Source organism: Pantherophis guttatus, chromosome 8 (genome assembly GCF_059756535.1).
Source record: "Pantherophis guttatus breed Tessera chromosome 8, ASM5975653v1, whole genome shotgun sequence".
Lineage (NCBI taxonomy): Eukaryota > Metazoa > Chordata > Lepidosauria > Squamata > Colubridae > Pantherophis > Pantherophis guttatus.
This window is the reverse complement of record NC_142070.1, coordinates 80621031-80846718: the sequence shown is the minus strand read 5'-3', so window position 1 is coordinate 80846718 and position 225688 is coordinate 80621031. Positions and strand designations below refer to the sequence as shown.

The window sequence follows — 225688 nt, the reverse complement described above, 5'->3', positions numbered from 1 at the left end:
GTAGCAACTCACCCACCACTGCACCCATCTCCCTGAACCCCAGAAACCTTGGCCTCAATCGGGGGTCGTAAGTCAAGGACCCCCTGTAAATAAATGAGACGTGATTTACGACGGACTTTCACAGTTAACGGCAAGAAAAACAGGGCGCACCTCACCTGAGACCAGCCATCTCCCTCAACCCCAAAAAACCTTGGCCTCAATTGGGAGTCGTAAGTCAAGGACCCCCTGTAAATAACGAGGAATGTGGCTTACGATGGACTTTCACACACTTAACGACAAGAAAAACAGGGCAGACCTCACCCGAGACCCGTGTCTTCCCTGAACCCCAGAAACTTTGGGCTCAATCGGGGAGGGGGGAAGTGTCGTAAAACAAGGACTAGCCCTGTCCACCAATGTTAAGACCCCATTGAGGCGGCTCCGCGGCAAAAACACCGAGCTCGTGCATCCAAAAGGTCGGCACTTCGGCGGTTCAAATCCCTAGTACTGAGTGAGCAGGGGGGTTGGGGTTGGACTAGATGACCTCCAAGGTCCCTTCAAACTTACACACATACCCTGGGAGTTCAAAGCCCCGAGGAGAGGATTCCCTCCAGGAAGCGAAGCTCCTTGCCAAGGAGGCTCAGTGGCTAAGACACTGAGCTTGTCGATCAGAAAGGTCGGCAGTTCGGCGGTTCGAATCCCTAGTACAGGGGAGAAGGGGGGTTGGGCTAGATGACCTCCCAAGGTCCCCCCCAACTCTGTTACAGTTCGGCGGTTCTAATCCCTAGTACAGGGGAGAAGGGGGTTGGGCTAGATGACCTCCCAAGGTCCCCCCCCAACTCTGTTACAGTTCGGCAGTTCTAATCCCTAGTACAGGGGAGCAGGGGGGTCGGACTAGGTGACCTCCCGAGGTCCCTTCCAACTCTGTTGCTGTTACAGTTCAGCAGTTCGAATCCCTAGCACAGGGGAGCAGGGGGTTGGGCTAGATGACCTCCCGAGGTCCCTTCCAACTCTGTTGCTGTTACAGTTCGGTGGTTCAAATCCCTAGTACAGGAGAGCAGCGGGGTCGGACTAGATGACCTCCCAAGGTCCCTTCCCACTCTGTTACAGTTCGGCGGTTCGAATCCCTAGTACAGGTCTCCTGCCTGAGCAGGGGGTCGGACTAGATGACCTCCGGAGGTCCCTTCCCACTCTGTTACTGTTACAGTTCGGCGGTTCGAATCCCTAGTACAGGGGAGCAGCGGGGTTGGGCTAGATGACCTCCCGAGGTCCCTTCCTACCCTTCTCTTAAAGGAGAGAAAAGGATCTGGGATCGCCGCGAGCGGCCAACGCCTCGCGGAAGTCGATCGCTGGGGCCGTTCCGCGGAGATCTCGCTCCTCGGCCGCCTCCAGTCCGGGCATCTCCGGAGAGCTTGGGACCCTCCTCTCCCAGGTCAGCCCAGCCCGGGGGTCTCCCTCTCTCTCTCTCTCTCTCTCTCGGGGTCTTTTCTAACCGGGATCCCCCCCAACAACCCAACCCAACCCAACCCAACCCAACTCAACCCAACTCAACTCAACTCAACCCAACCCAACCCAACCCAACCCAACCCAACCCAACCCAACCCAACCCAACCTCCTTCCCTCCGCTGGTCTCTTCCCGGGGCAAAGCTCCGGGGGAAGATGCGCTGCGGGGCCGCTGGGATGCTCCGAGGCTCCGGGTCCCCCTTCTGAGACTGGGCCGGAAGAGGAAGGCGCTTCCCCGGCCTTGGGAGTGGAGTGGAGGCGGGCAAGCAGGCGGGGGAAGCCGGGCTGGAGGTGGGCTGAGCCCCCGGAGGAAGGAACCGGGGCGCATCGCGGAGCTTCTCCTCCAAGCGGGGCTGGTCGGGCTCTCCGCCTGCGGGAGCGGAGGTGAGCTCTCCTGGGTGGGATATTAGAGGGGGGTGGGGGGCGTCAGCACCCCCCCCCGCCCACCCCCAGGCTCTCTTCCCGCTCCGGAGGGGGATTTCCGGGTGGTCTCCCATCCCATCCCATCCCGGCCCCTCTCAAGGGGAGGAGGCTGGGAGGGGGATTGGGGAGGGGGGAGAGAAGGGGAGGGGGCAGAGAAGGGGAGGAGGCTGGGAGGGGGATTGGGGAGGGGGGAGGAGAAGGGGAGGGGGGAGAGAAGGGGAAGAGGCTGGGAGGAGGATTGGGGAGGGGGGAGGAGAAGGGGAGGGGGGAGAGAAGGGGAGGAGGCTGGGAGGGGGATTGGGGAGGGGGGAGGAGAAGGGGAGGGGGCAGAGAAGGGGAGGAGGCTGGGAGGGGGATTGGGGAGGGGGGAGGAGAAGGGGAGGGGGCAGAGAAGGGGAGGAGGCTGGGAGGGGGATTGGGGAGGGGGGAGGAGAAGGGGAGGGGGCAGAGAAGGGGAGGAGGCTGGGAGGGGGATTGGGGAGGGGGGAGGAGAAGGGGAGGGGGCAGAGAAGGGGAGGAGGCTGGGAGGGGGATTGGGGAGGGGGGAGGAGAAGGGGAGGGGGCAGAGAAGGGGAGGAGGCTGGGAGGGGGATTGGGGAGGGGGGAGGAGAAGGGGAGGGGGCAGAGAAGGGGAGGAGGCTGGGAGGGGGATTGGGGAGGGGGCAGAGAAGGGGAGGAGGCTGGGAGGGGGATTGGGGAGGGGGCAGAGAAGGGGAGGAGGCTGGGAGGGGGATTGGGGAGGGGGCAGAGAAGGGGAGGAGGCTGGGAGGGGGGGAAGGAGAAGGGGCGGCAAGGAGAGGAGAGAGGGAGGGGGATTGGGGAGGGGGGAGGAGAAGGGGCGGCAAGAGGAGGAGGGAGGGAGCAGGGAGGAGGGAGGGAAAGAGGAGGGGGTAGGAATGAAGGACCCCATCCCCGACCCGTTTTCATCCAGCTTGCCCAGGAGCCTGGGGAGGGGTTAGGGTCTCCCAACCATCCTGATCCCTCTTGGCACGGCCTGTGTCCCCCAGGAGGAGGGAAAGGGGAGGCATCTAGCAGGGATTGGGATGAGGTAGGGTGGGACGGGGAGGGGGTGCAAAGCGAGAAGGCTTGGGGGGAAAGAGGGGCAGGAATGAAAGACCCCCGACCCAGTTTTTTTTCATCCAGTCTGCCCCTGGAGCCTCTGTGTTTGGGGGGGGGTCTCCCAGTCTCCCAGCCCTTCTAGCTCTATAGAAGGGGGAAAGGAGCAGGGATTGGGGGTGGGGTGGAAAGGGGGTGCAATTGAGATGGCTTGGGGGGGAGAGGGAGAGAGGGAGGGAGGGGTACAGGAATGAAGCCCCCACCCATTCCATTTTTCATCCAGCCAGCTCAGTAGCCCCTAGCTTCGAGGGGAGATGGAGAGGCTGCCTTGCACTTGGTAAGCAGAGTGGGGTATGTGGGGTCTCCGGGCTGGCAGAGACCCCTGGCGTGGGGTGGTGGGGCACCCAACGGTGCCCGCCACCTTATCTTTTCTTGGGGAAATTTAAAATTGCTACTCCGCTTCTGGGTACTCTCTGGAGCATGTCTTGAGTTCCTGTTTCACCTACTGTAACTGTAAGGCTGCTAAGGAGCCTTGGTGGCGCAGCAGACTAAAGCGCTGTTAAGTAGCACCAGCTGCCTGCAATTACTGCAAGTTCAAATCTCACCAGGCTCAAGGTTGACTCAGCCTTCCATCCTTTCGAGGTGGGTAAAATGAGGACCAATTGTGGGGGCAATAAGCTGACTTTGTATAAAAAAGAACACCGCTTGGGGGGGGCCGAAAGCCCTACTAAGCAGGTATATACAAAAAGTATGAAGGCTATTGCTTAAGGCATTGTAAGCCGCCTTGAGTCTCCGGAGAAGGGGCAGCATATAAATCGAACCAATAAAATATAAATAAATAAATAAATTTACACACACAGAGACACACGTAGTCCTCGATTTACAACTTGGAAAAAAGCAACTTGGGACCGTTTTTCACCCTTATGACTGCCACGGCATCCCCGTGGCCACGTCATCAAAATAATCCTGACGCTTGGCCTCAAATTCTAATTTCTCTAGTTTTTACGCCTATTTATTCTCTTATTTTTTTTTAAATCATTCATTCTTTACCCTAGTGCATTTATACGTGTTCGGGGTTGCCTTTCTTCCCTTTCATCTTTTTTTTTATTGTACAGAGAAATTAGAATTGGAGGGCGAAGGAAATAAGCGTAGAAATTTTAAGATACAATCAAAAAAATGGAAAAAGAAGATGTTGGCAAAAATTGTAACTGAGTAAAAATGTATTTGAATAAGATAAATTGTATAAGTTATGATACTCTGTTCATAAAATACGCAGGCGAATGTGGGGGGGGTGTTAAAAAATCAATAAAACTTGATTAAAAAAATAATTATCCTGACGCTTGGCAGCCGATTCACATTTATGACGGTTGCAGCGTCCCCGGGGGATCCTCCTTAGCGACCTTGTGATAAGCAAAATCAAAAACGGGGAAAAACCAGTTTCACTTAACCGTGCTACTAACTTCACAACGGCAGCACTTCACTTAATGAAGGGCAGCCAGCAAGGTCACCAAAAAAAAAAAAAAAAAGGGGCGGAATTCACTTAACGAATTGTCTCACTTAGCAACAGAAATCTGGGGCTCGGTTGCGGTCGTAAATCGAGGGCTACCTGTAAAAACTTAGCAGCTCAGGCTAAGAATCTCTGCTCAGTTCCAGCTTTGTTTCTTCCCCGCCCACTCTTGTCCGACTTGTGTGAACTGGGGGACTAAATTAATTAATTAATTAATTAGTCATATTTCTATGCTGCCCACTCGCCGAGGACTCTGGGCGGCTTATAATAATTGACAGTGTACTAAATAGCATATTGCCCCCAACAATCTGGGTCCTCATTTTACCCACCTCGGAAGGACGGAAGGCTGAGTCAACCTTGAGCCGGTGAGATTTGATCCGCTGATCTGCTGAACTAGCAGTCAGCTGAAGTAGCTGCAGTACTGCACTCTAACCACTGCGCCACCTTGGCTCGTAAATCCAGACCCCACGATGCCCCTCATTGTATTTCAGGGCTCTCCAACCTTCTCAGCGATAAGACCTGAGGACTTCAACTCCCAGAATCCCCCAGCCGGAGTGGTGATTTGGAGACCATCGTGAACGAAAGGATCTTCATCCAGAAAATGTCCCGCGAGGACCAAGGCGTCGCGAAGGCCGAGGAAAACTCCTCCCGCGTCATTTTCGCGGTGTTTCTCTCGCTGCTCATCGACCTCCTGGGCTTCACCCTGATTCTGCCTCTCCTGCCTTCCATCCTAGATCATTTCAGCCAGAATGACGTGAGTAAAACAAAAACAAAAACGAAGCCGCGTTCAAAAATCCAAACATTTTTGCCCTTGTTAAAACATGCGAGGACAAGCAGGGACGGCGTCCGTGAGAATTGAAATTACTTTACTCTGGTTTGCTTTTTCATCGTTGCACCTCGCACAACGGAATTAAGTGCCATCTAATTTCAGGGTATGATATACATGAAAAAGAAAATAAAAATAGAACAAAAACACACCTCCCTCGCGTCCTATTTATTTATTTATTTAATTTATTTATTTGTCAAGTACGTACACTGTTTCTCCCAAAATAAGACATCCCCTGATAATAAGCCCAATCGGGTTTTTGAGGGCATGGCAATAAGGCAAACAAGCGCTTATTTCAGGGTTCAAAAAAATATAAGACAGGGTCTTATTTTCGGGAAAACACGGTAGATACAGATGATAGATAAATAGTAAGACGGATAGATAGATAGATAGATAGATAGATAGATAGATAGATAGATAGATGATAGAGTTAGATATAAATAGATAAATAGATAAATAGAGAGATTAGATAGAGAAAGAAAGAAAGAAAGAAAGAAAGAAAGAAAGAAAGAAAGAAAGAAAGAGAAAGAAAGAAAGAAAGAAAAAGAAATAGATAGGGTTTTATAGATAGAAAGATAGATATAGAGATAAATAGAGATAGATTAGAGAGAGAGAGAAAGAAAGATAGATAGATAGATAGATGATAGAGATAGATATAAATAGATAAATAGAGATTAGATAGAGAAAGAAAGAAAGAAAGAAAGAAAGAAGAAAGAAAGAAAGAAAGAAAGAAAGAAAGAAAGAAAGAAAGAAAGAAATGGATAGATAGGGATGGATAGATAGATAGATATAGAGATAAATAGAGATGGATTAGATAGAGAGAGAGAGAGAGATAGATAGATAGATAGATAGATAGATAGATAGATAGATAGATAGATAGATTAGATAGATATAGATAGACATAGACAGATACCCTGTTTCCCCCAAAATAAGAATTTCCCCCAAAATTTCCCCAAAATATCCCCTGATAATCAGCCCAATCGGGCTTTTGAGAGCATGGCAATAAGGCCAAGCGCTTATTTCAGGGTTCAAAAAAATATAAGACATGATTTTATTTTCGGGGAAACACAGGTATTAGATAATATATATAAGTCTAAGCATGAATTGAATACATGAAATAGATACAAATAGAGGAAACATTAGGACAGGGACGGAAGGCACGCTGGTGCGCTTACGCACACCCCTTACAGACCTCTAAGGAATGGGGTGAGATCAACAGTAGACAGTCTAAGGTTAAAGTTTTGGGGGTTTTGGGGATGAAACCACAGAGTCAGGTAGTGCATTCCAGGCATTGACCACTCTGTTGCTGAAGTCGTATTTTCTGCAATTGAGTTTGGAGCGGTTTACCTTGAGTTTGTATCTATTGTGTGCTCATGTATTGTTGTGGTTGAAGCTGAAGTAGTCATTGACAGGTAGGACATTGTAGCAGATGATTATATGAGCTACGCTTAGGTCATACCGAAGGCGGCGTAGTTCTAAATTTTCTAAGCCCAGAATTTCAAATCTGGTGGCATAAAGTATTTTGTGTCGAGCAGAGGAGTGGAGGACTCTTCTTGTGAAATATTTCTGGACTCGCTCAATTGTATTAATGTCCGATACGCAGTGCGGGTTCCAGACAGATGAGCTGTATCCGAGAATTGGTCTAGCAAAGGTTTTGTATGCTCTGGTTAGTAGTGTGATATTACCGGAGAAGAAGCTACGCAAGATTAGGTTAACAACTCTTCATGCCTTTTTGGCAATGTTGTTACAGTGGGCTTTGGTACTTAGATCATTAGAGATGAGTACTCCAAGGTCCTTGACAGAGTGAGGGTCATCTACAAAGTCGTGTCCACTTAGCTTGTATTTTGCATTCTGGTTGTTTTTGCCAATGTGTAAGACAAGAGTATTTTTTGGTTGAGATTTGGAGTTGCCAATTCTTTGACCCTTCCAAACTGAATTGAATTGAATTGAAGTTAGTTTACTTTATTGTCATTGCACCTCGCACAATGAAGTTAGGTGCCATCTTCAGCGTACATTATACATTAAAAAGAAAATAAAAAATAAAACAAAAACACACCTCCCTCACATTCTATATCGGGGGTCAGCAACCTGCAGCTCTGGAGCCGCATGTGGCTCTTTCACCCTTCTGCTGCGGCTCCCTGTCACTCAAAATATGCATCACAACCGCCAATGTGCGACATTCGCTGGCATGTGATTTATTGAGCTTTTCAACCCCCCGGCAGGCCAACCATGGATAAATCCAAGAAAAGTTTCAGAAGAAAACAGAACGTTTAATTCAACTACATATGCTAGTTTTGTGGCCGCTGAAGAAATAGTCAGGCACGGGAAGGGATTTTGTGGCTCCCGGTGTTTTCTTTTCTGTGGGAAACAGGTCCAAATGGGTCTTTGAGTATTTAAGGTTGCAGACCCCTGTTCTATACAATTGTATTGAAAATCCCTGATATTGCATTAATATCGCACTTTATTATATAGTGGAATTCAATATAGTTACTGCTCTGCTCGAGGCTACGCAGCACCTTGTTCATCGTTTTATCATCCCAAAATATAAAATACGAAAATGCAAAGAAAGATGAAAATAAGGGCAAGATAGCAGAAGAAGGGGAAGAGGAGGAAAAATGTAAAGAGGAAACAAACCCAGTATTGCCTTCTTTCACGAGACACCTCTCCTCCCACGAGGACACTACGACCGTCACAAATATGAATCCGTTTCCAAGTGACTGAATTCCGATCACGTGACCCTGGGGAATGCTGCCATGGTCATTAAGTATGAAAAACGACCATTGCTCACTTTTTCGTCACTTGTCAACAGTCACTAAATGAACTGCCGTAAGAGGAACTGGATTCAGCCGGTTTGCAGTATTTCTGCAACCGGCTGAATGTTCTTGCCATGTTTTTTTTAACTGTGTGTGGTTTTTTGCCTTGGTCTTGTCTTGTCTTGTCTTTTCTTTTCTTTTCTTTTTTTTTTCTTTTTTTAACATTTTATTTTGCCACTTCATCTAAGCAGTGGGCAGGAGCAGGAATGATGGGCACGGGGTTTCCTAATCGTGAAACTTAAAATAAGGAAGTATCCCAACGGCTGAAACGGTGAAGCTGAACGCTGGAGTGCGATACTCTTCCCTCATCTTAGAAAGGAAGTGTCAGGACACACGCCAGACCGAAACGAGAAAGCGACACCTTGCAACATGGCTGTTGTTTGCAGACTGTGCAACGAATACCTCAAGGTTGTAAGGACACTCCAGCAACCCCTTCCTGGAAAAACACACATGGAAAGATCTTTTAAAGTTGTGAAGAATTTTGTGAGAAGGGACGAAGGAAAAAAAAGAGAGAGAGAGAGAGAGAGAAGAAATCAAGTTTAGGGCCTTTATTTCAGAAGATTAAAAGTAAATAGAATACATTTTATGCATTCAATTCATGCTTATATATATTATCTAATATGTACTCGACAAATAAATTTAAAAAAATTAGAAATAAAAGGAAATTAATAGTCATTAATAGTCAATTGGCCAAGATTTGGACACACAAGGAATTTGTCTTCGGTGCATATGCTCTCTGTACATAAAAGACAAGATATGTTCATAATGAATCATAAGACACCACACTTAGTGATAGTCACAGGATACTGAGTAGAACAGAACAGAACAGAACAGAATTTTTTTTATTGGCCAAGTGTGATTGGACACACGAGGATTTTTTCTTGGTGCATACGCTCTCAGTGTACATAAAAGAAAAGATACGTTCGTCAAGAATCATAAGGTACAACACTGAATGATAGTTATAGGGTACAAACAAGCAATCAGGAAACAATATCAATATCAATCGTAAGGATACAAGCAACAAAATTACAGTCATACAGTCATAAGTGAGAGGAGATGGGTGGTGGGAACGATGAGAAGATTAATAGTAATGCAGACTTAGTGAATAGTTTGACAGTGTTGAGGGAATTATTTGTTTAGCAGAGTGATCGGGAAAAAAATGTCCTTGTGTCTATTTGTTCTGGTGTGCAGTGCTCTATAGCATCGTTTTGAGGGTGGGAGTTGAAACAGTTGATGTCCAGGATGTGAGGGGTCTGTAGATATTTTCACAGCCCTCTCTTTGACTCGTGCAGTAGACAGGTCCTCAATGGAAGGCAGGTTGGTAGCCATTGTTTTTTCTGCCGTTCTAATTCTCCTCTGAAGTCTGTGTCTGTCTTGTTGGGTTGCAGAACCAAACTAGACAGTTATGGAGGTGCAGATGACAGACTCAATTATTCCTCTGTAGAACTGTTATCAGCAGCTCCTTGGGCAGTTTGAGCTTTCTGAGTTGGCGCAGAAAGAACATTCTTTGTTGTGCCTTTTTGATGACGTTTTTGATGTTAGCTGTCCATTTTAGATCTTGCAATACGGTAGAACCTAGAAATTTGAACGTCTCTACTGAAAGAATATAAAAAAACCAACCATTTCAGATTAAAAGTAACATAAGCGGAAGGAATGTAAAGTAGACTTATTTGATCACGGCTAAAATAGATGCGTTGTTCTCTCCGGTAACCCTTCCGGATTTTTGCTGACATCAGGGACTGAAGGATGAAGCTTTGAAGCTTTGTTCATAGATAAGAGATGAAAGATGAGAAGGTTATTTGATGTATTGGGGGAGGGAGGAGAAGACTGCGATACAGAGGATGCACTTGGCACTTGGTGGATGTTTGAAGTGATGTTTTTTAGGGGAGGAAAAGATGCTTCTGGGATCAGGAAAATGACAGAACAGCGCGTTTCCCATCTTGGCAGGATGATTCAATCGATCGATCGATCGATATCCCACCTTTTTCCAAAAACAATTCAAATATATCCAACACATCTTCCTCCTCCTATTTCCCCCCACCCCAAACAACAACCCTGTGAAGTCAGGACTAGAACTCAATTCAGAATAGAGCTGGAAGGGAACCTTGGAGGACTTCTAGTCCAACCCCCTGCCCAAGCAGGAGACCCTATACCGGTGATGGCTAACCTTTTTGCCGTTGCATGCCAAAAGCGGGAAGAACATGGGGGGGCGGGTCGCGCTCGTGCGTGCCCACACCCATAATTCAATGTGCCCCGTCCCCCCACATGCACATGCGACCCACCCTCGCTTTTGGCATGCGATGGCATGGTGGGCCCGGTAGGCCCATTTTGTGCCCTCCCCAGGCTCTAGAGGCTTTCTAGGAGCCTGGGGAGGGCTAAAACAGCCTTCCCACCCCCACAGAGGCCCTCCAGAGGCCGGAAACAGCCCATTTTCTGACTTCCGGTGGGCCCAGAAGACCCGAAAATCAGTTGGCATGCTAGTTCTAGGTTGCTTCTCTCCTTGATTAGTTTCCATCCCTTGTTTCTTGTCCTGCCTTCTGGTGCTTTGGAGAATAAATTGATCGCTTCCTCTTTGGGGCAGCCCCTCAAATGCCATAAATAGCAAAATAATCCCGGCAGAAAGAAATGGGCCTGGAGATGGCTCCTGTAACCCCCTCACCCCCTTGCCCAATCCCTTTCTTTCTTCCCCAGGATGGGCTCTACAGGAGGGTGCAAGCCGGCGTGGACTGGTTCAGTGGCAGCCTTGGCATTCCGCCAGAAAGGAAGTACAACAGCGTCTTATTTGGAGGTAGGAAATTCCCTTCATTGCCTTCGTTGGCGCCTGGTCTGAAGGTCATTCACCCTCTGCCTGAAGGGCATTTGGGGTCTCTGGCCAGGCTGGTGGTCAACCCTGGTGTCCAGAGAAATGGGGATGTTGCAAGACACAGAGGGAGGAACTCAGGGGTGAAATCCAGCAGGTTCTGGAGAACCGGGAGCGGACATTTTAAGCAGTTCAGAGAACCAACAAATACCACCTCTGGCTGGCTCCAGAGTGGGGTGGGAGTGGAGATTTTGCAGTATCCTTCCCCTGGAGTCGGGAGGGAATGGGGATTTTGCAGTATCCTTCCCCTGGAGTGGGGTGGGAATGGGAATTTTGCAGTATCCTTCCCCCAGGAGTGGGGAGGAAATGGGGATTTTGCAGTATCCTTCCCCTGAAGTGGGGTGGGAATGAGGATTTTGCAGTGTCCTTCCCCCAGGAGTGGGGAGGGAATGGGGATTTTGCAGTGTCCTTCCCCCAGGAGTGGGGAGGGAATGAGGATTTTGCAGTATCCTTCCCCCAGGAGTGGGGAGGGAATGGGGATTTTGCAGTATCCTTCCCCTGCCATGCCCACCAAGCCACGCCCACACAACCGGTAGTAAAAAAAAAATTGGATTTCACCACTGAAGGAAGCCACAGCATGGAATGGGACAATTTGCCACGACCAACTCACCACGGGAGAAATTCAACGCTTCAATTTAATTTATTTAAAAGAATTAAAACTTCATTTCGCTTTTTGTCATTCATCTTTCATCTTGGCCCTCCTTCCTTGAAGGATTCTATTCCACCGTTTCTTCGGTATTAGTGTAACTCTCGTCCCGCGGCGAGTTCTCTCGCGGTGAGCTGGCCACGGCAAGTTGGACGTGCATTCCCCTTTGACCCTTTGTTAAAAGCACGGCTTTCGAGCAGGGGCAACTTTTAAGACCGGTGGACTTCAACTCCCAGAATCCCCCCAGCAAATTCTCCCAGTGGAATTCTGGGAGTTGAAGTCCACCGTTCTTAAAGAGGTTGGACACTCCTGCTTTAAATACTTTACTTAGCGGTGGAAAACAAGGGAGGTAAACTAAGTTGAGTTCAGCGGGCGGAAGACGACTTGCAACCCACGGAACCGTCCCGCCTCCGATCTTCTCTTCCAGGTCTCATCGGCTCCCTGTTTTCTCTGCTTCAGTTTCTGGCCTCGCCACTCACCGGGGCTGCCTCAGATTCCTTCGGGAGACGACCGGCGCTGCTCGTCACTGCGGTAGGTTGGTTTCAGTCAGAGAGGAGGCAATAGCCTCTTAAGCAATAGCACTTAAGACTTATATCCCACTTCACAGTGTTTTACAGCGCTCTCTAAGTGGTGTACAGAGTCAGCCTCTTGCCCCGCCCAACAATCTGGGTCTTTATTTTACCGACCTCGGAAGGATGGAAGACGGAGTCAACCTTGAGCCGGTCAGGATCGAACTCCAGAAAGTGGGCAGAATTACCCGGCAATATTGCATGCTAAGCACTGTGCCACCAAAGAAAGAAAGGAAGGAAGGAAGGAAGGAAGGAAGGAAGGAAGGAAGGAAGGAAGGAAGGAAGGAAGGAAGGAAGGAAGATCCCACTTCACAGTGCTTTCCAGCCCTCTCTAAGAGTTTAGAGAGTCAGCCTCTGGACCCCAACAATCTGGGTCCTCATTTTACTGACTTTGGAAAGACAGAACAGCTGGGTCCAGTGACTGACGCATGGATGAACAGAAGGCAGAGAAGAGGAGAGCAATGGAAATCTATGGGCCGGTCCTCGGGACAGAAAAGCCACCAATGCTAGTGAAGCCCCACCCTAGCTCTGGAGATGAAAGGCAGGGGGCGGAGATGAATAGATATGACGGACAACTATTCATCTTCTGGCCGGATGGACTTGTTAGTTTGCGGGGAGAGAGAAACTTTTTGCTGGGACTGCTAGATCATTACTTCAACTGCAGAGGGTTTGTCGTGTTTGGGGAGCTGGGTCAGAACATGTAGTAACTTTGGTCACTAAACAAGCTGTTGTAAGTCGAGGACTCGCCGTACCTATCTGAGCCGTTCCCTCCGAGTGGAACAAACCAAGATGTCAGCGTTTCGCTGGCATAGAGAGCAGAGAGAGAGAGAGAGACTGATAAGCTCTGAACTTCTGCCTGCTAAATCCCTTTGATGTCCGATTGTCGTGGAAATGAGGAGGGGGGAGACATTCCTGGGAAATGACGGGACAAGAAGTCTGAAGAATGACTTGGAAGATAGCCAATGAAAAGCAGATATTTGGGGATCGGAAAGGGAGGGATTGGGGGGCAAAAGGTCAGTCTTGTCCGCATCGAGTCATGATCCGGTGGCTGTGCTCAATTAAAGAAAAGATTTCCTTAAAGATCGGCAGTTTGGAAATTCATTTATTTTGAGATAGCATCGAAGTCTGACGCAAGAAGCTGCCCCAACGTCAGCAAACTCTTGTCTGAGAATGCCAAAATCTCTTTTTTTTCCTCCCCCCTTCCAGCTTGGCTTGATGGCGTCCTATTCTCTGTGGGCCATTTCTAGGAGTTTTGAACTCTTCCTTTGCTCCAGAATCCTTGGCGGGATCAGCAAAGGGAACGTCAGCCTTTGCACGGCCGTCATCGCAGATCTTCAATGTCCGAAAGCTCGAAGCAAAGGCATGGTGAGTCCTTCTTATTTTTAAGAGAATAACAGAGCAGGAAGGGACCTCGGAGGTCTTCTAGTCCAACCCCCTCTTCAGGCAGGAAATATACCATTTCAGAAACAAATCATATTGGGTTAGTCCTTCTCCTTCTCGGATGCTAGCTTAGTAAGGACGAAGAATTAGCGTCTCAACAATCTAATGGTAGTCCTCGACGAACGACCGCCATGGAGCCCCAAAGTTTCTGTTGCTAAGCGAGCCATTTGTTAAAGTGAGTTTTGCCCCGTTGTACGACCACAGTCGTTAACAGAATCGCTGCCGGTTGTTAAGTGAATCTGGCTTCCCCATTGACGTCACTCATCAAAAGGTTGCAAGAGGGGATCATGTGATCCTCTCGGAAGGTTGCAACCGGCATATATATGAGTCAGTCACCGGGGCGGGGGGTGGGGGTGTCTGAATTTTGATCACATGACCCTGGGGCTGCTGCAACGGTCATAAGTCCGTTATGACTTTCCTTGCCACGGTTGTGAAGTTGAATCACTGCAGTTCTGGTTTTCTAGTCTTGGCTCTAGTTGTTTCGGCTTGCGGTGCCCTGTAGCGCCACCTTGAGGGAAGATGTTGAAACTGTTTGTGTCCAGGATCTAGTGCAGGGGTCTGCAACCTTAAACACTCAAAAGAGCCATTTGGACCCGTTTCCCACAGAAAAGAAAACACCGGGAGCCACAAAACCCTTCCCGTGCCTGACTATTTCTTGAGCGGCCACAGAACTAGCCTATGTAGTTGAATTAAACATTCTGTTTTCTTCTGAAACTTTTCTTTTCTTGGATTTATCCATGGCTGGCCTACCGGGGGTTGAAAAGCTCAATAAATCGTGTGCCGGCAGGTGTTGCACATTGGCGGTTGTGGCGCATATTTTGAGTGACAGGGAGCCGCAGCAGAGGGGTGAAAGAGCCACATGCGGCTCCAGAGCACAGGTTGCTGACCCCCTGGTCTAATGCATTATCAATAATTATTAATAATTATCATATAATTAATAAAGTATAACATTAATTATATTGTATTATATTAATGTAATTAATGCAATATGATTATAACTAATAATTATAATTAGTTATATATTGCATTAATTATATTATTAATATTATTAATTATAATTTAATAATTAATAATTATCTAGTGCAAGATTAATAATGCTGTGGATCGGTGGGGGGGGCCTTACTGTATGTGACTCAAAGAAATAAATTTCTTTGATATATAACATTATATATAACATGATGTATAACATTAATTATATTGTATTATATTAATGTAATTAATGCAATATAATTATAACTAATAATTATAATCAGTTATATATTACATTAATTATATTATTAAATAATATAATATAATATAATATAATATAATTAATATTATTAATTATTTAATAATTAATAATTATCTAGTGCAAGATTAATAATGTTGTGGATCGGTGGGGGGCCTTACTGTATGTGACTCAAAGAAATAAATTTCTTTGATATATAACATTATATATAACATGATGTATAACATTAATTATATTGTATTAATGTAATTAATGCAATATAATTATAACTAATAATTATAATTAGTTATATATCACATTAATTATATTAATATATAATATAATATAATATATTAATTATATTATTAATATTATTAATTATTTAATAATTAATAATTATCTAGTGCAAGATTAATAATGCTGTGGATTGGTGGAAGGCCTTACTGTATGTGACTCAAAGAAATAAATTTGTGCCCACATTTTTTTTAAAAAAACATTGCTTTTGTGTACCTGAAAATACTTATGAACAACGGGGCGTACCCAGGAGAAATCAGGTGACGAATCAGGGGTGGGTTCTACTTACATTTACTACCGGTTCACAACGGGGCCCCGCGAGCGCGTGCTCGCTTCGCTCGTGCATGCACGCTTCTGTGGAGAAGCTTCCCGATGATGTCGGGATCGGTGGGCGGAGCCTCCCACCAGTTTTACTACCGGTTCGCAAGAACCGGGGGCCACCTACCACCGTGAGGGATTTTGGCCAGTGTTTGTTGCTCTGGAAGCTTGTTTGAAGTAGGCATGTTAGCTAAAGGACGTTTGTTGAATCCTCCCTCCAGGCCATGATCGGGCTAGCTTTCTCGCTGGGCTTCACCCTCGGACCAATGCTAGGCGCCTTCCTCGCTCTCGAGACAGAGAAGGACCAAGTCTTCTACACGAGAGCCGCCATCTTTGCCACCATCTTCGCCGCGGCTGATTTCCTGTTTATCTTCACCTGCTTACCAGAGACGTTGCCGAAGGAAAAACGGGTAATCATACATTTTGTGAAAAGAATCGGAAAACAAAATAACGGATGTCCTTCTTTGGACGTCAACCGCTTCCAGAAGGAGCAAGCAGATGGTTGGACTTGCGTGGGACAGATCGGATGGACCGTCTACACCAGGGATCTCCAAACTTGGGAAATTTTAAGACTTGTGGACTTCAACTCCCAGATGCCATCTGGGAGTTGAAATCCCCAAGTCTTAAATCTCAAAGGTGTTTTTTTTTTCCCAAGAGGCAACTGGACTTTGTTTTTTCCTTGAAGACGTTTCGCTTCTCATCCCAAGAAGCTTCTTCAGCTCTGACTGGATGGTGGGGAATGGGAGGATTTATATTCCTTGCAGACAGCTGGCCATTTGCATTCTTAGGTTATACCAAAGGCGGCGTAGTTTCCTGCATGGGTGGGGGGGGTTGGACTAGATGACCTCCAAGGTCCCTTCCAACTCTTGTTAATCTGTTCAATCTCTCTTCTGCCTCTGGGCAGGTGTCCTCCGTGGTATCTGGCTTTCAGTCGGCCTTCAACCTGATCAGCCCCTGGGCTTTGTTCCGGTTCTCTGCAGTACGTCAGAAGAATGGAGGAGCTTCCAGAGACAGTAAGTCTTTTTTCCGTTTTCTGTCCTCGGGTTGCCTTATGACCATGGCGCTTTTTTAAAAATAGAATGGAATGGAATAAGAATAAGAATTGGAATACAATACAATACAGGAATAGAATAGAATAATGAAGAGTAGAGTGGAATGGAATGGAATGGAATAGAATAGAATAGAATAGAATAGAATAGAATAGAATGGAATGGAATGGAATGGAATGGAATGGAATAGAATGGAAATAAATGGAATGGAATGGAATAGACTAGAATAGAATAGAATAGAATATTGGAATGGAATGGAATGGAATGGAATAGAATATTGGAATGGAATAGAATAGAATAGAATAGAATAGAATAGAATAGAATAGAATAGAATAGAAATAAATGGAATGGAATGGAATGGAATGGAATGGAATGGAATGGAATGGAATAGAATAGAATAGAATAGAATAGAATAGAATAGAATAGAAATAAATGGAATGGAATGGAATGGAATGGAATGGAATAGAATAGAATAGAATAGAATAGAAAATATGGAATGGAATGGAATGGAATGGAATGGAATGGAATAGAATAGAATAGAATAGAATAGAATAGAATAGAATAGAATAGAATAGAATAGAATATTGGAATGGAATGGAATGGAATGGAATAGAATATTGGAATGGAATGGAATGGAATGGAATGGAATGGAATGGAATGGAATAGAATAGAATAGAATAGAATAGAATAGAATAGAATAGAATAGAATAGAATAGAATATGGGATGGGATGGGATGGGATGGGATGGGATGGGATGGGATGGAATACAATACAATACAATACAATACAATACAGGAATAGAATAGAATAATGAAGAGTAGAGTGGAATGGAATGGAATGGAATGGAATGGAATGGAATGGAATGGAATGGAATGGAACGGAACGGAACAGAACAGAACAGAACAGAACAGAAGAATGGAATGGAATAGAATAGAATAGAATAGAATAGAATAGAATAGAATAGAATAGAATAGAATAGAATAGAATAGAATAGGAATATGGGACGGGACGGGACGGGACGGGACGGGATGGAATACAATACAATACAATACAATACAATACAATACAATACAATACAATACAATACAATACAGTAATAGGATAGGATAGGATAGAATGAGATGGGATGGGATGGGATGGGACAGAACAAAAAATTAGGCTAGGCTAGGCTAGGACAGGACAGGACAGGACAGGACAGAATTAATAGAATAGAATAGAAAATAGAACAGACTAGAATTAATAGAATAGAATGGAATTAGAAATTAGAATAGTTACAGAATTAGAATAATAGCATAGAATAGAATTAGAATAGAATAGAGAGGAGTAGAGTAGAGTAGAATAGAAGCTGGAAGGGACCTTGGAGGTCTTCTAGTCCAGCCCCCTGCTCAAGCAGGAGAACCTATACCATCTCAGACAAGTGACTGTCCAATTTCTCTTCTTAAAAAACCTCCAGTGATGGAGCACCCATAACTTCTGGTGGCAAGTCGTTCCACTGGTTAATTGTCCTTACTGTTAGGATCCATTGGGTTCTTCTTTGGAATGATCCTGCAAACCTCTCCGGGATCTTTTCCCCTGAGCATGGCATTGGGTCCCCAACCAACGGAAGACGGATTTCGGGTATAAACGGAGATAGTGAGATGAGGTTGAGGGAATTCAGCCAATCATTGAGATAGATCAGCCAAGCCCTCTCACGACCAGATTTAAAGAAATGTGCCAGGATCGAGTCTTTTGGAGTCTCTGCGGGCACTGTAACCCCCTTTAACTTTCTCCGTCTCCCAAGGACTCTTTCCCTCTTGGCTGCCCAGCTGTCCCCCTTTCAAGGAAGGGGCAATTCACCCGATGTTCAACATTCAGATGCTTGGCAACTGACTCGTATTTATGACGGTTACAGTGTCGTGGGATGATCCCCAATTTTCCCAAAATTCTGACAAGCAAAATCCAGGGGGAAAGCAGATTCACTTCACCGCCGTGTTACTAACTTCACAACTGGAGCGATAGCTTCCCTTAGCGACGGTGGTAAGAAAGGCCGTCAAATGAGGCAGAACTCGCTTAACGAACGTCTCACTCAGCAACATAAATTTTGGGCTCAGTTGTGACGGTAAATTGTATTATGGCTGCAATTCAGGGGTGAAATTCAGCAGGTTCTGACGAACCGGTAGTGGAAATTTTGAGTAGTTCAGAAAACCGGCAAATACCACCTCTGGCTGGCCCCAGTGGGGTGGGAATGGAGATTTTGCAATATCCTTCCCCCAGGAGTGGGGAGGGAATGGGGATTTTGTGGTATCCTTCCCCCAGGAGTGGGGAGGGAATGGGGATTTTGCAATATCCTTCCCCCAGGAGTGGGGAGGGAATGGAGATTTTGCAGTATCCTTCCCCTAGGAGTGGGGTGGGAATGGAGATTTTGTAATATCCTTCCCCCAGGAGTGGGGTGGGAATGGAGATTTTACAATATCCTTCTCCCAGGAGTGGGGAGGGAATGGGGATTTTGCAGTATCCTTCCCCTGGCGTGGGATAGAAATGGAGATTTTGCAGTATCCTTCCCCTGCCACGCCCACCAAGCCACACCAGGCCCACTAAGTCACACCCACAGAACCGGTAGTAAAAAAATTTGAATTCTACCACTGCCGCTATTGTGTTTCCATGAAATCCCAGAATCGGGTTTGACGCTGGAGAATCTGTCTTGTTTGCAAAAAACAATCATTCAGTAGGACCTATTGACCACAATTGTCAGAATTCCTGACCCTGATCTCACAATTCCACAGCTGAAGCCAATTCCAACCCATCGTTTGCAAAAAAAAAAGGTTTTGTTGATGTTTACAAATCAGCCTTGGTCGTTTTATTCCTCCTGCAGGTCTTCAGATGTTGGGCTTGGTGTATTTCCTGTACCTTTTCCTTTTCTCTGGCCTGGAGTACACACTGGGATTTCTTGTCCATCAACACTTCCACTTCAGCAGGTAGTTATCTGGCCTGCAACACTCATCGCCTCAAAACCTTTCGATCAAGGGAGTTTAATTTTATAAAATCAGTCTATTCATTTGTGTTGTGCAGAATAGACTAGACTAGAGAATAAAAATAAAATAGAGACTAGACTAAGCTAGAGTAGACTAGATTAGAATCTATCTATCTATATATAAATGGCTGTGTCTGTGTGTATGTATGTTCCAGCATAACTCTGGAACGCCTCGAGCAATTTCAACCAAACTTGGTACACAGATGACTTACTCTCTGGAAAAAAATATTGTGGGGGTAAGACACCCCTCAGGGTGAATATAGCAGCCGTCCCGCCCAGCTGATTGGTCCCGGTGGCCTTCCGCAGCGGCCACGCAACATCTGCTGGGCCATTCCGGATGGAGAGGAGGACCATTGCTGCCAGATGGGTGTTGGCCCAGGTGGTTACTGCGGCGGCCAGCCATGCACAGCCCCAACGCTGCCAGCCATGATAGTGGTTACTGGTGGGCGTGGGCAGCCAGATGAACAGGGGGTGGGGCCGAAAGACTTATAGTGATTTTGTGTATGATTTTATTTTATAATGTGTATACTGTACATATACTTTTAAAAGCCTGTAACGATTGGGATACATAAATACCCGGGCAACACCAGGTTATCAGCTAGTATAAGAATAAAATAGAGGATAGGATAGGATAGGATAGGATAGGATAGACAATAAGCATAGAATAGGGAACAAAACAGAACAATAGAATAGAAAATAGAATAGAAATAGAATACAATAGAATACTCCTAGTTCCCATCGTTAAGCGATCGCATGGATCGTTAAGCCAATGGAATCCCTCTTGGAGCCTGCGGAGCTGCAGGGAGGGAGGGATTTTTGAGTTCCTGGCTTGTAGCAACCTCAGAGCTTAAAATCTTTCTCTCTCTCTCTCTCTGCCTCTTCGGGACTCACCTCCACACAGGTGAGAAGGATTTGCTTGGATTTTGGCTGCCAAGGTTGAAACAGTCCCAGAGTTTGAGGTCCTTCTTTCCCTGCCTCTGCAGAGAGCTCCATGGAAGTGGGAAGGACCCCAACTCTGTGCATGCTTCAATTTTGATTGCCGAAATCCGGGTGGGAAGAGTGGACATTGGAAGTGTCCACCCGAGGCAGGGACAGAAGGGTTTGGGGCTCCACGCCCACTTGGACTCTGGCTGGAGAGATCCAAGCAGGCATGGATTGCAGGGGGCACTTCAGCTTGTCCTCAAAGACGCGAGGGAGTCCTCTTAACAGGCAAAAGCAGTTTTTCCTGCCGGCTTCCCCAGTGACTTTCTGGGGAAGCCATCAAAGACGCTGATTCATAATTGCAACCGGTCGAGAGGCTGTTGTAACTTCAGTCGGTGATTAATCGAGGACTACCTCTGTTCACATTTGTGCTTCCCTAAGCGGGGTGACCTTTCTGGACCTCAACCAGCTGTGTCCATCGGCTGTGACCACAATTTGTGTTTCGGCTCTTTCTTTTTGTGTTTTTCTGTCTTTAGTCTGGAACAAGGGAAGATGTTTTTCTTCATCGGTGTCACCATGGCTGTGATCCAAGGAGGCTACACTCGCCGGATTCCGCCAGGAGCAGAACTGCGGATGGTTAAAATTGTGAGTTTCTTTTTAGCCCCTTCTGTTTTTTCTGCTTCGAGGATGCTCAAAATGAAATATTTTAATTCTGGCGCTAAGTTTTGCGTTCCCTGCTGAGCGTGTACACACACATGCACACCCCCCCCAAAAAGGACAAAACCATCCATTGGTGAATGAGTTTGTTTATTGAAAAGATTTGTACAGGCAGTCCTCGACTTACGGCCACAATGGAGCCCGAAATTTCTGTTGCTAAGCGAGACAGTTGCTAAGTGAATTTTGCCCCGTTTTACAACCTTTCTTGCCACCGTTGTTAAGTTAGTAACCCGTGTTGTTCAGTGAATCTGGTTTCCCATGGACTTGGTTTATGGGAAGGTCGCAAAAGGGATCACATGACTCTGGGACGCTCCAACTGTCGTAAATATGAGCCAGTTGTCAAACGTTTCAATTTAGATCATGTGACCGAAGGTTGCAACTGTGAAAAATGGTCATCAGTCACTTTCTTCGGTGTCGTTATAACTTTTGAATGGTCACTAAGTGAGCTTTTGTAAGTGGAGGACACCTATTATCTAAGTTGGGTATCTTAAAGCAGGAGTCCCCAACCTGTGGTCCGTGGCCCACCACCAGGTACTACTAACTTAAGAACTGGGGTGATTCGCTTTAACGACTGTGGCAAGAAAAGCATGACCAATGAAGATTTCTGACTCATTTTAATTTTTCCTGGACAGGCAATCATACTGTCAGCTCCTGGCTTCCTTTTAATCGGCTGGAGCACTAATATTATCATCCTCGGTGCAGGACTGTTGTTTTACTCTTTTGGTAAGTTTCTCGCACAAATCTTGTCAGCCGCCAGTGAAAATCAGGAAAAACGTGCTATGCTGAACTCATAGATTTCTTCAAGTTACGATTTCAAGACAATGAAAGGGATGACCATTTCATTGGGTACAAAATGGTCACTGACCATTTTCTTTGCGTACAAAATATAGAGGGGATTTATCCCCCCCAAAAGTGCTTTTTTTCGAGAGGCAACTGGACTTTCTGGTTTTTCTTTGAAGACGTTTCGCTTCTCATCTAAGAAGCTTCTTCGGCTTTGAGTGGTTGGCGAGGAACAGAAGGATTTATACTCCTTGCAGACAGCTGGTCATTTGCATCATTTTTAGAGAGCCGTTGAGGCCGCTTGGAGGTTTGTCTGTGTCCTCAGGGTCACCTGAGTGGTGCAAATGGGTGTGGAGCCTTTTGGAACTGCTGAAAGGATTCTGTTGTGGACTCTACACTCATCTGCACTACTACTAGATGGAACTTACTACTAACTTACTACTAACTTTCGGGATCTCACCTTCTGTTGGAGCTTTCCTATTCGTTGGGAATACCAAGAGATTATTGGGGGTTTTCAGGAATCGGTAATCCTAGGAAGGCCCGTTTTGTTAAGCACGACATTTGATCAGAGCTGTCAATAGTATTTATTTATTAAAGGAGGACCTCCCCAAAAAGGAAGAGAATTATATTGTCAGAAAATGGCCCCTTGCTAGTGTCTACGGCAGTGGTGGCAAACCTTTTAGTCACCGAGTGCTGAAAAGGTACGCACTTCGTGTGTACACGTGCTATCCGTGCTAATGCGCAGCTCTTACCCTGTGTGCTGCGCAATAGACAACGCGGTGAACTTATCTACGCATGCTCACGCTGCGCACAAATATTCTCATGTGCATGTGCAAACTCGTGCACATGCGCAGGAGAGCTCCAAAGACCAGCTAGGTCCCCTGAATTGCACGCATGCCCGCTGGAGGCCCAAACACCAGTTGGGCGTGCGTGCATGCACAGCTGCAGGTGACTTGGGCAACAGTTTGCGTGCCCGGAAAGATAGCTCTACGTTCAACCTCGGGCATGCATGCCATAGGTTCGCCATCCTGGGTCTAGAGAGATTCTCAGTCATCCAGGTTGTGGTTGTTCCAAAAGTCCTTTTTCAAAAGGCAAGTGGACTTTGTTTTTCCTCGAAGACATTTTGCTTCTCATCGAAGAACCTTCTTCAGAACTGAATGTCTTCTTCAGAACTGAAGAAGCTTCTTTGATGAGAAGTGAAATGTCTTCGAGGAAAAACGAAGTCCACTTGCCTTTTGAAAAAGCACTTTTGGGGCATCCCTTGCTGGTGAGGCGGCTGCTTCCATGCTTCAAGGGAAGGTGTCCTCTTGTAAACTCTTTGTACGGCACTAGTAAGAGAGGGAGGTTAATTAGGGAGGAGAACTGCAACTGCTCTGGCTTCAACCTTGAGGAAAAATAAGACAGCAGAGTAGAGACATGCTTAAGTGTGCTCCGGGGGCGGTGATGGGCTGCTCTGGCAGGCTTGTGGTAGAGATTGTCCCTTGCAAAGTTGTATGCTCTCCAGTCTAACGGCCTTGTTTACTTCGCTTGCAGCTGCAGCTGTAGTCGTCCCTTGCTTGTCTACGGTGGTATCCAGCTACGGTAAGCCAACGGCCTTCAGATGTCCCATTTTACGGCCTTCAGATGTCCCATTTTACGGTCTTCAGATGCCTCATTTCTGGCTCTGGAGCTGAATTGCATAGCTGCTAAACTCCGGGTCCTGCATTTACTGGAACCAACGGCCCGTGGTGTAGCCTCTATCCATCTCTTTGCATTTAGGCACTTCAGTAAGCACAAGAGAATAAGGGAGCTACTTAGAGCAGGGGGCGGGGGCAATCTCTAGGCTGCAGGTTACTGGGCCGTGGCCCATTTGGAACTGGGCCGCACAAGTGACGGGTCGGTGTGCACACACGCACACACACAGAGCTTAACTTGTGGAAGCGGTGGGCTGCTTTCCCTCTCCCTTCCCCTGCCAGGATATCAAGCTGTATAAGTTGGGGACCAGCTCAAGCTGGGAGACCAGCTAATTCATCATCTAAATATTGTTCTGCGTGCAGATTTCGAGAACCGACGTGAATCAGTTTCCTTAAAAGGTGTTTCTGGTCATTGCATTAGCAATTTCACAGCAGTTTTAGAAGCAAATTCAGAGAGCACCAAGGACTCCGACTCCTCCTCCTTTCTGCAAATCCCACCCTCTTCTAGCACTGATGATGTTACCTAGTTTGGGCCATGAAACGTCTGCAGGAAAACAAGCAAGCTCAGAGAGCAGCAAGGACTCCTCATGTCAACCCCGAGCTGCAAATATTCTCCTTTATTAAAATGGCAAAACCTAGTGAGGAAACCACCCTAAAGCTCTTCTCTTTTTCCCTCCAGGGCTGGACAGCCAAAAAGGAACCGTGATGGGCATCCTAAGAAGTCTGGGTGCCCTTGCGAGGGCTCTTGGGCCGGTGGCATCGGCAACAGGTAACTGGCATGGGAGGAAGTGCCTGTCACTCAGAAAGAGGAAGTAGTTGGTGGCGGTTTCCAGAGGTCAAACGTTATTGGCCAAACGAAGCAGTTCTCCCCATTGTCACACTCCTGATTGGGAATTCGTTGCGGAGTGGTGGTGGTGGTACACTGGTTCTCCTCCTGGGGAAATTTGCTCAAATGTCCTTAAAATTGGCTTTTCGATTGCAGTGTACTGGCTGGCCGGAGCGGAAGTTTGCTTCACCATTTGGGCCTCTTTGTTCCTGCTGCCCTTCATCCTGCTTCGGTGCATGCCAAAGCAAAACAAACAGGAATAGACTACTCGGATGGCGGTTTCCCCCAGAAACTCAAGAATTCAACTTGAATTCAAGAAATCGAGTTGATCCTGGAAGAACTAACCAGGGGCGTTGGTGTATTTTTCACAGCAGCCTTCCACCGTCTTTGCCTGTATTTGAGCAGAGGTCCTGCTTTCCAGTCTGGGTCTTTCCGTGTGTGTGTGTGCGCACGTGCGTGCGTGTGCCAGGGTCTGACCAATGATCCATGGAAAAAGGGCCTTAGGATAAAGCTGCCTTCCTACAAATAGGACGGTGAAGATACCAACTTGCTCAATCCGCGATGAACAAAGCCCCCAACAACCCAAGTCCACTTCCTTCCAGCTGGAAACACCTGGGAATTTTCTTGTTCAAAGCGGGACGTTCACACAGATTGGCCCACAAGGTCTTTGCTATGAGGCTGTGAGACCCAAACAATGTCATCTTTCGTGACCTAACTTTGGATTTGGCATCTCTAAGTTTGAGATGAACGTCGTTACTGCCTGTGTCCCATAAGGCTCTCCCCATTTGCCTTCACTTAGATTGGTGCTCTTTCTTCGTGTCCCTGTTGTGCCTCTTTCCTCTTTTCTTCAGCGTCTTTGTGCCTGTTCCCACTTTTCTTCAGTATCCTTGTGCCTGTTCTCTTTTCTTCAGCATCCTTGTGCCTGTTCCCCTTTTTTCAGTGTCCTTTTGCCTGTTCCCTCTTTTCTTCAGCGTCCTTGTGCCTCTTTCCTCTTTTCTTCAGCATCCTTGTGCCTCTTCCCTCTTTTCTTCAGCGTCCTTGTGCCTGTTCCTTTTTCTTCAGTATCCTTGTGCCTCTTTCCTCTTTTCTTCAGCATCCTTGTGCCTCTTCCCTCTTTTCTTCAGCATCCTTGTGCCTCTTCCCTCTTTTTTCAGTGTCCTTTTGCCTGTTCCCTTTTCTTCAGCGTCCTTGTGCCTTTTCCCTTTTCCTCGTATGCTTGTGCCTCTTCCCTCTTTTGATTCCTGGACCTTGTTCTTTTAATTATGTCTTCATTCCCCCCCAGGGGTGAAATGCTACTGGTTCGAACCGGTTCTCCTGAACCAGTAGTAAAAAAATGCTACCGGTTCAGGCGAACCGGTATTTCTGACAATCAGCTGGACGACGATCATCTGTGACACGCGATTTAAATTAGAATTGTCGGGTTTCCTGTTTTCTAGCTAATCTAAATCACGTGGCACAACAGATCCACCCCCTCGCTGTTCTACTTACCTTTACAGACTTGGAAGGCTTTAAAATGTTCCTTTTTTAGTGCAGGCGCACCACAGGCGTGCATGCGTGCGAAGTGCACGCTCGGTAGCAGACTCACAGAAGCGGTAGCAGACTTCAGAGGATTTCACCACTGTTCCCCCCCTTTTTTTTGCTTCCTGAGTACACAAACCAGCAAAAGCCCATTCCTACATGGATTCTGAGAAACGATAGTAATTAGATAAAATAGAAAAATCGATAGGATCTCAATCTCTTGTCCTAGAATGCAGTCCTTGTCCTACATTTCTGCAAGTTGGGGTTGCAAAATCGATGGTCCGACGCCATGCATAGGTGATAAAAGTGCTCGCATCAAAATAGTTCTCAAGGTTTTGGAGTTTTTTTTGGTTCCCGAAAGAGGCATGGATTGGAGGAAGAGACCACACCAGATACATCCTCTGGAGGCACTTCTGTCGAGTTCTACCTTGGCCCCGAGTTTGTGTATTTCACTAAGTGTCTTACCATAGCCCAGTCCCTTTTGATGGACTTCTGAGATATTTTGAATTTTAAAACGATGATGGGTATATGTCTAATTATCCTTTCTTTTGTATTGCCGAAATGTCAATGTAATATTTTCTACACTGCGTAAGGAGGTGTGTTGAGAGGAGTATTTTCCATTTTCTTTTTCCATACAATAAAACAAAATTAAGTTTTCAGTGGAGCTTCCTTTTTAAGCATGGTTACAGAATAAAATATATGGTCTCCACCAGTCATCCGATGGGTTGGTACTGAGCTTTTTAAGAGTCATCCAAGGTTGGCTTGGAACAAGGTGGAGTGATTTCTGGTCCTGTCCCTCCATTATGTCAAAGAGAAAAAAAGGGTTGGGGACATTTATGAATTTCGGAATGGCTTCGTTCTCTCGCTCGATTTCTGAAACTGGGATTTGGATGAGCACCTGGTGCTGGGATTGGCACCCACATCCGTCCCTGGCGCTATCTTGGAGGAGACGGGACCCGCATAAATGAAGGGAGCCAGTCTGTGCCTGCTAGGAATACATTTTATTTTCCAAGGACGTGAACTTATCTTTCATCGGTATAAGTGACTTGAGTACAATGCTTTGCTAGAAAACAAATTAGTAAAATAGCAGATTATTCTGTGGAAAAGGCTATTATTAAACTGAATAGAAAACAGGCAAGGGGGGATGAGCAAGAAAATGCCACAAAGTTACTTCATTCTTAAGACACAAAAATAGGCTCCAGTCTCAGCGATGTTACGACACCAAGCAAGGCAGAGCGTGGCCGGAAAGCCTCAGGGGCAAGGCGGAGGAAGCGGTCACGAGGGCCCCCCCTTCCCCTGCACAGAAATGGGCTCCGCTCCGCTGGCCAGCTGGCCGCAAAGCCACCTGCACAAGAGCAAGAGCGGACGTGGGAGTGAGCAGAGCGCGTTGCCTTCACATCGGAAGCCAGAGGAAGGGAGGGAAGGGGAAGAACTTCAACGTTTTAACAGAGGGGCTCCCACCAGGGAAAGCCTCTCCTCCTTCACATGCTCGGGATGCTCCCCAGCTCGGCTGCTTTTTTTGCACACACAGAATGAGCATCTTCTGCTTGCTAAATTCCAGTTATAAACTCAAAAAACAGTCAAGCTATAGTGTTATTTGTCCTTTTTTTTTTTTTTAAACAAGAAAAAGACCAAACAAAAAGCACAGGGAAGAATCTGATAATATTCCAGGGATTAATAAAGGGAAGATGCGTAAAGACCAGGGCCCTCTCTTTGGGGTGGGGTGGGTCTTCAGGGGTCGCTCTTCTTCTTGCTCTTCTTGAGGAAGGACGGGGTGCGGAACTTCTTCTTCTTTTTGGAGGGAGATTTCCCCGGAGACTCCTCGCTGCCGGCTTCGGCCGCTGCCCCCTCCTCGGCCAGGGGAGAAGGGGGAGGCTCTCCGCTCGAGGAGGGGCAGGGCTGGGGGCTCTCAGGAGGACCCTCCTTCTGGGGGACGGCAAGGTCGGGGTCTTCATCCTCCGTCCCAAAGACTTCTTCGGAAGGCTGGTCGGGAGCGGTGAGGTCTGGGAGGCTTGGCTGGGAGGGGGCCGCTTCGCTGCTGCTGTCGCCGCCTTCATGGCCCGTCTGGACAGGCAGCCGTTCTGGGGGAGCAAGTGACAGGAGAGACGGGTGAAGAGGGGGCTTCTTTGCACCCACTTTCTTCAATTGGCCTCTGAGGGGAAGGGGTTGCAATCCTGGGCAGCCCCATCCCACCTATGTGGCCCGAGAGAGAAGCTGGCCAGATTCTCCCTGGGGATATTTACACGTAACTTGAGCCGTCTCCTCTCAAAGGGACTCGTTTTGCAAGACAAGGTTTGCAGCATTGCGGGGCTGATGACAATTTGCCATGGCCAACTCGCTGTGGGGACAAGAGTTACATTAATATTAATAGTGGAGTAGAACAATTAAAGAAAGGATGTAAAAAGGAGGGACATAATGAAATGTGAAGGGCAAACATTAAATTTATTTAAGTAATTAAATAGAATTGGTCAATTGTCCCACAATGAGCTGGCCGTGGCGAGTTGGCCCATTCCGCCATTGCGAGACTAAAATACATGCAAAGAACCCCAAAAGGGTGGATGCTCCCAATTTGGGGGGGGGAGGGGGAGGGGCTCTTGCTTGCTTTAGGGACTTTCCTGGCTGCAGGGGGAAGGGACAAGAGAGGTGATCTTAAGCTCAAGATGTTAACTCAGTTGCCTTCTGGGTGGAAATGTGGAAAATCACATGGTGGTTTCCCCGAATCTTTCCCAGGGGATCGGCTGCCCTCAAGGTAATGGGAGGTTTTGGGGTCAGCTCTGGGGTACCTGGCATTCTGTGCCACCCTGGTTGATGGCACAAATCCTTCCCCCTCCCCCGTGGAAGAGCTGTGCTTGTGGAATGGTTAAGGGGAAGGTGATGGCACTGGTGGCCTCTAAGCTTGACGCTCTACATCCTGAAGAACTACCCGTTTCCCTGAAAATAAGACCAGGTCTTATTTTATTTTTTTTTGGCCCCAAAATAATCACTAGGACTTATTTTGGGGAGGGGGGGGGGTGTCTTATTTTTTCCCCCAGGTACAGGAGGCCCATTTCTTCTGCTTGCTCGCAGGGGAAGGTGGAGCTGGCTTACCTCAGAGCCCCCGCAGCCAGACCACCCATGCTCTGACAGCTGCCTTGCCTCGTGGCAGCAGCTCCAACAACCCCATCCAGCAGGACCCCGTGTCCACTTCTGCTTGCTTGTAGCCACAATGGAGCAGGAGGCTGAGTGATGAACCAGTGCCATGGTAACAAGGCAAGATGGGGTGGACTTGTCCCACATGCCCACCAGCTTACCTCAGGGACCCCACAGGCAGGCCACCCATGCCTTGGCACCTGCCTCGCAGCTGCGGCATCAGCACACCGCTCAGCCACCTGCTCCGTTGCGGCTGCAAACAAGGAGAAGTAGGCCGGTGGCCACATGGGCCGCACACGGTGGCTGGTGCTGCCACCACTAGGCAGGCGTCGGGGCATGGATGGTCTGGCTGTGGGGGGCCCTGAGGTAAGCCAGTGCGGAGCATGTAGGGTAGCTCCACCACCATCCTGCCTTGTGGCTACGGCACTGCGAGCAACCAGATTGAATGGGTGGGCGGGCGGCTGCGCAGACTGTTAAGTAGGGCTTATTTTGGGGTAGGGCTTATATTAGGCACACGTGTAAAAATGCTAGGGCTTATTTTCAGGATCGATCTTATTTTTGGGGAAACCGGTAGAAATACTTGCATCACTGGCAGAGCAAAAAAAAAAAAAAATTCAGGGACCTCTGCTTAAGGAGGTCCCCAGACTGTGGGGTTCACAAGCATAGGCTGACGTCGGCCTTCACCCTCACCCAGAGCTGCTTCCAGGTCTGAGGGAAGAGCTCCTGGATACAAGGCCTGGGAGGCTGCTGCAGGTGCTCCCAACCTCAATTTCTCTTGAGGAACAGGAGGGACTTTTTCCAAACGTCCGGAACAATCCTGGACAGTCACCAACTGCCATCCCCGTTTTTTGATGGATCAGGGAATGGCAAAGTTGTGGGCACGGTTTAGTTCTTTCGGGGGGGGGGGCTTAGGAAAACCCTCCCTTCCTCCCTCTGAAATCAGCAATGGTTGAAACAGGTAGGCCTTTCTCAGACAGGTGTGCACACCTCTCTCTCTCTCTCTCCTTCCGTTTTTATAAACCAGAGGTGGGCAACAATGGCCCCTTTAGCACCTGTGGACTTCCAGAGTTGGAATTCCCAAAGTACTCGGGGAGTTGGAAGTTCGCGGGTCCTAAAGGGGGTCACAGTTGCCCACCCGTGTTATAAAGGAATGCAGGGACTCCAACAGGCAGCTTGGTGGCCAGCCAAGCAAACGTCAGCTAATTTTGGTATCTGAAAGGCTAATAATGCAAAGCTGCATGCGTGGGATCAAACCCAAACCTGCGTGGGGTCCCAGAGCCCTCTGGGGGCTGAGAAGGGGAAGAACCCCCCCCCCCAGGAAGGAGAGGGGGAGAAGCATCCTTTGGGCTGGCCCTTGGAGCCAGCTCTTAATGTGCAAAGGGGGAAGAGAACACCCAACTCTGCAGGGAACCTTTGGACGTTCTGCTTAGATGAAGTAAGAAAAAAAATGAAGGGTTGGGGCGCCCCTCAGCCAGACACCTGAGCAGTTGCAAGGAAGAGCAACGGAGCAGCTCATGACCTTGTTCCATTGGATCAAAGCAACAGAACTCAGAGAGTTTATACTGTTCACTCTGTTAAAAGACATTTCCTGGTTCTCCTGCCAGGAAAAAGGCCATCTTGTGATTCTAAGAGGAAGGGCGTGTTCAGAAAGAAAGAAAAAAAAAAAGAAAAAAAAAGAAAGGCGTAGCAGATTCTGGAAAGATTCCAGGTTATGCTCATTATTAAGTATACGGCATTTAAAACACGAGTGAATCAGGAGATGGGAAGATCTAGCCAGATCATTCTCTTTATGTTTTCAAAGCAGAAGTTGGGGGTCTTAGAATCGTCATCGAATTTTTTTACCGTTCTGTGGGATGTCCTACTGTGTTCTCTCCTTTACCTTTTTAAAAAAATTTATTTGTATTCAAACAATTCTGCACATTGTGTATTTTCGTTTCAAGTTTAGAATTTGTTAGCACAGGGGTCATAATGACCTCGAACTCAGCAAACCGAACACTGTTAGGAGTTTAAAAAACAACAACAACTTTGTTAGGTAATTTAAAAGCGGAGTGAAAGGATAAAAGCCATTTGGCAAATTAAAAGCTCAATTAGCTTTGCTGGAAATACTTCACAAGTCCTCTTTTTAACTCTCCTTTCCTGCTTTCCTTTTTTTTTTTTTTTTTTAAGTGCTCTGGACAGAAAAACAGCCACTTTTATAATTAGGATATAAAACGCCTGGTGGCAAGGCTATAGAGAACATCAAAAAATTACTTCATAAACCATCATCTGGTTTATTAGACTATACCTGAAGGGATGTTCTCTTTCTAAGCGGAGAGCCTTAAGAAGAAAAACTGGGACCTAATAAATTAAGTGGCGCTAATATGCATCCTTGATAACTTACATGAAATATGTAGCCATCCCGATAGATTTAAAGGGATGGCAGGTTTCCACTTTATAGAAATTATGACGAGTTTTGCCACCGTACACATACAGATAGGACTCAAAAGTTACGACGGTCATAGGTTGAGGACCAGAGAAATGCAATTAACTGGTTTCTTTACTTGAAGCATCATTTGCGATGGACCTGATGCCCAGAAGGAAGGTTGACCTGTCCTTCTGAGCACAGGAGATGGGCCACTTGGCAAAATAGAAGCGTTGTGATGAACACAATGTGCCTATTTAGCGTGTTGGTATTTCTCTCCTAAGGGGAGGTTCCAAGGTTCAGACGATATCGTTATGTTGTAAGAAGCATCACCTCCCTAGCCAATGTCTTCCTTCCCTCTGGGGAAAGTGGGTTACAGCGCCAAGACCGAACCACAGCTACACACATCTAATCTGGGCTCCAAATTAGATGCGCCTCCGATCTGCTGAAGCTGGCCAAGCAAATGAAAGAATTAAGCAAACTCAAAAAAAAAAAGTATGCGAAGCGCCTGACGCGTCAAATCCACACCATGAGGAAGACATCGGAGCAGGGACGGAAAGGCAAACAAAATAATAATAATAAAGTAAAATAAGATCATAACAAAGGAAGCAAAGCAGAGAAAAACAAGGCAGGGCGAGCAGGAGGGAAGTCCGTGGTACTTACTATGGCAACAGGTACTCTTTAGCATATCCACCTCCTGTTTGTAAGGCAGCCACAGGAAGAAGGAAAAAAAAAAAAAGAAAGCACAAAGAGAAAAAAGTCTATGCATCCGTCACAGCCACTGAAGTCGGAGAAGAAGAATGGCTACGACCATTCTTAAGAGGTCACAGAATGAAATGGGGAGGGGGGGGGACACACGGATAATTTCATCACAGATGGCTGGCCATACCCAGGGGGCGAAGAAGACAAGGAAACACACACGGTCCACCAAGCCACAAAATGTCACTGAAAGATGTTTCGGGCCTAGGCCTCCCTGAGCAGAGACCCGACATCTTTCTAAAATAAAACACCAAAATGGGGAGACCCAATTACAGCAACACTTAGGGAAGGTGCGACCCAGATGCTGGCTCTTCCTCCTCCTCTTCCTCTCTCCTTTATCCCATCCTGCACCCTCCATTCTCTGCTGGGCTGGGTGGAAAGAAGCATCCCCGGGCTGAAGGCAAAGCCTCCGATAATGAAAGCTGCCAGGAGTGACCAGAACACGGGCCCAAGCGGCTATTGCCCGGATGGTGGTGGGCTGGTGGAAAGGAAGGAAGCGGGGCAGCTCTGGGTTGATCACATCCAGGAGAACCCAGACTGAAGAACCAGCTCAAAGGAAGGCAACACAACAACACAACAAGGAGTGTTGTTGTGGCACAGTGGTCAGAATGCAGTATTGCAGGCTGACTCTGCCGACTGCCAGCAGTTCGATCCTGACCGGCTCAAGGTCGACTCAACCTTCCGTCCTTTCAAGGTCGGTAAAACGAGGACCCAGATTGTTGGGGGGCAAGAGGCTGACTCTGTAAACCGCTTAGAGAGGGCTGTAAAGGCACTGTGAAGCGGTATGTAAGTCTAACTGCTATTGCTAGACTTTCTTTCCTTCCTTCCTTCCTTCCTTCCTTCCTTCCTTCCTTCCTTCCTTCCTTCCTTCCTTCCTTCTTCTTTCCTTCCTTCCTTCCCTCCCTCCCTCTCCTTCCCTTACTTCTGTGATGGCGCAGTGGTCAAAATGCAGTACTGCAGGCTAACTCTGCCAACTGCCAGCAGTTCAATCCTGACCGGCTCAAAGTTGACTCAGCCTTCCAACCTTCCCAGGTCAATAAAATGAGGACTCAGGTTGTTGTAGGCCAGAGGCTGACTCTAAACCGCTTAGAGAGGACTGTAAAAGCACTATGAAGCGGTATATACCATATTTTTCGGAGTATAAAATGCACCTACCTTTTTCGGTGAGGAAAAAGAAGCCCAATTTTGCCTTGTTGCAGCAAACAGCAAACAGCCTGCTTCACGTTCATTTTCGTTTTCAGCGTAGCTTGATTAGCACCAGGAGAAAAAAAAAATGTGCTCCCAGCAATTTACCTCCTTGCAGCAAGCAGCAGAGCCCTGCGCAAAACAGCTGAGAACAAATCAGCTGAGAGTCGGGAGGCCGATCCAATCAACTTGTGCTAATTAGGCTGTGCTGAAGCTGAAAGGAGCTGTTTTTTCTTGCTGTTTGCTTGCAAGGAGGTAACTGCTGCGAGGCAGAGGCCAAAGGGTGGGGGCCGGTGGGTGGGCGGGGCTACATTCGGTGTATAAGACGCACCTAAATTTTCACCCCCTTTTAGGGGGGAAAAAGGTGCGTCTTATACTCCGAAAAATATGGTAAGTGCTAGGGCTATTTCTCTGCTGTTGCCAAGAAAACGACAAGGGATGTGCCCTGGAAGTCCTCGGGATTTTAGAGCAAGGATGGGCAATTATGGCAACTTTACTACCTGTGTGGACTTCAATTCCCAGAATTCCTAAGCCAGCAAGGCTGGCTCAGGAATTCTGGGAGTTAAAATCCACAGGTGGTAAAGTTGCTATAATTTCCCACCCCTGCTTTATAGAGTTTCTTCTGATTTGGTAACTAACTTCCAAAAGCGTCAGGATTAAGCATAATGCAATGATTCATTCACCCTGTGAGCTAAACAAGAAATAAACCATCTTTAACAGCCTGGTTATTTAGTTCCATAATTTCTTAGGGACCAATTCTAATGCAATATATGTATCTTACTACCAAGAAACTTTATGCTGGAAAATTTGAGGACGGGAAGAACAGATCGGATCGGATCAGATCTCAGCCTTATTAAAAGATATTGTAAATTGAAAAACGTGGACCGAATACTCTGTATGACGCATTGTTTCATTGGCTGCGAACAGACAGAATTATGATGCAAACCCACAGAAGTGCAGATCTTCCTTTCTGAATTTAATCCCCAGAAAGGAGAGTAAAGGTCCTTCCAGATCTGGAACCTCTGTGTCAAAGGCCAAAACTTTCAATGCCCAAACTGAACATGTCCGTCCACTCATTCAGGAGGCGTGTGCTTTGTTTTACTGAGTCAGCTGGTCAAATACAGGTAGTCCTCAACTTACAACAGTTCATTTAGTGACCCTTGAAAATTCAAACGGGGCCTGGAAAAAAGTGACTTAAGGACCTTTGTTCCCATTTAATGACTGTTGTAACATCTCCGTGATCACGGGATCAAAATTCAGGCATTTGGCAACTGACTTATATTTATGACGGTCAGTGTCCGGGGTGTGTGTTTGTCTTGTGATCCCCTTTTACGACCGTCTGATAAGCAAACTCGACGGGGAAGCCGGATTCAGTTTAAAAACCGTGTGGCTACCTTAACAATTGCCACGATTCACTTAACAACAGTGGCACGAATGTAAAAAAAAAACGGGGCAAAACTCGCTCGACGAATGTTTCACTCAGCAGCATAAACGTTGGGCTCCAACGTTGTGGTCGTAAGTCGGGGACTACCTCTATCTAAGCAGGGTCCGTTTTAATCAATCAGAAAAGGGAAGGGCACTTTAGATCTTGATACGCAAATCGCACAAGAGGGAGGGAGGCCCACGGACGGCTGCACACAAAAAAGAAGACATTTCAGTACAGAGCTTTGAGGAACGGAAAAAGCAAACACACACAGAGACACACCGACACAAGGCTGGGCATTGTTAGGAATGGGCTGGGAAACCCAGTGGCTACACCTGAGGGCCATTAGCCTGGGATTCTTCCCAAACCGGTGAACTGATGAAGCTCCATCAAAGGGAGAGGGGAAAAAAAGGGGAAATGGCCTCCGAGAGAAGTTGGGTATGCTTTGAACCAATTTTATTCTCCCAGTTCAAGGACCGTGCAGGGTAACTTATGGATCGGATGTAAAAGGGGGAGCTAGTGGATTCGTCTGAGGGATTGGGGATGCTTTTGAGAAATGCTGGAAAGCTATAATTGCCCTTCCTGGCCACTGAGAGTGGAGTGAATGTTTCCACCGAGACCTTCTGGAGGGGTAATTTTCTTGGGAGCTCCCTTTAGCTCCAACTTAGTGCTGTCCTTGCGTTTTTTTGTCTCCAAGGGATGGAAACGCAACGCCTCGGGTGCAATTCACACAACACATACCTTCCTCGAGTTTGACCGGAGTGCTGGGTGGGGTGGAAGCAACAGTTTGGTCCGGAGAGCTCCTATCTCCCTGCTGTCTGGCGTCTTCACAATCTTCTGCGCAAAACAGATTACAATTGAATTCTTTTTTAAAATAAAAAATAAAAATCAATCAAGCTCCCCGTGAAACAAAATAAATGCAGGGAGTCCTCGACTTGCGGCCCACAATTGAGCCCAATGTTTTTGTTGCTAAGCGAAGCATTTGTTAAGTGGATTTTGCTTCATTTTACGACCTTTCTTGCCAAGTGAATTGCTGAAGTTGTTCAGTTAGTAACCCGGTTGTTAAGTGAATCTGGCTCCCCACTGACTTTGCTGGTCATCAGGTCGCAAAAGCGGATCACCTGACCTTGGGACACAGCCACGGTCGTAAGTGTGAACCAGTTGCCCAGCATCTGAATTTTGATCACACGATCATGGGGATGGTGGAAAGACCGTAACTGTGAAAAACGGTCTTGTCACGTTTTTTTCCGTGCCGCTGTAACTTTCAACAGTCATTTAATGAACAGTTGTAAGTCGAGGACTACCTATAAGTTAGGAAAATCCTCCTTGGAGGCCGGCTCCTAGTGCGAATAGAAATTGCAGCCCCAGGCGCCTTTTAAGCTGAAGCCCAAGTGCTTCTCCAACACCGCAAGAGGTTACGTATGCAAGGCTGTGTGGGAACTCCAGCCAGCCGAAAAATCCTGCTACTGCATATAGGTAATCCTCAACTTACAACTGTTCCTTTAGTGACCATTCAAAGTTATAACGGCACCGGAAAAAGTGACTTATGGCCGTTTATCACACTTTTACGACCGTTGCCGCATCTCCACGTAGTGATTTCACTCTGCAACCGTGGCAAGGAAAGTCGTAAAATGGACTCACTCACTCAACTCACTCAAATGTTTCACTTAGCCACAAGAAATGTTGGGCTCAATTCTGGCCAAGGACTGCCTGTAACGGCAGCTATTTCTCTCCTTTGCAAAGGTGCCGTTAACAGCATCCCTTCTCGTTCACACCGAGCAGGAAAGTAAAAAGCTTCTGGAAACAAATACAATGACGAATAAATAAAGAGTGGCAGCTCCGTGGGGTCCCCTTCTGGGCCCGTGATGGCACAGCTGGCACACAGAGCCCTCTCTGAGGGCACATGAGCCGTCCCCAGCTCAGCTCCACCGCGCATGTGTGCGTGTGCCTCCTGCCGGCCAGTTGATTTTCAGGATGCGTGGGGGGCAGGGGGCATGCAGGAGATGCGCGCACATGCATGGGGGGGGGCATAGGGAGCACAAGGGGCGTGGCATGCCCCCCACCGCACTGCCTGATTTGGGGCCCAGGAGGCTGCAGGGAGGCCTGCTAGGCCCAAAACGGGGGTGGGTGGGCGGGGGAGCGAGGGGTCGTGCTCACATGTGCAGCGGGGGAGCATTGCATGATGGGTGCCACAAGCGCGCTCTTTTAGCACACAACAAGAAAAAGGTTAACCACCACTGTTCTGGGCCATAAGTCAGAGAGAACTTTTCTGACAATGGTGTGGTCAGACAAAACGCGTGGCATGGATTCACAGGTGCCACGAGCATCGGCCCATGGGAGGCTCTGGGAGCGATGCCACGTATTCCAGCAAGGTTTGCCCCTTCAGCCAGGTGCGATGGGATCACAGGTGAAGGTGCCCAGTTGATGCCACACACAAACCTTCGGACTGCCTCTGTTTCCTTTCGACCTCTCGGCGATAGTCGTCCAGTTCTTGGTCCGTGAGTTTGTGGAAGGGGTTGGGCCCGGTGGTGCTGATAATGACGCGGGGCTGATACTCTTTCTCGATGATGGCCTTGGAGGCGGTCACCAGCTCCCCCTAAAGCAGAAGAAGAGAAAGCTCTCTCACCGTCTGGGGTACAGGACGCTGGAGGCACTGGGGTGGGGGGTGGGGGGAGAAATGGGAAGCGCTCAACGCTAATGAAGCAACGTCCCCGTAGAGTTTAATTTCGAATGGAGAGGAGAGGTTGCCCTGCTGATCTGGCACTAGGCAATTTTTAGAAACAACAAAATGGGGTTTTGTTAAATTATTACAAACTAGTAAGAGCTTTCTGATTAAGCTGCACTATAAACACGGCAAATAAATTGACCGAATCAACTGACTGGATAAATACACAAGTGCTTTTTTCCTGGCTGGCCTCTGAAGTGGGATAAGCAGCACTCTCTGGACAACAATGGAAAGAGAATTCCCGCTAGTAATCACGGCTGCCCAAAGCAGTGGTAGGTGGAAAGAAAGATAAAGAGGTTAAGGTTACAAAGCTTTGTATCTGTAAAGGTCTGGGCCTATTATTCTGTCCCATCCAATTTCTGCAAGAAAAAAAAAAAAGTCAAACTGAAAATGTAAACTGGCACCCGTTAACAACTCCCTTGCAGGTTGTACGGTAGTGGCCAAAATTGTGGAAAGCTTTTGGGAAAAGTGTATTTTCTAAAACTAGCTAATAACACCACTTTTTTTTTGGAGTAGTGCCAAAAAATGATATATCCATGGAAAGATCATTGAATCAAGAATGTAATGCAATAACTTTCATGAAGGATTTGCTATGAGAATAGCAGTTACAGTATAAAGAAGAAAAGTGAAACACGTAGAAAAAACGAGATATACAAAAATGATCCCCATGTCAGTTAATACTTGGGTAGCATGAATGACGGCTTTACAATGTCTTCCCATGGAGGGAACCAAGTCTTTTAGTTCTGCAGCCGTTCTCATGTGAAACCAAGATGGAATGATGGCTTCTATTAACTGGGTTTTATTGCTGAGTCGCTTCTGACTAACAGGTTTCTTTAATCGGCTCCATAGATTTTCCATTGAGTGAAGGTCAGGGCTATTCCCAGGCCATTCCAGCAGTGGAATAGGATTCTCTTGAAACTCCAAAAAAAAAGTGGTGTTATTAGCCATCAAACCTCAAAAATAAACTTTTCCCAAAAGGTTTCCACAATTTTGGCCACTACTGTATACAGTGTTCTAAATAGACTGTAATGGGATGTTAGAAGGACCTTGGGAGACAGGGCGAAGAGATGCTGCCTGGGTACCAGTCAGATAGAGACAGCAGAGCCCGCAGCTGCATAGTGGATGGAGGAAGAAGCTCAGGAGGGACCATGCCAAAATTCTCAAGGCTGACTATGTTAACCTTACCAGGTTAGAAACAAGAGCAGATAAACAAATTCATTGTACAGCTTTTTTAGAATCACAGTTCTCCTACTGATAACTTATAAGGAACTCTCTCTCATAATGTCCTCCGGGTTATCTCCTGATATGACAGATCTCAAACACACCACTACGATTCCATGGGTGTTTTTGGACACTGGAAAGTGTCTTGCAGGAATGACCGCATATAATTTATACGAGGCTGTTCAGATTTCAATCCAGGCGAAAGAGCTAATACCAAAGCCATTGTCAGACTTCGATGCTATCTCATAATAAATGAATTTCCAAACTGCCAATCTTTAAGGAAATCTTCTCTTTAATTGAGCACAGCAACCGGATCATGACTCGTTGCGGACAAGACTGTCCTTTTGCCCCCCAATCCCTCCCTTTCCGATCCCCAATTATCTGCTTCTCATTGGCTATCTTCCAAGTCACTCTACTGACTTATCTCGTCATTTCACAGGAATGTCTCCCCCCTCCTCATTTCCACGACGACCGGGCTTCAAAGGGATTTAGCAGGCAAAAGTTCAGGGTTTATCTCTCTCCTCTCTATGCCAGCGGTGAGACGCTGACAGCCATTTTGTATTGGGGAACATAGGCTGGTTGGAGAGAGCTGAGCACCCTGATCCCAATCGCAAAGGCCTGGCTAAGACTGACCCAAAACGAGCTGGCCTTCCCAGAGTTTTCTCCGAAGGGCTAAGATATGGAAAGGGAGCAAAAGAGAAGCAAGAGAAAAGGGTGGGGGGAATGCAGGGTTACAAATAAAGTGATGGGGCCGAATAGCAAAGGCAGAAGGAAAAATGAACCATCACGCCACTGTCAAAACTCTAATGAATCAAGATTGGTGTGGACGTTCGGCCAAGAACGGGAGAAGAAATACCCACCCACTCCTCTCGAGAAGCAGCCCTTAACCCCATCAGAGGCTCTATAACCCGATACAGTTTGGGTGACTTTGCCACGGAAGGTGAACAGAAATTCACGCAGGTCCTACTAATACATCATGGGGAATTTGAATTTTAACCACTCCAAAGCCTAGTATTTGTTACCTCGACTTCTTAACGCCACCCACAAAACGCAACGCACCCATCCGAACAACGGATTGTCCCCTCTGGCTTAGGAACGGGTTGCACCGCCTTTCGTTGCCAAAACAGCAGACGAGTATTTTGTGAAATTTTGCAAGAAACTGTACTTTACTTTCCCAGGGTGCGGAAACACTCAACTTAACTCAACTCGGGCATCTTTTGAGAGGCTTCCTAACAAAACCGCCAGAACAATTTTGTAGTTTTAGGACTGGGTCACAGATGGCCCCCAAACATTAACCGTGTTTTCTTCATTTGCTCCTGCAGTCCTACTTGGACCTCTGAGACCATCTGTTTACACCTCAGCCGATGGACAGATAGCCTGATCCTCTACTACGGGCTTCCCTGATAGGTAAAGGTAAAGGTTCTCTTCACACATATGTGCTAGTTGTTCCCGACTCTAGGGGGTGGTGCTCCTCTCCGTTTCAAACCCAAAGAGCCAGCGCTGTCCGAAGACGTCTCTGTGGTTGTGTGGCCGGCATGACTCAACGCCAAAGGCACATGGAACGCTGTTCCCTTCCCACCAAAGGTGGTCCCTATTTTTCTACTTCCATTTTTTTTTACGTGCTTTCGAACTGCTAGGTTGGCAGAAGCTGGGACAAGTCACGGGAGCTCACCCCGTTACGCGGCACTCAAACTGCTGAACTGCCGACCTTTCGATCGACAAGCTCAGCGTCTTAGTCACTGAGCCACCACGTCCCTTCTTTGATACAAAGAGGGATTTACATCTTCTCTGCTTCACTGCACAAATGCATCATGTGGTTCCCATTATGCTCAACCACAGCCCACAAATCCATTTTGCTCTGCAGATACTTTCTGGTAGAAGATACAGGTAGATCTCGACTAAACAAGAATTTTGCTAGTGACCATTCGAACGTACAACACTGAAAAAAGTGACTTATGACCATTTGTCACACTTATGGCCGTTGCAGCATCCACATGGTCACGTGATTTGCATTCGGACGCCTGGCAACCGATTCGTATTTATGACGGTCATGTGATTCCCCTTTTGCATTCTTCTGACGAGCCAAGTCTGTTAGGAAATGACTATTACCTAACTTGTTGGGTTGGCCATATATAAACCCTCAATATAGCTTTAAGACCACTGTATTGCATCATACTGTGTCCTGATTGGTTAGCTCTGTAGCCAATCTCCTTAAGAGGGAGCTAGAAACATGGTTTGTTTCTCTTTGCTGTTCTGTATCTCTGTATGCTACTGTTTGCAAATCCAGAAGAACTGTTTATTGTGAATGACTATGACGACTGGTAAGAAGACTTTGTTACTGGATTATCCCTGGACTGTCGTTTTGACTATCTCCTGCTTTATATGTGTATGACCTGGACTGTTTATTGGACTGTGCCTTACTATTTCCTGAAAATAAACACAACTCAGTGTATCTGTGTGTTGGCTGTGTTTATTCGTAACTACTCTCAATCGCTTTCATGTGCACACCCTTGTTACTGAAGGGTTACTCTGCGAATTCCTTAACAAAGTCAACGGGGAAACCCGGATTCGCCTAACAACCGTGTTACTAATTTAATAATGGGCGGTGATTCACTTAACAAACGCGGCAGGAAAAGTCGTAAAATGGGGCAAACCTCACCTAACAAATTTCTCACTTAGCAACATAAATATTGGGCTCAATTGTGTTCGAGGGCTACATGTCATGGCCATCTCTCCAAGTTCTTCTTAGCGGATGATGGTTTCTACCGTCAGTTCTTTTCTGACGGTGAAGTTAGAAACAATGACTTTAACCCAGGCAGGAGAGGTCTACGAATCCTAGACATTATCCATGAGATGTTGGTGACTTCCTGAATAATTCCATGTTGTGCCATGCAAGGATTTTGAGAGGAACCATTTCCCCATACACAAGTTTCTCAAGTTCTCAGTTGGCCAACAACGATCTCTCCCCTTTGGCTTCCTATGCTACACTTCCATTTGCGCCTCCTGTTCGTTTACCCGGGTGGTACTGCCCTTCCTTATGTGTCCTCTAAAGCAGGGGTCACCAACCTTTCGGAACTCAAGGACCACTAAATTCATAATTTTAAATCCCGTGGACCACTAATATGATCTGCCTAATGACCGGTTGGGTGGGCGTGGCCAGGTGGTCATATGACTGAGCGGGTGTGGTCAACTCGATGTCACTTGGGTCGAGGGGCGCCTTGGTGGCCGCTACTCTCCCCTCCCAGGCACTCCTCACTTGCCTGCCTGGGCTCCTTAGGGCCCCAACAGGAACTCTGCCTCTTCACCACCAGCGGCGCTTCCCTCCAGCCTTCGCCCAAACCCCAGCACCAGGAGGCCGAAGCAGACCCCAAGTTGGAATTTCTGTCCCCCTCCATCCTACACAAAAGACTCTGAAGTGGGAGACTCTCTGTAGAACCTTGCCTTTTTCACTTATGCTTATGTTAGTTGAGATGCACACGCGTGCCACTCACGCAGCCCGCTTCCGAATGGACCATGGGCTGTTTCCCGGGGATTGGGAACCCCTGTTATAAGCCTCAAACTCGCACCCGACGTGTAGGTCCCTTTGTAACCTCAAGCAAGAGAAACGATCAACCAGGGTAAAAAGGAGGTTAAAAGCGAAAGAGCATTGAGAGCGGAAGGACAGAGCGGTCAGTACCTTTCTAAGAGAGACAGATTTAGCTGGACTAAAGGCCTGCTCTGTGGGTTCGAGCCCTTCAATTGTTTCCGTACAGTCTGAGAGGGGAGCATCCTGAAACAGGAAATTGAGTAGACAGAGCAAACCAAACCCGGGCTTAGATTATCGGCTCAAAAGCATTACGACATGGCCTTAAAAAAAAGACGACATGCAGAAACATATTCAGAGTGTGTCAAACACACAAGCGGCGGCCATAGCAGCAGCATGCAAAGCAACCCCGAATTCTGCCTGAATATCCTAGCCACGTTGCCATCAAGCAAGTAGAAAGAACATTGGACGTAACCTGCATCTCTTAATGCGGGTTGATTCAAAGTTACGGGATGGATTTCACTTTTCGTTTTTTTGAGAAGGTTAACAGGGTTGTTGTTGTTGCTTTTTTTACCACCCCACTGAAAAAATGCACCCATTTCGGTGAAGGTGTCCCTGCGAGCCATCCCGGCCGCCGGCCCCTCCAGCAGCCGAATCAGATGAAGAGGTGGTGTGGGAATCAAGGTCAGCATCAAGGCAACCGGAGAGCTCCGAGGGGGAAAGGGGAATGGAGCTGGCAGAGAGAGGGAGAGGCGGAGCCTGGGCCGTCCGTCAGCCCTCAGATGGAGAGTCAACAGCCCCCAGGTCTGGAGGTGGCTGATGAGGAAGAGGAGGAACAGCTGGGTCCAGTGCCTGACGCATGGATTTACAGAAGACAGAGGAGAGGAGAGCAGTGGAAATCTATGGGCCGGTCCTTGGGACGGAAGAGCCACTGCTGCTAGCAAAGTCCCACCCTACCTCTGGGGATAAAAGGCAGGGGGCGGAGATGAATAGACGCGGCAGACAACTATTCATCTACCTGATAGACAGACTTGTTAGCCTGCAGTGAGAGAGAAACTTTTTGCCGGGGCTGCCGGCGCTCCTAATAAAAGAATCATTGATTTAAATACAGAGGGTTTGTCGTGTTTGGGGAACCGGTGCCCAGTGACCAGCACACTGCTGGAGGCCAGCCTCCCTCTGCGTGGCTGAACCTTCCGTGGGGTGGTAAAGACTGCACCTGCTTGCCCTTCGCACTTACCTGACGAAGGGTTACTCTCTGTCTACTGTTAAAGTTTTAAGTTGCACAGGGCTACGTGAGGCCACAGCAAGAAAAGAGGCCACGCGTTCATGCAGAGCAGCACCGGAAGCTGCGTTGCGTTCTCACCTGCACAAGGCTCCTCTCCATGACGACCCCTGAAAGGACTTGGGACTGTGGACCGGCCGTTTTAATGTCTTGCAAGTTCTGCTCCCTGATCTGTCAAAAGAAAGAAAGAAAAAGAGAGAGAGAGAGAGAGAGAGAGAGAGAGAGAGAGAGAGAGAGAAAGGCCTAGTGTCAAGTACAGGTAGTCCTTGACTTACAACAATTCATTTAGTGACCGTTTGAAGCTGCAACATCACTGAAAAAAAAAGAGACGGCTTTCTCTTTTTTTTCCAGTGATGTTGCAACTTATGACCATTTTTTCACACTTCTGACCATTGCAGCATCCCCAGGGACACACAATCAAAATTCAGGCGCTTGGCAACTGACTCGTATTTATGACAGTTGCAGTGTCCCATGTGTGTCGTGTGTGTGTGTGTGTGAGAGATTTGATCTCCTTTTGCAATCTTCTGACAAGAAAAGCCAGTCTCACTCAATAACCCTGTCACTGATTTAGCAACAGCAGTGACTCGCTTAACAACGGTGGCAAGAAAAATCGTAAAAATGGGGCAAACTCAAACTTAATAAAGGTTTCACTTAAGTCACAGAAATGTTGGGCTCAATTGTGGTCGTAAGTCGAGGACTACCTGTTAAGCCACAGGCAGGCCCAGCCAACAAGACGAGCTCTCCGCATGGTAGTTCTGGGTCAGGGCTTGTTCCAACCTGACGGAAGCTACAGATCCATTCGACCTGGTTAACCCTTTTTAAAAGCATGCGGAAGATCTTGGATCTTGCGCTAAACCCTGATTTGTTTCACTCCGGACGGGCAAATGAAATTCAAATCTGGATTCCCACCTCCGATACTGCCAAAGTCTAACACTCCCTTCTCTGATACAGGTCAACTTAAGACCACAATTGAGCCCAGAATTTATGTTGCTAAGTGAGAAATATGTTCAGGGAGTTTTGCCTTGTTTTACGAACTTTCTTGCCACCGTTGTTAAGTGAATCGCCGCAGTGGATAAGTTAAGTCACGCGGTTGTTGAGTGAATCTGGTTTCCCCCCGTTGACTTTGCTGGTCAGAAAGAGGATCACGTGACCTTGGGACACTGCGACCGTCGTAAATGTGAATCAGTTGCCGAGCGTCTGAATTCTTGGTCACCTGATCGCGGGGAATGCTGCAAACGGTCGTAAGTGCGAGAAACAGTTGTTAAGTAACTTTTTCCAGTGCTGTTGTAACTTCGGTCACTAAATGAACTGTTGTAAATCGAGAACTGCTTGTACCGATCCCAAACCATAATCCCCAATGGCCGGGCACCTTCCTGAGCACCCATGCCCAGTGCCAGTCAGCCTTACGCAGCCCAAACTGCAGCCTGACCTTTCTGTCCCCCTTGTCCAGAGGGGTCCCTGATGGTCCGTGAGCCGGACGGCGCATCTCCCCCACATCTCCAGATCCAAAAGCGGACCCGTGTCCCGGCCGGTACCAACCTTGTTCCGCATTTCTTGGACCTCTTTTGGGTTCGTGTTCAAGGGAACAAAGAGATTTGGGGCAGCAGATGAGGCAGTCCTGTGACCCTCTTCTTTAGTCCACTGTAAACAACAGCACGGAAAACGGGCGTGTTAAAAAAACACAAAGGCTCCTCCGAAATGCTCGGCCTGTTCAAAACAGCAACGTTATCGCACAGGAGATCATGCAAGATTTGACGAAGGAGAATTGAAGCAATGATTGGGCTTTGGGGGACCAAAGAAAAGCTGTCCTTTGTTTTGGGACAGCTGCTTGGCTGGGTGGGACGTGTCCCGCGATCAAACTGCCAAAGCCCAGGAAAAAAATGGGGCATCTGGAAGGGGTGCTAAGATGCACGAGGTCTTCTTTAGCCGTAGGCCACTAAAGGAATTTGAGGCTGTAAGCTGAAGACCCTCCCAAAAGAGGTGCCCGTGGCAATGTAAAGCAGGGGCATCCAATCTTGGACGCTTTAAAGACCTGTGGACTTCAACTCCCAGAATTCCCCAGGCAGCCAGCTGGGGAATTCTGGGAGCTGAAGTTCGCGAGTCTTAAAGCTGCCAAGGTTGGACACCCCTGATGTAAAGCTTTGAGATCTGGCTACTTTTAAGACCTGTGGACTTCCCCAGAAGGCCAGGGAGTTCTGGGAGCTGATGTCCACCAGTCTTACACCTCCGATGTAAAGCTTTGCTTCTTGGAATTAATCCCTCTTAACCCTGCACTGGGCACGATAATCCAGATGGGATTGTCCCGATTATGGAAATATAAAACCCCAGAAATGGAAATTTTGACTCGACAATTACTAGCTGCCCACATCATTGATTCACTTCCCGGATATCTTAATAACATCAAAGCGAACAGAAACCACGAGATGACAGAAATATGAAAAGCAGCATGATAATAACCAGGCTAGGTGGATTATTTTGTCCCATGAAGAAAGAGTGGGCATCACCAAAGTTTAAATTCAAAACAAAACTCAAAAGAGTAGAAAAGTCCAAAACCGTTTTTTACACAGACAGATAGATGGAGCAGCCTAACAGAAGAGTTTGGTGATGTCGTCATTTTATATAAAGCTTATGGCTTCATATATTTAAAAATAATAATAATAATAATAATAATAACACATCTCCAAAGCTGAAAAAAAAAGCAATTTACAAAAGGGATTTTTGCAGGAGGTTGCTTAATTTAACCAATAAAGTTAGTAGTTTATAGAAGGTAAGTTTGTCCTACCAATATGAATATGAGATTTATTCTTTCAAAAGGTTATGTTTGGCCCCCGTTAATAAACAACTTATTGCATGGGTAAGCTCTCAACTCTGAATCAAACCCGTTTTACACTTTTGTATAAATACTACTCCTCCCAAAAATAATTCTGAGACGAAAAGCCAGAAATAGAACTCCTTAAAAAGCAACATAATTTTAAAATGCTTTGCAAATATGAAGTAAAAAAATAGAATGAACATGGAGCTATGGATACTCACTGGTTCTTATCTTTTCACATAAAAATTACTCCAGCTTTTTACTAAAGATATTTAGCAACAATGTTAAGAACCTTAGCATACTGGATTAAAAAAAAAAACATTTTTTAAAAAATCAAATATACACACCAGAAGTTACTGGATAGGGATTGAAAGCTGTTTTATTAATATGTCAAAATCAGATTGTATTCCAGTGGTAATTTCAGTTTTCATTGGTCTTAGATCTTCAGCTCGATTTGGGTGCTTAAGAAAACACAAAACTCTTACGCACGTTTTGATTTTGCTATTTCCCGAAGAAGTGATATTTCAACGTCTTGACAGTAGTAGCATTTTTTTTTAAAAAAGGAAGAAAAATCACTCCATAATCAAAAGACTCTATCCTCTGTTCTCTCATTAAGTGTGTATAAGAGCAATTGCATTCCCCAATAATAATAATCCTGAAAGGCAGAGACCCCAAAATTAGGGAGCATTGGGCTTTGCGTCGAGAGACACAAAGGAAAACGGGAATTAAATGTAACTACATTTTCAAGGATGGCTTGAAAATGTAGTTACATTTAAAAGATGGCTCATTTATGCAGAATCCTAAACTGTGCTGTCCTTTGTGTAGCTTTGAAGGACTGCAGGTTTTTCTGCTCAACTCTAGAGTAATCCAGCATCACCCGCCAGCCACATGCACATCTGGCTTTGACATCACTATCTCCAAGCAGCTGTTAGCTATCGGCCTTGTTGGCCCTGAAGTCAAGGCCGAAAGGGCTCTTCGGAGGCAGCACCGCCAAGCCCCTTCTGGACCACACCTGAGCCGAAATTTATCATGCCGCCTCCACCCACTCCACCCTACCCCGGCTAATCCCGCAGGAAAGACTCTTCAATTACGGCCACCTATTTAACATGCAACATTTCATGCAGAAAGGGGGGGGTCAACCCTGGGAGGCTTCGGGACCAATGTGAAAAGGCAAAGAGGGCGCACGGCGGCTCAGATTCCCAGGGTTCGGCTGAGGTCTCAAACTACGACGGAGGTTGACGGGGTTGCAAAAGCAAACCCGTCAATCTGGCTTCGGGTAGAAAACTGCCTAAAGGAGGTCCGGAGCCATGGCATTTGTGGAGAAGGATGCCAAGAGGACTGAGATCCTCAGAAGGCTGGGCCACTGGAAGGCCAAGACAGCCCCGATCATTCGTTCATAAAGTAAAAGCAGGGGATTGAGCCCAGAGGAGAATACGACACCGTATCTGTCCACCTTAAAAGGAATTTAAGCGGCGGGCATAACACCTGGGGCCCGCAGAAGGACGGTTCGCCCGTGAGGAATGAACGTACTTTCCTGCTACCACCCGGGGGGGAGGAGAGATCAGAAGGTTTTTTTGAGGGTTTGGGAAACCCGCGAGGCTCGTTTTTGCGTCCAAAGCCTCCCAGCAGTTGCCGCCAACGGTCGCTCTACATCATCTAACTATGAACAGTAAGGTAGGCACAGACCAAGCAGTTGGTAATACAGCTTGGCACGCAGACACCGGACGAGAGAGACTGCAGCAAGGGTTTCACGTGATCGTGTGTAATGTTCGTCCACACCTTAGTCTTCGACTTGGGGCTGCCGCCGCCGCCACCGCCATCCTGCCCTTCTTCAGCTGGGTCATCCCCTCGGCTGGCATTTAGCCACCTTGCCTTCTCTCGCTGCTGTCTCTGAAAGCTATGCCTCAGAGGAGAGCAAGTGCCCGAGTCCCCGTCACTAGCAAGAGAGTAGCCGGTGACGGCAGCGGGAATCTCCGCCTCACTGAACTTTTTAGTCTTCTCCCTCAGAGCAGGGCATCGATACGGGTAGCCAGTCCGGTAACCCTGAAGAAACACCATAGGAGAACATTCAGTCAAGGACAATGCCCGGGACTCGTCAGGAATAGCAATAGCACTTAAGACTTATATACCGCTTCACGGTGCTTTGCAGCCCTCTCTAAGCGTTTTATAGACTCCGCCTCTTGCCCCACCCTCACCGCCCAACAATCTGGGTCCTCATTTTGCCAACCTTGGAAAAGATGGAAGGCTGAGTCAACCTTGAGCCAGTCAGGATCGAACTTCCTGGCTGTGGGCAGTCAGCCTACAGCGCTGCATTCTAACCACTGTGCACCATGGAAGGAAGGAAGGGAGGAGGGAGGGAGGAAGAGAGTAGGAAGGTAGGAAGAAAGAGGGAGGGAGGGAGGGAGGGAGGGAGGGAGGGAGGAAAGAAGGAAGGGAGGAGGGAGGGAGGGAGGAAGGAAGGAGGGAGGAAGAGAGTAGTAAGGTAGGAAAGAAGAGGGGAGGGAGGGAGGAAGAGGAAGGGAGGGAGGGAAGGAGGAAGGAAGGAAGGAAGGAAGGAAGGAAGGAAGGAAGGAAGGAAGGAAGGAAGGGACTAGCAATAGCACTTCGACAGCCCCCTCTACAGATTCAGCCTATTGCCCCCAACAATCTGGGTTCTTATTTTACCGACCTCAGGAGGACAGAAGGCTGAGACAACTTTGAGCCGGTCAGGATTGAACTGCTGGCAGTCGGCAGAGTTAGCCTGCAATACTGCATTCTAACTACTGCGCCACAACATTCCTTGTTGTGTTGCCTTCCTTTTGAGCTGGTTCTTCAGTCTTGCCTTCAGCCTGGGCTCTCCTGGGTCTGATCAGCCCAGAGCTGCCCCCCACCCTTGGGGCAACAGTTGCCTGGGCCCATGTTCTTCGTGACGTTATTGTCCTCTTAACATCCATGTGTAGCAAGAGATGTCTCTGGCCTGAAGCATGGAGAGCTGTAGAATTTTCCACCCTTTCCTGCTGATTTTGGAAGGCATAATGGACTGTATGGAGGATCTGCCCCCTTCCTCACTAACCCCTTTTGCAGTAACTATGGTTAGAATTTCAGGAGGCCACTGGACTTTGTCTTTTTCTTTGAAGACGTTTCGCTTCTCATCCAAGGAGCTTCTTCAGCTTCAACTGGATGGTGGTGAATGGGAGGATTTATATTCCTTGCAGAGAGCTGATCATTTGCATCCTTTTAGAGGATCCTTGAAGGATGCAAATGACCAGCAAGGAATATAAATCCTCCCATTCACCACCATCCAGTCAGAGCTGAAGAAGCTTCTTGGATGAGAAGCATTGTGAAATCCATCAGGTTCTGACAGGTTCTGGAGAACCGATAGCGGAAATTTTGAGCAGTTCGGAGAACCAGCAAATACCACCTCTGGCTGGCTCTAGAGTGGGGTAGGAATGGGGATTTTGCAATATCCTTCCCCTAGGAGTGGGGTGGGAATGAGATTTTGCAGTATCCTTCCCCTGCCACACCCACCAAGCCACACCATGCCCACCAAGCCACGCCCACAGAACCGGTAGTAAAAAATTAGGATTTCACCACTGATGAGAAGCAAAATTTCTTCAAAGAAAAAGACAAGATTAAGTCCAGTTGCCTCTTGAAAAAGCAACTTTTGGGACAACCATGACCTGGATGACTGAGAATCTCTAAAGGCTTTTATAATTAAGTTTGGAACTGGTCATTTCAACAAGTGGCAGCCAAGGCCTTTCCTTGTGGTCCTACTTTCCCGTCAACAAACCAAATAAATCAGGAGTGAAGGACGTTGCCCTGAAGGTGGAAGTAAACTCTGCAGATATTATTCCCAAGAAAATGAATTGTGAACTTCTTAGCGCTCTCTGGGCTTGGCTGTTTGCTCACAGCCCTTTCGTTACCCCAACTAGCCGGATAAGTTCAACCCTGAACCACAAATTCAACCCTGAGGCTACAGATAACTTATCTTCTATTGTGAGAAAAAGGAACATTAAGTGTTGCTGAAAGATTCCTCTGGCACTGCGGTGAATGATGAAGCTTTGAATCTTGTGTTTCTCAACTGCGTTCTCCTTAAGGGGCAGCGCAGTGGCTCAGCTGTTAAAATGCTGGGTTTGTTGGCTGGGGAGCCGTTCGAGACCCGATTGCCGCATGACGGAGTGAGCTTCCCGTTAACTTGCTCCGGCTCCTGCCAACGTTAGCAGTTGGAAAGGATGCAAAATGCGAGTAGATAAATAGGTATACCACTTTGGTGGGAAGGTAACAGCGCTCTGTGACTTCATGCTGACCACGTGCCACAGACATGTCTTCGGACAGGGCTGGCTCAGTGGCCTTGAAACGGAAATGAGCAGCGCCCCTTACAGTCCGCAATGACTAGCGGAGTCAAATCCACCGGGCTGGGGGAAGAGAAACTCCTCCTTAAGGAAGAACAAAACCTTGAGGGTGTCAGCCACAAGAGCTTCGTGATATTAACAGAGGTCTATCTGTCTGTCTGTCCCATCCATCCATCCATCCTCTTTTATCATATTTGTACAGCTACCCATCTCACCTAGACGGACTCTATAGAGGAGCAGCAGGCTTACCAAATTGTCAAGCATTCGCATGAGGGCTTCAAACTCTTGTTCTCCAGTTTGCCATTTGGGGTGATGCACTGTGCCCTCCCCCGCGGCAGACTCGTGGCAGTGAGGCCTGGATTTGTACTTGCTGGGATCCAACAGGACCAAATTGTCTGCCCCTCCTGCGCTGGCCAGCGTTCGTACCTGCAAAGTAAACAGCAAATAATAATTAGAAGAAATAAATCAAGCACCAACCTTCCGGTTTAATCTGGGTTGCATGCCACGTTACAAGCCCTCTAGTAGGATTTATCTCTTTAATTAAATCCACACACAAAAAAATATGGCAGGTTTTTTTTTTCCTGCCAAGCGTCAAAAGCTGCTTTTTGCTGTCGCAACTATTATCGCTTCTCAGACTGCCAACGAACTATGGGGAGAAGGAAGGGGGAGATGGAACTTAGGTTCCAGACATTGAGATGCCAGCCGTGCTTGACAACAATACCAGCAGCTCCATTGGACAATGTGAGCTGATCAAATTGGAGGGAGGGAGGGAGAACCTGAATTTTGACTATGTGGGTTTGCGCGGGAAATGTTCAGATCTGGTTTTGCCCTCATCGGTGGCGGAATGATGTACTCAATAAAGTTCTGCATTCAGAGATTGGATCATCTCGGCCGTGGTTACTTCAGTTGGGATCGTCAGTCGGGACCTTCACATGCTCGATATTAAATTCAAATTCTGCTACGCCTTTTCCACAGGCGTGATTTTGGGTTACGCGGTTTCCCAAACCAACTTGAAATAGATAAATCAAGAAATAACGTTGCTTACTTGGATCTCACACGCAACAACCAAATTGTGAATATAATAGAAAGCCTCCTCCACACTTTCTCCAACGGATACCAAGCCGTGATTTCGGAGTATGAGGACCTGGAGGAGCCGAGGACAGAGACAAAGACGCTGGGAGTCAGACAAATTCCATGTTTTCTGTCAGATCCTTGAAAATGGGATGGTGTAGATACTCACTTTACTTTTGGGGCCCAGATTCTTTTGAATCAAGACTTTCTCCTCCTCGTCCACGAGAATGCCATGGTAATCGTGGTAGGCCACTTCTCCGAGAGACAGTGCCTCTGGCGAGATGGGCAGGAGGCCACGTTTCATCGCGGATACCTGAGGATGTTATCACGGATTTTACTGACAGCAGTATATGAATCGGTTATCATCTTACCTATAAATGTCGGATCTCAAAGGAAACACAACTTTTGAGCGGGGTGGAACAATTCTCTCATCTGGAAAAGACATCTCTAAACCTCATTTCTGAGGAGGAAGCAAGTTCTCAAAAACTAACAGGAAAATAAAACCGAGGCACGTGACTGAGAGCAGCCATTTTGAAAAATCCTGATAAGATGGATAGGGATGGAGTGGAGTACAGTGGAATGGAATGGAACAGAAGAGAACAGAATGAAGAATTAGATTAGAATACTGAATATAGAGAATAGAATAGAATGGAATGGAATAGAATAATAGTGGAATGAATTAAGAACAGAACGGAATAGAATAGAAAATGGAATGGAATGGAATGGAATAGAATTAGAAATTAGAATAGTTACAGAATTAGAATAATAGCATAGAATAGAATAGAATAAAGAATTAAATTAGATTAGAATATATAATATATAGACTATAGAAATAGAATTAATAGAATAGAAATGAAATGAATGAAATAGGAATAGGAATAGGAATAGAAAAGAAAAAAAATTCTTTACTGGCCAAGTGTGATTGGACACACAAGAAATTTGTCTCTGCTGCATAAGCTCTCAGTGATAAATCACAAATAATCATAAAATACAATCATAAATCATAAGATACAACCTTCAGTGATACTCATAGGATATTAACTAAAGCAATCAACATAAATCATAAGGTACAAACAACAAAGTGATAGTCATAAGATGCTATAGGAAATAGGAAAGGGATAATAGTAATACAGCCCTACTTATTATTCTATGGTTTCAAGAAAGCATTAATACAACAAGTGATTATTTTACTGGACAGGCCAGAAGCTGTGTAGCAAAAATCCCCTTTCAACCTGTCTAGGTTGGAAATGTTTATTTCAGAGAAACAGGCTTATACGTTTTTGGCTTCCTTAATATCGAACCCATTTTAATATTTACCCAAAGTGTTAAAAAGATTATTGAAAAAAAAAGAGTAAAGTTGGGAATGCAGTATATTCTGAAAATCTGTAATCTACTGAAGTACGGAAAACTTGTGGGCTTGTGGGCTCAGTCCAGAAAATTGTTTCACTCTGCTGGGAACATCCAACTTCAAACCGTGGATGGATGGAAGGCATGGTTCATTATCATGCAGCTGATCTGGCCTTTTGGCAACTCGGCTTCTCCTAAATAAGAGGTGGAGAATTATGGCAATTTTCCAACCAGTGGACTTCAATTCCCAGAATGCCTGAGCCAGCATAGGTCTGCTGGTTCAGGCATTCTGGGATTTGAAGTTCACAGATCGTAAAATTGTCATTGCTGCCCATCCCTGTCCTATGCTGATAGCCCATCTCCTTTGTTATGACCAGTAGTCCTCAATTTACGACCGCAACCGAGTCAAGAATTTATGTTGCTAAGTGGGAAATTTGTTAAGTGAATTTTGCCCCACCTTACGACCTTTCTTGCCTCAGTTGTTAAGTGAATCACCGAAGTTGCTAAATTAGTAACCCGACTGTTACTGACTTAGTCTGACTTGGTTTGTCAGAAGGTCGCAAAAGAGGGATCGCCTGACCCCTGCAGACATTGCAACGGACATAAATGTGAGTCAGCTGTCAAGCACCCGAACGCAAATCAGGTGACCGTGGGAATGTCACGACGGTCATAAAGTGTGCAAAATGGCCGTGAGTCGTTTTTTCCCCCCCTAACGCCATTGTAACCTCAAACGGTCACTAAAACGAACTGCCGTAAGTCGAGGACTGCCTGCACTAGGTGGCTTGCGATGAACGTTTTTGCTATTTCCGAGCTAGAAGGACAAGAGAACTCTCTTACTGCTGCTCCTGCGGGAGTGTGGATGTGAACGATGCACTTGACTTCCGGGCGGGCGGCGTAGATGGCCGAGTGCAACGTGAAGCCAGCTGGGTTGATCCCCAGGTTAGTGCTTCCGCGATCAATGACGTCCCCTTGGAAGTTGACTTTGACCTGATAACAGAAGACGGGGTTAGAGGCCGAAGTTATTCTAACTCTGTGCCTGCAGGAGGGAAAGAGAATCCGGTCACCTGAAAGACAATAGGAATTGGGTGAGTGGGTGTGGTGGAATAGAAAAAAGAGTAGAGTAGGGTAGGGTAGGGTAGGGTAGGGTAGGGTAGAGGAATAGAGTAGAGGAATAGAGGAAAGTTGTTAACTTAATTAATAGAATAGAATAGAATAGAATAGAATAGAATAGAATAGAATAGAATAGAATAGAATAATGGAATAGAATGGAATGGAATAGAGAATATAATAATAGAATAGATAGAATAGAATAGAATAGAATAGAATAGAATAGAATAATGGAATGGAGAATAGAATAGAATAGAATAGAATAGAATGAATAGAATAGAATGAATAGAATAGAATAGAATAGAATAGAATAGAATAGAATAGAATAATGGAATGGAGAATAGAATAGAATAGAATAGAATAGAATAATGGAATGGAGAATAGAATAGAATAGAATAGAATAGAATAAAATAGAATAGAATAGAAGCTGGAAGGGACCTTGGTGGTCTTCTAGTCCAACCCCCTCCTCAAGCAGGAGACTCTATATCATTTTAGACAATATCTCTTCTTCAAAGCCTCCAGTGATGAAGCACCCACAACTTCTGGAGGCAACTTCTGTTCCACTGGTTAATCGTTCTCACTATTAGGAAGTTTCTCCTTAATTCCAGGTTGCTTCTCTCCTTGATGAGTTTCCATCCATTCTTTCTTGTCCTGCCTTCAGGTGCTTTAATTTGTCCCCCCTCTTCTTTGTGGCAGCCCCTCAAATATTGGAACATTGCTATCATGTCCCACCTGGTCCTTCTTTTCTCTAGACTAAGCAAACCCAATTCCTGCAACCGTTCTTCATTTGTTTTAGTCTCCAGGCCTTTGATCATCTTACTTGCTCTTCTTTGCACTTTTTCCAAAGTCTGAATATCTTTTTTGTAACGTGGTGACCAATACTGGATGCAGCATTCCAGGTGTGGCCTTAAATAAGGTTTTATCAAGCGGTGCTAATACTTAAAGTGATTTTGATTCTATGCCTGTTTATACAACCAAGAATTGTAGTAACTTTTTTTGACACCTCAGTAGTCATGCACGGCAGGGAAGGAGGGAGAGGGAGGGGGGGGAGGGAGGGAGAATGGAAGTTGAGTATTTATGATGCTGATCTGCAGAAAAAGTTTTTACAGTTAGGGATATTTTTTTCTGTTTAGATGAAACCCCGTAGAGTATCCAAGGACATTTGGATAATTTATTTTTCTCACATTCTTTCTTGGCTCTAGGGCGAGGCATCTTGGAAACAGGAATCCGGTAATGATATTATAATTCAAACCACTTTTACACAACGTGTGCAATTTGACTTGGGAAGATATCTGGACTATGAGCTCTTCACAAGGTTTGAAAGCTTAAGTCGGGACCGCCATCAAGATGGCTTATTTTTTTCATTAGCAACGATCAAGTTATCTTTTTATGAGCCGCGTCTGTTTATTTATGAGTTTATAAACCGCTTCCGTCAAGGCATAAATAAGAACAAGAGCCACAGCCCAGGGAGCAACAACAGCGGCACGTATCAACATCCAGGAGCAGAAATAAAAATACAAAATTAAGAGTAAGAATGAGAACCGGTCTCATTTGCCTGACGTTAGCAGCTCTGCAGCACTCAACCCAGAGGCCTCTTCTCACCTTCCAGAAAATTCGGAGAGGATGGTATGGTTTCTCTAGAGGAAGGGAGCCTCCCCGGTTCAGCTGCCTCCTGTCAACCCTCTAGATCAGGGCCCCCCAACCCCCCAGGCTTAAAAGAGCAGCAACGGCTCTTTGTAGGAAAGCAACATTGCTACATTTGTTTCTTGTTGGCATCTCTTGTTTCTGAACTTTGTGGGGCTTTGCCAAGAAAAGCCTTTGGCAGGATGCCAAAAGGACAAAGGTTTGTGATAAGACCAAAGGACTTTTTCTGAAGGATTTGTTTTGGAATTAATTTGGACTAAGCTGAGAATGAAGTAATTCTCAGCTGTTCTAATAAAATATGTTTGTTTAGGACTGATTTGTGTCTGGTAATAACTACTTGGGCCTAGGTGACAACAGAACCGAGCTGTACAAGCAATTGGCGAATACACAAAGCTCCATTTATGGAAGTGGCGCTATCACGCACGAAACCATCCCCTCTTCCCGCCACCGCAGTCCATGGAGTCAGAAAGGTTGGGGACCGCTGCCCTAGATATCTGGGGACATCCAGCAGATATTCCCTGCTCCCTTCAAGGACAGGCTTTTGTCCTGTGAAGGTCAACATTTTGAAAGCTTCCAGAGGCTAGCACTGGCTTCATGACCAGTTGCATCCAGTTATACATTCAGTGTGGACATTCAAACTAGACTGTGATGTTTCTTTGTATCATATTTGTGCGACATTTACTTTCTGATGCCCACGGAAGACTGACATTAACTTTAGCACGGCTCCAACTTTAGCACGGCTCATCCTTCTCAAGGTGCACCTGAGCTGGGCTCCTGGAAAGACTTAAAAGTTCCCCCATCCCATTTCTCTGAGTCACAGCTATTAAAATGGTGGCAGGAGGAAAACTGGGCGAATCATTTTTAAAGGCTCCTCGGTGAAAATAAAAAATTGCATAAAGATATCACGAAGGAGGACGAGAAGAAGAAATAGAAGAACAGGACAGGGCTTCACGAATGAGCCTGAAGGAAAATTTGAAAGGAGCTCACAAGCAACAGAGGAGTCCAGGTGAATCCAGAGGGACCCCGTGGAGTAAATAGGTCCACCAGGATGCTGTGTCCCAGATGTCTGTTGGATGTTGATGGACACACGGTCCCCAGCAATTCAGTAGGCACTTAGGTTGAGCTTATCGTTAACTCATCGTGTTAAAACTATCCCCCACAGGAAGCAAAGCAGGCCGATGGCTGTCATCATGTGTAGCGTTGCCTTGGTATTTGAGAAATGAAGGCTTAAATAAGGAGGCCCCAATCCAAGATTTAAATGTGGGGGCGGGAATGGAGCGGAAATTTTCAGCATCTGGCCTTCCCTCAGGAGGAAACTCTGAAGGAAATTCTCTGAGGGCATTTCAGCTCCCCTCAGGAGATAACTCTTTCAGTCAGTCTCCAGAGAAGAGAGAGGGTCTTCTTAGCAGGTGGCGGAAGTGTGCACACTTTTCCACACTGGCATCCCCAATGATTTCGTGCAGGAAGCCAGCAGAGAAGATTGCAAGTGGCATGCACATAATTACAGAGTACTTGACAGAGTACTTGGTGGTGGTAAGTGCGAACAGGTTAGCCGAACATCCAGATCATGTGACTGCAGGGGTGGTATTTGAGAAATGAAGGCTTAAATAAGAAGGCCCCAATCCAAGATTTGATTCCAATTGGCTCAATGAGTAAGACATTCAAGATTGTTTTTTTTAATTTTTCACTTACCAAGCTGGAAGCAGCAACTTCACTATAGAGAAGTCCAAAAGGCACAATCAGAAAATGTTCTTGCTCCATGTTTACTCTGACCTGCAAATATGAAGAAGGAAGGAAGGAAGGAGATGTAAAGCTCTGAGCCAAAATCTGAAATGCACACAACTCAGCTAGATTGAAAAAAATCAATAGATCTAAAAGAGTTCTGCTGATTTGCAAGCTCCCCAAGCTGACCTGAATTTCCCTTTTGGTTCCTCTGCAGAACGATGCTGGATACTCGCTAACCGCATCAGTAGTTGCAAGTAGGCTTTAGCAGAGAGGATCCCTATTTTGGATCTCAGCAGAAACAGCAAACTTAATACCTACCCTTAAGGACAAAGGCTAATGGAATAGGTCTGTTCCTCAAGAGGGAGGGAAGGAGGGAGGAAACGAAGAGGAAAAAGAAGGAAAAGAAGGAAACAAAAAGGGAGGGAGGGAGGGAGGAATGAATGAGACAGAAAGGGAGGGAGGGAGGAAGGAGAGAAAAGAAGGGGGAGGGAAGGAGAGAGGAAAGGGAATGAAACTAAGAGGGAGGGAGGGGGGAAGAGAAAAGGGGAGGGCAGGAGGGAGGGAGGAAAGGGAATGAAACAAAGAGGGAGGGAGGGAGGGAGGGAGGGAGAAGAGAAAAGGGGAGGGAGGGAGGCAATGATGGGTTGTCCCTGGTTAGCACCGGTTCTATAGAACCGGTAGTAAAACCGGCGGGAGAGTCCGCCCACTGACCCCCCCGTCGTCAAAATGCTTCTGTGGCCCCGTTCGAACTGGTAGTAAATGTAAGTAGAACCCACCCCTGGAGAGAGGGAGGGAGGGGAGAAAAGGGGAGGGAGGGAGGGAGGGAAGGAGAATGCTATTCTGCTGTGCTTACTAGATTCCTCACCCTGAACAGGCACCTGAAGACCAGACCTGCAATTTACACCAGGAGGTGGCAAATTCTAAGGAAAGGAAATGCCCACCCACCCCCAAAACAGTGGGGCAGGTTCTCCCAGTTCATGCTCCCAGCATGAAAAAGGCAAAAGACAAAACTATACAAAATTGTCTTTTGCCTTTAAAAAAAAGAGAGAGAGAGAGAGAGAGAGAGAGAAGCAGATGTCCCCTATCTCTGGGCAGTCGTTCTACGTGAGAATCTGTCCCACTGGGGGTGAGGGTGCGTGGGCATTCTCACGCAGAACGACTGCCCAGAGAACAGGCTAAAGACAATTTTGTATAATTTAGTTTTATGCGGGTCATAACTTTATTGCTTTGGATGTGACTGGAATCCCCCCCCCCCCCCGCCCCTGGTTTTGTTTCTCCTGGGGAACTGCAATACTCACAGTGATGTGATTGTAAATAAGCTGTGACCAGCCAAAGAGATCGGCCAGTCTGTAGAAAGCAGCCAATTTGCACCGTAGTAATTTCTCTCCTTTCTCGTAAGCGATGGAATCTGATCCCCGCAGATCGTTCACGGGGGTCACCATACCGAGGCCTGAAAGAAAAGATACCGGCAAAAACGCAGTTTAATAGGGAAGGTCTCTCTCTCTGATTTAGCAATTAAAATAATTGCTAAAATGCAAAACTACTACAGTTGGTTCTCGACTTACAACAGTCCATTTAGTGACCGTTCAAAGTTACAAGGGCATTGCGAAAATAAGTGACTTAGGACCGTTTTTCCAGAGTTACGAATTGTGCAGCATCCCCCACGAACAGGGGATCAAAATTCAGAGGCTTTGCGACCGGTTTTTATTTACGACCGTCGCTTTATTCCAAGGTCATGTTGAGCCCCCTTTGAGACCTTCTGACAAGGAAAGTCAATGGGGATTTCCTTGTGTTACTAATGTCTATCAACGGCAGTGATTCATGTAAGAACTGTGGCAAGAAAAGTCGTAAAATGGGGGCAAAACTCACTCCCCCCCTTTTCCCTTTTAAAATGCACATTTTAATCTGTTTTTAATTATTGGGGTGTTTTAAATCTGTCTTCGGCCAAATTGTTTAATTTGGTTTTATTCTGCTTTTAAATTTTGTATTTATGTGTCTTATCTTGTGGCTGTTCACCGCCCTGAGTCCTTCGGGAGTAGGGCGGTATATAAATCAAATAAAACATAAAACAAACTTAACAACAGAAACTTTGGGCTCAACTGCAGTCGTTAGTTGAGGACTACCTGTCAGCCCTTCCCCCTCTTCTCAGACTCACTCATGTTTAAGGCAGTCATGCCTCCTTGTGGAGCTGGTGGGTAGACGTTGGGAACGCTGGCCGTCATGAAGTCTGCAATCTGTTGTAGAGCCAGCAGGCCTGTAGGGTTCTTCCCTTTCTTGAACTGTTCCTGGATCATGGATTCCAACTCTTCACAGAATGCCTAATAACAGAGCAACAGTGCATGTGAAAAGGCCGCTTGAAGGAGCCGTGGACTTGACTTGGTGTCCAACTCCTTGCGTAAAAGCCGGTTCCTTCGGTGGGTGCAGGAACGGAGCGGAAATTTTCAGGATCTGGCTTGAAAATTTCAGCTCTCCTCAGCAGGCAACTCTGAGGAAAATTCTCTGAGGGAATTTCAGCTTCCCTCAGAAGCAACTCTGAGGAAAATTCTCTGAGGGAATTTCACCTCTCCTCAGCAGGCAACTCTGAAGGAAATTCTCTTGAGGGAATTTCAGCGCCCTTCAGGAAGCAACTCTTTCAGCTAGCCTCCAGAGATTGGAGGGAGTCTTCTCAGCAGGTGGCAGCAGCTTACAAACCTTCCCTACTGGTTTCCCCAATAATTTTATGGGGAAGCCAGCAGAGAAGACTGCAATTGGCAATCACATAATTACAGGGTATCTGACACACAGTGGTAAGTGCGAACATGTTGCTGATCATCCAGATCAAGTGATCTCGGGATGCGTGTGCAACGTTTGCCCGATGGCCAGAAGTTGTTTATAGGCCATAAAGCATCTTTCCTGAGACAGTTGTAATTCTGTTCCATCATTAAACAGTAGTAAATCAACGAGTATCCGTAGGACTTTTCAAGGAGGGAGGGTGTCACAGAATATTGTGTAGCTTTAATTACATTGATTTACCAATCTTTATGTAGGAAAAAATTTGCCCTGTATCACCCCTTAATTCTCTAAAGTCCATGTACTGCAGTATTAGAGTGTAATATTCTGGTATTTTATCACCGCTTTGGTTCAGTAACAACAGCAAGAAGAAAAATACATAATGCTTGCTGAATGGATTCAAGAGTTATTTAAGGCTTTTTCACCCACACAGAACCATTTCCCAAATGAAACTGCATTAGAAATCTGAACTACAAAACAAGAGACAAACAGTACTTTTCAAGGAAGCACGCACATGTGCACTTTAAGAGACTTTTCTGGCTTTGGTCACACATTAAATCTATCTTGTTTGAAATTTTCTTTTAAACACAAAGCATTTTAATTAAATTAATTAAATTTTCTCTTTTTTTTCTTGCATTGCTATGCATTCTTAGGATCTAACTTGTTATATAAATGCTTCTTCGTTTGGTCATGCATTGGGGGGGGGAAATGATTATATATTCTTACTGGACTTTGGAGGATCATGGATACTCTCTTCTTCTGTTCCATCATGTTGAAATCCTGGCGAAGATCAGGGGCCATATTCCTCTTTCGCAAGTAGTCAGGGTTATTTTCATCAACTCTGTCAAAATATCTCTCTTTATGTGGCGCTGTTGGAGGTGGTGAAGTTACCACCTCCGCTCTTGTTTCACCATTCATAGTACAGTTTCAATAGTGCTGCAAAAGTGAACAGAAAATACATTAAAAAAAAAAGATACCAAGTGGTTCCTGTTAAAGCAACTGGAAACAAATGTGACCACAGCACGACCAAAATTGAAGCCAGAATTTACGTTGCTAAGTGAGAAATTTGTTAAGTGAATTTTACCCCCTTTTACCACCTTTCTTGTCCCAGTTGTTAAGTGAATAGCAATAGCACTAAGACTTATATACCGCTTCACAGTGCTTTATAGCCCTCTCTAAGCAGTTTACAAAGTCAGCCCCCAACAATCTGGCTCCTCATTTTACCCACCTCGAAAGAATGGAAGGCTGAGTCAACCTTGAGCCGGTCAGGATTGAACTCCTAGCAGTGGGCAGAGATAGCCTGCAACATTCCATTGTAACAAGTCCACCTTCCTTCCTTCCTTCCTTCCTTCCTTCCTTCCTTCCTTCCTTCCTTCCTTTTCCCCTTTTCCTTCACAAGCACTAGCACTTAAGACTTATATCCCGCTTCACAGTGCTTTTTACAACCCTCTTTAAGCCGTTTACAGAGTCAGCCTCTTGCCCCCAACAATCTGGGCCCTCATTTTACCGACCTTGGAAGGACGGAACGCTGAGTCAACCTTGAGCCTGGTGAGATTCGAACTGCCAAATTGCAGGCACCCAGCAGTCAGCAGAAGTAGCCTGTAGTACTGCACTCTAACTACTGCGCCACCGTGGCTCATCACTGCAGGTGTTAGACACATAGCTGTTAAGTGAATCTGGCTTCCTCATTTGCTTATCAGAAAGTCACAAAAGGAGATTCACATGATCCCGGGATACAGCAATGGTCATAAATATGAACCAATTGTCAAGCATCTGAATGTAAATCACATGATCATGGGGATGGTGCAACGGTCATGAGTGTGAAAACGGTCATAAATCACTTTTTCAGTGATGCAACTTCATTTTTCACACTTACAACCATAAGTAAGCATTTACAACTGCTCTAAGTCGAAGGCTACCTATATTTAAAAAGGAGTTAAAGAAATCTGCAGAGTACCAGTTAACTTGACTACCAGTTAATTTTCATAAATCACATTTTATATTTTTTCATAGAGTCTCAAAAACCCAAAAGAAAATTCCCATAGTTTCAACGATTCCACCTTGACTTACAATAGTTTAGTGACCGCTGAAAGTTACAGCAGCATTGAAAAAAGTGACTTATGACTGTTTTTCGTATTATGACCATTACGGCATCCCCATACTCACAGGTTCAAAAATTCAGACGCTTGGCAACTGACTCATGTCGATGACGGTTGCAGTCTCCCCGGGTGGGGTGGGGGGGTCACGTGATCCCCCTTTTGTGACCTTCTTGGGAGCGAAGTCACTGGGGAAGCCAGACTCGCTTAACATAACCATACAGTGATTCACTTAACAACGGTGGCAAGAAAGGTTGTAAAATAGGGCAAAATTCACTGAAGAACTGCCGCACCGAGCAACAGAAATTTTAGGCTCAATTGTGGCCATTAAGTCGAGGACGACCTGATATAGATTTCCTGCACAGATAATCCACCTCAATTCTCATGACTTTTATCGATTTCCAGATCTTTCTGTGGGTTTGCAGTAGATATCTGTGTTTTTTGTATCGTCTCTGCCAGGAGGCCAACTCCCACCCTGTTGATGAATGGAGGCAACTGTCTATTTTCTGCAGGAAATCCTGGACCAGGTCTCCACCCTGAGGCTTCCTGCCAACCCTGGGGGCTCTCTGTTTAAAAGCAGAGGGAGGAAAGCTGCACCTCGCCGGGTCCCAGGAAAATGCAAGACCAGTCAAGCCCCCCCACCCTCCTTTCCCTCTGAATTGCCAGCAATGCAGAAAGGACTTTCGGGGGGGGGGGGGGTTGAAGATGTCTTGCTTCTCATCCAAGAAGCTTCTTCAGCTCTGACTGGATGGTGGGGAATGGAAGAATTTATACTCCTTGCAGACAGCTGGTCATTTGCAACCTTTTTTTAGAGACCACTTGAAGCTTTATCTGTGTCCTCAGGGTCACCTGAGTGGTGCAAATCGGTGTGGAGCCTTCTTGGAACTGCTGAAAGGATCCGTGTGGTAGATTGGAGCCGCCCTGAGTCTCCGGAGAAGGGCGGCATATAAATCGAACAAACAAACAAACAAACAAACAAACAAACAAATAAATGATGTCGTATTCCTCCCCCTCTTTTGAGAGAGGGCTGTTCAGTTTTGACATAGGTGGGTTTCTTTGATCCCTCTTTCAAACCAGCTGTCAAAAAGGCCATCTACGTCAAAATTGAACAGCCTCTCAAAAGAGAAGGAGGAATACAATATCATCTACCTCCAATATACAGTACAGATCCTTTCAGCAGTTCCAAACCCATTTGCACCACTCAGGGGACCCTGAGGACACAGATAAATCTCCAAGGGGCCTGAAGGACTCTCTAAAAGAATGCAAATGACCAACTGTCTGCAAGGAGTATACGTCCTTCTATTCCCCACCATCCAGTCGGAGCTGAAGAAGCTTCTTGGATGAGAAGCGAAAGGTCTTCAAAAGAAAAAAAACAAGAAAGTCCACAGTTGCCTCTTGAAAAAAAGCACCATTCGGACGATCATGGCCTGGGTGACTGAGAATCTCCATAGACAGCTATGCAGAAACTTCCTTGGGGTCTCAACCAGGAGAAGTCTAGAGGAACGTAAATGAAGATCAACAGGGCTGGGAAAAGCCAGTAAAAATGGCCAAGAAACAGCAGCACTCCAGGAGTCCAAAGTTAAGAGCACAGCAGTTTTGGCTCCCTGCCAGGGTCCTCTGCCCCTCCGTTGAACCCCGTTGCCTCAACGAAGCTGGGGATGAAGAGTGACCTCTTTTGGGTACTGGCACAGAGAAGTCCAATTTGAAGGCAAAGGCAGGAAAGAACAGCCTGGAACGCTTCTGCAGCACGTGGCCGACGCACCCAAGTGTTTAGATAGAATGAATTGTTTTGCACGGAGCACATTAGTATTCTCTTTCCGTCTCTGAAACGCTGTCAAAAAAAACCCCACCCTGAATGGAGGCCAAAAGAAGTCGTAAATTCAAGAGCTCGACAAAGGGAGAGTTCAACTGAGCAAAATGCAGATGTTTTTACACGGATCTGTGCAAAACCTACCCTCCATGCAACTCTTTAAAAGTAGGAAAGCATGCCTTTTCATGAAAGCAATAATTACAGCTTTTACCTTTGGAGGTTTGAAAGGGATGGTGGTGCCCTCTTCGCCACTAAATGGACTTTAAATAGAAAGAAGAATTCCAAGAAGGCGGGGGCAAACATCTCTATTCGGTTAATGCTCTTTGGAAAATCATACTTGATGGTCTGGATGGAGGAACAAACATGTCCCGTATTTGTAGGATATTTTTCCTGAATTAAGCAGACCGTTTACTTTAAGACTGTGTGAGTTTTTCCATTGTAAACCAAGGGGAGGGACTACCCCTGTTCCACCTGGCCTTGCATGTTTGATATTATTAACGGCTGTTATCTGGCACACCTCTTATTTAGAAACTTTTTTTTTCCCTACGCAAAGCCATTTTGGTATACCAAAATGTAAAAATGTTAAGAGACTGCACCACTGTGCTCTAAGTGAGCCACGTTCCTAGAAAGAAAACTGAAACCTGGCTGGTAAAGTTTGGCTGGAGACACCGAAGGGAGGGACCAGATATATACCCAGAGCCCAGGAACTCCCCAAATGCTTCACGTCTGCAAAGAACAGACTTAAAACGTTGGCTTTGCTCAATTTCAGCCATAAAAGCAGGAGCGCGGGAAGGCCGTTTTGAAACCTTTGACTCTAAATGAGCAGAAACGAATGAGGATTTTCTCAAAACATAAAGAGGTGGGGTGTCCCATTGAAGGTAAGCTCAGCTGCCCAGGACTGTGTGAATGAATTTTTCATGCTGTTTTCTTGGCAACTGTACATACGTTTTCCTTGCATCCTTTCAACCCCCTTCTAGCCTACAAGAGGTTTCCTGCGGGTCTCTCCTCCGAGTGGCCAGAAAGATCCTGCGAAGCGCAACACCAGATGCTGGCAAACTTATGTTCATTACATCCATCACAGGAGCAACTGCAGACCAGCAGGGAGAGAGATGACCGTGATGGGAAAAGGTAGCTTACAGGTTGTGTAGGTAAAGAGAGCTGAACACCTTCCTTAAATATTAATAATAATAATAACTTTATTGTCATTGTACATGTATACACAGTATACCTGTCAGCATTCTGATGCTGCCATAAAAAGACAAGGCCTGACTTTTCACCTACTTATTTTCTCTGTAGATAATATCCCCTAGGAGATGGGATGGGAGGAGGGAACGAAATTCACTTAACACCCAAAGACCAGGTCCAACGCACATAACAATCCCCAAACACACCCCCACCCACCACAAATCTTGGGGAACCGGATAGCATTTGGAAGCCAGCCAAGCAGGGCCCTCCCAGGCTCACTGGGCAGAAGAGGGAGAGAAGGTACAGCACCACAAGCTTTGCCCAGTTCCGCTATGCCAACTTCTTCTTCGCTCGAGAAAGGAGGGCTCTAGCTTGCCAGGGCTTTGTTTCTAAGCTGGTCTACCCTGCCTGAAGGATTGGCAGTAAAAGCTTCATCCTGCACCACAGATCCAGACAATTTTGAGAAAAAGAATTAACTCTTGAAATGCGATCGATTATTGCTTTTTAAATGCTGCAGTTGCAATCTACCGTATGTTATTATTCCAGCCTGGGTTTAAATTAATCCGTCTTAAGTAAGGTTATCATAGGGTAGAAATCTATAATATCATATCAGGGCACCAATGCTTACAGACAGACATAAGGGGTATAAATTTAATGGCCTAAAGAAGAAAGAGAAGGATGAATTTTTGTCTAGACACCATTAACATATACACGTTAAATTATAACATACAGTATACACACATATGTCTCAACACGTTATATTTAGGCCTATTAGGTATCTCCAGATACTTATTTTAAAATGTTCTTGCCTCATTCATAGCATTTGGGACTTCATACGTCTAACTTTCCTATGTCAACCCTTTTTCAATGGGATAAAGGAATCCATTTTTTTTTCTTTAAGTGAATAGAACCCACACAACTTATGTCTCTAAGGAAGGAGTAATTCAAAATACCTTCCCGCTGTAGGATTTTCAAAAAGAAAAGATGGACTATCACCTCTCACTTGGGAGGTTTGTATCCCTGTTTGAAAACACCACAATTCCTCTAGCCAGCACAGTGGTTTTTTTTAAAAAAAGGAGGAGCACAGTCACAGTCTGGCTGCAAAGAGATGATGAAGTCTGCTCAGACCTGACATGGAGACACTGCAGCAGAAGCTAACCCCAGAAGTCACCTCCTATAAATAAAAGGAACCCAAAGGAGGATGGCAACCAATTGGGTGCACTGTAGTAATTAAGCCAGTCACTGTCTCTCAGCCTTAGAAAGGAGGCAATGGCAAACCACGTCCAAAATCCTAGCAAGAAAACTGCAGGGAGTCAACGCTGACTCAGAGGCACAGACAGGAGGAACAGGCTCAATAGCCAGGGTCTTCTGCAGGTCTGCTGGTCTTCAGAAATACTTATGAGGCTCCTGGACTCATCAGCTCAGGCATGGGACCATGGGCCACAGAAGGAGCTTGAAAAAAGCCAGCGGCTGCAGGGTGCTGGAATATAACTATTGGGAAGCCAGAACTTCTGCAATCATCCTAGATTTATTAATAGCAATAGCAGTAGCATTTAGACTTATATACCGCTTCACAATGCTTTACAGCCCTCTCTAAGTGGCTTACAGAGTCATCATCTTGCCCCAACAATCTGGGTTTTCATTTTACCGACCTCAAGAGGACGGAAGGCTGAGCTGGTCAGGATCGAACTGCTGGCAGTCGGCAGAGATAGCCTGCAATACTGCATTCTAACTGCTGCGCCACCCCCTATGGTTCCTATTTATTAAATTTATATGCTGACCATCTTCCTATCCAAAGTGATTCTGCGCGGCTAGATCTTGTTTACAGGCTTTCAAATAATAATTTTTTTAAAAGTTTTAAATATGGCTATAAGTAGGATCACCAAACTCTTTTAAAATTTTAGGATTACTTGATAGCCCTTGAAGCTGATTTAACCTACATTCCATGCAGTTTAATCAATAATTTTAAAAACTGGGGGTGGATACTGATGCCACTTTGCAAAACAACGGAACTCTCGCAAAGGTGTGAGAATTAATGACTGCTGAGGTGCAACAAGAGGTGCTCCAGAACATCAGAGAAGATGATGGATGAGATCAAAGCAAGACAAGCTTCAGTCTGGAGGGCTTTGTAATGAATTTAATGAGGTTGGAGGGAAAAAAAAGACAGCCAAAGAGAACGTGAGAGGGATAGGCAGGGACAAAGATATAGTGAGTAGCAGGGATGTGTTATGTTTGTCTAACATCCACAGTACTTCTTTCAAATCATTTCTGAGATGTGCATTTTTCGAAATACTCGAAAGAAAGCAAACAGCTAGACGGAGATGGCAAAAAGCTATTAGGTAACAATGAAAAAGCAGAACTATTCAACTCCTATCTTTGCAGTGTCTTCTAGAAAAAAGGGAGCGTGCATTCCTTCTAGTCCCTGGGCAGGAAGGGATCTTGGGGATCTTCTAGACCAACCTTCTATCCATTGTGGGAATCCTCAGGCCAGGGGATCCAGTCATGACACAGTCATCATTTAGGAGTTAAGGTCCACACATCTTAAAACTTGCCAGGATTGAGAAATACTGCTCTATGCAGCAAACAGGCAGAATGTTCCCAGTCTGCCTTTTCTTCTTTCTGAGCTAGGAACAAGATGCGTTTTCTGCTTTATTTTTCACATTCAGCTGTTAATTTAATTTAAACAGCAGACCAATACAGCTTATGCTAATTCCCAGGAACGATTTACATCAAGAAGGCTGATGAGGCAATGCCAGACAGCCCCACTTGTTATGCTCAGAGCATCAACAATGTACGTTTGACAGCCGTTAAGTGCTAAGTCACCACCAGGAGATAGCCAATCACAACCCACTGATACAGACACAGCATTAATTCCCTAAATGTCAGAGGGTCTATGTCAGTTCTGCTCCGGCATCTACTCTAAGAATACCAGGGAAGATACACTGCAACTCCTTTTCCTACGTGGCAACCACTCGTTCCAGAACATTTTGTACCGAACAGGCCACAGGTAGTCCTCAATTTATGATCATAATTGAGCCCAGAATTTATGCTGCCAAGTGAGAAACTTATTAAGTGAATTTTACCCCATTTGACAACTTGTCTTGCCACATTTGTTAAGTGAATATGTCGTTGTTCAATTAGTTACACGGTTAAGTGAATCTGGCTTCCCCCTTGACTTTGCTTGTCATAAGATCACAAAATATGATGGCATGATACCGGGACACTGCAAACGTCATAATTATGAACCATTCTGTCAAGCATCCGATTGTAAATCACGTGACCATGTGAAGGTTGCAACGGTCATAAGTGTGAGAAACAGTCCTAAGTCACTTTTTTCAGTGCCGTTGTAGCTTAAAACGGTCACTAAATGAACTGTTGTAACTTGAGGACTACCTGTATTCAGTCCAGAAAAAAGATCAGCACAAGTCACACCCATCAGAAAAGGCAAGGGCAAAAAACCCAAGATAAATGTTTAGACCAATGAGTTTGCCAGAAAACAAGTAAGGTAACAGTGGTTAGAATGCAGCATTGCAGGCTAACTCTGCCCACTACTAGGAGTTCGATCCTGACTGGCTCAAGGTTGATTCAACATTCCGTCCTTCTGAGGTCAGTAAAGTGAGGACCCAGATTGTTGGGGGCAAGAGGCTGACTCTGTAAACTGGTTATAGAGGGCTGTATAGCACTGTAAAGCAGTATATAAGTCTAAGGACTATTGATATTGACTCAGCCTTCCGTCCTTCTGAGGTTGGTAAAATGAGGACCCAGATTGTTAGGGACAAGAGGCTGACTCTGTAAACAGCTTAGAGACGGGTATAAAGCATCGTGAAGCAATATATAAGTCTAAGTTCTATTGCTAATATATTACCAGAGGATAAGAATAATAGCAATAGCACTTAGACTTATATACCACTTCACAGTGCTTTTACAGCCCCCTCTAAGCTGTTTACAGAGTCTGCCTCTTGCCCCCAACAATCTGGGTTCTCATTTTACCCACCTCGGAGGATGGAAGGCTGAGCTGGTCAGGATCGATGGCAGTGGGCAGAGTTAGCCAGCAATACTGCATTCTAACCACTATGCAACCATGGCGAGGGAGGAAGGGAGGGGGGGAGGGAGGGAGGGAGGAAGCAAGCTAGCAACAACAATAGCACTTAGACTTATATACCGCTTCACAGGGCTTTACAGCCCCCTCTAAGCGGTTTACTGAGTCAGCATATGTTCCCCGACAATCTGGGTCCTCATATTACCCTTATCAGAAGGATGGAAGGCTAAGTCAACTTTGAGCCTGGTGAGATTTGAACTGCTAAATTGCAGGCAGCCAGCTGTCAGCAGAAGTAGCCTGCAGTACTGCACTCTTAACAACTTTGCCTTAGGACATCAATTGAGGATCTGGCAATTTGGAAAGCTTTCCCGGCTCATTTGAAAGACGACAATCATGCAGAAAATAACAGTCCAAGCATCAGATCAAGGTCTATACTAGTCTTCCGTTACAATGGACCCTAATCCTGCAACAGGATCCTAAAAGAGAGCAGAATCCTAATTCAGGATAAAATGGAGAAGGTCCAACTCAACTCCCTAACTAAAAAAGAAGAGAGACAAGAAGGCTGAGCTAAAATAAATAAAATAAAACAAAACACGGTTGGCCAATCCCATCCCCTCCACCCTAGTTAAAAAGTTAGACAGATGGGAGATTTCAAATCTTGTAAGGAGAAAACACACACGTACACACACACACACACGAATCAGTTATTTGGTAGAGATCTTGGTAGCCCACGCAGATTTGGAAAGAACGGGCACCTCTACTGAGCTAATTTATATATAAGACTAAAAGTCTATATAAGCTAAAAGTCTATATAAGATATTTATATATAAGACTAAAAGTCTATATAAGCTAAAAGTCTATATAAGATATTTATATATAAGGCTTACCCCCCACCCCCTAATTACTTGCATAGAGATTATTCTTTATACTATTTATGTATTTTTGTCATGGATTGCACCAGTGAGGCTAAAACCAATTTCGTTGTATACATGATGTACAATGACAATAAAGGCTATACTATACTTAAAGTCTATATAAGGCTAAAAGTCTATATAAGCTAAAAGTCTATATAAGATATTTATATATAAGACTACAAGTCTATATAAGCTAAAAGTCTATATAAGATATTTATATATAAAAGTCTATATAAATTAAAAGTCTATATAAGCTATTTATATATAAGGCTCCCCCCGCCAATTACTTGCATAGGGATTATTCTTTATACTGTTTATGTTGTTTGTATTTTTTGTCATGGATTGCACCAGTGAAGCTAAAACCAATTTCGTTGTATACATGATGTACATGTATAAGCTAAAAGTCTATATAAGATATTTATATATGTCTAAAAGTCTATATAAGATATTTATATATAAGGCTATAAGCTAAAAGTCTATAAGATATTTTATATATAAGCTAAAAGTCTATATAAGATATTCATATATAAGGCTAAAAGTCTATATAAGATATTCATATATAAGGCTAAAAGTCTATATAAGATATAAGGCTATAAGCTAAAAATCTATATAAGATATTTTATATATAAGCTAAAAGTCTATATAAGATATTTTATATATGCTAAAAGTTTATATAAGATATTTTATATATAAGCTAAAAGTCTATATAAGATATTCATATATAAGGCTAAAAGTCTATATAAGGTATTTATATATAAGGCTATAAGCTAAAAGTCTATATAAGATATTTTATATATAAGGCTAAAAGTCTACATAAGATATTCATATATAAGGCTAAAAGTCTATATAAGATATTTATGTATAAGGCTAAAAGTCTATTGAAGGTATTTATATATATAAGGCTAAAAGTATATAAGCTAAAAGTCTATAGAAGGTATTTATAGATAAGCTAAAAGTCTATAGAAGGTATTTATACATAAGCTAAAAGTCTATATAAGATATTTATATATAAGGTTATAAGCTAAAAGTCTATATGAGATATTTATACATAAGCTAAAAGTCTACAGAAGGTATTTATATATATATAAGCTAAAAGTCTACAGAAGGTATTTATATATATAAGCTAAAGGTCTATATAAGGCCTTTATATATGTAAGACTAAAAGTCCATAGAAGGTATTTATATATATAAAGCTAAAAGTATACATAAGTCTATGGGCTATTGCTATGATGTGCATTTCCAACGGATTTAACGGAGGATGAGTCGCCCCCTCCTCCAATGGGCCCGTTCCAAGCCGTTCTTTTCCCCCCCCCACTTTCCTTTCCTCCGGGCCAGCATCTCCCAACCCCAGGGAGCCTTTGGCAGAGATGCGGACTCCAACTCCCAGAATGCCCCGGGGCAGCAAAGGCTGAGGGGGGGTCTTTCCCTCCCCCTCCTCGCCTTGCCCCCCCCCCATTCTCCCTCAGGAAGACGTCCCCTGAGGTAAAAAAAAAAAACCGTCCCTCAGGAGGGGGGGAAAAAAAACAACGGGTGGGGAATCAAGGCCTCTCCATCCATCCGACGACCCCTCCCCACACAAACCGGCGAGCAACGGCTGAGGGCCTCGGAAGAGCCGCCCGCTTTCCTGACGGCCTTACCGGCGGCGGTGAGGGGAAGGAGGTAAAGGAGGAACGGGAACGGGCCTGGCCACGCAGCGGCTCACCTGGCGCGGAGAAGCGGCGGCGGCGGCGGCCGAGGCGAGTCGAGGCTGCTCCGGCGGTCCCGCCCTCCTCCGCCTCCGCGGGCGCGGCTGGCAGGTCTGCAGGCCAAAGAGCGCGGCAGCCATTGGACGGCGGCGCCCGCCAGCAAGGAGGCCGCTGATAGGACGCTTCTCTCTCTCCCTCTCAGCCAGGGCCACGCCCCCTATGTCCAGGCCACGCCCACTCTGCAAAAAAAAAAAAGCGGGACTGAGGCGCAGCCCTCACATTTAGAACTGGCTGCCAGGCCGTGAGGGTCTCTCTTTCGCGGTCTGTCAGGCGGAGCTTCTCCGGCAGGAGAGTTTCCCAGGCGCGGTCCTCCTTCCAACCGGACCGGGGAGAAGGGGAAAGAGAAGAAGGGGTGGGGTGGGATGAGGGAGAGTTTTCCCTTCGGCTTCTCAGGCTGGTTGAGGCGTCTGAGACTGAGGGAACTGAGGGATTTCCCTCCCCTCAGGAGCCTCCAAACCGGCCCTTTCGGCCATCCTGACCGGTTAAAATAAACCAAAAGTAGGCCTCGACTTAACAGGACTTCGTTTATTTATTTATTTATTATTGAATTTCTATACCGCCCTACTCCCTGAGGACTCTTCTGACCGTTCAGAAGTTACAGCGGCGGCACCGTGCAAAAGTGACATAGGGATGGTTTTTTTCCACACTTAACGACCGTCACGTGATTTACATTCAAATGTTAACAACCGAACTCGTCCTTACGATGGTCGTGTTGTCCCGGGGTCATGTGATCGCCTTTGGCGATGATCTTGACGAACAAAGCCAACGAGGAAACCAGATGCACTTAACAACTGAGTTAACTCGTTGAGCAACGGCGATGGTCACGTGATCAAAATTCAGTGGGATTTACAGTCAAATGTTGACAACTGACTGGTACTTACGACGGACGCAGAGATCCAGGATCACGTGATCGCCTTTGGTGATCTTCTGATGAGCAAAGCCAATGAGGAAACCAAATGCATTTAACAACTGAGTTACTCGTTTAACAACAGCGGTGGTCACGTGATCAAAATTCACCTGCGTGGCAACGGGTTCATATTTACGACCGTTGCAGTGCTCTGGGATTTATGCGATCCCCTTTTTGCGACCCCCTGACAAGAAAAGTTTGGGGAAGCCCGATTCGCTCCACCACCGGGTTATTGACTTATCGACTGCAGTCATTTGCTTAACAACCAGGGCAAGGAAGGTCATAAAATGGGGGCAAAACTCCCAAAACAAATCCCTCTCAACAACAAAAATGTTGTGTTCCATTGCAGTCGTAAGTTGAGGACTACCTATACATCACTTGCGTATCCCCAGTCTATTAAGAAAGCTGCCTGATCCAGATTAATTTGGTGGAGTTGCTTTTAACCAGCCCATCTTGATCTCTGGTTATTGGCCAGTTGTTGCTGAGATTGCTGTGGTGGTTGTGGTTACCATCACCGTCAATGGGCATCACACTCTTTGTATTTATTTTTAAAAGATTTTTTTAAATTGAAAAAAAAAGAAAAAAAAACCCGCACAAAATTGTAAAAGAAGAAAAACAAATGGCTGCAAAAACAAAACAAAACCCCAAAACATACAGGCAAAACACTTGTTGTTAGTTGCGAAATCGAGTCCGACCCATTGTGACCCCATGGACAACATTCCTCCAGGCCTTCCTATGCTCTATCATCCCCTGGAGTCCATTTAAACTCATACCGACTGCTTAGTGACTCTATCCAGCCATCTCGTTCTCTGCCGTCCCCTTCTTCATTTGCCCTCAATCGTTCCAGCATTAGGCTCTTCTCCAGGGAGTCCTTCCTTCTCATTAGGTGGCCAAAAGATTTGAGTTTCATCTTCAGGATCTGGCCTTCTAAAGAGCAGTCAGGGTTGATCTCCTCTAAGACCGACTTGTCTGATCGCCTTGCAATCCAAGGGACTCGCCAAACACTTATTTACAGGCAAACACTATGTCAATAAATATATTTAATCATGGCATTGATTCAGTAGTGGGATTCAAAGCCCGTTGCTACCGGTTCGCTTGTGGGCATGCGCAGAGACATCTGGGTGGGTGAGTGGAGCCTCCCACCATCGTCACTGAATTGATTGCTTTGGAATCTGATTTGGACATTTATCAGATGGGAAGGTCTGTGACTACTCTAGTTTCCAAAACCCCATTTAATGATGGGGGACATCCCCTCTCCCAGTCATCCAGAATTTAACCAATTTAGCATTAAGCAGAATTAAATATCGACAGAGTCCAATAGAGTAAAAATAATGATATAACATTAAAAGCTATAATAGATTGAGTCTAAATGAACAATCTGTTCTTGTTCTAATAACCTATAAAAGTATAAATTTGCACTTTAAAAAATGGTGGCAACAAGATACAAAGTTATTTTGGGCATCAAAAAACTTATTTATTAAATTTATATAGCCTTCCATCTCACACTTAGGTGATTCTGGGCGGCTTACAAAAATCCAAATAATCACACAAATTGGTTAACCCTTCTCCCCTAAAGAAAACAGGACATCCTTTTCAATAATAAGCATATATAATATCCTTGCAGCAATTAGCATGTACGAAGCGACAGTGGTGCTGAAACTTGCATTTTCAATATTCCTGCATAAATATATATTAAAACGTGATCTCGTCCCCACACGGCCCTAAAAGAAGATAAAGAGATCCCAATTCAGCAAACGAGTCAAAAACATCATGCTTTTTTATTTATTGAGGAAAATGTTCCAAAGCTACAGGAAAAATTTCACAGTGCAGGAAAAGGAAATGGGAGGAGATAATGGAGAGTGTGTGAAGAAGAATATTCCTTTCCTTTCTCCAGCATCTGGTAGATGTACTTTTTCAGTCCTGCTTCTTACTGTCCAGAATCCAGGATCATGAAAGCTGCTGCCTTTTCATCAATCTGGTTAGTTGGAAAAGGTGCTAACAGATTCCTGATCTTTTTCTACCCCAGACTAACACGAATCTCCTCCTATAACGTCTTCCTTAGGAACTAATGAAGAACACAGAATAGAAATGCTTTTAGCATTGTCTGGAATTACGACAGGCAGTGTAAACCTCTGGGGCCTAAATCAAAGTAAAATTTTTGAGTTTCTGTTTGCAACGGAATAAAATTGCAGTCTGGTTGTCTCTAGAGCAGAGGCCTGTATACTTCTACCATGGGTGTACAAAAGAGAGAGAGAGAGAGAGAGAGAGAGGATCCAGAACCACTGAAAAAACTTCATCATGCATACTGTTGGAAGAAATGTCCATCTGGGTTCAGTTCCAAGTGGAGAGAAAGACACTGGAAACATGGAGGCTGTTGGGAAGGATGGTTTGAAGTCCTGGGTAACTGACGACAATGAGTGGAGATATATATATATTTATACCCACTCTTGGGCCTTGCCCTAGAGTAGGGGTCTGCAACTCAAAGAGCCATTTGGACCCGTTTCCCACAAAAAGGAAAACACCGGGAGCCACAAAACCCTTCCCATGCCTGACTATTTCTTCAGCGGCCACAGAACTAGCACATGTAGTTGAATTAAACATTTTGTTTTCTTCTAAAACTTTTCTTGGATTTATCCATGGTTGGCCTACCGGGGGTTGAAAAGCTCAATAAATCGTGTGCCGGCGGTTGTGACGCATATTTTGAGTGACAGGGAGCCGCAGCAGAGGGGTGAAAGAGCCACATGAGGCTCCAGAGCCACAGGTTGCTGACCCCTGCCCTAGAGCTTCCTGTTCCTGTGGCAAGGGCATATATCCTATTGGCTGCTCTAGGGGTTATGTGCAAATCCTAGGAATTTGTCTGAGATAAGTCTGGTTGAACTGTGCTGGGTGATGTAATATTCCCAGGTGCCATGTGGTAAACTCTTCTGCTAGATAATCCTATCATGTCCTGGAAGGTCATGTCTCAATCCCATCACCCTGGAGCTGGATGCCTTTTGTTTGGTAGATAGGATGGCCCAGTCTTTCTGGGGCTATTAACAAATGTGGGGGCTGCTTTCCAAGAGCATGTTTCTCCTTTTCTCATCCAGGGAGGTATAATATTCTGCCTTTTCAATATTTCCTTAAAATATTTCATTCTTCTAGGAGAGGGGTGGGTGCTAACTTTCTACAATGCTAAAGGTATTTCCAGAATTTCAACTTTATTAATAAAGTGCCTGTAAATCTGCATTCAGACTTTCTTGAATACAGGGAAAGACTAGAAGGATTTGCTTCTAATTTCCATCTGTAGAAGGGACGGCTTGTGGGGGGGTTTACTAGGGAAAAGTAGGGGAGGCAGGAAGGCATCTGCGTCACAGGGACCTTGGGATCTTTATAAATCTGGAACACCAGCTAAGCTAAAGGCGAGAAGACCTTGGGTCAGAGAAAATGGCCAATAGGAAAGGGAGGGGGGGAGAGGACTTGGAAACAGTTCCTTCTGAAGCAGCAGAATAGCAGGGGGTGCAAATCTCACCATACCTGTCTATCTATGATGTCCTTGAAACAAACTTGGTTCCCCCTGGCAGCCAGGGCCTGTCCCCATCCCTCCAGTGAAGACCTGCCAAAGGCCCACCCTGCTTAGACTGAACATCCTCCCTCTTCAAGCAGAAGTGAGACCTTAGTGTGAGGATACTTGGAATATTGCATCCCGTCAGGGGTGAAATCCAGCAGGTTCTGACAGGTTCTGGAGAACCGGTAGCGGAAATTTTGAGTAGTTCGGAGAACTGGCAAATACCACCTCTGGCTGGCCCCAGAGTGGGGTGGGAATGGGGATTTTGCAATATCCTTCCTCCAGGAGTAGGATACGAATGGAGATTTTGCAGTATCCTTCCCCTGCCATGCCCACCAAGCCACACCAGGCCCACCAAGCCATGCCCACAGAACCGGTAGTAAAAAAATTTGGATTTCACCACTGCATCCTGTTTTGGTTGCCATGATATAAAAAAGATGTTGAGATGCTAGAAAGAGTGGCAAAGATGATTAAGGGGCTGGAGGCTAATACCTACGAAAAACGGTCGCAGGAATTGGGTATGTGTAGTCTAAGGAAGAAAAGGACGAGAGGTGACATGATAGCAGTGTTCCAATATTTGAGGGTCTGCCACAAAGAAGAAGGGGTCAACCTAACATACGAAGAACATTTGCAGGAACTGGGTACGTCTAGTCCAGGGATCTGCAACCTTAAACACTCAAAAGAGCCATTTGGACTCGTTTCCCACAGAAAAGAAAACACCGGGAGCCACAAAACCCTTCCCGTGCCTGACTATTTCTTGAGCGGCCACAGAACTAGCCTATGTAGTTGAATTAAACTTTGTTTTCTTCTGAAACTTTTCTTTTCTTGGATTTATCCATGGTTGGCCTACCGGGGGATTGAAAAGCTCAATGAATTGCGTGCTGGCAGGTGTCACACATTGGCAGTTGTGACGCATATTTTGAGTGACAGGGAGCTGCAGCAGAGGGATGAAAGAGCCACATGTGGCTTCTGAGCCGCAGGTTGCTGACCCCTAGTCTAGTCTAGTCTAGTCTAGTCTAGTCTAGTCTAGTCTAGTCTAGTCTAAAGAAAAGAAGGATTAGAGAAAACATGATAGCAGTATTCCAATATTTGAGAAGCTCCTACAAAGGCGAGAGGGTCAAACTATTTTCCAAAGCACCAAAACAAGAAACAATGGATGGAAACTAACCAAGCAGAGAAACAATCTGGAACTAAGGAGAAATTTCCTAACAGTGAGAACAATCAACCGATGGAATAGCTTGCCGTCAGAAGTTATGGGTGCTCCATCACTGGAGGCTTTCAAGAAGAGACTGGACAGCCATTTGTCTGAAATGGTATAGGTTCTCCTGCTCAAGCAGGGGGCTGGACTAGAAGACCTCCGAGGTCCCTTCCAACTCTATTCTATGATTCTATTCTCTAAAGCACCTGAAGGCAAGACAAGAAGCAATGGAGATAAACTAATCAAGGAAAGCAGCAACCAAATCTAAGGAGAAATTTCCTGACGGTGAGAACTGTGGAACAGAAGTTGCCTTCAGAATTTGTGGGTACTTCATCGCTGGAGGTTTTTAGAGGTGGAGCTCTCGCCTCACAATCAGGAGGTTGTGAGTTCGATCCTAGGTAGAGGTAGATGTAGGGTCTCCTGTTTTGAGCAGGGGGTTGGACTAGAAGACCTCTAAGGACTCTTCCAACTCTGTTATTCTGAGAGGAAAGCAGACCAGCCTATCTTCGCTCTTGCGGTCATGCCTCAGCAACCTCAACTCCAACGGGGCCTCTGGTGGCAGTGCTCCTGCTGTGCTGGGGGCAGGGGGGGGGGCTGCGTGAGCTACTGAGACCCCCCCCACTCTTGTGCCAACTCTCCTGCTGCTACTCCAGGTGGCTCCGTGGAGGCTGAGAAGATGAATCAGGTGTGATCAGGTGAAGCAAGAGATGGGCAACCCTTTTCCTGGACATTAGCTGGGGCGGTGGGGGGGGGAGAAAAGGGAGTCCATCCCCCTCTGACCCTTCTTCGTGTTCTTCTCCACTTAACCCAGAAGGAAATTGATCAAAGACATCCAGGCGGCATAGGACTGAATTATTTAGGGCAGGGGTGTCCTACCTTGACAACTTTTTAAGACTTGTGGACTTCATCTACGGCAGTGGTGAAATCCAAATTTTTTTTACTACCGGTTCTGTGGGCATGGCTTGATGGGTGTGGTGTGGTGTGGCTTGGTGGGCGTGGCAGGGGAAGGATACTGCAAAACCTCCATTCCCACCCCACTCCAAGGGAAGGATACTGCAAAATCCCCATTCCTTCCCCACTCCTGGAAGAAGGATATTGCAAAATCTCCATTCCCACCCCACTCCAGGGGAAGGGTACTGCAAAATCCCCATTCCTTCCCCTCTCCTGGGGGGGAAGGATATTGCAAAATCTCCATTCCCACCCCACCCCAGGGGAAGAATACTGCAAAATCCCCATTCCTTCCCCACTCCTGGAAGGAGGCTATTGCAAAGTCTCCATTCCCACCCCACACCAGGGGAAGGATGCCGCAAAATCCCCATTCCCCTTCCCCACTCCTGGGGCAAGGATACTGCAAAATCTCCATTCCCACCCCACTCTGGGGCCAGCCAGAGGTGGCGTTTGCCGGTTCTCCGAACTGCTCAAAATTTCCGCTACCGGTTCTGCAGAACGTGCTGGATTTCATTCCCTGATCTACGGAGCTTCTCAGTCACGGTGTCCCATAGGTGGATTTTCAAAGGACTCGTTCCTCCGCTTTCCATGCCCACCTGGGCTGGTTGGCTGACAGGTCCGGCGGGGAGGGGCCTGCCTGCTCCGAAAAGGCGGAGGGGCCGGGGCTGGCCGTCGCCCCCCGCCTCTTGCGGGGGGTCCGCCTGACGCCTCCTCCGCTCCAGCGGAGGAGAGGGGGGGGCTCTCAGGAGCTGCGGGCGCCGTTGCTAAGGCTGGAGCATCTCTGGATGTCGCTGGCGCAGCTGCATCCTCCGCTGCTTGCGGGAAAACGGCTCGGCCGATCCCCCGGCTCCATGAAGCGGGGCCCGTCCTCCTCCTCCTCTTCCTCCTCTTCCTCCTCCTCCTCCTCCTCTGCCGCCAAGGGCAGGGCTGCCCGGTTGGGCTGAGCGATGGCAGCCGCTCCCCCGCCGCCCTCCCTCTCCTGGGTCAGCCTGTCCGCTGCGGCTGCTGAGTAATCCGGCGGCGCGGTCAATGGGCGAGGAGACGGAGCCCCCCCCGAACATCAACCAGAGCTTTCTTCGGGATCACAACTATGTGACTGAAGGTAACCCATCCGCCGCGATCCCCACCCCCCCCGCCCACCCCCAGCCCCCCGCAAGCGCAGCGATCCAAACGGCGCATTGGGCTGAGGATGCGCCCACTCCTCCTTCCCCCTTCTCCATCCCTGCGGAAAAAAGCCGGAGGGAGGGAGGAAAGAAAGGTGGGAGAAATTGGGGGGGGGGCTTGGGGAAGGGGGGAAATATCTGCGGGATGGGGGGGCCACCCAGGGGGGTCCCTGTGGAGCCGGCTCCCCTGGGAAAGAGGCTGGCCATCTGGATCCCGCCCTCCCTGGAGGGAGGGAGGGGGTGGTGGAAAAGAGGAGAGCCTCTTGCATCCCTGGGGGTGGGGGTGGGGTGGGGAAGGGAGGTTGCGCAGGTAAGGCCAACCTGGCTGTGTTTTAAAAGCGAAGCCTGATTTAGCTGTTGCAGCATCTTTATCCAAGGGGCGGGAGGAGGCCTGGAGAGGAGAAGGGGGGGTGTCCGCCTGTCTCTTGCCCTCCCTTGCAAATGTTATGCAGCACAAGCTAGATGGCCTCCTCTCTAGGGCTCCAGGAGGTCTACTCTATCCCCAGCCCTCCCCCCTCCCCACACGCACACCTGGAGATTTATGGGGTGCCGATTTCTCTTGAAATAACGACAGAAGCCGCCAGGTTCCCCTAAAACACCGTCATTTGCTCATTCCCGGAGGAGGAAAATGCCCGACAAAGTTTGGGCATGGCTATCGTTTCTGCTTTTCTCAGGGGGAACGTTTGGATGCTCTCTCCTCGGGCATTTTCCCTTTAGGTCGAGCTTGTCTGCATGATAGCTATTTTAAAAAGCGGAGGAGGTGGGGGAAAGCATCGCGGACGGCACAGCTGCTGTGCGCCCTGTTGGAGATGCCCAGGGACGGTGGCGGGTTAGCCAGGGTCCATCTGCAGCGAACCGGTGAGCCCGGAATTAAGGGGGAGAGCAGTTGGTCTGAAGGGAAGCTCTTCCCTTATTCACCTCTAAGCAAACTGGTGGTCCCATATATATATATATATATATATATATATATTCATTTTGGATTTTGCTGAGCTTCCGCACTGCCATGATGACTCACGTCCAAGCAGCATCGCCTGAGCTTCCCACGGCAACCGATCTTGTACAACATGCCCATCCCTTACTATTTGCCTCCTGACAAAAGAGGCACGGGGTTGCCGCAATCGTGCCCTCTCTTAACTCGCCTCTGCCCTCCCCAAGTTCACTGGCACATGGAGGAAACGGATAGGAGAAGGAGGGGGGGGCGCAATCCTACCGCATTGAAAAACGGGGTTTAAGAGAGAAGGCGTTTACACCGGCCTGCTCTTCGCGTGACTTTGAAGGATGAACTGAGAAGCGCCTAGAATACAAGCAAAGCTTCTGAAACTCTCTGCAAAACCCCCCAACTAAGTTTCTCCCACGATGAGGGGGGGGGAGAGAAAATGCTCTGTCCCCTCCCAGCTCCAGATAGTTTTCTGGGCCTCTGGCTCGACACCTTCTGGAACCTTCTCAGAAGCAGCCCATCGTGATCAGGCTCCTAATGGTATCTCCACCCCGGTTTCTGGTACCCCCCCGGGTTGGTTTCCCGCGGTCAACCTTGTCCGTTTAAGGTTTACTGCGCTAAGAAACCGGAACAGGTGCTGGGATTTATTGCACGAGGCATAACGTGCCTTTGAATCTTGTTTTCTAAGGATTCGTTTTACTTCGAGAGCTTAGCTTAGCTTAGCAGTTTCTCTATCCATACATTTTTGGTCTCTCTCTCTCTCTCTCTCTCAATAATATTGCTTTTTTTTCCTCTCCGGAATGGTGAAATGCTTCGTAAGACTAGATGGAATTTCAGTGCTTCTGTGAGCGATTTTAAACGCACGACTAAATAAATACGTGGGTTGCAGGATTAAAATCGCGCCTGTATTTCCATTAGGGTAGAATTTTATCCCGGTTTGGGGGTGGGACTGGGTCGTGCCACTGTAGTCAGCAGTTTCTCATAAGTGGGTCGCCATTAATCACAACTCACCAACAACAGCAGCAGCAAAAAAAAAAAAAAAAAGAAAGAGAGAAAAGGATGATTTGAAAAGGTAGCCGGAAACTCCAGAAAAAAATGGCCACTGGTTGGAAAGCTTAATTTCAGCACATCAGCAACTCTCTCGGAAACGTTTAGCTGGGCTTTGCAGTTAGTTCTGCCGTTGTCACTGGGTTAAAAAAAAATAAAAATAAAATCAGATCGCGTGTGCGATTGTGTTTCACAGACGGAACTGGATTCAGGATGGCTGCAAGGAAATGAAATGGGTCCCTTTTGAGTGTACAGGTAGTCCTCGATTTACGACCACAAAAGTAAAGGTAAAGGTTCCCCTCGCACATACGTGCTAGTCGTTCCCGACTCTAGGGGGCGGTGCTCCTCTCCGTTTCAAAGCCGAAGAGCCAGCGCTGTCCGAAGACATCTCCGTGGTCATGTGGCCGGCATGACTCAATGCCAAAGGCGCACGGAACGCTGTTCCCTTCCCACCAAAGGTGGTCCCTATTTTTCTACTTGCATTTTTTACCTGCTTTCGAACTTCTAGGTTGGCAGAAACTGGAACAAGGAACGGGAGCTCACCCCGTTACGTGGCACTAGGGATTCGAACCGCTGAACCTTTCAATTGACAAGCTCAGCGTCTTAGCCACTGAGCCACCGCCTCCCTTGCACAACTTGCATGACCACAACAGGCCAAAATTTCTGCTGTTTAAGCGAGGCATTTGTTCAGTTGAGTCTTGCCCCATTTTTACGACCTTTCTGGCCACCGTGGCTAAGTGAATCACTGCAGTTGTTAAGCGAGTAACCCGGTTGTTAAGTGAGTCTGGCTTCCCCATTGTCCTTGCTTGTCAGAAGGTCGCAAAAGGGTTCACGTGACCCAAGGACTCTGCAACCGTCATAAATGTGAGCCTAGTTGTCGAGCATCCGAATATAAGTCACGTGGCCACGGGGATGCTGCAAAAACGCTCTGTGCATGCACAGAAGCTTCAAGGGGAGGGGGTGGGGAAAGCCAGATTGGCTGAACCACCGTGCGACTCGTTTAACCACCGCCGTAATTCCCATAACAAACGTGGCAAGGGAAGTCGTAAAACAGGATGAAACCCACTTAACGGATTTCTCACTCCCCAACATAAATTCTGGGCTCGGTTGTGGTCGTGAAGTCGACGACTTCCTGTACCACATTTTTGCAAAAACCTACCTCTATCTCCTGAAAAAGAAACGTGGTCATCAGTGTGAAAAACAGTCATAAGTCCCTTTTTTCAGTGCCGTTGTAACTCTGAACCAGTGGTGGGTTCCGCCCGGTTCTGCCGAGCCGGTAGCGGTGACGATATGATGTCACCGAACCGGTTCTGCACCCTTCCCCCTCCCCCCCCACATTATTCTTACCTTTTATTTGGCCCCACCCCCAATCTATTGCTGCCTCCTGAGTCCCAGCTGATGGCTAGAGGGAAAAAAAACTGTTTAAACTCTTGCAGTGTTAAAAGAAAACAAATGAGTAGACCGGTGCCTGAAAAAATACATGAGTAGATCAATGCCTGCAAAAATACATGAGTAGATCAGTGCCTGCAAAAATACATGAGTAGATCAGTGCCTGCAAAAATAAATGGGTAGACCAGTGCCTGCAAAAATACATGAGTAGATCAGTGCCTGCAAAAATAAATGGGTAGACCAGTGCCTGCAAAAATACATGAGTAGATCAGTGCCTGCAAAAATAAATGGGTAGACCAGTGCCTGAAAAAATACATGAGTAGATCAGTGCCTGCAAAGATACATGAGTAGATCAGTGCCTGCAAAGATACATGAGTAGATCAGTGCCTGCAAAAATAAATGGGTAGACCAGTGCCTGCAAAAATACATGAGTAGACCAGTGCCTGCAAAAATACATGAGTAGATCAGTGCCTGCAAAAATACATGAGTAGATCAGTGCCTGCAAAAATACATGAGTAGACCAGTGCCTGCAAAAATACATGAGTAGATCAGTGCCTGCAAAAATAAATGGGTAGACCAGTGCCTGCAAAAATACATGAGTAGATCAGTGCCTGCAAAAATAAATGGGTAGACCAGTGCCTGAAAAAATACATGAGTAGATCAGTGCCTGCAAAGATACATGAGTAGATCAGTGCCTGCAAAGATACATGAGTAGATCAGTGCCTGCAAAAATAAATGGGTAGACCAGTGCCTGCAAAAATACATGAGTAGACCAGTGCCTGCAAAAATACATGAGTAGATCAGTGCCTGCAAAAATACATGGGTAGACCAGTGGCTGCAAAAATACATGAGTAGATCAGTGCCTGCAAAAATAAATGGGTAGACCAGTGCCTGCAAAAATAAATGGGTAGACCAGTGCCTGCAAAAATACATGAGTAGATCAGTGCCTGCAAAAATAAATGGGTAGACCAGTGGCTGCAAAAATACATGAGTAGATCAGTGCCTGCAAAAATACATGAGTAGACCAGTGCCTGCAAAGATACATGAGTAGATCAGTGCCTGCAAAAATACATGAGTAGATCAATGCCTGCAAAAATACATGAGTAGATCAATGCCTGCAAAAATACATGAGTAGATCAATGCCTGCAAAAATACATGAGTAGATCAGTGCCTGCAGAGATACGTGAGTAGATCAGTACAGCTCTGCAAGCAGTTAAAAGCCTGGTAGACCAATACCTCTGCTAAATCCTAAATAATTGTCACATGACCATCAAGCCACACCCACAAAAGAAGCCATGCCCACAGAACCGATAGTAAAAATTTTTAGAACCCACCCCTGCTCTGAACGGTGACTAAATGAACTGTTGTAAGTCGAGGACTACCTGTATTGAAATGTGAAAAGACTATGCCAGGTGTGTGAAATGAGCCATGAAGTGAGTCACCATGGTCTTTTAAGTGAACCACGATGTTGTTAAGCAAATACGGCATATCCAATGGTTGTTTTTGCTGTTTTCTTTTGGACAATCGCAAAAAAGTCAGAAATTGTAGTGACGTGACTGTGGAATGCCGCAATCCATGATTGTAAATACAAGCTGGTTGTCAAATGCCTTGACAGGTGATCACATGACTGCAGTAGAGATGCAGTAAGCATAACTTTAAAGATGGGTCAGAAGAAGTTTTTTTAAAAAATCGATCATAATTTCAAATGGTTGTGAAAAGACTGGTTGTAGGTCAAGCACTACCTTTAAAGACTTAAGGAAGAGAAGGTAAAGGGGAGACATGAGAGCAGCTCTCCAATACTTTAAGGACCATCCAGGGAAGAAGGTGTGGGTGGATTCTGCAAAGGGTGGGATGAGAACCAGCAGGGGGTCTATGTCAACTCATCATGGCCAACTCACCATGGCCAACTTGCTGAGGCCAACTCGCCATAGTCAACTCACCATGGCCAATTCACCTTGGCCAACTCACCTTGTCCAATTCACCATGGCCAACTCACCTTGGCCAATTCACCATGGCCAACTCACTTTGGCCAATTCATCATGGCCAATTCACCATGGCCAATTCACCATGACCAACTCACCTTGGCCAACTCACCTTGGCCAACTCACCATGGCCAACTCACCATGGCCAACTCACCTTGGCCAATTCACCGTGGCCAACTCACTTTGGCCAATTCATCATGGCCAACTCACCATGGCCAATTCACCATGACCAACTCACCTTGGCCAACTCACCTTGGCCAACTCACCATGGCCAACTCACCTTGGCCAATTCACCATGGCCAACTCACTTTGGCCAATTCATCATGGCCAACTCACCATGGCCAATTCACCATGACCAACTCACCTTGGCCAATTTACCATGACCAACTCACTTTGGCTAATTCATCACGGCCAACTCACCATGGCCAATTCACCATGACCAACTCATCTTGGCCAACTCACCTTGGCCAACTCACCATGGCCAACTCACCTTGGCCAATTCACCATGGCCAACTCACCTTGGCCAATTCATCTTGGCCAATTGGTCCGGGCCTTTTCCCGGACGTTTTCCAGCCATTTTGGACCATTTTTAAGAAACCAGAAGAGCAGCTGGCGACAACACATATGCCGACAAAAAGGGCTCTGTGTGCCACCTCTGGCACATGTGCCATAGGTTCGCCATTACAGTTCCAGTCCAACCCCGCTGCTTAGGAAGGAAACCCTATACTAGTGATGGTGAACCTTTTCGGCACTGAGTGTGCTCATCTGTGACGCGACCCGGAAGAGGAGCTGTCCAGGGGGCATGCACTTCCGGTTTTCACCTAGAAAGTCCTATAAGGCGTTAAGACCAGATTATTTGCGGGACAGCTTGCCTTTGATAATTTCTGCCTGTCTCAACAGAATGGACATACTCCTCTGATTTGGCTGCAGGAATGGCCAGCAACCAACAGGCCACAACATTTAAATACATTTCCTAGTCATTCTGCGGAGTTTTATTTACGGTGACCCGTGACTCTGTTACTCTATACCTAGCTACACATTTTGTTACGTCATGTGCAAAATATTCACTAAACATCCAGTTAATTTTGTCATTTGCCCTTATATGTGCAATACATACATGCGACATTAGAATCAACTGGCCGTTGACCGAAATCAGCGTGTTTTGATCTCCCTCTTTCAAAAATGACAAGGAAGTCTTTGACGTGGTAAAGACTGAATTTTTGGAACTGGTTCTAGACATTGTATTTCGTACAACCCAACCAGCAGTGGGTTTCCAATATTCTTACCACCGGTTCGCCACCCTTGGCAAAGCCCCACGAAGTTCAGAAACAAGAGACACCGACTGGAAAACAGATTTAGCAACGTTGCTTTCCTACAAAGAGCCCAAGAGCCTTTGCTGCTCTTTTAAGCCTTATGGGAGGGGCCAATCATCTCCTGGCCTTACTCCTGAGTCCTCCTTTTTGCTTTAGCTGCTCTTGCCTTCTGGCAGCTGTGCGCATGCGTGCACTAGGAACAGGCTCCTCCTTGTTCCTCTGCCTCTCTGCTACCCGCCTCTGGAGGCTCCAGAATCTGCGCATCGCTCCCAGATGGCCCTGGCCTCATCTCTGCCTCCGATGCAGAGCCCTTGTCCGGGCCTTCCCCTGACTCCAGGACTGGTCCATGGTCCTCCCCAGCCTCCTCACTGTCCGACTCAGCTGCCAACTCCGCGGGCTGCTGGGGGACCACAATACACACAAAAAACCCAAAGCAACAGGTAAACCTAAAATACTACAAATAAACTGTGTGATTGACTTCCTCACCATAAGGGAAATAATCTAATCTGATTGATACCCGATTCCTTTTATACATGATAAATAGCTGAAGCCCATCGTGGTCCTTGGACAACATTTGCTGTGTCCTCCTGGCCACTCAGTGAGTTTTTCATGCAGATGTTCAACCTACAAGTAACTTTCATAAGAGTTGATTCTGCAGAAATCACCCCTCTGCATTAGCTTTTATTAGCTCTGCAGGAAGCTTTCCTGTTTCTTAATTAGATTGTAAATTTAGAAGTTTAGAAATTGGGGGTTAATTAGGAAAGAAGTTTCTCATTAATTCCAGGGGACAGCATGAATATAATGCTCAATTGTTCAACCCGGTTCAAGGAGAGATGGAGTTCATTGAACCGGCAGCCAATTTTGATTAAACCCTTAGCTTGTGGTTTTTTCTTTCAAAGGGATGAAATTCTTCTCGAAGATGTGACCTTTGTTCCTATAATCCCTCTAAGGGTCAAGTTATTTTCCAAAGCACCAGAAGGCAAGACAAGAAAGAATGGATGGAAACTAATCAAGGAGAGAAGCAACCTGGAATTAAGGGGAAACTTCCTAACAGGGAGGACAATTAGCCAGTGGAACAGAAGTTGCCTTCAGAAGTTGTGGGTGCTTCATCCCTGGAGGTTTTTAAGAAAAGACTGGACAGTCAGTTGTCTGAAATGGTACAGGGTCTCCTACTTGAGAAGGAGGTTGGATTAGAAGACCTCCAAGGTCCCTTCCAGCTCTATTATGATTCAATGGGTGGAAACTCATCAAGAAGAGAAGCAACCTGGAACTAAGGAGAAACTTCCTAACAGTGAGGACAATTAAGCGGACAATTCCAGTGGAACAGAAGTTGCCTTCAGAAGTTGTGGGTGCTCCATCACTGGAGGTTTTTAAGAAGAGACTGGACAGTCACTTTTCTGAAATGGTAGAGGGTCTCCTGCTTGAGCAGGGGGTTGGACTAGAAGACCTCCAAGGTCCCTTCCAGCTCTATTCTGATTCATTGATTGATTGAATGATTGATTGATTGAAATGGTTTAGGGCAGTGATGGCTAACCTTTTTGCTGTCGTGTGCCAAAAGCAGGGGGGGAGCACAGGGGGGTCGCGTCCACGCATGCCCACACCCATAATTCAGTGTGCCCCACCCCCCCATGTATGCACGCGCGACACCCCGGCACTCCCCCCGCTTTTGGCACGCGATAGCACAGTGGGCACAGTAGGCCCGTTTTTTGCCCTCCCCAGGCTCCAGATGCTTTCTTGGAGCCTGGGGAGGGCAAAAACAGCCTTCCCCATCCCCCTGGAGGCCGGAAACGGCCCATTTGCCGACTTCCGGTGGGACTGGAAGGCCCGTTTTTCGCCCTCCTGAGGCTCCAGAGCCTTTCTAGGAGCCTGGGGAGGGTGAAAACGGCCTTCCCCACCCCACTGGAGGCCCTCTGGAGGCCGGAAATAGCCTGTTTCCCGACTTCCGGTGGGTGCGGAAGGCCCGAAAATCAGCTGGCCGGCGCTGAGCTAGGGCAACACTCGCGTGCCCATTGATATGCCATAGGTTCGCCATCACAGGTTTAGGGTCTCCTGCTTGAGCAGGAGGTTGGACTAGAAGACCTCCAAGGCCCCTTCCAGCTCCGTTCTGATTGATTAAATTATTGCTTGATGCTTAGTTAAAGGGGCCTCCATGTTGAGGGCTGAAACGAGGCCTATTATCTTCAGAGATTTCACATCATTAAAAAGGTTCAGACTGGCTACTTAAAGAAAGTGACTCATCCTCACTTAACCTAATGTATTTCTTGAGTACCTTTAGATCCTCAATTTTCGGTTGCTTTCGGAGGCTCATCAGACCGGAGTTTATTCCCCACCCTTTTTGTTTTTTTCCTTCTTTCTTATTTGGGCTGGAAAATCTAAAAAGCACCTTTAATAGCAAGGCATTAGTAGCAGGGGTGAAATGCTACCGGTTCGGACCAGTTCAGCTGAACCGGTAGTGATGGCGGAGGATGGTTCGGAGAACCGGTAGCGATGATGGCACGAGGCTCTTCCCACCTGCCCGGTCGTTGTTATTTCCTGGTTTTAACCAGGAAGTAACCTGTTTTTTACCCTCTGCGTATGCGCAGAAGGATTTGTGCATGTGCAGAGGGTCCATGCACGCATGGGATGTGCGTGCTCGAGCGGAGCAAGCGCACACTCACGGTGAGTGCTCTTCCGAACTGGTAGGGAAGGTAAATAGATTTCACCCCTGATTAGTAGTTCATGTTTTGCTATAATCCAGACATTTACCAAGTAAATAAAGATATTCAAATAAGGGACCCGTTAAAGCAAAGGCTTGGATAAGATGAAACTTCAACGCCATGAAACGGGGGGGGGGAGCAAATAAATAAATAAATAAATAAATAAAATCAGTTCTCTCTTAAAAATTTTGCTATTGGATTAAAAGATGAAACATCAATGCCATGAAAGGGGGCGGAAAGCAAATGAATGAATGAATGAATGAATGAATGAATGAATGAATGAATAAAATCAGTTCTCTCTTTAAAATTTTGTTATTGGATTAAAAGATGAAACATCAATGCCATGAAAGGGGGGAGGAAGTAAATAAATGAATGAATGAATAAATAAATAAATAAATAAAATCAGTTCTCTCTTAAAAATTTTGCTATTGGATTAAAAGATGAAACATCAACGCCATGAAAGGGGGGGAAGCAAATGAATGAATGAATGAATGAATGAATGAATGAATGAATGAATAAAATCAGTTCTCTCTTAAAAATTTTGTTATTGGATTAAAAGATGAAACATCAACGCCATGAAAGGGGAGGGAAGCAAATAAATAAATAAATAAATAAATAAATAAATAAATAAATAAATAAATAAATAAATAAAATCAGTTCTCTCTTAAAATTTTTGTTATTGGATTAAAATATGATACTCCCAATTTAGTTAGTTAAGGTGATTTATTACACAGATGGAATTTTCTCCTCACCAATTCGAATGCTGCATCAGACCCATTTTTTTTCTCCCCCTGTTTAACAGAATTTTAACAGAATAACAAGAGTTGGAAGGGACTTTGGAGGTCTTCTAGTCCAACTCTCTGCTCAGGCAGGAAATCCTATACCATTTCAGACATATGGTTGCCCGATCTCTTCTTAAAAACTTGCAGTGTTGGAAGCATCCAGAACTTCTAGAGGCAAATTGTTCCACTGATTAATTGTTCTCATTGTCTGGAAATTTCTCCTTAGTTCTAGGTTGCTCCTTGTCCTGCCTTCAGGTGATTTGGAGAATAGTTTGACTCCCTCCTCTTTGTGGCAACATCTGAGATATTGGAAGACTGCTGTCATGTCTCCCCCAGTCCTTCTTTTCATTAAACTAGACATACCCAGTTCCTGCAACTGTTCTTCATACGTTTTAGTTTCCAGTCCCTTAATCCTCTTTGTTGCTCTTCTCTGCACTCTTTCCAGAGTCTCAGCATCTTTTTACATCGTGGCAACCAAAACTGGATGCTGGATTCCAAGTGTGGCCTTACCAAGGCCTTATAAAGTGGTATTAACACTTCACATGATTTTGATTTTATCCCTCTGTTAATGCAGCCTAGGACTGTTTAATAATGTTGGAATTATTTGGCCGGGTTTATAGGACAAGGAAGGATATTTTGAACATCAGAGTGGGTGGAGAAGGACATATATTACTGTTACATACCAATGGTATTTTTGTTCTTTATTGGTAATGACTAATTTGTACCGAAATGTGTGGATATTGTTTAATACTTTGATAGATTTTTCAGATTATTCCATTCGTCGGAATGTCAAATGTACATCATACTTGTTTTAAGGTTTCAGTGGATAATTCTAAAAGGGGTCATACATTTGACATAGATTCCTTTGTCGCATGATTGGCACAGGTTAACATTTCTAATTTTCTGATTCAGATTAATAGTATTATAATCATTTAAAATCCTGGTGAATCTCTGGGGTGTGTGTGAATGAATAAAAACTAAAGAGTAACACTCATTAAATCTCAGCTCTCTTTCAACTTTTGTTGAAAAACTGTTCCACAGTTTTATTTCTGAATTATTACTACCGTGATCATAAAGTACTTAACTCGTTTCCTTGCGGTAAGAAGCCTGAAACTAGCGGTGAAAATGCATATATGTTCATATTTTTTGAGGTAACTCCACAGGTGCTTTTTCAAAAGGCAACTGGACTTTTTTTTTCCCTTGAAGACTTTTCGCTTCTCATCCAAGAAGCTTCTTCAAGTTCTGAATGAATGGTGAGGAATGGAAGGATTTCTATTCCTTGCAGTCATCTGGTCATTAGTACTCTCTCTGAGAGTCATTGTGGCTCACATCATGGAAACGCATCATGGGTAGAAAATGGCCCTTCCCTCTTTTCCTCTCCTTCTCCCAACACTACACAGTGGATACAGAGAGATACGGCTATTCGATCCTAGTTGTGGCCCACAGGCGGCCAGCGGAGCTGGCAACAGAGTCGGAAAGTGAGGAGGTTGGGGAGGAACATGGGCGAGTCCTGAGGGCTGGGGAAAGCTCGGATGAGAGCTCTGCATCGGAGGCAGAGAGAGAGAGCTAGACAGCAGTGAGGGAGAGGAACAGCTGGAGCCTGTTCCCAGTGTGTGCATGCACAGAGCTGCCCGAAGACAAGAACAACTCAGAAAGCAGGGTCGACTTGGGAGTAAAGCCCACACATTGGAGACGATTGGCCCCTCCCATAGAAAACAAAAGAGTGAAAGGGGAGTGGGCTTTTTCAGGAAACAATTCGTTCATTTGGTTGTTTCAAGAGTGGAAAGATCTGTCTGTAACTCTAAGAGACTCTGTGCCAAGTCTTGCCTTGCACTGCGTTTGGCAACTAGTTACAGGGCAGCTTTCCAAGCGAGATAAGGTCTGTGTTGATAAATATTCCTCTGAAAGACTGCTTGGACAGGTCTTGCTGACTGTGAATGGAAGGAATTCACAGTCGTGTAAATAAAAGGGGTTTTGCCGGGACCAAGACTCTGCTTCCGGCTTTTTAAGGGAGCTGTTGTGGTCCGCCAGTAGCCTGCAGAGCTGGCAGCGGAGTTGGACAGTGAGGAGGCTGGGGAGGAGGCTGGGGAGTCCCGGGGTTTTGCCGGGACCAAGACTCTGCTTCGTGCTTTTTAGGGAAACCACTACCTGGAACTTTGTAGGTGAAGTAGCTTTTCCTCATCCTTTCTACCAGGAAAGGAGATCGGCATTTCCTAGGTTGGAGGGATGTTGCGCCATTTGATATGCCCGGACCATGATTTGGAGCCCTGGAAATTGAGGTCCTCTCTTTCTCCACAGGAGTGGCATAGCATGGGCGGTGGCAGCCATGCGAGCTTCCTTCCACTGCCATGCCAATGAATCTCCACCCCCTGCTGAAGAGAGCACTTCTGGAGGTGAGTGGGAAGGAGTCCAGCCGCTGGGCGGAGGGACCGCAGGAAAGAGAATTAGGGGGAACCGGAGGCTGAAACGTATCAAGAACGGTGGCTAGAATTGGGTATGTCCAGTTTCATGAAAAGAAGGACTAGGGGGGGTGACATGATAGCAGTCTTCCAATATCTCAGGTGTTGTTGCAGAGGTGGGTTTCAGCAGGTTCTAACCAATTCTGGAGAACCGGTAGCGGAAATTTTGAGTAGTTCGGAGAACCGGTAGTAAAAATTCTGACTGTCCTGCCCCCATCTATTCTTTGCCTCCCAAGTCCCAGCTGATCGGGAGGAAATGGGGATTTTACAGTATCCTTCCCCTGGAGTGGGTGGGAATGGAGATTTTACAGTAACTTTTCCCTGCCACACCCACCAAGCCACGCCCACAGAACCGGTAGTAAAAAATTTTGAAACCCACAATTGTGTTGTTGCCACAAAGAGGAGGGAGGATCAATCTATTCTCCAAAGTGCCTAAAGGCAGGTGCAGGAAGCAACGGACGGAAACTCATCAAGGAGAGAAGCAACCTAGAACGAAGGAGAAATTTCTTAACTTTGAGAATAATTAATCAGAGGAACTACTTCCCTCCAGAAGTTGTGAATGCTCCAACACTGGAGGTTTTTTTTTTTTGAAAAAGTTTTTTATTTTTATTTCTCATAAACATGTCTTAGATGTACAGTCTCTTATCCATTGTTAATCATACACATTCTTTTTAAACTTTCATAGTAGTTCATTCTTCATCCTAAAAAATTTAAGTATGCTCGGGATTGCTCTTCTACCATTCCATCTCCCTTATTTTACAACAATCCTTCTTCTCCTCCTCCTCTCTTTCCCTTCCCTCCCTTCTTCTATCCTCTTCTACTTTCTTCTTTCCTCCTCTCCTTCTCTTTCTCTCCCTCCTTTCCCCCACACCTCCCTTTCTAACCTTCTCTCCTACTCTTATTTCCCCTCCCTTTCTTCCTCTCCTTTCCCCTTTCTTCTGTCCTTCTCTCTCCTTCCTCTCTTCTCCCCTCCTTTCTATCCCTCTACTCCTCTTTCCATTCTCTCTCCATTGTTATATTCATTTTCAAGTCAATATTTTCCAAAGTGGTATCCGAGCAACCCCGATTTTCTATTTCTATTTACTTTCTTTTCAGTTTCTTTTCTATTTTACTGATTTCACACGTATCATCATAAATGTATTAACACTGCCTTGGTGGTACAGGGGTTTAAGGCACCCTGTTATTAAGCTTATTAAGACCAGCTGCCTGCAATTACTGCAGGGTTCGAATCTCGCCAAGGCTCAAGGTTGACTCAGCCTTCCATCCTTCCGAGGTAGGTGAAATGAGGACCCAGTTGTGGGGGCAATAAGCTGACTTTGTATAAATATACAAAAGGATGAAGGCTATTGCTGAGCACATTGTAAGCCGCCCTGAGTCTTCGGAGAAGGGCGGCATATAAATCAAATTAAAAAAAAAAACAACACTGGAGGTTTTTACGAAGAGACTGGACCACCATGTATCTGAAATAGTATAGGGTTTCCTGCCTGAACAGGGGGTTGGACTAGAAGACCTCCAAGATCCCTTCCAACTCTGTTATTCTAATCCAGGGGTCGGCAACCTTAAACAGTCAAAGAGCCACAAAGGTCCTAACCGGAAGCCCCCCCCCTTCAATTCTGGAGCCGACTGGAAGCCCAGTTCCCCCACCATAGAGTCTCCTCCTAGCACGGCGTCCTTTTTTGTCTGCCGATTGGAAGCCCGGTTCCCCCACCATAGAGTCTCCTCCTAGCACGGCAGCCTTTTCTCTCTGCCGATTGGAAGTCCGGTTCCCCCACCATAGAGTCTCCTCCTAGCACGGCGTCCTTTTCTCTCTACCTGTCCTAACTGAAAGCTCTATCAATTGTGGAGCCGACTAGTGACACGGAGCCGCAGCAGAGGGATGAAAGAGCCACATGCGGCTCCAGAGCCCCTGGTTGCTGACCCCTGTTCTAGTCTATCTGATTGTTGTCTCTCTCATGTCGAAGGGAGCCTGTTCTAGGACCCTCCCCTCCCCCATTCTCTTGAGGGCATGCCAGAGGTCATACAGTCCCATCCTCCCCTTGCTGAGCAACCAAGATGGAGAAAGCATAAATGGGCATTTGAGGAAGGCCAGACACATTTCTCAAGGGTTTCTAGGACAAATCGTCACAGCCAACTCATCACGGCCAACTCGCTGCGGAACAAGAGTTACGCTAATGTCGAAGAAATGGTGGAATAGAATTATTAAAAAAAAAGGATGCTAACGGAGGGACAAATGTGAATGGCACAAATTAAAATAAAAGTTTTAATGATTTTAAATAATGAAATCGAAGTGTTGAATTGTCCTCGGGCGACTTGTCGTATGGTTAGTTGGCCGTGGCAAGGTGTTTTGTGACAAGTTGCCCGTGGCAAATTGCCCACGGCGAATTAGCCGTGGTGAGATGGCCGTGGTAAGTTGTTTCTACAAATGTCCCTCACTTAATTCTGTTTTCAATTCCATAGATATGTATTTCTGCACTTCTGGACTTCAAAATACAATGCTGTTGTTTTCCAACGATAGCCCAGTTATATTTGTACCAAATGTCAAATTTGTCCTGAGGAGAATTTTCTCGGCATTAAAAGTCTTCTCATCCAGACTTAACGCAAGATTTTCCTCATAGTAGTTTATTAAGTGGGCTGGAATCTCATCATATCCCAGTTCTTTTATCTGTTGTAAGCCGCCCAGAGTCCCTTGGGAGTTGGGCGGCATAGAAATGCGACAAAATAAATAAATAAATAAATAAATAGATAGATAGATAGATAGATAGATAGATAAATAAATAAATAAATAAATAAATAAATAAATAAATAAATAAATAAATAAATAAATAAATAAATAAATAAATAAAGCAAGCCTAGAGCAGTGCTTATCTAATTTAGCAACTTTACAATGTGTGGATGGACTTCAACTCCCAAAATTCCCCAGCCAGCTTTGTAGCCATCTCCATGATGGCTGGGGAATTCTGGGAGTTGAAGTCCAACATCTTAAAATGGAGAAATACTGGTGTAGAGATAAAAATTTGGGAAAGCCTCAAAGGTAACGTGGAAATGCATTGAGAAACTGCACATTATCCTGGACTGTATTCTCACATGAACGTTTCTTACAATTTGGAAGGAAAATAGTTTAGTTTGAAACAAAATAAAAATAAAAATTGAATTTCCTTTCAAGCACTCAAATATTAAAAATGGTTGTGTTAGCTTAGACAAAATGGAAATTGCTTAGAACTATTAAGTTCTAAATTACTAACTATTAGCCAGGGGTGAAATCCAGCAGCTTCTGACAGGTTCTGGAGAACCGGTAGCAGAAATTTTGAGCAGTTCAAAGAACCGGTAGCGGAAATTTTGAGCAGTTCGGAGAGCCGGTAGCAGAAATTTTGAGTAATTCAGAGAACCGGCAAATACCACCTCTGGCTGGCCGCAGAATGGGGTGGGAATGGAGATTTTGCAATATCCTTCCCCCAGGAGTGGGGAAGGAATGGGGATTTTGCAGTATCCTTCCCCTGGAGTGGGGTGGGAATGGAGATTTTGCAGTATCCTTCCCCAGGAGTGGGGAAGGAATGGGGATTTTGCAGTATCCTTCCCCTGGAAGGAGGTGGGAATGGAGATTTTGCAGTATCCTTCCCCAGGAGTGGGGAGGGAATGGGGATTTTGCAGTATCCTTCCCCTGCCACCCCCACCAAACCACACCACGCCCACCAAGCCACGCCCACAGAATCGGTAGTAAAAAAATTTGGATTTCACCACTGCTATTAGTCCTATTGGGGAAGTTGTGTGTGTGAGGGATTACCTCTGATTTTGTTAGCAGTTCAGGAAAATGGTTATGAAAGCAGCTTAATATCTGTTATAATTATTCTCATTGAAACCTGGTGTTTTTGTTTTGCTTTGTTTTGTTAAAAAATCAGAAAATCAGAGAAAATTTTGCAATGCAAACATCGATTTAAACATCTGGTCACAATAGGCTTACTACTATTGCTTATTATTTAACAAGAGTAGTGAGTGATACAACGCATACTGTATTTTTCGGAGTATGAGACGCTCTGGACTATAAGACGTACCTACCTTTTGGCTCACACTTATGACGCAATGTCCTGAGGTCACCTAATCCCCTTTTGCGACCTTCTGACAAAGTCAAGGGAGAAGCCTGACTCACTTAGCGACCTTGTTACCAATTGAACGACTGCAGTGATTCACTTTGTCAGGTTTCGATGCTATCTCAAAATAAATGAATTTCCAAACTGCCGATCTTTAAGGAAATTTTCTCTTTATTCGAGCACAGCAACCTGATCCTGACTCTTTCGCGGTCACCTTTGACCTTTGCCCCCCCAATCCCTCCCTTTCCGATCCCCAATTCTCTGCTTCTCATTGGCTATCTTCCAAGTCACTTTCCTGATTCCTTCTTTGTCAGATCACAGGAATGTCTCCCCCGCCCCATCTCCGAGGAGACAGAATCTTCAAAGGGATTTAGTAGGCAAAAGTTCAGGCTTCTCCTCCCTTTTCTATGTCAGTGCTGGGACGCTGACACAGTTAACAAATGGGGCAAGAAAAATTGTAAAACGGGGCAAAATTCACACAACAACTGAAGTTTTGGGCTCAGTTGTGGTCGTAAATCGAGGACTACCTGTATAGCTCTTTTTAATATTTTTTTATTATTATTGAATTCATTCCAAGGGTGTGAAATTTCTACTGAAGAAAGCACCAGACTCCTCTACCCAAACATTTTGGGAAGAGGCGTATCCGTGAGGGATGCCCACCCTACATCGCTGGCGTTGGGACTAAATTCTTGTGGTTTAAGCCAGGGGCCAGCTAGTCTCAGTAGCCAAGCTACTCTCAGCTCCTGAACTCTCCCCAAGAAAGGTATTGGAGGTATCCAGGTGAGACACCCCTGGGGACTCCCATATACCTTCAAAATAAGCTTCACCTGCTCCCCTTCGTGGATTCTTTCATGTGGGACTTTCCCTCCTAGGCAGAGGTCAAACTCATCAAAGGGATGGATCAGGGGTGAAATGCTCCTGGTTCAGCCCGGTTTGACTGAACCGGTAGCGATGACGGCCAGTGGTTCGGAGAACTGGTAGCAATGGCAGCTCGAGGCTCCGCCCACCCGCCCGGTCCTGGTTAAAACCAGGAAGTAGCCTGTTTTTTTACCCTCTGTGCATGTGCAAAAGGATTTGCGCATACGCAGAGGGTCGGCGCGTGCACTTCCGAATGGTAGGGAAGGTAAGTAGATTTCACCTCTGGGATGGATGGAGTATCCGATGCAACCTGCGCTTGTTTTGAACACGTCCATCGCAATTTCTTATGGAGTGGAATCTCAAAGTCTCAGCTGGGTTTTGGACTGAACTGGCTGGCATCTACAACGCAACCACATTAGGAGCGCTGGAGTTCTGAGCCAGAGCTTTCAAAATGGTGGCCCTCTTGTGGTTCTTCCTCCTGGGAGAAGGCCCCACCGCGGTCCCTCCTTGCATTTACTCCAGAGAAGACGAGAAGAAGGAAAGTCAGTCACCTAATGTTCCGCTTCGTGGAGTATCTTGAGCCGTGGTGGCGCAGTGGTGGTTAGAATGTAGTACTGCAGGGTAATCCTGCTGACTGCCGACTGCTAAGCAGTTCAGCAGTTCGATCCTGACCGGCTCAAGGTTGACTCAGCCTTCCATCCTTCTGAGGCCGGTAAAACAAGGAGCCAGATTGTTGGGGGCAAGAGGCTGACTCGGTAAACCGCTTAGAGTAAAGCACAATGAAGCGGTATATAAGTCTAAGTGCTATTGCTAGTTCCTTCCTTCCTTCCTTCCTTCCTTCCTTCCTTCCTTCCTTCCTTCCTTCCTTCCTTCCTTCCTTCCTTCCATGGTGCACAGTGGTTAGAATGCAGTATTGCAGGCTGACTCTGCTGACTGCCAGCAGTTCGATTCTGACCAGCTCAAGGTTGACTCAGTCTTCCGTCCTTCCGAGGTCGGTAAAATGAGGACGTAGATTGTTGCAGGCAATATGCTGACTCTGTAAACAGCTTACAGTAAAGCACCGTGAAGCGGTATGTAAGTCTAAATGCTATTGCTAGTCCTCCCTCCCTCCCTCCCTCCCTCCCTCCCTCCTTCCTTCCTTCCTTCCTTCCTTCCCTACCATTATCCATCCTTCCTTCCTTCCTTCCTTCCTTCCTTCCTTCCTTCCTTCCTTCCTTCCTTCCTTCCTTCCTTCCTTCCTTCCTTCCTTCCTTGGTGTGCAGTGGTTAGAATGCATTATTGCAGGCTGTCTCTGCTGACTGCAGTTCAGTCCTGACCAGCTCAAGGTTGACTCAGCCTTCCGTCCTTCCAAAGTCGATAAAATGAGGACCCAGATTGTTGGGGGGCAAGAAGCTGACTCTGTAAAGCGCTTAGAGAGGGCTGCAAAGCCCTGTGAAGCGGTATATAAGTCTAAGTGCTATTGCTATATCTGACCATTGCCTTATCAAATGCGCAGAATATTTCTGATTGACACCGGCGGCATCAGTGTAATTTGCTCTCTCTCTCTCTCTCTTTTGTTTCCTTTCTTCCGTAGCTGATATTATTTCAACTATTGAATTCAACCAGACGGGGGAATTATTAGCCACAGGGGACAAAGGAGGCCGTGTTGTGATATTCCAGAGGGAGCCCGAGGTATGTCTTCCCCCGACACCCTTTAAATATCTCCAGATAATGTCAGAGGAACTCTTGTCTCTGGAAGCGTCGAACTACGAGTAGCTCTCCGTGCCCAAATTCTAGGTTACCCCAAAACCTTTCTCTGCGCCTTCTTCTCTCCCCAAGCGCTAAGAGTTTGTTTCCTTGTTCTCGGTGGGAGTTTTGTTTTTCACAGCGGATGACTTTTGTTGTGTTTGTTGCCGATCCTGTACAGGGAAAAAAATACGTCCCTTGACCGATTTCCTTTTGAAAAGCTCGCAAAGAATGGTTTGGCTGTGATTGTGCTGTGTGGCCCTTTTTCATCGAAGGAGAAGCGAGCTGGGGTGGGCAGGAATTGGCACGGATCCTGCAGTGAAAGGATCTTGCATTTGTAAGAAGAGCTTATGCAACGCTCCCGGAGTTCGAGGAACGGCTCCCCCACAGAAGGCAGGAGAAGAATGACTTACGCCAGGGACCGTTTGAATAACCTCTAGAAAGGCAGAGGCGGAGGGGGTGTCAGGTTTTCAGGCCGTCTTCAAATAAATTGCGTCTCAAACAAAGTCTTTTTTGAAACAAACTTCCATTTTATTTAGCACGGCAACTTTTACACTGACTCCATGCAGCCAGGACTGACGTGCTGACCCAAAATCCCTCCTCTTCCTTCCCCCACTCCTCTGCATTCATTGGCCATCTTCCCAATCATTCACCCCTAATCTACTGCTCCAATTCAAAGAATTTCCCCCCTCCCATCCATCTCCTTGGGGACATTATCTCCAGCTAAAATAAGTAGGTGAAAGGCAACCGTCCCATTGCAGACACTTGCGTTCTCTTTCTTATGTCAGCACTAGGATAAATGCATCTTGACACATCAAGTCCGAGGGGTGGGGTGGGGGAAGGGACCAGGTTCTGATTCATTAATGCGGATTTGAAGCCAAGATCTTGGCCAGAGGTCCTTAGTGCTCTCCGAGCTTGGTTGCTACTGATGACGTTCTTAATTTGGGTCATGAAACTTCTCCAAGAGAACTGCCAAGCTCAGACACCATCAAGGACCCCACAGTGGTCGTCACCCTCCTCTCCTCCTCCTCCCCCCACCTCCTCCACCCCCTTCTAGCACTGATAATGTTACCTAGTTGGGTCGTGAGACATCTGCAAGAGAACCACCAAACTGAGAGAGCACCAGGGACCCCTCATGTCAGCCAGAGCTACACATATTCTTCTTTAGAAGATCTTGGTGTTCTTGGAGCAACACATGAAAGCCAGTAGATTGGAGATACTTGGTGGCTTGCAGATAATGTTCAGTGTGACTGCTTCCTTCCATCTACAGAGAAGTCTGGAGGGACCCACTGAGCAGAGTTTTGGTCCCATCCAGGAGGGGCTCTTTATTCAACCCTCTGTTTGTTTTTTCAGCATGGATTTTATCTTACTCTATTGTGCAGAAGAACAGGGAGAGTGAGTCATGGTTTTCTGAAAGATAATAGAGTAGGGTAGGGTAGGGTAGGGTAGAGTAGGATAGAGTAAAGTAGAGTAGTGGAATGGAGAGTAGTGGAATAGAGAGGAGAGGAGAGGAGAAGAAGAGAAGAGAAGAGAAGAGAAGAGAAGAGAAGAGAAGGAAGGGAAGGAAGGGAAGGGAATGAATGGAGTGAGGAGAGGAGAGGAGAGGAGAGAAGAGAAGAGAAGAGGAGAGGAGAGGAAAGAAGAGAAGAGAAGAGAAGGAAGGGAATGAATGGAGTGAGAACAGAAGAGAGGAGAGGAGAGGAGAGGAAAGGAGAGGAGAGGAGAGGAGAGGAGAGGAGAGAACAGAGAAGAGAAGAGAAATCTCTATTGGCCAAGTGTTGATTGGACACACAAGGAATTTGTTTTCGGTGCATAAGCTCACAGTGTACACACAAACAACAAGGTGATAGGTGATAGATCATAAATCATAGCTGCAATCATTAATCATCAGATACAAGCAACAGGTGATAATTCATGAGATACTCACAGGAGAAGATAGTAGGAAAGATGACAAGACGAGAAGGATGAGAAGGATAAGAGCAATACAGCACTACTACATGGATAATTATCTTGAGGCCTAAGACAGTGCTGTCGGGAATTAGGTGTTTAGCAGAGGGATGGACACGGGGGAAAAAAGACATATATTTGTGTCTAGTTGTTTTGGCGTGCAATGCCTTGTAGCAGCGTCCAGAAGGGAGAAGTCGAAACGGTTGATGTCCAGGATGTGAGGGGTCTGTAGATATTTTCTCAACCTGCACAATATACAGATCCTCGATGGATGGAAGGCAAGCTGGTTGCCATTGTTTTTTCTGCCGTCCTAACTATCCGTTGAAGTCTGTACCTCTCCTGTTAGGTGGTTGTGCCAAACCAGACAATTCAAGAGGTACAAATGGACAGATTTGACTATCCCTCTAGAAAACTGTATCCTCGGCCTGATCTGAGTCTACATAAGGGAATTCCATTTCCGAATCAAAACATCCAGGCTGTCCTTGAGTGTGTTTATCAGCAAGACGACACCGCTTAGAGGGGAGGTAGAGGAAGGTGCACGATCGGCTGGGAGGGGGGGTGGGCAAGGTCAGGCAGGTAAGACGACTCGGTTTCTGTGCTCATGCCAACCGGAAGTTATGCGTTCGACGGAGCTGAAAAGCTGCATTGCAGTGCTTAGTGTGCGTTCACTGGGGGAACCTTCACGCTAGCAAGGTACACAATGGAAAGTCTCAAGGCGTGCGTGTCGGTTTGGACACTTTCTTCCACGCACAGTCATAAATAGAGATGCCATCTGTCGGCCTCCCATCCACCCCCGTCGCTGCCCCATTTCTCAGACTCGGCCTGAACAGATGAGTATCTGTCCCCTAATATTCTTCCTTGACAGGCTGCCTCTCGCGCCCCCCCCACCTCCCACCCCCTATCCAGAATATATCATGTCTTCCAATATCGGTGAAGCGAGACTTCTGTTTCTAACACATCTGCGGACCTAGAAATAAAGAAAAGCTCAAGCTGCCCAACGAGTTGCTGATCCAGTTCTACAGAGGAATTGTTGAATCTGTCATCTGCACCTCCATAACTGTCTGGTTTGGCTCTGAAACCCAACAACACAGACACGGACTTCAAAGGATCATTAGAACGGCAGAAAAAACAATGGCTACCAACCTGCCTTCCATTGAGGACCTGTCTACTGCACGAGTCAAAAAGAGGGCTGTGAAAATATCTACAGACCCCTCACATCCTGGACATAAACTGTTTCGACTCCTCCCCTCAAAACGACGCTATAGAGCACTGCACACCAGAACTACTAGACACAAGGACAGTTTTTCCCCGAACGCCATCACTCCGCTAAACAAATAATTCCCTCAACACTGTCAAACTAGTTACTAAGTCTGCATTACTATTAATCTTCTCATTGTTCCCACCACCCATTTCCTCCCACTTATGACTGTATTTAGCTAACCTAAGGTAAAAGTAAAGGGTTTCCTCTCGCACATATGTGCTAGTCGTTCCTGACACTAGGGGGCGGTGCTCATCTCCATTTCAAAGCCGAAGAGCCAGCGCTGTCCGAAGACGTCTCCGTGGTCATGTGGCCCGCATGACTCAATGCCAAAGGCGCAGGGAACGCTGTTCCCTTCCCACCAAAGGTGGTCCCTATTTTTCTACTTTCATTTTTTACGTGCTTTCGAACTGCTAAGTTGGCAGAAGCTGGGACAAGGAACGGGAGCTCCCCCCGTTACGCGGCACTAGGGATTCAAACCGCTGAACTGCCGACCTTTCGATCGACAAGCTCAGTGTCTTAGCCACTGAGCCACCGTGTCCCCTTACTAGAATTAAACTACACTTAAACTAGAATTAAACCCCATTAAATACCCTGTTTCCCCAAAAATAAGACCCAAGTGGAAAAGAAGGCCTAGCATGATTTTTTCAGGCGGCTCGTAATATAAGCCGCCGTTAAGCAATATAATATTGCTTAGCGCATTATAAGCCGCCCTGAGTCTCCGGAGAAGGGCGGCATATAAATCAAAATAAAAAAAAAATAAAAAAATCCCTACCCCAAAAATAAGCCCCAGTTAAGATCGTCAGCAGATGGAGGCGTTTAGTATTGTATTTCCCCCCAAAATAAGACCTAAGCTCACCCCATTACGTGGCACTAGGGTTTCGAACCGCTGAACTGCCGACTTTTCGATCAACAAGCTCAGCGTCTTAGCCACTGAGCCACCACGTCCCTTCACTTAGCTAACCTAGCAGGTGGTAAATGCCATCTATAAAACATTCTATATGCATTTTCTTTATAAGATGTTCTTCTTGATCCGAAATGCCAGCTGTCTGTCCCGGCAGTCGGTCCAGCTGGAAGGCAGAGATTTATTATTATTATTGGTTCAATTTATATGCCGCCCTTCTCCAGAGACTCAAGGCGGCTTACAATGCGTTAAGCAATAGCCGTCATACTTTTGTACATACCTGCTTAGTAGGGCTTTCGGCCGGGTCCTCATTTTACCTACCTCGGAAGGATGGAAGGCTGAGTCAACCTTGAGATAAACCCTGATTCTCGTATTTTCTTGTTTGCAGAGCAAAAATGCGCCTTACTGTCAAGGCGAGTACAATGTTTACAGCACCTTCCAGAGCCACGAACCTGAATTTGACTATCTGAAGAGCTTGGAAATAGAGGAAAAAATAAACAAGATAAAATGGTTGCCACAGCAGAATGCAGCCCACGCTCTACTGTCAACAAACGGTAAAAAACAACAACGTATGGTTAACCCTGATCAGAGTCTGGCAGCAGTGGTGAAATCCAAATTTTTTTTTACTACCGGTTCTTTGGGTGTGGCTTGGTGGGTGTGGTGTGTTGTGGATTGGTGGGCGTGGCTTGGTGGGTGTGGCAGGGGAAGGATACTGCAAAATCTCCATTCCCACCCCACTCCAGGGGAAGGATACTGGGTAACAGTAACAGTGAGTTGGAAGGGATCTTTGAGGTCATCTAGTCCAAACCCCTTCTCACGCAGGAGACCGTCGAACTGCTGACGGTCGAACTGCCGACCTTTCGATTCGAACCGTCGAACTGCCGACCTCTCTGATCGACAAGCTCAGCGTCTTAGCCACTAAGCCACCTGGTCAGGGGAAGGATACTGCAAAATCTCCATTCCCTCCCCGCTCCAGGGAAAGGAGATTGCAAAATCTCCATTCCCACCCCACTCTAAGGGAAGGATACTGCAAACTCCCCATTCCCTCCCCACTCCAAGGGAAGGATATTGCAAAATCTCCATTCCCACCCCACTCCAAGGGAAGGATACTGCAAACGAAGGGGGGGGGGCGTTCAAGCTATTCTCCAAAGCACCTGAAGGCAGGACAAGGAGCAATGGGTGGAAACTCATCAAGGAGAGAAGCAACTTAGAACTAAGGAGAAGTTAGAACAATTAACCAGTGGAATAACTTGCCTCCATAAGTTGTGAATGCTCCAACGCTGGAATGCGTTGGAAAGATGGAATGCTCCATCTTTTAAGAAGATGTTGGATAACCATTTGTCTGAAGTGGTGCAGGGTTTCCTGCCTAAGCAGAGGGTTGGACTAGAAGACCTCCAAGTTCCCTTCCAACTCTGTTATTCTATTCTATTCTATTCTATTCTATTCTATTCTATTCTATTCTATTCTATTCTATTCTATTCTATTCTATTCTATTCTATTCTATTCTATTCCATTCCATTCCATTCCATTCTATTCCATTCCATTCCTTCTCTAATTCTATTCTATTCTATTCTATTCTATTCTATTCTATTCCATTCCATTCCATTCTATTCTATTCTATTCTATTCCATTCCATTCCATTCCATTCCATTCCATTCCATTCCATTCCTTCTCTAATTCTATTCTATTCTATTCTATTCTATTCTATTCTATTCTATTCTATTTATTCCATTCCATTCCATTCCATTCCATTCCATTCCATTCCATTCCTTCTCTAATTCTATTCTATTCTATTCTATTCTATTCTATTCTATTCTATTCTATTCTATTCTATTCTATTCTATTCTATTCTATTCTATTCTATTCTTCTCTCTTCTCTTCTCTTCTAATCTATTCTATTGACATAGCAGGATATACATACTTGAGGATAAAAAATAAAATCAGAAGTGCTTTGAAAATGCAAAAAAACCCTCCAAAATCCTTCAGGTGTTCCCGTACATTTCCCATAGATTTATTTCTAGCCATGACTAATGAACGTCTGTTCTAGAAACATGGTTCTAATTTTTTTTTTAAAAAAAAAACCCTATTTAAAACAGGCGATAAATAAACAAGCCATATGTTTGTAAGATAAAAAAATAAGTTTCACAAGTACAGATGGTTTTCGGATTTCGACGGCAATTGGAAGTCAACATTTCCGTTGCTAAGCGAGACAGTTGTTAAGTGACCTTTCTCGCCACCGATGTTAAGTGGATCACTGCCGTTGTTATGTAAGCAACCCAGTCGTTAAGTGAATATGGCTTCCCCAAAGGTAAAGGTGATGACATAACCCCGGGACAATGCAATTGTCATACATATGAGTCAGTTGCCAAGCGTCCAAACTTTGATGACATGACCACGGGGATGGCTGAATCGGTTATTGGTGTGAAACACGGTCATAAAATGGAGCGCAAGTTGGCATTTCAACTTTTCCCAGTGCCGTTGTAACTTTTGGTCCATAAACGAACTTTCTCGTCAAGTCGAGAAATCCCTGTACGATGTTAAAAACGAAGTGATGACAAAGTGACTAAAAGATGAAACGTCTCCCTTTTTCATAACTCCGATGGCTTTTCGGTTTGTTTGAAGATAAAACGATTAAATTGTGGAAGATTACCGAGCGAGACAAGAAACCGGAGGGATATAATTTAAAAGATGAGGAAGGAAAACTCAAGGAATTATCTATGGTGACCTCACTTCAGGTAGGTGCTAGGAATAATTTTTCGTTTTTCCACCCCCCCCCCTTGTTTAGATTGTAATTCTTTCTCTTATTTAAAATATCTCTTGCATGGCTTGAATTCAGGGGCACAGGGGTCTGCAACCTTAAACACTCAAAGAGCCATTTGGACCCGTTTCCCACAGAAAAGAAAACACCGGGAGCCACAAAACCTGGGTGGGCGTGGCCAACTCGATGTCACTCACTTCCACCAGTCACATGACACTCCCGTAGCCACGCCTACCCAGCCGGTCATTAGGGCAGAGAACCAGTTGTTAAAAAACACCGGGAACCACAAAATCCTTTTGACATCTCTCTCTCCCCTCCCTCCCTCCCTCCCTCCCTCTCTGTATCTCTCTCTGTCCCTGTCTCTCCCCCTCTCTCTGTATCTCTCTATCTTTCTCTCTCCCCCTCTCTCTGTATCTCTCTCTATATATCTCTTTTCCTCTCTCTGTGTATCTCTCTATGTCTCTCTCTCTCCCCCTCTCTGTATCTCTCTCTATATCTCTCTCTCCCTCTCTCTGTATCTCTGTCTCTCTCTCTCTCTCCCTCTGTATCTCTCTATGTCTCTCTCTCTCCCCCTCTCTCTGTATCTCTCTATCTTTCTCTCTCCCCCTCTCTCTGTATCTCTCTCTATATATCTCTTTTCCTCTCTCTGTGTATCTCTCTATGTCTCTCTCTCTCCCCCTCTCTGTATCTCTCTCTATATCTCTCTCTCCCTCTCTCTGTATCTCTGTCTCTCTCTCTCTCTCCCTCTGTATCTCTCTATGTCTCTCTCTCTCTCCCTCTCTCTGTATCTCTCTCTATATATCTCTCTCTCTCCCTCTCTCTCTGTATCTCTCTATGTCTCTCTCTCTCTCCCCCTCTCTGTATCTCTCTATGTCTCTCTCTCTCCCCCACTCTCTGTATCTCGCTGTCTCTGCCCTGGCCACTTCTCCATCCTCCACCGTCACCCTTACCTTCTCAGGCCAGGCGAGGAGTGACTGGGAGGGGAAGGCGAGGGACGGGGCCAGACAGTGGTGGGATCACGTGACAGGGAGCCACAGCAGAGGGTCCAAAGAGCTGCATTTGGCTCCGGAGCTGCAGGTTGCTGACCCCTGCTCTAGCAGAAATGCCATAGCACCTGAGCAGGACTTCTGTGAATAAATATTCACATATTTATTCACATATTTTATTTGTTATTCTTATTGCATGGATGTATCTCTGTACCGGGACCTGGGAATCAGCCGGTTCGGACCAATTCACCCGAACTGGTAACAAAAATTGCGGATGGCCCAGCTCACCTGCCCCAACTCTATGCCATCCTGTTTAGGCATGTTTTTGAGGCTGGGTGCATGTGCGAAAGGTGTGCATGCCAGCAAAGCACATGCGTGGAAGGCCGGGTGCACGCATGGACATGCACGGGCTCTCATTTGCGAACCGGAAGGGAAAGTAAGTGAATGCCACTCCTGCCGGGAATGTGCGTGTTAGCGTCTCACCGCTGGCATAGAGAGGAGAGAGATAAGCCCTGAACTTTTGCCTGCTAAATCCCTTTGAAGCCTGGTCGTCGTGGAAATGAGGAGGAGGGAGACATTCCTGGGAAATGACGAGACAAGAAGTCAGTGGAGTGACTTGGAAGATAGCCAATGAGAAGCAGTTAATTGGGGATTGGAAAGGGAGGGATTGGGGGGCAAAAGGTCAGTCTTGTCCGCATCGAGTCATGATCCGGTTGCTGTGCTCAATTAAAGAGAAGATTTCCTTAAAAGATTGGCAGTTTGGAAATTCATCTTTTATGAGATAGCATCAAAGTCGGACAGTGCACTTAACTCCTCCTGCTGATCACTGATCCATTTAAAAGCAAACTGATAGCTTACTGCAAATTGTATTCCCTGGAAAAGTTGGTGGCACCAAATTTAGCAAAAATCTCTCCGTTATTCAACCCATTATTTATGGTGGGACGGGATGGCACTCCCACAAAATGGCCTCAGATTCAACGTATTTCACTCTTATCTATTTCTTTGGAACCATCAAAACATCGCACACCCTGACTTGTATTTTCACGCGCCTCTTAGAACGAAATTCTTCTTGTTTTCTCCGATTCGGTTTTCTTCACGGAGGAGAAAGATCTCAGCTTCTGCACAAAGACCCTGGGGATGCATCCAGGACAACTCGGTGACAATTCATGTCGTCCTTGACTTACAACAGTTCATTTAGTGACCGCTTAAAAATGACGACGTCACTGAAAAAAGTGACTTAGGATCGTTTTTCACACATACGACCACGTTTCTTTTTTCAGGAGTTAGAGGTAGGTTTTTGCAAAAACGTGGTACAGGAAGTCATCGACTTCACGACCATAACCGACCCCAGAATTTACGTTGGAGAGTGAGAAATCCATTCAATGGGTTTCGTCCCGTTTTACGACTTTCCTTACCACGTTTGTTAAGGGAATCACGGCGGTCGTTAAACGAGTCGCACGGTGGTTCAGCGAATCTGGCTTTTTCCCCCTCCCCCCCATTGACTTTGCTTCTCAGAAGGTCACATAAGGGGATCCCACCGTCCTAAATAGAGGAACTCAGGGGCCAAGCATCTGGATCACGTGTCCATGGGGATGCATGCAGCAATGGTTGCGAGGCCAAAAAACGGTCGTAAGTCAGGGTATTTTCCCAGTGACGTTGTAACTTCGAACGGTCACTAAGCGAATTATTGTTGAGTCGAGGGCTCCCTGTATGGTACGCTCCCTTCCAAAGGCCCCCTCAGAGAAGAAACCTGTTGTATTTATTTCTACAGGTGCCTGTGCTGAAGCCGACCGACTTGATGGTTGAGGTCAGTCCCAGAAAAATATTTGCAAATGGCCACACCTACCACGTGAATTCCATTTCGGTCAACAGTGATTGTGAGACGTATATGTCTGCAGACGATCTCAGGATTAACCTTTGGCACTTAGCCATTACCGACCGGAGCTTCAGTATCCTTTGGCGTCGCTTCCCTGATCGTGTGGGAGGTGGAATCGCCCGTAGAATTCGGGCACCTCAGATGCCAACAAACACCTGTGTCCCATGCAAAGCATTTTTCATTTCTCCGTTATGCGCATAAACAGTTCGACTACGAGCCGCGGTGGCGCAGTGGTGAGAGTGCAGTACTGCAGGCTGCTTCTGCTGACTGCCGGCTGCCTGCAATCTGGCAGTTCGGTCCTGACGGGCTCCAAGGTTGACTCAGCCTTCCGTCCTTCCTTCCGAGGTCGGTAAAATGAGGACCCAGATTGTTGGGGGCAAGAGGCTCTGACTCTGTAAACTGCTTAGAGAGGGCTGTAACGCACGATGAAGCGGTATATAAGTCTAAGTGCTACTGCTATTACTATTTGCCCTTCCTTCCTTCCTTCCTTCCTTCCTTCCTTCCTTCCTTCCTTCCTTCCTTCCTTCCTTCCTTCCTTCCTTCCTCCCTTGCTCCCTCCCTCCCAGTGGTTAGAATGTAGTATTGCAGGTTAATTCTGCCCAGTGCCAGCAGTTCGATCCTGACCGGCTCCAAGGTTGACTCAGCCTTCCATCCTTCCGAGGTCGGTAAAATGAGGACCCAGATTGTTGGGGGCAAGAGGCTGACTCTGTAAACTGCTTAGAGAGGGCTGGAAAGCACGATGAAGCGGTATATAAGGCTAAGCGCTATATTGTTACTCCCATAAAACATTACTGCCTCTTTTTTCTCACACACTCCAAAATTACAAAAAAACTTCCCTTGGCCTTTCCTTATTCATCTGCTCTTCTTTCAGACCCCTTTGTCTCTCTCATGGAGGGTATCCTTTTCCCTGGAACACTTGATTCCTCCTTCCATACGGACGAGCTACTCTATTTTCTCCCAGACACACCAAAAGAGAGATAAGGAAATGCCATACCTTTCCCCTCCGTGACCCACATACGACAACATTGCTAGAAAAATGAACGGTTGTAGACCAGGAGTGGGAAACGAGGGTCCTTTTATGACTTGTGGACTTCAACTCCCAGAATTCCTGAGCCATCAGGAGTGGGGAACTAGTCCCAGAATTCCTGAGTCAGCAGGGGTGGAGAACTAAGTATGGCCCATATGTAGAACTATGTATGGCCATATTAAAATAACCGGCTCGGGAATTCTGGGAGTTGAACCGGCTACTCCTGAGCCATCGGGGTGGGGAACAACTCCCAGAATTCCTGAGTCAGCAAGGGTGGAGAACTAAGTATGGCCCCTTTATGACTTGTGGACTTCAACTCCCAGAATTCCTGAGCCATCAGGAGTGGGGAACTAGTCCCAGAATTCCTGAGTCAACAGGAGTGGGGAACAAATCCCAGAATTCCTGAGTCAGCAAGGGTGGAGAACTACATATGGCCCCTTTATGACTTGTGGACTTCAACTCCCAGAATTCCTGAGTCAACAGGAGTGGGGAACTACATATGGCCCCTTTATGACTTGTGGACTTCAACTCCCAGAATTCCTGAATCAATGAGGTGGGGAACTATCACTCTTTTATGACTTGTGGACTTCAACTCCCAGAATTCCCGAGCCAGCATTACTGATCATGGCTGGCTCATGAATCCTGGGAGTTGAAGTTACAAAAGAGATCATAGTTCCCCACCTCTACCTTAGAACCTGAGTCTTATATATTAAGATAGCCGGCTCGGGAATTCTGGGAGTTGAAGTCCACAAATCATAAAGGGACCATATTTCCACAATTCTGTTCTAGGCAACGAAGCTCAATGATTGTGGTGGAATAGCCGGCTAGGCTGGAGAGAAGGCGTGAAAAAGCAGGCTGAGTTTGGAGTCCTTGCGTTGCGGGGAGTGGCATCCAGAATCCCCGAAGCCTTATCCGACTGTTCTCAAGAGGTTGCAATCAGTCTGGCAAGATTCTCGTAATACAGGCACCAAGCAATGAAGCTTCGGCTTGAGACTGGTCATGAGAAAGTCTTGGTTGCTGGTGTCGTGGCGCAGTGGTGGGTTGCCCTTGGTTCAGACCGGTTCGCAAGAACCAGTAGTAAAACCATCGGGAGGCTCTGCCCACCGACCCCGGTGTAATCAGAGAGCTTTTGCGCATGTGCGCGGCCCCGTTGTGAACCGGTAGTAAAGGTAAGTACAACCCAAACCCTGGTCTGGTGACGATTTTCCTTAACTGGCCTTCCCAACGCAGACATTGTGGACATCAAACCCGACAACATGGAGGACTTGACCGAAGTCATCACGGCCTCGGAGTTCCATCCCCACCACTGCAACCTCTTTGTCTACAGCAGCAGCAAGGGGTCCCTCCGACTGTGCGACATGAGGGCCTCGGCGCTCTGCGACAAGCATTTCAAGAGTAGGTTACGGAGCCGCCTTCTCCCCGAGCTTTCGGTGGGGCGGCAGGGCACGGCGAGACGTTTTGTTGGGGAGAGGACATCCAAAGGGTGTCTTCTCGGGTTAATTTTTTTCTTCCTGTGGCTTGAGAAGGACAAGGGTAGCCGAGTCTCTCTCATCTCAGCCGCAAGACGGGGGGACAGCCAGATTTGCAATAATTGCAAATGTCTTACCAGCAGGGTTGGGTTCCAGATCTTTTAGCAATGGGTTTGCTGCCCCATTGCTGGGCAGGCATGGCCATGGTGGGTTGGCCACCTGCACCACTAGGGGGTCATGGTGGTGTTTTTTGCCCTCCCCAGGCTCCGGAGGCTTTCCTCAAGCCTCCGGGAGGGCAAAAACTGCTTCTTCCGGAGGCTGGAAACAGGCCCGTTTCTGGACTTCCGGAGGGCCCATTTTTCACCCTCCCAGACCCTCTGCGTGCCCCTGCACTTACCTGGAATGATGAACGGGCCGCATGAAGACTCCTTGGAGGGGTGGGGTGGGGTAGGCAGGGTCAGCCACAGGTGGCATTTGGGGGTTTGCCGAATCCCGACGATCCTTGGCTAGAGATCACCTAAGACTCTGCCGAACCCCCAGGAGCTCACCCCGGCTCACCAGGTTTAGCTTTGTTTAGACAGGAGGCTTGCAACAGCCAGCTGTTGAGCAGAGATCCAGGTTTACATCCTCTCTTGTGGCCAAGAGACAGACATATTCTGTAGAACAGGGGCGTCAAACTCACGGCCTGGGGGCCGGATGTGTCATCTGCTGGCCACGCCCTCCCCCGTCACGATGCATCACGTGATGACGACGCGACAACACGAGTTTGACCCCCCCCCTGCTGTAGAATGATGGGAATTGGTTTGTCCGGTATGATAACGGGACTTTTGACAAGAGACGGACTCCACCTCACAAGGAAAGGATGAATTGGAAGAGAGGCTTCCTTTTACGTGCATTGCAAGCGGAAATATGCAAAAGACGTCACAAAATGAGAAATGTTAAATGTCACAGGAAAAGCAGCTGTGTAGAAATGTGACATACTTCTAAATTTCCTTTCCTTTCCTTCCTTCCTCCCTTTCTCTTCTCTCCTTCCTTCCTTCCTCCCTCCTTCCTTCCTTCCCTCCCTCTTCTCTCCTTCGTTCCTCCCTCCCTCCTTCCTTCCTTCCCTTCCTTTCTCCTCTCCTCCCTCCCTCCTTCCTTTCATTCCTTCCTTCCCTCCCTTTCTCTTCTCTCCTTCCTCCCTTCCCTCCCTCTCTCCTTCGTTCCTCCCTCCCTCCCTCCCTCCTTCCCTTCCTTCCCTTCCTTTCTCCTCTCCTCCCTCCCTCCTTCCTTTCATTCCTTCCTTCCCTCCCTTTCTCTTCTCTCCTTCCTCCCTTCCCTCCCTCTCTCCTTCGTTCCTCCCTCCCTCCCTCCCTCCTTCCCTTCCTTCCCTTCCTTTCTCCTCTCCTCCCTCCCTCCTTCCTTTCATTCCTTCCTTCCTTCCCTCCCTTTCTCTTCTCTCCTTCCTTCCTCCCTCCCTCCTCCCTTCCTTTCATTCCTTCCCCAGTTTATGAAGAACCAGAAGATCCCAACAGCCGTTCCTTTTTCTCCGAAATTATTTCTTCGGTGTCCGATGTGAAATTCAGCCACAGTGGGCGCTACCTGCTAGCGAGGGATTACCTCACTGTCAAAGTTTGGGATCTGAATATGGAAACAAAGCCTATAGAAATATATCAGGTATTTCCCCCCCCCCCCGTGTCTTTCTATGTACACATACCATGAAAGCGATGTGTGTTGCTGCGCCATTGGGCCACAGATCTGGCCACATAAGAAATGTTCTCTCCCAGAGGGGTTGGGAGGGGGGCTGCTATTTTTTTCACCAAAGCCCACCTACCCAGGAGACCGTCCGACTCATCAACCCTTGGCCGGACTCCACCTCTCTCTTCCTTCCTCTCCTTCACTCTTTCTCTCCCTCCCTTCTTCCCTCACTTTCCCCCTCCCTCCCTCCTTCCTTCCTTCCCATTCTCTCCCTCTCTCCTTCTCTCCCTCCTTCCCCCCTCTCCCTCCCCCCTCCCTTCCTTTCTCTCCCCCTCCCTTCCTCTCCCTCCCCCTCCCTTCCTGCCTATCTACCCCTCCCTTCCTCTCTCCCTCCCTCCTTTCTCTCTTCCTTCCTCTCCTTCACTTTCTCTCCCTCCCTTCTTCCCTTTCCCCCTCCCTCCCTTTCCTTCCTTCCCATTCTCCCTCCCTCTCCTTCTCTCCCTCCTTCCCCCCTCTCCCTCCCCCTCCCTTCCTTTCTCTCCCCCTCCCTTCCTGTCTCTCTCCCCCTCCCTTCCTGCCTATCTACCCCTCCCTTCCTCTCCCTCCCTTTCCCTCTCCCTGCCTTCCTTCCCTCTCCTTCCCTCTTTCTCTCCCTCCTTCTTTTTCCCTCCTTCTCTCCCTCCTTTTCCTGCTCTCTCTCTCTCTCTCTTTCTACCTCCCTCCCCCTCTCTATTTCTTATCTAGACATTTTTAAAAATTATGTACAGGGAGTCCTTCACTTACAACAGTTCGTTTAGTGACCATTCAAAGTTATAACGGCATGGGAAAAAGCGATTTATGACCGTTTTGCAAAGTTACAACCTTTGCAGCATTTCCATGATGCAGCAGGTGGAGCTCTTGCCTCACATTCAGGAGGCTGTGAGTTCGATCCTAGGTAGAGGCAGATATTTCTCTCTCTGGGCACGATGAGAATATATCTGCCGAACAAAACTCTGTACTGGCAACAGGAAGGGCATCCGGCCATTAAAACATTCAGCTCCATTCAGTTGCCCAGACTCCATCCTGCAAAGGATTATGGGGTCGTTAAAAGAAGATGATGTAATGCTGCAACGGCTACTGACAAATAGTCTGATCTTGAATAATGACATGCTTCTTTTCTGTACCAAACAGGTTCATGATTACCTTAGAAGCAAGTTGTGTTCACTCTATGAAAACGACTGCATTTTTGACAAATTTGAATGTGCGTGGAACGGGTCCGACAGGTAATAGCTATAGCACTTAGACTTATTTAATGTTTCATAGTGTTTTACAGCCTTCTCTAAGCGGTTTACAGAGTCAGCCTCTTTCCCCCAACAATCTGGGTCCTCGTTTTACCGACCTCGGAAGGAAGGATGGAAGGCTGAGTCAACCTTGAGCCTGTCAGGATTGAACTCCAGGCTGTGGGCAGGATTAGCCTGCAATACTGCATTCTAACCACTGGGAGGGAGGGAGGGAAAGAAGGAAGGAAGGAAGGAAAAGAAAGAAAGAAAGAAAGAAAGAAAGAAAGAAAGAAAGAAAGAAAGAAAGAGAAAAAAGAAAGGAAGGAAGGAAGGAAGGAAGGAAGGAAGGAAGGAAGGAAGGAAGGAAGGAAGGAAGGAAGGCAAAGGGACTTGTATACCACTTCACGGTCCTTTGCAGCCCTCTCTAAGCGGTTTACAGAGTCAGCCTTTTGCCCCCAACAATCCCGGTCCTCTTTTTACCAACCTCAGAAGGATGGAAGGCTGAGTCAACCTTGAACTGGCTAAGATTGAACTTCTGGCAGTTGGCAGAGTCAGCCTGCAATACAGGGTCCCGGGGGGGAGGGGCGCTGTACAACCTGCCCAGCTGAGTGCAGCTTCCGTGCTCATGCTGGGGAGGGGTCTTCCTCCTCCCCTCCCACAGTGGCTTCCCAGGAAGAACTTCTGTGTGCAGGAGAACTTCTTTAGATGGCGGTCCTAGCTCTTCTTCATGATGGCCTTACAGCAGGGGGTGTCAAACTCAATTTCATTGAGTGCTACATCAGGATGGTGCTTGACCTTGGAGGGCTGGGGAGGGAAGAAATGCCCAGGGGTGGGCGTGGCTGGGGTGGGCGTGGCCATGGCAGGCAGAGTGCTGCTGGAGGCCGGAGAGGCTGAAAACGGGCTATGTGGGGCCTCCTGGGACCTCTGTGTAGCCTGTTTTTAGCCAGCAGAGTGTGCTGGAGGCCGAGGAGGCTGAAAACGGGCCGCGCAGGCCCATTTTGGCTTGCAGAGGCACCACAGGCCGATCCTTTGATATTTACAGGCTGGTCTCCCGGGCCAGATTTAAGCAGGCCTTGACACCCCTGCCTTACAGCGTCAGCATTTTCTGCCTGCAGACTTCACCCATCGAAGCGTTATGCATAAATCACGCTGGCAGCTTTCCGATACGGGGTGAAGGCTGCAGCGCAGGGAATTTCCCCTCCTTCCTGGCCAGCTAACTAACCTCCCTGCTCTTCTTCTACCGCAGCGTCATCATGACCGGGGCCTACAACAACTTTTTCCGAATGTTCGACCGAAACACGAAGCGCGACGTGACTTTGGAGGCCTCCCGCGAGAACAGCAAGCCACGGGCGATCCTGAAGCCTCGCCGTGTGTGCGCCGGGGGCAAGAGGCGGAAAGACGATATCAGCGCCGACAGCCTGGACTTCACCCAAAAAATTTTGCACACCGCCTGGCACCCCACGGAAAACATCATTGCTATTGCGGCCACAAACAATCTGTATATCTTTCAAGACAAAATGAACACGGAAGTGCATTAGGTCCCACTGGAGAGAGAGAGAGAGAGAGAGAGACATGTCTTTGGACTGATACCGCTACTTGCTTGATGAAAGAAAAACCTTTATTGGGAAGTAAACACCCTGCAAATCGACGGAGCTTACTCCCCAATAAATGTCTGCAGCAATAAGATGTATGTGGATTAATTATTCCATGACCCACCACTGTCCTTTGGCGACCACTCTATATTTTAATTCATTGCAACCGCCATACAGTCATCTCAAAAATAAATTCTCCTTATGACCAGGTGGCTGACGTGTTCCGTTACTCATCATTTTATTCCGGTTTTATGTTCGACATGATCCTTGTGATCAGATGTCATAACCCCAGAGGTGGAATTCAGCCGGTTCGGACCAACCGGTAGTGCCAACGGCCAGTTGGTCCCACCCTCACGCCCCTGTTCTATCCTGTCCTTTATTTCCTGCTTTGTATCTCATCTCAATCGCGTGGCACAGCTGATTTCCCCCCCCCTCGCTGTTCTACTTACCGTTGCTGACTTGGAAGATAAGCAGGTAAGCAGCTGAGCTTCTAAATGCTCCATTTTGAGTGCTGCGCGCAAGTGCCTTAAGCACACGCTCACCGAACCAGTTGTTAAACTGGCAGCATTTCACCACTGCATAACCCCAACGTGATGCTGGGGTAAATATACATCACTCAGCTTCATCCTGCTGCCCCAACCAGCCTTGAGAAAAATCTTAAAAACAGGGAAACTAAACTCTTAAAATATAAGTGGCATTTAGGCTGTCGGTTTGAGCTCCGAGCTTGGCGATTTGGCTGCCAACGTTTTGTCACCATTCGAGGAGACGTCGTCGGTGCGTTTTGAATTGTGTTCGTCTGTACAGACGAGCACAATTCAAAGCTCACCGACGAGGTCTCCTCGAATGGCGACAAAACGTTGGCAGCCAAATCGCCGGGCTCGGGGCTCAAACCGACAGCCTAAATACCAACTCAAGCTACTAATAGCAGGGGGTTGTACTAGATGATCTCCAAGGTCCCTTCCGACTCTGTTACTATTATTATTACATTTCAGAATTGGTATCCTCAATTTCAAAGAGCAGAGGTTGCAGCTTGGGATGTTGGTGGGCTTTTGCAAATTTCTTCTATTTGCTGTTCTCCCAATCTCGGAGAAACCCTAATAATTAGGAATAAAGATGAATAATTGGGCAAGGCCCTCTTCATATTTAAACCAGGCTGATAAAAGATTCAGAAGGAGACGGGGAGGAGGATCCATTAGCCCAGAACTGAGGACAATTTACTTGACCTCAAAGTAAGGCGAGGCGTGCTACAAAATCTCCAGTGGCTATTCCATGCATGATGCGGAATCTGGTATGTAAACATACTATGTGCATATAAAGAGACAACAACAACAACAAAAGACGGCAAAGTGTTTGTCATATTTTTAAATCATTATTTTATGCTTGTGATCAGAAGGACAGATTCATCTCCGGATGGTTCATTACCATTTCCAGAGTTAAGCAATCATGTTTATTCGCTTAAACCATTTCCTCTCCGCCTTTTTTCTGGAGGAAAAGAAAAACGGGGACTGAATGAAGGCCCTTTCCTCTGGAAAAAAAAAATAATCACCCACTCGTACCGCTGAATTAGTTCAATTCTGTTCGCAGGATTTAATTATTGGCAGAGAATTTATTTCCTCCGGAATACGGTTCCTCTGCAGTCCATGGGGCTTAGGAGCAAAGGGAGAATGGAAGGTCATCTCCACACTAAAACCCTGTTCTCTTGGCGCCTGGCACAAGTCGTAAATTGGAGCATTTTTGCCCGGGCTTCATCACGCACCCTCATTTTGACATTTTTGTCAATGTTACAGCTGTCACCTGTGGAATACAGTCGATTATTGAGAATAAATAGAAGGCAAAGTTGTGTTTTTAGCATCTTTGGTTAGATAGATTAATCCAGCGTTGGCGAACCTTTTTGGCACCGAGTGCCTAAACCAGAACGTGCGTGCATGTGCTGGAGTGCCGGAAACCCAAAAACTAGCTAGCCGCCAGAGTGGGCTTTGCGTCCCACTTCTGGCACACCTGCCATAGGTTCGCCATCATGGCGTTAGTCCTTTAGAAAATCCTGCTTCTTATGCTTTCCATCAATACGCAGCTAGGCGTCCTTTTAGATGTAGAGATCATCGTGCAAGGCAGAAAAAGTATTAGGACCGTATGACGTACCGCGCTACATGCCGTTATATCTGACTGCGACCAACCAAGAGCAGGTGTTACCGTGTTTCCCCAAAAATAAGACCGTCTTATATTTTTTTTTGAAGCCTGAAATAAGCGCTTGTTTGCCTTATTGCCATGTGGCTCAAAAGCCCGATTGGGCTTATTATCAGGGGAGGTCTTATTTTTGGGGGAAACAGGGTAGCAAGCGGAGCTCAATAGGCAACGGACAGGAAAGGGGAGAACAGAAAATTGAAGGCAAATCTGAACGCTTCATGGACGGTGTTTCGCCAGTCGTGTTCTACTTTCACGTGCCGGCCTGCCGGGGAGAGTTTCGACAGGCAGTTCAAGCAGGAAAGGGCCTTCAACTCAAAGACCGGCCACTTGCTCCCCAGGCGGCCTTCCAGGATGGTGCTGAACTCAACCAGGCTGCCTTGCCTCAGGTTCAGCAGAACCTGCTTGAACTCATTGCTGGCCTTCAGCACAATGTCCTTGGTGACATCGTCTTCCTCGGGGGCCCGGTTGCCGTTCCCGCCACTGAGGGGCATGCCCACTGTTATTTCGAATTTATACCGGTCGAACCTCTTGATGTGACAGTTGTGCTTGGTCAAGTACTTCAAGCGACAGAGTTCCTCCTCTTCCAGGGTGGTGTTTTTGGGGTCACACGCGGGGTACGTTTCTCCGTACAAACATCTCAGCCAGTCCCCAAGGAAAAATGGAAGCATATTTATGGCGGACTCGGCGCTGTTCTCAATGCTGGTCACTCGGACGTACTTGAATCGCCCCGTCCAGGTGACCCGATGGCCTTCCAGATGACTGCATATAATTTGAGTTCGCGCCATGTTGGTTTCTTTCCAAGCCCGGGGCCCGCAGAGAAACCCGTACTGATTCCACGTCAACGTCGAATTGTACACCTTCATCCCTTCCGAGCGGTAGACGTAAAACCAGCAGAAGAGCACAATGGCAGAAAGCCAGACCAGAATAAGCTTCACAATGGAACTCTTGGTTAAGGACTTCACCATTTCGACTGCGGAGAGTCTGGCCCGCGTGCACAAGTGGAAGACCAGAGGGACTGCACAGAGGACGAGCGTGACCACGATCTTGGTCAGCTCCAACGTTACCAGCCATCTTAGGAAGTGGAAAAAGCCCATCAGGGCGATGCCCAACATTAAGATCGGAAGGGCGAACAGGAATAAAAAGTAGCCCACGGAAGCCCGAAGGAGACCAAGGCCGGTTGATTCCTGGAGAATCACGACCGAGAGTTCACACCACATGAAGCAGACCAAGTAAGGAACCAAGTAGCAATAGACGCCCTTCCATTTCTTCAGTCGTGCCATGCGATAGAAAAGGTAAAACAAGTACAGGAACAAGAGACAAGGGAGGCTGAGGTTCAGCACCAGGACGCTACCGAGAGGAAGGGTGTAAAATGTTTTACCCAGGAGCTTCACGTGACCCCAGTGGTCGGGGGCCCCTTGCAGCAGGCAGAGGGCCCCCGCAGTCACCTCGGTCAGCAGGGCCCTTCGCGTGTAAGGCTCCGCGCTGGTGCACAAGCTCATGTAACTTGTCACCATGAAGAAAACGGAAACGGTGGCCAGCTCGGAGCAGGGCATCCATTCCTTGCTGGCAATCGGGAAGGAGAAAAGGACGAAGAGGACCGAGAGCAGGAAGTGGAAATAGGGCTCCAGGTGATTCCAGCCAAAATTCCCTTCCGCTTCGTCAACATCCAGATCGGGCTCGAAACGAAGCAGGAGGTCCGTGAGGGTGCGGAAGTTCTCCCACGCTTTGCTGTCCTGGAAGACCTTCAGGGTGCAAATCACCATGGAAATGAAAGAGAGGTAGAAAATCACGAGGGGAATGAAGAAGGCGAAGAAGTCAATGGTCAGGTTGCTGAGGACGAAGAAGAAGAGCAGGGCGTTGATCTGGTGGGTCGGGACGATGGTGGACAACCAGTGCATGCCAGCTTTGGAGGCCACCTCGATCAGGTGCTCTTTGACTTCCATGATGGCATGGAGGGGATACTTGATGATCTGGAAAGAGAAGGCCATGCACAGGTCATCCCAAACAGAAGAGGGGACCAAATGAACCCCAAAAGTCCCTTTTGGAGAAGACTGGTGGGCTGACTAGGACAGGAAACAAACTTAAGTTTGTCAAGGCCCTGTTTTGTCCCTTCAGACAAATAAACGTGTTGGGAGTGACTGCAAAGTTATCTTCCCAAGAGACAGAGAGGCCCAACTGCACCTCTTTACTCCAGTGCAGGGGTCTCCAACCGTGGCCACTTGAAGACTTGTGGACTTCAACTCCCAGAATTCCTCAGCCAGCTTTTAAACCAGTCTTAAAGCTTTGCTGTCTGAGGAATTCTGGGAGTTGAAGTCCACAAGTCTTAAAGCTTTGCTGGCTGAGGAATTCTGGGAGTTGAAGTCCACAAGTCTTAAAGCTTTGCTGGCTGAGGAATTCTGGGAGTTGAAATCCACAAGTCTTAAAGCAAAGCTGGCCAAGGAATTCTGGGAGTTGAAGTCCACAAGTCTTCAAGTTGCCAAGGTTGGAGACCCCTGCTCCAGTGGCAAGCCACAAGAGATCAGAAAAAGCCTAGGTAGGTAAACCTGCAAAGGGGCTGCAGCCAAGGCCCACCCACTCTAATCTGTTGCCCAACCAAGGTTGGGAAGTGCATTTGAAGTGGTACACAGATCTCTGGAGGGTGCTGCCCAGGAGCTGAAGACCACACAACTACGTGACCAATGGGCTGAATCTCAACAAAGCAAGCTCTTCCCTTTTTCACTACAGTTGGGGAGTCTCGATAAGACCCACCTTTGGCTCCGCACCTGAGTCTGGGTGGTCCCAGTGGCCCCACTACCTAAGACCTGAAACTGGGCCTTCTGGAGACTCTCCAATGGAGGGGTTCTTTGGCCCACCTGGTCCATGCTTGCCATGCTCTCCCTCCTTTGTGGACTGCTCTCTGGGAACCCTTTCAGGGTCCTCTGTGTATCCTTCGCCCACCCCGAGCAAATGGGTGGGAGGAAAGTATGGCATCGAAGTCCTCCAGCCGTTCACCTTTTGTTGGAAGGGGAGTTCCTCGGGGCTCTTTCCTGTCAGCTCATCGTCCTCATCGTCTTCATCCTGAGGGATCATACTTGATGGGATGATACCCTTGGCGTACTTCTTGGTTATTTCAACGAAGTCATCAAAGGCGATGTAATTCTTAGCTAAAAAGCATTCAAGAGAAAAAAAATCTCTATGAGCAGAAGGTGGCAGAAGGGTCTAAAGAGGAGAGGGTCCCACCCAGGCAGCCCTCCCCTACCTTCGCTGCTGACCAATCTCTCCAGCATCCTTCTCTGCTTCTGGACGGTCTTTGGAAGAGGTCCCGGACGCTGGTCTCCCTGGCCTGTTCTCGGAAACACAGGTAGGTGTGAAGAGTTTTAAAGAGAAGCGGGACACAAAAGGGTTAAAACAAATGAATAGCCCCCTCCCACGAAGCCCCCCAAACACATAGAAAGCCCCCATGTCTTTCCCCATAGCCAGGAACCCCACTCATTGGCAGGCCCCGAGGTCATCTCAGCCAGGGTGTCTCAGCTTCAGCAAACTGAACTGAAGAAGAATTAAACTGAAGAAGCTTTTTGGATGAGGAGCGAAAGCAGAGGTGGAATTCAGTCAGTTCGGGCGAACCGGTAGTGCGGATGATCAGTTGTCCCCACCCACCTGTCCCCGCTCTATCATGTCCTTTATTTCCTGCTTTGTAGCTCCTCTCAATCGCGTGGCACAGCTGATTCCCCGCCCCCTCACTGTTCTACTTACTGACTTGGGAGGTAAGCAGCTGAGCTTCTAAACGCTCCATTTTTAGTGCTGTGTGCAAGCGCCTTAGGTGCACGCACATGCCCTCACCGAGCCGGTTGTTAAACTGGCAGCATCCCACCACTGAGCGAAACGTTTCCAAAGAAAAAGAAAATTAAAAAAAAGTCTTTTGGGAAAAAAGCCAGGGGTGAAATGATTCCGGTTCGAACCGGTTCGGCCAAATTGGTAGCGATGGCAGCCGGTGGTTCGGAGAACCGGTAGCAATGGCGGAGCAAGGCTCCGTCTACCCGCCCGGTTGCTGTTACTTCCTGGTTTTAACCAGGAAGTAACCTGTTTTTTACCCTCTGCACATGTGCAGAAGGGTTTCAAGTGCATGTGACATGCGTGCACTTCCGAACCGGTTGGGAAGGTAAGTAGATTTCACCCCTGGAAAAAGCACCTTTGAGACAACCAAGATCTGGAGGACTGAGAATCTCCACAGACATTCAATCTCAGCCACTTTTCGGATGGGTGGGCTTCAACCCTCTCCCCTCTCCCCAGAATTCCTCAGCCAGCATGGATGGAGTTGAAGCCTACCTGTCGAGACTGACTCAACTTTCAGCTATATTCCGCTTTGCTCACAGCTTGACGAAAAATAAGGGTGCTGGTGAATTGGGCTGCGAGGGGGCAGGGATGGCATCCAAGCATCGTGGTTCCCATGAGATACGGCTCCCCCTTTCAAGGACACCCGGGGCAAATGTTCCAGAGTGGCAGGCTGGTTCCCATAACAAAAGGAACAGAAGGGATTGGTGGACGCAGTGGAGTGTGGGTGGCCCGTGGGGAAAGGGATTGGAATGAAGTATGCGTGCTTTCGCGTGGGAAATCCAGAGCTGGTTTTGCTGCTTCTGTGCCAATTTATTCAGTAAAGTTGGTAAAGGAGTTTCTTTTTCAGGATTCGCCAACTGGACAGTTGACATGTTCAAGATGCTGAGATTGAGATCTGCCCAGGCAGAGCTGGGCCAACATGAACTCCTGAACTCATCCAGACAAGATAGCAGTCTTCCTCCAGGCTGGCCCACAGGCAATGGGGGTCAGGGAGCAGACCAGAATAACTACGCTATAGATAAGGTTAGACAACTCTGTTCAGAAACCCACACGAGTGTGCAATTAGCTGAAAATGACCGTGGATGGAGAGTTGGCCCAAGGACCTCTGCTGCCAAGAAATACTACAGCAGCAGGAGGAAGTCTTCAGGAAGGATGGAAACCGCCTTAATATAAATGAAGCTAAGATTGTGATTTCTACACACTTTTTTTGTGAAGCGCTTCCACACATCCTCGGCCATTCAGAAGCGTGTCTAGAAAGGGGAGAAGGTCGGCCTTCTACCCTGAAACGGAAGTACAGGTAGTCCTCGACGTACGACCACAACCGAGCCCAACCTTTCTCTTGTTCAGTGAGACGTTTGTTAAGTGAGTTTTGTCCCATCTTACAACCTTCCTTGCCGCCGTTGTTAAGTGAATCACTGCAGTGGATTAGTTAGTCACCCCGTTGTTCAGAGAATCTGGCTTTCCCCCTTGACTTTGGTTGTTGGAAGGTCGCCAATGAGCCCGGGAAACTACGACCGTCATAAATATGAATCTGTGGCCAAGTGTCTGAATTTTGACCACCTCATCGTGGGGAAATGATGAAAAACAGGTCATTAAGTCACTTGCTTCAGTCCCGTTGCAACTTTGAAGGGTCCCTAAAAACTGTTGTAAGTCGAGGAATACTTATAAGTTTTTTATTAAAGTTATAAACCACCCATCTCGGCTAACCCAATCCCCTCTGGTTAAGCACACAGATTTAACTTGCAAATAAACGATAACAAACCTTCTCTGTCCACTTCGCCAACGTTTTCTAATAGTTCTGAAACAGCCAGTTCCTTTTTCTTCTTCGGATTTAATTTCCAGTAGATGACCAAAGCAGCTTTTCTCACGGCTCTTTCCAAATTAGTCTCGGATGATAACCTCTTCACCTCTTCCACGTTTTCTGACGTGATGCCTCAAGGAGAAGAGAAGGGGAAATGGCCAAGGTTAGATCTGACTTCCTCCAGTTGCAAAACCCACCACTCTATGGAGGTTTTGTATCCTGCTTCTACAGAATGGAAAGTGGGTTTCTGACGGAAGAAGAGACTAGAAGCATTTTGGCCGTGTGATCACGCGGAATGCCGCAAAGGTTAAAAAAGGCCGCGAGTCCCCGTTTTCAACTTTGAACGGTTGCGGAGCAAACTGTTGTAAATCGAGGACCGCCCGTGTGTGAAAGCGCGGGATCCTACCTTTTCCTTCAGCCAAACAGGTTCGCAGGATCTGGAGGGCTTCCTTCTGCCCCTGTTTGGCCGCCAGGATCAACCACTCCAGGGCGCTGCAGCTGTTCAGCTCCTCATCCTGCTCTTCGGCCAGCTTCAGGTAGTGCTTCCCCACCTGTGAAAAACGGAAGGTTTTAGCCCACGTTTCGATCGGGAAAATGCGTTTCTCACTTAACGACTGCAGTGATTCACTTAACAACCAGGGTAAGAAAGGTCATAATATGGAGCAAAACACACTCAACAAATGTCTCGCTTAGTGACAGACATTTTGGGTTTAACTGTGGTCATAAACTGAAGGCTACCTGTAATATCTAGGAAGACTGTCATCTCCATGACCTTCTAGAACCCTTGTTATAATATAATATAATAAATATAATATAATATAATAAATATAATATAATATAGTATAATAAATATAATAAATAATATAATATAATATAATAAATATAATATAGTATAATATAATATAGTATAATAAATATAATATAATAAATATAATATAATATAATATATTATAATACATATAACAATAACATAACATAACATAACATAACATAACAAACATAACATAACATTACATAACATTACATAACATTACATTACATTACATTACATAATATAACATACTATACTATACTATACTATACTATACTATACTATACTATACTATACTATACTATACTATAATATAATATAATATAATATAATATCATCTTCTTTCAAAGACCCCGTAATTCCTTGAAGGGTGAAGTCTGGGCAACTGAATGCAGCTGAGTGTTTACTGCCCGGATGCCCTTCCTGTTGCCAATGTGGAGTTTTATATATAATATATAAAATAATAACAGTTATTATTTTACTCTTGTACAGGTAGTCCTCGACTTACAAACAGTTCCTTTAGCGACTTTTCAAAGTTACAATGGCACTGAAAAAAGTAACTTAGGACCATTTTTCACACTTCCGTGATCAAAATTCAGACGCTCGGCAACTGGTTCATACTTATGACCGTTGCAGCGTCCCAAGGTCACATGATCCCCTTTTTGCGACCTTCAAAATCAACAGGGGAAGCCAGATTCACTTAACAACCGTGTTACTAATTTAACATCTGTGGCAATTCTCTTAGCTCCCCGGGCGAGAAAGGTCATAAAGCAGGGGAAAACTCACTTAACAAATGTCTCGCTTAACGACAGACGTTTGGGGCTCAATTGTGGTGGTAAGTGGAGAATTGTGGAGAAGTACCTGTAATACGATGGGGTAAACTGATGGGGTAGTATATTTTAAATTTTTTTTAAAAAAAAAACTTTGATTTTTTTTATGTATATTCGTTGTTTTTAACAGTCGCTTGGTCGACTGTTGCTATGAGCCGCCCTGAGTCCTTGGAGATAGGGTGGCATGCAAATTTTATAAAATAGATAAATAAATACATAAATATCTAGGAAAAATGTACTCCCCACAGCCTTCTCTAGAGCCCTTGTTTACTTACTTTTTATTTTGTATTTCTTTTTCAATGCCTCCTTGTCTATATTATTTCCTTAAAACGTTTAACGAAAAAAAAAGAGGTAAGGACAGTAGGAAAACATGCACAATAACCTCTGTTTGCGACTTCGGCTCTCCAGCTTTTGCTCTGGCCAACAGTTCTTCAAAATTGGGGGCATCCATCGCGATTTCTAGAAAAGCCAGGAGAGAGAGAGAGAGAGAGAGGGAGGGAGAGAGAGAGACGGGTGGAGGGAAAGAGAGAGAGATTTTCCAGCTTTACTCCCAGCCCGGTGATCTCCCCACCGCAAGGACAGGAGACTTCTCGAATCCAGTGTCACCAAGAGGGCAAAACAGACAGCTGGCCCGGGTGTCAATCTATTCAGCCCGGGGTGCCAGTCTTTGGGCAGGGCTTAGCAACTTGTGACAGTTCTCCTTGGGTGACACGCTCCTTGGAAAAGACGTCTTTTAAGCAAAATATTTTCCTTGAGTAGCGAGGCAACTTGAGTGCACACCGAAAAGTAGACTTGGTTTAGGATCCTAAGATACGGCCAACACCCTTAAAGGGAGAAAAATCTAGTCGTTTGTTGTCCTTGAAACAACTTGGCACGTTAATTCCAGGACAGAAATTCCAATATAGACAATAATTTAGGGAGTTTAGCTGCTACCGTCTCTCTAGACCACGGGGTCAGCAACCTGCAGCTCTGGAGCCGCATGTGGCTCTTTCCACCCCTTCGCTGTGGCTCCCTGTCACTCAAAATATGCGGCACGACTGCCGATGTGCGCCACACAATTTATTGAGATTTTCAACCCCCGGTAGGCCAACCATGGATAAATCCATGAAAAGTTTCAGAAGAAAACAGAACATTTAATTCAACTAGATAGGCTAGTTTTGTGGCCGCTTAAGAAATAGTCAGGCTCGGGAAGGGTTTTTGTGGCTCCCGGTGTTTTCTTTTCTGTGGGAAACGGGTCCAAATGGCTCTTTGAGTGTTTTAAGGTTGCCGACCCCTCGTCTAGACCAACTTGTGAAATTTAGAAATGCAATATCCTGCCATTTCACGACGTTAAGCAATCTCCATTTCTTTTGTGACGAGGTCAATCGTTTAAATATTTGACCCGCAATATGTAACTTGATCTAAAGTGTTTAACGATCTCCGCTTCTCTCACTTCAAACCATCTCCAAAAGGACAGGATTATGGAACGACCTTGGAAGTTTAGGTTAAATGAGGACCCGGATTGTGGGGGCAATAAGCTGACTTTGTATTTAAAAAAAAGAACACCGCTTAGGGGGACCCGAAAACCCTACTAAGCAGGTATATACAAAAGTATGAAGGCTATTTTAAAATTGGGCCAAAGTATATAATTCTTTTAAATAATTTTAAATTTTGTATTGTTATGTGTTTTAGTTTTGGCTGTGCACCGCCCTGAGTCCACTAGGAGAAGGGCGGTATACAAATTGAATAAAATAAATAAATGAATACAAATAAATATTGCTTAACGCATTGTAAACCACCCTGAGTCTCCGGAGAAGGGGCGGCATATAAATCGAACCAATAAATAAATAAATAAATAAATTAAAGGAGGGGTTACAACGCAGATAGAAACGGAGCTCTTTTCAGCCGAGGTGCAAGGGGCTCTTCCTTGGGGGACCCCCCCACCCCAAAAAATAGCATCTGAGCTGCTCTTAAGAAACCGCATTATGTCCTAAGATTGGGATGCCAAGCTTCAGCCAATGGCTGCAGCCATCCAAAAAGAGCATCCTTCGAACCCACCTTTAAGCAGTTGGCTAGGCATCAAGCCATGGTTTTCAACTGCTCGGCTGAAATGAAGCTACCTTGGTTATAAAACAGTAGCTAAAATAAAATAATAAGAAGCGGAAGGGCCATGAAATGTAGAAATATTTAGGTTAGTAATTGGGGAAAACAAACGAAGGGAAGGGGAGGAAGCATCACTAAAAGTTGTTAGGAGGTGTTTAAAAAAAATAAATAAATTCCTGGGATGGGTGTGTCGATTTTTTCTGGCGATGGCCTTCAGCTTCTGCTATCTTTTCATCCTTGACCTTCCCAGCCGGGCGCAAGGGGAGGGGCTGAAAAGGGCTCTGGCCCCGGGTCTAAGAGTGGCGGAAGGGCCCAGCCAGAGAGTGGGGGAGAAGGCACCCCAGGGTCATTTACACAAGGTCTGGCTGCAAGAGATCCCTTCAACAAATAGGGCCAGAAATATTTTCCTTCCTTCCTTCCTTCTTTCTTCCTTCCTTCCTTCCTTCCTTCCCCCTCTCCTTCTTCCATCCTTTCTTTCCTTCCTCCCTCTCCTCTCCTTCCCTTCCCTTTCCTTCCTTCCTTTTCCCTCCTTTCCTCCCTCTTTATTTCTTTCCTTCCTCTCTCCTTTCCTCCCTCCCTCTCTACTTTCCCTCCTTCTCCTTCCTGTCCCTCCCTCCCTTCTCCCTTCCCTTTCCTCCCTTCCTCTCTCTCTTCGTCCCTCCCTCTTTCTTCTCCTTCTTTCTTTCCTTCCTCTCTTCTTTCCTCCCTCCCTACCCTCCCTCCTTCTCCTTCCTCTCCCTCCCTCCCTCTTCCTTCCCCCCTTCTTTCCCTTTCCTCCCTCCCTCCTCTTTTCTTCCCTTTCCTTCCTCTCTCCTTTCCTCCCTTCCTCTCTACCCTCCTTCTCCTTCCTCTCTCCCTCCCTCTCTCCCTCTTCCTTCCCCTCTCTCTTTCCTCCTTCCCTTTCCTCCCTCCCTCCCTCCTCCTTCCTTCTTTCTTTCCTCCCTCTCTCCTTTCCTCCCTCCTTCTCTACCCTCCCTCCTTCTCCTTCCTGTCCCTCCCTCCCTCTTCCTTCCCCTCTCTTCCCTCCTTCCCTCCTCCTTCCTTCTTTCCTCCCTCTCTCCTTTCCTCCCTCCTTCTCTACCCTCCTTCTCCTTCCTGTCCCTCCCTCCCTCTTCCTTCCCCTCTCTCTTCCCTCCTTCCCTTTCAACCCTCCCTCCTCCTTCCTTCTTTCTTTCCTTCCTCTCTCCTTTCCTCCCTCCCTCCTCCTTCCTTCTTTCTTTCCTTCCTCTCTCCTTTCCTCCCTCCCTACCCTCCCTCCTTCTCCTTTCTCTCTGTCCCACCCTCCCTCATCTTCCTCCCTCCCTCTTCCTCCCCCTCTCTCTTCCTCCTCCCCTCTTTCTCTCCCTCCCTCCCTCTTTTGCGCACCACCTCTCTTCCTGTTTAGAGATTTTCTAGTGTCAGCGGGTGCCAGGAAATCCCAACCAGGATCCAAAACATCTCAGTCTTGGCCAAATATCTCCAGGAGGTTTACTTTGAGTGTGTAACTCTCTCTCTCTCTGGCCCTTTTAAGGGTGTGCTGGGACAGGCTGTTTATCCAGCCCAGCAAAGACCCCCCCTCCACCCCCCTCCTTCTCCCTAAGTGGAGCTGGGCGTCATCCTCCCTCCCTCCCTCCCTCCTCTGCAGCTGCCCGGTCCAGTCACAAGGCCGGAAGGATGGGCTCAAGATGCCCACTCATCATCATCTTTTATTAAAAAAAAAACTCCTTTTTTCTCTCCAGCCCCCCAATATTCAGCCCTGCGTCCATCCCAGGGGGAGGGGGCTTGTGTCACCCCTGATTTTGCAAACATGGGAATTGTTTCTTGGGACTTGGGGGGGGGTGTCGTTGCTTCGGGCCCCCTTCCCCCCCCCCCCCCGCCACTCCGCTTGGTTGCAAAGAGGTCTGCAACTTTTTGCCAGATGCCAGCTGAGCAATGCAAGGAAGAGATGGAGGGGAGGGGCGGGGATGATGGGGAGGGGGCTTTCTCTGCCTTTCTAGGGAAGGGGGGGGGAATTAAAGTACCTGCAGCTTCGCATCCCCTCCCCCCCCACTCCATCCCACCCGGCCAGCCCAAGCCCCCCTTAACTCGGCTTGGAGTTTCCCCCCACAAGGGATGGGGGGAACCCAAAGCCTCGCGGGGGTCTCTCGCGACCCCCGCCCCTCCAAGACGCCCAACCCAACCCTGTAGGGACCCCCACCCCCCACACTCCACCCAGCCAGCCCCCCCTTAACCCCGCTTGGAGCTTCCCCCGCAAAGGGGGACAAACCCCCCACCACCAAAGCCCAACGGAGGGAGGGTCTCTCGCGACCCCTCCCCAAACTCCGCCACCCACCGTTCCCGGACACGAAGGCAGTAAAAGACTCGGGATCCCGCAAGCGCGTGCCCGAGCTCGGCGGGGACGCGCATCCAAGGAAGAGAAGCCGGGGGGAAGCGGAGAGAGAGAGAGAGAGACCCCCGCCCGCCCACCGACCCACTCTGCCTGCCTGCTTGTTTCCCGGCTGCAGGGCGGCCGCGATCCTGGCCCTCCTCGGCTGCCCCTGCGCGGACGGGAAGGAGGCGAGCGGGATCCCCGGGGAGGAGGAGCCGCCGCCGCTGGGTAGCTCTGCCTTCCCCGTCTGGGGCGGCCCTCGGCGGGCGGGCGGGCGGGACGGAAGGCGGGCAGGCGGCGGAGCCTCCAAGGCCGGCTGGGGAGGGCTGAGTGGATGGGGGGGTCCGAGCCTTCTCTCCTCTTCTCAGGCTTCCCTGGCACATTCATTCATTCATTGAGTTATTGAGTTGTTATTTAGTTATTTAGTTGCTTCCCTGGAACATTGATTGATTGAGTTATTGAGTTATTTATTTAGTTATTTAGTTGCTTCCCTGGAACAATTGATTGATTGAGTTACTGAGTTATTTATTTAGTTATTTAGTTGCTTCCCTGGAACAATTGATTGATTGAGTTATTGAGTTATTTATTTAGTTATTTAGTTGCTTCCCTGGAACATTGATTGATTGAGTTATTGAGTTATTTATTTAGTTATTTAGTTGCTTCCCTGGAACAATTGATTGATTGAGTTACTGAGTTATTTATTTAGTTATTTAGTTGCTTCCCTGGAACAATTGATTGATTGAGTTACTGAGTTATTTATTTAGTTATTTAGTTGCTTCCCTGGAACATTGATTGATTGAGTTATTGAGTTATTTATTTAGTTATTTAGTTGCTTCCCTGGAACAATTGATTGATTGAGTTACTGAGTTATTTATTTAGTTATTTAGTTGCTTCCCTGGAACAATTGATTGATTGAGTTATTGAGTTGTTATTTAGTTATTTATTTAGTTATTTAGTTGCTTCCCTGGAACAATTGATTGATTGAGTTACTGAGTTATTTATTTAGTTATTTATTTAGTTATTTAGTTGCTTCCCTGGAACAATTGATTGATTGAGTTACTGAGTTATTTATTTAGTTATTTATTTAGTTATTTAGTTGCTTCCCTGGAACATTGATTGATTGATTGAGTTATTGAGTTATTATTTAGTTATTTAGTTAGTTAGTTAGTTGCTTCCCTGGAATATTGATTGATTGATTGAGTTATTGAGTTGTTATTTAGTTATTTAGTTAGTTATTTAGTTGCTTCCCTGGAACATTGATTGATTGATTGAGTTATTGAGTTGTTATTTAGTTATTTATTTAGTTATTTAGTTGCTTCCCTGGAACATTGATTGATTGATTGAGTTATTGAGTTGTTATTTAGTTATTTAGTTATTTAGTTGCTTCCCTGGAATATTGATTGATTGATTGAGTTATTGAGTTATTATTTAGTTACTTAGTTAGTTAGTTAGTTGCTTCCCTGGAATATTGATTGATTGATTGAGTTATTGAGTTATTATTTAGTTATTTAGTTAGTTAGTTAGTTGCTTCCCTGGAATATTGATTGATTGATTGAGTTATTGAGTTATTATTTAGTTATTTAGTTAGTTAGTTGCTTCCCTGGAATATTGATTGATTGATTGAGTTATTGAGTTATTATTTAGTTATTTAGTTAGTTAGTTAGTTCCTTCCCTGGAATATTGATTGATTGATTGAGTTATTGAGTTATTATTTAGTTATTTAGTTAGTTAGTTAGTTGCTTCCCTGGAATATTGATTGATTGATTGAGTTATTGAGTTATTATTTAGTTATTTAGTTAGTTAGTTAGTTGCTTCCCTGGAATATTGATTGATTGATTGAGTTATTATTGAGTTATTTATTTAGTTATTTAGTTGCTTCCCTGGAACATTGATTGAGTTATTGAGTTATTATTTAGCTATTTATTTAGTTATTTAGTTGCTTCCCTGGAACATTGATTGATTGATTGAGTTATTATTGAGTTATTTATTTAGTTATTTAGTTGCTTCCCTGGAACGTTGATTGATTGAGTTATTGAGTTATTATTGAGTTATTTAGTTAGTTATTTAGTTGCTTCCCTGGAACATTGATTGATTGATTGAGTTATTGAGTTATTATTTAGTTATTTATTTAGTTATTTAGTTGCTTCCCTGGAACAATTGATTGATTGAGTTATTGAGTTGTTATTTAGTTATTTATTTAGTTATTTAGTTGCTTCCCTGGAACAATTGATTGATTGAGTTATTGAGTTGTTATTTAGTTATTTATTTAGTTAGTTAGTTATTTTTACAGAGCGGTGAATTCTCCAACACTGGGAAAAATCTCATCTTCTCATGCTTCCCTGGAACATTCATTGATTGATTGATTGATTGATTGACTGACTGATTGATTTTTTTTAAAATTTGATTTATATGCCGCCCTTCTCCGGAGACTCAGGGCGGCTTACAATATGCTAAGCAATATTTAGTTAGTTAGTTAGTTTGTTAGTTAGTTATTTTTACAGAGCGGTGAATTCTCCAACACTGGGAAAAATCTCATCTTCTCATGCTTCCCTGGAACATTGATTGATTGATTGATTGATTGACTGACTGACTGATTGATTTTTTTTTTATTTGATTTATATGCCGCCCTTCTCCGGAGACTCAGGGCAGCTTACAATATGCTAAGCAATATTTAGTTAGTTAGTTAGTTTGTTAGTTAGTTATTTTTACAGAGCGGTGAATTCTCCAACACTGGGAAAAATCTCATCTTCTCATGCTTCCCTGGAACATTGATTGATTGATTGATTGACTGACTGATTCATTGATTGATTGATTTAGTTATTTAGTTAGTTATTTTTACAGAGCGGTGAATTCTCCAACACTGGGAAACATCTCATCTTCTCATGCTTCCCTGGAACATTGATTGATTGATTGATTGACTGACTGATTGATTGACTGATTTAGTTAGTTAGTTATTTTTACAGAGGGGTGAATTCTCCAACACTGGGAAACATCTCATCTTCTCATGCTTCCCTGGAACATTGATTGATTGATTGATTGATTGATTGACTGACTGATTGATTGACTGATTTAGTTAGTTAGTTAGTTTTACAGAGCGGTGAATTCTCCAACACTGGGAAACATCTCATCTTCTCATGCTTCCCTGGAACATTGATTGATTGATTGATTGATTGATTGATTGACTGATTGATTGACTGATTTAGTTAATTAGTTATTTTTACAGAGCGGTGAATTCTCCAACACTGGGAAACATCTCATCTTCTCATGCTTCCCTGGAACATTGATTGATTGATTGATTGACTGACTGATTGATTGACTGATTTAGTTAGTTAGTTATTTTTACAGAGGGGTGAATTCTCCAACACTGGGAAACATCTCATCTTCTCATGCTTCCCTGGAACATTGATTGATTGATTGATTGATTGACTGACTGACTGATTGATTGACTGATTTAGTTAGTTAGTTAGTTTTACAGAGCGGTGAATTCTCCAACACTGGGAAACATCTCATCTTCTCATGCTTCCCTGGAACATTGATTGATTGATTGATTGATTGATTGATTGACTGACTGATTGATTGACTGATTTAGTTAGTTAGTTATTTTTACAGAGCGGTGAATTCTCCAACACTGGGAAACATCTCATCTTCTCATGCTTTGCTGGAACAATGATTGATTGATTGATTGCAAACGGGCGTGCATAAGTGCACCAGCGTGCCTACCGTCCCTGTCCTAATATTCCTTTTTTATTTACTCTTTTCATGTATTCAAATTATGTTGATATTTTTACCTGTTATCTTATATATGCTTGACAAAATAAATAAATTGATTGAGTGAGGGAGTGAGGGAGTGAGTTATTTAGTTATTTAGCTATTTAGTTATTTATTTAGCTATTTAGTTATTTATTTAATTACTTATTTAGTTACTTATTTATTTTTTTAGCTTTTTAGTTATTTAGTTACTTATTTATTTAGTTATTTAGCTATTTAGTTATTTATTTAATTACTTATTTATTTATTTAGCTTTTTATTTATTTATTTATTTATTTATTTATTGCGATTTATATGCCACCTTTCTCCCTAGGGACTCAAGGCGGCTTACAAAATGACAACTTCAATACAAATCACAATACAATACCAAATTAAAATCAGTAACCCAATTAAAAACGATTTAAAATTATATCAGTGTACCCCCAAACGGATCAGTTTAATTGGCGGAAGAGCCACGTCTTCAGCTCGCGACGGAAGGAAAGAAGGTCGGGGGCCTTTAGTTATTTAGTTACTTAGTTATTTATTTAGTTATTTAGCTATTTATTTATTTATTTATTTATTTATTTATTTATTTATTTATTTAGCTATTTAGCTATTTATTTAGTTACTTAGTTACTTAGTTAGTTATTTAGTTATTTACTTAGTTGCTTAGTTACTTAGTTATTTAGTTATTTAGTTTTACAGGGCGGGGAATCCTCCAACACTGGGAAAAATGGTCTTTGCCCCTCTTTTTTTGGGGGGGGAAAAGTGAATGAAATGAAAAGTGGTTTTCATGCTGGCCTAAATAAATTCTCTCTTGAGATTTAGCCATAGCAATAGCACTTAGACTTATCTACCGCTTCACAGTGCTTTTACAGCCCTCACTAAGCGGTTTACAGAGTCAGCCTCTTGCCCTCCAACAACCTGGGTCCTCATTTTACCCACCTCGGAAGGACGGAAGGCTGAGTCAACCTTGAGCCTGGTGAGATTCGAACTGCCAAATTGCAGTCAGCCGGCAGTCAGCAGAAGTAGCCTGCAGTACTGCACTCTAACCACTGCGCCACCTCGGCTCAATTTATTGTACAAATGGCCATGCTTGATGCCAGAGGCTCCAGATACCGGTAGTGCTTTTCTCCAGCCGTAACTCGCTAAAGCAGTGGTTTTCAACCTTCCTAATGCCGTGACCCTTTAATACAGTTCCTCATGTTGTGGTGACCCCCCAACCATAAAATTATTTTCGTTGCTACTTCATAACTGTAATTTATGCTACTGTTATGAATCGTAATGCAAATATCTGATATGCCGGATGTATTTTCATTGTTACAAATCGAACATAATTAAAGCATAGTGATTAATCACAAAAACAATATGTAATTATATATTGTGAAATATTTATTTCTAATTACAAATAAATGAAACCCCCAGAGTTTCTTTTTTTTTTTTTTTAGAAAACTTTATTGAGTTTAAAAAGACATAAATATATTGACATTTCCATTAAAATCAGATGTGCAGTGGTTTTAACTATATACAGAATATATTTCTGGTGACATTTTAAATTACTTTTTACTTTTATTTAACACACCTTTTTCTCTTCCTTTCATTTTATCATACAGCCATTCATACCACCTTCCCCACACAGTATAGTATTCTGAATTCTCATCATCATTTATTTCATGAGTTAGTTTAATCATCTCTGCGCACTCCAGTATTTTCCTAATTATAAGCTCGTCTGGTGGCTGGGTTTTCTCTTTCCAATATTGTGCATAAACTAATCTGGCAGCTGTAATTATGTGTATCATTAAATGAATCCTTTCCTTTCCATATGGCTTCTTTACTATTCCCAGGAGAAATATTTCCGGTGTTAATTCAATATCTTCCCCAATTATTTCTTGTAACCATCTCCTGATCTTACTCCAATATCCTTTCGCTTCCGGGCACGTCCACCACATGTGAAAGAAGGTGCCTTCACCATGGCCACATTTCCAACAATTGGGGTGCATATTGGGATATATCTTTGCTAGCCTAGCCGGGACGAAACCCCCAGAGTTTCATAGAGGATGATCACTGTTCAGAGGCCTAACCCTTCCCAAATTCCTGCCCAGGAGATGCTACAAAATCCGAGTTGTCGGCAGAGAGCTGAGGCATCAAAGAAAAAGAAAAAGAAAAAAAGCACACCGATGCCTTGCTGAACTTGGTAGCATGCAATGCAGCAGCTTCATTGGCTGGATCAGGAGAAGGGCTCCTCCGAGAGCTTCTAGTCCACCCCGACCCCACCCGACTGGTACCACTGACTGAGATGGAGAGTAAGATTAATGGTATTGGGGTACTGGACAAAAATGCCCATATTCAGTCTATAAGACACATCAAAATTTTCACCCACTTTTAGGCGTGGGAAGTGCATCTTATACTCCGAAAGATACCGTATTTTGTGGTAATATAAGAGTTAGCACATTATATTATTAGTAATATTAAATAGCAATATTTAATTAAAAATACAGGTTGGGATGGAAATTCATCGTTCAGAAATTGTTTAAATGATTTTCCAAAATCCTTTAGTTTTACAGCATTGCCCCCAAATAAGGGAGTCCTTGACTTACAACCCTTCATTTAATGACAGTTTAAATTTTAACCGTTTCAGAAAGAGTGCTTTACAGACCCTAAAGTATGTACGGCTGTCCCAAAAAGTTGCACTGTCACCCTTGCCTTCCCATGACCCACAATCTGAGTGCGCTCATTCACACTTACATCTGGTTGCCCAGGGCCCTGGATCGTGGGATCACCACTAAAGAGCCCTGGTAACGCAGCAGACTAAAGCACTGTTATTATCAGCTGCTTGCAATTACTGCAAGTTCAAATCTCACCAGGCTCAAGGTTGACTCAGCTTTCCATCCTTTCTAAGGTAGGTAAATTGAGGACCCAGTTTGTGGGGGCAATAAGCTGACTTTGTATAAAATATACAAAAGTATGAAGGCTATTGCTTAACGCATTGTAAGCCGCCCTGAGTCTCCGGAGAAGGGCAGCATATAAATCAAATTAAAAAAAAAAACTGTTGTGACCCAGGCCCAAGTAGGTAGTAATCGATGCAAACAGTTCAAAACACACAGACTTTATTAGAACAGCTGAGAATTAACTCATTCTCAGCGTAGTCCAAACTAAATCAAAGCAAATTCTTCATAACACAAATTTTCAGTCTAATCACCAACCTTGGTATAATTAGGCAAACTGCCAAAGGCTTCTCTTGGCAAAAGTTCAGAAGCAGAAGACGCCGACGAGATAAGTGCAGCAAGACTATCAACGTTGTTTTCCAACAAAGAGCCCAAGAGCCATTGCTGGTCTTTTAAGCCTTCTGGGAGGGGCCAATCATCTCTTGGCCTTACTCCTGAGTCGTCCTTTTTGTTTCAGCTGCTCTTGCCTTCTGGCAGATCTTCGCATGCGTGCACTAGGAACAGGCTCCTCCTGTTCCTCGGCCTCTCTGCTGTCAGCCTCTTGAGGCTCCAGAGTCCGCACATCACTCCAGATGACCTTGGCCCCGTCTCTGCCTCTGACGCAGAGCCCTCATCCAGGCCTTCCCCAGACTCCAGGACTGGCCCATTGTCCTCCCCAGCCTCCTCACTGTCCGACTCCACTGCCAGCTCCACAGGCTGCTGGCGGACCACAACAGCTCTCTTAAAAAGCCGGAAGCAGAGTCTTGGTCCCAGCAAAACCCCTTTTATTTACACGACTATGAATTCCTTTCATACACAGTCAGCAAGGCCTGTCCGAACAGTTTTTCAAAGGAATATTTATCAACACAGACCTTATCTCGCTTGGAAGGCTGCCAGCCTTCCAACTGCAGTACAAGGCAAAACTTGGCACAGAGTCTCTCAGAGTCACGGAACGAACAAACAAATTGTTTCCTGCAAAAGCCCATTCCCCATTCGCTCCTCTTTTGTTTCCTATGGGAGGGGCCAAATCACCTCCAAGGTGTGGCTTTACTCCCAAGTCGACCCTGCTTTCTTAGTTGTTCTTGTCGTCTGGCAGCTCTGCACATGCGCACATTGGGAACAGGCTCCAGCTGTTTCTCTGCCTCACTGCTGTCTAGCTCCCTCTTTGCCTCCGACGCAGAGCCCTCGTCCGAGCTTTCCCCAGCCCCCAGGACTGGCCCAAGTTCCTCCCCAACATCCTCACTGTCCGACTCTGCTGCCAGCTCCATTGGCCGCTGGTGGGTCGCAACAGGTCTGTGCCAGAGGAGAGACTACAAGAAGCTATGATTGCTAAGTAACTGTTGCTATGTTATCTTTCATTAGGCAGCTTGTTCGTTCTCGTGGGACGCTCCAAAGAAATGTTTTCTTCTTTAGCCCAGAAGCCGTGCCCTGGGGCACGAAGGAGAAGAAGCCTTGAGTGACAACGGAACAGAATAACAGTTGGAAGGGACCCGATAGGTCATCTAGTCCAACCCCTCGCCCAAGCAGGAGACCCTACCTACACCATTACTGTCCAGTCTCTTCTCGAAAGCTTCCAAGGATGAAGCTCCCACCACTTCATCGTAAGAAGAAGCACCTGACACGGTTTTTACATTCTTCACCTTAAGAACTTCGCGGAACGTTAAACCTCAATGAGATTCGATTTAAACGGGAATAACAATCCCTGGTAACGTGCCTCTAACTACTAACTCTGGAATTGGGTTGCATCCGATGACCTTGTGGGGATTTGTCATTTAGGAAAGAAATTATACTGATTATAAACAGGGCGTGATCAACAGCTGCTCCTTCGATATGGAATTCCTGTTTCTCACCTTGTATTTCTCTTTCTTCGTCTCGCTCTGCGCCCTGGTGTGCCTTTATTTTTCTGGATGCCAAGAAATGACTTACAAGCACGAAGGTAAGCAGCTCTTAATTCTTCCTGGTTCCTATTGTTTTAATGGAAGATTTGCCCTTCTTGGTCTCTCTTCGGCTTATTACCCCGTTTCCCCGAAAATAAGACCTACCTAACCTTAAAATAAGCCCTAGCATGACTGTATTGGCTTTTTTGGCTGCTGTTGCACTTGGCCGGCTCATGTTTAAGTAATCGTCCATTAGGACTCCAAGGTCCCTCTGACAGTTACTGTTGTTGAGCCAGCTTTCGCCTAATCTGTACTTGTACCTTTGGTATAATACATATATACCAAACGTATATATGGTAGCTAGGAGTTGAAAACAATTTGATATACATAATCCATTTCTCAATCATAACAGAATCTTGAAAGTTTGATTGTGCTGTATGCTTTCCTTTGTCTTATAGTCCAGGGTATCAGGGAATTGTCCGTTTTGGATGCTTTCAAATATTATCTGTCCACTATGGACTCAAGAGAAGAGAAGAGAAGAGAAGAGAAGAGAAGAGAAGAGAAGAGAAGAGAAGAGAAGAGAAGAGAAGAGGAGAAGAGATAATGAATAGAATAGAATAGAACAGAATAGATAATAATGGTACATGTATAGACATAATTTTGCGACTATAAGTTGGCCAGAGTTACCCTATGGTAAGATGGGTGACCAATGAAATAGATAGATAGATAGATAGATAGATAGATAGATAGATAATAAATAGGATAGGATAGGATAGAATAGAATAGAATAGAATAGAATAGAATAGAATAGCATAGAATAAGATAGAATAGAATAGAATAGAATAGAATAGAATAGAATAGAATAGAATAGAATAGAATAGAATAGAATAGAATAGAATAGAATAGATTGGCCAAGTGTGATTGGACACACAAGGAATTTGTCTTGGTGCATACTCTCTCAGTGTACATAAAAGAAAAGATACGTTCATCAAGAATCATAAGGTACAACACTTAATGATAGTCATAGGGAACAAATAAGCAATCGAATCATATTAGGAAACAGTCAATATAAATCGGAAGGATACCAGCAAGAAGGTTACAGTCATACAGTCATAAGTGGGAGGAGATGGGTGGTGGGAACGATGAGAAGATTAATAGTAGTGCAGATTTAATAAATAGTTTGACAGTGTTGAGGGAATTATTTTTTTAGCAGAGTGATGGTGTTCGGGAAAAAACTGTCCTTGTGTCTAGTTGTTCTGGTGTGCAGTGCTCTATAGCGTCGTTTTGAGGGTAGGAGTTGAAACGGTTTATGTCCAGGATGCGAGGGGTCTGTAGATATTTTCCCAGCCCTCTTTTTGACTCGTGCAGTATACAAGTCCTCCATGGAAGGCAGGTTGGTAGCCATTGTTTTTCCTGCAGTTCTAACTATCCTCTGAAGTCCGTGTCTGTCTTGTTGGGTTGCAGAACCAAACCAGACAGTTATGGAGGTGCAGATGACAGACTCCATAATTCCTCTGTGGAACTGGATCAGAAGCTCCATGGGCAGTTTGAGCTTCCTGAGTTGGCGCAGAAAGAACATTCTTTGTTGTGCTTTTTTGATGGGTGATTCTGGGTGGCTCTACCTCCCTCTTGCTTTGAACGGAAGTGGCTTCGTAGTGGGAAGAAGAGCAATCCATTCCGATCTTTCTAACCAGCAAATTTGATCTTATTTCAGATGCATGTTGTGGGGATATATTTTGGATCTGAAACGAACTTTCTTGGCTCGGAAGTTTACTCAACCATGGATAAAATGAACAAAATTCCAGCAACCCCTGGAGAAATCTTGCCGAGGTCAGTGCTACTACCTTAGAGGAAATCCGCGAAATGTACGGCCACAACTGAGCCCCAGATTTCTGTTGTTAAGCGAGACATTGGCTAAGTCAGCTTTGCCCCATTTAAAGACCTTTCTTGCCACAGTTGTGAAGTGAATTACCCCAATGGACAACTTGCTACGTAGCTTCAATAGAAAGTTTTTTTAGTCTTTTGGATAATGATTGGTGCTGTTTTGTTAAGGATACGGTTAATGCATCAATCTCTTGTAAAGATAATTCATTCAGGTTCAAGGATTCCATGTTAGGAAAAATCGTTCTATGATTTTAAAGTTTACAAAAAAATTCATAGACCTGAGCAATAATTTTTCATCCTCTGCTACCATTTGTCAGATATATATTGATGGTCATGCTCATTTGGTTCTATGAGGAAGTTATTTGGTCAATACAGCTTCAGGTTCAAAAAGTTGTTTTATTATTTACAAAATATTTACATGCATACAATAATGAACAGGGTGTCCTGTTGCACCTTTTACCCTAACTGTATGACTCAGATGTTGAGAGGAGAGATAAGTTCACATGTTGTCTTGCTGAGAGATAGATGAGAGAGAGAGAGACAAAACAGGGAAGATGTCCAAGTGGTTTCTGGGTAAGAGTCCAATAAAAGAGTTCATTGGCTGATATAGTCACATGTGATGTCTGTAAAGTCTCTGGTGCATCATAAGCAAGCAATATTCTGACATTCCCGTTGATTTTGCTCGTCAAAAGGTTGCAAAAGGATCCTTGAAAGGAACCGCGATGGTCATAAGTAGGAGTCAGTTGCCAAGCATCTGACTTTTGATCACATAATCGGGATTCTGCAAAGGTCGTAAGGGTGAAAAACCGTCATAAGTCACTCTTTTCAGTGCTGTTTAACTTTGAACGGTCACTAAATCATCCTCTTTTAACGACCCCATAATCCCTTGCGGGGTGAAGTCTGGGCAACTGAATGGAGCGGAGTATTTACTGGCCGGATGCCCTTCCCTGTTGCCAATACGGAGTTTTTTTCCCCCCAGCAGATATATTCTCATCGTGCCCAGAGAGAGAGAAATATCTGCCTCTACCTAGGATTGAACTCACAGCCTGCTGATTGTGAGGCGAGAGCTCTACCTCTAGGCCACTGCATCAAGGGCTACCTGTATTATATACAGAGTTTTAGGGGCTTTTAATTTTCATTTATTCATTTCAGAATTATGCTTATAGGTTAATTAAGTATAACAATTGTCTCAGCCCAGCTTTTTGATTAATTCCTCTGCTAGCTGAATAAATAAATGGATTTATGCTTAATCCATGTTTCTGAAACATTTTTCTAAGCAGGTGCTCAACAAATCGTTGTGATTTGCTTTTATTCCCGAATTTCCAAATGGATCTATCTTGCTTTGTTTTCATTCCTGCCTACATATCCTGGGGCAGATTTTTCCTCCCTGCAAAATAGTGCACCATTTTACAAAATATTTAAAAATAGCAACGTTAAAAATACGACTGACTTAAAGACAGAAAATGCAGGGGTAAATGTAATGCTCCGAGCACACCACTAGATGGCACTGGTCTGATACAAGCTTTTCATCCCTCAGAATATTACAGATCTTCAGAATATTCCATAGAAAACTTCAATTCTAAAGATTTTAAAATAAAAAAAAAATTAGGAGCACAATCTTAAATGTACAAACCTTTATAGACAATTCAACAACTCAGGAAATTTAAAAACTATTTATTTATTTATTTATTTATTTATTTATTTATTTATTTATTTATTTATTTTTAAATTTGTATACTGCCCTTCTCCCTGAGGACTCAGGGCGGTGAACAGCCAAATAAAAACATAAACTACAAACATTAAAATACAATTAAAAAGATTATATATAAATATTGACCTAGCTTAGCATAATACAGGGGAGGAAAGAATCAATTGAATATTCCTTCTGGAATATTCCTTCTGGAATATTCCTTCTGGAATATTCTGGAATATTCCTTCTGGAATATGCATTTAATTCAACAGCAATAGCTATTTTCCTTGAAGCAAAGGCCCTCTGCTTCCTTTTATTAGGACTTCCTTTTTCTCTGGAAATATCGTCTGTGGTTGGTTGGGGACAGCATTAGGCCCTGGGCCTTCCAGAACCTTCCTTTGCAGCTTCCTTTAAATTTGCTTCTTCTTTTAAAAAGATCAATTTTTTGTCCCATTTTCCAACAGATGAAGAGCTGCGTCATCTGACTTTCAGTAATGGAGCGCCTATTCTTGGCAACTTTAAGACACATGGACTTCAATTCCCAGAATTCCCCAGCCAGCTATGCCGGAAGTTGAAGTCTATAGGTTTTACAGTTGCCAAAGTTGGATATTTTTGATTTATAACTGAAGACACCTGTCTTCTACCTGTCTGGCATGGAAGCCGCAGGCACAATAGTACAGTAGTGGCCAAAATTGTGGAAATCTTTTGGGAAAAGTATAATTTTTGAAGTTTGATGGCTAATAACACCCCTTTTTTTTGGAGTTTCAAGATAATCCTATTCCACTGCTGGAATGGCCTGGGAATAGCCCAGACATTAACCCAGTGGAAAATCTATGCAGCCGACTAAAGAAACTTGTTAGTCAGAAGCGACTCAGCAATAAAACCCAGTTAATAGAAGCCATCATTCCATCTTGGTTTCACATGATAACAGCTGCAGAACTTAAAGGCTTGGTTCACTCCATGGGAAGACGTTGTAAGGCCATCATGCTAAAAGTTACCCAACGAAGGATTCACTGACTATCAATTTTTGTATATCTCATTTTTTCTATGGTGATCATTTTTGTATATCTCGTTTTTTCTACATGTTTCACTTTTCTTCTTTATACTGTAACTGCTATTCTAATAGCAAATTCTTCCTAAAAATTATTGCATGACATTCTTGATGAAATCATCTTGCCATGGATATATAATTTTATGGTACTACTCCAAAAAAAAAAAAGAAGAAGAAGAAAGAAGAAGAAGAAGAAGAAGAAGAAGAAGAAGAAGAAGAAGAAGAAGAAGAAGAAGAAGAAGAAGAAGAAGAAGAAGAAGAGGTCTTATTAGCTAGTTTAAAAAATACACTTTTCCCAAAAGGTTTCCACAATTTTGGCCGCTACTGTATCTTTCTCGCTAAAGTCTCTAAAATATTCCTTCCAGCATTGCTTCTCTTCAGTTTCATATCCAATAATTTCATCACTTTTATATAACGTCATTCCTGTTGTTGGAGCTTCGTTGTCCATCCCCTTTCCTGAGGTTTTTCATTTTGCTGGAGTCTTTGCGCATTAAATATCCTTCTTTTACCCTGTTGAAAAACTGAGTGGCATTTATTTTCTCTGACTTCAATTTGTAGACTAGAACGAGAAGAAAACCAGCTGAAGAACAAAATGCACAGTGATCAAGAAAATGGAAGATGCTCGAATTCCAACTCTTAGAACTCTGGATTTAAAGGATTATCTAAACATGTCGATGGAGATTCTCAGTCATCCAGGTCATAGTTGTCCCAAAGGGGCTTTTTCAAAAGGCAACTGGACTTTCTGGTTTTTCTCGGAAGACATTTCGCTTCTCATCCAAGAAGCTTCTTCAGCTCTGAGTGGATGGCGGGGAATGGAAGGATTTATATTCCTTGCAGACAGCTGGTCATTTGCATCCTTTTAGAGAGTCGTTGAGGCCACTTGGAGGTTTGTCTGTGTTGAAAGCATCATCTGAATAGTGCAAATGGGTGTGGAGTCTTCTTGGAACTGCTGAAAGGACTATGTTGTAGACTGGAGATAGATGATGTCATATCCCTCCCCCTCTTTTGACAGACGGCTGTTCAATTTTGACATAGATGGCCTCTTTGACCCTTCTTTGAAACCAGCGGTCCTCCCTGTCCAAAATGTGGACTTTGCTGTCTTCAAAAGAGCAGTCTTCGTCTTTGAAACACAGGTGGACTGCTCAATCTTGTCCTGGTGGGTTTGTTCTCCTCTGCTCTGCCATGCGTTTGTGAAGTGGTTGTTTTGTTTCCCCTCTCCAAGAGAAAGCAAATGGCCAGCTGTCTGCAAGGAACATAAATCCTCCCATTCCCCACCATCCAGTCAGAGCTGAAGAAGCTTCTGGGATGAGAAGCGAAACGTCTTCAAAGAAAAACCAAGGAAGTCCAGTTGCCTCTTGGAAAAAAAAAAATCACTTTTGGGATGATTATCTGAAGAGTAAACTCAGATGGATCTTAAGTGGTTTTTGAACTCAGCCCAGCTTTTTGATCATCATTCCGTGTGTGGTATCCTGGTTTTAAAATGGATTTGCCTGCAGAAGTGGCATCAAGGCAGACATCTGGTCTGCTTTTCACCTCTGAAGCCCAACCAGAACTGAGATTGTTGGTTTACAATCATGGCATTCGCTTAACCACGGACGCAGAAATGTTATAAAAATTGATCCGGTCACATGATACCCTGTGTTACGACTGTCATGCCTTATGATCATAATGGGTTAGTTCAATTATGGACATTAGTTGAGGATTAGCTGTACGGCAGCAACCCTTGCAACATTGCGGTGGCACAAAGGTTAGAGTGCAGTACTGCAGGCTACTTCTGCTGACTGCCGGCTGCCTGCAATTTGGCAGTTCGAATCTCACCAGGCTCAAGGTTGACTCAGCCTTCCATCCTTCTGAGGTCGGTAAAATGAGGACCCAGATTCTTGGGGGGAAAATATGCTGATATTGTAAACTGCTTAGAGAGAGCTGTAAAACACTGTGAAGCGGTATATAAGTCTAAGTGCTATTGCTAGTCCTTTCCTTCCTTCCTTCCTTCCTTCCTTCCTTCCTTCCTTCCTTCCTTCCTTCCTTCCTTCCTTCCTTCCTTCCTTCCTTCCTTCCTTCCTTCCTCCTTTCCATGGTGGCACAGTGGTTAGAATTCAGGATTACAGTCTTAATCCTGCCCACAGCCTGGAATTCAATCCTGACCGGCTCAAGGTTGACTCAGCCTTCCACCCTTCTGAGGTTGGTAAAATGAGGACCCAGATTGTTGGGTGGCAATTTGCTGATACTATAAACCTACTGTATACTTAAACAAGCATTATCAGTACCACATTTTCAACAAAATGCTGTCTTTGATTGTCTTTTTCTATATAAGTGTACTGGAATTCAATAAACTCTAAATATTACTTTTTTGAGGCCCATTAACACTCTTGATATAGTAATTTGAGTAATTTGACTCTTGATAAGGAAGTTAAGATACTCTCGGAAAATGTAGGAGCCCTGAATCAACTTATGGATGACTTGGGTGAATTTTTAACACACACTGTTGTTAAAAGAGAAATATTATCTATCGGATATAACACATCTTGGCACACCAATTCTGTTTGATTGAATATTTTAATGCACGGACAAAAGAATTCTATACAGGGAAGAATAGTCATTTTGGGAAATAGTAATTTGTTGTTAGTTGCGAAGTCGTGTCCGACCCATCGTGACCCCATGGACCACGTTCCTCCAGGCCTTCCTGTCCTCTACCATCCTCTGGAGTCCATTGAAGCTTCCGCCGACTGCTTCAGTGACTCCATCCAGCCACCTCCTTCTCTGTTGTCCGCTTCTTCTTTTGCCCTCCATCGTTCCCAGCATTGGGCTCTTCTCCAGTGAGTCCTTCCTTCTCCTTAGGTGGCCAAAGGATTTGAGTTTCATCTTCAGGATCTGGCCTTCTAAAGAGCAGTCAGGGTTGATCTCCTCTAGGACTGACCGGTTGGATGGCCTTGCAGCCCAAGGGACTCGCAGGAGTCTTCTCCAGCACCAGAGTTCAAAGGTCTCAATTCTTTGGCCTTCTCAGCCTTTCTTACGGTCCAACTTTCACAGCCAGACATTGCAACTGGGAAAACCATCAACTATACACACTTTTGTTGGCAGGGTGATGTCTCTGCTTTTTAGTATGCTATCTAGATTTGCCATAGCTTTCCTCCCTAGGAGCAAGCGTCTTTTAATTTCTTATAGTAATAGCGTGTGCCAAAAATTGCTTTCTGGCTGTTTGTGCTGATTCTTTTATCTGTAAACATTGTTGCAAGGCCATGTTCCTTCAAGAAATAAAAAAGACGCTTTCTTTAGTATTCAAGCACCCGCGAACAGTTTAGTTCTTAAAATATATAGGACAAGTTGAGATTGAAGGAGGCTATTGAAAGGTTTCTAGCCACTTTTAAATTCAAGCCATAGTTTGTGTTGATAATATCATTGGAAATTATTTAGATAAACAGTATATTTTTCTTCGTGGTTAGAGGAGTCCTTTACATGGAGTGCTCAAAAAAGAAAGTAAGAAAGAAAGAAGAAAGAAAGAAAAGAAGAAAGAGAAAGAGAAAGAAAAAAGAAAGAGAAAGAAGAAAGAAAGAAAGAAAGAAAAAGAAGGAAGGAAGGAAGGAAAAGAAAGAGCCTTGGTAGTACAGTGGTCTAAGGCACCCTGTTATTAAGCTGTTATTAACACCAGCTGCCTGCAATTACTGCAGGTTCGAATCTCGCCAAGGCTCAAGGTCGACTCAGCCTTCCATCCTTTCTAAGGTAGGTGAAATGAGGACCCGGTTTGTGGGGGCAATAAGCTGACTTCGTATAAATATACAAAAGTATGAAGGCTATTGCTTAACGCATTGTAAGCCGCTCTGAGTCTCCGAAGAAGGGCGGCATATAAATCTAAATAAAATAAAATAAAAAAAAAAAAGAAAGGAAGGAAGGAAGGAAGGAAAGGAAAGGAAATAGTTAAAATTTGTCTTTAGTTGATGAATGTATAATACACTTATAATGTATGACTGACAAATATGTTGTGTATGCCATAGGTTCATATCGGTTAGCAGATTGGCAGGGGATAAAATACAGTCTTCAGGTTTGAAGACGGAGGAATCGCATGACCACATGGATGCTACAATGATCCTAAGTGACCCCTGGGGACACTGCAACCGTCATAAATGTGAAACCAGTTGCCAAGCGTCTGAATTTGAATCACAACGAGTGTGTGTGGATGCTACAAAGGTCGTAACTGTGAAACACAGGTCCTAAATTCCTTTTTTCAGTGCCGTCGCAACTTTGGTCACTAAATGAACTGTTGTAAATTGAGGACTACCCGTACGTCGTCCGAGCCAGGGCAGGGGGCTCTCCCTCCCTCTCTCCCCCCTCCCCCTATTCCAGAGGGTTTTTTTTTTAAAAAAAAATTGGTTTTATAATTGGGGTGTTTTAAATCTGGCCAAAGCATTTAATGTATTTTAAATGGTTTTTAACGTTTGTATTATGTATATTTTACTTTCCGGCTGTTCACCGCCCTGAGTCCTTTGGGAGTAGGGCGGTATATACATTTAATTATCAATAAATAAAATAAATAAAAATGACAAGTTCTGGAGAACCGGGAGCAGAAATTTTGAGCAGTTTGGGAGAACCGGCAAATACCACCCTCTGGCTGGCCTCGGAGTGGGGTGGGAATGGGGATTTTGCAATATCCTTTCCCTGCCACGCCCACCAAGCAGCACCACGCCCACCAAGCCACGCCCACAGAACCGGTAGTAAAAAAAAAATTGGATTTCCCCACTGCCCTATCCCCCAGGTGACCAAAGCAGGGTCTCGAACGGAGCTGAGCTCCAGCGTTCTCCGCCCGTGGTGCTGAAGGACAGCTCCCTTCGCCAGGGAACGGCGCGCTAAGCAGACGAGTCTCGTTTTGGGCTGCCCCGGGCCTGGGCCGCTTCCCCCTTGCTCGGCTGGATTTGAACCCAGCACCAAAGGGCAAGCTGGGGATGTGCCGGATGAAACAATAGAAGCCACGCGTCCTTTTTCCACGCCTTCAAGCAGCAGCAAAGAGAAGGAAGCACAGCCGGGAAGCCAGCGCGCACAACCGCAGAAGCAGCTAAACGCCTCTCCTTGGGTACCCTGGATCGGGGTGACAACAAGCCAGGATACCCCGGGCATTCCACGGCCGCCTCCTCGGTCCCCGAAGCCGCCCCTCGGTCCCCCCCCCAAAAAGCCACGGGGCTTTTTCTACGGCAAGAAGCTACCGGAGCTGGGCAAGGGGCGTTTGCCCACCTCCTGAGATCAGGCAAGGCCATCCAGACGTGTTTAAGCCCCTCCACTGCGGGGGATTGTCCCCCGCGAGGGTCTGACCGGGGAGGGGGGGGAGACTGGTCTTCCCAGGCCGCCCCTCCCATCTGCCACTTTCCTCGCCCACCCACCCCCTCCCAACAGCATCTGGACCCCTCCCCCCAGCTGCAAGAGTTAAAGTTGGGGGCGGGAGGGGCTGAGCGCGGTGGGAGGGGGCCCTGCTCTTTCCCGGCCTCCGAAGCCCCCCCCCGACCCTTCCCCAGCCTTAAATCGCGGCGCCGGCTCGGATGGGCTGCCCTGCGGGCGTTTCAGCTGGAGGGGCCTGCCGCTCGGCCGAGCCCGGAGCTCCAGAGCAGGGACTCGCCCGTTCCGCTTGGCCCGAGAAAGGGCCGGTCTCCGCTCGGCCGCCCAAGCCGGCAGGCGCCGCTTCTTGAAGACAGACAGGCCGGAGGGCCGCCGTCTCTCCAGCGCCACGAACCGGGCTTCCCAGCTCAAGGCTGCCCGGAGAGGCTTTCCTGCTTTCGGCCTCGCTGGTTTCTGACTCGCCCGGCTCCATCCTCCCGAGGAGGCGGCTGGAAACGCCCCGGAGCCAGCCAGCCCCCCAATCCCCCCAGCCCCCCAGTCAGCCCCCCAGCCTCCCAATCTCCCAGCCCCCAGCCAGACCCCCAGTTCCCTAGTCAGGCCCCAGCCCCCAATCTCCCAGCCCCCCAGCCCCCCATTAAGCCCCCCAGTTCTCTAATCAGCCCCCAACCCCCCAATCTCCCAGCCCCCCAGCCCCCAGCCAGACCCCCAGTTCCCTAGCCAGGCCCCCAGCCCCCAATCTCCCAGCCCCTCAATCTCCCAGCCCCCCAATTCCCTAGCCAGGCCCCCAGCCCCCCAATCTCCCAGCCCCTCAATCTCCCAGCCCCCCAGTTCCCTAGCCAGGCCCCCAGCCCCCAATCTCCCAGCCCCCCAGCCAGCCCCCCAGTTCCCTAGCCAGGCCCCTAGCCCCCCAATCTCCCAGCCCCCAGTAAACCCCCAATTCTCTAACCAGTCCCCCAACCCCCCAATCTCCCAGCCCCCCAGCCCCCAGCCAGCCCCCCAGTTCCCTAGCCAGGCCCCCAGCCCCCAATCTCCCAGCCCCCCAGCCAGCCCCCAGTTCCCTAGCCAGGCCCCCAGACCCCCAATCTCCCAGCCCCCAGTCAGCCCCCAGTCAGCTCCCCAGCCCCTCAATCTCCCAGCCCCCCAGTCATCCCCCCAGTTCCCCGACCCCCCAGTCTCCCAGCCCCCAGCCAGTCAGCCCCCCAGCCCCCAGTCAGCCAGGCTTCCAGGCCCCCAGCCAGTCTGCCCCCCAACCCCGAGTCCCCGGCCAGCCAGGCTCCAGCCAGCCAGCCCCCTTTGCCCACCCACCCCCTCCAGTCCCCTAGCCAGGCTCCCAGCCCCCCCAGCAGCCCCCGCCGCGGCTGCGCTCGTCATCTCTTCCCTCCCTCCCCCTCCCCCTCCCTCCCCCCCCCGCGGGCGCATTTGCATGGTCCCGGTGCCCGGAGCGGCCGGGTGGGCGGAGGGCGAGGCATGGCCGGGCGGCAGCGGCAGGGCGGTCGGAGCGGCGAGGACGAGGACCTGCCGGTTTACCTGGCTCGGCCGGGCACTGCGGCTCAGACGCCTCGGCAGAAGTACGGCGGGATGTTCGCGGCCGTGGAGGGCGCCTTCGAGAACAAGACCATCGACTTCGAGGCCTACAGCGTGGGCCAGAAGGGAGCCCGCACCCCGCGCAGCGGCAGCCGCTCCGAGCTCCTCGACCGAGCCGGCGAGAGCGACGGAGCCGAAGGGTGCGGCTCCGGAGTCGGCTCCCCAGGCGGGGAGACCGACCGCGGGCGGCCCCTCTGCCTCGAGCTCCGCACCCCGCTGGCCCACGAGCTCTGGCGGGGCCCCGAGGGACGCAAGGTAAAGGCCTGGGGGTGGGGAGGGGGCTTCGGGAGACCTGGGGAGGGGGAGGGGGGAGGGAGGGTCTCTGGGCCTGGGGTTTTGGGTGGCCCCCCCCCCGGAGGAAGGGCCTTTGGGCAGAGCTGGGCGGCCGGCTCCCCCTTCTTAGCCCGGGGTCGCCTTCCCCACGGACCCCTCCCCCAGCTCTTCCCTTCCCCCCCTCCCTTCCTTTCCACCCACCTCCCCCATCTCCCGTGTGGGGTCTCGAACACAGTGTAATCCTGGGGGTCTTCTGGCCAGATGGCGATGTGATGGGCAAATCCCGCCCTGGTTTTTGCGGGTGGTTGGGCAGAAAGTCTCCCAATTCTTCCTCTTCTTCTTCATCATCGCCTTCCTCCTCCTCCCTCTATCTTCTTCTTTCTTTCTTCTTCTTCTTCTTCCACCTCCTTCCTCTTCTTCCTCTATCTTCTTTTTCCTTTCTTCTTCTTCCTCCTCCTCCCTCCTCCTCCTCCTTCCTCTTTCTCTTCCTTCTCCTCCTCCTTCCTCTATCTTCTTCCTTTCTTCCTCCTCCTCCTCCTTCCTCTTCTTCCTCTATCATCATCTTCTTCTTCTTCTTCTTCTTCCTCTAAACTCTTTTCTTTTTTCTTCTTCTTCCTCCTCTATCTTCTTCCTTTCTTCTTCTCCTCCCTTCTCCTCCTCCTTCCTCTTTCTCCTCCTCCTCCTTCCTCTATCTTCTTCCTTTCTTCTTCCTCCTCCTCCCTCCTCCCTCTTTCTCCTCCTCCATCTCCTCCCTCTATCTTCTTCTTTTCTTCTTCCTCCTCCTCCTCCCTTTCATCTTCTTCCTCCTCCTCCTCCTTCCATTTCTTCTTCCTTTCTTCTTCTTCTTCTTCCTCCTCCTCCTTCTTCCTCCTCCTTCTTCCTTTGTCTTCTTCTTCCTTTCTTTCTCCTCCCCCTCCTCCTCCTTCCTTCTCCTCCTCCTCCTTCTTCTGGTTTAACACTTTTATTGATTTATAAGATAAGATACAAAATACCAAAGAAGGGTGGGGAGGAAGAGGGGGGAAGAGAAGTGAGGAAAGATAAGAAAAAAGAAAGAAAGAAAGAAAGAAAGAAAGAGAAAAAAAGAAAGAGTAACATTGACTTCTGACTCTCTCTGTGGCAGTAAAATAAGGCATTAACATCAAATCACAACTTTTTGGTTTTTTCATAATAATATGAACAAGTCATTTCTATAAAGATCTATCGATCGGCTCGGTAAAACCCAAAATCCAAGTTTCATTCTTGTCCACATCAAGCACAAAATTCAGAAGCGGTTTCCGTGTGAGAACAAAAGTACTTATGTTCTTTTCTTCAATCAAAATGGTCAATTTTGCCCTTTCGGCCAACTCTCATCAGCTTCTGCAACCGTTCTTCCATGGTAGGGACTGAAGTGTCCTTCCATTTTTCTGCGTACAATATTGTCAACATATATACTGTCAAATTTTTTCTGCAGGTCTTTTTCCATGAGGCCCCAAAGGAAAAATTCTAGTTTCATCTTTATCTCCGTTTTCAAAATTATCTATATTAAAATAGGAATAATACTCCAACTTTTTTTGGGCTTTATCCCATGTCCACCATGGGGGAGGGGCTTCGCTTCTTCTGACATACCCCCTCCCGTTTTTCTCCTCCTCCGTGCAGAAAAATGTGTGATCCACGAGTTGTGTGGCTTGGTTTCTTCCATGGGGGGGCAAATGCATCCTTTGGGTGGAAATGGGGGAATCTGGGTTTGGACCCCTGCCCCTCCCCCCCCAGTCAAGCCCACTCCTAAATTTGGGGCCTCCGTTCCAAATTTCGAAGGACAAGAAGTAATTTGGGTCTTACTAATTGTAGCAATCACCTCCAAGATCACCGTAGATGCGGACTGCAGCCAAGAAATTAAAAGACGCTTGCTCCTGGGGAGGAAAGCTATGGCAAATCTAGAGAGCATACTAAAAAGCAGAGACATCAACCTGCCAACAAAAGAGCGTATAGTCAAGGCGATGGTTTTCCCGGTTGCAGTGTCTGGCTGTGAAAGATGGATCATATGAAAGGTTGAACGCCAAAGATTTGAGGCCTTTGAACTCTGGTGCTGGAGAAGACTCCTGCGAGTCCCTTGGACTGCAAGGCCATCCAACCGGTCGGTCCTAGAGGAGATCAACCCTGACTGCTCTTTAGAAGGCCAGATCCTGAAGAGGAAACTCAAATCCTTTGGCCACCTAATGAGAAGGAAGGACTCCCTGGAGAAGAGCCGAATGCTGGGAACGATGGAGGGCAAAAGAAGAAGAAGGGGACGGCAGAGAAGGAGGTGGCTGGATGGAGTCACTGAAGCAGTCGGCGTGAGCTTAAATGGACTCCAGAGGATGGTGGAGGACAGGAAGGCCTGGAGGAACGTTGTCCATGGGATCACGATGGGTTGGACACAACTTCACAACAACAACAACTTTACTAATCTGAGCAGATTGGAATCACTGAGAAAACATAGGGATGGGGAATTAGCTGACACCTAATACAGGTAGTTCTCCACTTACGACCATAACTGAGCCCAAAATGTATGTTAAGTCAGGCATTTATAAAGCTTCCCCATGGACTCTGCTTCTCGGAAAGTCGCAAAAGGAGAATCACGTGACAAACCTCCCCCCCCCACCGGGAGTCTGCAACCGCCATAAATGCGAGTCGCTTGTCAAGCATCCGAATGTAAATCCCATGGCCATGGGGGATGCTGCAATGGTCATAAGGGTGAAACACGGATATAAGTCCCTCGTTTTGGTGCCGTTCGAATGGTCGCGACATGAGCGGTCGTAAGTCGAGGACTGCCTGTAATAAAGCACGAAGAGGGCGGTTCCTTGGCATTTGCCTGGAAAGGTTCTTGCAACTTCCTTGGCAAGGTTTTTCAGGAGTGGTTGGCCATTGCTTCCTTCCTAGGGCTGAAAGAGAGTGACTGGCCCAAGGTCATCCCATTGGTTTTGTGCCTAAGGCGGGACCAGAACTCCTTGTCTCCTGGTTCTAACTCAGGGCCTTTAACTGCAGCCCCAGACAGTCTCTGGCGGTGATCTAACCTTTTTTTCTCCATGACTGGGCACACATAGTTGAAGATACCACTTGCACTGATGATGTTCCCTAGCTGGGTCATGAAACGTCTCCAAGAAAACCCCCAAGCTCACAGAGCACCAAGGACCCTCCAGTCGTCCTCCTCCTCCTCCTCCTCCTCCTCCTCCTCCTCCTCCTCCTCCTCCTCCTCCTCCTCCTCTCTGCAAATCTCACTCCCTTCTAGCACTGATGATGCTACTAGTTGGGTCATGAAACATCTGCAAGAAAACCTCCAAGCTTAGAGAGCACCAAGGATCCTCTAGTTGTCGTCGTCCTCCTCCTCCTCCTCCTCCTCCTCCTCCTCCTCCTCCTCCTCCTCCTCCTCCTCCTCCTCCTCCTCCTCTCTGCCAACCACACTCCCTTCTAGCACTGATGACATTCCCTAGCTGGGTCATGAAACATCTGCAGGAAAACCACCAAGCTCAGAGAGCACCAAGGACCCCACAGATCAACTCTGAGCTACAAATATTCTCCTTTATTGAAAGCACCTATTCAAGCACAGTTGTGTTACTCTCCGGCTGAAGGCACGAATGCTTTAAAACCGTTTAAACCAACGCTCAACATTCAGTCATACCTGCGCGTTTTCCACGCAAGTCCCAGAAGCGAAGAGTGCAAGAAATCTTAGCAGTCTGTCTTTCCTTCCTTCCTTCCTTCCTTCCTTCCTTCCTTCCTTCCTTCCTTCCTTCCTTCCTTCCTTCCTTCCTTCCTTCCTTCCTTCCTTCCTTCCTTCCTTCCTTCCTTCCTTCCTTCCTTCCTTCCTTCCTTCCTTCTTTCTTTCTTTCTTTCTTTCTTTCTTTCTTTCTTTCTTTCTTTCTTTCTTTCTTTCTTTCTTTCTTTCTTTCTTCGATTTATATGCCGCCCTTCTCCGGAAAACTGTTTTAATTTTAGGAATGAGTTTGATTTGCAAATCGTTTTGATGACGGAGGGCTCTGCGTGGAAAGGCCACTCCTGTTCCACTTTTAATTCCTTTGGAAATCTTTGCTTCCCACGTTTTTCTGTGCTTGGCACAAATCTTAACTTTACCCAGGAGCGGGGAAAATGCTGTGATGGGAGGTTATTATTGGATTATTTTATTCTTTTTATTCTTTTTCTTTCTTTTAAGTGATGTTTTTAGATCCTTGTCGGCCGCCTTGAGTCGCCACGGGCGAGTAAGTGGCAATATACATTTTTCTAAATGATTTACTTATTTATTTATTTATTTATTGGTTCGATTTATATGCTGCCCCTTCTCCGGAGACTCAGGGCGGCTTACAATGCGTTAAGCAATAGCCTTCATACTTTTGTATATACCTGCTTAGTAGGGCTTTCGCCCCCTCCCCCCAAGCGGTGTTCTTTTTTATACAAAGTCAGCTTATTGCCCCCACAATCCGGGTCCTCATTTGACCTACCTCGGAAGGATGGAAGGCTGAGTCAGCCTTGAGCCTGGTGAGATTCGAACTTGCAGTAATTGCAGGCAGCTGGTGCTACTTAACAGCGCTTTAGTCTGCTGCGCCACCAAGGCTCTTGGTCCCTGATCATCCCTGATATTACAAAACTTACTGGAGAAGGGCCTGGGATTGTTCTTTGCAGTCTTGAGACAAGATTGTCCAGTACTCTTATTGACTTGGGAATGTGAGCTTTTGTTGTTGTTTGTTCTCCCCTTTGACCGTGAAAACTGTTTTAATTTTAGGAATGAGTTTGATTTGCAAATCGTTTTGATGACGGAGGGCTCTGCGTGGAAAGGCCACTCCTGTTCCACTTTTAATTCCTTTGGAAATCTTTGCTTCCCACGTTTTCCTGTGCTTGGCACAAATCTTAACTTACCCAGGAGGGGGGAAAATGCTGTGATGGGAGGTTATTATTGGATTATTTTATTCTTTTTATTCTTTTTCTTTCTTTTAAGTGGTGTTTTTAGATCCTTGAGTCGTCACAGGCGAGTAAGTGGCAATATACATTGTTCTAAATTATTTATTTATTTATTCATTCATTCATTCATTCATTCATTCATTCATTCATTCATTCATTCATTCATTCATTTATTTATTTATTTATTGGTTCGATTTATATGCCGCCCTTCTCCGGAGACTCAGGGTGGCTTACAATGCGTTAAGCAATAGCCTTCATACTTTTTGTATACACCTGCTTAGTAGGGCTTTCGGCCCCCCCAAGTGGTGTTCTTTTTTTTAATACAAAGTCAGTTTATTGCCCCCACAATCTGGGTCCTCATTTTACCTACCTCAGAAGAATGGAACGCTGAGTCAACCTTGAGCCTTGGAGAGATTTGAACTCGCAGTAATTGCAGGCAGCTGGTGCTAGTTAACAGCACTTTAGTCTGCTGCGCCACCAAGGCTCTTGATGTTCCCTCGCTGGGTCATTAATTGATTAAATGATTGCATACATATCTAGGTAGCAATAAAGGAGAATATTTGTAGCTCAGGGTTGACATATGAGGGGGGTCCTTGGTGCTTTCTGAGCTTGGCTGTTTTCCTCCAGACGTTTCATAACCCAACTAGGGAATATCATTGATGCGAGGAGGAGGAGGAGGAGGAGGAGGAGGAGGAGGAGGAGGAGGAGGAGGAGGAGGAGGAGGAGGAGGAGAACTGTGGGGTCCTTGGTGCTCTCTGAGCTTGGCTGTTTTCCTGCAGAAGTTTCATTACCCATCTAGGGAACATCAGTGCTAGAAGGGAGGAGGAGGAGGAGGAGGAGGAGGAGGAGGAGGAGGAGGAGGAGGAGGAGGAGGAGGAGGAGGAGGAGGAGGAGGAGGAGGAGGAGGAGGAGGAGGTGGTAGAGAAGGAAGTAGAGGAGGAGGACAAGGACTGTGGGGTCCTTGGTGCTCTCTGAGCTTGGCTGTTTTCCTGCAGACATTCCATGACCAAACTAGGTAACAGCATCAGTGCTAGTACGAAGTGATGTTTACTGTCAGTTTATTTTCTGGTGACTTGCTTGTCTGTGTGGTTGGTTTGTGTGTGTCTGTGTGTGTCTTAAGAGATTCATCCCAACCAAACAATTTCTAAAACCACCCCGACCCCCACAGACAGGCAAGACAACAGAATATAAACTGACAGCAAACATCACTCCTTACTAGCTGTTGATGCCGTTACCGAGTTGGGTCGTGAAACGTCTTGCAAGAAAGCCACCGAGCTCAGAGGGCACCAAGGACCCCGCAGTCCTCGCTCCTCCTCTCCCCCTTCCCCTCCCTGAAAAATCCCACCCCGCTCTAGCACTGATGCTGTTACCTAGCTGGGTCGTGAACCGTCTTCAAGAAAGCCACCAAACTCAGAGAGCACCAAGGACCGCCTTGTATCTAGGTAGAAATACAAATATCTATGTTGGACCCCCAGAAAGGCAGTTCAGATTAAGGTGGCTTCCCCACAACCAGAATGGCCAAGACCGTGGGGGGGAGGGGCCTCGGGGGGGGGCTCTGTGTGTGTCGAAGAGACCGAGGGCTGAGTGTAATGGAGGCAGTGGGAAGATGGGGGGCTGGTGGTGGAGGAGAATCTCCCCACCCCCATTGCTTCTGGGCAGAAGAAAGCCAGAGGAGGGAGAGATGGGGTGGGGCGAAAGCAGAGGTTAGAGGGGGTTGGGGTCAGTGGTGAAATCCAAATTTTTTTACTACCGGTTTTGTGGACGTGGCTTGGTATGCATGGCAGGGGAAGGATACTGCAAAATCCCCATTCCCTCCCCACTCCTGGGGGAAGGATACTGCAAAATCCCCATTCCCTCCCCACTCCTGGGGGAAGGATACTGCAAAATCCCCATTCCCTCCCCACTCCTGGGGGAAGGATACTGCAAAATCCCCATTCCCTCCCCACTCCGGGGGAAGGATACTGCAAAATCCCCATTCCCACCCCACTCCTGGGGGAAGGATACTGCAAAATCTCCATTCCCTCCCCACTCCTGGGGGAAGGATACTGCAAAATCCCCATTCCCTCCCCACTCCTGGGGGAAGGATACTGCAAAATCCCCATTCCCACCCCACTCCTGGGGGAAGGATACTGCAAAATGCCCATTCCCTCCCCACTCCTGGGGGAAGGATACTGCAAAAATCCCCATTCCCACCCCACTCTGGGGCCAGCCAGAGGTGGTATTTGCCGGTTCTCCCAACCGCTCAAAATTTCCGCTACCGGTTCTCCAGAACCGGTCAGAACCTGCTGGATTTCACCCCTGGTTGGGGTCCCGTTCTTGTTCGCAAGGAAGCCGAGCAGGTGTCAACCTCTTCTCGGTCTTTTGGCTGCTGGAGACCCCCTCCCCGAAACTTTTCTCTGTCCAAGAGTCGGGGGTCTCAGCTAACGCTTTGCATTCCCCACCCACCCACCATCCCAAATCACGGGAGCCCTTTGCGGGAAGGCTAAGAGAGCGTGGGAAGAGGCTCCTTGAGTTACGGGGGTCCAGGGGGTGGGATAGGGTGGGGGTCCCGGCGAGACCCAGGTGATATTTGGGGATGGGGGGTGGAAAGGGGGTCTCTGGGCAAGCCCCTTGCGGGAGAGAGGGGGGGGTCCTTCCTTCTGCATAGAGGCAGGTGCACCGTCCGGGGAAGGGTCGGAAGGCGAGGGACCCATCTGGTGCCAGGGGGGGGGGGCTTTTTGGGTGGGTGGGTGGGCAGGCAGACCTATACCGGAGAACGTGCCGGTGCGGGTAGGGAAGGAGATTGGGGGGGGGGGGCTCAGCCTTTTCCGCTTCCTGGGCTGCGCAGGGCGGGGTCGCCAGTTCCCCCCCCACCCCAGCCAGCCAGCCCCTCGCTTCGTCGTGGGGAAGGGGCGCCCGCCGCCTCTCTCAACCCCACCTCCCCGCCCCGAGAGACCCCCTTCCTCGGCATGGCTCGCGCCCCGGACCCCGAGGGGCTTCCCCGGCAGGTGAGCGGGGTTGGAAGGAGTGGGGGGGGGAGAGGGTGGGCTGGGAGAGACGGGAGGATGTGGGATTGGGGGTGGGGGTCTCTCTGGCAGAGGCGGCTTTGTCTGGCTGCTTGCTTGCTTGCTTGGCTCGGCTCCGCCGTGGGAAGGGGAAGCGGGCGCGGCCGGGAGAACCGGTGGGAAGGGAAGGCTCGGTCCAACGGCACGGAGGGAAGGCTGGCAGCTCCGGGCAGAAAGGAAGGAAGGAAGGAAGGAAGGAAGGAAGGACAGACAAGCAATAGCATGTAGACTTATATAATGTTTCATAGTGGGAGGGAGGGAGGGAAGGAAGGAAGGAGAAAAGAAGGAAGGAAGGAGGGATGGAGGGAGGGAAGGAGGGAGGGAGGGAAGGAAGGAAGGAAGGAAGGAAGGAAGGAAGGAAGGAAGGAAGGAAGGACAAGCAATAGACTTATATAAGGTTTCATAGTGGGAGGGAGGGAAGGAAGGAAGGAAGGAGAAAGGAAGGAAGGAAGGAGGGATGGAGGGAGGGAAGGAGGGAGGGAGGGAGGGAGGGAAGGAAGGAAGGACAAGCAATAGACTTATATAAGGTTTCATAGTGGGAGGGAGGGAGGGAAGGAAGGAAGGAAGGAGAAAGGAAGGAAGGAGGGATGGAGGGAGGGAAGGAGGGAGGGAAGGAAGGAAGGAAGGAAGGAAGGAAGGAAGGAAGGAAGGAAGGAAGGAAGGACAAGCAATAGCATGTAGACTTATATAATGTTTCATAGTGGGAGGGAGGGAGGGAAGGAAGGAAGGAGAAAAGAAGGAAGGAAGGAGGGAGGGAGGGAGGGAGGGAGGGAAGGAAGGAAGGAAGGAAGGAAGGAAGGAAGGAAGGAAGGAAAGAAGGAAGGAAGGAAGGAAGGAAGGAAGGAAGGAAGGAAGGAAGGAAGGAAGGCTGGATCCGAGCTCCTCGCTTTCTTCCCGGGTCAGGAGGGGAATGGGGGGGGGGGAGAGACTACTGATGCTCTTCCCTATTTTGGGTCAGGAAACGTCTTGCAAGAAACCTCCCCCTCCCACTCCAAGCACTGAGAGCATCAAGGACCCACAAATATTCTGCTTTATTGAACCCCCCCTCTGGTAGAAGGCATTGAATTGGGCTCCATCGGTTTCTATTGCTCAAAATGTAGAAAGATGCCCAGCGTTTTGGGGGGTTTGAAGCGTGTTTCGAACCCGCCTTGATTGGAGGGCCAGAAAAGAGGGTTTCACTGTTTTTTTTGCAAACCGCTATGATTTGTTGAGCGAAGAGCTTAGAAGGATGGATGGAAGGAAGGGAGGGAGGGAGGGAGGAGGGGGTCTTTTTGACAAGATAGAGCGAGGGGCAAAAAAATTGGTTATTTTACAGTAGTGGGATGTGTGTGTGTGAATGAGAGAGAGAGAAAGAGAGAGAAAAAGAGAAAGAGGGAGAGAGAGAGAGAAAGAGAGAGAGGGAAAGGGAGAGAGGGGGAGGGAGGGGGAGAGGGGGAGAGAAAAAGAAAGGGAGAGGGAGGGGGAGAGAGGGGGGAGAGAGGGGGAGGAAGGGAGAGAAAGAGAAATAGAAAGGGAGAGAAAAAAGAGAGAAAGAGAAAGAGGGAGAGAGAAAGAGAAAGAGAGGGAGAGAGAGAAAGCAAAAGAGGGAGAGAGAGAAAGAGGGGGAAAGAGAGAGAGGGGGAGAGAGGGAGGGGGAGAGAGAGGGGGAGGGAGAGAAAGAGAGAAAGAGAAAGGGAGAAAGAGAAAAAGAAAGAAAGAGAGAGGGAGAGAGAGAAAGAGAGAAAGAGAAAGGGAGAGAGAAAGAGAGAGAGAGAAAGTGAAAGAAAGAGAGAGGGAGAGAGAAAGAGAGAGAGAGAGAAAGAAAGAGAGGGAGAGAGGGAGAGGGAGAGAAAGGGAGAAAGAGAGAGAAAGAGAAAGAAAGAGAGGGAGAGAGAAAGAGGGAGAGAGAGAAAGAGAAAGAAAGGGAGAGAGAGAGAGAGAGAAAGTGAAAGAAAGAGAGAGGGAGAAAGAAAGAGAGAGAGAGAAAGAAAGAGGGAGAGAGGGAGAGGGAGAGAAAGGGAGAGAGAGAAAGCAAAAGAGGGAGAGAGAGAAAGAGGGGGAAAGGGAGAGAGAGGGGGAGAGAGGGAGGGGAAGAGAGGGGGAGGGAGAGAGAGAGAAAGAGAAAGGGAGAGAGAAAGAAAGAGAGAGAGAAAGAGGGAGAGGGAGAAAGAGAAAAAGAGGGAAAGAGAAAGAGAGAAAGAGAAGAGAAAGAAAGAGAGGGAGAGAGAGGGGAGATAGATAGATAGATAGATAGATAGATAGATAGATAGATAGATAGATAGATAGATAGATAGATAGATAGATATGGGATCAGTCACTAGATGCAATCTGGAAAAAAGCAGTCCTAAATTGCATTCCCAAAACGAGACCAGAACAAGCCATGGCTTCTTTTCATTAGGCATCGTTCAGATCATAACCCAAAATAATTGTTGAGAGCGAGGGACTTGGAAGGGAGTGCCTGGCCATCCAGAGTCACACAAAATGGTGCGATGAGCAGCACATAAATTTTAATAATAATAACAACAACAATAACAATAATTTCGAATCCAAACAGACCGCTATCTGGCCTCATACCACGCCTGGCATCGCTATTGTGGTTAAGAAGAAAAAACAAAAAACTCTGGTTGATTGATATTGCAATACCAGGGGATGCACGAATTGAAGAGAAACAGCTGGGAAAAAAAATAATTCAGGGGTCAGCAACCTGCAGCTCTAGAGCCACATGTGGCTCTTTGGGCCCTCTGCTGTGGCTCCCTGTCAGGTGATCCTACCACTGGCTGGCCCCGCCCCTTGCCCTCCCCTCCCACTCACTCCTCGCCTGGCCTGAGAAGGTAAGGGCGACGGTGGGGGATGGAGAAGCAGCCAGGGCAGAGACAGAGAGATACAGAGAGAGAGGGAGAGAGAGAGACATAAAGAGATACAGAGAGAGGGGAGAGAGAGAGACATAGATACAGAGAGAGAGGGAGAGAGAGAGACATAGAGAGATACAGAGAGAGAGGGAGAGATACAGAGAGATACAGAGAGAGGGATATATAGAAAGATACAGAGGGGGGGAGAGAGAGAGAGACATAGAGAGGTACAGGGGGGAGAGAGGGAGACATAGATACAGAGAGAGGGGGGAGAGAGAGACATAGAGAGATACAGAGAGGGGGAGAGAGGGAGAGAGGGAGACATAGAGAGATACAGAGAGAGAGGGAGAGAGAGAGACATAGAGAGATACAGAGAGAGGGGGAGAGAGACAGACATAGAGAGATACAGAGAGAGGGGGAGAGAGAGACATAGAGAGATACAGAGAGAGAGGGAGAGGGGAGGGAGAGAAGAGGGAGGGGAGAGAGAGACATAGAGAGATACAGAGAGGGGGGAGAGAGAGACAGAGATACAGAGAGAGGGGGCGAGAGAGAGAGACATAGATACAGAGAGAGAGGGAGAGAGAGACAGATACAGAGAGAGGGGGAGGGAGAGACAGAGACAGAGAGAGATACAGAGAGAGGGAGAGAGAGAGACAGAGAGAGATACAGAGGGAGAGGGAGAGGGGAGGAAGAGAAGAGGGAGGGGAGAGAGAGAGATGTCAAAAGGATTTGTGGTTCCCGGTGTTTTTTAACAACTGGGAACTGGGTAGGCGTGGCTAGGGGGGATCATGTGACTGGTGGAAGTGAGTGACATCGAGTTGGCCACGCCCACCCAGGTTTTGTGGCTCCCGGTGTTTTCTTTTCCGTGGGAAACGGGTCTAAACGGGTCTTTGAATATTTAAGGTCGCAGATCCCTGATCTAATTATTTGAACATTGTCCTCACTATTTCTGTGTTTTTTTTGTCCACTCAGGGTGATGGTTTATTCATTAAGAACGGACGAATTATCAACGATGACCACTCCTTCTACGCCGATGTCTACGTGGAAGACGGACTTATAAAGTTAGTGTGTTGAAACCCTGAAACTTATTTGCTCATTTGGTCGATACGACGGATGGGGCTTCTTTTAGATGCTTTGACTAACTTGGTTCTGTAATTGCTCGAATTAAACAGATGACGCACAGAGAGGCAAAAAGCAGACAGCGATAAGGTTAAACGGTTATACAGGTAGTCCTCGAATTGCAACAGTTCTTATAGTGACTGTTCAGAGTTATAACGGTATTGAAAAAAGCGACTTACGACTGATTTTCACCCTTGCGGCTCCTGTGCTGAACCTAGCACAGGTGCAGGTGACACAGGGGTGTCAAACTCAAGGCCTGGGGGCCAGATCCAGGCCGCGGGGTGCTTAGATCTTAGAAACAGCGAAGGACCGGCCCGCGGTGCCTCCGCCAGCAAAAACGGAGCTCAGGAAGGTTTGGGTTTTCATTGGCAGAGGGTTTTGCAAGAGGTGGTTGCAGCCGAAAACGGAGCTCGGGAGCCCGTTTTCGCTGGCAGAGCGCACAAGCCACTACAGGCGCCCCCGACACAAGTGACATCGAGCTGGTCACGACCACCCTGGCCCTCCAAGGCCCACACAACCCTGATGAGGCTGTTCTGATCCAGCCTTAGCAAGAAACAGACTCCTTGTCGTGAAAAAAACCCCTCTTTATTTACCTCTTGTGAATGAATGGCATTCGCTCACCGAAAAGTCCAAGCAAGAGTCCTGCAAGGAGTTAACTGCAGTAACGAGACCTTATCAGTTCCTTGCGAAAGGCTGCAAATTAAGTTCTGGCAAGCAGTGTTTGTGGCATGAAACGCAATGAGCAAAATCTTCAGAAATACGAACGGTTGTCTCCTACGACCACCGTTCCCCTTTCCTTCTATTTATTCCCCAGCCAGGGAAGGGCCATTCAGCATCCACGTGTGCCTTCCTTCCTGAATCGACTCCTTGTCCTCCGTTGTTCCCCTCTCCTAACTGTTCTGTGCATACATGCATCTGGAACAGGCCCAAGCTGTTCTTCCTCCTCACTCATATCAGCCTCCAAAGGCAGCTGCTTCTCCGGTGGCTGGGAAATGCTGGACGGCCCTGGCTCTATCTCTGCATCCGACGCAGAGCATCCATCAGAGCCTTCCCCAGACTTCAGAACTGGCCCAAGTTCATCCCCAACCTCCTCATCGTCTGACTCTGCCGCCATCTCTGCTGGCAGCTGACGGGCCATAACAGAAGCCCTCAATGAAATCAAGTTTGACACCCCTGCTTTAAAGGGGGGAGGAATGTACATTTGAAGTGTTTGAGGGCCTCCCTCGATAAAAGAGTAAACAGTCCTACTTTCTTCCTGTTAGACAAATTGGAGAGAATCTGATTATTCCTGGAAATCCGAAAACCATCGAGGCAACCGGCTTTATGATCCTTCCAGGCGGTATCGACAGCAACACTTCTTTGCAGAAATCCGTTCAAGGCTTAACGGTAGCTGATGATTTTTATCAAGGAACGAAGGCTGCGTTGTCCGGAGGCACAACCACTATCAGTAAGTGTTGGAGCAGTTGAACTTCAACTTCTCCACAGGGATGGCTGCAGAAATTTTCTATCACCCAGGCCCTGGTTCAGTGGTGGGTTGCCCCTGGTTTGGACCGGTTCGCAAGAACCGGTAGTAAAACTGGTTGGAGGCTCTACCCACTGACCCAGACGTCTCCAAAGTTGATCTGTGGGCGCAATGCAAATCGGTAGTAAAGGTAAGTAGAACCCTGCCCTGGTTCTCCCAAAAGTGCTTTTCCAAAAGACTTTCTGGGTTTTTTTTTTTGTTTTCATTGAAAACATTTCACTTCTCATCCCAGGAGCTTCTTCAGTTCTTTCCCTTTCTGGGAAAGAATCTATAAATTGATGATGGCAACCACTTATAAAGAAGATTTGTATAAAATGTTTTATAGATTGGACTTGCCACCAGTGAGATTAGCAAAAATGTTTAAAAATATGTCCACCAAATGCTGGAAATGTAATTGAAAACCAGGCACATACAATCACCTGTGGTGGACATGCTCAAAAGCAAAAAAAAAAAAAGGGGGGGGGCAAAAATGCATATGTGGTTAGAAAAAATGTTAAAACAGCATATAGATTTTAAAACAGGATTATTTTTGTTAGGCATAGTACCAGAAAAATATGGTAAAGGGAATGTATATTTGATATTACATGTTTTAACAGCGTCAAGAATTGTATTTGCACAACATTGGAAAAGCGAGGAAACACCCACGGAAGAAGATATCATTAAAAAAATATTGGACTGTGCAGAAATGGACAGATTAACACTGAAGATAAAAGAAAAAGATGACACAGAATATTTTCAAACTTGGGACTTGTTTTATCAATGGTTGGACAATAGGGGTAGAAATTAGGAATTTAAGAAGTATTACTATGTAAACGAATTGACTCTGATTAAGCACATGTTAGAAAACTAATAAATATATATATATATGTTTGTGTCTCTTTCTTTCTTTCTCTCCCTCTCTCTATTTCTCTTTTTTCTCTTTCTCTCTCTGTCTCTTTCTCTCTCTATTTGTTTCTCTCTCTCTCTCTCTCTTTCTTTCTCCCTCTCTGTCTCTTTCTCTCTCCCTTTCTCTCTCTCTCTCTCTCTCTCTCTCTCTTTCTGTTTCTCTTTCTCTCTGTGTGTGTCTCTATCTCCCTTTCTCTTTCTATCTCTCTCTCTCTCTTTCTCTGTCTCTTTCTTTCTCTATTCATGTTTCTCTCTCTCTCTTTCTCCCTCACTCTCTCTTTCTCTCTCTCTCTCTTTCTCTTTCTCTTTCTCTTTCTCTTTCTTTCTCTCTCTCTTTCTCTTTCTCTTTCTCTTTCTCTCTCTTTCTCTTTCTCTTTCTCTTTCTCTCTCTCTCTCTCTCTCTCTCTCTTTCTTTCTTTCTTTCTTTCTTTCTTTCTTTCTTTCTTTCTTTCTTTCTTTCTTTCTTTCTTTCTCTCTCTCTCTCTCTTTCTCTTTCTCTTGCAGTTGATCACGTCCTTCCAGAGCCCGGCTCTAGTTTATTAACGGCGTTTGCAAAATGGAAAGAGGCAGCGGAGAGCAAATCCTGTTGTGATTATTCTCTGCACGTGGACATCACCGACTGGTATGATGGGATCCAGGAAGATCTCGAAAGTCTGGTGCAAGACAAAGGTTTGTACTAAGAGCTTTTCAGGGAGAGCAGTTTGTGAGTGTGTTCACTACATGCTTCAGCGTTTGGACATATCATCCTCCTCTTTTAACGACCCCATAATCCCTTGCGGGGTGGAGTCTGGGCAACTGAATGGAGCTGAGTGTTTACTGGCCGGATGCCCTCCCTGTTGCCAGTACGGAGTTTTGTTCGGCAGATGTATTCTCATCGTGCCCAGAGAGAGAAATATCTGCCTCTACCTAGGCTTGAACTCACAGCCTCCTGATTGTGAGGCGAGAGCTCCACCCTCTAGGCCACTGCACCACTCTAGCATATAACATATGCTAGTTTAAAAAAATATTAGCTTATCCCTGTTACGTACGTAGGAAGTGGATTTATAGTTTATCAATCCCAAAATAAAACAGTCTCTCCGGGTATCGTTGGTTGCAATCTGTGCTTATGGCACCAGGTAGTACTAATACCCTTATACAGCTGGTCCTTGACTTACAACAGTTCGTTTAGTGACCGTTCAAAGTTACAACGGTGCTGAAAAAAAAAGGGATTTACAGCCGTTTTTCACACTTACGACATTGCGCCTTCCTGTAGTCACGTGATCAAAATTCAGACGCTTGGCAACTGATTCATATTTACGACGGTTGCAGTGTCCCAGGGTCACGCTTGTCACGACCTCCTGACAAGCAAAGTCAAGGGGGAAAGCCAGATTCACTTAACAACCATGTTACTTACTTAACAACTGCAGTGGTTCACTTAACAGCCGTGGCAAGAAAGGTTGTAAAAGTGAGTTTGCAAAACTCACATTTACAAATCTTTCACTTAGCAACCGAAATTTGGGGCTCTCTTGCGGTCATAAATTGAGGATTACCTGTATTGTGTGTGAATTAATTCATTTCATTTCTATTTCAATAGGTATCAATTCTTTCCAACTCTACATGGGCTACAAAGATCTCTACCAAATGACCGATTCCCAAGTATGTACCATTTTTTCGCCCCTTACGAAATCTGATTTTTAATTAAGATGGAGGGGATGGAATTGGCCAGCCGTGTTTTATTTTTTGTTCCACCACCGTCTCTTTTTAGTTCGTGGGTTGAATTTGGACACCTCCCCGTTTTGTCCTGAATTAGGATTCTGCTCTCTTTAGGATCCTGTTGTAGGATCAGGGCAATTTTAACGGAGAATACAGACCTAAATCGAATGCTTGGACTTTTAATTTCAAGCATGAGAGCTGTCTTTCAAACGAGCCAGGAACTTGATGCATTTTGCCAGTGAGGAGATAATGAATATACATGATGAAGTTAGCCTTTTAAAAAAAATCTCATGTTATCTTAAACTGAGAGAATAATAAGAATGTAAAATCTCTTCTTCTTCTTCTTCTTCTTCTTCTTCTTCTTCTTCTTCTTCTTCTTCTTCTTCTTCTTCTTCTTCTTCTTCTTCTTCTTCTTCTTCTTCTTCTTCTTCTTCTTCCTCTTCTTCTCCTCCTCCTCCTCCTCTTCTCCCCCTCCCCCTCTTCTTCTTCTCCCCATCCTCCTCCTCCTCTTCTTCTTCCTCTTCCTCTTCTCCTTCTTCTCTTCCTCCTCCTCCTCCCCCCTCCTCCTCCTCCCCTCTTCTTCTTCTCCTTCTCCTTCTCCTCCCCCCTCCTGCCCCTCCTCCGTCCCTCCCCCCTCCTCTTCTTCCTCTTCCTCCTCTTCCTCTCCTCCTCCTCCTCCCCTCTTCCTTCTCCTCCCCCTCTTCTTCCTCTTCCTCTTCTCCTTCTTCTCCTCTTCCTCCTCCTCCTCCCCTTCTCCTCCCCCTCCTGCTCCCTCCCCCTCTCCCTCCTCTTCTTCCTCTTCCTCTTCTTCTCTTCCTCCTTCTCCTTCTCCTCCTCTTTGTCAATTGCACACAGCTCTACGAAGCATTTACATTCCTGAAAAGTCTCGGAGCTGTTATCATGGTGCACGCAGAAAATGGGGATTTGATAGCTCAGGTGAGAAACATTCATCCATAAATGAGAACGGTAGGTTCTGATTTCCCCAGGAAGCCTCCACCTGCTCCCTGTGATTTGGGGATCTCTACACCCCCACCACCCTCCGCCCCCAAGGCATGACCGTGGCCTCTTCTGTTTCAGGAGCAAAAGAGGGTGCTGGCATTGGGAATAACAGGACCAGAAGGTCATGCTTTGAGCCGGCCTGAAGAGGTGAGGATTCCTGCATTGCCTTCCAAAGGATTTCTTCCAGAAATACCTGGAACATAAAAGGAACCCAAAAGTGTTATTTTTTTCAAGAGGCAACTGGACTTTCTGGTTTTTCTTTGAAGACATTTCGCTTCTCAGTTCTGATTGGATGGTGGGGAATGGAAGGATTGATATTCCTTGCAGACAGCTGGTCATTTGCATCCTTTTAGAGAGTCATTGAGGCCACCTGGAGGTTAGTCTGTGTCCTCAGGCTCACCTGAGTGGTGCAAATGGGTGTGGAGAGCCTTCTTCTTGGAACTGTTGAAAGGACTGTGTTGTAGACTGGAGAAAAATTATATGGTATCCCTTCCCGTCTGTTGAGAGAAGGCTGTTCAGTTTTGACATAGATGGCCTCTTTGTCCTTTCCTCCAAACCAGAGGTCCTCTCTGTCCAAAATGTGGACTTTGCTATCTTCAAATGAGTGGCTATTGCTTAGCGCATTGTAAGCCGCCCTGAGTCTCCGGAGAAGGGCGGCATATAAATCAAATTAAAAAAAAGAAAGAAACAATGGATGGAAACTAATCAAGGAGAGAAGGAACCTAGAACTAAATACAAATTTCATAACGTTGAGAACAAATTATCACTGAAATGTTTTGCCTTCAGATGTTGGGTGCTCCATCACTGGAGGCTTTTCAGAAGAGACTGGACAGTCGCTTGCCTGAAATGGTAGAAGGTCTACTGTTTGAGTGGTGGGTTGGACTAGAAAACAGAAATAACTCTATTATTTCTATGAAAAACTACAGAGTCAAACATTGAAAATAAAAGTCTTGCCAGTGGCAAAAAGGCCTCGTTTTAGAGATCTGGAAGGAAAGATTCTGTGAAACCCAGAGTCATTATCTTGAGATGGATCACCATAGAAATGTAACAAGTAAACAATGATAATTAAACAATGTGAAAGTTCTTTGTGATAATGACACTTGGTCTTCCTTTCTATTTGCCGTTCAGCTGGAAGCAGAAGCCGTATTCCGGGCTATTACTATAGCTAGTCGAATCAACTGTCCCGTCTACATCACTAAAGTGATGAGTAAGAGCGCAGCCGACGTCATCTCGCTGGCTAGGAAAAAAGGTACGGGATTCAGGGTTTTCTTGACGAATGCGTATATTTCTCTTTCACACACCTGGTCTCGGGTTAAAATGACATGACGGGAGTTAAGAAAACTTTAACGGAGCCTGGCAGTCCATATGCAATTCTGTCAACAGACACATTGGCCTACAACCAGCCTACAAACCAGGGGTGAAATGCTCCCGGTTCAGACCGGATCGCCCGATCCGGTAGCGATGGAGGCGGGTGGTTCGGAGAACCGGTAGCAAAAATCCCTGCCCCCCCCCATGCCCAGCTAAGCCACACAATCATCAGAGGCTTTTTTTTTAAATTTTTAAAAGCATTTTTTCTACAACCTCTTTGGCCGAAAAAATGCTTTTAAAAGTAACAACAAAAAAAAAACCCTCTGATGATCGCGCGGCTCAGCTGGGATCGTCAGATGCTTTTAAAAGCAATTTTTTTTCAGCGGAAGAGGTTGTAAAAAAAATGCTTTTAAAAGGCTCTGACGATCCCAGCTGAGTTGCCTGATTGTCAGAGGCTTTTAAAAGAATATCTTTTTACAACCTCTTCTGCCGAAGAGGTTGTAGAAAAAATGTTTTTAAAAGAAAAAAAAGCCTCTGACAATCACGTTTTAAATCATGATTTAAATCACTAGTAAAAAGGCTTGATTTAAATCAACGGGATTTAAATCATGATTTAAATCACTAGTAAAAAGGCTTGATTTAAATCAACCGGATTTAAATCATGATTTAAATCACTAGTAAAAAGGCTTGATTTAAATCAACCGGATTTAAATCACGATTTAAATCATTAGTAAAAAGGCTTGATTTAAATCAACTCAATTTAAATCATAATCTTTAAAGAGCAAACGGTCGTCTCCTCTGACCCGCCGTTGACTCACCGATAGTCCCAATATTGCAGAATATACAGCCTCATATGCTACGTAACTAAGCTCTGTTTCATGCTGAATAAATTAAATTATTAATGCATCTTAAATAGAAAACTATCGTTAGATAGATTTTTACTCCAAAAGCATTTTATTAAAATGAATTTGATAAAAATATAAAAAAAATCCAATTATTTTTTTTTTAAATCTGATTTTTTTTTATTAAAAAAAAAACTCATCGATTTTTATCCATCCTGGTCTGTCTTTTCTCCACTCAAGGTGCTCTGGTATTGGGGGAACCGATCACAGCCAGTCTGGGGACCGATGGCACTCATTACTGGAATAAGAACTGGGCGAAGGCCGCAGCGTTTGTGACCTCACCACCTCTGAGTTTGGATCCTACTACGCCTGATCATCTGACCTCACTTTTAGCCTGGTAGGAAAAGACAAATGCTGGCAAACTATGGGTATCAACCATCATGGTCGAGACATTATGGAGATATTAAAAGAGCAGTTGGGAATCAGGTTTACCATTGCAAAGTGGCTGTCAGGGTTCCGACGGATGCCCTCATTAAATCATGAGTCTCGAACCAAGCTTCAAAAGAAGTCCAGTTATTTATTAGGAGCTCCATGTCGGCACGTTCCCAAGTGAAGCCACCTCTGACCCTATGTAATTTACGCTCCAATTATGACCATTTCCCCCCTCCCCCCAGGGTGTGTCATCAATCACATTTTCCAAAGGAGCAATTTTGCGGGTTGTAGAGATCACTCCCCTCCGGCCACAGTGGGTAACCCCGGGAGACAGTCTTGACAGAGATATGTCTGGAACGTGCATCTGTCTTTGGCTGCTGTGCCATTTTGCCGGTTTCCTATCCCCCCCCCCGGCCTATGGCAACTGGAGAGCAGACCTGGAATGCTTTGCGAGTTGACATTGATGTGTTCATCAAGGGACCCCATCATTCTAAGAGGGTGATTCGGGCAGTCCGGTGGCTGTCATGACTCCAGGGCTACATGGGTAGTTAGGGTTAGGGTTAGGGTTAGATAGATAGATAGATAATGATAAAGAAGATAGATAGAGACAGAATAGATAGATAGAGAATATAGATTAGATACACAGATAGAGAATAGAGGCAGATAGATATAGAGAATATAGCTAGATAGATTAGATAGATAGAGAATAGAGAATATAGCTAGATAGATTAGATAGATAGAGGATAGATAGAGAATAGATGGATAGAGAGAATATAGATAGATTAGATAGATAGAGAATAGAGGATAGAGAATAGATGGATAGAGAGATAGAGAGAGAGAATATAGATAGATTAGATAGAGAATTTATTTATTTATTTATTTATTTTATTAAATTTCTATACTGCCCTTCTCCCGAAGGACTCAGGGCGGTGAACAGCCACAAGATAAAACACATAAATACAAAAATTTAAAATGATGGTCGCCGTGTCTGGGGGGGGTGGGGTGTGTCACTTGATCCCCTTTTGCGTCCTTCTTGCAGTGATTCACTTAACAGACACAGCAAGGAAAGTCGTAAAATGGAGCAAAGCTCCCTTAACGAATGTCTCACTTAACAACACACATTTTGGGCTCAATGGTGTTTGTAAGTCGAGAACTAATTCTATATATCAGGGGTCAGCAACCTGCAGCTCTGGAGCCGCATGTGGCTCTTTCACTCCTTTGCTGCGGCTCCGTCACTCAAAATATGCATCACAACGCCAATTTGCAACATCCGCCAGCACACAATTTATTGAGCTTTTCAACCCCCGGTAGGCCAACCATGGATAAATCCAAAAAAAGAGAAAGGTTTCAGAAGAAAACAGAACATTTAATTCAACTACATATGCTAGTTTTGCAGCCGCTCAAGAAATAGTCAGACACGGGAAGGGTTTTGTGGCTCCCGGTGTTTTCTTTTCTGTGGGAAACGGGTCCAAATGGCTCTTTGAGTGCTTAAGGTTGCAGACCTTAAGATCACAATTAACATGCAACTTCAATTGTGAGAAACGAAAAGTGAAAGTGATTCCTCCATGGATCCGGAATGTCTATTCACTGCTGTTATGTGTATTTCCTTTCTTTCAGTGGAGACCTGCAAGTGACCGGAAGCGGCCACTGTACTTACAACACAGCCCAAAAGGCTCTGGGCAAGGAAAACTTCACTCTCATCCCAGAAGGGGTTAATGGAATTGAAGAAAGAATGACGTTGGTCTGGAATAAATGTGTTGTGAGTGGAATATATAAGGAAAGATAAAAGGGGAAGGAGGGGGAAAAACAAAAGGTGGAGCAAAATAAAGATGCACAGTGTCAGTCCTGTCCCAGCTTGGGCATTTAGGAAAGGAACACCCTCGATTCCATTTGCATTGAAAGGTATACTTTTACTAAAACGAAGCAGTTACAATGTAGATATGAAAATTACCACATAAAGTTGGTATTTTCCCCTTCTCCCGAGCCTTCTTGCTGGTGTCCAATAAAGTTCAAATTAGTTGTTTTGGTAACAGTTCTAAAATTTGACACCTCTTTGGTGGGCATTCACATTCTGTTCCCACGCCGGTGTCCTTGGGATCGCCCGACAGGGAGCCACAGCAGAGGGCCCAAAGAGCCGCACGTGGCTCCAGAGCCGCAGATTGCTGACCCCTGAGCTAGAAGCATTTTAGTACCGTATTTCCCTAAAAATAAGACCTATTGCATTTTTTGGAGCTAAGATTAATATAAGACTCCGTCTTATTTTCAGGGAAACATGGTATGCACTGTCTAATCTGTTGAAAAATGCATTTATGCCTGTTACTATAGGTTTAATTTCTGATTAGTCTACAGGTAAAATGGATGAAAACCAGTTTGTTGCCATTACTAGCTCTAACGCTGCCAAAATCTTCAATCTGTATCCACGAAAAGGCAGGATAGAAGTTGGTTCCGATGCTGACCTTGTTATCTGGGATCCCGACAAAGAGAAGACAATCACAGCAAAAAGTCATAAATCGGTAAGACAGAACATCTCAATTAATAGAATGCAGAAGAAGAGAGTTGGAAGGGACCTCGGAGGTCTTCTAGTCCAACTTCCTGCTCAGGCAGGAAGCCCTATACCGTTCCAGACAAATTGTTGTCTAATCTCATCTTAAAAACTTCCAGTGTTGGAGCATTCACACACAATTTCTGGAGGAAAGTTTAAAAGTTTCAGCTTTTAAAATTTTGATTCTTGACGAAATCTTATATTTTTTTCCCCCCCAATAAAATGTTCAACAAGAATTACGGAAGTGGAATATTATAGAAGATTTATTGAACTTACAAAGGGTTGTTTTGTCCCTTCCAGTCTGTGATTTTTGTTTAAACATACGTGTTCCATGATTAGAAAGGAGTGAAATACACACTTATCCACAAAATTAAGTGTTAAATCTCCGTTTTCTATGCTGTGAAGAATATGAAAAATTAAAATCTTTATTGGACTTAAACTGAAATCATCCTCTTTTAAACACCCCATAATCTCTTGCGGGGTGGAGTCTGGGCAACTGAATGGAGCTGAGTATTTACTGGCCGGATGCCCTTCCTGTCGCCAATGCGGAGTTTTGTCCAGGAGATATATTCTCATTGCTCCCAGAGAGAGAAATATCTGCCTCTACCTAGGATCGAACTCACAGCCTCCTGATTGTGAGGCGAGAGCTCCATCTCTAGGCCACCGCACCACTCGGAGTTCAACTGAAATAAACCTGAAAAAATAATAAGTGTGACTTTAACTGTTTGCAAGAATATAAGAGAGAGATTTTGTGAAGCAAGTTGATTGAAAATCCATTCAAAAAGTGAGTTGGGAAAAACGTGATTGCTTTTTATATCATGTCAGAAACAGATTTGAGTCTATGATGGAAGAGAAGTGCACAAGGGAATCATCCAAGACTGGCTGGATAGAATAAAAAGCAAGTAAAGAATTATTGCTTTTTAAAATATACAGTGCCTAGCTGTTAAAAACCAAACGGTTGCCAACCTTAGTAGCATTTTTACTGTATTTTATTAGACATTGTCTGCCATTCTTGAGGAGATAAACAGATGGAAAATAGACAGACAGGAGAGAGTTCTTTCTGTAGATTAAATTACCCAATCAAAATACAATCATGTAGGATTAATTAATGAAAGGAAGTAAAGCCCTTTTAAAAGAATACAGACAATAAAGAGGAGCATAAATCAAGCCAGCGTTTAGAAGTGTTCAATGGAAAGAGAAACAGGAATCAAAACATTTGGCAGTTTGACCCCAGTGGTTATTAAAACCCCACACAGGCACATGAATTAATGCAATCAAAAGCATGCCTAGATGTTCATTAATCTATATATATAAAAGCGAAAACCGCTCACGCCATAAACACAAAATCTCCAGAACCGCAAACCCTACAAACTTGAAATTTGGCACGTATGTTCCTCTTGGCTTTTAGGTGCTCGCTAAGAAAGGATTTTTCGAAATGACCATCAGATCAGTATTATATTCACACGCTCTGATGCTAAGGAGCTAGACATTCTGCTCCCCCTCCCCATCTGAAAAAAACTCTGTTCCAACTGCCATTTGCCTTATATTAACATGCTCTGATGCTACTCCTTCGCTAAACCGGGCATGGGTGTGGCCAGCATGTGACTCAGCTGGTCTGTGGGCTGGGACATTCTACTCCCCCTCCCCTTCTGTTCCAAGTGTCGGTTGCCTTATATTAATTAACAAGCTCTGATGCTATGGAGTTACACATTCTACATTAAGTTTCAGACTTTAAGTGTCAATTTATCAAGCCCGAGCATATAGTTTCATAGTGAAGCATGGGTGTCCAGCTAGCAACGATATATTGTTGTCATTGTTTAGGTTGTTGAATATAACATTTTTGAAGGCATGGAATGCCGTGGGGCTCCCTACATAGTTATTAGCCGAGGGAAGATTGTGTTCGAAGATGGGAATCTCTCGGTGAAGAAAGGAATGGGGTCGTTCATTGTACGAAACTCCTTTCCAGAGTATCTTTATCAAAGGATCAAAACTAGGAATAAGGTAAGTTTACTCACTTCCTCGTCATCTTTCAATATTATACTTTAGTACACAACCTGCTTTCATTAATTAGAAGCAGTCCTCAACGTACGACCTCAGTTTAACGTAACATTTTATGTTGCCAAGTGGGAAGTTCGTTAAGTGAGTTTTGCCCCATTTTACAACTTTTCTTGCCAGGTTCGTGAAGTGAATCACTGCAGTTGTTAAGTTAGGGACACGGTTGTTAAGTGAATCTAGTTTTCCCCCCACTGATTTTGCTTGTCAGAAGGTCGCAAAAAGGGATCACGTAACCCTGGGACACTGCAACTGTCATAAATGTGAGTCAGTGGTCGAGCATCTGAATGTAAATCATTATCTTTTAATGACCCCATAATCCCTTGCGGGATGGAGTCTGGGCAATTGAATGGAACTGAGTGTTTACTGGCCGGATGCCCTTCCTATTGCCAATGCGGAGTTATATTCAGCAGATAAATTCTCATCACACCCAGAGAGAGAAATATCTGCCTCTACTTAGGATCGAACTCGCAGCTTCCTGATTGTGAGGCGAGAGCTCCACCTCTAGGTCACCGCACCACTCATGTAAATCACTGGTATATCCCAAGACATATAAAGAATTAAGCTTACTGAGCACAGGCGGCAGCCTTTGTGAAGGTTTACCTTGCGATGAGAAGAGTGGCTAAGAGGTGCTCTGCTGTTATTGTTTTGAGGATAGGCAGGATGGCCAGATCCCTTCTGGGCAAGGAAGGCCTGGGGGAATCCTTGGTGGGCCACTGTGAGAAATTTTCCCGGTATCTGTTGGAGAAAGTTGGTGGACAGTGGCTGGGCAATGTCTATGGAAATAGGATATCGGTTACCTGGAAAAAGTTGGAGCTGGTTACTCATGAGGAAGCCCACTTGGGGCTTTGAGTTCTGCCACCTGTGTACTGGATCCATGCCCCTTGGGGTTGGTTAAGTCTTCTTGGGGTATCAACTTGCAGCGAGTCCGGCTGATTGATTACAGGAGGGAATAGAATGCTCCCTTCTTAAGAGATTATCCTTGGATGCAATCCTGATAACACTAAGTCAGCATTGGTCTTGCTTGTGGAGTGGCCTTACGGCCAGAACACTGTTTCCCACTTACTTAGGATCACCTATAGGAGAGTAAGAAGCCAAAACGGTTGTGTTGTTGGAGAGACACAAGTAAACACCTGTCCACTGAGAATGAATACAGGTTTGTCTATGGAGATTCTCCGACAGCCAGGTCATGGTTGTCCCCAAAGGTGCTTTTTTTCAAGAGGCAACTGGACTTTCTGGTTTTTCTTTGAAGACATTTCACTTCTCATCCAAGAAGCTTCATCAGCTCTGACTGGATGGTGGGGAATAGGAAGATTTATACTCTTTGTAGACAGCTGGTCATTTGTATTCTTTTAGCAAGTTGTTAAGGCCACCTGGAGATTCATCTGTGTCAGCAGGGTCACCTGAGTGGTGCAAATGGATGTGGAGCCTTCTTGGAACTGCTGAAAGGACTATGTTGTAGACTGGAGATAGAGGATGTCGTATCCCTCCCCTTCTGTTGAGAGAGGGCTGTTCAATTTTGACATAGATGGCCTCTATGACCCCCTCTTTGAAACCAGCAATCCTCTCTGTCCAAAATGTGGACTTTGCTGTCTTCAAGAGTCAAATGTGTCTTTTAAATGCAGATGGACCACTGAATCTTGTCCTGATGGGTTTGTTCTCCTATGTTGGGCCATGCGTTTGTGAAGTGGTTGTTTTGTTTCCCCAAGATACAGATTGACACATGGCTCACTGCATTGTACTACATATACATGTGTTTCTTTCTGTGCCCTGCAGGTAACAGAATTACAGGGTGTTTCCCGAGGAATGTATGATGGGCCGGTCTATGAAGTTTTAGCAACTCCTGCAAAATATGCAACTCCTGCCCCTTCAACTAAAACATCGCCTGCCAAAAACCAGCCTCCACCAATCAGAAACCTCCATCAATCTAATTTCAGTTTATCAGGTGATTCTGAAATCTTTTGGAAACAGAATGCTTGTGGGAAAGATTGGCCCTGGCATGAGATATTTAGGATGGAGTTGCCACCCCATTTGGAGCAAGAAAGCATACTTTAGAGAGGTGGGGTCTTTCCACAGATGTTCTAGGACTGAGGATGGCTGGCTGCCACTCTCTGGGGGTGCCAGTTTGGCAGGAAGGGGAGCTAGGCTGCAGCCATTTAGACAGCCAGAGTGACCTTGGGGTGCTTGGTAGTTCGGACTTGCTTGGGGAACTTTTCCTAAAGTTCATTTGAAGTTTCCACCCCGACCAGTGGCCCGAGATTCTCGTTTTTGCTGGATTCCCCTTTTTTGCATTGAGCCAGACCCGGGGGTGGGGGCGGCGGGGCGAAAGTCTCCTTCCCCAAAGGGGAGGCAAAAACCAGCTTCCAGCATAGAGGCGATAGCAGGAGGCCAATTGGATGGTCACCATTGAACCCTGGCATAGGGACCGCAGACCAAAGCGGCTTGAGAGGAGGGCTGGATCCATGCCATTTCTCTCATTACACTCCCATATGACCTGGCATTAAGGGATGCGGTGGCTCAGTAGCTAAGACGCTGAGCTTGTCGATCGAAAGGTCAGCGGTTCGAATCCCTGGTGCTGCATAACAGGGTGAGCTCCCGTTACTTGTCCCAGCTTCTGCCAACCTAGCAATTTGAAAGCACGTAAAAAATGCAAGTAGAAAAATAGGGATCACCTTTGGTGGGAAGGTAACAGCGTTCCGTGCGCCTTTGGCATTTAGTCATCTGGCCACATGACCACAGACACGTCTTCAGACAGCGCTGGCTCTTTGGCTTTGAAACGGAGATGAGTACCAACCCCTAGAGTCAGGAACGACTAGCACATATGCGCGAGGGGAACCGAGAGAGAGAGACAGAAAGAGAGACAGAGCCTGAGCTGTCCGTCAGCCCTCAGATGGAGAGTCAACAGCCCCCAGGTCTGGAGGTGGCAGATGAGGAAGAGGAGGAACAGCTGGGTCCAGTGCCCTGACGTGCAGTTGCGCAGAAGGCAGAGGAGAACAGTGGAAATCTGTGGGCTGATCCTGGGGAAGGAAGAGCCACCGCTGCTAGTGAGGCCCCACCCTAGCTCTGGAGATAAAAGGCAGGGAGCAGATGTGAATAGATGTGGCAGACTATTCATCTTCTGGCCGGACAGACTTGTTCGCCTGGGGTGAGAGAGAAACTTTTTGCCGGCACTCACAATTAAAGGAATCTTTTGAGTTCACATCAGAGGGTTTGTTATGTTTGGGGAGCTGGGTCAGAACACTAATGCTTCTGAAATGTTCTCTTGCAGGGGCTCAGGTAGATGACCACAATCCTCGCCGCACTGGACACCGTATTGTGGCACCACCAGGGGGCCGTTCCAACATCACTAGTCTCGGATAAGCGTAAACAGAAGTCGGAAATGAAGAATGAACGCTCTTAGTCCTCCTCTACATTCCCGTGCTCCTTAGCTCACGTTTCATTCATTGCTATGCGAGAAAAAAAATTGTTTGTCTTAAGGAAATAAGTGTCATAGTGTGATGTGTTTGCTTGGAATGAATCACCTTGGTTGTGTTTGCCATCTTAAAAGCATGATCCTTCCCCGTGCTCAGTGAGCAGCGGTGCTGTTTGTAGCTTTGCTTGCAGTAGAGGTTTTCCTTTGCACCTACCCACCCCTTTCCTCCCTTAGCTGTGCTAGATTAGGCAATGCATGTTACTCAAGCAAGTTGTGGTTTGTGCGTCTACTTTAGAGCAAGGGCCGCCTGCCACTTTGGATTAGACCAGGGGTCAGCAACCTTAAACACTCAAAGAACCACAAAGGTCCTAACCGGAAGCCTCCGTTCAACTCTGGAGCTGACTGGAAGTCTGGTTCCCCCACCACAGAGTGTCCTCCTTGCAAGGTGTCCTTTTTCCTCTGCTGACTGGAAGTCGGTTCCCCTACCATAGAGTCTCCTCCTAGCGCGGCATCCTTTTTCCTCTACCTGTCCTAACCGAAAGCCCTATCAATTGTGGAGCTGATCAGCAACAGGGAGCCGCAGCAGAGGGATGAAAGAGCCACATGCGGTTCTAGAACCGCGGGTTGCTAACCCCTGGATTAGACACAAGGTCAAGGCGCAATGTTCCGTTAAGACACCTATGGACGTCTTACAAATATGCAGTAGAATTTTTTTGTTGGTGTACATTTTTATTCATTACCGACCCAATGAGGGGGGCCAATAGGCTGTGATCTTCTCAGTCGAGTCAAACTCTCGTCCGACTTTAGGAAAAGCCATTATTATTAATTCATGTGGTGACCGTAGAGGATTTCCAGAGACGGTTCATCTTTGCAGACCAATTTTGGTACTTGTAAACATTTCCAAGGTTTGTTGGGTTTTTAAACCTTTTTGTATGGAGAGGGTTTTTTTTTTTCCTCCTTATAAGTAGTGGTCATTTATTAGAATGTGTCAGATTTAGTAGTTGTGGCTCATTTTTTAAAACACTCGTGAAATAAAAGAACATGAAGTAGTTTGACTCCTTTTTTTTAATTGTAGTGCATTATCAAAACAATTGCCATTCGGTATCTTGTGCATCCTTGAGAAAACTCCAACCCGACAGGAATTAAACAGCAACTGAATAACTGGCTGGGGATCATGGACCATTACACTGCAGTAGTCTTTGTTTACAGGTTCACAGTTCAACAGAATAATAGGAGATTTGGAAGGGACCTTGGAAGTCTTCTAGTCCAACCCCTGCACAAACAGGAGACCTTATATGATTTCAGACAAACGATTGTCCAATCTCTTCTTAAAAACTTCCAGTGTTGGAACATCCACAGCTTCTGGAGGCAAGTTGTTCCACTGATTAATCAGGAAATTTCTCCTTAGTTCTAGGTTGCTTCTCTCCTTGATTAGTTTCCATCCATTGCTTCTTGTTCTGTTTTCCCAGCGCTTTGGAGAATGATTGATCCCCTTCTTTGCGGCAGGTCCTCAAATAGTGGAACTCTGCTATGGCGGCAGCTCTAGTCTTACGACAGTGATGAAGATGTAGCTTATGACCAATGCATGTATGGACTATCCTGGAAGCTCCTCTCTCAGTCATAAGAGTCGCTCAGCAGTGGTTCTGACCCATTCCCTCCCTTGCCCACAAGGACAAGTGAATTTGGAGAGGAAGGGATCACAAGAGAGTAAAAAAAACAAAAACAAACACCACCACTCAAAGCTGTGGGAAACCCTATCGCGCCCACTGCTCTTTTGCGATCCCTTTCTCTCCAAACCACGTTGAAGGCCAGCGTCTGTCCCTTCTCAGCCTCCGTCCGGCCTGGCCAGGAACCGCGCGAGGCGCCAGTCAGGCGGCCGGCCAGCGCGCATGCGTGGTCACTCACGCCTTTCCCCCCCCCCCTTGCAAGCGCTCCAGAAGCTTCGCGAGTCCTTCGGATCGGCCATCCGCCAGGGGACGCTCGGGGAGGCGCCTCGCTTCCCGGGCCGCTCTCTCTCTCTCTCTCCTTCTCCCCTCTTGCCTCGCTTTCTCCCTCCTTGCTGCGCGCGCAGCTTTTGCTTGCTCCCCTTTTACCCCGCCCTCGTTTCCCGAGGGCCGTTCTCTCTCTCTCTCTCTCTCTCCTCTTTTCTCGCTCTCCCTGCTGCGCGCGCAGCTTTTGTCCTCTGCCGCCTCCTCCTCCCTCGCTCGAGAGGCGCCTCTCTTCCCAGGGGGCCGCTCTCCCTCCTGCGCGCGCAGCTTTTGTTCTATTGCCTTCTCCTCCTCATTCCTCCTCCTCCGCTCGGGAGGCGCCTCTCTTCCCAGGGGCCGCTCTGTCCTCTTTCTCGCTCTCCCTCCTGCGCGCGCAGCTTTTGTTCTATTGCCGCCTCCTCCTTCTCTTCCTCCTCCGCTCGGGAGGCGCCTCGCTTCCCGGAGGCCGCTCTCCCTCCCTGCTGCGCGCGCAGCTTTTGTTCTCTTGCCGCCTCCTCCCGGCCTCGCTTCCCGGGGGCCGCTCTCTCTCTCCTTCCTCTCTCTGTCTCGCTCTCCCTGCTGCGCGCGCAGCTTTCTCTCTGTTTCTCCCCTCCCCCCCTGGACGCGCCGCCTGCTGGTCCCGCGCGCGCGACCGACCGAGCACCGAGCTTCCCTCAGAGCGGCGGCGACATGACGGCGGAGGAGCGCGGGGACGAGGAGATGAGCGCGGCCGAGGCGGCGGCGGCGGCGGCCGCGGAGGGCCTCGACATCACCGCCAAGTGCGACGGCGGCGTCCTCAAGGTGGGCGGAGGCGCCCGCGGGGCCCGAAAAGGCCTCGCCTCGCCCGCCTCGAGGGCGGCCTCCCCCTGCAGGCCCCGCCGGTCTGAGCCTTCAGGCCTCACGAGACACCCCCCCCCTCCCAAGGCCGAATTGTGGGGGGGGGCGGTGGGGAGGGGGCTAATAGGGAGCTGTGGGGGGGGCTTTGGGGGTGGGGTTATTAGGGGGCGGTGGGGGGAGTATTGGGGTTATGGAGGGCAGGGGGGCTATGGGGTGTTGGGGGGCTATTGGACAGTGGAAGGTTTGTTGGCAGGGGAGCTGTTGGGGGCTATTAGGGATGATGCGGGGGCTATTAGGGACGGTGGGGGCTATTGGGGTAGTGGGCTATTAGGGGTGGTGGGGGCTATTAGGCATGATGAGGCTATTGGGTAGTGGGGCTATTAGTGGTAGTGGGGGACTATTGGGGCATTGGGGGCTATTAGGGGTAGTGGGAGCTATTAGGGATGATGCGGGGCTATTAGGGGTGGTGGGGGGCTATTAGGGGGCAGTGGGGGCTATTAGGGGTGGTGGGGGCTATTAGGCATGATGGGGCTATTAGGTTTAGTGGGCTATTATGGGGCAGTGGGGGCTATTAGGGATGATGTGGAGCTATTAGGGGTGGTGGGGGGCTATTAGGGGGCACTGGGGGCTATTAGGGGGCACTGGGGGTTTATTAGAGATGATGTGGAGCTATTAGGGGTGGTGGGGGGCTATTAGGGGGCAGTGGGGGCTATTAGGGATGATGTGGAGCTATTAGGGGTGGGGGGGCTATTAGGGGGCAGTGGGGGTTTATTAGGGATGATGGGGCTATTAGGAATAATGGGCTATTGGGGTAGTGGGACTATTAGGGATGATGTGGGGCTATTGGGGTAGTGGGAGCTATTAGGGATGATGGGGCTATTAGGGGTAGTGGGGCTATTGGGTAGTGGGGGCTATTGGGGCAGTGGGGGCTATAAGGGATGATAGGGCTATTAGGGGTAGTGGGGGTTTATTAGTGATGATGGGGCTATTAGGAATGGTGGGGGGCTATTAGGGGGTAGTGGGGCTATTAGGGATGATGTGGGGCTATTAAGGGTGGTGGGGGCTATTAGGGGTAGTGGGGGACTATTAGGGGTAGTGGGAGCTATTGGGGTGATGGGCTATTATGGGGTGGTGGGAGCTACTAGGGGGTAGTGGGGGCTATTGGGGATGGTTGGGGGCTATTGGGTGGTGGGGCTATTAGGGGTAGGGGATCGTGGGGGCTATTAGAGACAGTGGGAGGAGTATTGGGGGTGTTGGGTTTATTGTGGGGCTATGGGGCGGTGAGGGGGGGCTATTAGAGGTGTGGGGGAGCAGGAGATGGCCAGGCCTGTCAGCCTCCACCTCCCCCCCCTTTTCTCTCTTCCTGGATAGAAGGAAAGTGACCCTTGGCGTTCCTCCTGCTCAGGAACGGCCAGTTCTCGCTTTGCGAGCCAAGGTCACTAAGCGGGAGCACCAGACTCTCTCCTGGCTAGCATAAAAGGGAATCTCCTGTCTGGCTTGGCTTTGGTTTTGCCCGCCGGTAGAGCATGGTTTTCGGACAGGCCCTCAAGTGGCATCCACTTCTCTTCCCTGACAGGTGGTGAAGAAGGAAGGGACGGGCACCGAATGCCCCATGATAGGGGACAAAGTCACCGTCCACTACACTGGATGGCTTCTGGATGGCACCAAGTTTGACTCCAGCCGGGACCGAAAGGACAAGTTCTCCTTCGATTTTGGAAAAGGTGACGTCTCCAGTGTCTCCTTTGAAGTGGATAATGTCTCTCTCCCCTCATTTTTTACTTGTTTGTAGCCCACACACATTTTTGCATACATACATATACATATTTGTATATGTTTATACAAATATATGTATATTTGCATACAATGCAGCCAACACACACCCTATTCTTGTTTCATAATAGATTACAATGCTAGTTTTCCCATCCAGACTTCCACAGGGAACGCAGTGGCCATCGTCTGTTCCACTATAATGTGGACTGACTTGCACAAATAAATGTCATATGATTGATACTTATTTTTTCTTGCACACAATTTGTGGTATTATTTGATAGGGCCAGTGGAATATAATAATAATAAAAACCACAACCCAGTAAAAACATTAATTCTCATTAATTCTGTGGGAAACGTAGGGTTTCTTAAAAGCGGAGGAAAAACTATCTGGATAATGAGATGTGAGATCAAAGGGTGAGCTCAGCCTTTAAGATTGGGAAGGCTGCCCAAATTAAAATCCTGAAAGTCTTTTGCATAATGCAAGCCCTCGACTTGCAACAAATTTGTTTAGTGACAGTTCGAAGTCACAGCGTCACTGAAAAAAGTGACATGGCCATTTTTCACACGACTTGCAGCATTCATGGGGAATGCTCATGTGATGAAAACTAGGACATTTGGTCACTGATTCACATTTATGACGTTTGCAGCGTTCTGGGCTCACATCCTCTTTGCGACCTGTCAAGCAAAGTCGATGGGGAAGCCAGATTTCACGTAACCACCGGGTTACTAATTTTATCAACTGCAGTGGTTCCCTTAACTGCTGTGCCGAGCAGAAAAGTCATAAAACGGGGCAAAACTTGCTTAAGATAATGCCTCAACTTAGCCACAGAAATTTGGGGCTCAGTTGTGGTCGTAAGTTGAGGACCTGTATTTGGCTGCCTAAAGAGACGGGGTGCAAATCAGGCCAGTAATAATACCTACCTTATTGTGACAAAAGAGAATGCAAAAAAGGAATTTTGTCTCAGTCCTTCGTTGAACGGAATCCAGCGTTTAGGGCTCCTTCCCACAACAGTTTTGCCGCCTTGCAAATAGTACACAAGTAACAATGGCCCCTCCTTCCTAGAGCTGGCAGGCATGACTTTTCAGAGTTTCTCATCATCAAACTATCAAGAAGAGTAAACTCCGGAGGGAAAGATTATATTCTAACAATTCCTGAAGGGCAACACTCTTGCCTTGATAGTTGCATTGCTTTTTAACAATCCTTTCGGGAGCTAAGCTTCCAGTAACATCGTCATCTCTTTCTTTTTGTGGTTAGGTGAGGTGATCAAAGCCTGGGACATCGCCGTGGGAACCATGAAGATTGGAGAAGTTTGCCAGATCGTCTGCAAACCGGAATATGCCTACGGCTCTGCCGGCAGCCCGCCTAAAATACCTGCTAACGCCACCTTGTTTTTTGAGGTAGGTTTGAGGCTGTGTGCTTTGACCCACGGCAGATGGGCACATTGGACGGAGGAAAGCTCTGCCTGCTATCTCTCTACCCCGCCTCCCCCCCAGACACCCTGCCCCCAATCTGTTTGCTGTTCCACAGCCACTCTGGATATACAGGTAGTCCTTGACTTACGACAGCTTGTTCGAAGTTACAGTGGAACTGGAAAAAAAGCAACCGATGACCGTTTTTCACACTTACAACCGTTGCAGCCTCCCTGTGGTCACGTGATTTACATTTGGATGCTCGGGAACTGGCTCATATTTATGACAGTCGCAGTGTCCCAGGGGTCTCGTGATCCCCTTTTGCGACAAGCAGAATCAATGGAGATGCCAGATTCGCCTAACAGCCGTGGAACTGACTTAACAACTGCAGTGGCTGGCTTAACAAAACGTGGCGAGAAAAGTCCTAAAATGGGGCAAAACTCACTTAACCAATGTCAACATAAATTTTGGACTCCTTTGTGGTCGTAAGTCGAGGACTCCCTGTCTTCCTTTCCCCCTGCTTCCTCCTGGGTCCAGGATAACTTGGTTCAATAGTTTCTTTTTCTCAGCCTTGCCGTCTCCTTGCAGGGACCCCGCCTAACGTTATACAGGTCGTCCTCGACTTAACAACAGTTTAGTAACTGTTCAAAGTTACAGCGGCACTGAAAAAAGTGACTTATGACTGTTTTTCACACTGACGACCGTTGCAGCATCCCCACAGCCATTGTGATAAAAATTCAGATGCTTGGCAATCGACTCCTATTTATGACGGTTGCTGTGTCCGGGTGGGTGGGGGTGTCATGTGTTATCCCGTGATCAGCACAGTCAAGTGGAAAACCGTGTTATTAACTTGACAAGCACGGTGACGGGGCAGAGTTTGCTGAACTAACGTCTCGCTTAACACAAATTTTGGGCTCTGTGGCGGTCGTAAGTCGAGGACCACCTACAGTTCCCGAGTACGAAGGTGGGAAGCCAACGGAAAAAGAAACCATTCTGTGTTAGGGAATCTTCTACTTAAATCTTTTATTTTTTTTCCTCTGATCGATGCCTCCCGTTGGTGCTAAAGAAGCCTCCATTTTTTTCCTCTAGGTAGAACTGTTTGAGTTCAAGGGAAAGGACTTGACCGACGATGAAGACGGGGGAATAATTCGGCGGATCCGAAAGAAAGGAGAAGGCTATTCCAAACCCAACGAGGGAGCCTTGGTAGAGGGTGAGTAGCGGAAGAGCTGTGATTACTTAAACAACAGGGGTGAGGGACGGGGGCCATTTTAAGACTTGTGGACTTCAACTCCCAGAATTCCTCAGCCTGCAGGGATGGGGAACGATGGCTCTTTTGTGACTTGTGGACTTCAACTCCCAGAATTCCTCAGCCTGCATTCCTGAGCATGGCTGGCTCAGGAATTCTGGGAGTTGAAGTCCACAAGTCATGAAGGGGCTGTAATTCCTCACCTCTGACTTAAACTACATGCTGGATTATTAATCTGGATTTCAGGGTGGGTGTGAAAGGGTTCCAGACAGTCTACGGGCCCCATCTTTGTATAGTGTTGTGTTGAAACACAGGTAGTCCTTGAAGTTTTTGAGCCCAAAACTTCTGTGGTTAAGTGAGACTTTCATTAAGCGGATTTTGCTCCATTTTACGACCTTCTTTGCCACCGTTGTTAAGGGAATCCCTCCAGTTGATAAGTTAGCGACCTGATTGTTAAGCGAATCTGCCTCCCCCCATTGACTTGGCTTGTCAGAAGGTCGCAAAAAGGGGATTGCGTGACTTTGGGATGCAGCAACGGTCATAAATATGAGCCAGTTGCCAGGCGTCTGAATTTTGCATCACGTGATCATGGGGATGCTGCAAATGTAACTGAAAAACGGTCATAAGTGACTTTTTTCAGTGCCATTGTAACTTTGAACGGTCACTAAACGAACTGTTGCAAATCAAGGACTTTCTGTACCTTCTCTGTTTCTGCTACGGACGCGTGCGTTTTGCTCTTTCAGCCAGATTTACCCAGAAACAGCCTGTCATGCAGATGTTCCCTTTTTCTGTCGCACACACACACACATAGTCATTTTCTGAGCTGACCTCTCAGTCATTCATTCTTTTACTCTCCCACTCACATCTGTCTTGGGGTGTCCCAGGAGAAGATGGAGCTTACTTCCTTCCTGCACTCACAGCATGCTGGGAAACACAGATGCAACTCCTTGCTGTTTTTGAGTTTGGCTCTGTTGTGGTCCACCAGCAGCCTGCGAAGCTGGCAGTGGAGTCGGACAGCGAGGAGGCTGGGGAGGAACATGGCCAGTCCTGGAGTCTGGGGAAGGCCCGGATGAGGGCTGTGTGTCAGAGGCATAGATGAGGCCAGGGCCATCTGGGAGCGATGCGCCTCCAGAGTCGGACAGCAGAGAGGCAGAGGAACAGGAGGAGCCTATTCCTAGTGCATGCATGCGCAGAGCTGCCAGAAGGCAAGAGCAACTAAAGCAAAAGGGACGACTCGGGAGTAAGGCCAGGAGATGATGGCCCCTCCCAGAAGGCTTAAAAGAGCAGCGACAGCTCTTGGGCTCTTTATAGGAAAGCAACGTTGCTACATTTGTTTCTTGTCAGCATCTTTGTTTCTGAACTTCATGGGGCTTTGCCAAGTAAGGTCTTTGGCAGGATGCCAAAGAAGACAAAGGTTGGTGATAAGGCCGAAGGATTTTTTCTGAAGGGCTTGTTTTGGAATTAATTTGGACTAAGCTGAAAATGAAGTAATTCTCAGCTATTCTAATAAAATATGTTTGCTTAGGACTGATTGTGTCTGGTAATAACTACTTGGGCCTAGGTCACAACAGGCTCTCTACAGCAGTGCTCCCCAGCCTTTTTTGGGGACCAGTGAGAGTTGGGGGGAGAGGAAATGGTTCCATGCGAGCGGCGAGGGTGTTTGCTCACTCACCGCTTGCACAAACGTTTCTGCACAAAGTTACTTACCTGCGACCTGCCCAGCCACCGGGGATTGGGGACCCCTGCTCTACAAAGAGAACTTCAGCAATCGGTTCTAAATACCTGCTTTTTTTTTTTTAAAATGCCAGTCGAAATTGAAGGTCGGCACGGAGACCGCGTGTTTGACAAACGGGAGTTACGGTTTGAAGTCGGAGAGGCAGAAAACTATGACCTCCCTCCAGGCGTGGACAAAACATTACAGAAAATGGAGAAGCTGGAAGAGGCTGTGGTTTATCTCAAGCCCAGGTGAGGCTTTTGCCCTGAAATAGTCTTGGCTGTGTGGATCATTGGTGGCCCCCCAAGCTTGACTCGGGGGATGAAATAATGGGGGGTGGGGTCCGTACATCAGATTCTATTCAGGGAGAAATGTTTTGCTCCTAAACACTCCCCCGTGTCTCTTACAGCTACGGCTTTGGAAGTCTTGGGAAACCAAAGTTTCAAATCCCGCCAGATGCCGACTTGCAATACGAAATCAAACTCAAAAGCTTTGAAAAGGTACGTAAGGAAGCACTTAGACAAAGGCAGAGGGGATGGGGAGAAAATTGGCCTTACGTAACAGGCGTGTGCTTAATTTTTTGGCAATTTCAGCACACTACTGAACGTTATTTCTTTGATTCGACCTCAAAGTGTACAATTACAGATTGAGATCTAATACGGGTTTTTTAAATACGTTTAATATTTAAAGATGTTTGTCTTGATTTCCCTTGCCCCATCGAGTTTTAAGTTTGGGACAAATCAAATGGTTTGCGCAATAGGATTGTCTCCTCTTTTTCTCTCACTTCTGCTTGGTATCATCACACTGCCCGTATTTATTCTTTTAATTAATTAATTTGTTTATTTTATTATTACCTCTTAATAAACATGAAACTCAGTCAACTGAACATTTAAAAATGCATCACAAATACCATTGACTGGTGCTAATGGTTGATAGGGGTTACTGCCAGTGTCCTAGGGATCAACCAAGTACCTTCTCCTTCTCCTCCTCTTCCTCCTCCTCCTCCTCCTCCTCCTTCTCCTGCTTCTTCCTCTTCTTCTTCTTCCTCTTCCTCCTCTTCTCCTCCTCCTCCTTTATATACTTTATTCATTAAACATGAAACTCAGTCAACTGAACATTCAAAAATGTGTCACAAATACCACTGACTGGTGCTAATGGTTGATAGGGGTTGCTGCCAGCGTCCTAGGGATCAACCAAGTACCTTCTTAAGATGTACGATGTTCCAAGTAGCACAGTTTTTTTGCAGTTCCGGCTGGTGTTGCTGCAGGTAGCTGCAATTTCTTGATGTGTTTTGTAAAATTCTTGGACATGGTACCAAGTGCCCTGATGACAATGGGTATCACTCTCACATGTTTCATCCATAGCCGTGTAGTTTCGATGGCCAGGTCACGATATTTCGTGATTTTTTCCAGTTCTTTTTCTTCGACTCTGGCGTCTCCCGGTACAGCGATATCAATAAACTGTACGCTTTGGCCCTCAACAACCGTGATATCTGGCATGTTACGTTCCAGATGATGATGATGATTTTAAATTATACATTTATATTGTGTGTGAACAGAGTTGATTCTGGGTATCATATTAATCCAATTCACAATAACGATATTAGTAATCTCTATTACATTCCTCAAAATTTAAGTAATCCTCATTATATTGTTCAAGTATACATATTCAAAAAATGCCTAACTCCTCATCTTTATCTCTTCCTTCATCTATATCTTTTCCTTATTCTATCTAAACTTCATTTAATTTATATGACTGCCCATCCCCCCTAAGTGACTTTGGACGGTGAGCGTGCTTAAAACGCTAAGATAAAAATGCACAGTGTAAATGAAACGTAACCCCACAGGAATAAAATGAAAAACGGGCACCTGAGGATAATCAATCAGCAATATTTTGCGCCTGACCCCTCCCCCCTTCCCTCCCCCCCCCTTCCTTGGGAGAAAAGCTGGGTGGGAAAGACCTTCTGAAAATTCTCCTTTCTCTCTTTGACCTGAGGATTTCTGTCCATGGGAAAGACTGCTTAGGACTCGTCCAAACTTGTTGTTACTGGTTCTCCCCGAGCCTCTGTTCCAGTTTCGCGTTGCAATCCAAAATGATGTGATTTCCTTTCTCCCAGCGTTCCCACGGCTCTTAACCGTCGGATCAGGTCTCCTCTGTTGCTAAGATCAAATGTAGGAGCACCGCTTCCCTTTTCACCCTTCCAGAAAGTCAAATCGTCGTCAAAGAGTCTGCAATCGTGGGCAGAGTTGGTTTCCCAATAATAAATGCCTTTAGGTTGAAATCTCCCTTGATTCTTAGATCCCATCTCCCGGCGTAGCCAAAACAAGGACACTGGAGTGTGAATTCTCATACTGGAGGAAGGGTCTTCTTTTTTTTAAATTTTTTTATTTGATTTATATGCCGCCCTTCTCCGGAGACTCAGGGCGGCTTACAATGCGTTAAGCAACAGCCTTCATACTTTTATATATTTATACAAAGTCATCTTATTGCCCCCACAATCCGGGTCCTTCTTTAACGTTGCTAAGGCATGCCCAGATCCTCTTCCCTGGAAATCTTCACTTAATTCCGTGCCTTTCTTCCTTCAACAAAGAAGGTTGCTGATTTGGCTCTTTTTTTTTCCTTTTCTTTTTTTTAAAGAAGTTTTATTGGTTTTTTTCTCCTCTCCCACATTCACACACATCTTTTTTTTTTTTGAACAGAGTGTTGACCGTTTCTTATACAATTAATCAAATTCAAATACATTTTACTTAATTACAATTTTTGCCAAATCGTTTTCACCCCCCTTTTTTAAAAACATATCTCAATATTTCTATACTTGCATACATAAACACCATCTTCATTTGTCCCTAGATTCTAACTTTACTATTTATTCATATTTATTCTCTTTTATTCTTAAACAGTTCACTCAATTTTAATGGGTTATTTTATGAGTAAAGGGTTTTAAAAATTTAGGGAAACCAAACCGATTTAATTCTGTTTTAATTTATTTTAATTTTTCTACTGTATGTATCTTAATTTTGGCTGTTCACCGCCCTGAGTCCTTCGGGAGAAGGGCGGTATACAAATTTAATAAACCTTAAACCTTTATCTTAATATATTTGTTCGTTCGGAATTGCCTTTCTTCCACTTCATCTTTTTTTTTATTGTACAGCAATCTTTCTCCTCAAACCTACCCTCTCCCTCTCCCCTATTTATTCCTACTTTCTTTCCCCACCTTCTTCTTCTCTCCTCTACTTCCCCTTCCCTTCTCCTTCTCCTCCTCTCTTCCCCCTGTCTTACCTTTTCTCCTACTCTAATTTCCCTTCCCTTCCTCCCTCCCTATTCTCCCATCATTTGGCTCTTTTTTTGTGTGTTTTTGCAGGCAAAAGAGCCCTGGGAGATGAACACCCAAGAGAAGCTGGAACAAGGCGCCATTGCAAAAGAAAAAGGCACCCAGTATTTCAAAGTAGGTGTTCTGCAGGGTTTGTGGCCCTGTAGAAACAGGGAATTTTTCTTCAGTGCTGCAGAACGCTAAAAAGTCCAGGCGAGCACAAAAGAAGTCGAGTGAACATGCTTTCCTAGTTCCTCATCCAATATTTTTTTTAAAAATTTGATTTATATGCCGCCCTTCTCTGGAGACTCAGGGCGGCTTACAATGCGTTAAGCAATAGCCTTCATATTTTTGTATATTTATACAAAGTCAGCTTATTACCCCCCACAAACCGGGTCCTCAATTTACCTACCTTAGAAAGGATGGAAGGCTGAGTCAACCTTGAGCCTTGGCGAGATTCGAACCTGCAGTAATTGCAGGTAGCTGGTCTTAATAACAGGGTGCTTTAGACCACTGTACTACCAAGGCTCGGAAAGAAGGGACTGATAATTTGTAGCCTCTCCTGCTCAGTGTGCTTATTCATGATTTGAAAGACGGGCTGGAGGAAAGGCAGTTCAGATTTGCATACAGCAGTATTTATTTATTTATTTTATTTATTATTAAATTTCTATACCGCCCTTCTCCCTGAGGACTCAGGGTGGTGTACAGCCAGAATTAAAAAAAACATACAGGACAAATATTAAAAAACAATTAAAAGATATATAAATTTGGCCCAATTAAAACTCACTACCAATTAAAACATTTAAAACATTTAAAAACATTTAAAAATTTCTTCTTAAGCCAGCCCGGCTTGCTTGAAAAAATGGGTTTTAAGGGCACAACGGAATTATATTGGAGGAATAGGTGACGTGTTAGAGGAAAGATGTAGAGTTCATGTTTATTTTGATTGATTTGGCTAGAAATCGCCAAGAGAAACACAAAGGCAATTGCCTAAGGAAGAGAATTTGAAAGCAGAGTTACGGGACAAGGTATTCCTGGGCTGGTAGCACAGCCTGCAGAAAATCACTTGGAGCTGATGACTTTTCTAAGCCACGTGGCTTAGAAAATCCAGGTGCAATCTGGGACATCCAGAAATACTTTCCAGATCGCTGGAAGTAATTCTTCCTCTTTATTCTGTTTAATCCGATCCTGTCGTGACTGCTGCATGTAGTCCTGAGCCTCTCTGGCCTTGGGGGAAGGGTTTAGAGAAATGGGAGCGGTTCAGAGACGGGCAAAAGGGGAGGAGAAGGAGGAGGCTTAGTTTCAAAGACCTACACAGGGAGGCTGAATTTGAGTGACAGATGGATGATAGGCCTGCTTGGAGGGCAGTTAACGTTTTTTTTTTCCTGGGTCCAGAACACGGGAGCGATGGATCTGAATTCCAGGAAAGCAGATTTTTCCCGTGGAAAGTTAGAAGAAAAACATTCTGATGGCAAGAAGGCCAGTTTGACAGGGGAACGAATGGCCCAGAGAGATGAGCTCACAAAATGATCTCCCACTGATAGACAGCGGTCCCAAATGCTTTAATTTGGATTCGGGGTGAGGGATGGTGTGGTTGGGGCCTGGATTTAACGGCTTCCGTGATTCTTGCCTGCTTTTAAATTACGCTAACAAATTTTCAGTTTTAGTTTTTGGCGTGTTTTCCTAATCCCTTATGCCTAAAATAAATATAAAATAGCTTATTGTTCCACAAAAACGTTGCTTCTGCGGGTCAGGGCAATGATATTTTGAAACCGATCTGTGTTTGAGAACGTTCAATGCTAAGTAGACTTTCCAGAACATTCTGGAACTCATGAGAACTTTCCAGGATATACTGGACAAAAACATTATGGTGGCTTGGAAAAAGCGTTTTGCAGTATAGCCGCAGATTTCCAAACTCTTTTGAGTGGCTTTAGCTGTCTCTGTGTATTTGCAGCCTGTGCAAGTCCAGGTAGTCCTCAATTTCTGACCACAATTAAGCCCAAAATTTCTGTTGTTAAGCGAGACATTTGTTAAGCGAGTTTTGCTCCGCGTTAGGATCTTCCTAGCCTCTGTTGTTAAGTGAATCCGTGCACCTGATAACGTTAGTGACCCCGTTGTTAAGTGAATACGGTTTCCCCATTGACTCTGCTGATCAGACGGTCGCAAAAGGGGATCACGTGACCTCGGGACGCGGCAACGGTCACAAGCATGAATCGGTTGCCAAGCAGCTGAATTTTGGATCATGTGATCCTGGGGGATGCTAAATCAAAATGGCCATAAATCACTTTTTTCAGTGTCATTGCAACTTTGAACAGTCACTAAATGAACTGTCGTAAGTCGAGGACTACCTTTATATGTTGTTCTTTCTCCAGCTGCTTAAAAAGATAAAAAAATTGCCTTTTTTTTTTGCCTCTATAAATGCAAAACTTTAGTAGGCTGTGGTCACAAAATCAAAGGTAGTGATAAATATAGTCGTTTTTGTCTAGGCCCATGATGGCGAACTTTTCGGCACCGAGTGCCCAAACCGGAACGCACATGCATGCACATACATGTGCGTGCGCCGGAGTACCAGAATCCCGAAGACTAGTTGACTGGCATGCCGTTCTTTGGGCTGTTTTTGGCCCAAAAAAACAGCCTGAAAGGGACCTGGAGAATGGCTTGAAAACGGACTAAAACCAGCCTGAAAAATCCCCCAAAAAACAGCCTGAAAAACTGGCTGTTTTTTGGCTGTTTTCCAGGGCGTTTTCAGGTCGTTTCCCGTTGATACAGTGCCCGCACATGCCCACAGAGAGCGTGCCACAGGTTTGCCATCCCGGCCTTAGGCTTTCGACGTAAACCGTTGAAAAGGAAAATAGGCGTGCCTGCAGTGGTGAAATCTAAAATTTATTACTACCGGTTCTGTGGGAGTGGCTTGGTGGGGTAATGTCACTGGGTGGGCGTGGCCAATTTTTTTTTTTTTTTAACTTTTAAAACCATTTTTTCTATAACCTCTTTGGCTTTCAAAAGGCTCTGACGATCCCAGCTGAGTTGCCTGATCAGCAGAGGCTTTTTTTCTTTTAAAGGCCTCCGACGACCCCAGCTGAGTTGCCTGATCGGCAGAGGCTTTTTTTCTTTTAAATGCCTCCGACGATCCCAGCTGAGTTGCCTGATCGGCAGAGGCTTTTTTTCTTTTAAATGCCTCCGACGATCCCAGCTGAGTTGCCTGATCGGCAGAGGCTTTTTTTCTTTTAAATGCCTCCGACGATCCCAGCTGAGTTGCCTGATCGGCAGAGGCTTTTTTTCTTTTAAATGCCTCCGACGATCCCAGCTGAGTTGCCTGATTGGCAGAGGCTTTTTTTCTTTTAAATGCCTCCGACGATCCCAGCTGAGTTGCCTGATCGGCAGAGGCTTTTTTTCTTTTAAATGCCTCTGACGATCCCAGCTGAGTTGCATGATCGGCAGAGGCTTTTTTTCTTTTAAAAGCCTCTGATGATCCCAGCTGAGTTGCCTGATCGGCAGAGGCTTTTTTTCTTTTAAATGCCTCTGACGATCCCAGCTGAGTTGCATGATCGGCAGAGGCTTTTTTTTCTTTTAAATGCCTCTGACGATCCCAGCTGAGTTGCCTGATCGGCAGAGGCTTTTTTTTCTTTTAAATGCCTCTGACGATCCCAGCTGAGTTGCCTGATCGGCAGAGGCTTTTTTTCTTTTAAATGCCTCTGATGATCCCAGCTGAGTTTCCTGATCGGCAGAGGCTTTTTTTCTTTTAAATGCCTCTGACGATCCCAGCTGAGTTGCCTGATCGGCAGAGGCTTTTTTAAAAAGCCTCTGCCGATCAGGCAACTCAGCTGGGATCGTCAGAGGCATTTAAAAGCATTTTAAAAAATGCTTTTAAAAGCCTTTGACGATCCCAGCTGAGCCGCGCGATCATCAGAGGCTTTTTTTTTAAAAGCATTTTTTCGGCTGAAGAGGTTGTAGAAAAAATGCTGTTAAAAGTAAAAAAAAAAGCCTCTGATAATTGTGCGGCTCAGCTGGACATTGGGGGGGGGGTGATTTTTGCTACCGGTTCTCCGAACCACCCGCCTCCATCGCTACCAGATCAGGCGATCCGGTCCGAACCGGGAGCATTTCACCCCTGCGTGCCTGGTATGTGTTTGGATGTATTTTGTTCAGTTGCAAGCCTATGAATATTTAAAAGAAGAAGCGTTTCAGGAGCTGTTCTAGAACCCGTTTGCAATGGGTTGAAGGCAGGTGGGCCTTGTTTTCACAACTGTTCATCCAGCCCCTCTTTGAATCTGTGATGAATGGTGAATGGGGTCCTTTGTGCACCTACTGGGTGGCGGGGTTTGGCTTTTGGGTTCCTTCGAATCTGACCACAAGCTTGTCTTCCAGGAAGGGAAATACAAGCGAGCAACGTTACAGTATAAGAAAACCGTATCGTGGCTGGAGCATGAAACCGGTCTGTCGGATATGGAGAAAGCCCAATCCAGGAACCTGAGGCTGGCCGCCCACCTCAACCTGGCCATGTGCCATTTAAAGCTGAAAGAGTACTCTCAGGTCTTGGAAAACTGCAATAAGGTAAAAATGGAGGAATGCTCTTTGGGATGGATGAAATTTTTATAATTCCTTGCAGTTTGTCTTCTGGAGCAACCCCTGAACCATTTGCGATGGGGGTCCTGGACATCGAGTGTCCTTTGTCAAAACAAGCTCTCTCCTTCCATCCTTTCAGGCTCTGGAATTGGACAGCAACAACGAGAAGGGCCTCTTCCGGCGAGGCGAGGCTCGGTTGGCTGTCAACGACTTCGAGTTAGCCCGAGCAGATTTCCAGAAGGTGCTACAGCTCTACCCAAGTAACAAGGCAGCCAAAGCCCAGCTGCTCATCTCCCAGCAAAAGATCCGCCAGCAGCACGAAAGGGAGAAAAAGATGTACGCCAACATGTTCCAGAGACTGGCAGACAAAGAAACGAAGGTAATAAAAGTACTATTCTATCCATGGGATGGGATGGGATGAAGGAATAGAATAGAATAGAATAGAATAGAATAGAATAGAATAGAATAGAATAGAATAGAATAGAATATAAATCGAACCAATAAAATAAAATAAAATAAATAAGAAATAGAATGGAATGGAACAGAATGGAATGGAATAGGAATAGGAAATAGGAGAATAAAACAGAATATAGAGTAGAATAAGAATAGAAATAGAATAGAATAATAGAATGAAGAATAGAATAGAATAGAATGGAGCGGAATAGAACAGAACGGAATAGGAAATAACAGAATAGAATAGAATAGAATAGAAAATAGAATAATGGAATGAAGAAATAGAATGGAATGGAATAGGAATAGGAAATAACAATAAAATAGAATATAAATAAAAATAGAATAAGAATAGAAATAGAATAGAATAATAAAATTCAGAATAGAATAGAATAGAGAATATAGAATAGACCGTTCAAAGTTACAACAGCCACTGAAAGAAAGCGACTCATGACCATTTTTCAGATTTATGACCATTGCAGTATCCCCGTGGTCACGTGGCTTTACATTTGGATGCTTTAAGCAACCGATTCACACGACCGACGGTTGCAGCAGTGTCCCTGGGTCACGCAATCCACTTTTTTGTGTCGTCCTGACTAGCAAAGTCAGCCGGGGGGGGGGGGGGCGGGGGACCAGATTCTCTGAACAACCTTAACAAACCTGGCAAGAAAAGCAGTAAAACGGGCCAAAACTCACTTAGCCAGTTTTCTCACTTAGCAATTTTGGCCTCAACTGGTGGTGTAAGCCGAGGACTACTTGTACAAAGACAAACTGACTGCTACCTGAGGGAGTGGCAGCTGTCCCCAGGGTGGATCAAAATCAATGATTTTTTTTAAAAAAATCAAAAAAGTCAGATTTTTTAAAATTTAAATCGGTTTTTTTTATTTAAATCGGATTTTTTTTTATTTTTATCGAATTTATTAAAATAAAAAACTTTTGGGTAAAAATCTATCGTAAGATAGTTTTCTATTTAAGATACATAAATAATTTAGTTTATTCAGCATGAAATGGAGCTTAGTTATGTAGCAGGAGGCTGTATATTCTGCAACACTGGGACTATCGGTGAGTCAGCAGTGGGTCAAAGGAGTAGCAGAGATGACAGTTGCTCTTTAAAAATTATGATTTAAATCGAGTTGATTTAAATCAAGCCTTTTTACTAGTGATTTAAATCATGATTTAAATCGTGATTTAAATCAACTCGATTTAAATCAAATCCACCCTGGCTGTCCCCTTGGGCCTTCTGCCATCTAAGGGAGAAAAGTCGCCACGTTGGGTAGAATTTAAAGAGCTAGTAAAGTCCCATGACTCTATTCACATGTTAAGGCCTGACGTGATCTTGGCCCTAACGGAGATCCCTGCTTTTGCCACCTTAAATGTTCTTCCGGTCCACCCCTCGGCGTTTGACTTCGCTGCCTTCCCTTGTGTTTCGTGTTCTGTCGAAGTCTGGAGGCACTCTGTGTTTACCCTGGCAACTGCTCCTCAGCCCTTCCTTTGTTGCAACGGGCCAGGCTGTCATCGGAGGCCGTGAGTCGCAGAGGTCACCTGCAAACTGGTTAATCAATAAGCCGGTTAATCAGTCACCCCTGCCTTGTGATGCACACACAGGAGGTACAAAGCCTTTCCTGTAACTGTAACTTCATTCCCAAGAATGTCTGTTGCTTGAGGAGCCAAAACCAAAAACGCTGCCTTGGAGCGTGTTGTGCGTACCTGCCGCAACAGAGGCTCATTTCCTGGGACTGCAGGAAAATATGCAACATTAACACTCTCCCAATTAAGTTGTGTATTTTCCTGGTCCTGTAGTGTTGTGACCCAGGGCCAAGTAGTTAGTATTGAAAACAAACAGACTTTATTAGAACAGCTGAGAATTAAACTCCTTCTCAGCGTCGTCCAAACTAAATTAAAGCAAATTCTTCAAAACACCATTCCTCAGTTTATCACCGACCTTGGTCTAATTAGGCAACCTGCCAAAGCCTTTTCTTGGCAAAAGTTCAGAAGCAGAAGACGCTGACAAGAAATAAATGCAGCAAGACAAGAAACAAAACTATCAACGTTGCTTTCCGACAAAGAGCCCAGGAGCCGTTGCTGCTCTTTTAAGCCTTATGGGAGGGGGCCAATCATCTCTTGGCCTTACTCCTGAGTCGTCCCTTTTGCTTTAGCTGCTCTTGCCTTCTGGCAGCTCTCCACATGCGTACACTAGGAACAGGCTCCTCCTGTTCCTCTGCCTCTCTGCTGTCTGACTCTGGAGGCTCCGGAGTCCGCATGTCACTCCCCGATGGCCCTGGCCCCATCTCTGCCTCCGACGCAGAGCCCTCATCCGAGCCTTCCCCAGCCTCCAGGACTGGCCCATGTTCCTCCCCAGCCTCCTCACTGTCCGACTCCGCTGCTAGCTCTGCAGACTGCTGGCGGACCACAACATGGTAGCTTTCCAGTCTCAGGAAATAAGCCTCTGTTGCTACTGGCAGGCGTCAATGAACACATATACACATACACGCTCCAAGTGTAAAAGATTTCTCATTTTGGGTTTTTCTCCTCCTCCTCCTCCTCCTCCTCCTCCTCCTCCTCCTCCTCCTCCTCCTCCTCCTCCTCCTCCTCCTCCTCCTCCTCCTCCTCCTCCTCCTCCTCCTCCTCCATGCTTTTTTCTCCAGGTGGAAGCTGACGCAGGATGCAAAGAAGAGGCGGACCTGAAAGACGGCAAACAGAACGGGGTGGAGGAAAAAACAGAAGTCGACATAGAGATTTGAGGGTTGAAAGTTGACCCGTTAGTTTTCTAAAACTGAAGAATTTCCAGTGAACTAAACCTTTATTTTTCTATCTCGATTCGGTAAGGGGCGACGGCTGGGGGCTGTTTAGTGTCTATAATAGGAAACGGTGGCAGAACACAAGAACCAAGTAACGTTTGATGTATTATTTATTCGGACATGCATCCTTACTCTGTTGTTGTTGAGCTTGAAAAGTTCTGTTAGGGTCCCTTCTTTCAGTTTCCTCATCTCCCTGGCATCCTTCTCAGGTTCCAGCTTGGCCTAACCAAATCCCATTTTATTCCCCCTTCTTTACTCCCTCTCCCCCCTCCATTTTTAAAGAAAGTTTTATCTGCACATGCACACAGCTATTGCATGAGAGGCCTAAACACAAAAAAACCCTCCCTTTTCTGCTGCAGCCTAACATTTCTCTCTTCGGGTCTGTCACCACAGATGCTCATTTTTACCGGGCAGGGGTGGCCACTTTCCTTGTTAAGGGCTCCTCTTCCTGCAGGAGAGGAAAAGAAATAAAAAACCAAAACTTGAGCAGCAAACTGTGAAGTCTGGAGGTGGTTAGTAGCCCTCAGGACTGTTAAATGCAGATATTCCTCCTCCCGAGCCCACTCGGCATCAGCAACACCAGAGTCGCCTTTGGCAAAGACACAAAGTTCGATAAATGACTCACTCTGCCAAGGGCATCCCACCAGCAGGAGCTTTGGAATAAGAGAGGAAATATCCAAAGTGCAGGCAAACAACATCTGGCCAGGTATGGTTTGTAGGTCACGAAGAGTTGCTCCGACTGACCTTAGTTGTTTTTGGAAAGAGGCCACCCGCATGCCATAAGCCTTCAAACACATCTGCCAGTTGGAGAACATCCTTCTACACCAACCCAGCAGGTCTGAAGTTTGTGTCCTTCGGGGTCTTCCCTATTTCCCACCCACCCACCCCTCCATTTAGCACAGAAAGACGTAACCGAGATAGATCGGGAGATTTGCCTACGTTTCCACAACTCCCTCGGAAGCCTGCCCACAGCTCGCGCCAACAGTCCCAAGTTTTTTTGCTTGAAACTTTTGCCCACTTGTTCAGCCAGGTGGGAGAAAGGGAGGTCGGAAGTCACTAAGGGGGGGGGCGCGGCGGAATTACTCATTGGAATAAAAGCCTAATGCAGATCAAGGAATGGATCACAAGAGATCTGAATCGATGGGTGGGAAAGCAGGGCTTTACGCTTCCAGCTCAATTGGACTCACTTGGAAAACGGGACACGCGTGCCACAGATAATTTGGCGTCAAACCTTGAGAGCATGGCACCGTGCACAGCACTTAAAAGTCCTTTGTGAGCCTATCATCGATGGAGGTTTTAAGGACATCTTCCAAATTGTCATTTCTCTCCCTTCGTTAACTTTTGCGAGGAGCTTGAGCTCTCTCGGCTGTGAACATATTGCAACCCAGCCGTGCATTTTAGGAATGGCAGCGAGCTGTTGGGCCAAGGCAGTCGGGAGGCAGATGTGGGCTAGGCAAGACTCAAGGCTGTGTGCATAAGTGGCGTTGACTTCTGAAAGGAAAGCGAACACAAAGCGGAGTCATTTCATAATTGGCTTTTTAAAACGATTAACCGCAACCCTGCTGTTTTTGCCCATTATGCAGATTAAAACTGTATAATCTCTGCTGCGTGTATGTGGTTTACTGGCGGTGGGAAGGTGGCTTTTGAAACCTGTTTTCCGTAAATTCAAACGCAAAGAAAAAAACACGCTTTTTTCAGGCGCTGTTGCACCTGCTTGCAGCATTCCCGTGGATTCAGGGGACCTACGCTAAATACGGAGGGGTGCTAATGGAATTTCACTTGATTGTAGAAAGAAGGGGAGAATAAAACTCGGTGGTGAACCTAGTCCCTGTAGTTTCTTCTGCAGCTCTCTGGTGAAATCGGGATCCAAAAAGACCTTGGCAGACTTGGAACAACGGGCCCTATCCAACAATGTGGAGAAAAGCAAAAGTTTTACAACTGGGCGGGAAATACCAAAGGTGTACAAAGTACAGATTAGGTGAAAGATGGCTCAAAAACTGAAGAGAATGGTTAGTCTAGAGAAAAGGAGGACTAAGGTGTGACATGATAGCAGTCTTCCAGTATTTGAGGGGCCGCTACAAAAAAAGAGGAGGGGGTCAACCTATTCTCCAAAGCACCAGAGGGCAGGAGAAGCAACGGATGAAAACTAATCGAGGAGAGAAGGAACCTGGAATTAAGAAGTTAACTTCCTAATGGTTAGAACAATTAACCAGTGGAACGACTTGCCACCAGAAGTTTTGGATGCTTGCTTCATCACTGGAGGGTTTCAAGAAGAGACTGGGCAAGCCACCTGTCAAGAGATGGTATAGGGGTCTCCTGCTTGAGTAGGAAGGCTGGACTAGATGACCTCCAAGGTCCCATCCAGCTCTGCTATTCTGTATTGGCGTAATACAAGGCGCTGATCAGAGCGGTTATGTTTATGGATACTAATAAATAGAACCCCAGACATCAACTGGCTCCAGGTGGCCCCAAACTGCCGAACCTAGATCGACCCTCTCCAAGAGCCCTGGTTCTCCATCAACCCAGTTTAGGGGCCTCCAGAATCCCCCCAAAGTAGATGCCAAACGTCGGAGCGCCCATCCAGCTGCTGAAACGCCTCCCGGATTCATTCTTCCCTGCGTGCCAAGCATCTCTAGCGGCTTCTGCTATAGAAGCAATATCTTGAATAATGGGACCGTTACCAATTGAATGACTTGTCAAGACTTTTCTTTATTGAAGCTTTCCTTAAAAACCCGTAATTTAAGACCAAGGGGAAGAAAATAAGTTAACAACAACACAAGATTCAGCCTGATGACATATTTACATATATACACATACATGTTTACATATTCAACCTTGCACTTTTCGGCTTTTAAGAAACGAGGGAGCGTGATACATTAGCAATAGCACTTAAGGCTTATATACCAATTCACAAGGCTTTTGCAGCCCTCTCTAAGCGGTTTACAGAATCGGGCTCTTGCCTCCCAACCACCTGGGTCCTCATTTTACCGATCACGGAAGGCTGAGGCAACCTTGAACCAGTCGGGATCGAACTGCTGGCAGTGAGCAGAGTCAGCCTGCAATGCCGCACTGCGCCACCGGGGCTCATAAACTTCCATTGCGAGTTGCTTTGTTCCTGATTATGCACTGGAACGGAGGACATCGGAGTCCTAAGAAGCATATCAAGAGTGCTGGAGATGGGAGTTTCTTCCGTGCCGTGACTATTTAATTGCTTTCTTGGGAAAGTATAAGGTCTTGTGAATCAGATCTTTGACAGCCGAAACATCATTTTTAGCTATGAAAAAGAAAAAAAAGAGGAAAATATACCGTTACTTAAGAGAGGCACTCTGCACGACACCTAGGAAAAGCACTGGTAGTCCCCACCTTACAGCAATTCATTTAGTGACCGTTTGAAGTTAACCACGGCACTGAAAAAAGTGACTTGTGACCGAGTTACGACCTTCGCAGCGTCCCCAATGCCAATGGTCACTTGGTCAACCTGCTTGGCAATTGGCTCGTATTTATGACGGTTGCAAGTGTCCCAGGGTCACGTTAACTACCGGATTCACTTAACTACCCTGTTTCTCCCAAAATAAGACATCCCCTGATGATAAACCCAATCGGGCTTTTGAGCCGCATGGCAATAAGGCCAAGCGCTTATTTCAGGGTTCAAAAAAATATAAGACGGGGTCTTATTTTCGGGGAAACACGGTATGTTATTAACTGCAGTGATTTACTTAACAACCGTGGCAGGCGAGGTGGTAAAAATGGGACAAAACTCACTGAACAACTGTCTCACTTAGCAGGAGACATTTTGGGTTCAATTGCGGTCATAAGTGGTAACCATCTCTGCACAAACGGGAAAGGTGGGATGGGACAGGGGTGGATATGGTGGGATTCACAATTTGCAGGCTCCTTGTGGCTTTAGGTGAACAGATTCCCACTGATTTCTCCAGGGTATGGAAACCCATGCTCGGATCAATTCAGAAATCTAGTAGATCGCTGCCCCATGATGCTCCAGTGTTTCTCATTTAAAAATACAGAATCTTCACACTGCATTAATCTATCAAAAATGAATGATGGCTTAGCCCAGTGATGGCGAATCTTTTTGCAGTCGTGTGCCAAAAGTGGGGGGTTTGTGCGCAGGGGGGTTGTGTGCGTGCGTGCGTGCCCACATCCATAATTCAATGTGCCCCACTCCCCCGCGTGTGTGCCCCCGGTGTTACTCCGCTTTTGGCACGTGATGGAACGGTGGGCCTGGTAGTTCTGGTTTTTGCCCTCCCCAGGCTCCAGAGGATTTCTTGGAGTCTGGGGAGGGTGAAAACAGCCTTCCCTACCCCTGCAGGCCCTCTGGAGGCCAGAAACGGCCCATTTGCCAGCTTCCGGTGGGACTGGAAGGCCGAAAAATCAGCTGGCCGGCGCCCACATGCACACCGGAGCTGAATTAGGGCAATGCTCCCATGCCCACTGATTCAGCTGTTTTCAAGGGGAATAAACGAAGAGGCGAGACCTTAATGGTCCAGGAAACCAGCATTCAAGAACGATGCCGGGATGTTGGTACTCTTCCATGAGAGCTTTGATGGCTGATGTTACAATCCTCCGGGCACCTCTGCTAATACGTGGAATAATCCTAAATCTTGTCCCCCCCCCCCCCTCTGGAAGGCAGCCCTCGAGAAAAACGTCTGGAACCTGGGGAGGGCAAAAACAACCTCCCCACCGTGGTGGAGCAAGGTGACTAGGCCATGCCCACCCAGCAACCGGGCGAAGAATCTCTTGCTAAAATTTTTAAAGCCCACCCCTGCCTGTCGTCAATTAAAAACCATCTTTCCAGTCGCCCACCACGTTTCCAGTGTCTTCCTCCCCAACTTGGAACTCAACCCAGAAGGACATTTCTTCCAACCATTCAACTCCAAAGGAACTTAAACCCAACGTGAAACCTTGGTAGAAACCACCACACGGAAACCTACCTACATCCAGCCGAAGCAGGAGTTCTCCGCATTCTGAATTGTTCTCCAGCGTCTTCAGCAAATTGGTGGACTCCATCCTTTCTAACTGTACGTCCCAATAGATGTAGATCTTGTGGTTGAAACTGACGTAGACCAGGCAAGGGCTGTTATAGTCCCCTTTACAAGAATAGAAGCCTGGCGGGGAGAGATGACGCCATTGTTAAGAAGAGAAGGACCGCCAGAATTCGAGGTGAAAAAAAAAAATCAGACGACGAGGCCTGCTTTAAACCCCTAAACGACATTTCAAATCCCGAGAGGCCACCAGCAAATGTGTAATTTAACCTAAACATATATAGGTCAGTGATGGCTAACCTTTTTGCCATTGCGTGCCAAAAGTAGGGGGGGAGGGTTTGCCCGCACGTGTGCCCACGCCCATAATTCTATGCGCCCCGCCCCCCCATTCATGCATGACACCCACCCCCCCTTTTGGCATGCGATGGCACGGTGGGCCTGGTAGGCCTGTTTTTTCGCCCTCCCCAGGCTCCAGAGACTTTCTAGGAGCCCGGGGAGGGCGAAAACAGCCTTCTGAACCCCCGGAGGCTGGAAACGACCTGTTTCCCGACTTCCAGTGGGCCCAGAAGGCCCGAAAATCAGCTAGCGGAGCTGAGCTTGTGTACCCATCAATATGGCTCCTTGTGCCACCACAGGCTCGCCATCACGGATATAGGTGGTCTACAGGAGTCATCAAATCAAGGGACAGCATCTCTATTCTTCTCTTGAAACTGACAGCATTTTAGGGAAGAATCTTGAGTGGAAAGAATTACCGCGTTTCCCCGAAAATAAGACCGGGTCTTATATTAATTTTTGCTCCAAAAGACGCATTAGGGCTTATTTTCTGGTTAGGTTTTATTTTTTGGGGGGAAAAACACGGTATTAAATGCATCCATCTGGCTGACAATTTTCACTGGGGCTTATTTTGGGGGGTAGGGCTTATATTACGAGCATCCTGAAAATTCACGCTAGGGCTTATTTTCTGGTTGGGTCTTATTTTTGAGGAAACAGGGTAATCTCCCTTAATTCAACTGTATACCATGGCCTGGAAAGTAATTTCTAGGAAAGATGTAAAGTTTGAGGGGGAATGGCCCATTCCTTTATAATCAAGGGTGAACCTGTCTTTAAGAAGTCATGCTCCCCAAATCCTCAAATCAATCGGAATAGACTCGGAAGGGACCTTGGAGGTCTTCTAGTCCTTGGGGGGGCGGGGGGCGGGTTGGGGGTTTGCGGACCTGTGAGTTAGCAAACGGCTAGGGATTTGGCTCACCGGCACAGAAGGCGCTGACGTTTTCATCCACTTGGAACCTGGCCACTGTCCGGTTGTGATCGATGATGTACGTCTGTCCGTCCCAGGCGCAAGCAATCACCTCCTCGTAACCGTTTCCCTGAAAGGGTAGGAAACTTTCTTAGAAAGAAGCTGCCTGTCAGAAGGGCAGCCATGCTCTCTCTCTCCCCCCCTCCTTCCCTGTCTCTCTCTCTCTCCATCTCTCTCTCTCTCGCTCCCTTCCTGTCTCTCCCTTCTCTGTGTGTCTCTCCCTCCCACTCCTTCCCTGTCTCTCTCCCCCTTCCCTGTGTCTCTCTCCCTATATTAGTGGTTAGAATGCAGTATTGCAGGCTAACTCTGCCCACAGCCTGGAGTTCAATCCTGACAGGCTTGAGGTTGACTCAGCTTTCCATCCTTCCGAGGTGGGTAAAAGGAGGACCCAGGTTGTTGGGGGTAAGAGGCTGACTCTCAACTGCTTAGAGACGGCTGCAAAGCACCGTGAAGCAGTATATAAGTATAAGTGCTGTTGCTATTTCTCACCGAGAGATGGCTCTCTGATAACCCGTCCGTTTCTGGATACATTTTGTTCGCCCCAAGTGCCGGTCAGCTAGGTAAAAACTTACCGTGACGTCCAGTTTTTCCAGAGCAAAAAGTTGATGGTCCACTTGCACAGACCACAGCAGCTTGTCTGCTCCCTCCATGAGCTTCAGAGTCCCTAGAAGGGGGAAAGAAAGGCTGCGTAGCAATTCCGCCGTTCCCCGAGGGTTCCTGCGGAGGAGCAGGTCCAGGGGAGGCTCGTCCTAGGATCTTGAAGTGTTTAAACCCTTTGTAGGCTGCTACGGGAATGCCAAGGGACATTCTGAGGGAAGGGCAGATTATATAAATCAGGGGTCCCCAACCTGTGGGCCGTGGACTATTTGCAAACGGGCTGCGCGAGTGGAGGAACGGCGGGCAAGCATGCGTGCACACAAACCCACTCGCGCGAGTGGCGGAGACAGTCAGCTCTACTTGCGTGAGCCCACCGCTCACACAAATGAAACCATTCCCGCTTCCCCTCCCTCGTTCCCCCCTCCTGGCACCAGGGAACGCGGATATAAATGAATGTGAATTCAACTCTATCCCCATTCCAAGAAAATCAAGTCTTACCATCTAATGTGCAGAGCGCGAACAGACCCAGCCCTTTGGGCTCCTTTGAACAACCTGCAGAGAAAAAAAAAATGCAAGAGGCAGGTTAGGATTTCTCTGGAAATCCAGTATTTTCTAATCCCCCCCCCCAATGACTCGAACGTCTTCCGCTTACCTCTGCCAATGGTTCCAATCAGATGAGTGGAAACATTCTTGTTGTGAATTCTACCCGACGTCTGATGAAGAATGACGTCCCGGACGGGACCTTCCCTAAAGAGTAGTCAAGAAATGAAGAAGATCTAGCGGGACAACAGGAAAATCTTCTCGTTTGGTGGAAAGAGACCCGGCTCCCCAAACACGAGAAACCCTCTGAAGTGAACTCAAAAGATTCCTTTCATTAGAAGCGCTGGCAGTCCCAGCAAAACTTTTCACTGCAGGCTAACAAGTCCATCCATCCGTAAAATGAATAGCTGTCTGTCGCACCTATTCATCTCCGCCCCCTGCCTTTTATTCCCCAGAGCTAGGGTGGGGCTTCGCTAGCAGCGGTGGCTCTTCCATCCCAAGGACCGGCCCATAGATTTCCACTGCTCTCCTCTCCTCTGCCTTCTGTAAATCCATGCGTCAGGCACTGGACCCAGCTGTTCCTCCTCTTCCTCATCAGCCACCTCCAGACCTGGGGGCTGTTGACTCTCCAACTGAGGGCTGACGGACGGCCCAGACTCCGCCTCTCTCTCTCTCTCTCTGCCAGCTCCATTTCCTCTCCCCCCTTGGAGCTCTCAGGTTGCCTTGATGCTGACCCCGACTCCCACACCTCCTCCTTTTCCTCCTCTGATTCGGCTGCCGGAGGGGCCGGTGGCCGAGAGGCCACAACAGAGAAGCACAGCATTTTTTTCGCCTAAAGTTGAAAATTTGAAGGGTAGACAAGACATCCCCGCTGGGGCAGTTGGCACCTCCTTAAAGACGCCACCCATTGTCCTGGCTTGCTTCAGTGGAGGGGGCACCGACAGCACGCAACGAGTCTGATTTGTGGGGAGGGAGGGGAGGGCGTGAGAATAAAATGCCCGCCGCGGGAAAGTGTGATGCAGTATGTGTGGGAAGAGCGAAGTGATCTTGGGCTGCCCAACTACCACAAGAGGTTGCTAACAGCTGGACGTCACTGGGCATTGTTCCTCGGGAATTCTGGGTTACCTCACCTGCTAGATGCAGAAGTGTCCACGGTCTCTGTGGGAGGCTGCTGCTCTTGTTTCCAAGTGCAGAGCAAGACTGCATATCCGCAGCCTGGCTGGGACACCATCATCTGAGGGGAGCCATCGGCATCTGGGTTCACAGAGAGGCTATCCACCTGTCCTCACCAGGAGAAAGAATCAAAGACTCATCACCTCAAATGACTTCCATCACAGCTACCACCATGACTGTCCCATGCGCTGCACCAGGGGTGAAATCCAGCAGGTTCTGACAGGTTCGGGAAGAACCGGTAGCGGAAATTTTGAGTAGTTTGGAGAACTGGCAAATACCACCTCTGGCTGGCCCCAGAGTGGGGTGGGAATGGGGATTTTGCAATATCCTTCCCCAGGAGTGGGGAGGGAATGGGGATTTTGCGGTATCCTTCCCCTGCCACGCCCATCAAGCCACACCATGCCCACCAAGCCATGCCCACAGAACTGGTAGTAAAAAATTTGGATTTCACTACTGCTCTGCACTTGAGTCCATCCATCCATCCATTTTTCCTCCTTTCTATCTTTTCCTTTCTTTATCTATTTTGCTTCCATTTTTCCTTCATTTTTTCTCCTTCCTCCTTTTTCCTTCTTTCTCATTCTATCTTTTCCCTCATTCATTCTATTTTTACTCCTTCCTATTGTTTTCTTCTTTCCAGCTCCTTCCTTCCTTTCTTCCCCTCCCTCTTTTTTCCCTCCCTTCCTTCTTCTTATGAACCATTTAAACCAGGGGTCTCCAACCATGGCAACTTTAAGACTTGTGGACTTCAACTCTCAGAATTCCTCAGCTAGCAAAGCTTTAAGACTTGTGGATTTCAACTCCCAGCTTTGCTGGCTGAGGAACTCTGGGAGTTGAAGTCCACAAGTCTTAAAGTTTCCAAGGTTGGAGACCCCTGATTTCAACTACCCTCATTATGAGAGGGGTTAACTTTTGTTCCTTTCTCTTGCTGGGTCTATGTCTTTGATATTGGCCGCCACAAAGAAGAAGGGGTCAATTTATTCTCCAAAACACCAGAAGGCAGGACAAGAAACAATGGTTGGAAACTCATCAAGGAGAGAAGCAACCTTGAATTAAGGAGAAACTCCCTAACAGTGAGGACAATTAACCAGTGGAACAGAAGTTGCCTTCAGAAATTGTGGGTGCTGGTCATTTATATCCTTTTAGAGGGTCTTTGAAGCACTTGGAGGTTTATCTGTGTCCTCAGGGTCACCTCTTTAAGAAGAGACTGGACAGTCGCTTGTATGAAATGGTAAAGGGATTCCTGCTTGAGGAATCTGGTTGGACTAGGAAGTCCTCCTTTCTTGCTCTATTCTGAATCGAATTGTTGGTTGAGAGCCTTTATACCTCCTGTGTCAGCACTTCAAGCTGCATTTACTCTAGTGCTGACATAAGAAGGAGAAGCGGAGGCGTCTGGAAAGGGACGTTTGACTTTTCACCTACTTATTTTCCCTGGAGATAATATCCCCTAGGAGATGGGATGGGAGGGGGGAAATTCCTTTGAGCTGGAGCAGTAGATTAGGGGTAGAGTGACTTGGAAGATGGCCAATGAGTGCAGATGAGTGGGGAAAGGAAAGAGAGGGTTTTGGGTCAGGAAGCCAGTGTTGGCTACGATGGAGTCGGAGTTAGAATGTCGTGCTTAATAAATGGGAGTTTTTCATCAAAGACTTTGTTTGAAATGCAATTTATTTGAGACGACCTCGAAACCTGACATCCTGCTTGTCTTCCTCTGTCTAGATGTTAGGAATTTCTTTTGAGATAGAATTACAGATCGAATATGACAGAAGTTGAAGTTAAGAAGGCAACAGCTGCAAAGCTAACTATGCTATGCCTCCCCCCCCACTTTGACTCCCCGTTTCATTTCCTGGATTTATTGATTTATGAAACTTCTATGCTGACTTTCTATCGTCATGTCCTACCTGTCCTTCCAGCAGCCATTTTTTCAGCAGCACCAGCTGTCCAGAGAGGCTATCGGAACTCTCCGACGAGTCCTCCCAGCGAAAGGCTCGTACCACGCGGTCCGTGTAGCCTATCACCAATTCATTTTTTCCATCTCCATCTGCCGAGAACGCATAGCGGACTCAAACTTTGTATCGTGGAGGAACCGATTGCAGAAAATCAAGGAGAAATCAAAGGAATCCATCTTGCTTGTTCCCAAAACATCATACCATGTGCCCTCCAATCATCTCAATTCTTTTTCAACCAATGGCTTAAGACCCTTATTCGTTTCCGAAGTCTTAATATAAGACAGGACGAAAAATAAAGATCTTTTTTTGTAGTAAAAGGAAAAGATTTCTGAAGCTGATAGGCTTAATTCTATTGGTTCAAATTAATTCTCAAGGCCATTAATTAAACGATGCTTTAATTTCTTTTAAAAGTTAATTAAAAGCTACATCGCTAAACTATAATTTGTAGGTTTTGTTCTAGTGGTCAAGAGTTCAGCTCAGGGGTGAAATGCTCCCGGTTTGGACCGAATCGCCCAATCCAGTAGCAATGGCGGCGAGTGGTTCAGAGAACCGAAAGCAAAAATCCCTGCCCCCCTCCCCATGCCCAGCTGAGCCACGTGATCATCAGAGGCTTTTTTTTTTTTTTTTTTACTTTTAAAAGCATTTTTTCTACAACCTCTTCGGCTGAAAAAATGATTTTAAAAGTAAAACAAAAGCCTCTGATGATCGCACGGCTCAGCTGGGATCGTCAGAGGCTTTTAAAAGCATTTTTTTCTGCAACCTCTTCAGCCGAAGAGGCTGTAGAAAAAAAATACTCCTAAAAGCCTCTGATGATCCCAGCTGAGTTGCCTGATCATCATCATCAGAAGAAGAAGTGGTAGTAGTAGTAGTAGTAGTGCTTCTGTTCAAAGGGACCACCCACTCACCGATATCATCAATCAGCATAACTTTGGTGTTGGCTGGTATGTGCTGCTTAAATGCCATTTTTGGATCATCGGGGTTGGGGAGCTCGTGGTGGCCCAGCACATCCCCATGCTTTGAGGGCGACGTGAGGTCGAAGAGATGAAACCAACCTTCGGCACTCACCGCGACAACCAAATTCTGGCAAAAGAAAAGCCTGAATAAGTAAGGGGAAGCCAGCTAGATTCGGCGCTGGGCGAGTAAGCGGAGTTTTTAATTCAGAAAGCAAACCAGAAAAACAATTCTCGACTCCCATTTGTTTTTCATATCCTGATTCTGCAGCAACAAATCCACCCAGTGTTTAAGTTTTCTAGAGCAGCTTGACAATTTCCCCAGGGTGTCCCAATTGCAACCTAACCTTCAGCTAAATCAGGGGTCGGCAACCTTAAACACTCAAAGACTCGTTTCCCACAGAAAAGAAAACACCGGGAGCCACAAAATCCCTTCCCGTGCCCAACTATTTCTTGAGTGCCCACAAAACTAGCCTATGGAGTTGAATTAAGCGTTCTGTTTTCTTCTGAAACTTTTCTTGGATTTATCCATGGTTGGCCTACTGGGGGGTTGAAAAGCTCAATAAATCGCGGGCCGGCGGGTGTCGCACATTGGCGGTCGTGACGCATAGTTTGAGCGACGGAGCCACAGCAGAGGGGTGAAAGAGCCACATGCGGCTCCAGAGCCGCAGGTTGCTGACATCTGAGCTAGGTGCAACCATGATTAAAGCGGCTGACAAAACGACTTTTAACAATGGAATCAAAAGATTTATTAGCATATTATTTACCTTGTTCCTCCCCCACAGCTGGAAAGAGAGCTTGGAAATGTTTGATACCCTGCTACATAGCACAAAGACACACGCACACACATAATTTAAAAAAGAAAAGTTACCTTCTTCTTATTGCAGACGTCTCCAACACCAACGCAGGTGAGCTGAAAAAGGAAAGCATTGATTTGATTTGCAGGCATGCTCCCCCTTGCCCCAAAAATAAAGAACAACAGGAAAACAAGGATGAAGAAGAGGTTAAGCGAATCAATATGGTATATTGAAAAAATCCAAGGAGTATGGCTGGTAAAGGCCATACAGGTGAGTCTAGAACAGAGGTCGGCAACCTTAAACACAAAGCCACAAAGGTCCTAACCGGAAGTCCCCCCTTCAATTCTGGAGCCGACCGGAAGTCCGGTTGCCCCACCATAGAGTCTCCTCGTAGCGCGGCATCCTTTTTCCTCTACCTGTCCTAACCGAAAGCCCTATCAATTGTGGAGCTGACCAGCGACAGGGAGTTGCAGCAGAGGGATGAAAGAGCCACATGCGGCTCCAGAGCCACAGGTTGCCGACCCCTGGCGTAGAAGGATGGCCTCAAAATAAGCCCGACGTCTTTGCAGCAGAATCGCTCTCTAGTTTTTAAACGTGACTCTTCTCCAATTTGGCAATTTCTGAACAACTCTAGCCAGCATCTTTTTCCATCAGGATGCCACAGACATGAGCCGAGCGAACCCGGAGCCTTCCACCAAGCCCTGCTAAAAAATTCGCTCCCTCTGGGTGTGTCTTCTTTCTGCACTGATATTTCTGTTTCTCCTTGATGGTTAGGAAGTGGCATTATCTTTTGAAAAATGGCTCACCCCCACCTTCCCTTCCCTTCCCTCTCACATCTTTTAAACTTTAGATCTAGGGTGGGGGTCTGCAACCTTAAACACTCAAAGAACCATTTCCCACAGAAAAGAAAACACCGGGAGCCACAAAACCCTTCCCGTGCCCGACTATTTCCTGAGCGGCCACAGAACTAGCCTATGTAGTTGAATTAAACATTCTGTTTTCTTCTGAAACTTTTCTTTTCTTGGATTTATCCGAAGGGTCGAAAAGCTGAATAAATCGTGTGCCGGCGAATATCACACATTGGCAGTTGTAATATTTTGAGCGACAGGGAGCCGCAGCAGAGGGATGAAGGAGCCACATGTGGCTCCAAGGCCGCGGGTTGCTGACTCGTAGTCTAGGGCCAGAGGCTGTCTTTATTCATTAATTTCAGCAAGAAATTATGGTTTGGGCTGAAGCAAAGGGTTAAAAAAACCCCCTAAAAATGCAGGGCATTTACTGAGAGTAATCTGCGACGGAAGTATCAGATTGTAAATAGCATTAACGGTTGATTTCGCTTCTACTCACCATTCCTTGACAGGAACGCAAAGTCCAGGGCTGACTTTCATCATTCTTGTATACAAACAGTTTCCCATTGGTATCTCCTACCACTAATTCGTTCAGCTGGAGACAGAGAGAGAGAGAAAAGAAGAAAACATTAATAATTTTTTTAAATTCAAAATTTAATTCATTTTTTAAAAAAATTCTTCAGCCTGCCTCCCCCCCCATTATTTCTTAATTGCAAATCTCCAATTACGTGACACTGAATGAGCTACAATGCCTTTAACAATATATATAAAGACGATAGATAATAGATATTAGTTTATACAGACACATATAAATATATATATATCAGAGGTCTAAATACTGAGAGATATATCAAGATATAGAAATAGTTGATATATAAACATGGAAAGATTCTAGAGATCTGGATATTGATATAGAAAGACATGATATCGATAGCTGAGATATAGAAATATAGATAGAGGAATTATTTTTATTTATTTATTTTGTCATCAAGTACAATGATACCGATAGATGTATAAAGGCAGAAGGTAGATGGAAATATTGATGCGGTGGATGATATACAAAAATAGGTATAGATATACAGAGACAGATAGATAGACCATTCAGAGAGACTATATATATGGATGGATAGATGGATGGGATAGATAAAGATAGATAGATATGATATAGATATAGATAGATATAGATATAGATATGATAGAGATATATAGATACAGAGATATAGATATGATATAGAGATAGATATATAGATATGATATAGATATATACAGATAGATAGATATAGATAGATATGATATGTATACAGAAAGATAGAGATAGAGATAAATAGATATAGATATGATATAGATATAGATAGATATGATATAGATATATACAGATAGAGATAAATAGATATGATACAGATAGATATAGAGATAGAGGTAGATATATATAGAGATAAATATAGATATGATATAGATATAGATAGATATGATATAGATATATACAGATAGATACAGATAGAGAGATAGAGATAGATATATATAGAGATAAATAGATATAGATATGATATAGATAGATAGATATAGAGATAGATATGATATAGATATATACAGATAGAGATAAATAGATAAGATATGATACAGATAGATACAGATAGATAAATAGATAAGATATAGATATGATATAGATATATAGATATATATAGATATGATATAGATATATACAGATAGATAGATATAGATAGATATGATATGTATACAGATATAGAGAGATAGATATATAGAGAGATAAATAGATATAGATATGATATAGATAGAGATAGAGATAGATAGATATGATATAGATATATACAGACAGAAATAGATAAGATATGATACAGATAGAGATAAATAGATAGGATACAGATAGATATAGATAGATATAGACAGACCATAGAGTGAGACTATAGACAGACATAGACAGACCATAGAGATAAAAAGATAGACCGGCCAGAGAAGCCTCTGCTTGCTCCCCCTCTGCCCCCTTCCCCCCCACCTCCCGGGGACCCACCGCGTCGTTGTCGGCGTCGCCCAGGGAGACGGCGCGCGGGAAGAGGCTGCCGCCGAAGTCGAGAGCCACCCGGCGGACGTAGCTCACCGAGCGCATGGCCGCTCTAGCGCCGGCGGCTCTCGCTGGCTTGCGGCGGGACTTCCGCTTCCTGCGCCACACCCTCTCTCTCTCCCCCCCCCCCCATCCCCCAAGGAAATATAACACGAGGAAAGAGCCGCGCGTATGCCGGCGGCCTCACGCTCGCCCCCTGCCGGCGATGAAAGAGAAGCGCTCGCAGTCCAAGTTAGACCGAGCAAATGAGGAACACACCGGGATGACATTTGGGAGAAAATTGAAAGCAGGCTGTCAATCACTAGCAATTTTGATTGGCAGGTGGCAACCTTCGTGGTAGGCCAGGGGTGGTCCCCAAATTTGGCCGGTTTTAAGCCTGGCGGACTTCAACTCCCAGAATTCCCCATCCAGCTTTGCTGGTAAAATATGTAAACTCTTGGGTCTTCTGTGAAGAAATTACATGGAGGAGAACTAAGGACCTAATTGGGATCACCAACAGCTATACATGAATACAAATCTTTATGGGGACCTTAATTGCATAGGCAATTTCCTTCCTTCCTTCCTTCTCAGTCTTTTCTTTATCTATCATCTATCTATCTATCTATCTATCTATCTATCTATCTATCTATCTATCTATCTATCTATCTATCTATCTATCTATCTATCTATCTATCCTTTCTCCCTTCTTTCCTTCAGTCTTTTCTCCTCCCTCCCTCCCTTTTCCTTTAATTTTCTTCCTTCCTACCTTTTCCTTCTTTCTCTTCCTACCTTTTCCTTCCTCTCCCCCAACATTTCCTTCCTTAATCTACTTTTCTTCTATTTTTCCTCCTCCCTTCCTTTTCTTTTCCCTTCCTACCTTTCTTCCTTCCATTTTCCTCCTTCCCTTTTCCTTCCTTCCTTCCATTTCTCCTCCCGACCTTTTCCTTTCTCTTCCTATCTTTTCCTTCCTTCCATCTATTTTTCCTCCATCCCTTTTCCTTCCTTCCTTCCATTTCTCCTCCCCATCTTTTCCTTTCTCTTCCTATCTTTTCCTTCCTCTCCCCCTAACTTTTCCTTCCTTAATTTACTTTTCTTCTATTTTTCCTCCTCCCTTCCTATATTTTCCTCCCTCCCTTCCTTCCCTTTTCCTTCCTTCCTTCCATTTCTCCTCCCCACCTTTTCCTTTCTCTTCCTATCTTTTCCTTCCTTCCATCTATTTTTCCTCCTTCCCTTTTCCTTCCTTCCTTCCATTTCTCCTCCTCACCTTTTCCTTTCTCTTCCTATCTTTTCCTTCCTTCCTTCCATTTCTCCTCCCCATCTTTTCCTTTCTCTTCCTATCTTTTCCTTCCTCTCCCCTTAACTTTTCCTTCCTTAATCTACTTTTCTTCTATTTTTCCTCCTTCCTTCCTATATTTTCCTCTTCCTTCCTTCCCTTTTTCTTCCTTCCTTCCATTTCTCCTCCCCATCTTTTCCTTTCCCCTCCTCCTCTTTTCCTTTCTCTTCCTATCTTTTCCTTCCTTCCATCTATTTTTCCTCCTTCCCTTTTCCTTCCTTCCTTCCATTTCTCCTCCCCACCTTTTCTTTTCTCTTCCTATCTTTTCCTCCCTTCCATTTTTCCTCCTTCCTCTTTTTTTCCTTCTTTCCCTTCCTATCTTTCCCTTCCCTCCTTCTTCTGTTTTTCCTACCCTTTCCTTCTTTCTCATTCCCCCCTCCCTCCCTCCCAAAGGAGCCCCGCAACCGCCCCCCAAAAGCCAAGGCAAAGGCTCCTAGAGACCCGCCCCGTCCTGCACACGCGCGCTGCCTCCTTCGGCTCTCCTTTCTTCCCTCCCTCGCGGAGCGCAGCCCCTTCGCCCTGCCCGGGGCGGATGCAAAGCCACGGGAGCTGAAGTGGGCGGGGCTCATCCCGGAAGCCTTGGCCCCGCCCTCCCTTGCAGGATTCCCCGGGCAGGTGAGCTCCGAGAGGCGGCGGGGCTGCGGGGTTTTCTTTTCTTTTTTTGGTGGGGTGAGGGGGTGCGTGACTGGGCTTTTACAAGCATCCTTATTGCAAGCGGTGGACGGGCGGAGAAGCTTGGAAATCCTGGCGGGGGGCTTGGTGAGTGGGTGGGTGGGTTTCCTTTGCATTGCACATCCCATTGCCTTGCCCTCCTCCCCTTCTGGAAGAGAGCAACGTCTGGGCTCAACCTGAATTTTGCTGGAGCAACTTTCTAAAAAAAAAAAGAAAAGAAAGGGGCACCTCCCTATAGTGTTGTCAAGAAGCGGAGGAAGCTTCTCGGATGAGAAGTGAAACGTCTTCAAAAAAAAACACCCCAAGAAAGTCCAGTTGCCTCTTGGAAAAAAACAGCACCTTTGGGGCAACCATGATAACTCAGAATCTCCATAGATGTTTAGCTATAGACTACAGAACTGAGGAAGCTTCTAGGATGAGAAGCGAAACGTCTTCAAAAAAACCAACCACCCAAGAAGGTCCAGTTGTCTCTTGAAAAAAAATGCACCTTTGGGACAACCATGTCCTGGGTGACTGACAGGCGTTTAGCTATTCAATTTGGGGTGAAGACCCTTGGAATGGCGTGGGAGTAGGAACGGATTTCCAGAGGAAAAAAATTGCAGACTACAGGAACCATTAGCCCCACTTGGGTGACCCTGAGGACACAGATAAACCTCCAAGTGCTTCAGAGACCCTCTAAAAGGGTGCAAATGACCAGCTGTCTGCAAGGAATATAAATCCTTCCATTCCCCACCATCCAAGTCAGAACTGAGGAAGCTTCTTGGATGAGAAGTGAAACGTCTTCAAAAGAAAAACCAGGAAGTCCAAGTTGCCTCTTGAAAAATAAAAACACACCCCTTAAGGACAACTATGACCAGGACGACTAAGAATCTCCATAGACATCCCTGAAGTGTTGCACTACAACTCCCATGATCCCCAGTCAGGATCCAGGTGCATTGGGAACGCAGAAACGACTCGTGGATTGGAATCCCTCATCCTAAATGAGTTTTATCGTTTCATATATCTTTTTTTTCTTAATAAGCAGGAATTGGGGTGAGGCCTCCAGGATTATCACTCTGGAAGGCATCTTTAGATCTTTATTTTTTCATACGCTTACAGGTTGCGATAGAAAACCAGAAGATTTTGGGATTCAAATTTACGAGGCTCTTGAGAAGGTGCGCTGATTGAAATCTACTCCGGCGTGGGTTTTTCTTAGAAGAAAAATCTGAAAGTTTAGGGAATAATAACCCACTCGATCGTGCCATATAATAAAATGACAATAGTCGCGCATCAAGACTTTGCTTTCTGGCTCAGTCTCGCTCCGAAGTCTCCAAATTTTCATTACCTGAATCCATAACATCGCCTAATTTTAAACTGTTTTTAATAGGGTTGCTGATTTTTTTTTTTTTTTAATTTGATTTATATGCCGCCCTTCTCCGGAGACTCAGGGCGGCTTACAGTGCGTTAAGCAATAGCCTTCATCCTTTTGTATATTTATACAAAGTCAGCTTATTGCCCCCACAATCTGGGTCCTCATTTCACCTACCTTAGAAAGGATGGAAGGCTGAGTCAACCTTGAGCCTTGGAGAGATTCGAACCAGCAGAAATTGCAGGCAGCTGTGTTAATTACAGGGTGCACTAAACCCCTGTACTATCAAGGCTCTTAATTTTATTTTAATTTTTTTTAATTTTAATTTTATTTCATTGTGATTTGTATTGGAATTTGTCATATTGTAAGCCGCCTTGAGTCCCTAGGGAGAAAGGCGGGCATATAAATCGCAATAATAAATAAATAAATAAATAAATAAATACTTTATTTGCCATTTTTTAAAATGTGAATTTAGGAGTCCTTGCAGGAGAAAAAATCCGGCTTGTGCAGATCGTTGTTGTGCAGTAGATTCGAATCAATCTGCCTGCCTTAATATACAGTCAGAACAAATAAAGATTTCTATTGCTATTGTTCCATAGGATTGCATCATAATGGATGAACTTGGCAGGAACTGGACCTGGCTAGTCTAGTGAAGAGAAGGACCAGGGGAGACAGGAGAGCATCTTCCAATATTTGAGGGGCTGCCCCAGAGAGGAGGAAGGGGGTCAGGCTATTTTCCAAAGCACCCGAAGGCCAGACAAGGAATAATGGACGGAAACTGATCAAGGAGAGATTCAACCTGGAAATAAGGAGAAATTTTCCGACAGTGAGAAACAATCAACCCATGGAACAGAAGTTGCCTTCGGAAGTTGTGGGAGCTTCATCCCTGGAGGCTTTCAAGAAGAGACTGGGCTGCCCTCGGTCAGAAATGGTGTAGGGCCTCCTGCTTGATTGGCGGGGTCAGACTAGATGACCCACAAGGTCCCTTCCACCTCTGTTAAACTGGATTAATTAACGTTTCCTGCATGGGGTGCCATATTTTTTTTTTGATGTAGATTCCAAGATATTTGTGTTTTTCAACAAGAACCTCGTTCGAAGGCTGTATCCCTTCCGGTATGTTTCTATTCCGTGAACAGAAGCCGCAGCATTTGAAACGTGCTTATTTATTCCTGAACTTTAAAAAGAGGAAGGAAATTCACACCGCATCCATATCCTACCAAGGCTCTTTTTTGGGCCTTGAGCCCAAAATTTATGTTGCTAAGTGAATATCATTTGCTGAGTGAATTTTGTCCCATTTTTACAGCGTTTTCTTGCCGTAGTTGCTAAGTGATTTACTGCAGTTATTAAGTTAGTAAGTCCTTGAATTACAACAGTTTATTTAGTGACTGTACAGAGTTACAAGGAGCCCTTAAAAAAAAGGGACATGACCATTTTTCACACTTACGACCATTGGAGCACCTTCTTGAGCATGGGATCAAAATTCAGACTCTTGGCAACGGTCTCATATTTATGACGGGTTGCCGTGTCCTGGCAGGGTCATAGGATCTCCTTTTGTGACCGCCTGACGAGCAACGTCAGTGGGCAAGCCCGATTCACTTAACAGCAGCTTGCGATTTGCTTAACGGCGGGAAGAAAAATTTGTAAAAACGGAGCAAAATTCCTACAACTGTCTTTACTTATTAGCGGCATAAATGTTGGGCTCCATTGCCGTCGTAAACTGAGGACGACCTGTATAGGGTCTTCTACCATGCCATTCAGAAAGTGCTTCTGTTGTGGCTCCGTTGCCTGAGCCTGGGCTATCGACAGATGCAGACTCTGAGAGTGAGGGAGAGGAGTTGGCAAGGCCTCCCTCTCCAGGACCCTCCTCTCTGGCAATGCCTCGGGAGGACACCGAAGGCCAAAAGATAGGCTCAGAGCCAAGCACGTCCCCGCAGCCACAGGTGGACAGTGACGAAGGAGATAAGTGCTGGCTGGACCCTCGCCAGAGGCGCAGGGAGAAGCGTGCGCAGCAGAGGGGAAGGCGTGCCAGAGATTAGCTGAGTCACTGGACCACACCCCACAGGGTATAAATGTGGGTGTGGTGGCCGGTTCAGTTTGTGATGAGCAAAAAATAGAAATAATCCATGATCTCTGCGTTACTGGACTTTGCCTGCTTTATTGGACTGCATTTGGATTAATCCTTGTATTGTTGAAAACTCTGCCTGTTTTATCGGAATGCTGGCAGTCTAACCTTTGTTTTGTGTGAGTAAAGTCTGACTTGGCAGCTAGCCACTGGGTTGCTGCCAGCTTTATCATCAAAGAGTTTTGTCGTGTGGCTTATTAACTCCGGGCCGTCTGTGGGGGTGCGTGAGTGGAACGGGGACAGAACAGCTTCCAGGGTAGACAAACTTCCAAAATCTTGTGCGTTGCCATTGCGCAACACAGTTTTTGTCTGGCATCATCGAAGTGCGGCCCCACTCAAGATTGTGTTGTTGAGAAGGACGCACAAAAGATGCTTGCTTGAATAACCATCTTGCTCGGGTTCTCCCACAGCTTCGGTTGTGCGTTGCTTCGTGGGAGCTGTTTCCAACAGGATGAGGCTTGTAATCCTAGAAAATTACGATTTGGCGAGCGAATGGGCTGCCAAATACATCTGTAACCGCATCGTTCAGTTCAAGCCTAACCGAAGCCGATATTTCACCCTTGGCTTACCGACAGGTAATTCATTTTCTTCTCTGTCTCTCTGTGTTCTATATTTTTGCTCTTGTAAATAATGAGGAATTAATGGTTTATTGGGGTGGCTAGATTTCGCTCAGCTCGTGCTTTTCCACCTTGAGTAAAATCTGGAGTCAGTTTAGGAATTAAATGTTGAAATGTTTTAAATATTGGGCCAAACCTTATTTAATTATTTTAAACCTATTTTAACTTTTGTGTACAAATGTTTTATTTTGGCTGTTCACCGCCCTGAGTCCGAAAGGAGAAGGGCGGTATAGAAATTTAAAAAATAAATTAAAAATCAATCAATCAATCAATCAATCAATCAATCAATCATGCATTGATTCAGGCACCAGCCTGAAAGGGTTTCTAGTCTGATTGCTTAATGAAATCTTGGCAGGCGTGCCTGGTTGTGTGTTTGCCTGTGTGGGGAAGGGGGACAGAACACTCATCTTTTGCAATTTGAATTACAAGATATTTTTCCTTAGCGCATGAGATAATGAAACCCTTTGCTTGATGCAGGAAGCACACCCTTAGGATGCTATCAGAAGCTGATAGACTATCACAAAAAGGGAGACCTCTCTTTTAAATATGTGAAGACGTTCAACATGGATGAATACGTAGGTAAGTTGTTGTTGTTATTTTAAGCACGTCTGTATTTGTGGCAGGGGCTCCGATTTACAAATCACAATCGGAATAGAGCTGGAGGGGACCTTGGAGGTCTTCTAATCCAACCCCCTACTCAAGCAGGAGTCCCCATATCATTTCAGACAGATGGCTGTCCAGTCTCTTCTTAAAAACTCTCCAGTGATGAAGTACCTGTTAAGGAATTCGCAGAGTAACCCTTCAGTAGCAAGGGTGTGCACATAAAAGCGATCGAGAGTAGTTACGAATAAACACAGCCAACACACAGATACACTGAGTTGTGTTTACTTTCAGGAAATAGTAAGGCACAGTCCAATAAACAGTGCAGGTCATACACATATAAAGCAGGAGATAGTCAAAACGACAGTCCAGGGATAATCCAATAACAAAGTCTTCTTACCAGTCGTCGTCGTCATTCACAATAAACAGTTCTTCCGGATTTGCAAACAGTAGCATACAGAGATATCAGAGAGCAAAGAAAAACAAACCATGTTTCTAGCTCCCTCTTAAGGAGATTGGCTACAGAGCTAACCAATCAGGACACAGTATGATGCAATACAGCAGTCTTAAAGCTATATTGATGGTTAATATATTGCCAACCCAACAAGGAAGGTAATACTCATTTCCTAACAGTACCCACAACTTCTGGAGGCAAGCAGTCCCACTGGTTAATTGTCCTCACTGTTAGGAAGTTTCTCCTTAATTCCAGGTTGCTTCTCTCCTTGATTTGTTTCCACCCATTGTTATTTTTTGCTTTGGAAAATAAATTGACACCCTCCTTTTTGTGGCAGCCTTTCAAATACTGGAATACTGCTATTATGTCACCCTTAGTCCTTCTTTTCCCTAGATCAGGGGTCTGCAACCTTTAAAACACTCAAAGAGCCGTTTGGATCCATTTCCCACAGAAAAGAAAACACCGGGAGCCACAAAACCCTTCCCGTGCCTGACTATTTCTTGAGCGGCCACAAAACTAGCTTATGTAGTTGAATTAAGCGTTCTGTTTTCTTCTGAAACTTTTCTGGGATTTATCCATGGTTGGCCTACCGGAGGTTGAAAAGCTCAATAAATTGCGTGCTGGCGGATGTTGCACATTGTGACACATATTTTGAGTGACGGAGCCGCAGCAGAGGGGTAAAAGAGCCACATGTGGCTCCAGAGCTGCAGGTTGCTGATTCCTGCCTTAGACTAAGGTAAAGGTAAAAGTTCCCCTCGCACATATGTGCTGATCGTTCCCGACTCTAGTGGGCGGTGCTCATCTCCGTTTCAAAGCCGAAGAGCCAGCGCTGTCCGAAGACGTTCTCCGTGGTCATGTGGCCGGCATGACTCAACGCCAAAGGCACACGGAACGCTGTTCCCTTCCCACCAAAGGTGGTCCCTATTTTTCTACTTGCATTTTTTTTAATGTGCTTTCGAACTGCTAAGTTGGCAGAAGCTGGGACAAGGAACGGGAGCTCACCCCGTTACGCGGCACTCGAACCGCTGAACTGCCGACCTTTCGATCGACAAACACAGCGTCTTAGTCACTGAACCACCACGTTCCCTAGACTAGCCAAACCCAAATCCTCCCCCAAAATACAGGTGTTAATTCAACATTGGACAGAGTTGCACGCTTCAATCCATTTCATCTCCTTTCCAATTTTCTTTTGAGATCCTGGAATTAAAACCGCTCTGCTTTGGTTGCAGGGCTTCCGAGGAGTCATCCAGAGAGCTACCATTCTTATATGTGGAATAACTTTTTTAAGCATATTGATATAGATCCAAACAACGCTCATATTCTCGATGGGAACGCGCCGGATCTGAAAGCCGAGTGTGACGCCTTTGAAAAGAAAATAGAAGAAGCTGGAGGGATAGAGCTGTTTGTTGGAGGTGAGGTTTTTTTGGGCGATGAAGCAAAAACGGAAACCGTCAGTCATCATTATCCTCTTTTAACGACCCCATAATCTCTTGCGGGGTGGAGTCTGGGCAACTGAATGGCGCTAGCAGAGTGTTTTACTGGCCGACTGCCCTTCCTGTCACCGATACGGAGTTTTGTTCAGCAGATGACTCAGAACAAATTTATAAAGTTGAGTTGCGCCATCAACTTTGTAGGCTGTGAATACAGGTAGAATTACGATCGCAATGGAGCCCAAAATCTCTGTTGCTAAGTGAGACTAAGTGGGTTACTAACTTATCAACCACAGCAGTTCACTTAACAACGGCGGCAAGGAAGGTCGTAAAATGGGGCAAAACTCACTTAAATGTCTCCCTTAGCGACCTACATTTTGGGCTCCGTTGTGGTCGTAAGTCGAGGACTCCCTGTATCAAAGTGTTCACGGCCAAGAGTGTGGTTTTTGTCGTTTGTGGTCTTTCCAAGGCATTGGCCCAGACGGTCATATCGCTTTCAACGAACCCGGATCCAGTTTGGTGTCGAGAACAAGATTGAAAACGCTGGCTATGGACACCATTCTGGCGAATGCCAAATACTTTGATGGCAATTTATCTAAAGTTCCAACTATGGCTTTAACAGTTGGCGTGGGAACGGTCATGGACGCCCGGGAAGTAAGAACATACATCTTTATACTTGCATTTTTTAAAATGTATCTGAAAACTGGAGTGCTATATAAATCACTTCCTTTAGAATTAGTGTACTACAAATCTTTTAATGACCCCATAATCTCTTACCGAGGTGGAGTCTGGGCAACTGAATGGAGCTAGCAGAGTGTTTTAATGGCCGGATGCTTTTCCTGTTGCCAGTGTGGAGTTTTGTTCGGCAGATATATTCCCATTGTGCCCAGAGAGAGAAATATCTGCCTCTACCTAGGATCGAACTCGCAGCCTCCTGATTGTGAGGCGAGAGCTCCGCCCTCTAGGCCACCCCACCACTCTAGTGTATTACAAATGTCCATGAGTAAATCTTTATGTCGGAGGTGGGGAACAAGATGGCCCCTTTGTGACTTGTGGACTTCAATTCCCAGAATTCTGGGAGTTGGAAGTCCACAGGTCTTAAAAATTGCCACGGTGGGACATCCGTAGTGCAGTATATCTTCTGAGGCAATGGAGGGGGCTGCTTTCATAGGTGCTAGCTTGACTGTACTCCATTCACGCTTGGTCTCCCAGGTCATGATCCTGATCACGGGGGCACACAAAGCCTTCGCCTTATACAAGGCAATCGAAGAAGGGGTCAACCACATGTGGACCGTTTCCGCCTTCCAGCAACACCCCCACACTATCTTCGTGTGCGACGAAGACGCCACTTTAGAACTCCGAGTTAAAACGGTGAAGTATTTTAAAGGTGAGCTTCATCCTCGTGGAGGAACTGGGCATTTTGATTAAAACTACTTGAAACACTTGCAGCCTCCTGGGACCAAAAACGGGCTACGGGTGTGTGTGTGTGTGTGCTGTACCCCCCGTACTCCCCCCGCCCCGCGCATGTGTGCGCGTCTCCCACTTGCGCCCTGCCCCCAATCCCAAAAATCAGCTGGCCGGTGGAAGACACGCATGCGCGGTGGAGTTGAGCTGGGTGACGACTCGGCTGTCTGCAGAGAGGACTCTGTACGCAAACTGTGGCATGCGTGTCATAGGTTCGTCATCACGGATCTAGAGGAAAGAAGAACTAGGGTTGACAGTATTTCAGAGTCTCCTAGAGAGGCTTTGGAGGGTGGGGACAGCAAAAAATGTCACTTCCTGTCCCACCAGGAGTTGGAAAATGGGCCGTTTCAGGCCTCCGAGGGAGTGGGGAAGGCTGTTTTTGCCCTCCCTAGATGCATAGAGAGGATCTAGAGCCAGGTGAGAAAGAAAAACGGGCCTAAATTGAGGATTTACCTGTATTACGAACGGAATGTGATGTTAACTAGCAATATGACCAATGCAGATTTGTGTGTGTTTTTTTTTTAATCTTCAAGGTTTAATGCACGTGCACAACAAGCTGGTGGAACCTCTACGTAGCATGAAAGAGCAAAATTGATGGACAGAATCACACCGGCGTCATTGCGGGGTGGAACCTGGCAGTGTGTTTTGGGGACCCCCCTACTGCTAGACACACTGGTGAACATTGGCTAAAACCGAGCAGCTTTTGAAACCCGGGTTTGTGGTTCGTTTTCTTCGCGGTCCAAAATGCGTCTGTAACATTCCTTTTAATGCTGTCGAAAGCCTTTTTTTGTCTCCCCCCCCCACTTTTGCATATTTACAGGGTCCGAAACGATGCAACCGGTCAGGGGAAAGAGGTGAAGCTCAAACCAACTGCCAGGGGGTCTCTGGAGTATATATATATATATAAAAAGACCCCGAGGAAAGCTACACCAGGGGCCGGTTTCAATACCCGTCGCTACCGGTTCGCTCGTTGGCACACATGCACTTGCGCGCGATGATTGTGTGCATGAGCCAAAGCGTCCGGGTGGGTGGGTGGAGCCTCCTGCCGCTACCGATTCACCCGAACCGGGCCAAACCGGTAGCAACCCACCACTGAGCTGCACCAGTAGATTTCCCTTCCATCTTTTTTATTATTATTACGCGGGAAGGGGGCTTTGGAAGGGGGGCTTCAATAACCTTATTATGGCCATCTGGACTTTTTTTCTGCCTCGGTGACTGGAATAGGAACACTTCTTTGCTGCTTTAGATCTTGGCCTCTGGATTGTAACGGAGAAGCAGAGACTTTACAATCAGATGTTTTTACACCCACGTCTCAGCAATTCGTTGACTTCAAACCTACCCCATCCTCCCTGGGAATAGGGTGAGGGAAGAGTATGAGCGGAGTATCTGTCTTGTAAGCAATCGTACTTTTTTGGCAAGTTTCTGAAGAGACAGCCTGTGTTCTGCTCCATCCATCCATCCATCCATCCATCCATCCATCCATCCATCCATCCATCCTTTTCTTCTTTCTCATCTTTTTTTTTCTTTTCTCTCCCTTCTTTTCCTTCCTTTCCTCCCTTTTTTCCTTTTTTCTTCCTTTCCTTTCTCCCTTGTCTTTTCCTTCCTTCCTCTCCCTTTCCTTTATCTCCCTTTTCCCCTTTTCCTCCCTCCCTTCCCTTTCTCTTTCACTTTCCCCCTCTTTTTTTCTCCCTCCCTCCCTTTCATTTTCCCCCTTTTTTCTCCCTCCCTTCCTCCACTTTTTCTTTCTCTTTCACTTTTCCCCTCCCTTTCTTTTTGTCAGGTTTCGATGGCGTCTCAAATAAATTGCATTTCCAAACAAATAGTCTTTGATGAAATCTTTCATTTATTAAGCACGACAATCTGTCCCCAATTATGTTGTACCCAACACTGACTTCCTGACCCCAAACCTTCTCTTTCCGTTCCCCAATTCTCTGCGTCTCATTGGCCATCTTCCAAATCACTCTCCCCATATCTACTACTTCAGCTCCCAGGAATGTCCTCCCTCCCAACCCATCTCCTAGGGGATATTATCTTCAGGGAAAATAAGTAGGTGAAAAGTCAAGCGTCCTCTTGCCAGCTGCCCCCTCTTCTCCTCATGTCAGCACTGGAACGAATGTAGTTTGAAGTGCTGACACTTTTTCTCCCTCCCTCCCTCTCCTCCCCTCCTCTTTCCTTCTTTCTCTCTTTTCTTTCCATCTTAAATATATCTTAAATGGATATTTATTTCTGCCACAACACTCATATGAAGGATGGGGAGGGGTGCGTTAGAGAACATTTGAACATTTTGCAATGTTATTCTTGCCAGAAATGGGCAATGAAATGTGTATATTTTGAACGCTAGTGCAACTGTTAAAATCTCCTAAACCCATGCTCCTTATGAATTTAGCAAAAAGTAAAGAGGCATATTATTCTCGCCTATGGTTGTCCTGCGTTTTTCAAGCGTTTTGTGGATTTAAAGAAAAATGGGAACTTTCTGGAGGGGATTCCCTCCTTCGCTGTTGACGGGAGTTTTCTGGATTTGGTTTCTCGCCTTTGGGATAAGGCTGAAGAAACCGCGGAGGATTCAGCCTCCCAATTTCTGGAGGGCTTTGGGTGAAAGTCTTATTCTTGATCTTT

At 46.2% G+C, this 225688-nt stretch overlaps 9 protein-coding genes across 60 annotated transcripts; 6 read left to right on the top strand and 3 right to left on the bottom strand.

Moving 5' to 3' along the window:
• The first annotated feature begins 1260 nt into the window (after window positions 1–1260).
• Window positions 1261–26591, top strand: SLC75A1 (solute carrier family 75 member 1). 5 transcript variants are annotated; one of them, XM_060688850.2, is made up of 13 exons: window positions 1261–1408; window positions 4957–5219; window positions 10796–10892; window positions 12038–12141; window positions 13386–13544; window positions 15660–15848; window positions 16343–16451; window positions 19339–19441; window positions 20955–21063; window positions 21768–21858; window positions 23449–23496; window positions 24268–24357; window positions 24571–26591. In XM_060688850.2, the coding sequence occupies exons 2-13, from the start codon at window positions 5067–5069 to the stop codon at window positions 24675–24677; spliced, it is 1359 nt and encodes a 452-aa protein (XP_060544833.1). In that variant the 5' UTR covers window positions 1261–1408; window positions 4957–5066; the 3' UTR covers window positions 24678–26591. The 5 variants fall into 5 exon arrangements, with proteins under 5 accessions (XP_060544833.1, XP_060544831.1, XP_087731661.1 ...); XM_060688848.2 differs by having other exon boundaries at window positions 1261–1863; XM_087875535.1 differs by lacking the exon at window positions 1261–1408 and adding an exon at window positions 2708–3600.
• A 327-nt stretch (window positions 26592–26918) lies between these two features.
• Window positions 26919–72461, bottom strand: ADD1 (adducin 1). Of its 39 annotated transcripts, none has more exons than XM_060688839.2 (17): window positions 72133–72358; window positions 61113–61322; window positions 59773–59935; window positions 58916–59067; window positions 57585–57665; window positions 53979–54128; window positions 51964–52107; window positions 51769–51867; window positions 50973–51149; window positions 48079–48435; window positions 45120–45221; window positions 43662–43751; window positions 42452–42544; window positions 37269–37425; window positions 35571–35666; window positions 32126–32159; window positions 26919–28013 (listed from the first exon to the last, which is right to left on the bottom strand). In XM_060688839.2, coding segments are annotated over exons 2-17 (2088 nt in total). In that variant the 5' UTR covers window positions 61305–61322; window positions 72133–72358; the 3' UTR covers window positions 26919–28012. The 39 variants fall into 39 exon arrangements, with proteins under 39 accessions (XP_060544822.2, XP_060544824.2, XP_087731653.1 ...); XM_060688841.2 differs by having other exon boundaries at window positions 35571–35663; XM_087875527.1 differs by having other exon boundaries at window positions 48172–48435.
• A 6978-nt stretch (window positions 72462–79439) lies between these two features.
• Window positions 79440–116173, top strand: PPP2R2C (protein phosphatase 2 regulatory subunit Bgamma). 2 transcript variants are annotated; one of them, XM_034424778.3, is made up of 10 exons: window positions 79440–79874; window positions 92380–92474; window positions 99057–99154; window positions 103706–103871; window positions 105940–106052; window positions 108833–109010; window positions 111195–111359; window positions 112920–113089; window positions 114281–114372; window positions 115616–116173. In XM_034424778.3, the coding sequence occupies exons 2-10, from the start codon at window positions 92408–92410 to the stop codon at window positions 115905–115907; spliced, it is 1341 nt and encodes a 446-aa protein (XP_034280669.1). In that variant the 5' UTR covers window positions 79440–79874; window positions 92380–92407; the 3' UTR covers window positions 115908–116173. The 2 variants fall into 2 exon arrangements, with proteins under 2 accessions (XP_034280669.1, XP_087731662.1); XM_087875536.1 differs by lacking the exon at window positions 92380–92474 and having other exon boundaries at window positions 79515–79874.
• A 1146-nt stretch (window positions 116174–117319) lies between these two features.
• Window positions 117320–130151, bottom strand: WFS1 (wolframin ER transmembrane glycoprotein). Of its 3 annotated transcripts, none has more exons than XM_087875500.1 (7): window positions 129945–130151; window positions 125783–125859; window positions 124166–124310; window positions 123721–123891; window positions 121384–121467; window positions 121137–121288; window positions 117320–120115 (listed from the first exon to the last, which is right to left on the bottom strand). In XM_087875500.1, the coding sequence occupies exons 2-7, from the start codon at window positions 125849–125851 to the stop codon at window positions 118304–118306; spliced, it is 2433 nt and encodes an 810-aa protein (XP_087731626.1). In that variant the 5' UTR covers window positions 125852–125859; window positions 129945–130151; the 3' UTR covers window positions 117320–118303. The 3 variants fall into 3 exon arrangements, with proteins under 3 accessions (XP_087731626.1, XP_087731625.1, XP_060544777.2); XM_087875499.1 differs by having other exon boundaries at window positions 129936–130104; XM_060688794.2 differs by having other exon boundaries at window positions 129794–130057.
• An 8071-nt stretch (window positions 130152–138222) lies between these two features.
• LOC148112727 (uncharacterized) lies at window positions 138223–143676 on the top strand. Its single transcript, XM_087875505.1, has 3 exons — window positions 138223–138436; window positions 140092–140207; window positions 143561–143676. The coding sequence occupies exons 1-2, from the start codon at window positions 138331–138333 to the stop codon at window positions 140121–140123; spliced, it is 138 nt and encodes a 45-aa protein (XP_087731631.1). The 5' UTR covers window positions 138223–138330; the 3' UTR covers window positions 140124–140207; window positions 143561–143676.
• A 6038-nt stretch (window positions 143677–149714) lies between these two features.
• CRMP1 (collapsin response mediator protein 1) lies at window positions 149715–178815 on the top strand. Of its 2 annotated transcripts, none has more exons than XM_087875501.1 (14): window positions 149715–150163; window positions 161934–162022; window positions 163343–163527; window positions 164992–165156; window positions 166061–166122; window positions 167035–167115; window positions 167257–167325; window positions 168307–168427; window positions 169569–169725; window positions 171378–171519; window positions 172103–172273; window positions 174124–174303; window positions 176131–176299; window positions 177623–178815. In XM_087875501.1, exons 1-14 carry the CDS (start codon window positions 149792–149794, stop codon window positions 177712–177714), a joined length of 2055 nt encoding a protein of 684 aa, XP_087731627.1. In that variant the 5' UTR covers window positions 149715–149791; the 3' UTR covers window positions 177715–178815. The 2 variants fall into 2 exon arrangements, with proteins under 2 accessions (XP_087731627.1, XP_060544783.2); XM_060688800.2 differs by lacking the exon at window positions 149715–150163 and adding an exon at window positions 157904–158076.
• A 905-nt stretch (window positions 178816–179720) lies between these two features.
• FKBP4 (FKBP prolyl isomerase 4) lies at window positions 179721–199437 on the top strand. The gene is made up of 10 exons (XM_087875503.1): window positions 179721–180534; window positions 182147–182291; window positions 183596–183742; window positions 184844–184960; window positions 186805–186961; window positions 187120–187210; window positions 190072–190155; window positions 194389–194574; window positions 194726–194965; window positions 197682–199437. The coding sequence occupies exons 1-10, from the start codon at window positions 180424–180426 to the stop codon at window positions 197775–197777; spliced, it is 1374 nt and encodes a 457-aa protein (XP_087731629.1). The 5' UTR covers window positions 179721–180423; the 3' UTR covers window positions 197778–199437.
• Window positions 199438–200523: 1086 nt separating this feature from the next.
• Window positions 200524–213811, bottom strand: ITFG2 (integrin alpha FG-GAP repeat containing 2). 4 transcript variants are annotated; one of them, XM_034406941.3, is made up of 12 exons: window positions 213003–213811; window positions 211473–211568; window positions 210203–210244; window positions 209287–209461; window positions 208334–208473; window positions 206396–206544; window positions 205378–205472; window positions 205224–205277; window positions 204701–204792; window positions 204081–204198; window positions 202781–202954; window positions 200524–201108 (listed from the first exon to the last, which is right to left on the bottom strand). In XM_034406941.3, exons 1-12 carry the CDS (start codon window positions 213096–213098, stop codon window positions 201035–201037), a joined length of 1305 nt encoding a protein of 434 aa, XP_034262832.1. In that variant the 5' UTR covers window positions 213099–213811; the 3' UTR covers window positions 200524–201034. The 4 variants fall into 4 exon arrangements, with proteins under 4 accessions (XP_034262832.1, XP_087731630.1, XP_034262833.1 ...); XM_087875504.1 differs by having other exon boundaries at window positions 202785–202954; XM_034406942.3 differs by having other exon boundaries at window positions 202785–202954; window positions 212988–213123.
• A 1035-nt stretch (window positions 213812–214846) lies between these two features.
• On the top strand, window positions 214847–225488 carry GNPDA2 (glucosamine-6-phosphate deaminase 2). 3 transcript variants are annotated; one of them, XM_087875497.1, is made up of 8 exons: window positions 214866–214980; window positions 216985–217498; window positions 218918–219082; window positions 219602–219703; window positions 221408–221590; window positions 222078–222262; window positions 222821–222995; window positions 223606–225488. In XM_087875497.1, the coding sequence occupies exons 3-8, from the start codon at window positions 218959–218961 to the stop codon at window positions 223665–223667; spliced, it is 831 nt and encodes a 276-aa protein (XP_087731623.1). In that variant the 5' UTR covers window positions 214866–214980; window positions 216985–217498; window positions 218918–218958; the 3' UTR covers window positions 223668–225488. The 3 variants fall into 3 exon arrangements, with proteins under 3 accessions (XP_034260932.3, XP_087731623.1, XP_087731624.1); XM_034405041.3 differs by lacking the exon at window positions 216985–217498 and having other exon boundaries at window positions 214847–214980; XM_087875498.1 differs by lacking the exons at window positions 214866–214980; window positions 216985–217498 and adding an exon at window positions 215104–215124.
• The last annotated feature ends 200 nt before the right edge of the window (window positions 225489–225688 follow it).

What these genes read in the sequence shown, in the direction of transcription:
- SLC75A1 (XM_060688850.2), top strand. Translation starts at nt 5,067, where the DNA reads ATGTCCCGCGAGGACCAAGGCGTCGCGAAGGCCGAGGAAAACTCCTCC. An exon ending in ATCATTTCAGCCAGAATGAC is followed by an intron (nt 5,220 to 10,795) that starts GTGAGTAAAACA and finishes TTTCTTCCCCAG; the next exon opens with GATGGGCTCTACAGGAGGGT. An exon ending in GCCGGTGGCATCGGCAACAG is followed by an intron (nt 24,358 to 24,570) that starts GTAACTGGCATG and finishes TTTCGATTGCAG; the next exon opens with TGTACTGGCTGGCCGGAGCG.
- ADD1 (XM_060688817.2), bottom strand. Translation starts at nt 61,304, where the DNA reads ATGAATGGTGAAACAAGAGCGGAGGTGGTAACTTCACCACCTCCAACA. An exon ending in TGCGAATGCTTGACAATTTG is followed by an intron (nt 48,436 to 50,972) that starts GTAAGCCTGCTG and finishes GTGTTTCTTCAG; the next exon opens with GGTTACCGGACTGGCTACCC. An exon ending in GCTGTATTACCAACTGCTTG is followed by an intron (nt 45,222 to 48,078) that starts GTCTGTGCCTAC and finishes TGTTGTTTACAG; the next exon opens with TGGACTAAAGAAGAGGGTCA.
- PPP2R2C (XM_087875536.1), top strand. Translation starts at nt 79,802, where the DNA reads ATGGGCGAGGAGACGGAGCCCCCCCCGAACATCAACCAGAGCTTTCTT. An exon ending in TATTCCAGAGGGAGCCCGAG is followed by an intron (nt 99,155 to 103,705) that starts GTATGTCTTCCC and finishes TCTTGTTTGCAG; the next exon opens with AGCAAAAATGCGCCTTACTG. An exon ending in CATTACCGACCGGAGCTTCA is followed by an intron (nt 109,011 to 111,194) that starts GTATCCTTTGGC and finishes TTCCCAACGCAG; the next exon opens with ACATTGTGGACATCAAACCC.
- WFS1 (XM_087875500.1), bottom strand. Translation starts at nt 125,851, where the DNA reads ATGGATGCCCCCAATTTTGAAGAACTGTTGGCCAGAGCAAAAGCTGGA. An exon ending in AGCCGAAGTCGCAAACAGAG is followed by an intron (nt 124,311 to 125,782) that starts GTTATTGTGCAT and finishes CGTTTTTCACAG; the next exon opens with GTGGGGAAGCACTACCTGAA. An exon ending in AACTCCCCTTCCAACAAAAG is followed by an intron (nt 120,116 to 121,136) that starts GTGAACGGCTGG and finishes TTCTCTTTCCAG; the next exon opens with ATCATCAAGTATCCCCTCCA.
- LOC148112727 (XM_087875505.1), top strand. Translation starts at nt 138,331, where the DNA reads ATGGAATTCCTGTTTCTCACCTTGTATTTCTCTTTCTTCGTCTCGCTC. An exon ending in AATGACTTACAAGCACGAAG is followed by an intron (nt 138,437 to 140,091) that starts GTAAGCAGCTCT and finishes ATCTTATTTCAG; the next exon opens with ATGCATGTTGTGGGGATATA.
- CRMP1 (XM_087875501.1), top strand. Translation starts at nt 149,792, where the DNA reads ATGGCCGGGCGGCAGCGGCAGGGCGGTCGGAGCGGCGAGGACGAGGAC. An exon ending in GTGGAAGACGGACTTATAAA is followed by an intron (nt 162,023 to 163,342) that starts GTTAGTGTGTTG and finishes TCTTCCTGTTAG; the next exon opens with ACAAATTGGAGAGAATCTGA. An exon ending in CTGACCTCACTTTTAGCCTG is followed by an intron (nt 169,726 to 171,377) that starts GTAGGAAAAGAC and finishes CCTTTCTTTCAG; the next exon opens with TGGAGACCTGCAAGTGACCG.
- FKBP4 (XM_087875503.1), top strand. Translation starts at nt 180,424, where the DNA reads ATGACGGCGGAGGAGCGCGGGGACGAGGAGATGAGCGCGGCCGAGGCG. An exon ending in CTCCTTCGATTTTGGAAAAG is followed by an intron (nt 182,292 to 183,595) that starts GTGACGTCTCCA and finishes TTTTGTGGTTAG; the next exon opens with GTGAGGTGATCAAAGCCTGG. An exon ending in CGAGGGAGCCTTGGTAGAGG is followed by an intron (nt 184,961 to 186,804) that starts GTGAGTAGCGGA and finishes TTAAAATGCCAG; the next exon opens with TCGAAATTGAAGGTCGGCAC.
- ITFG2 (XM_034406939.3), bottom strand. Translation starts at nt 213,098, where the DNA reads ATGCGCTCGGTGAGCTACGTCCGCCGGGTGGCTCTCGACTTCGGCGGC. An exon ending in ACGCGGTGGGTCCCCGGGAG is followed by an intron (nt 211,569 to 212,987) that starts GTGGGGGGGAAG and finishes CTCTGTCTCCAG; the next exon opens with CTGAACGAATTAGTGGTAGG. An exon ending in CGTCAGCGCCTTCTGTGCCG is followed by an intron (nt 202,955 to 204,080) that starts GTGAGCCAAATC and finishes TCTCCCCGCCAG; the next exon opens with GCTTCTATTCTTGTAAAGGG.
- GNPDA2 (XM_034405041.3), top strand. Translation starts at nt 218,959, where the DNA reads ATGAGGCTTGTAATCCTAGAAAATTACGATTTGGCGAGCGAATGGGCT. An exon ending in CACCCTTGGCTTACCGACAG is followed by an intron (nt 219,083 to 219,601) that starts GTAATTCATTTT and finishes TGCTTGATGCAG; the next exon opens with GAAGCACACCCTTAGGATGC. An exon ending in AACGGTGAAGTATTTTAAAG is followed by an intron (nt 222,996 to 223,605) that starts GTGAGCTTCATC and finishes TTAATCTTCAAG; the next exon opens with GTTTAATGCACGTGCACAAC.